The 288,358-nt window shown below is 37.4% G+C and overlaps 1 protein-coding gene across 1 annotated transcript; it reads left to right on the top strand.

Moving 5' to 3' along the window:
• The first annotated feature begins 66,759 nt into the window (after positions 1-66,759).
• On the top strand, positions 66,760-243,367 carry sema3c (sema domain, immunoglobulin domain (Ig), short basic domain, secreted, (semaphorin) 3C). Its single transcript, XM_028811866.2, has 18 exons — positions 66,760-67,033; positions 100,845-100,989; positions 175,173-175,333; positions 175,720-175,782; positions 179,499-179,618; positions 182,667-182,757; positions 189,614-189,733; positions 194,396-194,538; positions 195,053-195,167; positions 198,085-198,154; positions 201,071-201,215; positions 203,622-203,844; positions 219,275-219,363; positions 223,754-223,795; positions 224,251-224,408; positions 236,758-236,825; positions 240,443-240,573; positions 240,880-243,367. The coding sequence occupies exons 2-18, from the start codon at positions 100,860-100,862 to the stop codon at positions 241,282-241,284; spliced, it is 2,274 nt and encodes a 757-aa protein (XP_028667699.2). The 5' UTR covers positions 66,760-67,033; positions 100,845-100,859; the 3' UTR covers positions 241,285-243,367.
• The last annotated feature ends 44,991 nt before the right edge of the window (positions 243,368-288,358 follow it).

Raw genomic sequence — 288,358 nt, 5'->3', positions numbered from 1 at the left:
CGCCCTCTTCTACGCGGTGGTGTGCTGGGGAGGCAGCATAAAGAAGAGGGACGCCTCAAGCCTGGACAAACTGGTGAGGAAAGCAGGCTCTATTGTAGGCATGGAGCTGGACAGCTTGACATCCGTGGCATCTATCTATCTATCTATCTATCTATCTATCTATCTATCTATCTATCTATCTATCTATCTATCTATCTATCTATCTATCTATCTATCTATCTATCTATCTATCAATCAATGCCTGAGCACTAATGGTAGCACTTCAATGCAAGAGCTGTCTTCTAACATTTCGTGCTGAATGGTGCAGTGGTTAAAGTTACTGCCTCATGGATCGACGTTCTTAGGTTCAAATCCCATAATCAGTGTTTTAATTAAGTGAGCTCCATAAATGGATTGATAACTTATCAAAGTATATACTGATGTTTCAGTGCCCAGCAAAACACAGAAGATGTCAAGATTCATCTTTATATCAAGATATGCTCAGTGTGGGAACAAAAACAGATAATAAACTTCTATTTGAATTTGTATCTGTTGAAAGGAAGACATTCTAAATGATAATGTAGGAAGGTCAGAGCAACAGTTTTGAAATTAATTCTGGCAGTAATGGGAAGCCAGTGTAGAGAGAAAAGCCGGTGTTTGGATCAAGGGATAGAATACACCAGGTCAGCAGCACATGATGTTTAGATGTCTTTTTGCAGTTTCAGGATGCCCTGCTAGCAGGGAGCTATCCATTTTACAAAGAATAAGAACCTTAAGAAGAAGCTCAACAGCATAATTACTGGAGAAGGGAATTGTATTTTTGTTGTGAAAGAAGAAACAGTGAGTCACTTAAGAATCACCCGAGCTTATGCCAAAGTTCCTCACAATAGCATGTGGTGTTTTTAACATGGAAAAAAATGAAATAAAAATTTAAATATGACCGTCATGGATGAACAAGTATAAAATAGAGTACTGGAGCTCAGTTCTATTTTGAGGTGCACCAACAGCCATTTTGTTGCATATTTTACCATACTGACAATAACTTACCTTAATTCGTAGGACAGCAAAACAAACAGATAGTAGCAAAAAATTATAAGGAATGTAGAGTAAACAACACATCATAGGGTGACTATAATGAACAATAGAGAAGGAAAGGAGACTGACAAAAAATAAAAAAGAGATCTTAAGCACACAGAGGAATGACAGACAAGCAGGGATGAGCGATTCAATTAAGATGAAATTGAGATCAGACAGCAGGCAGTCTGAGTAGGAGAAGACACTGAAAGAAGACAAAGGAGTTTGAGGGAGTCAACATTCCCTGACAAAGTGACACAGTAGTGAATGAGACCAATAACAGAAAGAAATCAAGATCTACCAGAAGGAAGATAAGAAGCAGGCCATAAGAAAGGATTATGTGAGCTGCATGAAAATGAAATTGATAAAGAGAATGGAACAGTGTAGGCAGCTGACATGAGGGCACTCTGGTGTTCTCCACCATGTATCGAAGCTCAATAAAGTTGCAATGGAAATTTAAAAAAACAAAAACAGACTTGTTACTTCCTGGAACATAAGTATTATTCTGAACTGAACTGAATTACCTGTTGAATAAATTAGATTTTTCTTAAAAATATGTGATAAAAAAAATTAACATTTTTACCAAAACTATATTTTTTTCTTCATGAAATAACAGAATGTCAACTGTGGCTCATTTCCATTCAGAATGATGGCTTATAGTTTCTGTTTCATGCTGAGCTGTTAGAATTCTGTCAGCATATAGCTATTTTAAATAATAAATGTTGTAAAATGACACAGATAACACAAATAAAAAGTTAGAGTATCACCTGGGTAACCCCATATAATATAACAGTTTTATGAGTAGATGAACATGCAATTAGTTATGGGGATGTCTTTACAGGCACAAGTCCAGGCAGAACTGAAGTAGGTAACTGGTGTGCCACTTTATGAAGGAAGATGGCAGGAAGGAGCAGGTCCAGGAGAACGGACACCAGAGATGACATCAGTGATGGTATGGCCATCAATCTCCCAGTCTGCAGAATGAGAAAGAGAGGGAGGATGAGAAAATGGAGCCAACCTCTTCCTCGGTGGGTAATTACATTAACTACAGTGCTAAAGCTGTCCCTCATGTGTGAGACAATGTACTGTAAATAAGGAAGGTCTGTGTTTTCCGACAAAACACACTCTGGACACTGTTATCTATAAATTCACTTCAGTAGAACCCCAATTATCTGAGGTAATGTGGACCAATGCTACCTAAGAAAACTGTTGAAGGCTGTGGTCATTTTGGATTAAAATTAAGGAATGATTTTAAATTAAGTTAGGTAGATTAGATTATAATAGATAGAACTTTATTTATCCCCAGGGTTAAATTTGGATTTTTGCTGAATTTCTTTAAAATAAATAAGTATAGTACATAAGGAGATAGATAAATATACATACAATATTGTATGATTGTGACACACTAGAGAGACTAAAAAGCAAGAAGATTTAAAAAGGAAAAAACTTCCAACTTGACAATGACAGTCACAGTCATTTCATTGATGTATTGCTGTTGGTATAAAGGCACATCAGTTGTGTTTCTTGAGACACTTCTGCTGAATAATTCAAAAGTGTTAGTGTGTCAGAGGTAGAATGTGCAGCATTGTTCATAATGGCACTCAGTTTTGTTTTAATTCGCTCCTTTGCTGCTTCTTTCACGGTGTCCAGAGTGCATCCTATAACTGAGCTTGCCCTTTGAATTAGCTTGTTGATTCAGCGGGCCTCTCTTAAAGTAATGTTATCAGCCCAGCACACCACAGTGTATAAAAATTGCACTGGCTATCACTGAGTTGTAAAAGATGTGAAGGATGTCATTACTTACATTAAAGGAACACAGTCTCCTATGAAAAAAAGAGTCTGCTCTGCCCTTTCTTTTATAGCTCCTCTGTGTTACAAGACTAGTTCAACCTGTCATTGATGTGGACCCCCAAGTACTTCAAGGAGTGCACCACCTTTACTATACATCCACTCCCTGAATAGTGACCAGACTTAGAGGCTCTTTGGTGCAGTGGAAGTCAATAACCAGTTCCTTGGTTTTGCTGATATTAAGAAGTAGATTATTCTCTTTGAACCAACAAAGTTATCTGCTTGATTCCTAAACTCTGTCTCATCACCTTTTTCAATATGCCCCTTAAGTGCAGAATCATCTAAGAATTTTTGCAAATGACATGACCTGGTATTATATTTACAATCTGAGGTATACAGAGTGAAGAGAAAAGGATCCCTGAAGTTCATTGTAGTGCTCCAGTATTACTTACAGTACATCCATATCATTAACACAGTCCTTGAGGCTCACAGTATCACTTTTAAGCCTCTTTTCATACATAAGTGAATTTAATGTTCCTCGCTTCTCTGCCACAATTTTTCACAGCCACCTCAGCATCAAAATGTCAGCAGGTGTAGTGTCTTACTGCCGTATGATATAAAAAAGTGCTGTTTCAATGTCATTTAGACCATCTGAATAAGGAATCTTTTGTGGATTTTCTGTGCAGTTCTCATCCTAATATAAACACAAAATTCCTCAGTGAATGAAACATTATAGCTTGTGCGCACAGTCAACACTGGTGACACATTGAAAATAGCCAAAGGGTACAGTTGGAGAGGGGTGAGTGAGTTACAACCATATTCCCACAGTCACCAGTTCCTCAACCTCTTGCTCAGTACAGTCAAGACTAAAAGTCTAGTGTTTATGTGCTTGGTACAAATGATAAGAAAAGTAGTGTATTACACATATCAGGTTCACTTCAGATAATATGGAACCACAGTTAATCGGTGGGTGGATAATCGGGGTTCTACTGTATTTTAGTCACATAACCATTTACATTCTATTATTTTGGAGTTTACAATTACATTATTTGTGGGTAAATTCATACATATGTTTAAATCAGTTGTTCAGTGGTTATAATGATTATTAATATTTTGCATAGTGCCGAGCTGTGTAGTTAAAAATTTAAAATTGACCATTACCAATTATTTTCTAGTGAAAAGTCAAGCAAAATGACACCTTTTATTGGCTAACTAAAAAGATTACAATATGCAAGTTTTCGAGGCGACTCAGGCCCCTTCATCTTGCCTGAAGAAGGGGCCTGAGTTGCCTCGAAAGCTTGCATATTGTAATCTTTTTAGTTAGCCAATAAAAGGTGTCATTTTGCTTGACTTTTCACTACATTCATAATGGCTAACATGGTACAACATCCTAGTACTACAATTATTTTCTAATAACATTTTTTGCAGTCAAATTTTTAAATTGAATTAAGTAAGCAAAAAACAACAATCATATTAAAAATAATTCAAGTGACAGTTGGCAACAACAATTCCCGCTGTGACAGAGAGCCCTCTTTACCCAATACTCCCAAAATCATAAAGGATTAAAGTTTACTTACTGATACTTGTGTAGACCAGTGAGATCAACAGGAGAGAGAGAAATCAGATAAAGGAAGAATTAAGGATTACGATTACTGTCAGCCAAACATCTCCCCACCAAATGCAAAATAATTTTCATTTCTCTGTTTTGAAGCCATACGATCCATTGATATGATCCACTTATAAGACTAAAGAAAGAGGATTTCAGAAGTTTATAGAGGGAAAGAGTCAAGTGATTTGCAGCAAGAGGCTAAGTTTAGTATTGCAGAGATGGAACCCAGACAAAATAACCACTGCTGGATAAATATCTGGGTAAGAGAAGTCCAGGACAATAAATATATAAGGCAAAGGAGAAACAGAGAGAAAAGAGGACACGCTGTTAGAAATATCAGACCAGAAAGGAGAGACTGGAGGACAATCCCAAAACATATGAAAACAAGTGCCTGGGATATTTAAAGCACACAACTGATAGATGGGATCAGCAGACAAATGAATAGAATAAAGATTATGAGGGATGAGGTACAGGCGAAGTACAAACTTAAACGTATTATGGTGATAATCTGGGCTTCTACCCTAGAGGATGCAGAGATATTATTAAGTATAGCTTTCCTTAAGATGGGTGGAGAAGAAGGAAGGTCATACTCCCAGAAAAAACGGGCCACTCTTTTTTATGATTACTAAAAATAATTAAATAAAACAAATAAGTTAAGAAATAATAAATAACAATACATACAATTTCAATTAAAGAATTATCTGAATAAAGATGAAATAAGAAATTAATTTACACCATTACAGCTGAACAAATATAATATAGCACACCTGAGCACATTTCTACTTTACGGTGCCCCAAACACTCACTCTTTTTGTATTATAGCATACTGACAAGCTTTTCTATTTCATGTAAAATGCTAACTTGAAACATCAAATTATTTCTTAGGTTTACTCAGCTTAGAAATCAAATCTGAAATAGCTGAGGCATAATACATGACTACCTTCCTTTTATCTGGCATGAAGCACATTATAATTGTAGATATGATGATGCACCAAAACTGAATAACAGAGCTAAATGCAGTTGCATATTTAATAGACATGGATTCTTTGCAGGTAAGCAGATTTGCAAACCCACATTTGACTTTTTTGAACTGTTATTTTAATGAAACCGGTACGTGCTACCTGCATAATTTGTGTGTGTCTGCTAACAACGTGGCATGTTGAAAAGCTGACACAAAATAAGCTAAACTGTTAGTTTAATAAAATACTGTAGTAATAAGTTAGTATATGTTTTTCTGTCTTTGGGTCTCTCTTTAATTGGTGTGTATTACAATGTCACCATGATTAGTACAAGGTCACTTGATGAATCTAAACTCGGCCTATATGAGTGATTGTGCACGTGTCCTGCTGTATAACATCTGGTCCAGGGCAGATTACTGCATTTCATGTGATGTTCCCAGAATGGAATCCAGCCGCCCATAACCTTGAACTGGATAAAGCAAGTTTCAAAATGCAGAGATCTTCTTTTGTTCTTTCGGTACATCTCTGAGGTCCCAAAGTACATATAGAATGTGGCCTAGGGCTATGTTTGATGTAAGATGAGCCACTGTGGAAGTGGTTGAAAGTCTGCCTAAAGACAACATAAGGGTTTACTTCTTAGAAACTGATCTTCCAGAACAATGTAAGAAAGTCATTCTTTTTTTTTTGTACTACTTATTGAAGCGTCTATGAATAAATACTGACTTTCACCTGAGTAAATTATTTTTGCTTAACTTAACTTATCTCCAATTCTTGTCTCTTTCATGCCACTAAGAATCAGAGTAAATACACTCACACTGGAGCATATTAGATCTACCTGTTAAGCAGACATTATTTGTTTGGTAAGTTTAGGGAAACCTATATCAGAATAGGGAGCTCATGCAAACTTCACAAAATAGAGCCCGCAGACCAGGAATGAACACGGTGTTATGGAATGTGCGAGGATAATGTTGCCTACTGCACTTCTATTCTATCTACTAATTAACAAATACAAAGTTTATTTAAAATTTTGACATAAAACGTGACAGTATTAATTAAACTTAAGCATACTTTTTATTTTAATCTTTATATTTGCATTAAAAATAACATCCTTTCTAAAACAACTCCTTAGACGATCCAACTAAACCATTCACCCTGTTGAAACTACTTGCCTTTTGAATCAAAAACAAGCCTATTTGACTGTCTTAGTGCTAGACACAGACAATCTCCCTATTGTATTATGTATCTGACCCCCTTGCTCCAGGGCTTCTGAATTTTCTCAACATCATGCTTGGCTGGAATCTTCTACTAACTTTTCAGTCATTAAGGCAAATTGTTTGTCTGGCCTCTTTAAGATATGTGTTGAGCATACGTTCTCCACAGTAAAAGTAAAAAAAGAACACAGAAAGGTAAAGTTAAAATGTAAAAACACCTGCATTTGGAAGTATATGAATATTAACAAAGTAAATAAAAAGCTCGTAAAACCCCTCAGCACCCACTGGTGGCACCCATGGGACCAAACAGGACTGTCCATACCCTGTGGGTCTTCAAAGCAGTACTGAAGCCCAGGAGGGCTGCCATCTAGGGTGTTGGGGGAGACAATGTCCTGAATAATTAATCTTCCCCTGTCCTTCCACAATATTGGCATCCCTGCCAGGAAAGGATCCCAGTTCTAATCCACCGGGATGCCAGTCTCAATGTGCCGTCTTTCACACAGTCTAAAAGTAAATGAAATATCTAAATTAAAACTGTAACTAAATGTAAAATCTTTCTTTTTTATCTAATGATTATTTACTAGTTGTCGATAAATAAATAAGCTTATTCTACTAAATCTGGGATGAACAACAGTGCCCAAGTAACAAACCCATGTATAATAAACCATTTAATAAAACAGCTTCAATTTAGAATGATCACAGTTGGGTTTGGGTTTGAATAATTCAATACAAGTTTTAGATCAATTGGAACATAATACGACTCTACAAAGTCGATACTTTAGTGAAAAACCTTGCAGATACTTAATGCTTAGCAAGATGAAAAAATTCTGTTGCATTGAAAAGTTATTTTACTATTTATGATATGCCATGTTGACAATTAATTTGCACATCTTTGGTGATCTGGGAGCAAACTCAGACTCCTCAGTGCAAAATCCACAAGAATAAATTCACAAAATGTACACTACTTATTGACCACAAATAGGCTTAGATTCATGTTGTAATGCTGCTCCCATCCCTGATCCCACATTTTTTCCTCTTGTTTTTGTTTCCCCTTTTTCAGTTTCTATTAATTGTTCCAAAATTTAGTTTACTTAAGAAGGCCTACCACCTTCTAAATTGACAATTTCTTTCAGGTGCTTTGGCAATTAGAAATGCAGTATCCTGAGGGATAATTAATTGAAAAGCTAAACAAATAATTCAGACAATGAATATTTAAATATTTATTTTGGTGGTTGAATTTTAGGAATGGCTTTCAATGGTTTTTCCATTCCCTTGGTGTGAAATACTAGCACATAAGAGACCTAGAACACTAATCTATTAAGCAGCAGTGATAATCATACCATAACACCTCTTATATTAAAAAAGAGAATTTATTGTCTTATGCTATATTCACTTTCATTTTCACTTTTAAGAAAGTTGGGAGGCAATAAGCAGGCCAATAAGGGATGTTGGAAATCAACTTGGCGTCACTGGGACACTTGAGACAACCTTGTCTATAGCAGCAGAGATTTAATGACTCTAAAATTAACAATATTCTGCATTTTAAAATACCTGGCAAGGCTTCATATGACACAAATATGCCTCTGAAACAGAACATAACATGTATTATCATCTTGCATTGATCAATTGGAACAAATGCCCACACCTTTTTTACATATGTCCTGGCAGTGCCTCTGTTTGTTTTATAGTCCTCTATCACAAGCTTTCATTCCGCTATTCAATCATCATCCTCCTCCTATTGGACCTCTCCCCTGTTTGAATTAATTCCATCCAGATGAGGCTGTTCTCTTCTGGTCATAATCAATGCAGAGGCAGCCCTAGCCTCTAACTGGAAATCTTCTGCATTTCTCTCATTCAGTTTTTTAGAATCCTCTTTTTTGATTTTGTTCTTCCTGAAATTTCAGCAGCAAGGATTAACAAGTCATCCTGCCTTATCACTGCAACTGTGGGAAACTATGGTTCAGCTAGTCTGGGGCCAGGTGGACCTGGATTGTTGCTGTTACCTTATTCTCTAAACCTACACAATCTGCTGTGTGGGTCCGAGGTGTGATCATGTATTGTTTGTATCATATGCTGTTTAATTTCCTTGATATGTCTAAGTTTGGCTGCTATGCTTTTATATAGGTGTTTAATGTTATAGAGTCATTATTATCACATGTACATAGTACAGAAATGATGGGCACTTCGACTTTACTGATTCAATATTTTACTACTCGTTTAACCGCCACTCCCTCCTTTAACCGCCACCTTATCGTGGTGGAGGGGTTTTCGTGTCCCAATGATCCTAGGAGCTCTGTTGTCCGGGGCTTTATGCCCCTGGTAGGGCCACCCAAGGCAAACTGGTCCTAGGTGAGGGATGAGACAAAGAGCGGTTAAACAAAACCTCCTATGATAGAAAACAATTTTGGACAGCGTTTTCCCTTGCCCGGACGCGGGTCACCGGGGCCCCACTCTGGAGCCATGCCTGGAGGTGGGGCTCGATGGCGAGCGCCTGGTGTCCGGGCCTGCACCCATGGGGCTTGGCCGGGCACAGCCCGAAGAGGCAACGTGGGTCCCCCTTCCCATGGGCTCACCACCTATGGGAGGGGCCAAGGAGGTCGGGTGCAGTGTGAGTTGGGTGGTGGCCGAAGGCGGGGACCTTGGCGGTCCGATCCTCGGCTACAGAAGCTGGCTCTTGGGACGTGGAATGTCACCTCTCTGAAGGGGAAGGAGCCTGAGCTAGTGCACGAAGTTGAGAGGTTTCGGCTAGATATAGTCGGACTCACCTCGACGCACAGCTTGGACTCTGGAACCAATCTCCTTGAGAGGGGCTGGACTCTCTACCACTCTGGAGTTGCCCCCGGTGAGAGGCGGTGAGCGGGTGTGGGTATACTTATTGCCCCCCGACTTGGAGCCTGTACATTGGGGTTTACCCCGGTGGACGAGAGGGTAGCCTCCCTTCGCCTTCGGGTGGGGGGACGGGTCCTAACTGTTGTTTGTGCGTATGCACCGAACAGCAGTTCAGAGTACCCACCCTTTTTGGAGTCCCTGGATGGGGTGCTAGAGGGCATACCTTCTGGGGACTCCCTCGTTCTGCTGGGAGACTTCAATGCTCACATGGGCAATGACAGTGAGACCTGGAAGGGCGTGATTGGGAGGAATGGCCCCCCCGATCTGAACCCGAGCGGTGTTTTGTTATTGGACTTCTGTGCTCGTCACGGATTGTCCATAACGAACACCATGTTCAAGCATAGGGGTGTTCATATGTGCACTTGGCACCAGGACACCCTAGGCCTCAGTTCAATGATCGACTTTGTGGTCGTGTCGTCGGACTTGCGGCCACATGTCTTGGACACTCGGGTGAAGAGAGGGGCGGAGCTGTCAACTGATCACCACCTGGTGGTGAGTTGGCTTCGATGGTGGGGGATGATGCCGGTAAGGCGTGGTAGGCCCAAACGTGTTGTGAGGGTCTGCTGGGAACGTCTGGCAGATCCCCCTGTCAGAAGTAGCTTCAACTCCCACCTCCGGCAGAACTTCGACCACATCCCGAGGGAGGTGGGGGACATTGAGTCCGAATGGGCCATGTTCCGTGCCTCTATTGTTGAGGCAGCTGACCGGAGCTGTGGCCATAAGATGGTCGGTGCCTGTTGTGGCGGCAATCCCCGAACCCGTTGGTGGACACCGGCGGTGAAGGATGCCGTCAAGCTGAAGAAGGAGTCCTACAGGACCCTTTTGTCCTGTGGGACCCTGGAGGCAGCTGATAGGTACCGGCAGGCCAAGCGGAATGCGGCTTTGGTGGTTGCTGAGGCAAAAACTCGGGCGTGGGAGGAGTTTGGGGAGGCCATGGAGAACGACTTTCGGACGGCTTCGAGGAGATTCTGGTCCACCATCCGGCGTCTCAGGAAGGGGAAGCAGTGCAGTGTCAACACTGTATATGGTGGGGATGGTGCGCTGCTGACCTCGACTCGGGACGTTGTGGGTCGGTGGGGGGAGTACTTCGAAGACCTCCTCAATCCCATTAACATGCCTTCCAATGAGGAAGCAGAGCCTGGGGACTCAGAGGTGGGCTCCCCCATCTCTGGGACTGAGGTCACCGAGGTGGTTAAAAAACTCCTTGGTGGCAGGGCCCCGGGGGTGGATGAGATACGCCCGGAGTTCCTCAAGGCTCTGGATGTTGTAGGACTGTCTTGGTTGACATGCCTCTGCAACATCGCATGGACATCAGGGACAGTGCCTCTGGATTGGCAGACCGGGGTGGTAGTCCCCCTCTTTAAGAAGGGGGATCGGAGGGTGTGTTCCAACTACAGAGGGATCACACTCCTCAGCCTCCCTGGAAAAGTCTATTCAGGGGTCCTGGAGAGGAGGGTCCGTCGGAGAGTCGAGCCTCGGATTCAGGAGGAACAGTGTGGTTTTCGTCCTGGTCGCGGAACAGTGGACCAGCTCTATACCCTTAGCAGGGTCCTGGAGGGTGCATGGGAGTTTGCCCAACCAGTCTACATGTGTTTTGTGGACTTGGAAAAGGCATTCGACCGTGTCCCTCGGGGAATCCTGTGGGGGGTACTTCGAGAGTATGGGGTACCGGCCTCCCTGATAAGGGCTGTTCGGTCCCTGTACGATCGGTGCCAGAGCCTGGTCCGCATTGCTGGCAGTAAGTCGAACCCGTTTCCAGTGAGAGTTGGACTCCGCCAGGGTTGCCCTTTGTCACCGATTCTGTTCATAACTTTTATGGACAGAATTTCTAGGCGCAGCCAGAGCGTTGAGGGGGTCCAGTTTGGTGGGCTCAGGATTGGGTCACTGCTTTTTGCAGATGATGTTGTCCTGTTTGCTTCATCAGGCCATGATCTTCAGCTCTCTCTGGATCGGTTCGCAGCCGAGTGTGAAGCGGCTGGGATGAGAATCAGCACCTCCAAATCCGAGACCATGGTCCTCAGCCGGAAAAGGGTGGAGTGCCCTCTCAGGGTTGGTAGCGAAATCCTGCCCCAAGTGGAGGAGTTCAAGTATCTCGGGGTCTTGTTCACGAGTGAGGGAAGAATGGAGCGTGAGATCGACAGGCGGATCGGTGCGGCATCCGCAGTAATGCGGGCTCTGCATCGGTCTGTCATGGTGAAAAAGGAGCTGAGCCGCAAGGCTCAGCTCTCAATTTACCAGTTGATCTATGTTCCTACCCTCACCTATGGTCATGAACTATGGGTAGTGACCAAAAGAACAAGATCGCGAATACAAGCGGCTGAAATGAGTTTCCTCCGCAGGGTGTCTGGGCTTTCCCTTAAAGATAGGGTGAGAAGCTCAGTCATCCGGGAGGGGCTCAGAGTAGAGCCGCTGCTCCTCCGCATCGAGAGGAGTCAGATGAGGTGGCTCGGGCATCTGATCAGGATGCCTCCTGGACGCCTCCCTGGTGAGGTGTTCCGGGAACGTCTAACTGGGAGGAGGCCCCGGGGAAGACCCAGGACACGTTGGAGGGACTATGTCTCTCGACTGGCCTGGGAACGCCTTGGGATTCTCCCGGAAGAGCTAGAAGAAGTGGCCAGGGAGAGGGAAGTCTGGGCATCTCTGCTCAAGCTGCTGCCCCCGCGACCCGACCTCCGATAAGCGGGAGACAATGGATGGATGGATGGGTTTAAGTAAATTAATTCTTTTGATTCATATGATTCATTTGAATCATTCATAATCTGCCAAATATAGGAAGCCTCTTCACCTCTGACCACATCACAAATTAATAATTTAACAATTTGAATATTATTTTGATATACAGTATATGTCTGTGTGTATATAACTGATCATCTATACTAATAAAAGGCAAAGCCCTCACTGACTCACTCACTCACTGACTGACTGACTGACTCACTCATCACTAATTCTCCAACTTCCCGTGTAGGTGGAAGGCTGAAATTTGGCAGGCTCATTCCTTACAGCTTACTTACAAAAGTTAGGCAGGTTTCATTTCGAAATTCTACGCATAATGGTCATAACTGGGACCTCTTTTTTGTCCATATACTGTAATAGACTGCAGCTCGATGGCCATGGGAGGCGGAGTTGCGTATCGCGTCATCACGCCTCCTACGTAATCACATGAACTGACTGTGAATGCAGTACGTAGAAAACAAGGAAGACCCCCAAAGAGCGCTGAAGAAAACATTCATTACACAATTGAGAAGGCAGCAAAACAATCAGAAGCGAGCGAGTGATGCATACAAGCATATTCATAAGTGCAGCTACTGCGGAAACAAAGCACGGTGTAAACCGTAAGTTTAAATTAAGTTTATAGAAACGCTCCCGCTGCCGTTTGCAACACCATATTCGCGACATACAAGTTTAATGAGAAGACACGAGGTATAAACGAGACTTTGGATCACTTTGTAACGGAGTTAAAATTGCTGTAGCGAGAAACTTTTAAGTGCCGGGTCTTAGCTAACATTAAATAAAGCCGTGGACATCGCAACATCACACAAGAGAGCGGCTCACGTGAACTGACTGAACACAGCACGAGTGATCACTTCGATGAATCAAACCTGTTCAAAAAACACATTACACAATTGATAATGTAGGAAAAGAATATGAAGCGACTGACGCATACAGACATATTCATGAGTGCAGGTATTTCGGAAACAAAGCACCATGTAAACCTAAAGTTTAAATTAAGTTCATAGACCTACAAAAGGTTGCCATTGATTTGAGGCAAGATTGCTTTTCTCCTGTACAACTATATGTTGCATTCTCAACAGTAAGCTTGCACAGCTTGGTCATATTACAACCGGAGTGCTGAACTAACAATGTGGTATACAAAGAGAACTATAACAATCATAATAAACGAACAATAAAACAGTGGAGAACCCGTGGATTAAATAAAAAGGCTGCTTCCTTGGCGAAGCAAGGAAAAAGGATGACCTTATATGGCATTCGTTTATAAAACAGCGGAGAAGCTGTGTAAAGTCTGCTTCATAAAAAAACAGCAGAGCGCCTTATGTGAGCAGGCAGTCAGCTAAAGAAGAGAATCAATAAATAATTATAATCGTAATAAATGAACAAAAAATAGCGGAGAATCCGCGGACTACATAAAGGAAATGGGTACCTGAACACAAAAGTGAGTCTCAAATAGCTACACAATAACTATAACAATCATAATAAACGAACAATAAAACAATACAGAACCGCTAAGCAAGGAGAAAGGACGGCCTTATATGGCGTTCATTTGTAAAACAGCGGAGAGGCTGTGTAAAGGCAGCTTCACAAAAAAACAGATCCTTAACAAATTGTTATTGGTATATTTTCCCTCAATTTAAAAAGGTTTTCTTTTCTTCTTAATAAAAATTTAAAAGCAGTACTTCGCCGCTGCAAAGCGCGGGGATTTGGCTATATATATTTATATATATATGTAGATATGTATATATATATATATATATATATATACTAGCAAAATACCCGCGCTTCGCAGCGGAGAAGTAATGTGTTAAAGAGGTTATGTAAACATATATATACATAAACATATATACTTATATATACATATCTACATATACACATATCTACATATATACATATATATATACATATACACATCCGCATATATATACATATATCAACATATATATACACATACATATACACACATACATACATACACACACACATATATATATATATATATATATATATATATATATATATATATATATATACACATACAGACACATATATATACATATACATATTTACATATCTACATATATATACACATATATACATATCTACATACATACACATCTATCTATCTATCTATCTATCTATCTATCTATCTATCTATCTATCTATATATATATATAACTATTTATATATATATATATCTATCTATTTATATATATATATATATATATATATATATATATATATATATATATATATATATATATATATATATATATATATATACATATATATCTCTATCTATCTATCTATATATATACATCCCCGTGCTTTGCAGCGGCGAAGTACTGCTTTTAAATTTTTATTAAGAAGAAAACCTTTTTAAATTGAGTGAAAATATACCAATAAAAATTTGTTAAGGATCTGTTTTTTTGTGAAGCTGACTTCACACAGCCTCTCCGCTGTTTTATAAACGAAAGTCATATAAGGTCTTCCTTTTTCGTTGCTTTGCCAACGGAAGCAGCCTTTTTATTTAATCCTGTTTTTACGATTGTTCTGTTTGTATATCACATTGTCAGTTCAGCACTCCGGTTGTAATATGAGCAAGCCGTGCAAGCTTACTGTTGAGAATGCAACGTATAGTTGTACAGGAGAAAAGCAATCTTGCCTCAAATCAATGGCAACCTTTTGTAGGTCTATGAACTTAATTTAAACTTTAGGTTTACACGGTTCTTTGTTTCCGAAGTACCTGCAGTCATGAATATGTCTGTATGCGTCAGTCGCTTCATATGTTCACGTGAGCCGCTCTGTTGTGTGATGTTGCGATGTCCACGGCTTTATTTAATGTTAGCTAAGACCCGGCACTTAAATGTTTCTTGCTACAGCAATTTTAACTCCGTTACAAAGTGATCCAAAGTCTCGTTTATACCTCGTGTCTTCTCATTAAACTTGTAAGTCGCGAATATGGTATTGCAAACGGCAGCGGGAGCATTTCTATAAACTTAATTTAAACTTACGGTTTACACCGTGCTTTGTTTCCGCAGTAGCTGCACTTATGAATATGCTTGTATGCGTCACTCGCTCGCTTCTTATTGTTTCGCTGCCTTCTCAATTGTGTAATGAATGTTTTCTTCAGCGCTCTTTGGGGCTCTTCCTTGTTTTGTACGTACTGCGTTCACAGTCAGTTCACGTGATTACGTGGGTGGCGTGATGACGCGATACGCAACTCCGCCTCCCACGGCCATGGAGGTGCACTCTATTACAGTATATGGACAAAAAAGAGGTCCCAGTTATGATCATTACGCGTAGAATTTCGAAATGAAACCTGCCTAACTGTTGTAAGTAAGCTGTAAGGAATGAGCCTGCCAAATTTCAGCCTTCCACCTACACGGGAAGTTGGAGAATTAGTGATGAGTGAGTCAGTCAGTCAGTGAGTGAGTGAGTCAGTGAGGGCTTTGCCTTTTATTAGTATAGATATATGTGAATGTATGTATGTATATATGTATGTCTATATATATATATATATATATAATATGTAGATCTGTATATATATGTGTATATATATATGTAGATATGTAAATGTGTATATGTATATATACTGTATATGTCTGTATGTGTATATATATATATATATATATATATATGTGTGTGTATGTATGTGTGTATGTGTATATGTATATATGTATATGTGTGTGTGTACGTATGTGTGTATATGCATGTGTATATATATATGTTGATATGTGTATATTTATATGTATATATATGCGGATGTGTATATGTATATATATATATATATATATATATATATATATATATATATATATATATATATATATATATGTATATATATATATATATATATGTATATATGTATATATATGTATATGTAGATATGTGTACACTACTTCTCCACTGCGAAGCGCGGGTATTTTGCAATATATATATATATATATATATATATATATATATATATATATATATCTATACTAATAAAAGGCAAAGCCCTCACTGACTCACTCACTGACTGACTGACTGACTCACTCATCACTAATTCTCCAACTTCCCGTGTAGGTGGAAGGCTGAAATTTGGCAGGCTCATTCCTTACAGCTTACGTTCAAAAGTTAGGCAGGTTTCATTTCGAAATTCAAAGCGTAATGGTCATAACTGGAACATATTTTTTGTCCATACACTGTAATGGAGGAGGCGGAGTCACGTATCGCGTCATCACACCTCCTACGTAATCACGTGAACTAAAAACAAGGAAGAGATTTACAGCACGAGTCACACGCGGGAACGAAGGTAAATGACGTTAATTTTTGACTGTCTTTTAATACTGTGTAAGCATACATATTAACACATGTGCAATTAAACGTGTGCATTTACGGGGTGATTTCTTAGGCTTAAAAGCTCACCTTTTATCAAACGCGGGAACAAAGGTAACTGACGTTGTTCACTGTCTTTTAATACTGTGTAACCATACATATTAAGACATGTGCAATTAAACGTGTGCATTTACGGGCTCATTTCTCAGGCTTAAAAGCTCGCCTTTTACCAAAAAGGTAAATGCAAAACTATTTTCAATCACTTTATTGAAACGCTCCCGTTAAGGATTGCAATAACATATTCGCGAGATAAAAGAACAAAGTAGGGGGAAATGGAGGAAGAGCCGCGAACAGCTAAGAGCAAAAAATTAATTAAACAATTGAGAACGGAGCGAGTTAAGCATACAAGAATGTTCATAAGGGAAAGAAAGCACGGTGTAAAATGTAAGTTTAAATTAAGTTTATAGAAACGCTCCCGCTGCGGATTCCAATAACATATTCGCGAGATAAAAGTTTAATGAGAACACACGAGGTATAAACGAACCACACGCCGTGGCGCAACGTTAGGGGCAACAGTTTCAACCATTCTATGATCTGCTTCTCGCAACTGAAAGACGGCACATGGCGGATGTTAGCCGACTTGCTGACCGCAACGTTAGGGGCTTCAAGTATGGCGCTGACGCCACATCTCAGTGCCAACACTTTGCACACTGTACTTAAAAGACACGCCCTCCTCACTGGACAGTTAAAAACACCAATCAAACTAACGATGACATCAAGTATTACCCAATCAAAAGTAGGAAAGGAGGCATCTTCATAAAATGCGTGTGGGATGATTTGCATGAGACGCTGCTTTAAAAAAAAAAATGATAAAAAAAATACGGGATAAATCCCGTCCAGTATTGATTCAAAACGGGACGCGCAATTTCATTCTCAAACGCGGCACGATTCCGTATTTTAAAGGACGGGTGGCAACCCTACAGTGCCAGGTAACCACCCATACAATCACATTGTGATTCAGACTAGGAATGCAATGAATGTAATTACCCCGATCTACATACAAGGCGAAAGTCTTGCAACATTCAAAGATGATGGTTTGGGATAAGTACACCATACAACATAAAAGAGCTTATGAAGCCTTGAACCGAAAAAAGCAAGATCTCAGAGATCGTAAAAAAAAAAATAGGAGGTAATGTTGTTTTACTCGCTGTAGATTTTAGTCAAACATTACCAATTATTCCACGAGGGAGACCAGCAGATCAACTCAACGCGTGTTTAAAATTCATGCTTCTCCCACGCTCGGTTATATGTCGCGTGTTCTCGGGTAGGTGCACCAAAAAATGTATACATTTAAGCATGTAATGGGCAAACAAAAAATCAGGTATACCCGAAGGCACTGCAGTAGTACTTAATGTAACTTTACTTCTTAAATGTTAATGTTTTACTGTTTAATAATTTATACGCTTCTTATATGTTGTTCAAATTCTTTTATCAAAATACCACTGACAGCGCAATGCACGATAACATGGAGTGAATACACCATACGCATCCGCCCATGGCTGCCCTGCTGTGCGTAGATAGGAGTTGATTCTACAATAAAATAAAATAAAGATAAAAAGACTAAAACAATCATCACCCATAAAGCGGATAGTAGACGTGACGTACTATATGTGTACCACATTTCAAGTGTATAGGTGAAACGGTTTGCGAGCTACAGGTCATTTAAAATCCTGGACAGACACACAAATTGCCACGGTAGCAAATTACAGAAGAAGATTTTACTGTTTAATAATTTATATTTATATGAAATGTGCTTCTTATATATTACTTCATATTCTCATATGATAATGATGTTAATGTTTATATTGATTTCTGTGTTATTAAAACTGCATGTATGTGTGTATATGTATATATATATATATATATATATATGTATATATACTAGCAAAATACCCGCGCTTCGCAGCGGAGAAGTAGTGTGTTAAAGAGGTTATGAAAAAAAAAGGAAACATTTTAAAAATAACGTAACATGATTGTCAATGAAAGCCCGTTTCAGTAAGTCTTATGTGTGTGTTTATGTATGTGTGTATATATATGTAGATGTGTATATGTAGATATGTATATATATGTATATGTATATAAATGTTTATGTGTGTGTGTATATTATATATATAATATATATATATATATATATATGTATATATAAAAGACAGAAACAGTTATAACAATGACAACACAATTACATTGACAATCATGTTACGTTATTTTTAAAATGTTTCCTTTTTTTTTCATAACCTCTTTAACACACTACTTCTCCGCTGCGAAGCGCGGGTATTTTGCTAGTATATATATATAATTTAATAAGGAAAACAACGCTGGAATACTCAAAAAGAGTTGGGGAATTTCCCTGTATAATGTCTGACAGAAAATATGAAAAAGTGAGGTCAAAAAATTAAAAATATGAGACATTTAACAAATACATGTTGGGTACAATGGTTTATATAGCAGAAAATAGTGGCAAAACAGAAATGACGTCATCTGAGATGGCTGTAAGTGACATCATCTGGGATGGTCAGAAGTGCCGTCTTTGTGATGGAGCCGGAAGTGATGTCATCGATGGATTGGATTGTGGGATCGTGGTCATTATGAGAACCTGGAATTATGGTCAGTGAATTATTGTTTTTCTTCTTTGTTTCTGTAGATGGAAAGAGAGACAGACGCATTAATACCTATAATCAACCCCTTATCTCATGAAATATCACTCACCTTAGGACTTGTTGGCTGCTGTGTAACAATATATATATATATATATATATATATATATATATATATATATATATATATATATATATATGCAGTACTGTGCAAAAGTTTTAGGTAGGTGTGAACAAATGCTGTAAACAAAGAATGCTTTCAAAAATGGAAGTGTTAATCATTTATTTTCATCAATCAACAAAATGCAGTGAATGAACAAAAGAGAAATCTAAATCAAATCAATATTTGGTGTGACCACCCTTTGCCTTCAAAACAGCATCAATTCTTCTAGGTACACTTGCACACAGTTTTTGAAGGAACTCGGCTGGTAGGTTGTTCCAAACATCTTGGAGAACTAACCACAGATCTTCTGTGGATGTAGGCTTCCTCACATCCTTCTGTCTCTTCATGTAATCCCAGACACACTCGATGATGTTGAGATCAGGGCTCTGTGGGGGCCATACCATCACTTCCAGGACTTCTTGTTCTTCTTTACGCTGAAGATAGTTCTTAATGACTTTGGCTGTATGTTTGGGGTCGTTGTCCTGCTGCAGAATAGATTTGGGGCCAATCATACGCCTCCCTGATGGTATTGCATGATGGATAAGTATCTGCCTGTATTTCTCAGCATTGAGGACACCATTAATCCTGACCAAATCTCCAACTCCATTTGCAGAAATGCAGCCCCAAACATACAAGGAACCTCCACCATGCTTCACTGTTACCTGCAGACACTCATTATTGTACTGCTCTCCAGCCCTTCGATGAACAAACTGCCTTCTGCTACAGCCAAATATTTCAGATTTTGACTCCTCAGTCCAGAGTACCTGCTGCCATTTTTCTGCACCCCAGTTCCTATGTTTTCGTGCATACTTGAGTCGCTTGGCCTTGTTTCCACGTTGGAGGTATGGCTTTTTGGCTGCAACTGTTCCATGAAGACCACTTCTGGTCAGACTTCTCCGGAAAGTAGATGGGTGTACCTGGGTTCCACTGGTTTCTGCCAGTTCTGAGCTGATGGCACTGCTGGACATCTTTAAAACTTCAAAGGGTAATAAGCTTGATGTGTCTTTCATCTGCTGCACTAAGTTTCCTTGGCCGACCACTGCGTCTACGATCCTCAACGTTGCCCGTTTCTTTGTGCTTCTTCAAAAGAGCTTGAACAGCACATCTTGAAATCCCAGTCTGCTTTGAAATCTTTGTCTGGGAGAGACCTTGCTGATGCAGTATAACTACCTTGTGTCTTGTTGCTGTGCTCAATCTTGCCATGACATGAAACTGTCTTCCACAACCTCACCTTGGTAGCAGAGTTTGGCTGTTCCTCACCCAGTTTTAAGCCTCCTACACAGCTGTTTCTGTTTCAGTTAATGACTGGGTTTCAACCTACGTGTGACATTGATGATCATCAGCACCTGTTTGGTAGAATTGGTTAATCATACACCTGACTAGAATCCTACAAAATCCTTGATTTTGTGCAAGTGTACCTATAAGAATTGATGCTGGTTTGAAGGCAAAAGGTAGTAACACCAAATATTGATTTGATTTAGATTTTTCTTTTGTTCGCTCACTTTGCATTTTGTAAATTGATAAACAATAAACAATCATTATTTATATTTCTGAAAGCATTCTTTGTTTACAGCATTTTTTCACACCTGCCTAAAACTTTTGCACAGTATTGTATATATATATATATATATATATATATATGGTTGAAATAGTTTACTGTCAAATAATGCAAAGAGTATGTGAGACGTGTTTTGCCCTAATTCTGGGCTCATCAGGTGTACACACTCACTGCACCCCCCTCTTGGAGAATCGAACATCGGACGTCAGTGCTAGAGGTGAAGCCTCTAACGTTTTGCCACGGCGTGTGGTTCGTTCATTTGACAGCATGTAGATCGAGGTAATTACATTCATGGTATTCGTAGTCTGAATCACAATCTGATTGTACGGGTGGTTACCTACCAGGTAACACTTGTGGGGGTGCAGTGAGTGTGTACGCTTGATGAGCCCAGAATTAGGGAAAAACACGTGTCATGTACTCTTTGCATTATTTGACAGTAAAAACTATTTCAACCATTCTATGATCTGCTTCTCGACAACTGAAAGAGGGCACGGTGGTGGATGTTAGCTGACTTGCTGACTAACCACAAGCGTTACCTGGTAGGTAACCACCAATACAATCAGAGTATGATTCAGGCTACGAATGCCATTAATATATATATATATATATATATATATATATATATATATATATATATATATATATATATATATATACTGTATATAATATTTAATATGATAATTCATATGACATTGTCCTGTTTCCATATACAAGAATGCATAATTAAAGTAAGATGTTTTGTTACTAAATCACAAGTGCAAGTCATAATGGTTCATTCACAAATAAAGTGAGTGAAAATCGTTAGACTGATTCTCAGGTACTGACTCTTTCTTGAATCGATTGATCGAGACTCATTTCAGACTTATTCTTGGGTAGTGATTTGTTTGAGAATCTAAAGAATCGGCTCTTGAACATGCACTTTAAACATTTATCAACTCAGTGAAGATGCTGACGACATTATGCAGGAATCCTATTGAACTCCACTGAATTGATTTTTTCATGTTCACAAATTGGTTCATATGATTCACTGAAAACAGTCATTCAAAAAAGAACAAATTGTTTGCGAATCTCCCATGATTAGAGTATAGTGAAACTGTTACTTGTACATACTAAATAACATAAATACACCATAAATAATAAGTAATTGCTTGTTTTTATCTCTTGCTATTGCTGTTCAAAATTCTTGTATGTTACCTCTGTTTATCTTTGCTGATCAGCAATATTCACCACCAAATATGCTCTGTTTGCCAATGACCTTGTTTACTGTAGATTTTCCTGGAAAATCACCTTACAGCTGGCTTAGATGAACATTTTTTTCCCAGTGCCCAAAGACGGTTTGTGAGGCCAGCATGACTTCACAGAGCAGTAGCTGCCATGCACAGAAATTTCACATGTGTACAATAAGATCACTACCAACCAATCTGCTTGTGCACACGTGATGTCACAGCCCAATCTAACCAGATTAGTACCCGCTTTCTTTTACAAAAAAAAAAAAAAAACTACTAATATTTTCATTTGAAGAGTACATTAGCTGAACATAATGAGAACATTATGAATAGTGACACTGGATATATGACACTAATCCCTGTGCGCTCCCTCAACGAAGCACCAGAAGTCTAAACAAGCCTTAAAGGAGAACTTCCCCCTCCCAACATCAAAAAACACAGGAGTCTTTGTGAAGTAATAATAGTGAGAAAAGATTTATTACTATTTTCAAAGTGTTTCTTTCTTTGTGATGGAAGAAAAAAGTCCAAAGTATTTGCACTGATATATTAGAAACAAAGCAGACATTCTAACTGCACCCAGAGCCAGTTCTGTGCTGCTCTCTTCTGAAACACCAAAGTGTACCCAAAGATTGGAACTCAGTGAACACAATAATATATATTTTTTTTATTTATTGTTAGTTTGTGCCTATTTGTTGCATTTTGTTTGTTGTTTGCTTTTGCTGTTTGAAACACAGTGGCACAGTGCTTAGCACTGCTATCTCACAGCTCAGATCACATTTTTGGTCAAAATAATCGGCCATAGTTGACAGATGTTTTCCTAGCCCTGCACCATTATAATCCACTCAAAACTAGTTTAGCTACACCCACCTTCTTGATTTTTATGCATTTTGTGGAGTTTGATGATGTTTCCAAACACTTCAGCAATTTTTTTTTAATTTTGGCATAGCAAACTGTGGAATTGTTGAATTTTCAATAATTATTTGATCACAAAAAACAGTTAAAATTAATGATGACTATTACTTGGAAAAAGGTTACTATTCTATATTCTGTAAGACTATAAGGAAATATACAGAAAATAAAATTGAAAAATTTGTGATATAGCAGGTCAGCGGCTCGGAAAGAATGGCAGTTTTTAAAATAAAAATTGCCACACCCCTTAAAGAGGGGACGTGGTAGTGTGGGAGGAGCAGTTCCCAGGTGTGATGAAGGTGTGGGCATTTCCACACTGAAATGTACAAGTGCGGTATCGCCCATGTTGCTAATTGATGGTAATCGCCACACCTGTGCCACATCCCCATTATAAATAGGAGAAGCGTGAGTGAGGAAGAGGGGGAAAAAAGAAAAAAAGATTGTAGAACAGAGAATGGAGGTTAGTGAAGAGAAGAGGAAGGCAGGAAGAGAAAAAAGCCAGTGTGGGAGTGAGCGAGTGAGCGAGAGCAGGCTTGCAGGATTGCAGGCAGCTGGGAGGAGAGCCATTCAGGAGGTGTGGGGGCAGTAGGAAGTGGTCACTCCAGCTGAGCAATCTCAAGGAGCTGGAGTGTCCCAGAAAGTGTTTGGCTTATCACAGAAGGCAGTGGGAGTCAGGGAGGCGTGGGATACTGAGCCCCAGCATGAGTGCCTTGGTCACTGGGGAACACAAATCTTGGTCCGGCAGGAGCTGTAAGTAACCAGGGAATGGAGGGCTACCGGACCAGTAGAAGGCAGCTCCACCTGCTGATAGGGCAACTCCCCTGCTATAGCGCCCATATAGGAGAAGTATGGGAGCCACCAGTTAGAATGTAGAAGTTACCAGAGTTTTTAAAAAGGACCACTTCCTGCCATGGTTTTAACGGCTTTGTTTATTTTGGATTTTAACCTCCACTTATCACATGTGGTTTTTATGGATTATTTATTTATGGTATAACGGGCTGCCGGGTCCCATGCCTGGCCGGGGCGCCTCTGCTGCATATATTCTGGGGGAGCAGCCATGGGCTCCTCAGTACCTCCCCCAGAACGCTTGGTGGCAGCCTCCCTGGGTGACGATGGTGCCTCAGTTTCCCGCAGGGCTCCATGGGAGATGGAGTTCTCCACAACCCTGTGGGGATCTGGGGTGGCCGCCAGGGGATGCTGCGTGGATCCCGGAGCCATTGTGGACACCTCTATAGCCCCGCCCAGAAGTGCAATTAGCAACAGGTGATCAAGCACCTGGAGCACTTCCGGGTGGGCTATAAAAAGGGCTAGCATCAACTACTCAGGAGCTAGAATTGGGAGGAAGAGGACGAGGTTGCCCGGGAGGAGTGGTAGTGCCTCAATGTGAGTCTGTGTCAGGTCAGGCGCAATATAGCGCCTTTTACCACAATGGATTTTTGAAGCACTGCACTATGGATGCTGTTTTGGTTTTGTTTGGTTTGTTTTTAATAAAAGCACTTGGACACTTTTACACCATCCCCTTGCTACAAATATGATTTGTCCCCATCTGCCAGTTCATCCGGTTACATTACCGACGGTGGTGGGTTCGAGTGGCTCCCAGAAGAGAAGTGAGAGCATGGAGCAGTACCCGTACTGTCACAGCATTATAAAATGAATGAATGTTAATAACAAATTAACATGTTCATGACAGCTAGGTTTACTGCAGAATACAACAAAATTTGTGTGACTGACTTTTATTAGGTCCTTCATTGCCTGGTATGACTTTTGATGTTGCGATATGACAATATGTTTTTCCACAAAAAAAACTACAGTGAAACACTGAAAGGAACTCTCATTCTTTGAGAGAAATCAACTAGGGGTATAAAATGTGTTCTCATGATCAAAATTGCATGGAAAATAAGGCTTGTGCTGCCTACATTTTTTGCATTCTTGTATCTATTCTGAGTTCAATATAATTAGCTCTAGGAATCATAATGATTTAAAAACAGCACATTACAGATTAGGCAGCCAATGGGTACTGTGGTTAATGCTGTAGTCAGAAATGGGGTTCTTCCTGCAGCCGGGTCTTTGTCTGTGTAAACTGACTCAATATAACTGAGTAAAAGTGTGTGGGAACCTGCACATTATATTAGCAGAATAAGTCCTGGCTTACTATGATCCAATAACAGATAGGTTCAAAAACTGGAAAGATAGTTCAGTCGTGCTACATATTTGATTTAAATACAAATCCACAAAAAATCATTTGACACAAAGTTTACTTTAGATCCTGTGATGTTTACTATTGATGCTCAATCTACAGTTTGGAATGGTTTAGATCACATATTTAAAAAAAACACACACACACACACACAGCTCATTTGATTGCATTGCTTTAGTCTTTTCAAGGAACCCGTAAAACCTTGACCAACATTAAGTTTAGTTGATCTATTATGAAATTTTTATTATTTTTTTTAATTTTATTGATTTTATTGTAATCAGTCCATACAAATCTATCAATTTTTACAAAAAATAGGATTGAAAACAAATCAACCCCCATCCCTGAGAAAGAGAGCATGGCCAGCAGAGTAAAACTTGAAGCTAGCAAAAATAAATAAATTGATGAGTTTAATAGGCGGATAAAGATAAATGGAGAAGAAAAAGACATGGGAAGAGAGTCTGCTTCCTCAGTGCTTTAAGAGCTTATTCTAAAATATTATTGATTAGATCTTGCCAGATTTTGAAAAGTTCTGCACAGATCCTCTAATTGAGAATTTGATTTTTTCCAGTTATAGTTATAGTATATAACATTAGTTACCCACTGACTTAAAAGAAGAGAGTTAGGATTCTTCCAGTTTAGCAAAATAAGTCTGCGTGCCAATAGTGTAGTAGAAGGCAATCACAGTTTGTTTGTCCTTCTCCACTTTAAGCCCATCTAGAAGAACACCAAACACACCTGTTAATGGGTTAGGAGGGATTGTGACACCAAGGCTGCCTGAAAGGCATTTAAAAATTTTTGTCCAGAATGATGTGAATTTGGTGCAGGCCCAAAACATGTGACCCAGTGAGGCTGGAACTTGATTGCAGTGTTCGCAGGTTGGATCTTGCCCTGGAAACATTTTGGACAGTTTTAAGCGAGACAGATGTGCTCGATATATAATTCTGAGTTGAATAATTGTATGCTTTGCACATATGGAGCTCGAGTGACTTCTCTGCATTGCTAACTTCCACTCCTTTTCTGATTTGTTGAGTAAGAGATCCTTTTCCCATTGTCCTCTTGGATCTTTGAAAGGAAGGGACTGTAAAATAATTTTATATATTGCAGAAATGCTGTCTGAGTCGTCGAAACTGAGCAATATTTTTTCAGCATAGAGGAAGGTGGGAGATGAGGAAAATCTAATTTGAAGATAGTGAAAGAAATGTGTTGTTATTATGAAATTTTTGATCATGACGCCATTACTAGTACTGTCTCCCATTTAGCCTTCTCTGAAGAGCACTCTTTGTCGCCATTAGTAGGAGTGCATGAATATTCTCATTCTCTCTGGATTTGTTTTTCCTTTCAGTGATGAACTATGCTGATCAGCTCCACCCAGAGGGGAAGGTGTGTCGAGTCACCTGCACAGAACAGAATTACACCTGGGGATTTGGTCAGGAAATGTGAATAGCCAAGACATCATCAAAGTGAGAGGAAGAAACCTAACATCCATTTACCCAAAGGTACAGCCGCAAAATAAAACAGCATATTTGTCATACACTGTGACAAACAGATATTTATCTTATATTGAAATGACTGCAAAATGTTACCATATGTGGAGGAAAAACTAGGATCTGTAAACCATTGTTTAAAGATTTTTTTAATTTCAAAAATAAAAATGTTGACAACTAGTTGTTCACGATCCCTTGGTTGTTTAAAACACGAGGCAGAGGTTTGGCATTTCAAGTTTATTTTAACATTTGGGCAAAAAGATGTTGGGCTTTGCATTTCACTTAAGTAGCTCTTTCTCTAAAAATCTTTTGTCTGCCTAAATAATACATACACAGGCAGAAGATGTAACAGGTCTCTGTATGTCACACACAAGGGTGGAATGTTTTCCTGAAATTGAGCATTTTATTTTCAACATATTTCTTTAGAAGTTGGTGTCTTTGCTGAATTTTCACCTTCTTCCTGTGTCTATATGGATTTTTCTCCAGGTTCTCTGGTTTTCCTCTTACATACAGTACCAAAGAAATGTATGGCACAATTAATGAGTGTAAATTGTTCCAATGCGAGGGAGTGAGTCCTACAGATAACCTTGAACTTGGTACTGCTGGGAAAAGCTCCAGCATTTTGTGACCATAAACTCCATTTAATAGAGTTTTTAGAAAACACATCAATGGACAGTTATGTGCCATACTTTAGCCTCATTAGATTTTGATCTCCCAGAAAAAAAATCCAAACCTGTGGTAGCATGTTGCATAAGTTTCTCTATTTCATGGTTTGCAGCCTGTTTGAAATAACATAACATATGAAATAACACTGGTTAATATTCAAAACAATCATTAAGAGACAGCAATTAATGGGTAAGGAATACAAAAAAAATGCAAAGTACATTATGGAAACTTTGGGTGATGTGTGATAAGGCCCTTTGTGCCTTTTGCACTGCCCATTCAATCAGCCATTGATCACAGCCTTGTTAGCAACAGATTTGATATTCTACATTGTTGTGAAAAATTATAAAATACATAATGGACTAATTAGCAAACTATGATTCAGTATGTTATTTTCATTAATTTTATGAAGATTATTTGTCTTGTGATGTACACTTTTTCTCTCTATATAAAATCCAATGTTTGTCTGCTTTTCACGAGAGAACTACTTAGATTTAGATCATTTTTTTTTCTATAATTTGTTTGAACATTCCCGTTAATTTTGTGACTTCTCTCATCGTGCTAAGTATCATAGTTTGCTTGCGGTCCCAATTTATTTGCACGAATCCGAGACAGGAGGATCAGCGAGCCAAGGGGAGGGGGGGCAGGCCCCTCCTCACTCACGTGCCAGCCTCAGGGCATACCTTACATCTGCTTAGCTAGCGAACGAGAGAACTACTTAACAGATTTAGATTGGGCTTTTTTGTAGAATTTGCTTGAACATTCTGGTTGATTTTGCAACTTCTCTTATCACACTAAAAATCATAGTTCACTTGCAGGAGTGATATACTCACGCTAATCAGAGACAGAGACTGCGGGCTGAGGGGAAGGGGAAGTGTGGCATCAGGAGTAAGGAGTTGGGCAGGGCCCTCCTCACTGTTCTCTTTCACTACTACACAGGTGGAGCCATGTGGAATGACTAGTAACATATAAAGGAATATCTTTTTATCAGTGTTACAATTTCAAACAGCATGTATATTTCAATAGTTGCTGTCAATTGAACATCCTTAAATCCAAATGGCCTGTGAAATTTGTTCAATGAACAGCCATGAATGTTTCTTGGTCCTTGTTCCTCATTACAACAAAAGACAGATCTAAACTGATAGTATTCTTGCTTGCATTCTTTCCTAAGTAGAGAACTTGCTGAGGGCAAACATCAGTCATCAGACAAAGCTAAAATAGTAATTACTAGAAATTAATTTATAGAGAGGAGCAGCCAATTAAGCAAAATATCATGATGTGCAAAGTCTGAATGCCCACTCATCTCTCTGCTCCTCTGTCTTTCTGTGATTCTTCTTGTATTTTTTTCATATCAGACAAGGAAACATAAATGCCTATTGAAATAGTTGAATACTTTGGGACATTTTTGGTTATGTTGCTTTTCTAATTAAATAGATAGATAGATAGATAGATAGATAGATAGATAGATAGATAGATAGATAGATAGATAGATAGATAGATAGATAGATAGATAGATAGATAGATAGATAGATAGATAGATAGATATTTTATTAATCCCAATGGGAAATTCACATTCTTCAGCAGCAGCATACTGATACAACAAATAATATTAAATTAAAGAATGATAATAATGCAGGTGAAAAACAGACAATAACTATGTATAATGTTAAATGTTAACGTTTACATTTTATATATTTACAGATATTTTCAAGCTTGTTTTGCTATTATACAGAAAATTTCACTTTATATCTAGGGTAGTTTGACAGAAATTGTGCACCCATCTTTGCTATATGTTTTCTTTAGTTTAATCAAAAGCTTCAAACCAGTTATAATTCTGTTTATTCATTATTTTATCAATGATATTTTCTGCTTATTAAAACACCGTTGGAAATTTGGCCATTTACTTCACCATTGAGATATCATTGAGACTACCTGGAAAAACAGGCCTTTTCATGCACAGCTTAAAATAAAATCTGTTCATAACAGCAGTGTTTGTTACATATTCTTGCACATTTTCTTTTTATGGTTGACAAGTCTTATGTCATGAGTAACACTAACTCTTCAGTCTGAAAAAGACAACAATTATACCTATACCAAATAAAAAAATGTCTTTGTCAGTGATTTCCAACCATTGCCTCCATTAGAATGCAATGCTTTGACAGGTTGGTGCTAAAACTTCTGCTATTCCAGATTTTTGGAATATTGTTAGGTCACTATGTTCCTTACACTTCATGTATTACCCAAGAAGGATGTCTTATTCTTGTGGATTTGATGCCACCTGCTGAAATTGGTTTTGGTTTTCTAACTTTCAGACATTGTTTACCTACAACTGTGTGGCCAAACACATCTCTAACTTATTTGCTAAATTTGTTGGTGCTACCATCGTCACAGGCCTGATCACTAGTGATGAGATGACCTGCACAGAGGTAATTCCCCTTTCCATCACAGCGGTGCAAGGACAGTAATGTCTATGTTAATATCTGAAAAGGAGCTATAAATAGATGTCATGAGTGAGACCACACTCCCATCTGCATCAGGGCAAATGCTATAAGGAGAGTAAGCAGCTTCAGAAATATTTTTAAAGTCAGCATTTCTGATGAACTGAGGTGTGCACATATACATTTTGGCTCTTACCAAGAAGGCCTGCCAATGCCTTTACTTATTCAGATATCTGAGGAAAGTGCAGATATTTTCATTTATAATCTCCCACTTCTATAGGTGTGCAGTGCAGTTTATCCTCAATGGCTGCATTAAAACCTGGTACAGAGACCTGCTCGGCTCTGAAACAAAACACACTGCAGAGAGTGGTGGATTTGACACAGAATAATACTTATTCTATTATTACTGATAAATGGGGTATTTATAACTTAAACCTCAGTATGGCAAATTGTATTAATAAAGACTGCAGCCCCCTCTTTTCAAAAGGTACAGGACTATTAGCACTCGATTCAGCGTCACTTTTTCCTCAGGTCAAAAGGCTACTGACAATCCACCTATAATCATATTGTGTTGTGAGCTGCTAATTTCTTTTTTAAATTTCTGATCTTCTGTTTACTATTTGATGCTGTATAAATTGTCTGCCGTTACATATTCTTTGTTATGATACTGTCGTTAGTCTACAATATGGCCAGAATGTGCACTGACAGAACATAAAGGGACATAAGAAAGTTGACAAATGAGAGGAGACCATTCAGTCCATCAAGCCCGTTTGTTTAGCTAATGGCTAAACTGTCCCAATATCTAATTCAGATTTTTCTTAAAGCTTCAACTACATGTCTTGGTATTTTTTCCAGTATCTCACAACTCTTTGTGTAAAGAAGTGCTTACTGGCTCCTGTTTAAAATGCACTTCCCCTTAATTTCCTTGAGCACGTGATTCACCCTTAAGATGGAACAATGTTCCTGGATGTACTTGCCTCTGAGGATTTTAAGTACCTGGATTAGATCTCCACATTATGTGGTCTTCCACTATTGTTGGACACTTCAGAAGAAATGATATTTTTAACTCTAACTTTATTCTGTAACATTAAAATGACTGGCACTCTCTTATCGATAAATGTTGGTTCCTGTTGCATTTCGGGAAAAATAAAATTGGGCTGGAATATGTATGAAGAGGAATCTGTGAAGAATATCCAAGATATGTTTTTGGTTGTTCATAGGCACTGCTATAATAATTTACTAAAAAACTTGCCAACTCCTACATTCAGGTCCATAATTATTTGGACAGTGACACAATTTTCATAATTTTGACTCTGTACACCACCACAACAGATTTGAAACAAAGCAATCAAGATGTGATTGAGTATAGACTTTCAGCTTTAATTCAAGGAGTTTATCAAAAATATTGTATGAGCTGTTTAGCAAATACATACATTTTTATATATGGTCCTCCTATTTTCAGGGGCTCAAAATTATTGGGACAAACTGCATAATCATAAATATAATGATCATTTTCAATATTTGGTTGAACATCCTTTACATTGAATGACTGCCTAAAGTCTGGAACCCATGGCCATCTCCAAGTGTTGGGTGTTCACGCTAGTGATGCTTTGCCAGGCCTTTACGGCAGTTGTCTTCAGTTGCTGCTTGTTCGTTGGACTTTCTGCCATCAGTTTTGTCTTCACCAAGTGAAATGCATGTTCAATCGGGCTGAGGGCAGTTGATTGAATTGGCCATTAAAGAATACTCCAGTTCTTTGTTTTGAAAAGCATTTGATTTGCTTTCACAGTATGTTTTGTCTCATTGACCATCTGTACTATGAAGTGTATTCCTACTAGTCTGCAGCATTTGGCTGAATCTGAGTACATATATATTATAGTCCTGTACACTTCAGAAATCTTCCTGTTACTTCTGCCAGCATTCATATCACCAATAAACACCAGTGACCTGACTTCCGTTCACAGCCATGCATGATCAAGCCTTGTTTCACAGATGATGTGGTATTCATTGATTAATGAGCAATTTCTTCTCATCTCCATACTCTTCTCCAAGACTGGACAGGCTTTTAAAAAATGTTTCCTGGCAAAACCTAATCTGTCCTTCCTATGCTTGAGGGTTTACCAGTGGTTTACACCTTGTGCTAAACCCACTATCTTTACTTTCTAAAGCCTTCTCTTGATTGGTAATAATAGGTTGACCTCTTTGAAGTGTTCTTGGTTTGGCTAATCCAGCACAGTTTGGTTTTCCAGACCATCTGGTATTGCTGAGTTCACCAGTGCATGCCTTCTTTTTAAGAATATACCAGATGGTTTTGATTTGACCACTCCTTGTGTTTCTGCTATCTCCCTAAAAAGTTTGTTTTGTTTTCTCAACTGATGAACTGTTTTTATTTGCATGGACAGCTAATTTGACCTCATATTGATAGTTCACAGTGACAGCTTCCAAATGCAAATTCCACGCTTGGAATCAATTCCAGACCTTTTATCTGCTTAATAGTTAATGAAATAATGAGGGAACTGCTCTCATCTGTCTATGGAACAGCTTATCAGTCAAATGTCCAAATACTTTTGAGCCCCTGGAAATGGAGGACTATGCAGAAAAATGACTGTTATTCCTAAACGGGTCATACAATATTTTTGATAAACCCATTGAATTAAAGCTGAAAGTCCATACTTCAATCACATCTTGATTGCATTGTTTCAAATCTACTGAGGTGGTATACATAGCAAAAATTTTGAAAATGGTGTCACTGTCCAAATACTTATGGAGCTGACTGTATGAGAATGCTAAAAACTGAAACTGTTTTTTTGTCAATTACACATAAATCACTGCAAATGATGGGGAGAGTGTAGAACAATTTAAAAAAATGTTATGTCTCCTGTCTTTCTCTCTTGAAATGTAGTCTCCAAAAACACTCTGCTGTATTGCTGTGATCCATCTACAGTAAGTTACGTTGATGGCTTGAAGGTAGGGAAAGAACTACAGCTGAATGGTAAGACAGTTTGCAAAAAAGGTGAAAATCATTCAAAATGAACAAAAACCTCTTTGTTTAAACATGTTCAAAAGGAAAGTGCACATATTTAATTTACATTGAAGCCACACACCACCAGCCTAAAGCTATATGCCAAAAATTCTAAATCTAACCACATATTAGATGTATGCCACATGAATCAATAAGTATCTTTGTTGAACAGTATTAACTGTAACAGGAAACTTAATAATTGTATTCTTGGCAACACACAAATATCACTGCCAATTGATTCATTAACTGCCTAATCCACTGTCAACTGGGACTGAAATTACTTCAAACAGGTTTTTTATTATGTTTTAAGTAAAATACTAACAAGCTGAAACATAGCAATGTTCCTTACTGGGTGTCCTGCATGATAGCACTCGCATAATGATGGGACATTAACAGAATGTAATAGTAATTAAATGACAGGACAAATGGAAGTACTGCAAATTAAAGTCCAGCATTTCATTCATTCCCATATTCTTGTTTAGTTAAATTCAAGATTAATAAAAATTCTAATCCATATGCTGAACTATTTCCATGCTCTTGCACAAGTCATATAATATGACTTGAAATGAAAATTGTAATTTTCACCTGTCAAAGTTGAGAGGGTGAGCTGTAATAAGTATTTTGTTTTGATTGGTAAATCAAAACTCATAGGTTTTTGGGTCTATCCACAACTTTGGAGAACCAGGAAGGGCACAACGTCATCCTTTGTTCCTTTGAGCTAGTCATGTCATGCACCACACACTCTTCCGATTGACCTTACACAGCAACAATATAGCAACCATCAACAGAAAGTTCCCAAAATGGCTGTCCTGTAAGAAAACACTTGATTATTGTTTGTTTCCAGCAAACCTGCAACTGATATATTTTTACAAAAAAAAAAAATAAAACAGGAAAAACTTTGATCTACAGTGATCCCTTGCTATATCGTGCTTCGCCTTTCGTGGCTTCACTCCATCGCGGATTTTATATGTAAGCATATTTAAATATATATCGCGGAGTTTTTGCTGGTTCGCGGATTTCTGCGGACAATGGGTCTTTTAATTTCTGGTACATGCTTCCTCAGTTGGTTTGCCCAGTTGATTTCATACAAGGGACGCTATTGGCAGATGGCTGAGAAGCTAGATTGCTTACTCTTCTCTCTCTCTTGCACTGACTTTCTCTGATCCTGACGTATGGGGATTGAGCAGGGGGGCTGTTCGCACACCTAGACGATACAGACGCTAGTCTAAAAATGCTGAAAGATTATCTTCACGTTGCTATCTTTTGTGCAGCTGCTTCCTGAAACGACATGCTGCACGGTGCTTCGCATACTTAAAAGCTCGAAGGGCACGTATTGAATTTTGACTGAAAAACAAACTCTGTCTCTCTCTCTCTCTCTCTCTCCCTGCTCCTGACGGAGGGGGTGTGAGCTGCCGCCTTCAACAGCTTTGTGCCGCGGTGCTTCGCATACTTTAAAGCCAAACAGCCCTATTGATTTGTTTGCTTTTCTCTATCTCTCTGACATTATCTGCTCCTGACGCGCACTCCTTTGAAGAGGAAGATATGTTTGCATTCTTTTAATTGTGAGACAGAACTGTCATCTCTGTCTTGTCATGGAGCACAGTTTAAACTTTTGAAAAAGAGACAAATGTTTGTTTGCAGTTTTTGAATAACGTTCCTGTCTCTCTACAACCTCCTGTGTTTCTGCGCAAATCTATGACCCAAGCATGACAATATAAAAATAACCATATAAACATATGGTTTCTACTTCGCGGATTTTCTTATTTCGCGGGTGGCTCTGGAACGCAACCCCCGCGATGGAGGAAGGATTACTGTATTTGCAGAGGGAAGAAAAAAAAAAACCTGGAAATCCCAGAGATCCACGTATAAAAGATTACGATTCAAATGGTTTTTATATGAACTTTCCATTCTTAAAAAAGTCAGTTTAAGCTCTTATAATATACAATGTCCTGTGTGGTAATCAATAAAACGTTTTAAGCACAGGCCTTAAAGATCCGGACTTGACTGTCTCTTAATCTATAAACCACAATCTGTATTTGTTCTTTATGCACAGATTCGTGTAAGCCACAGTCTTAAACTCTGGCACAAATGTCCTCTCATTATGAATCAGGATTTTGACATAACTCTCAGTCTTGAACTACGTACTGGACTTACTCATCATATTCAGCCTAGACACAATATTTTTTTCCTACTTTAAAATGCAGTGACTTTTGAAAATAATATCAAGGCAAAAACAGGAAACCAAACTATGGTTTCAAAAGAGCAAGTGGTATGAAATACTAAAGTGTGATCTATTGACAAAGAAATAGCACCATACAGGTTGTGATGGTGGGGTGAAAATTAGTAGTTTGTGTTAATCCAAGAAACCCTGGTTCCGTTCCTACCCATTATGTTAAATGTTTCCTTTAATCAAGCATTTTCCTTGCTGTATTTGTCATGACCCAAAGATGCCTTGGGTGGAGCCATATTGTCTCTGGAATTATTTATGGCAACATGGGGTTCTTTGTATCACAATGAAAAAACAAAAATATTGTATACAATGAAACTTTCCAGTTATGTATAAAATACAACCACTTTAAAGGTAGTAACATTTCGTCATGTATCAAATCCCATTACTGCCAGCAGGGATACTATGCCCTTGAGCAAGGCCCTTAACCTGAAAATCACTGTACCATGGCTGACCCTGTGCACTGACCTCCAATGCTCATACAAATAGTCCCTCAGGGACTAATAAAGTATATCTAATCAAATAAAAAAATATTTTAAATTACTTTTCAACTTTCCACCTTCTCACCAAGGTAATACCAGGGAAACTGAAAGAAAAATTAGTATTAAAACTAGAGTGGTGGTTTGCCCCAGTGTGGATGTTTGAATAAGGTCTCACCATTGTTGAATACCTTTAATGAAACATTGAAAAATAATATGTACATCCTTCTGTGAACTGGTGTTGGGTTATTGAGTTCAATCATTTTCTTAACTTTCCTGATAAAGAAATACTTAGAAGGAAATAAATGAATAATATGAATAATGCAAAAATAGTAATCAGTGCTAGCTGTGTAATATGTACTGTATGCAAATATTCCGAGGGTTTGTATTTTACCGTTATTGTATTCCTTGAATCAATCAATTCACTTTCTGTTCTGCTTACTGATATATTTGTAAATATATTAAAATGTCAACGTTTTTAGAGATAGGCACTATACAAAATAAACTGAATTGAATTTTTATTACAATTCAGTAGATTGCTATCACAATTTAACCTGAACCTGAGCTTGACTGACCCTGGGTTAAGCATTAAACTTCTATTGACCTTAATGCAGAATGTCAGTGATTAAGGGGAAATAGTACCCAATAAAGGATGAACAGGGAAGATGCAGTGCACTATGGGAATTGTGTAATCATCAGACTGTTCAGCACGAGTCAAATAATTTGTTTAGCAAAAGAAAAGCAAACCCTGAAGCTTTTATATTACTGGCTTTGTCGATACTGTATACACCCCAATTAGCAGACAGTTTCATATAATGCATTCCATTCCACTAAAAAGTGGGCTAAGTAAACAATGGGAATTCTGTTATTCTGCTAATATCCAGTGGTGCTTGAGGGAAAAAAAGCCTTTGTTAAGCACCAATCTTTTATTTTTAAATATCTACTGTCTGGAATGTTCAAAAAGTAAGCCATTCATTATTTTGAAGTGAGAAGAATGTAGGGGAGACCCCACATCACCATTGTGCCTGAAAATGTCAATAGTGTTTCAGTAACATGAGTGTTATTGTTTTCATATAAATGGGTTGTAGGAACAGCTCAAAAAGCAATTTGACTTAAGGATTTAAAAATGTATACTGCATATTCTTAATTTTTTGTTAAACGTAAAATACTTTTTTATTATAAAATATCTTTTCTGATAATTGTGAATTAAACCCCTATTTTAAGAAAATATATTTTTTAAGAAGGTAAAAAATTATCCTAATGAAAAACAGCTTCAGACAAGAATTGCAGATATTGAAATTGAAATAGTGTACATATATTTGCAGTGTAAAATGAAGGTGGTGGTGCTGGAAAATATCCCAGCAGCACTGTGCACAGGCCAGAAAACAGCCGTTAACAGGGTGCCAGTCCATCACCCAGTCCACATATACTGTACACCCAGACTAAGAGCAGTTTAGAGTCACCTATTAACCTGCTCTGTACATCTTCAGGGATACTGAAGAGGAAAGCTAAAGTACCAGGGTGAGGCCACAAACAGGGGACAGGATATGAACTCAAGATCATTGAAGTAGCAGTCCTAACCATTACACTATTATACTGGGAAAAGAAGACTTTAGCATAAATTATTTTTTATTAACTTATTTATGTATATTTTTTTTCCAAAGCCTAGAAGAGAAATTTAACAACCACTAACAATTGTTCACAGTATGAAACTGAGTCTAAACACATGCTTCATGCACGGGTATGTGAGGTTGCTTAATTCAAAATAACACACACACTTTACTTATCTGTAGAATGTCTCCACCATGAATATCCTTAGACATATTAGAACAATGTAGGTAGGGCAAGTTGATATGCAACAGATTGCTTCTGAGAATTGAGTCACCCTTGTTAGTGAACGCCACCCAGTGACTTTGCATGCATGCTGAGCCTTTTACATGTAGTTACGTTTCAAGTTTTATGTACAGCTCCTATCACAAATTGTTTTGCTGAAAGTCACAGTCACTCACAATCATGACACTAAGATACAAAGATTCTTTTAAAATTTGTTTGATTTAATGGCATGTTCTTTAAAAAGAAACTGCTACAACGATATTCTGGGAAACATTTAAAATATTTCAGACTGGTCTTCAATAATTTCTGTAGTGTTTTTATAGTTCACTTACATTTATTTGTATGGGGCCAACTTAATGTCACCTATTAACCTTACCCACATCTCTTAGAGGTGTGTGCCTGACTGTAGTCTATGACAGACTGATGCCTGCCTGGTGTTATGATGCTGTCAGTACAGGTTCTATCAACCCAAACTGGATTAAGTATTTATGGAAATGGATACACGAATATATATTTATAGCAACTAATACCGTCAACAGTATACTAATGATGAAAGTTAAATAAATAATTATGTCAATAATACAAACAAAAATATGTATTTTAAATTTATTTTAATAAGCATTATACTGTATATGAACATTATTCAACAATGATGAAAGCTAAATAAAAAATTATGTCACTAAAACAAACAAAAATATTTGTTTTAAATTTATTTTAATAAATATGCTATATTGACATTATTCAACAGGCATTTATGTAAATGTTGACTTATGAAGAGAGAAGAATGCGCTTCACTTTTGTTGCATATGGTATTGTCGGGGTGGTTTATAGTGAGCAGTGAATTTGTACACAAAGTTATAATTCACTAAAAAGTGGAGCTTTGTAGATCTTCTAATGTTGCCTAGATGAAAATGTTACTTACAGGTCACCCAGAAATAAATGAGTATACCACTGGATATCATTTGCTTGACAGCACTGTATTTTGTACCTGCCATAAGACTTCATTGATGGTATTTTGGGATATAAAGCAGTATTATATTGTACTGTATGTAGATGACACACAGCTTCTAGCACACTTAAATCATGTGTCTAGCTCTAAAATCAGACCAGCATTAAAACTTACAAGGACTAACAACAATGAAAAGTCTAGAAATGGGCTTTCCTAGCACTTTTTTGTTTCAACTCATTTCTAGGCTAGTTCAGTAACTAGTTCATATACTGGTTGGCTGAATTTTTTATTGTATTTCTGTTCCACTTTTTTGATAGTCAGAGACTTGTATGGTTGAATAATTACAGATTCTTTTTAGAGTACTCTGCATTATGTCCTATAGGCCACACACTAAGATTAATAAGTATAGAAAATGTAAGGATCAGTCTATTAAGGTTTTATGGAGTGCGTTGCGTTCTTTAAACAGGTACCTAAAACACATGCACACATAACACTAACATAATACTTTAGCAACACAGCTGAATAAAGGCTACTCCTTCCAAAAAAGTGCCACAAAGAATGCAATTAAAAAGTATTCATTTTATGTGATGCACAGAAGTATGGGTGACCCAGCAAAGTGTGTAAAGATCAGGCATCCTGCATACGAGTCTTACACTTGACCACTTTCTGGGTGAAGTTTGCTTATTCTGAGTATGGATGTGTGTATGAGTATGTGTGTGATGCCTCCTACCGTGCCTCTGATGCTGTCGTGGCACCCCCTATGACCCTGAATTACATTACGCAGGTTGGTACATAGTACTTTAAGAAATGTCGAGAGTATGTTCACAACACATGTAAAATATGTCTGATATTGTAAAAACTATATTTATGAAAAGTACATGCAGGCAAGTGTATGGGAATGAGGGTAAATGAGGGTGTTGACCTACTTTTGCCACAATTTAGTGTAATAATCATTAATAATAATACAACAATAAACCAATTTATGCCAACAATACAATTCCTTGTTTGTCTTCATATTGTGCATCTCTATTGCACTAGGCTGGCCACCCATAATGTAGGGAATAACACAATAATATTACAGCAAGATTTTGTAAATATAAACAATGGAAATTGTGTTAGCATAGTTTTGCAATGAATCATTTCCATTTGCTTTTTCCTCTAAGAATTACTGATTTAAAATGATTAAATCACTCCGAAACATTCTCTTCTGATTTTATTACTGCATTTTGCTTTGGAACATACAACTATTGAAACATCTGCTCATATTGCCCCTAATTACACTTTTTTGGTTGATCTAAATGCTTGCAGAAATTAGTAAGCAGCTCACAAACATGAAGTATCAGTTTTCTTTGGGTTACCATGGCAATTTGTTTCAGTGTATGCAACTGCATTTAGGGACCAGGGTACAAGATGAACTTAAAGAAATATATCAGTTTTCTTTGGTACTCTGTACTGCCCTTATAACAAGAAGCACATGTTTTCTGGCTTATTTTTTCCTCATTATTCTCTCCCTTTGTGCTGTACGTTTGACTATATTTGTGCTTTTCCATTTTTTCCAGTTCTGGTCAACTTTGTATATCAGTAAGCTCATTAACTACACTCACAAATGAAATATGGTTAGTAAAAATACATATATACATTAAGAAAAGCAAACATGACATAAAGTGAAAGACATTAACATCATGTATTTTATCAATTCAAATATACTTATAGGTGCTTTGAAGAGGTGCCTGGTAGCAAAGTTGAGTTTCAGGTTAAACTGCACATGTGAGAGAGAAAATGAGATAGACCACCATAGGCAAGAGCAGAGCAGGTAGACAGGCATGGTGAAAAAAATGGAGGTCTGCTAGATGATGTTAAGCCCTAGATTTGTACTATGTGCCCTGGAAGAACAATAAAGAAGGGTGCTTGTTAAGCACATTGATGCTAAGAAAAAGAAAGTTGGGGTCTCAATGGAAACATTCAATGTTAGTCTACATTTCTAGAAATGAAGCAGGAGACAGAAATGCCCGACTCTCTTCTTAGAGAACAAATGAGGTTATGAAGGATGAGCATAACCCCTGCTGTCCAACATAGGACAGAACACTGTCACAGGTAAGGAGACGGAGACTGGTCGCAGGGCAGTTACGAATTTGATGCCTATGAGCTGGTTCAAGTATCGGGTTAAGACATGGAGAGCAGGACATTTAAAGATCAACTGAAGGCTCAGAGGAGAAATCACACTGTAACCTGTTAGAAGATAATTCTAGCTTTGTGTTCTCAATGACAAATTTAGAGCTGCCTCTCGACCTCAAACATCATGTCTATGCTTCGTCTGACATGTCTCCTATGCTGTTATAGTCTGAACATCCATAAGATATTTTTTATCATTAATTAAGTTACTGTATTGAAAGTCCTAATAGTAAAGAGTTAGTGCTGATATATAATTACCGCATATACTCATGTATAAGTCGTGTCTTGAAACCCGAAAAATCGATCATAAAATCAGACCCCAACTTATATGCCTGTTCAAAATGCAACACATTTTTTTTAACATCTTTTTGCCTCCTCCAATCTCGCATCATTTTCTCAGACACATCAAGTTTTGTTGCAGCAGCGCAGTTACCAATTGCTTTCGCCACATCAATGACTTTTAATTTAACACCAGCTTCATATTTTCTTCTTATCGAACACTCCATCGTAGATAAGGGATTCTCTTAAGATAAAGACATATGAGGGCGTGAGATAGAAAAAACACAAAACAGTGCAAACATTTCAGAATAGTTCGGGTATTACCGTGTGGTCACGTAGGCACACGGTGGTGGACTGGCACCCTGCCTGGGATTTGTTCCTGCCTTGCGCCCTGTGTTGGCTGGGATTGGCTCCAGAAGACCTCCGTGACCCTGTGTTAGGATATAGCGGGTTGGTAAATGACTGACTGACACGTAGGCACAATACATTGATAAAAAAGGCAGTGTGCTCTGTGGTTATGCTTTCAGGTAGGTGTTAGTACTGTATATCATAATCTCTTGGGCCAATAGCACGAGTTTTCCACATTCGACTTATACAACCGACATTATAAGATACTGGAAATTATACAGTAAAATCAAGCCCCGAATTATCTGTGGGAGAACTTAAACGCGAGTATATATGGTAGCTAAGTCAACACGTCAATGGATGTCAAGTCTTTTTATTTCCCAAAGAACCCTGGATTCTTTTTCTCTAATTAATATTTATAACTTGGTGCATTCATGCTGTTCTTCCTACCTTAATCCTCCTTTTCATTGTCTCTAAAAAGGTTTTTTTAGTCCTGTTGTGAACTGAACTTAAATATATTAAGTTTACGGACACTGTCATACTAAAATTCTTGAGTAATTTCTTAAAAACCTGTAACAATAAAAAAAGAAATGTAAAATTGTTTTCTTTGTTCTAGTGGTCTGTAAGTTGGTGGACTGTAAAGCCATTATTTTTATGCCACAAACCCCTATGGAAAAAAAGATTGTCATGAACATTCCTCACAGTTGTCATGCATGCAACAGCCTGAAACACTTGAAATAAGCCTCCACAGACTTTGTTGGGATTAAATGTTAAGTTGTAATCAAAATCTGACAGAGAAAGTCAAGTTATAAAAGTGCAAGAAAAACTGTGGCCTAGAATGGATGGTCAGCAATCACCAAAAAAAAAGAAAAACATGCACAGTTCATATTGTGTATGTAGTGCAGAATTTTAGGGGGATCCTTTGAGAACAAAATTGAAATGCATTTTGAATCAAATTACTGCCTGATAAGATAAACCTTCATTTGAAAACAAAAGGCAGGAGCAAGATTTAACTGAATACTAAGTGCTGCATGTGATGGCTACTAAAAAAAGGAATTATTCTTGACCAAAATGCTGGCAACAATAAGAAAAAAATGCCTGCAATACTTCTCCAGTTGACACGTGTATATACTGAGCCTTGATATTTTAGGAAGAATAACAGATTCTAGAGCCTTCAGCCAAATGAAGCTAAAAGTCAACTCAGACCACACACTATGTGTATTACAAATGTGCACTGCCTAGTCAAAGTGCTGCCAGCGGTCGGCATGTGGATGGAAGTGCATTACACAGCCACTGCGACTGCAGTGAGCAAAACACAATGCAACAGACTGACAAGAGAAACCTAATGGATGTGTTTTTTTATATTGAGGAGTTGGTGAAAAGGTGACTGAGTTCAAATGATATGCAAAAGTTGAGAACAATGGAAAGGGTCATGCGGATCAGAAAAAAAAATCTTCAAAAAAATAAGTTTGGCTGTACTGTAGGCTGGGCTTCAGAAATGATTTTTATGGGGATGCTGGCAATTGCATGGGGTCAGACCTAATCAGTTTTCTTTCTTGAAATAACAGAGTCACCAAGGAGGCATATCAGGTAATGACTATTTTTAAGCTAGAGAACATTTTTCATTTTAAAATGTTGTTTGGCAAGTGTTTTTCAGGCATTTTTTGAGCATTTTTCAGACAGTTGCCTGGTGCTTTCAAGAAAACTGTTTTGCAGGGAAGGTATCGCAAAATTTCCTTTTGCCATTTTGTGGATTGTGAGGTGATTATCATGTCTCCAAAATTTTCTTTCTTTGACTTTGTGATTTTAATTATGGCTATCACAGTACAGAAAGGGTGGCATGGTGGCGCAGTGGTAGTGCTGCTGCCTCGCAGTAAGGAGAGCTGGGGTCGCTTCCTGGGTCCTCTCTCCATGGATTTTGCATGTTCTCCCCGTGTCTGCGTTGGTGTCCTCCGGGTGCTTTGGTTTCCTCCCACAGTCCAAAGACATGCAGGTTAGGTGCACTGGCAATCCTAAATTATCCCTAGTGTGTGTTTGGTGTGTGTGTGTATGTGTGTGTGCCCTGCATTCGGCTGGCACCTTGCCCAGGGGTTTGTTCCTGGCTTGCACCCTGTGTTGGCTGGAATTGGCTCAAGGAAAGACCCCCGTGACCATGTGTTAGGATATAGCATGTTTGATAAAGACTGAACAGCTGACAGTACAGAAAAGGAGGTGTTAGGAGCAATGTGAGCACAAATGTTGAGTTCATCCTATTCTGCAGCAAATGGAGTCTAGAAGTCTAGAGGATAAATTCTGGACTCTCTATGAGGAACTCAGGCAGCATCCTGAAAAATTTCAGTATCAGTTTCAAATGTCAGTAAGCATGTAAGTACAGTGATATGCGATAGTGTCTTTATGATATTTACAGAAGCTCAAAAAAACAAATTGCCTGTTGCTATCGGTGCAACATCATTCAAGCGCATGATCTAGTTGTCTAGTGACAGCTAGTAAGGTTAAACATGTGCATAGCATGCAATCAAATGAAAAGACTTGAACTGATGTTATATTCATATACAGTAGTACCCTGGCTCTTGTCATTAATTCATTCCAGAAAGCATGATGAGTGGCAAAAATTATGAGTACCAAACAAATTTTTCCTTTAAGTAATAATGTAAATTGAATTAATCTGTACCAGACCCCCAGCAAAATTTACATATTATAAGACATTATATACATTAATGGAGTTGTATTTTATTAATAAACAGTTTAAGTTCATAAACATAAATAAAACTACAATAATTAAATAAAATAAATTTAACTTTACCTGTACTGACTTGATTTGATAGCTTAAAGGGATGGTTGTGAGGAAGGTGTTGTGGAGAGACTCCTTCCATAAAAGCTTTGGGCAACTGTCGTTCAGGGGCTGTTTCTCTTTCTGTCTTTTGTCTCTTATCATCACTGAACCCTGCTTGAGATGCAACAGGCTTAATTTTCACTAAAATCCTATCCAATGATGTTTGTTTTTGCCTGCGTTTCAAGGTGCCTGTAAAATAGTAAACTGTTTGGCCATTCAACAAATTAACATTCCGGCTTGTTAGAGCTTTGTCAGGGTGATATTTTTCATCAAAATTTTGCACTTCCACCCATTTTGCACACATTTCCTTGATTAAAGAACTGGGGACATCCTCCCTTACAGGTACCTCCTTCTCATCTAAAGACAGTTAATCAGCAATTATATGCTGCTGGTCCCTCTGAAGCTTCTGTAGCAAGGGCCATCTTAACACATGGGCACACTGGCAGTTGACCGGGGGTCCCACCAGCATAGGGGCCCCATGCTTAACCTATGTTTGTTGTGACTTGCTGAGTGGTTGTGTAAGTAGGGGCCCCAGTGCACTGCTTTGCCTGGGGGCCTATAATGCTGTTAAGACTGCCTGCCTGCAACTCCTCCATGCTGAGCTCTTCTTTTTGTTCCTCAACTAACTCCTCCACATCATCAGCATTGACATCCATGCCAATAGACAGTTTTTTTTTTAAATTAGAGGTGACCTGGACTGGATCAGTGGAGTTGTGTTATGGAGCAAGAACCTCACAGTAGTTAAACGCCTCCAACAGGTCATTCTTCAAGCCTGGAGGGTGAGCAGGAGCATTGTCCAAAACAAGCAGAGCCTTCAGAGGCAAATCTTTCTCCTGTAAATATTTTTTCACAGATGGGCCAAACACTTTGTTCATCTACACCATAAAGAAATGCCTGGTGACCCAAGCTATTAGCTCTCCACATCACACCACTCTGAGGGTGTTGATGGAGAAGTATAGAAAAGGCCAGAAGGAGTTGCATTGCATCTTTGTGGACCTGGAGAAAGCATATGACAGGGTGCCTTGAGAGGAGTTGTATTGTATGAGGAAGTCGGGAGTGGCAGAGAAGTACATAAGAGTTGTGCAGGATAAGTACGAGGGAAGTGTGACTGTGGTGAGATCTGCGGTAGAAGTGATGGATGCATTCAAGGTGAAGGTGGGATTACAGCAGGGATCGGCTCTGAGTCCTTTCTTATCTGCATAGTCCCCATGGACTATGATGTTTGCTGATGACATTGTGATCTGTAGCGACAGTAGGGAGCAGGTTGAGGAGACCCTGGAGAGGTGGAAATATGCTCTAGAGAGGAGAGGAATGAAGGTCAGTAGGAACAAGACAGAATACATGTGTGTAAATGAGAGGGTGGTCAGTAAAATGGTGAGGATGCAAGGAGTAGAGTTGGCGAAGGTGGATGAGTTTAAATACTTGGGATCAACAGTACAATGTAATGGGGATTGTGGAAGAGAGGTGAAAAAGAGAGTGCAGGCAGGGTGGAATGGGTGGAGAAGAGTGTCAGGAGTAATTTGTGACAGACGGATATCAGCAAGAGTGAAAGGGAAGGTCTACAGGACAGTAGTGAGACCAGTTATGTTATATGGGTTAGAGATGGTAGCACTGACCAGAAAGCAGGAGACAGAGCTGGAGGTGGCAGAGTTAAAGATGCTAAGATTTGCATTGGGTGTGACGAGGATGGACAGGATTAGAAATGAGTACATCAGAGGATCAGCTAAAGTTGGACAGTTGGGAGACAAAGTCAGAAAGGCAAGATTGTGTTGGTTTGTACATGTGCAGGGGAGAGATTCTCAGTATATTGGGAGGAGGATGCTAAGGATAGAGCTGCCAGGTAAGAGAAAAAGAGGAAGGCCTAAGAGAAGGTTTATGGATGTGGTGAGAGAGGACATGCAGGTGATGGGTGTAACAGAACAAGATGCAGAGGACAGAAAGGTATGGAAGAAGATGATCCACTGTGGCAACCCCTAACGGGAGCAGCCGAAAGAAGAAGAAGATCACATGTAACTTGCTTTTATCATGTTATTTTTCTTGAAAACTTGCAGGTTAGACTAGCAGAGGCTTAGGTTTTCAATCACCACTTGCATTCCTACACAATAACAGTTAGCCTGTCCTTAATTGGCTTGTGCCTTAGTAATGCCTTCTCCTCTAGAGTGATATAGGCCCTCTTGGGCATTTTTTTCCAGAACAAGCCTGTCTCATCACAACTGAACACTTGTTTGGGAATAACACCCTCAGCCTCTACATAGTGTTTAAACTCATGAACATATTCATCAGCTGCTTTTTTGTTTGCACTGGCTGCCTCTCCATGTCTCATGATATTATGTATGCCACTTCTCTTTTTAAAGTTATCAAACCACCCATGACTGGCTTTAAACACTTCCTGACTATCAGCACTTGTTCCAGGCTTGTTTTTCAACAGATCAGCGTGAAACAGTTTTGCTTTTTCAGAAATGATTGAATGGTTATTCTTGGCATTCAGCACTTTATCGTGAGATCAGACACGTGGATACCACTCCCATATTTCTTTCTCTTTTTTCTGCTCCATCGTGGTTCAAACTAATTTTCTTTTCTATTGGATGTTATAACCAACTTTCTTAGGACCCATTATTTATACAAGGAATAGAACAAAAAAAACACACACAAGAAAACGTACAGCGGACCTAGTGGGCTTCTGCACTGATTGAGGGCTACGGCGAGACTAAGGCATGATCATAAGCTCTAGGGAGCGTGACGACTGCCAAACAAATGACAGGCACCGCAGCATTTTTTTTCTTATCGAAATGTGATGAATACCTAAATGAGTTTCAAAGCCGACGAGTGCCAAGTTTTGCCTGTCCATTTAATTCTGCATATAGTGAGGGATACATTTAATCCACTCAGTTTAGTGTTACAGGTAGCCAGTTAATATTCACAGCAACACTGAGATTTATGCAAGCAGCACGCATGGATGGTATGCTGGTTATTTACAGGGCACAATTGCACAGCCAATCAGAAAAGAATGTGATGCATCCAATCCAGTAACAGAAACCTATTAATATGGGATTAATAAAGTATCTATCTATCTATCTATCTATCTATCTATCTATCTATCTATCTATCTATCTATCTATCTATCTATCTATCTATCTATCTATCTATCTATCTATCTATCTATCTATCTAAAGTTAAATTTTTAGTTTAAGCCTTGTGCCTTGTGCTGGCTGGGATTGGCTTCAGCAGACCCCAGTGACCCTGTAGTTAGGATGTAGCGGGTTGGAAAATAGATGGATGGATGGATATTTACTATAGATATTTTAAAACAGTGTGATCTAGTGTTGAAGTGGCAAATGTTCATACTTTGAATCTTTGGAGGGTCAGGTTGGCAGAGGAAACAAGGGGTGAATGTTATTTACTTCTCAGCATATGAAGGACTAAACATATTTTCTTAATTGGAAAGTATTAGTGACACACTACTTGTATTCAGTGTTAAAACAGCTAATTATCCTCAGTTAAGCACACTCATTGATATGAATCAGAACATGCAAACTCCTTATAGTTGGCGCTGAGAAGCAGGAAAACAAGTGTACTAAACTTACTAAACTACAACTTGATTAAAACTACATGTATACTTATACCTTTTGCTCAGTTCTTGTCTTTTGATTGCAAGCTACATGCATACTTGACCTCTCCCCCAATAGCCATCACTAGAGCACCAATGCATGCATGTACATGATAACACCGGCAGTAACTTCCTGTCAAAAAATAAAATTTTATTCTAATATTCTTAATCGTATCTAATTTTAATTAATTTTTTAAATCATGAAATATCTCTTTAAGAAATACCTTAAAAAGAGGAAAAGTATCAGTAGATGCTAAGTATCTGTCAATCTTAAACTTTTGTTCTTAAGAATTTATCTATCTATCTATCTATCTATCTATCTATCTATCTATCTATCTATCTATCTATCTATCTATCTATCTATCTCCAATTTCTGAAATTTTACATAATTCTAGACATATAAACTAAACGTAAGTGTGGCATGGTGACACAGCAGCTAGAACTGCTGCCTCATGGATCCAATGTCCTGAATTCAAACGTTACATCTGGACAGTTTGTAAGTGAGGTCTGCATGTTCTGAATTCTCTTACAGGTACTCCAGTTTTCCTAACAAATCCCCAAAGATAAGCATGTTAGTTTAATTGGAAATTGGGCCTACTTAGTGTGGGTGTGTGCATGAGTAGGCCCTGTTATCCTGTTGGAAGTAGCCTTCAGAAGATGGGTACACTGCAGTCATAAAGGGATGGACATGGTCAGCAACAATACTAAGGTAGGCTGGGGCATGTAAACGATGCTCAGTTGGTATTAAGGGGCCCACAGTGTGCCAAGAAACACCATTACACCACCATCACCAGCCTGAGCAATTGATACAAGGCAGGATGGATCCATGCTTTCATGTTGTTGACACCTAATTCTGACACTATCATCCAAATGTTGCACCAGAAATTGAGACTCAACAGACCAGGTAACATTTTTCCAAACTTCTATTGTCCAATTTTGGTGAGCCCATGCAAGTTGTAGCCTTAGTTGCCTGTGTGGTTCCTGGTGTTGACTCCTGCTTCTGTATAAATAAAGTGGCCAGTGAGTGTATATGATAATAAGTTGCTGTGTTGTAATAATGTGCAGTACATCCATGGAAAATCTTATGTTTTATGCAGGACAGAGTTAACTATGGAAATTGCCTTGCCACGAAGGCTTGAGTTTCAAAATTCCTTTCAATGACTTCCAGCTGAATCACTCTGTGTGGAAAATGAATGTTGCCTGTATCCTTTTGTCTGTGTTTTTTCCTGAGTGCTTCAAGAGATACACAGAAACTATTTAGTGGGCATTGGTTTAAAAGGGGAGAAGTTGCACTTTCTGGGTAAGAATGTGTTACCTTAGAACTTTAGAACAATTTTGACTAGAACAGTTCACTCACTCTGACAAGCTCACCAATCTTATTCATCAAATTCATCCAGAATAACATAAAGTCAAGTTTTGAGGGCATTTAAAGTTCTACTATGGTCTATGGTTTTCTAATGAAAAAAGTTATATTTGTGCAACTATCCTTTAGTGTCACCATGTTCTTGTGAAAGATCTAACTTTAAAAACATAGCTTGGATAAACTATCCTTATAGTTTTAAACACTAAAATCATGTCACCTGTTAATATATGTTTGCTTAAACTAAAAGCTTCAACTCCTTCAGTGTCTATCTATCTCTCCTCAGGGCTCATTCTTCACAGTTATTGAATGAACCAAGTGGCTTTTCTCTCAGCTCTGGAACATGGAGACCAGCCCTGTGCAGAGAAATCCAGGCCTCACTAGTGTGTTATATAACTACTGCTTAAACTCCCTTGTTTTGAACTCTACATAGTGTACTCTATAACATAAGATATCAGTCCTCTTGATTTCTTCTGAGCTCTATGTAGATACAGAAAATCCACTATGATGCTTAGGTCATATTCATAAGGTCTACTTTCAAGTTTTAAACCTTCAATTGCCTTTAAATCCAACATTTTTACTTTATATGCGTAATGCTTTACATTTACTTGTAATAAATTTCATCAGCCACAAATCTGCTCAAGTCTGGCATTCTTTACCTCTGTAATAATTCATCTGATTCTATATTATCTTCCGTTCTATCTAGTTTGGTATCATCTGCAAAAGTAAACATCTTGTTATTTATAGTATATCTTTTTACTGTGGCTGTCCATTTGTCGGTCCTGGATTTTAAATCACCTGTAGCTCGTAAACCCTTTGACCTATTGACCTGAAATTTGGTACACATATACTACGTGACGTCTACTATCTGCTTTCAGGGTGATGATTGACCTCCAAGGTTATTCATCTTTTAATTTTTATTTTATTGTAGAATCAACTCCCGGCAGCAGCCAGCAGGGCGGCCGTGTGGCGCATGTGAGCGGGCGCCGTTCTCATCCCTACCACCTTCCCCTTCATTTCCCCTATCACTTCATATCTTAAATCATTCTTGAGGCAGATTGAAGAGTTAAGTGCCAGCTTAAGTGAAAAATTAAGGAAAACGTACTAAGTAATTGCAACTCAAACACTGACTTAAATCAGTTTTAATGCAAAAAATGCCGAAGAAAGAAGAGAAGAAGCGGGTCACTAGGGTGGAGAAAGAAGAGCTGCTCCGAAAGCAGCAAGCACATCAATCTCAGCAAACTAATGTTAACCGTACAGAGAAAGCATGAAAATCAGGAATGCTCAAGTCAAGTATCTGCAGTGTGCCATTACTGGTTAATATATAATTATATTAAAAAGATCAGTATCCCCAGCACCTATCCTTGAGCATCGATTTTAACAATTCCGAAAAAGTAGCTTTGTTTTAGCATTTTGGACAATTTTGTACTCACTCAAACAATTATTTAACTTTGTTGCTAAGCCTTTCATGTAGGGCCATATCGGGTTTTCTAAAAATCAATATAAACAGTATAGTAACTTCTCTCATCTGTAACAAGGCACTATATAGGTGCCTGACCCGACACAGATGGACACGGAGGCACGTGTAAAAACCAAGTAACTTTTATTTTCTTCACTTGTGGGGCACGTCTTCCCTGTGATCCCCACAGGCACAACACAGTCCCAAGTACAAATAAACCACCACCAAAGCAAAGCACACTCTTCTTCTTCCTCCACCTCTCCTCCCAAGCAACCTTGTCCTCCTCCTCCCGACTCTGGTTCCTGAGTGGTGGTTGCTGGGCCCTTTTATAGTCCACCCTGAAGTGCTTCAGGTGGTTGATTGCCGAGTTCTGGCTGCACTTCCAGGTGTGACAAATATGCTGCCCATGCGGGCTCAGGAGTCCCACCTGCAGCACCACCTGGCGGTGCCTGCGGGACCCAACAGGGCTGTACCCAACTCCAATTCCCATGGAGCCCTGCGGGAAACTGAGGCACCACTCCAACCCAACCCATCTAGCATCCAGGGGGATGTATTGCACCGTCCAGGGCTGCTCTCCCTGAATATACAGCGAAGAGGAGTCCCGGCCAGGCATGGACCCCGGCTGTCTGCCACACATCATATATGTTTCTTGCTTCCTCTTAGAATTCCAGCATATTAGTGAAACATTACAATATCCTGACACAAATGAGTGCATAATTGCATTATTGTATTTTATTTTTAACTTCACCAGAAATGTGAATGTAACTTCTGGAGCATATTATTAATTATTCACAATCTTCACAGTAAAACAAGTGCATATAACTGCTGATTATGTCTGATTAAGACACAAGATATCATACCCCTCCATCAAACATATACTTAATTCTCCTCATAGAACACATCTTAACAACAGGATAATGATAATAACAGAATTACAATCTAATCACATGCAATATCAAATATAAATCTCTGTCCATCTGAAGTGCAAGAGTTCACATGATTGCAAGTTAAATCATTGGTCTGATATTCAGGAATCCAATAATTCCATTTTTATGTATATTAACATTCTCTTTTTTTTTGCAGTAGAACAAGGAAAATGGCAATTTTTATAATTCAGAACTCGTTTTTGTTACACACATAAGAGTGTGAGGGGAATGAGTAAGGGAGCAATAATAAATTTAAAACATAAAATAATCCTATGTAATTTTCATTTATTGGATAACAAAACTGAACTTAGCCCAAGCACAAAGTTGTACGTGAATGACCTGACTTTAACTTGGCCCAAAACCTGGCTAAAAAAGTGATGTGCTCCACTGTGCTAGTGATTCTTGCTCCAGGGTTGCAGAGGATGGAGAGTTGTTCAGCTCAGTTCTGTTAGACTAATTTACCTCTCTGTCATGAAAGGAAAATAGAGCAGCTGTAAAGCAAAATTACAAAGGTGCCTGACCTGGAGTTTTTCATGTGACACACCACAGTGCTTTTCCATACATTTAACTTCATTTTATCAGGGTCACTTCATTTGCTCTGAAACTATGCTTATCTTCTCTCTGACCTGGTGTCATTTGTGTTAGTGAGCAGCTCAGGCATGAGGCTTCATTCTTTTATTTTCCCAAGACACAATCATCATTATGCATTTTCAGACCTCGTATTCATACATTTTATCTGGCAGAGGTTTTTAAATACATGATCAATTATCCTGCAGTTTTTGCAAAAGCCATCTGGTAAATCTCTTCATGGGCTTTTCTACGAAGAGATGTTATTGTGATGCTCGTCTAAAATACAAACCCCAAAAAGACACTTTGCAATGGCATTTAACTGTTTGCATTGCAATTTGCAATATTCTCTGCAATGTTTAGTGTGTTTTGATTGTCCTTTATTCTCAAATTCACCTTACTTTAATTTTTTTTTCTTGTTTCTTGAAATGTAATACAACTGGTCACAGAAATCATATCCATAGGTATATTTTTAGGAGATGTGTAGCTCAGAGTACAAACTGCCTGTTGCTTCTGTACAGGCAATTATTCTTCTCATAATCCCTTCAGTTTTAAACTTAAGATGGCTGAAATCCTCAGGTTGTACCCAGAAATATAAAATGAGTTGTGGAGTATTAAATTTAGAAACATGTTTCAAAACTAAGTGCTTTTTGGTGTTGATGGTTACTGTTTTATTCTCAATATCTGTGGTTATTACAAAAGTGGATAGCTGACACTACATGAATCCTTACAATCAAATTAATTTGTAGAGTATCAGACAGTACCAGGCATGCAAATAATTTCACTGCACACAAAGGATGATCTAGCTTTATACGTATTGTGACAACTACACTATGGTTCTATGATAATAATAAGAAGCTGTCAATTGGGCCCGTATGGTTCACTGTCTGCAAGGTATAATTGTAGGCTTCCTGCAGTTCTAGGTGTGCCTGTAGCTTTAAATGGATAAAAGAGAGAAAGAAATAACATTGGTTCACTATGTGAACCACACTTTCTGTGATTCATGGGATAGTGATAGCTCCCTCTCTCAAAAATCAATATTCCAAATCATCTGGCCTGTAATTTAGAAAATCAAGAAACAGTGTTAGGATTGGGCACTAGATGTTAAGATGGTGTTTTAACTAGAAGTGCAGGTAGGCTAATCAATAATAGCAGTTTGCTAACATTTGAATCTGTTGCATCTATTAATGGGTTATAATAATGTTACAAGACATTAACAAATGATTTATGCAGCCTTCACAAGACTTGTAAGGCATCAATGATGATAACTGCTACCTACAGTATTGTGCATCTACTAGTTTGTTATTGCTGTGTAACAAGACCTTAGGAAACGCTTTAGTTGTGTTACATTGCAAAAAGTGATGAATAAATGCACCATAGCTATCCCATAAGACCTCTAATCTAAAGTACTACCAAGACTTTTTAAATCATAGTAATTACTTTTACCTAACCAGTATTAGACAAAATTAAACATGATTACTGTATATCTCTACATTTCTGGTTGTAAATAATTACTATAAATATAACTACCTTACCTCTTCTGATATGACAAATACCCCAGAACGCAATGAATTACAACAGTATATGAAAGCAAATATTTCTGATTCTAAATTACAGTGATTTCCCTACTAAACTCCCACTACTTCAATACCCAAAGCCATATAAAACAAATAAAAACTAAGCAGAGAAGGCTGAAATAATAATATGTGGTCGGTTGAGGATTCGAACTCCGTCTCTGTTGAGCATCAGTCCACAACAAGACACCATATTTTATGAGTGCCTTGAATATATAGTCCTCCAAACAGAAGGGGCTGAGTCAGTTGCTCTCAGTGGGCGTCTTCTTTGTGCCGTAGGAACAGAAAGAGAAGATACCATTCGCAACAGTGTCCCTGCTCATCCCAGAGTTGATAAATCATAAACCAAACACATGTCAATTGCAAAATGCCAAAAACAAAAGGCATAAATTCCAACTTCTGAATTATCCATCCATCCATCCATTTTCCAACCCGCTGAATCCAAACACACAGGGTCACGGGGGTCTGCTGGAGCCAATCCCAGCCAACACAGGGCACAAGGCAGGAACCAATCCCGGGCAGGGTGCCAACCCACCGCAGCTTCTGAATTATTAATTTACTTAATAAGTACATTACACTGCTGAATACTAAATCAATATCAAGTACTATCACACCAATTCCTACCAGATCAGAAAATGTACCTTTCCAATATTAGGAAATCTGAATCTTTGATGATGTTTTAGTGGCAGGCCACAAAGACAAGAAAAAAATAGACCAGAAGATCAAGTACTAGCAAGGGTCAAAACTAGAAATCAAACAATAGAAATGTTTAAACCAACAAGTGAACCAAAAATCAGAGTCTTAAAATCCAGCAAAAAGATTAGTTGCACAGAGATTACTAACCAAGTAGCACTCACTGAAGATTTAGAAAGTATCCACAATCATTCATACTGATCCTTGATTACATCATGTAATGCCCTTTAACAGACAATCACATCTTGGAGACAGAAACACGTCACATAAAAAAGGCTTCATAAAAAATAAAGAGTACAATCATTAAATCTAAGGATGTGACTCTTATTGACATAGTTCAGCAGAGTCTGGAGTTAGATGGAGGGGGAAAACAAGTGCTAAGTAGTAAGAGTCCTGGGTACAAGAAGAATAAGATAAGGGAGGTAAGAAGAGTACAGTGGTGGGAAAGTTAGTTTGATAAACAGATGTGAAGCCAGTCATGAACACTTAAAGCAATTTGTCTGGATGGCAGCACAGTCTCATTCTGGCTGTTTTTTTTAATTCCAGTTGACCTCTTCATATTGTATGCTGGCATAATGGATTGTGGGCAACATCAATGATGATGTTAAAATGGACTGGTAGAGTGAGCATTTTCAAGAAAATAAGACAAGAACAATGTTTTAGAATACCAAATATTTCTGTCAAAAACAAAATCCAGAACATTAAACAATAAGTGAAGTCAGGGTAAGAATGGCCAAAACTCAATGCCAAAACTAAGAAAACATTACAAGAACCAAAATGCTAACGGTATGAACTAAATCAAGAAATGGCAAGCTATGAATTATAAACCGCAATATCTAATGCTATGAGTTAAAGAATAACACTGTTCAAGGTTTGGACAGCAAGCTAAAGCATGTTATAGTGGAGTCTTTGTGACATGACTTAGAGTGCCCCTTGGTGGGCATTATTTATCAACAGTGCAGTGTACCGTAGTGACTCAGCAGCCAATTTCTGACACTCTAAAATAGCAGTGTGATGTAGTTAAATTTAAAATAAAATAGTAGTATTTTTCTGAAAGTAAAGAATTTATTCAAAACAAATTTGTGGTCACATTCCTTGAAAACAAACCACAAAGAATATTGAACAAATAAAAATTATGTAAGACCAAAAACTTTTCTTTTTCCAGTGAAATATCAGAGATTTACCAATTTTTATTAACAAGGTGTCAGACCTGTACAGGTAGGCAAAGAGGGCCAGCATGTTTTTGTTAAGTTGCAAAACATTGCTTGCTTTCTTTTGTAACTATTGTCCCTGTGATACAGTAGATTTGTCAGTTAGAAATTTAAATAAAAACAATATCCAATTCCTTTCTGCAACACAAACGCACAGTTGACAGTGCTGCTGTTTCACAATGCCAGCGTAATGGATTTTGATTCTAGCAAAGGTGTGCACCCTTTCCCTGTGTTTGTATAATTCTTCTTCTGGCTAAAGATGTGAACATTAGGCTGATTGACCGACTCTGAATGATTGTTGGCATGTGTGAGTGTGACTGGCTTGCATCCCATCCAAGACTGATTAATTGGCTCCTGCCATATACCCTAGGTGCCTGGGACGGCTAGGGTAGCCAATATCTTCACATGACCCCATCCTGGTGAGTTGTGCAAGTAAGAATTTCATTGTACTATGTCTATTTTACAATACTATTACAATCCTGAAGGGAGATAATAAATGGATAGAAGAATGCATGTATTTCCTTTATGTGCCATATCCAAGTTAATCAAGTAATAACATCACTCTTTCACTTAAGCTGACTCTGCCTTTCTGTTGCCTTCCTTAAATGTTTACAGCACATACTGAACTAGCAAACCACAAATTTGCGCCTTCATTCACTTGTGATATGCTTGGCACCTCACCACACAATAAGACATAGGAGAAATCATAATATTTTAAACAAGAGCACATTCAGACTATTTGCAAAGGAACTATATGGTAAGTAATTTACATGATTACATATTTTTAAAGTAATGGTTCATTGACTGGTATAGTGCAAGCATGTCAAATTTAATTTTTCAGGAAATAAGATGAAAATGTATATACAATAATTTAAGAAACAGAAAATTGTTTAAAGATGGTCCCTAAAATGTGTGGAGGGTGATTTCCATAGTTAGAAAATTATATGATGCTATTGAAGGACTAAAATTCTATTGCAATACTGATCAAAAATTCAAATAGAATCCTTTGGTCCTTTTTCTTCCTTTCCCTTTCTCGCTGTCACAGGTTACATTTAGGGTTAGGGTTGCACATATTTTAACAGAAGTCAATGTCAGGAAGAGTGAGAGAGATAGGCAGTAAAATAAGCAGCAATAAAGAGAACATCGTCTTGAACCACCATATTGTTGAGCAGAGCAAAGAGAAATTTCGATGTTGGCAAGGCAAAAAAAGATTTTTTTTATCAACTGCTGAGTAAAAAAAATTAACTGAACAAGACTTCTTTGATTGTGGGAGTTTAATATTGTGAAGGGATGCTACATATAGGAAAAAGAATGAAACACAATTATCAGGGTTTGTCAGAGTTTCAATTTAAATCTTTTTGCTTTGTGTTGCAGAAATCTTGGTAAGTATTACATTCCAAAGATGGAGTAAAAATGTCTTGGTCATTTCTTTTAATTTTTTATATTATTTTAAAAAGTGTTTTGTTTTATTCATCAGGCACTAAATAGGGAACTATTTTCAAAGAAGTTTAGTTATCATGTGACATTTCAGTATACACTTGAAAGACTAGACTGGGTTAAACCATTAATTGTTTTAATCTTGATATTTAATGGACAAAGGGTGCAGAGTATTTGCATTTGCAATGTCTGAATTTATTAATTATTTATTTTAAAATGAATACAAGTGAAGCTAGAGCTAAATTCAGAATTCAGAAGATACATAGGATGCCTTATGGAAACATCTCTTTAAAAGCTAAGCCACAGTATATTATCTGCCCCTCCGTTTGGAATGCTACAAAGGGAGCCTCTTAGCATCTTGTCTTGATCATTGTATGATTTCTCCCTTAGTTGGTTAGTAGTTGTCCTACTACCTGTACCAACAGAATAAAGGGGTAACTAACAGACATTGCTAAGTTTGTAAATATATGGCTTCTGCTTCTCTTTGACATCATACATTCAAAACACATTTGTCCTATTCTTGACTGTTAGTTCATGATAGTACTAGTGTATACAAATACGATTACAACTTTTTACTTTCCTTACAAAAAAATTGGAAGAAATTTTTCCAAAACTAAAGGCTGTTCTGTGAATTTTATTTGAATACATTGTTACTTTACAGTGTTTGTTCCCTTACTCAAGAATGTTTATTTAATGCTTAATGAATGTTAATTTTTGTTTTTTGTATCTTCTTTATTTTATTGTAATAGCAAATATGTATTTTTTGCTATTATTGTTCTGTTTATTATTTAAGAGTTATGTATTGTACTATGTTCTCTTGTATTCTGTGGGTGTAGCCTAAGGAGGCGCCCCCTCCTATCTGTAAAATGCCACTCATGATAAGATTTTGTAGATTTCTGATATTAATGCTAAGGCTCCACCACAAAGATAATAATAATAACCTTCAAAGAGGTATTAGAAGAAGAAGCAGAAGGAAAACATAGTAGGTCAAGATACTGCGCGAAAGTGCACAGATTTGTTGCCACTTGATTGCAACAACATCAAGAATAATATAATAACAATTACCAAGCTGGAAAGACCAAGACACACACACTGAATGAGAGTTAAGCCAGATAACAGACATGTTTACTTAATAATAAATGATCCACAGCCGTACTTTCAGAAGAATTACCTTCTGGCTTTGGGCCACGAGAAGCGCCTCATAAAGTAACTACCCATGGATATAAGTCATAGTCAATCTTACTATGTTTCATTTATCTTCCACTGTGCCATGCTGTGTCCCTCTCTGTGATCTCCCCTTACCTACTGCAAGACTCTGTTTATCTAATGTCCTGGGAGACTCTGCCTGCCTTTTTGAATCTTACCAGGCTTGTAAAGTGTAACGCAAATGTTCCAGGGGTTTGTGAAATTCAAAGTTCAGTGTATCTGTGTGACACTTCACTCTCAATCACCCATCCAGCCCTGCTTATTATCAGGGTAACATACTGACTACTATAGCACAGTTTGCATCCATGGACACTTGTGCATTGATTTTGTAATACCGTTTGTGACTCTTTTCCTTAATGTCACCTTCTGGCAGCTCCTAGTAAGTGAGGACAACTCACAACCTGCTCCTAAATCATTGTGAAAACAGGAGTAGTTTCCTGTTTAAGGAAAACTGATAAAATGCTTTTACTCCTACTCAGGTCTACCATAAAAGGAGCTGCATCCACTCAGTCAAGGAGTTGGAATTGGGTGTAGCAGAACGACAAAACTCACATGGGGAGAGTGAAGGAGAAAGAGACAAAGGAATAAAGAATAAGGAAAATTGTGAAAACCTGCCGAACAGTTCACGTACAGAAAACTAGGAAATTTCAAAAAGAAGGGAAAATGCATTTGACAATACTACATACACCCTGTAATTCAGTTATGGCAGAACATGATACCCTTTGATCAGCACAGGACAAATGCTCATAAAATTGTAGCTTGAGGATAGGTAAAAGCACTTAATGATCCAGGAATAAAAATGGAGTTTAAGCTTCTATATTTTCCCAGCAGAGTAAACATAATAGAATCTTTTATTTTCTTAAGCAGCTTAATTTAACAGTTTTATATTATTTAAATCACATCTGACACAATAACTTTAACTATGATTTTCATGTTCCCATGGGCAGCAGGAGATCAACATTTTTTTTGGCCACACAACAGGAACAGCAACTGGCCAAGAAGAAATGGTATCTGTGTAAAATACCTGGTGTTGGCATCAGTCAATGAGATGCATTTTCTTTCCCTTCAGAGTTGGACATGCTGGGAAAACTATACATCAGCCTTACTCACATTGTAAGACATACTATACCTCAGGAATAACCAGAGTTTCATTTCTGGCTGAAGTATCTTTTTTGTTTTTAATGTGTTCTTTCATTTGTCTTTTGTTTTTTACTTACTGTATTTTATAATATGTGAGCTGTGTATTTGTTACCTCTGTTCCTTGCCTTCGTTATATTGAGCCCAAAGGAGCGGGGCCCCCTGATGCTGCAGCTGTGGGACCATCCCCAGGCCTTTATAATCCTGCAAAATTCATAGTGCTGAGACACCATAATGTACATTCATGTTTGTTTAGCTCTGTCTTATATTTTTCGATTTTGATTTTGACCTTTGGAAATTATATAAATGTTTCTGTTCTGTTCTTCTAGTTGTTATGTTTGCTTCTATTTGAATTTGTTGTGAATCCTGCCACAATGAAGCACACAAAAGTGGAGTATGCTTCAGACATTACGCATAATCTGCCCAGTCCCAGACTCAAAAGGCATGCTTTCCACCTGTACGGGTGCAAGATGTCCACAAATATCAAGAGAAGAGGGGAGAAAAAGCATAAAAACCTCTGGCCAAATGAAAACAATGTTCAATGTTACTTCAAAATGTCTAAAAAGAAGGAAGAAAAAATAAAAAAAAAATTTTTTGCTTTTCAAGGAAGCAAGTTCAAAAACAAAATCCCATAGGAGTATGTTTAGATGGAGCAGGGGGTACAAACCAGTAAATCAAAATAAACCCACAAGGATAGAAAGTCAAAATTGGGCTTCAGCTACTCCTTAAATACTTGCTACTTCTTACATTCCTGCTACTTAGATGGCCCTGCTAACTTGGGCTCCACATAAAGGTGACAGGGCACATAATAAAAACCAAACAATAATAAACACACGCATAATATAAATCCAATCAGAGAATTAACACCATAAAACATGAAATATATGAAAAGTAACAAAAGTATTATATAAGCAAAAAATTAACTTTAGCCAGTATTATAACCCAGACTGAAACATAGCATTATTCTGATTATTGGATTATAGGCTAGTTTTGTTTGATTTAGGTCTATCATTTAGGCTTAACTTTTTGATTACTTTTTGCTGTATTTCTTTTAAGAACTAAACTCTACATATAAAAGAACAATGTTTTGTTTTGTTGCCCCAGAGATGTTATGTTTTCACTCCACCTTGGTCTTGGGTAACTTTGGCCTTTGTAGGCTTTGAAGCCTGCAATTTGAGTATGGGGGCCTGGCCTTGAGGCCAAGTTTTTGGATAAATTGTGATTAAAAAAAGTGTTGTTTTGAGAGCTGGGCAGATTGTAACAAGCAATTTTGTTACTGTGTCCCACGGCACTTGAGGGTAATATGTTGTGGCTGCAGAAGGCTACTTAAAGGAATACTTCAACCAAAAATAATATTTCTATAACCCTGTGCAGTTTGTGGCGATGGCTATGAAAAAATTTTAATGTCATATTGTAATACAGAATGGAGATAACGTTTCTGATAGAACAGATGTCTATGAAGAAAACAGCAAGCAAAATCAAAGGCATCCATGAAAAAAAATCTAACATAACTCAAGTTGCATAATCCACATGTCAACACATCCAGAATTATGTTCACAAATTCCCAAATACATGTATTTTTACTAAAATTTTGTTAAATAAATCTCTTCTGGAAAATGCACTTATGAATGAAATTAGAACTCACTGAAAGTGATACTCCATTAAAAAATATATTTTAAAATGTCACTTACCTAATGTAGTTTCTAGTGGAGGCCAAGAAAAAAAATGTATCTCATGTTTTTGTGGAGAAATTATATATTACATATTCAAACTCAACTGGGCTCTGTGATGACTAAATCTGGAAAATGGCAAACGGTGTGAAAAATATCTATGGAAAAAATAAAAAAGAGCTGCCTCTCCCGCTCATTTATTGGTCAAAATTCCCGTTTTCAATTCATATTCAGCATTGTGGGAATTACTTCTTTTCTTAATAATATTTTAGAGGACAAATTCACACATTTTGCATGTATTGAGACCATACAAAGGAATATCAGACTTGTAGATTTTGTGACATGAGTAATTTGTTTTCTTTTTTTCCATGCATGTTTTTCATGTCATTTGCTGTTGTCCAGAATTGTTCACCAAAGGACTCCATTGAATTTGGCTATTCAATATGTAGTTTCTTCACAAAAAACACTAGGTCAAAAATTTTTCTAGCCCGCCACTACAAACCACATAAGATAAGTAACATTTAAAAAAAATATAAAAGTGTATAATTATCAGGTGGAATATTCTTAACCAAGCACTTGGCCTGCCTTATTCATTGGTCAGAGGTCCAGCCTGGTAACAGTTTATTCATTTGCTAACACTGTGTCTCGCGTGATATCAACATTACAAAGTGCTCTGAGATGTGTGTGCAATTAAAGATTAAAGGCTAAAGAAAAGCAAGTGAAAACATTATCAGGAAGAGAATATGCCTCATATTTGTGCATATATGAAATGATTCAACAAGCATAAGATCAATTCATCCGTTCAGTTTCATAGACTGCCGTTAATTAATTTAGAAGTTCTCCAGTTTTTAATATGAATATATATGTAACAAAGGGAAGCAGACCTTCAGTTCAAATGCTTGTTAGTGTTTGAGTACATTCCGTTTTCATTAATGACAGTGTTTTCCGGAAATGTAAATGAAACAAAAGGAAGTGGGTCAACAGTTCAAATCCTCAATGCATGTTTGAGTGCATTCCATTTTCATTCATGAGAGTGTTTTCTGAAAGTGGATGTTAAACACTATTATTTAACAAAACTTTGGTACTAAACCAGGTAAACCAGAATCTCCTGGATTTCGAGAGAAAGTAGTGGATAAGGGTTCTACTGGGCAGGAGGAATTAAAGTGGAGAAGTAGAGAAAATGAATGTTTTTTTGAAGAAGTTGCGGAGAAAAATGTGACTTACAGTGGGTAACAGACCAACCATCCTTTTTGGTCCTTATAGAAATTACCACTATAGGTAAGCTCTGTGCACAGGTTTTGTGTGTCATACCCTAACACTGCATTAATTATTTATTGTTGTCAATAAATTGCATTTTGCTTGCTATTTTGGTTTCCTGTGTCATTTCTGGGTTCACAGTCATCTTTTGAGAACTTACTGAACTCCACAAATCTAACAACATACAGAAGGTTGCAACCTGTGTTCTCCTTTATGCATTTTACTGTATATTATCCAGACCATATGACAAATAAGCTCTTGGGATGAAACACTACATACTTTGATAATAATCCCTACATTCTTCCAAATTATGAACCTGCTTTATCCTCTTGAGTAACTGGAATCTATCTTGGCAGAATTGCAGCACAGAGTATAATACCCTATCCACCTATCAGCGAGGAACTGGTAAAAGACAGGGCATAGCTACACCCACGCTCACTGAGTCACTAGCTGTTGTGCACATATTTGGGTTGTAGAAAGAAGTTCATGATACCAGAAGAAAACCCAAATAAACACATGTTGTAGTAATAATAATAATAATAATAATAATAATAAATAAAGTACGAGGAAACCATATGCAATTACAATCCAATCAGTTTCTTAAATAATGAAAGGCTCCTTACTTCCTTTTTCTAGTTATTATGAGCTTGGTTCTGCATTCCAATTTCATTCTGTGGCTCAGCTGTTTCAAACATTTTCTTTATACCACTGACACTCGATTACCATAAAACAGGTTTAACCATCAGGCCAGCCCGTCTGAAATTCAGTGTTTGCAGACTAGTTGTGTGGCATTAAGTAGTGGAACAGTAATCCCCTGTCTCTGTCAGTGCCTTCTTGTGCAAAATTAATTAAAGTCAAGTAGCCTGCCTGTGCTTTGAATATCTGAAAACAGATTTTTTAAAAAAATGTATTCCAAATCACTTTGCGGTGTAAAAGAAAATTATTATTTACAATTAGTATTTTGAGAATGCACGATTTGTTGAAAAATGTTGCATTGCAAATATATAACCAGCACTAATTTTATCATTTTATAGCTTTAGCCTATAAAATTACATTAAAAAAAACAGGTGTCTGAAAACATCAAGCAGATAACTAAAATCAGTGATATAAAGGAGGTTACGAGCGATAATTTATATTGTAACTAATGCACATTTCATGGTATTGGGTATTGATATATTCCACTTGCTGTGCTTTAAGTATGAATTTTAAATAAGTCCCACCACATGAATGACACTCGTTTTCCTGATGGTTTTTACGTGCTGGCGATGGGCCAGTTTAAAAGGCTTTTAGTAAAGAACTTAATTGATTTGCAACCAACAGCTGCATCTGACTTATGAGGTACAGTAAGCTGAGAGGAGTTACTGTACCTTTCTATTTGGTTAAGCTTAATTATACTGTAAAGACTCTTAGGAATATTAAATTATTCTATAAGAAATGTTTAATCATTTGTCAATTTTTATCTTTATTTATTTGAAATAACACTCTGAGGGGGTAACTGAGAAATTAAACTGCAAATAATTACATCTTTTAACTATTTGAATCACATGTTACAAGCATTAAAAAAAAAAAAAAAAACCTTTGTATTTTACTTGAAAAAAACATTGCATATAGTGGAAGTTTTCACATTTTTTGTTATACAACGTTAAATTAGAGTAAATTTCATTTGTTTTGGTTTGTTTGTTTTTTTGGTCAACAGAAAAAATCTCTTTTACAGTATGTGAAAGGGAAAATGGATTTCTGCAAAGTGGTGTAAACTAATTACAAATATACAAAATTATTGATGGCATAAGTATTGACCCACTTTAATATGACAAATCTGAATCATCACTAATACAACCAGTTGGTCCCATATTTAGTTCAATGTAGATCACCTGTCTGTATTCAGTGGGTTTCAGCTAATTGTAGTATAAATACCCCTTATCTGGAAGGACTAATTTGTGGTGTGTTAGTATTGTGGTATAACCTACAGAATGAAGACAAAAGAACACTCCAGGCAACTCTGTGAAAAGGTTATTGAAAAGCACAAGTCAGGGGACAGAGACAAGAAAATATCCCAGTCACTGAATAGCCCCTGGAGTCCAGTTAAACCAGTCATTAAGTAATGGAAAGAATATGGCACAGCTGTAAATTTGCCTGGGGCAGGCCAACCACAAAAACTGAGTGATTGCGCAAGAAGAAGTCTAGTGAGAGATCCCACCGAGAGACTTATGAAAACTCTAAAGGAGTCACAGGCTACAGTTATTGAGGCTGGAACGATTGTGTAGACAACTATTGCCTGGGTGTCTCAGTAGTCACGGCTTTATGGGAATGGCAAAGAGAAAGCCAATGTTAAAAACACACAGATGAGATCTTGGTTAGAGTTTGCAGGAAGGCACATGGAAAATTCTATGGTTTGATGAGACCAAAATTGAGCTTTTTTACTCATTAGAGTACATGTCATGTTTGAACAATGCACCTTTTTCAAAAATACACCATCCCCAACGTGAAGCATGGTGGTTGCAATATCATGCTCTTGTGTATGTTTCTCTACAGCACGCCCTGGAAGACTTGTGATGGTGGAGAGTAAAATGAATGAAGCAAAATACAAGGAAATCCCAGAGGGATAACCTGATTCAGTGCGCAAGAAACCTGTTCCTTGGGCAAAAAATTATTTTCCAGCAAGCCAAAGCTACACAGGAATGACTTGAAAACAGCAATGTTAATGTCCTGGAGTCAGATCCCAGATCTCAATCCAATTAAGAATGTACAGCTGGACTTGAAATAGACTGTTCACTCATGATTCCCATGCAACCTGACAGAGCTTTATCAGTTTTGATGAGAAGGGTGGAGGAAAATGTCTGTGTATAGAAGTGCAAAGCTGACAGAGACCTGCAAACACAGACTGAAGGCTGTTATGGCTGCTAAAGGTACATCTAACTTAATACTGACTTGGAATACTTATACAATCAATTATTCCTTCCATCCATTATCTAACACGCTATATCCTAATAGAGGGTCACTGGGGTCTGCTGGAGCCAATCCCAGGGTGCATCAGGAAACAAACCCCAGGCAGGGCGCCAGCCCACTACAGGGCGCATACACACCAAGCACACACTAGGGACAATTTAGAATCACCAATGCACCTAACCTGCATGTCTTTGGACTGTGGGAGGAAACCCACGCAGACACGGGGGGAACATGCAAACTCCACGCAGGGAGGACCTGGGAAGCGAACCCGGGTCTCCTAACTGCGAGGCAGCAGCGCTACCACTGCACCACCGTGCCGCCTACAATCAATTATTTTGTTTTATAATTGTAATTTGTTTAGATCACGTTACAGTGATCATTTTTCACTTTGCCATTAAGGAGTCTTTTCTGCTGTTCAATGTAAAAAAAAAATATCTAATGTGATACGTTATGTAATAATAAAATGTGAAAACATCCAAAGGGGGTTGAAAAGTTTTTTTTTTGTTATAGACAGTGTACAATTATTATTCCACTATGCCTACATGGAATTTTCTCTGGATACTCTGGAGTTTCATTCTCACATCCTATAGATTTGATTGACAACTCCAAACTGCTCCATGTGTGAGTGTGCCATCTTATGTACTGGTACTTTCTTCCCATTGCTGCTTGGTTTTGTCAGTGGTGTCTGTAAGCCCCCAACAAATCGGAACTGTATTAAGCAGCCTCAATAATGGATGGTCTATATTTCCTGAAAAAAAATTATAATAAAATATTTTACAGATGCCAATATTTTATGTGCATAAAATGGAGAGAGGCCATTTGTTCAACTTAAGTAGCAGGCTGAGAATAAAATAAGCACATCAGTGGTAAATGAGATGTCTTTTCCAGTTGCCCCCATACTCCATCTTCATTTTCCCCAGGTCTTGTTGGCAGGGAATGCAGCACAACAGTCATACCAGTTATAATTTAATCCTGTGAGCAGAGCAATAAACAGAGCATGTCTTTGGCAATCTGATCTCAGTGCTGAACATGCTGTTTTTCATAGAGTAAAATATACAGCCTATAAATCTTGACACTTCAAAACACTGAATGTCAACTGTTTAAAAAAAAAAAACGTTGCCATCTTTTAATATTGACCTCGAGCACATACAGTATTCTAGACTGTCAGATTAATTTTAATTTTAGTGCACCCCTTTCCTTACAAAATACTGAGGTCACTCTACAGTTGATGATTTTAATTGTTGAACAGTAATGATTAAAAAAAAGTTTCATTTTGTACAGAAATATGAATTCAGAGAGTAGATATAGAAATGTAAATGCATTCAATTAATAGTGTTGGTTTAAAAATAAAACGTGTGAGCTTATTTGTTGGCTTTTCACATCTCATTATTTTTAGTACAAGATACACTAGGAATAGAGAAATGAGTACTGCAGTTGCATAAACATCACTTAAAAAGTCTGAAAGAATCAACTATATTATTCATCTAAATTCGGGGTTTAAAGTCGTACTCTCAAAAGGCACTACAAGTTCATACTTTACTGTGTAAATACTTTTACATTTTAAAAATATATATAGGACAATTGCCTCTCTTAGCAATGTTATGTATTCATTTTTTTAATTTAAGGTTCTCTCTTATTGCTCTGAAAATCTGCGGCAGCATATGTGTTTGGCTAGCAATACATTTTTGGGCTGGGTTATCTGTCTGCTGTCTACTAAGCTGGGAGTGTATGAAAGCAGTGCAGCACGCAGTGAAATAGGAAACCTAGACCACCTCCTGCTGGATTTCATTCACTCTGTCTATTCAGAGTAGAAGGAGAGGCAGGAGAGTAGATGGGAGCCGTTTTCCTCTTTCTAAAGACAGGCATTCTAGGGAACTTTGAAAAGCTTTGCTTTTTTAAACTGGACAACAGGAATCACATCCAACTTGGTTACTGGAACATTACAGGAGAGTGTTTTCCCTGAGCCGGGAGACAGTTTTATAGAACTGTCAAGGTAAGTAAACTGGTAGCTAAATTGTTCAGGATATGAGAGTTGCAGGGAGCATGAATCGGCAAGGCTTAGATGGAGCTTGCTCTGCTAAACAGGTGCAAAATTTTATCTTTATGTGATATAGTGCTTTTGTTAAAAAATTAAAAAGGGAGCTTTTTGATTTAAAAGTGCAATCATGTGAGAAACCTATAATTTACAATTGTTTTTAAACAGAAATACTGTTGAGTTATTGCACTGTGCCTTCTAGGGAGCATTTATCTTTTGCAGTACGGGTGCTCGCTAAGTGTTATAAGATGTGACAAGCTACTGTATATTATTTGAAATATGGCTGGGCTTTGCTGTCTCTGTCTGCATTAAATTTATGACTTCTGTACATTTGCTGAATAAATAAAGGATAAAGTAGGCAAGTATAAAGTGAATCACAGTAATATTAAGAAAAAAATATAAAACAATCCTTGTGCTGTTTGGCAGAAATACACGGTGTACAATTTACTTACTATATATTATGTCCTAAAAATATAGGGGATTTAATTTGCAATATTTCTGCTTCTCCCAGGAGATGACAAGGCATTAGCTTGGCAGGAAAATCAAGGAGAAGCTTAATAAATTAATTAATTAATTAAATGAGAATTCACAGGTTCCTCATGGAAATGTGGCATTCGTTCATTCATAAATAATTTTATTTACCCATTTACTGAAAGAAATTGATTTTGGAAGCCGGTGTTTCTTCCACAAGTATTTTGCACAAGGCATGAGCCAAATCTGAACATCACAGAGCAGAGTCACACAAATGCCCACACTTACTCATGTCAGGCAGTGTTAGAGCTGCCACTCAACCAAACACGCACACACTTTGAGATGTGAAAAGTTCTGGAAGAATGGGGGGCATGTATACACAGGGACAATAGCAAACTCCTCACAGAAGGCAAACCCCGAGCTATAGAGCTGTGAAGGAAGCTGCACTTACCACTGAATCAATGGGGCATCCACTTTAATAAAGAAAAATGTATTATTCAGTTGAATTTTTACAAATAGACTCCGATTCATACTTTGATGATGAAGATGTTACAATTTAAGAAAGCAATTAGCTTAAAAGGAATTAAAGTATTTTGCTAATTTAAAAAGATAAGTTCAGCATTCAGATTAAAGCAATGCAGTCCTTACTTATTGATCTATCACATCATACTCAATAGCAAAAAAGCCATAAATCCGCATAGACATACATCATTGATACTAAGTTATTTACCTAATCTCCAGACAGCAGCACAGTGGTGTAGAGGTTAGTACTGCTGTCTCACAGTGCTCAATCCTTTGACACCCTTAGCTGGTTTTGAAAGTGGATAGCTGATATCTGCCTTTGTCCCAGATAGTCTGCATTGACCAGTCCACTTGTTTCGTTAGACAGCACTTTGTTGCATGACGTTGTTTCTTTTGTAAGCTTTAAGATACAGTGGGAGTAGCCCCATTTTCTCCTTACCAAACGGTCTAATTCTGGTTGTTTATTGTTTCTAAGGGGCATGATAGCAAATCATTGAGGTTCTGGATAAGCGGGAAAGGATGCCAGTTTGAAATTTATTTGCAGGTCAATTTAGTTCTTTTCATATATTCCCTTGGTGTCAATTGCAGTTCCCATTTGTTCGTTTGTAAACACAATAAAATTTTATTAACATTAATTCTTCCTCTTTCACTTATAACAAATATTGAATGCATTTTGAAAAAAAACTTGCAATTAAGACATTAGTATAAATAGGTTATATAAATATTAGAAGTTTTATTTTTTAACTGACGATTGACCAGATAATATGAGTGGAGCAGATGTTATCTACTTAGTAGTAAGTAGTCTGAACTACTTCTTTTAGACACTTCAAGTAGTCGACCTCTCTTGTTAAATCATGTTAATTATAAAATGATAAGCACTTACCCAGTCATTGGACATGGAGCTGTAATTTGACAGTAGCTTAGATTTTGAAATGATTTGTTTTCAAAACTTTATTAACCATGAAATATCAACACAGTCTAATTTTACTTCTCTTGACTGAATGAACTGTTTAATCTTACATGTATCACTACTTAGTTCCCTTTTTAATAGTCCTTCTGCAAGAAGTTTCACCATTTTACACCACATACCGAATGGCTCTTTGACCCTAACAAATTTTGTGGTCACCTTACCACGTAGTTGCCTTGTTTACAGTGACTCTTAAATATCAAGTCATCTTCAGCACCTTGTTAGTGAAATTAACATTGTTTGTTCCAACAGAAAAGAATACTTGGCACATACCATAAAACCTATTGAGACAAATGAAATCTTCTGACACCAAACGTTTTTGAATTCAAAAAAACATGTTGCACAACAGTTGGCAAATGCTCATTCAGATATGTGACTACAGCTCTCTAGAAATTCTTTTCCTAGGTCTGTTAGTGAGGCTCCTAAATAAACAATGATTCAGGTTCAGGTGTTATGCCTTCATTTGCAAATTTTGAAAACTATCCACAATTCACTGTGCTGGTCGAAGCCCATGGGAGCTCTAGGCAAGGTTCATCACTGATATTGCCCATAAAAATTTTTTTTTAAAAAATGCTAAAATAACTGCACAAACAATGAATGTAAAAACATAGGTGCCTTTGTTTAGTACAATAAAACAAAGTAATGGTAAACTAAACATGTGCAAAGTTCATGAAAGGTAAATATAAATAATAATAATATAGTATATATCTTAATTGGATGCTTTCAGGCAAATGCATAATCATAAATATATCCATCCATCCATTTTCCAACCCGCTGAATCCGAACACAGGGTCACGGGGGTCTGCTGGAGCCAATCCCAGCCAACACAGGGCACAAGGCAGGAACTAATCCCGGGCAGGGTGCCAACCCACCGCAGGACACACACAAACACACCCACACACACACTAGGGCCAATTTAGAATCGCCAATCCACCTAACCTGCATGTCTTTGGACTGTGGGAGGAAACCGGAGTGCCCGGAGGAAACCCACGCAGACACGGGGAGAACATGCAAACTCCACGCAGGGAGGACCCGGGAAGCAAACCCAGGTCCCCAGGTCTCCCAACTGCGAGGCAGCAGCGCTACCCACTGTGCCACCGTATAAATATATGAATGTAATAATAATTGAAAGAACACAATTATCTCGAAAAGCTATTTACAGTATACATTATACATTATATAAACATAGCAATACTTGCAGAGCTTTCACAACTGACATCTAACAAAATGTAAGGACTGACATGACATTGTTCGAGACACCTAATGAAGGTGTGTGTTTTGAGGGTGATTCTAGATATTATAAACGTGCACCTGAAATGACATAAGTGACAATGCTATAAAATACACCCAAGTAGTTCCACCATTACCTTTTTACTTTCTCATATACGAAGAAAGTGTTGTAATCATCCAAAGATTTGATGTTGACATTTTGATGAATCTCGACGTTTTAGATCTCTCTGAGTCCGAAAATAAAATTTTTGGAATAATGTCTGTGTGTCTGTCTGTGTCTGTAAACACGGTAACTTGAGTACACTTTCTTTCACTTAGGTCAACCAAATTGTGCATACAAGTATTAATTACAAAACGTAAATTTCTATCAACTTTGGGGCTATTTCCATTAACCGGAAGTGGAACTTTTCCGATTTATTCAACTCTACTTTTTTAATAATTGTTCAATATATTATTAATTTGATTTGATTTGTTGTTGATGGTTCTTTAATATACATAATATAAAAATATAACCATTGCCTTGAAGTTTACTGCTCAAATATCCATCCCCGGGCAGCACGGTGGCGCAGTGGGTAGCGCTGCTGCTTCGCAGTTGGAAGATCTGGGGACCTGGGTTCGCTTCCCAGGTCCTACCTACGTGGAGTTTGCATGTTCTCCCCGTGTCCGCGTGGGTTTCCTCCGGACGCTCCGGTTTCCTCCCACAGTCCAAAGACATGCAGGTTAGGTGGATTGGCAATTCCAAATTGGCCCTAGTGTGTGCTTGGTGTGTGGGTGTGTTTGTGTGTGTCCTGCGGTGGGTTGGCACCCTGCCCTGGATTGGTTCCTGCCTTGTGCCCTGTGTTGGCTGGGATTGGCTCCAGCAGACCCCCGTGACCCTGTGTTCGGATTCAGCGGGTTGGAAAATGAATGGATATCCATCCCCATATCTGAGTATACGAGAAAGTCTAGGGGAGACCATTCCTGATTTTATTATAATATTACTGACACATTGCACTGATTGCAACTATTAAATGATCAGGAATATAAACACAATCAAATCCTGGGACATATTCCCCATTGATTTAATATGACCATGGAGGCATGCTTAGGTAGTAGGATTAATATGGTAATGATTGCGACATTACAGTAACTTCAGGCTGAATGTGCAGTCTTTTCCTTAAAACTTTTTTGAGCACTATAGAACTTGGTTATGTATATAAAGAAAAGAAAGTATAGGTAGCTAAGTACAAGCAGGCAATTAGCAGCCTGCAGGCTAACTTTGCACATTCATTATGTTGCAAAGCAAGCTCATTTGCCTTACATTTGTGCTTATAGTATGTATCAATTTACATAATGACAGAAATGTTTATACCTCTTCTCTTCTTCCTTTTCCTTTTGCAGTATTGAGTGCCTGATAGCTTTTGCCTTTTTATTTTGAAAAACTCCTTGATGAGTCCTTGCCCTGTTGTCGGCACTTCACTTGCAATGTATTTTTTGATGGTGGAATGGTGAGACGAACGGGGTCCCACTAAAATAACCTATCAGCAGCATTGACACCTTTTCCATCCCCCCACATCGCATAGCAAATCTATGCCTGCACCACAGAAGGCACATGTTGTTAAGGGCACGAAGAGCATGTAGAGCACAGTGTGCACTGTCCGAGACAAAGTGAAATTGGCTTTCTTAATTGGCACCACCCCAGAAATTGAATTGACTGGCACTGGTGATAGTACTGTCATTGACATAACGTATGCTCATTTGAAAAGCTGTGTGAAAGCTGTACTGAAAAAGTCTCAGTAAACCTGAACTTTAACTTTTCTCTTTGTCCAAATTCTTGTCCTTGGGAATGGAAATTTTAACTGTTTGATTTCTAAAGCTCCTTTTGATGATTATGTTGAAATTTTCCGAGCTCCTTCTAGTATAAATCGATGCTTCATTTACAGTTTTAATTTGTATGTCCTATTTTATCTTCATTATACTCATCGTTTTGTTTATTTGATGCTGTATTATATTCTTGCATGCTCTGCAGAGTGCATTGGGATGAGGAATGTTGCAGATTTTTTAATGAATTGATTGATTGAGTGTCAACTTATTTTATGGACTCTTTGGTTAAAAACAATCCAAATACATTGGCTAAAGAGGTAGCACATGCAGCCATATATTTAAAAATAATCGTTAATATTATTTTTTTTTAAATCATGTTGGCTTTATTTTTATTACTGTGTATGCTTGTTAAATATCCAGCTGAGATTTTCTTTGATTGATTTTTGAGTTGATTCAAAGTAAAATGTTCCAAAGCAAATGCTTTATCAAGAGTGTTTTAACATTGGGCTGAGTGTATCGGCTGTGTCAAAAATCTTCTTTCCTTACAGACCTTTTAACCATATGTAGCTCTTTGCACTCTTTTACATTAAACTGCATTTTCCAGATGTATGCCCAGTTCTGAAGGTTGTCCAGGTCTTTTTGAATTGGTTTTGTTGCATCTTCAGCATCTACCATCCCTTCAATTTCACTGTCATCTGCAAATTTGACAAGTTTACTAACTATACTGGAATCGATGTTATTAAATCAGAAGAAGTAATGGTCCAAGGACCAAACACCAATGGACTCTACTGATGACCTTGTCATAGGGTCTTTGCCAGACATTCAGTATGTTTAAAGAAATATACATTAATTAGTCAGTACATTTTTAAACTATCCTTGCCCTGTTCAAGAGTGAAAATATTTTTTCACATTTTATCAGAATGACTCATTGTTCACTGGAGAAGAGGTACACACCCCAACAATCATTAAAAGTGAATAAAGAGAACACCCTTCTGTGTTTTAAACAAACCTGGGAGAAAAGCCAAAGGTCCTTTTATTTCTTGAAAAGTGATAAAAGAGAGTGTTGTACCATAGAATATTCAAACTACCAATGGAAACGGACTGGGCTCTCAGGATGGCTCTCTCGTAAAGACCTTCTCTATCTCGGTCAGACATTAATGTTGCCCTTCCGTGTAAAGGCTTGAAGAAGATGCGCTGCCTACTTGTCAGTCCTGTTCAACCTTTCTTTTAAATGTGCAGCATGATTCCAGCTTTCACAGCCACTTCTATGACCTGGAGTTTTTGTGGCCCATTTTGACCTCTCAGAAGTTTTTTGTATGTAGCACCACTTCTGTAGTCCATTTGTTCTATTTTCTAGCAGTTTCTTTCTTCACGTGCTGGTATGCAAAGAGTGCTCTCTCACTTCCAGTTTAATTAGTTCTTTTGCTCTCTTATGGTGGCATTCCTAGGAATAATTCCTGTACCATCTTAATAATGCCCATGTTCCTTGCAACTGCTTGCCCACTGAGCAAAAATTATAATAGCAGGCATTACTGCATTTTCTTAAGATATTATTAAAAAAATAAAAAGGAACCATTCAGCTACATGATAAAAATTCCAGATTGTGTTGAGCCTCTAAAATTTAGGTATACAATACACAGTTTAAAACAACAGCTTCCCCGGGTGATGGCCAATAAAATTATGCTTTTAATGTAATATCATATGGTATATTGTCAGAAGTGGCGTAATCTCGGAGTGGTGCAAGTAACATTACACTTCTTGGCCTGATTCTTATCCACTCTTAACAGTGGAAGCAGAAACCAGGTAATGGACTGTGTCACACCTGTCCCCAACTATAAAATCAGCGCTAATTAGACAAGTACCACACCCATTTGACTCTACAGTATAGAGTCTTATAGATAAATGTCTACCCGTGGAAGTGTATGTGTGTCTGTCCGGCCCAGAAGTGAGAGGTGGAGTCAGGGTAAGGGCTCCGCCTCCGTGGAAACAGAAAACTCACTTAGCTGCTAATAACACAATCGAAGCCAGCACGTCAGTAAGATGAACCTCAGAAGAAAAGTCGCTTAGCCGCTAACATCGGCAAAACAGTATCCCTTTTACTTTTTCTCCCGCTGCTAATGCACAAACGATGCAAATATGTCGGCAAAACAAATCCTCCTAGGAGAGAGATGCCCAGAGTAGTTCCTTTCAATTACCTGACATCTCTACATCTCAATTTGTTTTCTGACGATTTCAATAGTTTCTAGGACCCCAGGCTTTTTACAGCACAGGTCTACACAACTAGCATAATATAGTCATATATATGTTACCAGTCAGAAGTCTAGACACACTAAGATATTTTCAAAGCCCCATCAGTTGTTGGGCAAAATGAGTAATTTAACTTACTATTGAAATGTTTTGTACAATCCTCTGCTTTGTCTTCTTAAGCATTTTTCCAGTTTTTAAACATTCTCAAAGTAATTACTTAGGAAAATATTCATGCCAGTTACTGAGAACATGTTTTTGGCTGATGGTGCTGGCTCAACTGGCCCTGCAGTGTTCTCGGTTAACACTTGGGTGTGTGTGTGCAACATGAGCCTTCCAGTTTAATGATGTGGATTCCACTTCATCAAAAACAAGCTAGCAGTTTGATAACGGTGTTTAAAAAATTGCGTTTCCAATTGTTTGCCAGCCTTTCACTGTTCTGCAATCACCTGGCTACACAATTGTTAGTGATGATGGCAGTCAGCCCCAGAGACACCCCATGCTCACCATAATTACTTAGCTAGAAAAATATTTTTTTGAAGTATGTAAAATAGTTTTCTTGCCGGGTGCTGCATGGCTGTTTTCGGGTGAGAAAGTAGCATATATGTTACGGCCAAAACCCAAAGTTCGGCCAGTTCCTGAATTGGCTGACCGTTTCGCATTTTGGCCGAGAGGTGAGGCCAAAGTCCGAATTACTACAAATGACCAGTGTATATGCTTCTTTGGCTGGCCATTTCGCGAAGTTGCGAGAACTCCGTGGCCACAATTCGATGTGCTGATGTAAGACTGTCCGCTCAAGGTGAGAAGATGCTTAAAAAATTCAGATGCAGATTCAGAATTGAGTTTTCCATTCTGCACGAGAAACTGCTCACACTGGAATCCGTAGGCACGGAAGAAAAATCACTATGAACTGTTTTATCTTCCAGTCACCGACCGGTGGCCAAGGCTACACTCGATGCAATTGCACAGTGTGCAACAAATCGTTGCTCATGCCTTTTTTGGCCGATCGCCCAATGCCATTTCGCAAATTGGCTGGCCAAATCCCGAAATCAAGGAAAAGATTGGACATTGGCTGGTCAATTTACAGTGACATTGGCCATTTCCCGATTTGGCCGGACACTTCCCGCTTTGGCCGTAACATATATAATTGTTGTGCTTGCATTTCTGAGATGCACAAAAGACAATCATTTGAGTACAGGGCAAAGAGAACTTTATTCTAAGTCTAGAAGGAACAGCATTAAGATTTTATTCAGTAAAGAAGCTTTTATTCAGTCAGTCTGCAAAAGCGGCAGCTTACTAGCCGTTCATCCTGCTCCAGCAGTTTCCTTCACTTTATAAGAACTTATTCTTTGAGCAGGTTCAGTTACAGAGAAACACTGGGTGGAGCCGACTTGAACGCAGTCTAGAAAAGGTAGAAAGAGAAGCTAAAAGGGTAAGTGAGTGCTCAGCTTTAAATGTTCTAAGCATTTACAACAAACATGTTACACAGTAACGTGGGTAAATTAAGCGTGTCAGCACTCAACTGCCAGTGGTGGAAGGGAGGAAAGCATACTAGTCTGTCTGTCAGGCTGTCTCTGTATAGCTGCTGCTAGCAGAGCAGAGGCCACATGTATAAATGGTGCGTATGCACAGAAATGTTGCGTAAGAACATTTCCACGTTCAAATCGTATAAAACCTACACTTGGCATAAAGCCACGCACTTTTCCACGGTACCTCATACCCTGTCGTATGCAAGTTCTCCACTCAGTTTTGCAGACTGGCGGCACCCAGCGTCAAAGCAGTGCTACTGCTCCTGTGTGGTTACCCTTTCTTAGATCCACATCCACGACGGCGGCTTTATCAAAAACACTGAAATTAACCGCATATTGTTCATAAATTTAATGCATCTGATTGTAATTAACCTGTAACAATATAATGGTCCACAGAATGGTCAAACTATTCTAAATACCATAACTGCTTTAGCGTTGTTACTGTTACTGCACTTTCTTCTTCTTCTGTCAGCTGCTCCCATTAGGGGTTGCCACAGCGGATCATCTTTTTCCATATTTCTCTCACTGCACCACTCGGAGTATTTATATCACTGTATCTGAGTGTGAATCGCAGATCTACAGCGATTGAAAAGAGAATTATCGGTATACAGCATCAAGCACTGGCTGCCTCAGCCATTTGCTATTTGAACTGCTCTCATCCGACCAACGCTTCACAGCCTTTCCTGTTCAGACCTCGCGGTTCACAAACAGTTTCATCCCAAGAACTATAAACACACTCAATTAGTCCATCAAGTGCTCCTTGTAGAACTGTTTGTACTTGCAAGTTACCGTGAGGTAATTGTACTTAGGATACAGTTATAATATTGCACAACCTGAGCCACTTTATAAAGCGCGTATTTACATATGATGTCAATATCATTTCTAAGATGAAATGCAGAAAAATATGTTTATTATATTATACAGATAAAACTTTAACTTTAACTACACGTTGCCGCAGCGCTAGCGAGTTTCAGCTTAGTTCACGGTTTGTTCCTGCCTTGCGCTGAATTCATGCTATCGCTGGCGCGACACTGGAAGGATAGATGGATAGAATAATTAAACATTACGAAGATATTTCAATATTCCTTAAAAGTTTTGAAGAATCGGCGTTCTAAGCTTACAGATGGCTTGACGTCTATTACAGAGCTGATTGTGTGGCAATTGGGTATTTGGAGAAAGAAAAGTAAGGACAGGAATTGGGGGTTAGTACGTTTGAAAAAGACAGTACTTCTGTAACAAAGCATTTCATTGAAGGTTGCGCATGGCGCAGCAAGCATCTTGTGTAAGACATGAACAATCACTGCACCACCATGTTCCCATGTTTAATAACATGCTTTAACTCATATCATCATGAAAATTATATCACGTATACTTCTCAGTATTTTAATTATTCAGAGAGCTGTAATATTACGAATGTAATAGATTCTGTGTCCTGTCGGAGGAAGAGCACGTAGTGATTCAGGCACATAGAGCACATATAAGATCAAATACACAACAAAACATTTAACGTGCTACTTTAGTTACGATGGGATTTGAAAAACTAGTAAATTAAACGATTTTAAGATGAAGTTTATGATGCTCTACTTTAATGACAAAATAAACTACGTGATTAAAGTGGAAATTTCGAGATTAAAATTGACATTTCGTGCTTTTTTCACACTGTGTGCCTTTTTTTTCACTGTACCCTAAGAAGCTTTCATATGACACTCAGATGGTGGGCTACGAGTCGCCTTTTCACGTTGACTTTGATATGTGACAACTTCTTTTTTATTTCGGGCACTGTGCGACTTTGTGAACTTGAGCTTTCAAGTTTCTCCGACACGCTATGTCACTCGATCAACTTCCTTTGTTGCTTATATAACTGTTTAAACCAACAAATAGTATATTTTTCTTTGCCTCCATTTGGTATTCGCTGAAATTCTTCAATTTTTCCTCGTACTTTTGCCATTGCCTTTTCACAGAACGCTGGGCTTAAGGGCTATTTATATTGATTTGCATATTCAAAGAGGTGTAATTCTGGGAGGAGTTGGGGCGGGACAGCAGGCATGTGCACGTGCGTTTATTTCCACGTTGAGCGGGATTTATGTAGCAGAAGTTGATGAACGCACAGATTCCTGCATCTGGATTTTTCTGTGCATAAGCACATTTCGGCTTATGTGCTTACGTCATGTTATAGTGCGAATTCTATGCACGGCGTTATGCATGAGGCACCAGATGAAGAGGCAATGGGAGCAGTCACTATATATATATACTGTATATAAACTGTAGTGAATGTAAAATGATACATTGAATCAAATTTACAGTGAAGCAGAATTAAAGTTAAGAAAACTTGAATTAATAACTTTTTCAAAGTTCATCAAATCCAATTTAAACTCTAAATATATTGTAATAGGTAAAACGTAAATTGTATCAATATTACGCATCCTATGTCAAGTACTTTGGCATTCTTCTGAACCTATGTAGTATGTAGTCATTTTTGTAATTGTCTTTATTAAGTAATCTTATGCTGTACAGTATTTTCAATCAATGGCCTTCTGTTTTTTTTCAAGTAATGAAAACAAAAAAAAATTGTAACAACAGTCAGAGGTAGCCAGCCACTTAAATCAAATACATTAGTGCAGCACTGAACATCAGCTTTTCTTTCCCGTGCACATGCATTGTCTGGGTGTGGCCTGCTACATACAAATTACTTTGGACCCTGGTCAGGATGAATTTATGTATTCCAAGTTAGAATTGCTCATGCTGATTGCATCATTCATCAAAGCAGTCACTTTTGCATTTGAAGAGGGCATTTTGATTGTGAATAGAAAAATGAACTCAATGGCCAAATTACTAAGTCTTTTAAGGGAATATTTAGAATCTGATAGCAGTTTAAAAAAAAATGTTCTTGATTAAATCAGGTGGAGTAGTGCCTTTGATGTTTAATTTCATCATTTCTATTATCTCTCTGAAACAGTAAAAATGTTCCTGAAATTTGATAAAAGAATAAAATATTTATGTAATGAGAATCCGTAATGCTGAGTGGATGCCTGAGTTGCTAAGGTGATGCTTTCGTTTACCACTTCTTGTGTGAATTACTTATGTTTGAATGCTCCATCTCATCAAAGTGGGAGAGAGAAAAAAAAGAGGTTCTCCACGGTAATACATAACTTCTGTGAAGGCTGCCGTAAAAAGTGCACTAATGTGGAAGTCCCCACTGCATTCTAGAAGATACCACTTTTGCTCTGATTCACTGGTTCATGCTGTTTCATGCTCTTTCGTAAAGAAATCTACATTTGTAGTCATCTCCAGTGTTAACCCTCAAATGACCTGGCGAGTTTGGGTTTTGGGAGATGTATATGTTTTATTTATAAAGGTTGAAGCTAGGCTAGTAATATGGGACAGCATGACTACTATGAATTTTCATCCTTTGCCTACATACTGTACAGTATGTTATACATTATTTAAAAAGGTAGGATATTTTGTAGCTCCTCAGGTTAACTTTAGTTGCTGGTCCAGGTTTGGATATTATCAAAATATAAATAATTACTTCAATATTCTAAAAGTATTTTAATATATTTTATGAAAATAAAGAAAAAAGAGCAGATTAAAATTTAGTGTATGTTAGTTCATTATGTGGTGGTTAATTCTCAAGATATCTAGTCCTCACAAAATCATTTAAAATAAATCATGTTTACTTGTTTATTACTGGAGTTTTTTTTGTTTGTTTAAATTATCATTTTGTTAAATATCAGCAGGCCATGTATGCCTAATAAGAGGCTTGGCAGTTTAATAACAGTACATGTCTAAGTTTTATGCCAGTGGGTTTCTGTAAAATTAGTTAAAACCTTGATTAGGGCATTTAACAGGATTATCATACTTTCAATAAAAAGTAATCCTGCTTCTAATTCCATTTGCTATGACTGTGTCCCACATTTCTAAATTTACTTGGAATGCTGTTGTTTCCTCATTGATTTTGTTTACATTTGTATTTGTGTTTTTGGCATCTCAGAGCATTCATCTCAATTGTCAAATCAGCTCTGGAGCTCTGTAGTAATTTCTGTTTTTGATGATTCTTTAGTGGTAAATTTCAAATCCAATGTGAATATCAAATACTGAGTGCAAAACCTAACATTGTGTTTTCATATCATTTCATATTAAGTTTTCCTACATCATAGGTTTTTGCTTTTTGTAGTTTTCTTCCTGCTCAATAGCGCTATTGTTTTCTGAAATGTGCTTCTTCTATAATAATATATGGAGATAGTTTAATAAAATATGCTCCATTAGTAGTCACTGGTTAGTACTCACACCTCTGATGAGCCTGGTTCAGAACTTGGCTTGGTTACTGTCTGTGTAGAAATTGACATTTTCCCTTCATCTTCTTAAGCTTCTTTCCACATCTCAAAGATCTGTATGTTAGAATGACTGATGACTGTAAAGTTCACTTTTGTGTATGAGAGCCTTGAGATGAATTGGTGACCTGCTTAAGGTTGATACCTAACTAGTGCCTGAATTACGCTGTTAACTGCAACTTTGAATTATTTATTAACTAGCATACTTTAATCTATTTATATCCTGTCCATCCATCCATCCATCCATCCATTGTCTCCCGCTTATCCGAGGTCGGGTCACGGGGGCAGCAGCTTGAGCAGAGATGCCCAGACTTCCCTCTCCCCGGCCACTTCTTCTAGCTCTTCCGGGAGAATCCCAAGGCGTTCCCAGGCCAGTCGAGAGACATAGTCCCTCCAGCGTGTCCTGGGTCTTCCCCGGGGCCTCCTCCCGGTTGGACGTGCCTGGAACACCTCACCAGGGAGGCGTCCAGGAGGCATCCTGATCAGATGCCCGAGCCACCTCATCTGACTCCTCTCGATGCGGAGGAGCAGCGGCTCTACTCTGAGCCCCTCCCGGATGACTGAGCTTCTCACCCTATCTTTAAGGGAAAGCCCAGACACCCTGCGGAGGAAACTCATTTCAGCCGCTTGTATTCGCGATCTCGTTCTTTCGGTCACTACCCATAGCTCATGACCATAGGTGAGGGTAGGAACATAGATCGACTGGTAAATTGAGAGCTTCGCCTTGCGGCTCAGCTCCTTTTTCACCATGACAGACCGATGCAACGCCCGCATTACTGCGGATGCCGCACCGATCCGCCTGTCGATCTCACGCTCCATTCTTCCCTCACTCGTGAACAAGACCCCGAGATACTTGAACTCCTCCACTTGGGGCAGGATCTCGCTACCAACCCTGAGAGGGCACTCCACCCTTTTCCGGTTGAGGACCATGGTCTCGGATTTGGAGGTGCTGATTCTCATCCCAGCCGCTTCACACTCGGCTGCGAACCGATCCAGAGAGAGCTGAAGATCACGGCCTGATGAAGCAAACAGGACAACATCATCTGCAAAAAGCAGTGACCCAATCCTGAGCCCACCAAAGCGGACCCCCTCAACACCCTGGCTGCGCCTAGAAATTCTGTCCATAAAAGTTATGAACAGAATCGGCGACAAAGGGCAGCCCTGGCGGAGTCCAACTCTCACTGGAAACGGGTTCGACTTACTGCCGGCAATGCGGACCAAGCTCTGGCACTGATCGTACAGGGACTGAACAGCCCTTATCAGGGGGGCCAGTACCCCATACTCTCGGAGTACCCCCCACAGGATTCCCCGAGGGACACGGTCGAATGCCTTTTCTAAGTCCACAAAACACATGTAGACTGGTTGGGCAAACTCCCATGCACCCTCCAGGACCCTGCTAAGGGTATAGAGCTGGTCCACTGTTCCGCGACCAGGACGAAAACCACACTGTTCCTCCTGAATCCGAGGCTCGACTATCCGACGGACCCTCCTCTCCAGGACCCCTGAATAGACTTTTCCAGGGAGGCTGAGGAGTGTGATCCCTCTGTAGTTGGAACACACCCTCCGATCCCCCTTCTTAAAGAGGGGGACCACCACCCCGGTCTGCCAATCCAGAGGCACTGTCCCTGATGTCCATGCGATGTTGCAGAGGCGTGTCAGCCAAGACAGTCCTACAACATCCAGAGCCTTGAGGAACTCCGGGCGTATCTCATCCACCCCCGGGGCCCTGCCACCAAGGAGTTTTTTGACCACCTCGGTGACCTCAGTCCCAGAGATGGGGGAGCCCACCTCTGAGTCCCCAGGCTCTGCTTCCTCATTGGAAGGCATGTTAATGGGATTGAGGAGGTCTTCGAAGTATTCCCCCCACCGACCCACAACGTCCCGAGTCGAGGTCAGCAGCGCACCATCCCCACCATATACAGTGTTGACACTGCACTGCTTCCCCTTCCTGAGACGCCGGATGGTGGACCAGAATCTCCTCGAAGCCGTCCGAAAGTCATTTTCCATGGCCTCCCCAAACTCCTCCCACACCCGAGTTTTTGCCTCAGCAACCACCAAAGCCGCATTCCGCTTGGCCTGCCGGTACCTATCAGCTGCCTCTGGGGTCCCACAGGACAAAAGGGTCCTGTAGGACTCCTTCTTCAGCTTGACGGCATCCTTCACCGCCGGTGTCCACCAGCGGGTTCGGGGATTGCCGCCACGACAGGCACTGACCACCTTACGGCCACAGCTCCGGTCAGCTGCCTCAACAATAGAGGCACGGAACATGGCCCATTCGGACTCAATGTCCCCCACCTCCCTCGGGATGTGGTCGAAGTTCTGCCGGAGGTGGGAGTTGAAGCTACTTCTGACAGGGGGCTCTGCCAGACGTTCCCAGCAGACCCTCACAACACGTTTGGGCCTACCACGCCTGACCGGCATCCTCCCCCACCATCGAAGCCAACTCACCACCAGGTGGTGATCAGTTGACAGCTCCGCCCCTCTCTTCACCCGAGTGTCCAAGACATGTGGCCGCAAGTCCGACGACACGACCACAAAGTCGATCATCGAACTGAGGCCTAGGGTGTCCTGGTGCCAAGTGCACATATGAACACCCCTATGCTTGAACATGGTGTTCGTTATGGACAATCCGTGACGAGCACAGAAGTCCAATAACAAAACACCGCTCGGGTTCAGATCAGGGGGCCATTCCTCCCAATCATGCCCTTCCAGGTCTCACTGTCATTGCCCACGTGAGCATTGAAGTCTCCCAGCAGAACGAGGGAGTCCCCAGAAGGTATGCCCTCTAGCACCCCCTCCAGGGACTCCAAAAAGGATGGGTACTTCCCATGGGCTCACCACCTATGGGAGGGGCCAAGGAGGTCGGGTGCAGTGTGAGTTGGGTGGTGGCCAAAGGCGGGGACCTTGGCGGTCCGATCCTCGGCTACAGAAACTGGCTCTTGGGATGTGGAATGTCACCTCTCTGAAGGGGAAGGAGCCTGAGCTAGTGCGCGAAGTTGAGAGGTTCCGGCTAGATATAGTCGGGCTCACCTCGACGCACAGCTTGGACTCTGGAACCAATCTCCTTGAGAGGGGCTGGACTCTCTACCACTCTGGAGTTGCCCCCGGTGAGAGGCGCCGAGCAGGTGTGGGTATACTTATTGCCCCCCAACTTGGAGCCTGTACATTGGGGTTTACCCCGGTGGACGAGAGGGTAGCCTCCCTTCGCCTTCGGGTGGGGGGACGGGTCCTAACTGTTGTTATATCCTGTCTTTCCAATAATTACTTTCATACTTTTATGCTTTATTATTTTATAGGAACTATCAGGATATTACATATTTTGCAAAAGGAATACAGAGGCACAGGCAGCAAAAGATCAGCAGAAGGATGAAGGGAGCCCAGCTGTGGGCATGAAAAAGACACAGACAAAGAGTACACTGTAGACATAATTTGTCTGACTTAGGTTTTTGGTTTAAGTTAGTTTTCACTGAGTCCATTGGGTTAGTCATTGGAGGAAACCCTCATAACAGTCGTCCTCATCCAAAATAACTGATAAAAAGGAAAAACATAAATAAAAGTGGTACCACTCAAGAAAGAGTTACACAAGTAGGAAAACTCTAAGTATTTAACATCTTGTAAAGTACTTTGAGCTACATACTGTGTATGAAAATGCACTATAGAATATTGTTGTTATAAAATAAACCAAACAGAAATGAAACCATACTGCCTCTCTTGGACTAAGTATATGGGCACGACACCTCTGTATGCTTATTGGGCTGGCTTACCGTAATAAAACACACAATGTATGCCCTTCATTTTTTCTCTCTCTGTTTTAGACTCTAGGCCTGGGTGGTGAGGCAGCATTAAAACTCATCATCAGCTCATGTTTAGCTTAATCAATTCCAGAGTTGTAAGTTGTCATACTTTTGAATCATGGACTATAGGAAAACATTTTAGTAATTCCCACTGTTGGTGCACTCTTAAACCATATAGTTGCTCTTGAAAGGCCAAGTCCCTCAAGCAGCTCTTTAGATCTGCCCCTTAGCCTTACATTTCGGATCCATGTGCTTCCTCAGGCCTTCTGCCAGTCCACACCTTTAAGATGACAACATGGTCCATTGCCCATTGCTTGCGACTATGCACTGAACCTTTTTTGTCAGTGTTACCATCTCTAGCCAATCTTTTGTATCCTCACTATCTCTGTTATTTGACTTTCAGGTACCTTTCTCAACTTTTGAGTATCTTACTTGTTGTCATCCTTGAGAAGCTCTTCATGCTTCTGTGCAGGTCACAATTATCTCTTCTTTCTGGGTGTAGTATGTCTGCAGGGCACTTCCCACATTGGTATGGCACTTGCTTCATCACTATTAGTTGCCTGGTCTTCTTTAGCTTCTAGGTTCTTTGTGAGCCTTGGTCCTGCTCTTGCTGTCTGCATGAATGCAGTCTCCTTGTCCACCAGGGTACTCATCACTGGTATAAAACACCCAATAAGCATTAATATACTCAATGGACATTTCAGGAGTCCAAATTACTGTCTATCTACTATCCATCCATCCATTTTCCAACCTGCTGTATCCTAACACAGGGTCACGGGGGTCTGCTGGAGCCAATCCCAGCCAACACAGGGTGCAAGGCAGGAACCAACCCACCGCAGGACACACACACTAGGGCCAATTTAGAATCGCCAATCCACCTAACCTGCATGTCTTTGGACTGTGGGAGGAAACCGGAGCACCCAGAGGAAACCCACACAGACACGGGGAGAACATGCAAACTCCACGCAGGGAGGACACGGGAAGCGAACCCGGGTATCCTTACTGTGAGGCAGCAGCACTACCACTGCACCACCATGCTGCCCACCTATCTACTATCTGTCTTAAATAAATAAAAATATAAAAAAAAATATGCTACACATCTGTAACATTAGTAACATGCATAGCAGGATTTTACTTATCAAAGACTAACTAAAATATACAGTAAGCCGAGAAAATATTGATTTGTTTTTGTAAATTGAACAGCTGAACAGTTTAAAAGCTATACCCTAATAAAAACAAGTGGTAGCTGGAAAATGTAATTTTCTCTATAAAATCAAGTCTATTGTTTAACCTTTTATCATGTATCAAAATCCAGTGCAAATAATTCAGGTTCATTGAGGTTAACAAATATCATAGAACCTACTATGTCCTCTGATCACTGACAGCCTAACACAAATTATTTGTTCAGGACAGTAAAGAGAAATGTAAAGAGATTGTTACAACAAGTTACTTAAATGTATCATGTAAAACAAACGTCACAAAAAGTCAGTGACAACAGGATCTTTCACACTACAAAGTCAACCTGGTGTTGTCATTTCAAACTGAGTGGATGGAAGGAGGCACACACGTTCAATAAAAAGGTGAAGATTCTCATTATTTTTTTTTCATCAGTAAGACAGTGAAGGACAAATGGTTGAATGATGACCTCACTAATTATAAGCCAGTAGTAAGGCGATTGGAAAGTTGCCCTGTTCCTGAAAAAAATCAAGGTCATTGATTTTAATGGATTTGGAGCTTTAAATGTATCGAAGTTTAACGCTATAATAGGTACAATGTTTAGGATCTTTACATTAAATGGAATATCAATCTTTAAACATGACCTATAAATTCTAGACATGTTTGTAATTTAATGTTATAGCATTGGCACAAACTTGAGTCAGAGGAACAGAGATATTAATAATTTGTGAGTAGCAGAGATTTAAATGGTCTTTCTAAAAGGACAAAGCAGGAGAGCAGTCAAATATGTAGTAGTACTCAATATACAAAAATAATTTTATCTTACAACATGAAACACAGGGCAAAGTCCAAAGTAAGAGTTTCCTTTCGTAAGAAAATTTTCTTTCCTTGAGAGCTAAGTCTATCACAAAGGCCTTCACTATGCAGCCAAAGATAAGACTCTGTGCATGCAGCCTCATTGAACTGTGAAGCTGAGCTGCTAGGACTACACTAATTCACATTATTTTGCCCAATAATGGAGTTGCGTCCTGCATTGCAAAAAAAGAAAAAGACCATAAGGTTGCGATGAAACATAATAGCAAGAAGAAATAAAAATTAAAATTCAGAACACAAGTTGAATAGTAATGTGCTCTTGATTTGGTAGAACAAATAAGAGCCACAAAAGATAATAAACCATTCAAGCATGCTGTCCTGACAAATGTTGCAGCATGCACATTCAAGTTTCCTTTTTTTAAATTAAAAAACCAGTATATAAATACAAAAAAAAATTTAATTAAAATGTTGACCATAAAAGAAGAGAAGAGAAAGAATTAAATGACAACTCTGAATAACATATAGACTTTTATATCATATGTTCTTATTTTGAGCTCTGATCTATAATAGGAGGTAGTGGAAAAAATACACTACTTACAAATAATTGTTATCTCCAAAGAAAACTACAGACATTGTAAAATCATCCAGTTTAACGACATATCACCCAGCATCTCATTGCAACTCTCTGACTACCAAGATGGATCTTCTTGTGCCTCTTCAGCATTACAGTTAACAGTTTTTTGCGATTAACAGCTGGTGTGTGAGGAGATATGGTCAAAACGGACAAAGATGATCATTAAAAAAATAATTATGTATATATGCCATATATATGTGTACATTTATATACACTGAACTGACAAAATCATTAAGCAAAGTTTAGTCAAACGTGCTGTAATACTGAGAGTACAAAAAGGCTCAAAAGTAAAAAAAAAAAAAAGTGGGAGACTAAACAATGGCTGAGCCAAGAAAAAAATTCAAGAGAGTGTTTAAATTCAACAACAGATCGGCGAAACGGTTTCAAATGGCTGCCAAATAAGTCCATTTGTCATGCAATTGAAAGTAGGAAGCATGGCAAGAGTGAATGTGTATTTGGCAGACATGACCATAGGCATGAATATGGGAGCTAAAATCCCCCTTCTGAGAATAGTTGTGGGTTGGGCCCCAAAAACGAAATGAGAACAAACATTATTCATCTAGAACACTCTTCTACATATCAGAAATGAAATTCCAAAAGTTTGGGTTCAGAAAGCATGCTTATGAAATTTCAAAGGTAAAATGTATAAAGTAACCATTATTCAGTCCTATGAAGCAGTCTGCAGTAGATTATCTTCACAGGCCAGAAGGATCATGAAAGGCACTGCCTCTTTGTTGAAACAAAGTTAAAAGGGAGCTGATTCCAAACCAGAGTCATCCCAAATCCACCCTAAACATGTTTATTATAAACACAAAACATTTCCCTCAGGTTTACAAATGTGAGCTGAGTAATAAAATAAAATAGCAGGGTAAATGGTCCCCTTTGGACCAACAGTAATAATGCAATAATTGTAATCTAAAACAAAAACATTCTTGGAAATGTTTTGTTCCAGACAACAAATTGGGTCAGAGCGAGAGGAATAGTATTTTCATTCCTATTGAAAACTGCAAAATTAAGCTCTTTATCTGTATGTATTTCCCTGGATCAAGTAAAGAGGCCAAATCTCAGACTTACATGACTCCATGCAGTGAGGCTCAGTCATCATACTCCGTGTGCTGCTTGCTCAGCCCCAGCCCCTACCTAAAATGTATCTTAATGTCCCGTTCTTCTCTCATGGTTTACTCTCCTTTAACAGAGGGTTTTTTTTTTCTGTAAACAGAGAACTTGGATGTGCCTATAAAAATTGCATCAGATGGAAGATGTGACCAATATATGTCATCTCCTCAGCATTTTTATTGGTGTTGGTGAGAATATTGTATAAACTGTAAAAACATTCTTTGTTCTTTACAGCCTAAATGAATATTTCATGGAGTAATCTTTACTAATAATATATTAAATGAGAATGAATAAAAATGATTACAGGATTGTTATTTTTATTTGAGTACTAGGGAGCTTTGCCCCCTGCTTGCTTCGCCTTGCCCACCCTTCCCCAAAGGGGCGTGCAAAACTTCAGCCATTTCGTGTCTCTGCCCAGGAGGGGGGGGGTCTGAACGCATGCTAAGGAGATGCGGTCGGATCAGCTGCTGGCTTGCTGCTGCTGAGCTGCGTGTTCTGCTTGTCGCGATGTGCGTCAGTCATTTAAAACCCTGTACAACAGCAGTCCTTTTGTCTCACTGCCTTGTCTCACAGGACGTTAAAGTGTCTCTCGCGGGACGTCAAAGTGTCTTCTGAGAAGATCATGTCTCGACACAAGATTTTTTTTATTATAATAGAGAGATATTCCTAAAATGATCATGGATATGAAACAAATTACAGAAAAACTATTATCTTAAGCAAGTGGGTAAAAGGAAAAATCAGTTTTCACTAACATTTAAAAGAATCAAAAATATCTGGTATAGATAATAGCCTATTGTATCATCAGTTCAAACATCCAAAAAAATATATGATAAAAAGACACAGGAGTGGCTAAAAGGTAAACCGAGCGTGACAGGTAATTAGATGGTTTAACTGGCATGGTGCACGTTTCCTTCTCATTTATAGCAGAAGTTAAAAGCAGGCACTGTAGAAATCAGTTTTGTTGAACTTCTCTGTTTACGATCTTGCGCTTCTTTAACTTATTATTATTGGTGCTGGAATTGGCTTGGACATTTCTCTGGTGTCTGTCTTCCTGGTTACCATATTGTGCTGTTTTCCTAATCACCCACTTTCTTTTCACTTTTACAGGTTCTTTTTCTCTCTAACTCTAACGGTTTTGCTGGCAATACAATTTTGCAACAAAGTTTAAGTTCTGTTAAATGCTCATGGCAACCTTTAATTACATGCCTAGTTACCATGTAACATTTTAGATATCACGCTCACACTCATGAAAATAAAAAAGTACAAAATGGCAGTGCCCATGAAAAAGTGAACATAAACAATTACAATAAAATGATATAACTGAAATAACGATAAAAATAACAAATACAAAAATGAAGTTTTCTTTTAGTCTTTTGTAGTGCCTGCAAGGGTTTGTTATTTTGTATATTGTGCCTGTGCTTTATTTAGTATATTATCCTATCCACTAATATTAGTAATTATAATGAAATGCCTTTGAGTTTGTGAAGCCTGGGCGCATACAGCACTCGGTTTATTTACAATCCAGCACAGAATGCTCACAGGGCAAAGAACAACACAGTCTCTTTGCTGCCTGTTCTTCTGCCTCCACTCCTCCTCAAGAGCTTCGTCCACTTCCTCCTTATTCAGGCCACTGACTTCTGGACACCGGACCCTTTTTATAGGGCACCTTGTTGGACTCCAGGTGCCCAAGCTTCTTCCAGCCGCACTTAAGGGTGTGGCGGAACTGCTGCCATATTGGGCCCTGAAAATGGCCATACGCCACTGGTAGTGGCCACAGGCCCCAGCAGGATTGAGTTCCTATGCTAGGGCTGCCCTCTGTTGGTCCAGGGGAGAAACTGTCCTGGAAATACTCTCTCCCCTGGTCCGTACATAATCAGGGTGTTCCGGCTGGGTAAGGGCCCCAGCCGCCCGCCACAAGTTTTATGAAATAGTTATTCCTCTGTTTCAAATCTGAGTTTGAGGGAAGGACTGAGCTGATAGTCAAAGGGAATAGATACTCTAAGGAGAAGACATGGGCAAAATGTAATGTTTGCATAGATACGTGAAAAATGATGTTAGTGTAAACAGGTGCACATTTGTGCACATGTATAAAGAAAAAAAATACATAATTACACAAAGGGGTAATTGAAAACACACATTGAACTATATGAAAAGATGGTTAAATATTACTGGATATAATGTTTTACTTTCTATATCTGACCTACAGAAGCAGTCAAAAACACAACAGAAGGGTGATATTCAGAATGTTGATTAGCTTGTCTAGTGCCACTCTCTTTCATTTGTAATTATACACTGCTCTGTGCGTAAAAGTGAATCCATCCATCAAGCTGAAGCTCTCCTATTGCTAGTGCATATTCTATGCAGCAGCTTTCAGTCATTCTAAATGCAATCATTAATGAATAAAAGTGTGGATGCTGCACAAAAAAAATATTGTTAATGGCATGTTACTTTTAACTGAATGATGTAGCAAAGTCATTCTGGTCCTTTCACAGATAAAATACAAAGGGGAAAGTAATTACACAAAACCACCCATTTTTGGCACATGTCTTTCTTGTAATTTTAAATAAATTATAAGCTGTGAATATACATCTGCTGATGCCTCAGTCTGGACGTTACATCAATAATGTTCCAGGAATCATCGAGTGTTTTGGGTCTTTCAACATCATACATTCTCCTCCAGGTGACCCCCACTAGGGCTGTTCAGACCCCAGCCTGTGTCCTGATGGCTACCTACTCTGACCCCAAGCCTCTCCTCCCATGAGCCATAGCCATCGTGAGGCTCTCTCTGGCACTTTTGTGGTACTGCAGATGGCTCTCCTCTTCCTCTATCCTTTGATGCCCAAACTGCTAAAAGCTCTGACCAAAGAACAAGCTGCAAATCCCCTGCACCCAACCTCCACTGGGAGACACCTAGCTCTACATCCTGACTGCTGGCACATGCTGACCAGCTCGGCATACTTGGAGAGCTTCCTTTCTAAGGGTTTGTCCAAACAATCTTCCAACGGGACTGTTAGCTCTGGAACAAAGACTTGCTTGGTGAATTCAGACACCAGGAATATGTCTGGTCGCAGGGTGGTGGCTGCAATGTGGCTGGGGAACTTCAGCTGCTCTCCGAGGTACACCAGTAACTGCCAGTCAATTACTGATGCCAGGATGCTTGCAGATGATGATCTCTTGGCGAGATTTGGCTGCTTTCTAGCTCTTACAAAGGTGATAGTCTTCTTAGAAGATTGGCACCACTTTTCCCACTCAAGTCCTGTGCTGATTGCTTCACGATGATCTTCAAGACCTGATTGTGCCTCCATCGATACCTTCCCTCTCCAAGTGCCCTTGTACAGCTGCTTATGCAGTGTTCTAAGGTTCCTCGCTTGGAATACTGTGGGCAAGCTGGTGACTCTGCTCTGCCCCATGTGTGCAGATTTGATGGGCTTCGTAGCACATCATATACTGCCTGGATGAGAAAACTAATGTGGTGAGGTTTGTCTTTCCAGAGCTCAGACCAAGTCACTCTCCTCCCAGCCACATTTTGGCATCTCTTCCAAGCTCCCTGCTGCTTCACTCCCATGGCCTTGCAGGATCTCCTCTCCTTTACTGCTGCTCTAACCTCCTGCACTAGGCAGCACCCATCCTTCCCTCTGGTGGTATCTGATTGGGGAGTTGGAAAGGATCCCAACCTGACTTGGCCTTGCCTCTGCTTCCTGAAACTACATCCTCTGCCCTTCACTTCCTGCCAGTCCTCACTTGGATTCTTGAGCTGGCCACCATTGGATCACTTGAGTCTTCCTCCAAGAATTTGAAGGGCAGTTGCAGCTTGTTGTTGCCATAGATTGTGATACTTCTCAGGCTCTTTGGCAGCCCCAACCATCTCATGAGGTGGCTGCTGACCATCATCTCCAAGGTTTCAACAGTTGAGAGCGGGACCTCATAGATAAGAAGGGACTGTGCTGGTACATCCAGGCTTTGAACCTACCTTCTAGGCCAGACTTTTCCATGGCTTTCAGACAACCATCCAATTCAGTACGGGTTGACTGAATGAATGCTATGTCCCTCTATGAGCTGTCAAAAACTTTGCCCAAGCTCTTAAATTGTTTCTCTGTGATGGTTGGGATGGCTCTGCCTGCAGTGGTAAACCGGAACTTGTCCTCCACCTTACTCTTTCTCAGCACCATGGATCATGATTTGGCTGGTTTGAAACACATCCTGGCCCAATCCACCCGCTTTTCCAGCCCCTTCTGCAATGGTCCGGCAGCCTGAATCAATTCCGTGGTAATTGTTAGGTCATCCATAAATGCCCTAATGGGTGGTTTATTTGAGTGGATTTTGTTCTGGGCCCTCTGTACTTTGGTTCAGCTGACTTGGTGAGCATGTTCATGGCTAGGGAATATAGCATCAGAGATTGTACACCCTGTAATGATGACAATCTTTACCTTGTGCCACCTTGATGTTATTGCTCCTGAAAAGACCCTCATCCTGAAACTGTCTTAATAATAATCAATGAATCCTGATGGGGTATTGATGTTTTGTCAATGTAAGCTGCACAAGCTTGTATGGAATGGTGCCATAAGCATTCATGAAGTCAAGCCACAACACAGCCAGGTCACCTCTGTTCTCTCTAGCCTTTTACTGATGAGTTGTGTCACCACTCCTGTTTTTTCTAGATAGCCTGCATCCCTAAAATGCCACCCTTCTGGACTGATGTATCAATATAGTTGTTCTTTGTCAGGTAGGTGTACAGTCTCTTGGAAACAGCACTGAAGAAGATCTTTGCCTTGACACACAGCAGGGACATGATGTGGAATTGGTCTATCTGGGTGGAATTTTCCTCCTTTGGGATCCACACCACTTCAGGTACTTTCCCTTGAATTGGGATCTTTCCTCTTGTCCAGAAGACCCTCAGAATTTTCCACATATGTAACATGAGTTTGGGATAATACTTGTACACTTTCTGTGAAGTGCCACTTGGTCCTGGAGCAGTATTTTGCTTTGCGGACAGTCTCTCTGAATTCCTTCAGCTGCAGCTCTGACAAGTCAAACTGCACTTCCTGTTTAGGGGGGTCTATTAAGATGTTGCACTCTCCAAAGCTCCTGCTTTCTTTCCAGGTCCCTGTATGTCTGCCTCAGATGTTGATCTATTTCTTCCTGCGAGCAGACAGCTTCCCACTTCACTTTTTTCCCTAGCAGCTCCTATGGATTAACCTCCTTAGCGTTAGACTCGAGCGTTACTCGGGCTGTGAAAACAGTGCTAAAACTGTTAGTATCACGTGTCACTCGGTCAACGGTATAGATTTGTTTCATGCTAGTGTTAGAGCTGAATAACACTCGGGCTGTAAAAGCACTAACAGCGTTAAGTGCTGAGTGTTACTCGGGCAGCTGTGGGCAGCTGTATAAGTTGACATAAGCGTCGGATTCAAGTGTTACTGTGGCAACAGTGCAGGCACGTCTCTGTAACAGAATAATGTTGTCTGGTAAGAAACATCTTTCAGCAGCGCAGGTGTTGTTCGTTCTTGCCAGTGATAAAAGCAGTGATTTTCAGAAGCTTCTCATCGGCAGTGATGACAAAATGAATATGTCTTCAGGCAGTGAATTTGAAATGAATAGTAAATATGAAAGTTACTCTGATGAATATGAAAGTGATGCTCGCATTTGGGTTTCAATTGACCGTGCTTCAAATAAACAAGCACCACCTCATTTTAACTATTATTATTATTCATTTCATATTATTATTATTCATTTCATTTATTATTATTATTATTATTATTTGTATTTGTTTTCTTTAGTGTTTTGCATGTTTTGAAAGTATACAGTATATATTATTGGCATTATAGTAATAATAATAATATTAGTTTCATATTGTTATTATTCAGCATTATTATTTGTATCATTGTTATGCTTTTTACACTCCTGACTTTGTACTTTTAGTGTTTGCATGTTTTACAGTAGAAGAATGTAATTTTTCATGCCAAAAAATGCTTCCATTTTTAAATTTTTTTTGGGAAAAAAATGTAATACTATGGAGGCTAAAAAAGGTTGCAGGTTGTTAGCTAAAATACATCTGAAAACTGAGTTTATAGTAAACGTGTTTATAGTAAATATATATGATATATATATATATATATATATATATACATATACTGTATATATACTATATATATATAGTATATATATATATATATATATATATATATATATATGTATATATATTGTGGAACGAGCCCCAGACACAGACAGACGGACATCGTGTTTGCACCCAACACACGTTTATTTACAATATTTAAAGTTATCAAAAGTGCACAAACCCCAGTGCCACAGCACCAATCACCCCAGTCCAGGCCAACACCACAGTATGCCTTTCTTCTTCAGACCGCCTCCTTCTCTCTCTCTTCACAAACCTTGTCCTCTTCCACCCGACTCTTGCCACTCTGTGAAGGGAGGTGGCCCCTTTTATATGCACCTGGATGTACTCCAGGTGCTTCCCGACAATCTTCCACCGGAACTCACCAGTGTGGCGGAAGTGCTGGCTGCGTACCCGGAAGCACTCTGGGTGTCCCCACTCGTCTTCCCCCCAGCACTTCTTGGTGTGGTGGAAGTGCTGGGGTCCAGGGCTCTCCAGGCATGGGGGCGCCCCCTGGTGGCGACCACGGGCCCCTACAGGGTTGAGCTTCCCAGCTCCGTACCCATGGCCCCCAAAGGAACCAGGGCGGTGGCCCCTTCGTGGTCTGGAGGAGGCACAAGCCCTCCTCCAGTCTTCCTGGGCATCCCGGCTGGGTACCACCCCCAGCCGGGTGCCACAATATATATACTGTATATATACACAAATCTTTGGAGAGGTTACTAAACACATTGCTAACACTGTAACAAGAATAGGCAAGCTGCTATATTTATAATATAATTTATGAAAACAGCAGTGTGAATGCAGAAAACTGCTTCTTCACATGTGGATTTTTGTCTTATCTCTTTCTTGATTTGTCTCATCTCCGTCTAGTAAGGAAATGGTGTTGTCTCATGTTTGGAGGCTCTATGATCTATATGAGGGAGGATATGAAATTGTATCTTAATAGAGTGGGAGTGAGACTTCTGAGTTACATACATGAGAGAAAATTATAGGGGGGGCAAAAGGTGCTTGAAGATTTGCATTAGTCACAGCTAAAAATGGCACTGACAAGTGTAAGAAATGTAAAAAGAATTGTTTTTTTTTTTACCATAATATTGCTTCCTTTGAATCCTTGCCAAAACCTCAAGTATGTATTGTTTCACAAGAAAGTTGGAAGTATATATGGAAAGCTGTGAAAATTTGAAACAAGCAGATTCTGGAATATATCATCCTATTCCTGAGGTGGACTGCAGTGAATGAACCAGTGTTTAAAATAAGAAGAATGTCATTCACACCCTGCCAGTATGATGGTAGCTGATTGTAAGAAAAACATATGGAAATGTTCAGTTTGTCAGACAATGTAATAGCTGGCAGAGCTGGAAGACTATAGTATACCTGGCACAAACCTTGTGGATGAAGGAAAGAATATGCTATACGTACATAATAGAAACATAAATAATGCTTGTACTGGTGTAGTTGGAGCAGTTGGGGTGGGCATGTCTTACATGTGGATGCATCCTTTGTCAAAAGCTGATAACAGCAAATTAAAGTGACAGATTCCCCTGCTTGAAGGCATTGTTTCCAAGTGACTGAAATGTGAGTATTGTGTTATTCTAAAACAAAAATTGGTCAGAAACATTAAAAAAATGAAACTGAACCTGAAAGTACACAATAAAGATACAAGTACACATACATAATAATATAAATAATTACAATGTTATTGGATCTTTTATTCATATACTCAGCATATTATTTCCACTGTAAGTTTATAAGTAGCTGGAGTCTCTCCCAACGTCAGTGGAATGTTGGAGCTAGATTTGGATGGATTGGCAGGCGATTGCAGAGCTTTATGGATTCACAAACACAAAATATGAACTTGCACAGCTTCTAATCAAGCTAATAAACATTTAGAATGGCAACCTCTAACTAAACCGGGTGCCTCAGCAAAGAACAAACAATTTAAGCTTGGAGATGTGGAAACAGAAATGTATGTAGATCTTGACATGAGTGACACATTCATAAAAAATATAGATTCGATTCAGGAGATTGTTAATAAAAATAAGAAGTAATAATATTGGGAAAAACCAAATTGCTTAAATAGTGGCCAGTGTGTACAAACCTGCAACAGACAATGTAACAAAAAGCAGTCATTGGATTATGGACAAGAAGTAAACAGTATACAGTCCAAAGAAAATCTTACCCTGATAGGACTTGTTTTTTTTAATTTGTTTTTGCTTATTTTTTAATTTTTATATTTCTTATTATAATCTTTTTCAAGATCATTAGCCTGTGATCAACTTCTATTATTATTGGCCACATGAAAGGAACTACTGCTTATACAATATCTGTAATGCATGTGAGTATGGCAATCAGTGGTTGTATGTTGGCACAGCTTATGTCTGTTCTTTCCATTTAAAATACGGAGAGCACAAAAGACTGGTTGAACCTTAATACTGTTTCCATTGAATCAATACCACATTTTGGCCACAAAATGATTAAATGATTAAAAAAGGGATCAGAAAAAAAATGAAAAGAGCTATGCACTAAAAAATACATGGAATTAACTTTTACATATTCTTTTACTGTGGTGGAAAATTGGTTAAAGCTGCTGCTTCATAGTTCAGAAGCCATTCATCCAATTTATGGCCTTGTCACTTTCTGTGTGGAATATGCATCAGTTTTCCTGATGATGTTCAGATTAGGTTGACCGATGAGTCTAAAATGGAAGAGTGTTATCGAATATGGCTGTGTGAAGTGCTTCCTGCAATAAACTGTTGTCTTATCTTACACTCAGTGATGTCAGGACAGGCCCTGAGTCCCAGAAACTGTGATTCAGGAAATTAACAAATACCATTGAAGAACTGAGAAAATGATTGAATGAATAACTTGGCAGATAAATACTGATTTTAAGATAATAATAATAATAATAATAATTTATTTATATAGCACCTTTCCCATACTCAAAGTACTTATATTATAAATTGTTAATACTTATTTAGTGCTAAGTGTGATCAAAAACTCTTTAATGTACAAACAATCTGCCATTTTTACCAGAAAATCAACATGTATGTTGACTTTCTTTATTTTCAAAAATCTGCTTAATTAGAAATAATTAAGTTTAGTGTAAATAAAAATAATGGAATTCTTCTAGGACGTTTTGAAATAATAAGGAAAAACACTGAGACCTTGCATTCCATGGTATGCCATATTATGGTGAGTATCCTTTTATATACAAAAATTGTTATATGCAATTAAAATACTTACTTAAATAGCTTACACACAGCATCTCTCATATGCTTAATCGCATCAAAATCTCATTTCAGCCAGTTCTGTTATACCTTAAGAAGTGGAGCATGCTGATTGCTAAGGGCGTGTAACATTTATATCAGTGTCCTATATATGCACAGCAGTAAAAACTAATTTAGTGTAGGAGATGACAATGCTAAAAAGGAAAATAAAGCTGTAAATTTATACCAAAGCGACCAGAAGCAACTTTAAAATACATCTTGTTATGCTTGGCTGCTTGAGATGTACTGAAGAGTATTTTTTGTTTCTTTGTGTGTGTCATTAAATTGCTGTTTTCAGTATTTTGTAAATGTGTTTTATTTCAACATTTAAAATTTTTAATCTGTTCTTGAACATATATTTAAATATAATATACACATATTGTTTTTCTTTGACACCAGTATAACAGAGTAATTATAACATTCAATGATCAAAATTTGTGATCAGAAATTTTAAAAATAATAAAAGAAATGTAGATAGAGATTTAGGCCCCTGTGTATAGGCTAAGAAATCCAAAATGTTTTGTGTAACAAGTTTATTAAGTCAACACAGAAACATTAAGGATAGATAGATATCTAGTTGGATAGTTTTATTTGTCCCCTTGGGGAAATTTGTCTTTTTACAGAAACCCATTAAATAAATAAATAACTAAATAAATAAATAAATAGTGCAAACAAAGTGTTGAGGAACCAGAGGGCCCCCATTTAATGCCAGGAGTTGCTATCAGCAAAATGAGAGAAAATAAAGGGCACACATGGGTGCTAAAACACAAAAGAAAGGTGCACTCCAGAGTATAACCAACTTAGTCACTGTCGAGTCCAAAACTGACTGTCTCCTTCTGGTGCCACGTAATTTTAAGGTACTGGGTCCCAGATGACATTGAACTATGAGGAAAAAACAGTGTCCCCTCTCCATGTTTGGAGCCCTGTGGATGTCTCCTATTCACATATGCGTAGCGATAGATAGATAGATAGATAGATAGATAGATAGATAGATAGATAGATAGATAGATAGATAGATAGATAGATAGATAGATAGATAGATAGATAGATAGATAGATAGATAGATAGATAGATAGATAGATAGATAGATAGAAATTCACATGGTCTAAACATACACCAATGACTAAAAAAGAAGAAAAGTACAAAGAAGCCCCAGAAGCGTTTCCTGACACACTTCAGCTTAATAATTTGCTTGCTGAAAGTACTCAGCAACAATGTGTCAGAGAGAGGACGTGCAGCATTGTTCAAAATGGCACTCAGTTTTGTTTTAATTCTCTCCTTTGCTGCTATCTCCAGGTGGTCCAGGGTGTGTCCCATAACTGAGACTGCCCTTTAATTTATGTTGTTGATTTGATGGCCTCTCTTGCAGTGATGTTACCAGCCCAGCACACCACAATGTAGATTGAACTGGCCATCACAGAGTTGCAGAAGATTTGAAGGTTCTCATTTCCCACTTTATAGGAATGCAGTGTCCTAAGAAAAAAGAACCTGATGTGCCCTTTCTTATTTAGTTCCTCTGTATTCCGAGACCAGTCCAATCTATCCTCGATGCGGACCCCCAATTACTTGTAGGAGTACACCTCCTCTACTGTATATCCTCTCCCTGAATAGCGACCGGACTTAGAGGCTCTTGGGTGTGGTGAAAGTCTTTGGTTATGCTGATGGTGGTGGTCCAGTGTTGCTCACATCCGTATCAGAAACATTGGTACTTCAGTCTCACAAACTGTGGTCTGCATGACAGATTGTTCATAACCCAGGACACCATAGGCTCATCCACCTGCATATCCCTGAACTTACCCCTTAACAGGGTTGGCTGGATGATATTGATAGCAGTGGAGAAATCAAAAACCATAATCCCCACAGTGCTGCCACCTTTGTCCCGGTGAGAATAAGCCTTGTGGAGTAGATAGATAATTGCATCATCCACTTCAATCTTAGATAAACTGTAGTGGGTGATAAATTTAAGGATGATCAATTTAATACAAAGGCAGAAGCAAATTCATAAATATTTTATAAGACAATCTATTACAGATTTGTGTCATTGTCCCTAACAATCAGATTGACAGTTTCATCCACCTCTCTGGCTTAAAATATTCAGCTCAGCTCAGTTTATTTCTTTATGGTGCAATAAGTACCGGCGTTCACATATTTACAAAATAAAAAAAAATGCAGTAATATTAAAGTTTATTAGAATATAATATTTATATATGTAAAATGCACAAATATCAAGGTGACTAGACAATAATAGAGAATTTAATATGTTTGTTTAAAATGTAAAAAAGTCATGCTAATTTACATTCTGGCTACCAATAGATATGACCAGTTGAGAAGTAGTAGTGGGGGTTGAATTTGTATTCTGTTAGGTTTTCATTTTTCTATGTTTTCTCAGTTTTTTTTTTATGTTCTGGAGCTTTTCTTTCCTTTTGAAGTTATTTGTTGTAGTTGTGCAAATTTTATCTGATTGATTTATACTATGTTGAAAACAAAATTAAATAAATCCTAATAAAGAGAATGAAGAGAGGGAAACACAAACTCCAGTTAACAGGATAAACCTCTGATTTTCCATACTCTTTTGTAATAGGCAAAGGCACAAATGTGTGACTCCTCAAAATTCTGAGAAACACCATCCAGAGCACTGCCCCACACCTCCAGTTCTCAGAAACTGAACTTCCACTCTTACAAAGGATAAACTATACATCCATATACCAAATTGTTATAAAAAATCAATACTGATTAAATAAGCAAACAGATATATAAAGAATGCATTTGTACTGAATGTAACCCTTAGAGTAACAATGGAAATGCTGCTCTTTGAGATAATTGAATTAAGGACCATAAACGATAAAACTCTAAACAGTTCTTGTTATACAAACATTTACCATTATAAAATTCCAATGTTAGACAAATTGCAAAATTGGTACCCCTTTCTAAAATACTACAATAAAGAATTTGTGATAGTTAATTAACAAAACAAAAGTAAATTTCTTATCATTGCTATCACTATAATCTTCTTTTTTCTTTTCTGACATTCAAAGGTAACAAGTGCTGAGCTTAAAGTCTCAAGTCAATAGTAACAAACGGCTTCACTTGTAGTGTGAGCAAGTTCAAATTGATCTTATTAGTGTCAAGGCAAATCCACTATAAATGTTCCATGAAGAGAGCTCATAATACAAGGTTTATGTAGCATATCAAACAGCACGTTTGGAGACCACAGTCTCTTCTTCAGGGCCCGTTACGTGACATTCTTAAAACAGAAAGTTTCTTTTTTTAACACAAGTAGCAATAGAGTTATATCAGTTGCTGCAGCAAAGCAAAAAGCTATAAAATCATTCATAGAAATTAAATAATTCATAAACCAAAAAGATATGTGTTATGTTGTATTTACATGTTTAGATTCTGCAGTGTTTTGCTGCATATAATCATAGTACTGAAATTAGTGTACCACTTGGACTAATTATGTTTAATGATAAATAACTATAAGAAGATTCATACACACATTGATGGACTATATCATTTATAGGGGATACTGCCAGGACAGGCTTTGTCTCACCTTTACCCTAATTGGATTAAGAGGGTTTTACAATTTAATGCTTTGTTATGATAATCCCACAAGTCTTTCACTTGTGTTAAAACTTAAATCTTTTGGCCCCCAGAAATAAGAGTTATGTTACTTATTTAGGTCAAACTCAGGCATAAAGGACTAAAATTATTTATAGCATGTAAAGTGTCACTAAGTTTCATTTTTGTCTGTATTTTAAAAGGGATCTCTGGCTAGGATGGACTTCCAAAGACTCATAAACATGGCCAATGTATTGCTGCTTGAAATGATTGCTGGAATGATTCTACACATCAGCTTCAACTTAGGATTTTCCCAAGTTTTGCCAAGGGTCTATTTAACATTTGAAGGTAAGTCCAATACTTCTTGCTGTCTGATGTTTTTTGTAGATAAATGCATAAATCAAACTGTTCATATTGGCTGGTCGGAGTTCCATAAAGGTGTGATCAGGTTTGTTTTGGCAGTTAGGTTAGTTTGCAGATCATTGTGAGGTTAACATTAGAAGAGAAATGTGCCTTTGATTTATTACAGACTGCTCAAAACAAAGTCTCACTTTTGCTGTTGGTTAACGTAAAAGGAAATAGGGAAAACATGCAGATTCAATTAGTCTTCATTCGATTGCTTGCCAGCACTTTCATTTTAACACTCCAGTTGTCCCTGTTTATTTTGTGAAAGAATGTAACTGGCATATCTGGAAATTAGAACGCTCAAAATATCTCACATTTCTTTTTTTGAACCCCTGCTGTAATTTAATAATATATTTTGTTGGACTAGTAGATAAATGGGCTTATGCTAGTTCAATGATTAACTGCTAAGGTCATCATGTAACACTACACACATTTATTTTTATTAAAGGTGGGGGCAAATGAATAGCTGCCTAAGCACAAAGGTGATATAATGATTTGTTATTATTACTCTTGAATAAGCTATTCAAGACAGTAATACTTTGGATAGCACATATTTGTAATATATCCTTGTGTTAAAAGACTGGCGACTCAATTCTGCACTCTATCATTGTAAAGTTAAAGTTGTAATAAAACATAAAAAAGTAGAACAATGTATAGTTCTAATGTGTAGGCAACACTTTCTATGAAATTTGTATTGTTTACTACATTATTGAAGACACCAACAATAAATAGAGCGTGTGTCAATAATATTAAAGAGCATTTGTATTGTTTGTTTAAGAACAATGAATTGCAGCAGGCCAACTTAGCTCAGCTGCAGCTGTTTTACATTTTTAAGAATCATAATGATTGCAGTTTTCTGTGTCATGTTAAATATTATCATCCCATTTGATATGTTAGTTTTTTTTTAAATACTGCACTCACTTTCAGACTTGTGCAGCAAACCAATAAAGCATTCACAAGAAACAAAATGGTGAAAGAGACCCTACAATGTCATTGACATGTGCTTTAAGTACTGCTGATGTTTCTGAATGTGAAATAATGAAGTAAATAATAAAATGACATATAATGCTTTATATGCTGTACCTTTCTGTTTAAAATACAGTATTTTGTGGTTTGATAAATGAGGGTGTTAAACATTTGATGCAATTTGATGTATTTTTTTCCTCTTTTACAATATAATGGGATACTGAGAGCTAGTGAGGATTAGAGAGTCAGCGCCGTCCTGAGTGGCTGAACTCATTCTAGTTACAAAGTGAGGCCAGAGGCCAGTCATTCTAACATCTGGATTGTGACCGGGGTTTTCTTCTTCTTTTATTTTGTCATTCCAAGCAATATGTTTGCACTCTTGACTGCCTCCTGTTTTATTTTAAAGCGCTAAGTCAGTTTGACATTGAAGAATTACAATTACTTTTCTTAAACTAAATACGCTACTTTACACCAGGAAATAAGTTTGCATGTGAGGTGTAGTTTGGTACAGTAGATTTAGAACACATTTCCACAAACAGCAGAATTAAACAAGTATTTAGTACTCAGTTACAAGAATTTTAATCATGCCTGAAATGAAAAAAACTTAAATAAGAATGAATCAACATGTTAACAGAAAAAATGATGAGCTGATGACATGACTATTCAAAGGCATAGTGAATCATTGAATTCAATTCATTCTTGTAAAGCACCCTTTGCAGTAGATGTGTTCAGAGTGCTGTACACTTTTGCAAACCTAAACAAATTAATTACAAAAACAAGATTTATATGCAGTATCTAAATTTATGAACATATCTAAATATCAGTGCACATGGACAATAATATATTGTAAATGTTGGTGAAACTGACAGCATTTATGAAGTATGAGTTACCTAGCACATGGAATTGTAAGATTTCTTTGCAAAAGCTGGACTCCACATGGTGACATCAAAAGGAAATTAAAAGAAAGTTTTCCCCAGTGCAAGCAAAGGTTCCTGTAGTCTTTTAAGTTTTTAAGACTTATAATGATTGCAATGTATATAACTGTTCAGGTGGCAGCAAAATAGTGTCATAAGAATGGACAGGAGACATAAAAAAACTTTGGGGCAGCCACCTTTATATTATGCCCTGGCTGCAAAAAGGGTTGGATTTTATAGAGTTGTGTCTGGTTCAAAGTCCAAAACAGAACTAATGACATGTGGCAAAGATGGCAGTTTTAAAGGTCTGGACAGGAAGTGATGTCATCACGGGTGCCAGAACCAGAAAGTGACGTCGACTGGGCAGGAAGTGACCTCATCACTAGCGCCGGAACCCTGTGGAATTTCCCGTGAATGGTCTGCAGAGGATTGAGAGAAAAAGTCAGTGCACCTCACCACCCCCTGTTCAGACATGGAATTGTCACTATTCGAGCCCTTTAGCTGCCTCCTATGCGCACCTGTGTGACAATAGCAATACTCAAATTTATACACACCTAAGAGATAAACTTCTGACGCACCAAAGTGCTGGGAAAAGGAATGGTCAAAGTACATCTGATAACGAGAAACACAATACCCATCATTCGCACCACTGTATGCTGCAATATTGTGTACGGGTTGTATGACAATACAGACATTTGACTTGACTAATAATTTTTCATTTATTGACGTCAATTTTTTTATTGATTTTATTGATTTTTTATTGATTTATTGATTCTACCAGTTTAGAGTTCATGCTTTACCTGAGCTTCAGCTACTTAGCAGGTACCAGCTCTGGGCTGAATAGCTAGAGATTGAGTGGGCTTATGAGGAATTCTTTAGACAAATGCAGTGCTTAATTGGACATTTGCACATCTTTGAAATGTGGGAGTATATATATCCAAAAAGCCATTTATACACATAAACACATAAAACTATTCTATATTTTGCAAACATAAAACCTTGTGAGATGCACTATACCTATAAGAAGACCCAGGATATATTTAAGTGAATAACTTTTTGATTCTTTCCCTGTGCTCTGTAATTAAATGAACAACTAATTCATGGTACAATATTAGGCATAAATGCTCAATTTTATCATTGTACTAGCTGTCCCCTGCAGCTCTACCCATGTAGTAATCAAACAGGACAAACTTCCATCCATCCATCCATTATCCAACCCGCTGAATCCAAATACAGGGTCACGGGGGTCTGCTGGAGCCAATCCCAGCCAACACAGGGCACAAGGCAGGGAACCAATCCTGGGCAGGGTGCCAACCCATCGCAGGACACAAGGACAAACTTTAGAAATCAATAAAGAAATTTAAAAAAAATGTAATAATTTGTATTGAGAAGAATTTATATTGATAGCTTTCATATCTGAGGGCCTTTTAATATACAGCATTTTTGGTTTTGCTATCAGGGGAGAGAATGTAGCTGTGATTTCTTTGCCAAAAATGTAAAAAGTTGGCAAGGTATCTCTGGCCAAGCAGAAGGCAGGTACGCTTCAACGTCATACATTGCCACTGTATCTGATCATGTGTAGCTCTCATGGGAGAGTGTCCCCTGCATGGGAAGAAGAGCATGTGGCCATGATATCTCTGCCAATGAGCAGATACCCTCTAAAACACACGTAGCTGAGATCTCTCTCTCAAAAACGTCAAACATTACTCTTTAACAATCTCTAAATGATGTCTGCTGAACAAACAGGTATCGCCAGCTAAGCGAAGGCAAGGTACCCTCCAACACGTGGCAAGAGGTAGAGCAACTCAAACAGAGGCTGGTGTGTGAGTGAGGATGGCCCCACCTGGCTCCCTAATCCTGAGGCCCAGCCTCCCCTCCCCTCATCGACTCTCTCGGATTTGTGCAAATAAATCGGTGCTGCAACCGAACTATAATACTTAGCACAATGAGAGAAGTCACAAAATCAACTGTAATGTTCAAGCAAATTATTGAAAAAAAATAGATCTAAATCAATTAAGTAGTTCTCTCGTGAAAGTGAACAGACATGCATATTGATGTTGGATTTTATATATATATATATATAGAGATGATAACAGGTTAATATTACTATATTATTTTTTTTACATATTTATTTTCAATAAAAACTAAAATTGTATTCATATTCTGTTCATGAATCCACATCACTGCATCAGTTAGCATTGTAATAATCATTAAGCAAATACTACTGAAATAATGATAGTCAAACACAATTTTTAGAAATGACTGTTTGCTCAAAATGAATTATTTATGTACATTTATAATTAATATTCTTCCAAATTAGTCATATTTAAAATCTAAATATGTATTTTAAGTGCTATCTGAATTATTTTTTTACTGTCACTGTAGTTAATTATTTTCTATCAATTCTCTCAGAATTATTGTGTTTCACAAGATACATAGTGTAACTATTATTTTAACTAGTGATATTGTTGATTGAATGAATAACACATGTACGATTGATAATAGTTCACTCTCCTGCAATATGTTTAAAGTGCTATGTAAGAATTTTATATATACAATTTTTTTATCATATTGTTAGATCTCACTATTTTTTTCCTCTCATTTCATACGGAATATAATTTTGCCCTGAAATGCCATAAGTTCTCCCCATTGTTGCTCAGAAAGGTTGCTGAGATACTATAACACAGGAGATAGTAGTGACTTGAATGGGGGCAGTGGACCCTGCTGCCTAAAGCCTGAAGAAAAATTCAGTGTTGCATTAGGTGGTATTGTCTTGATAAAAAAACTGGCTTTTAGATAGTAAATCAAGACTGGTGTTTTCTTTAAATACTGTACTTAAGTTTCCTTGGAATCTTTTCAAAGCATTGCTCAATTGCTAACCACTTCTCCTAGTTAAACTCATACCAGTGATATTGAACCAGGTAAACCAAATTTCCAGATTTCTCCTTTACTGACCTTTTTAACACTTTTATTATAACTAACTTTCTTGTATTATTTTATTTAAAGAGAATAGTCCCCTGATATTTTTATGTGGGTGTAAGTTCTTTTTATCAATCGATTTTAAAATTACATATGCAGGCAACATCCAGAAGATGATCTTGCTGTATTTGGTATGCTGTAGTTTGAAGTTAATTTTAGTATTGGGCCATTCTGGAGATTGGTGGTCAAATGAAGTTACTTTGCTATTGGAGAAACAAAATGACAAGATTAAAATCGGGATATATTATACAGTATATTTCTATTATATGTATTATATGTTTGTAAACGTGCAGTATTATTTTGATTGAACTTCCTTATTCAGGTTGTCTTTATTTGGTCATTTATTTTGCAAAGACTGGTAATGAACAATCAAATATCCTGTCTGCTTGCTCTGGGTCCCAAACAATCTGTACAAACAACATCCTGAAGCTGTAACCGTCAATTAACTAAGATACATGTGCTCTTTATTTACAATAATTATAGTATTTACTCTGTAGTGGGGTTTCTGTGGTCAACCAAACAAATTAAGTTAAAATAATTTCTATAGTATTTATTTTCTGAATGCTGTAACGTTATGCTACCTAAAAGCAAAAACAAGGGAAAACAAATTTAACCAACACCTCCACTCAGGGGTTGAAATTTTGTATCTGGCAGAATGTCATAGGTAAGTCTTTCTAAGACCGTGGAATAATGCCTTTAACTATATGTTGAACTGGATCACTGTGTTTAACCAGAACAGTCTGCTAGAGGAAGATGATGCAATTCTTGCATAATCAAGAACTACAACAACATTCATACAGAGAATGGAGCTCAAACTGCTTTACAGTTTGTCAAAGAAATAAGGACAGTGGGCATACAAGTTACCACTGACCCCGGGTCAGTGGAGTGAGGCAGAGAGAGAACCCCCTTGTATGAGCAGGCAAAGGGATGAAGCAGGTGGAAAATGCATCCGAGGTGCTCACTAAGTCCTCTGTCTGCGAATGGCAATCTCCGAGCTGCTTTTAGTTGCAGTTTACCATGTATATTCATTTAATGCTTTTGTGGTTGGTAGAACCCTGGTGTGCCTTGGGATATTTTGGGGTTGCAAAAAATGTGCCACCACAGAAAAACAGTTGTGAAACACACTGTACCTACATCATTGCTCCTGGCATTCTAAAAAGATCTCCATAGCTGCTATCTTGCTTAAAAACTGACAGCATACATTACTTGGATGGTTATGTTGTGTACTTTGTATAAATTAGTGAAGATACCGCAAACTTGAATAAAGAGTAGAGATAATCATTACACTTCTATTTCATTGAATTTTGTCATTATATTAGGGCAGTCAGCACTCTAAGCTGGCTGGCAAACTGGTGAGTTAAATAAAGAGGTACTAGAGACTTATTTTGGTTTAAGTGCCACTCACAAGATAACTCATTTAGCACTTATATTATATGACATTGATTCGATCTTCTTACAGAAACATGAAATGGAAAAAAGAGCACCATTTTTACCTTTGAAACTTTTCTCTAGCATTGCACCAGAACTGCCATAAACCTCCCACTCCATCAACCATCTGCCTACATCTCTGCACCTGTCAGAATGTAGGAATCAAGAAAATGAATACCAGTGCTATGTATTGACGTGTAGTGAATCATTGTCAACTGAAATCTTAAATTCATTGAAATGTTAAACCTTTAAATGAAAATTTTATTTTGTAACATTTTTAAAGAATTTTTATGAAATACTTTAGATACACAATTAACTTATTTGTATTATTAGTTTGTAATGTTAAAAGAAAATACATGAGAATGCCGCCCTGACCAAAGCAACAATATTTTTTAATGAACTAAATAGGCCAAATTAATTGCAAAAATATATGCAAAAATTAATATTCCCAAGCCTAATATATATATGCACATGGGTGGGCAAAAGTAGGTTTACAGATGTGAGTAAGTGAAATACAGAGTTTATTCTTGTATTATTATTTATTTTTAAGTATTGTATTATTTATTTGTATTACTTGTTGTCTTCTTCTTATTATTATAGTCATTATTTAGTATCCTTACTTATGACTTTTATTTTAGGTAATTTGTGCACTTATGAGATTGTACCTAAGTTAACTGTCCTGGTGTCACATTCTTTTGAGTTAATAAAGTTAATAAAGCTATTGTGTTATTAAAGCTATTTTAATAATCATAACCTGCATGTCTTTCTCCTAACAAACAACTGTAACCCTACTGTCTGCATAACTAATAGAGAGGTAAAGTGCTTATATATAAAATTGGTTTTTAAGTGACTAAAGATGAGCCCAAGGATAATGTCAGATGACCAGGAAGATAGAAAAAACAAAAGAATTCAAGTTAAGCTGAAGAAAAAAAATCTGTAGGGCCTTCAAAGCTAAAATACCACCACTTGACATTCTACCTAACATAAATGTTCTTTAAGTAGTTCCTTGATTGTTTTTTTAGGCATTGTCTTTAAGGATTGAATGCAGTGGATCTTGTGGGAAGTTAAGGTATCCGCTTTCATTCCAACATCACAGTACAATGTGCAATGCAACATGATGTCATGATGGCCATGAAGTCATGATGATCTTAACTTTACTGGCAATGTTTGTGTTAAAAAAGAATGTACAAAGACAGAGACATGACATTGGTAAAGTGTTTACACCTGGCCATCACCTATGACAACAAGCTAAGCTTTGATAGAAAAACAAAAGAAACTAAGCCTAGACATGGATCACACATTTCCCTGAATTTCACTAAATGACCTTCTCTAGTGCCAGCTTTTCACACCCATTCTTATCTTTCACTCCTTTCGTCTTTTTCTGTCACAGAGAATTGTGGCAGATTTTTAATTAAAAAGAACCGGAAGGAGAAACATTGTTAACAGTCACATAAAAATGAAGAATGATTTGTTGACAAGCCTAAAAGTAGTTCCAAAATTCAAGGTCAACAGAACCAAAGCCCAGGGTCTTTGCCAGGAAATCAAATAAACAAAAATGGTCTTATAACAATGCAGGTTTCTATTCACAAACTCGAATAACTAGGAAGTCTTTGAGCTGACCTATGTACCCTCCAACCTGTGACATCACGGGTTGTGACCTGCAATTGTCCTGCCTGGCATTGTGGCTAGCAACAGTAAACAAACTTAAGAGCAAAATGGAAAAGCCCATGGAAAACAAAAATGGCATTGTGGAAAGATGTTAAATATTTCATGGTTTAAATAAAAGGTTTTACAAAATAAGTATCAAAATCAGATTTAAAACCTTTGAACATACCAAAATGTTTAAGAAAACATGAAGCTGTAAAATTTACAAGGATAGCAAATCACAACACATCTCTCCTGCCTTATTTCCCCTCTGCTTCAGTCATACACCTAATGAAGCCTATACAATCAAAATGTTGTGTCTCTAAAGGCTAATGTATTAATGATCAGATTAGCATAGTATATAAGACATAGACGTTTCAAAGTAAGAAAACAGTTTAATTAAAAGGATAAGCATCTCTTAAATGGCATACATTAAAACTTGTTTTAAAACTCCGTAAATACTGTCCTCAATTGTTCATCACCATCCATGAGTTTTCTATTTTTTCAGTGTGAGAATAGCCTTTATGCGGTATATAAGATATATTGTATGTTACAAATATAAATAATACATAGACTATATATGTATGTGGGTAAGTATGTTTGTGTATGTGAGAGAAGACACTAAGTACACTAAGTGCTTCAATCCTTGAATTTGTTTTTTCATATTCAAAGTGGTATCACTCACAGCTCAACTGTAGGAGTGCCTGTTACCCCATCTTTTGTTATGTCCTTACTAGGCAACTGCAATAACACCAGCATCATCTGAGGCAATGTGCTCATATGCATCCATTACCTCCAATATTAATGCAGTCTTTTCCCAATGGTTGTCAACTCATGAGGGTTTTAGGTTGGTTTGTTGTAGTTATTAAAATGCCATGATATTTGCTTTGTTTCCAACTTCAAATATTTTAATTTGGCTTCCTTTCTCATTTTTTTCACATTTTAAAAAATATTTTGATACTCTTTTTGCTCATTTCAATGACTTCCCTATGCTCTCCAATGTTAGATACCCTGCCATTCAACAGGATGTAACCTGGGAATCGCAATGATGAAATGAAAATCCATAAGCAGCTTGAACATCTCGTTTTAAACCGTTTATTTTGAAATTTATAACGATCAATACTTCCTCTGTTATGCCTATAATTTTGTTAATGTTTTTCTGTTAATTTTCTTATGAAAATTCAGAAATACTTTACTTAAGCTCTCCTCTAAAAATGCACACAGTTTTCTCAATTATAAGTGACAGATTCATAAGTTCTTCTGTTCATGTTATACACAATAATCTTTTCCTGCAACGTGATTTCCAAAACTAATTTTCTTTTGGACTGCTTTATTCATGGTCCCGTTTTCCTAATCATATGTTGCTACTGGAAAAAAACAATCTGGTTTTAAACATTCAGATTTAATTTGTCAATGCAGCATCTCTGGATTTAATTACTATGTCCTTGGTTTTGTCATGGCTCTCTCCCAGGAAAATGAAGATTTCTTGTTTTATAACTAACATTTATCTATATTTCTGAGGACATATAAATTGCATCTTTTACTGTCTCTACGTCTTTATTATCTGTGTTCACTTAGTTAACAACACCACTCAAATACCTTAGTATTCTTAATACTGAGTATTATTCTTAATACTTAGTATTCTTTCATCCTTATCTTAGATTGTCCTAGGTGTTTCTTTTTAGCTATTAAAGGCTGTCACAGGTGGCTGGGGGGGCGACCCGGCCAGGACGCCCCGGAGTACCAGAGTAGGGCTTGCGCCTCCCCCAGACCATGTGGGGGTGACCGCCCTGGTGGCTATGGGGACCACGGGTACAGAGCTTTGAAGTTCAACCCTGTAGGGGCCCGTGGTCACCGCCAGGGGGCGCCCCAATGCCTACGGTGCCCTGGACCTCAACACTTCCGCCACACCCAGAAGTGCTGGGGGGAAGAGGATCAGGGACACCCGGAGTGCTTCTGGGTGCGGAGTCGGTACTTCTGCCACACTGAGGAGTGCTGGCGGAAACTTATTGGAAGACACCTGGAGCACATCCGGGTGTGTATAAAAGGGGCCGCCTCCCTCCATTTGATGGCTGGAGTCGGGTGGAAGAGGACGGAGCTCGGAGGAGAGGAGGCAGTCAGGAGAAGAGAAAAGCATTGTGAAAGGGCCTGGACTTTGGGGTGATTGGTGCTGCGGCACTCGGTTTGTGCGTGTTGACCATTGTATATAGTGTAAATAAACGTGTTGGGTGACAAAACGATGTCTGCCTGTCTGTGTCCGGCCTGTTTCCCACAAAGCGTAATTAGCATATCTATGTTAAGTTAAGCTCCAGTGATATTGTAGTCAACTGAGAGGTTGCCTGAGAGACCCAACACATTTCAAGCCAAAAGAATATTCAGAGATGCAAGGACACAAGAGACTTCTAGATGGCCCTGTAGCCTGATGTCCCAGTTGAAACTATAGAGCTTTCTCTAAGAAAACTGTAATTAAATTCACAAACTTAACCTTGGGATGGGTTTTAAATTTCACTTCTCCACTCTCTGCATGAAACTTTTCATGTGTGGAATCAGATGGAAGGCTGTGACAAGTGCACCACTGGATGGAGGAAGAAAGACCTTGGTTGAGGAGGATGAGAGAGTGTATACTAAGGTACTTAAAAGCGGGAAGATGGACAAGCCACCCTTCCTGGCAGTTCAAGCATATATCACTGTTAAGTATGTTCCATATAAGTCCTCATGGATGATTTTTGATGTAAGTGGCTGATATTATTTGTTTGTTTTGTGAGGATGAAGGAGCATCAGATGAAGCACTAAGAACAGATTAGTAACCAAAATCGTAAAGACACTGTATGGTGCTACTTCTCCAGAGGCAGGGGTTAAAGGGTAAAATTAGACCACAGAGACATAGAACCAGGCAAACAATTTTTCTTATTCAAAAAGCCAGAGATCCAGAAAGGGCAGAACAGGGGAACCAGAAAGGTCAACCAAAAATTCCAAAACCAAATTTGTTGTCTAATTCTAACTCCTAATGTTTGGTTTTCTTACCCATAATTACCACCATTTTTCCCAAAATCAATGATGCTTAGATATGTGTGCTGGACAAGATCACTCAACCTCCACATCAGGTAACTTCTAATTGACATTGCAGCAATAAACAATATGGCTTTGACCATGGAAAAGTAAATATAAAATTGAGACAGTTGTGAAAAGTTTCCAACACAATATGGTGACATCACCAAGATAACATTAAAATGTAATAACCTTACAAATAATGCATTTAATAACATGTTCAACAAAATAGTAAACTTGAGGTCATTAAGGCAAACTTACAATATAACGATCATGGGGCTAACACTAAACTTAAATTACTTAAATAATCATGTCTGCTCTGCCAGGTGTAATTGCCAGGGAGCAACAGCAAAAGAAAAAAAAAAGAACTGGGACATGAAATCTGAAATTAAAGAACAAGAGTAGGACTAAAGCAGGAATCCAACAAGTATTTGACAAAGCCCAATAAGAAAATCAAAGTCTAAGAGAACACCTAGCCAAGGATTTAATATATCCATAAGTAAGTATAGAGAAGCACTTTTGAATTGTTGTAGACAGTATCCACAAACTCTGACATCAAGAGAGACATGAAACTGGCTTATATCTCATCACGCCAATGACGTCACATGGTACAACACCACCTAAGAATGAGTCACTGTGATAACATAGCGATAAAATAAAATAAAAAAATAGAGGTCCAAATCAAAAAGTGGAAAAGAAGGTAAAACTGAATTTTAAACATTCCAAAACCTCAATAAAGAAAAAAAGCACATGGAAAATGTATAAAATTGTAAGCATTATAACAGTGTCAAAACCAGATACTCGACTGAACTGTCAAGCACTGAAGTTTCTCACAACATCTCCTATTTATTTGCACAGTCAGGGTGTCCTTAAGACTGCAAGGTGATTTTATGTGACATGTACTTAAGCTGCCTGTTTCTGGAAACTCATTTTTTAACATAACATTTCACAATCTAATTGGGTGAATAAAAATGAAAAAAGGTAATAATGATTTTTTTTTCCTGTGGCAGAGGTCAGGCACAAGGGATCTGTAGCTATTGAACAGCACTGGTGGTCACTATCAGAAAATGCATACACAGAAATATTATTTACTATACAAAAAGGCAGAACTCGGCACATATGCAGTGCTTCCCAAACTCAGACGTGGGAACCCACTGAGGCTGCAGGTTTTTGTTCCAACCAGCATCTCCTTTTAATTGGACTGCTGGCCTAATTAAGTGAATTGTTATTTCCCAAGTTCTGTGTTTTGGGAATAATATAGAAATTACAAAACTAAGTTTGATAAAAAAAAATATATATCTACTTTAATTATATAAAATCTGTTTTTATGTCACGTTTTTGTCACGCTTTAAATCAGGCTTATTTTAAAACCTACATATATATGTTTGGTATCATACTTTGCAGAATTTATCGAACTCTAATGTGATGTTGCCAGATTTTCAGACTATTATTCCGTTATTAGATTATAAACTAAAATATATCAAGAACTCATGTCTTTCAAGACGGGAAGTTGTGCCAAAAGATTTAACCACATCTGAGGCCGTAAATGAAAGACAAAGAGTTGGACAGCTGCTGTATAGGCGTTTAAATGTTCGAAGCGCCGCACTAGATGCAGATCATGCAGCACATCAGCAGCAGCAATCCAGCAGCTGATCGAGCAAAGAGGAGGTAAAAAAAAAACAGATTTGTTTCCCATTGTATCACTGTTTAAGAGGGGGTTTCGGAGGAGCAACCACGTCTCCTTGGGGTGCGTTCAGCCCCCTCTTCACAACGCGAGCGGGAGAGACGTGAAGTGGCTGGCAAGTCGAAGCAAGCAGGGGGAATCCCCTAGTATATATATATATATATATATATATATATATATACAGGTGCTGGTCATAAAATTAGAATATCATGACAAAGTTGATTTATTTCAGTAATTCCATTCAAAAAGTGAAACTTGTATATTAGATTCATTCATTACACACAGACTGATGTATTTCAAATGTTTATTTCTTTTAATGTTGATGATTATAACTGACAACTAATGAAAGTCCCAAATTCAGTATCTCGGAAAATTAGAATATCAATTAAGACCAATGCAAAAAAAGGATTTTTAGAAATGTTGGCCAACTGAAAGGTATGAACATGAAAAGTATGAGCATGTACAGCACTCAATATTTAGTTGGGGCTCCTTTGGCCTGGATTACTGCAGCAATGCGGCGTGGCATGGAGTGGATCAGTCTGTGGCACTGCTCAGGTGTTATGAGAGCACATGTTGCTCTGATAGTGGCCTTCAGCTCTTCTGAATTGTTGGGTCTGGCGTATTGCATCTTCCTCTTCACAATACCCTATAGATTTTCTATGGGGTTAAGGTCAGGCGAGTTTGCTGGCCAATCAAGAACAGGGATACCATGGTCCATAAACCAGGTACTGGTAGCTTTGGCACTGTGTGCAGGTGCCAGGTCCTGTTGGAAAATGAAATCTGCATCTCCATAAAGTTCGTCGGCAGCAGGAAGCATGAAGTGCTCTAAAACTTCCTGGTAGACGGCTGCATTGACCTTGGACCTCAGAAAACACAATGGACCAACACCAGCAGATGACATGGCACCCCAAACCATCACTGACTGTGGAAACTTTACACTGGAGCTCACGCAACGTGGATTCTGTGCCTCTCCTCTCTTCCTCCAGACTCTGGGACCTTGATTTCCAAAGGAAATGCAAAATTTACTTTCATCAGAGAACATAACTTTGAACCACTCAGCAGCAGTCCAAAGGCAAGACGCTTCTGACGCTGTCTCTTGTTCAAGAGTGGCTTGACACAAGGAATGCGACAGCTGAAACCCATGTCTTGCATACGTCTGGGCGTGGTGGTTCTTGAAGCATTGACTCCAGCTGCAGTCCACTCTTTGTGAAACTCCCCCACATTTTTGAATGGGTTTTGTTTCACAATCCTCTCCAGGGTGCGGTTATCCCTATTGCTTGTACACTTTTTTCTACCACATCTTGTCCTTCCCTTCGCCTCTCTATTAATGTGCTTGGACACAGAGCTCTGTGAACAGCCAGCCTCTTTACCAATGACCTTTTGTGTCTTGCCCTCCTTGTGCAAGGTGTCAATGGTCGTCTTTTGGACAACTGTCAAGTCAGCAGTCTTCCTCATGATTGTGTAGCCTACAGAACTAGACTGAGAGACCATTTAAAGGCTTTTGCAGGTGTTTTGAGTTAATTAGCTGATTAGAGTGTGGCACCAGGTGTCTTCAATATTGAACCTTTTCACAATATTCTAATTTTCCGAGATACTGAATTTGGGACTTTCATTAGTTTTCAGTTATAATCATCAACATTAAAAGAAATAAACATTTGAAATACATCAGTCTGTGTGTAACGAATGAATCTAATATATAAGTTTCACTTTTTGAATGGAATTACTGAAATAAATCAACTTTGTCATGATATTCTAATTTTATGACCAGCACCTGTATATATATGTATATGTTATCAAATGTTGTCACTGATTATGAATCTGGTTGGAAAAAAAACCTGTAGCCACAGTGGGTCCCCAGGACAGAGTTTGGGAAGCACTGTATTGTGGAATTCGGGAATATAAAAACTCAGGACATCAGAACAAAAGGAGTGGTGATTTCAATTAGGGAGGTTCTAGGCTCAAAACCAGAAAAATGTTTAGTAACCTGGGCAGGTGCCATGAGACAGGATCAGCAGACTGCATAAACTAAACAACTTTCAATGTAAGTGCTAGTGGGCAGAGACAAAGATTCAGGGCTCTTATGAAGATAAACATGATGGTAGCAGATGACAATTTGTTTAGAGAAGGTCAGCAGCACAGACAAGACTAAAACAATTGACTGTGGACACCAAAGGATGAGAATTGGTTGACTGCACAGAAACACAGAATGTAACAGCTGTTTATTGACAAATGGCCAGCAGACTGCACAGAAAAGTCAAATAGGAGATTGCCAGTGGGACATGTGTTCTTAGGCACTTTAGACAGACATACAGAGAAAATTAGCAAGATAGCTGCCAGAAAGCCCGTCAACTGCCTAAATAGGGATGAGTCTCTGCTGTTTAGACGCTTATGTAGTACTAAAGAAAGTTGAAAGGCATTACTTCATGGCATGTGAATTGCCTCTTAGGAAAAAAAAACATAAAATGTGTTATTGTCAATAAAAAAACAGTGTCAGGAACCAAAAACAGTCCCGTTTTTTGTTACAATTTTTTAAACAAAGCAACAGCAAGTCAAATGTGCTTACAGTCTGACTTTTATAACATGGTGGGTAATGTCAAGCATGACGGAGTGCATGGAAGCAATGCACACTTCATGGCCACACATCCTCAAGGAAGATGTTGTGACTTAATGCCAAAACTCAAAAAAAAAAAAAAACCAGCAGCACTCAAACCCAAAAAAAAGGGGAATACATTTTAAAAGGACCTGCACAGCCCTCAGGGAGCTTATCTTACTGTAAAATGTAAACAGTTTTGTATTGATTTACTTGGCAAAATATTGGATATTCCTGCTACAGTGGGGTAACAACTATGTTTAGACATAAAGTCTTTCCCTTTATCTTACGGCTGTTGTTCTTTAGGAATTGTTTGAACGCATTCATGAAAGAAAAGAAGTGGGTCAAACATAAAATGATTAACTAAGGTTAAGCTATTTCTGTCTTTTAATGTTCAGCAAAAGGTTATTTATGCTTTTGTTTCGTCCCATTTAGATTTCTGTAACTCCCTGTATACTGGTTTTTGCCACTCATCTCTGCTTCAGCTACAGTTGATTCAAAATGCTGCTGCCAGAGTCTGAGTGGCACCAATCAAAAGATCAAATTTCATCCATCTTAACTTCCTTTCATTGGCTGACTGTGAAATGCAGTGTGGATTTGAAGATTTTATGGTTTGTCTTGAAAGCCTTGCATGACTCTGCTCTGAATCACCTTGCTGATCTCTTCTGCCCTTTCTCATCCACCAGGTCTCACAGATCCTTTAATCAATAATTTCTGTCTGTTCCATACACTCACTTAAAGATTGGTGTGGCCGTGCTTTTAAAAGGAGTATCAGGCCCTTATCTTTGGAATAGACTGACCATTGAAATAAGATCAGCTCCCACAATTGATTATTTTAAAATTTTATTTAGAAACTTATTTTTATTCAACTGATTTTATAAATTCGACAAACTAGTTAAACCTTGTGAGTTCAGTTGCAGTCGCCGCTCTTTTTTGTTTGTTCCATTCTGTTTTAAGTATGTAAAACACAACACATCTGAAAGACGAGTCTCTCTGCTGTTTTGCGAGGTTCAAAACATGTGTGCTCTTTATTTCTCATCGTGACATTCTATGCATTGCAATTGCAGACGTGCATTCATTGGTTGTCAGCTCTCATGCACATGACCAAACACATTGGATTGGATTTTATCTGAGCGAATCATAGGCTAGTTGGAGTGAGTCGTTTGGTTTGTCACATTAGGTAACTGGCATCATAGGCGTATGCTGCAGACTGCCTCAGACTTGCCAAGTTTATGTAAAGGAAAGCAATGACTGTAAATCATTGGAAAATTCACCTAATATGACATAGCCTTTAGTGGTGTGTTACTTTGCCTCTGTTTGATCCTTTTATGTTAATATATCATGTTGCTGTTGTATTGCTTTAAAAGTGTCATATAAATAACTTTGACACGATTGAACAGTATACACATTGATTGTCTGCTCACTGTTACCACATATTTGCATCTAAAAAAACAAACCTGTAAACCTCTCTGTCTCTCAGTATACATCCCTCTGGTTACACTCAACCCTTCCTTGAGTGGATTTCAGGAATTCACTCAGGGTGTCACTCCACCATCCAGCCATGCATCCTCCTTGAGGCAGCACTGCCAGACCATGAGCAGAATACCAGACCTTGATGACAAGCAGAATCTACAACTGCAGTAGCATGACTTGCAGTCCTTTCCTATCTAGAAAGATGTAAAGAGTTACACAATAAGCTGGACTGACTCACTAGGTGGTTAAAATGATTCAAGTGCTGGACAGATGACCACAGAACTTTCTGTAACAACATGTAAAACAGCAAAAAGTATGCAGAGCTCACTATTAGAGACAAGAAGGAGTGGTGGCTCTGTGGCTAAGGCTCTGCACTGCTATCTAGAAGGTTGCCTGTTACTGCCAGAAGGGATTTTCCTCTGTTGGGCCCTTGAGCAAGGCCCTTAACCTGAACATTCCTCCAGGGGTGCTGACCCTACACTTTGACCCCCAAAGGGGGAATTAGTATATATAAAGTATTATATTATCATCATCATCAAGTCACACCAGTCAAGGAGCAGGAAATTTTAATCCACAAGGCAAAATTTGATGTTTTTCTTCACAGTCAACCTTTTTTGTTACAAGTTTCACCAACGCAGCTTGATAATTCAGTGACAAGTCCTAATGCAGTGGTTCCCAACCTGTGGGTCGCAACCCCGTTGGGGGTTGAATGACGATTTGCCAGGGGTCGCCTAAGATCATTGGAAATATGGGTTTTGTCTATTCTAATGTGTAAAACTTGTTATTGTACAATTTTTTTCCATTGGTAGTTACTAGTTTTTTACTATAATTGTCATTCAAGGATAGATGTTGCAGACAATTGAATCAGAATAATTTCAAACGTTTTAATTGTCGTAACGTTATTATTTTTAACTGTTTACATTACTGTACACAGTTTTACGTAACGTCACGCCGTTGCGGGGATTTGCACATTTCGTGACGTAATTGAAACCACATCCGTTTCTAATTAGTAAAGCATAAACAAATGTTTTATAGTCCGTGTTATTGAAGCTATTGTTATATAATATTTTCATTAGCGAACCAACCCATGACAATGGATTATGTAAAGAAGAACGTTAAGAAAAGAAAATATAGTGACGATTTTTTACAATATGGTTTTACTTCAATAGTTACAGCAGGAATTGAGAAACCGCAATGCTTTATTTGTAATGAAGTTCTAGCAACTGAATCTATGAAGCCGAACAAACTGAAACGTCATTTTGATAGCAAGCATCCGAGCTTTACCAGCATGGATACCCAGTATTTTAGAAGCAAAGCTGATAGAGTCAAGAAAAGCCAGACTTGACACTGGCGGCAAGTACCACCAACAAAACGTAGCAGCTGTTGAAGCTTCATATTTGGTTGCTCTCAGAATCACCAGAGCTATGAAACCTCACGCCATTGCTGAAGATTTACTGTTGCCAGTGGCCAAAGACATTGTTCGAGTTATGATCGGAGCCGAATTTGTTACGAAATTGAGTGCAATTTCCTTATCTAATGACACTGTCCGCAGAAGAATAGGTGAAATGTCTGCTGATATTATTGATCAGGTAATCCAGGAAATTAAATCTGCTCCACTTCCAATATATAGCGTCCAGCTTGATGAATCTACAGACGTTGCAAACTGTTCACAATTACTGGTTTACGTGAGGTATATTAATGATGGCAAATTTAAAGATGAGTTTCTTTTTTGCAAACCTCTTGAAACGACGACTACTGCACGTGATGTATTTGACACAATTGGTTCATTTCTGAAGATCTCTTGGGAAAAGGTTTGTGGTGTTTGCACAGATGGTGCTCCAGCTATGCTAGGATGTCAGTCTGGATTTCAACATTTGGTACTGAATGAGTCACCAAAAGTCATCGGAACTCACTGTATGATTCATCGACAAATATTAGCAACGAAGACGCTGCCATAAGAGTTACAAGAAGTAATGAAAAGCGTTGTAAGTTCCGTCAATTTTGTAAAATCGAGTGCTTTAAACGGTCGGCTGTTTTCGAAACTTTGTAATGAGTTGGATACGTACAACAATGCTCTGCTATTTCACACTAAAGTGAGATGGTTGTCAAGAGGAAAAGTTTTAAAACATGTTTTTGATCTTCGTGATAAACTAAAAACGTTTCTTAATCAGAAAGCAAGACCGCAGTTCGAAGCACTTTTCAGTGATGAAAGTGAACTGCAGAAAATAGCTTACTTGGTGGACATCTTTGCCATCTTGAATGAGTTAAATTTATCACTGCAAGGACCAAATGCAACATGCCTCGATTTGTCTGAAAAGATCCGATCATTCCAAATGAAACTTCAGCTTTGGCAAAAAAAAAAATTGGAGGAAAATAAAATTTACATGTTGCCCACCTTATCTGCTTTCTTTGAGGAAAATGACATTGAACCTGACAAAAGGATTACAATGATAATTTCTGTGAAAGAACATTTGCACATGCTTGCGGACGAAATTTCATCGTACTTTCTAAATCTACCTGACACCCCGTTTGCCCTTGCCAGAAGTCCATTCACAGTCAAAGTTGAAGATGTTTCTGAGACAGCACAAGAGGAGTTCATTGAACTCATTAACACTAGAATTACCAGAGCCTACGAAAAAACTCTTAGATCCGGTATTATACCGTGAAAAAAAAATCATTTAAAAAAAACAATTCACATATTGTTCACATCAGGTCACAAGTGACTATCAACAACATACCCCTGATAAAATGTCACTAATTTAACAATATGCTGTTTTGTAAAATCACGTCTCAAATTTATTTATCAAAGTAAAAAATAGTTTTTTGATTAGAAATATCATGAAAGGAACCAGTTAGTGGCTATGTGCCCTCCATCTGTATTGTACTTCATGTTAAACTCAATGTAGTGAGAAAGAATTCCATTTGTGCTGGCGAGGTTATTTGCTCAGGGTGAAACAATATCTGTGTTTGAGCAGGGCATATTATGCCTACAGGGCTACCTCCTCAGCTAAGAGACCTGACTGACTGCCACAGTACCATGTCATCAGTATTTAAGCGCAAGAAGCTGTTCTTTGTAACAGATTGCATGTGCTTAAAATAATACTGTATATCAACTGTTAAAAATAGATGCTACATAATACGTGCAGGATGATATGGTTTCTCTTATTTATGTGTTTGTAGCTTCTAGAATGAATAACAAATGACAGTGATTTTATCATTTCTTTGGTTTATGTATTGGCAAGTTATATCCAATGACTTTCTTCTGGTGACACAGTAAATAACAGTCCAAAGCCTTAGTTAATAAATCATGCTGCTCAGATAAAGGTTTAAGTTCTTATTTGAAAAGAAAATATATGATTTGAGAGATCAAATTAATTAAAACAGAAATACTGTATAATAGTAAATTCACATTTTTTCTCCTTAATTTTTATTCAAGTATCGCTTTTATATATAATAGCACTTAAATTTAGTTTGCATTATTCAACTTAGCAAATAACAAGAAAAATGACTTTAGACAAAATATTCTAAAGTACAGATGATTTAAAATTAACATAACTAGAGCAAACACAGATTTTGGTTTTAATTAATTTCATTTCCTCTGAGACTTTCTGATTATGGGTTGCAACACATGGCATTGTTTATGAAAGATTATGTAGGATTTTATAGAAATTTATGGTCTGTTTAAACCTCAACATCACACTGATTTTTTTTTTTTGATCAGTCTACTTTTAATGGCCTTCATTAAAATCACTTTGTGAAATGCAAAGTCAATCTAAACTACAGCTGGTATTACATATAATAATGTGTTCTAATAGACAGTATAAACTCATATTTACTGGTTATTTAATGAAGAGTCTTCTGCTTAGTTGGTATGAACCATATAAATGTATTTTATAAATGTTTGATCATTGCCTCCCAGGTGAATACTGCTTTTTTGGTGCTTGATGACTTTTAAACCAAAACTTGTATCTTAAACACTCATATATTGAAAAAGTTCATTAAAGTTATCCACAATGATTGATTTGACTGGTTCTAGGTTGGTGATGTCATAAGAAACAAAAATTGTTTTACGTCAAAACTGCCTGAATGTATGTGCTGGCTTATATCACAGGCTAACAGGTCTGCTTGTGTCAAAATTGTTGTTGTGGTGATGTTGGCAAATACACAACCCTTTGCTATAGAAAAAGAAAAAAAACAATGTCTGTTTCTTGTCAGCACTCCATGATTTTTGATTGTGATTCATTAGGTTTTATGTAAAATAAAGCTAAGCTGGAAGTCTTTCTACAATTTTCAAAAATAATTAAGACAAATTAACATACAATTTCAAAAAGTGGAACATTTACCTTTAAATCTTTTTCTTTGTAAGTACACATGCACTGATCACATTCTTATGTGACTGGTCATGTGGTACCTAATTGTGGTGCCTTCAGTTATGATGTAAATCTCTAAATTTATTAATATTATTCATGGATCTGAGCTTTATTTACTATTGCAGATGGGAGATATGTGTATTGCATCCATTTTCTGCACTTGTGTTTCCTCAGGGTTTTAATATTTAAATTTGTTTCCTTTTACATTTCACTTTACATTCATCTAGGGTATCTGTGCCTTTCACTTATTCAAAATAGGTGGTGAGGACCATTAAATTAGTTCTTCATGTAGTATTAGTTTCTGCCAGGAGCATATTCTGCCAAATGATTTTGAGCACTAAAGACATCATCATGTTTCTTATAACTCAGTGGTTATTTCCAAAATATTGAACTAATGCTTTAAGAATTTTGTTCATCGTTGTCCCAATTTGTTAAACTACAGTTGTGGCCAAACATTTTGAGAATGACACAAGTATTGATTTTTATAAAGTTTGCTGCTTCAGTGTTTTTTGTCAGATGTTTCTGTGGTATACTGAAATATAATTACAAGCATTTCATAAGTTTCAAAGGCTTTTATTTACAATTACATTAAGTTCATGCAAAGAATCAATATTTGCAGTTTTGGCCCTTCTTTTTCAAGACCTCCACAATCTGCCCCATCATGCTGTCAGTCAAATTCTTGGCCAAATCCTGATTGATGGCAACCCATTCTTGTATAATCAATGCTTGGAGTTTGTCAGAATTTGTGGGTTTTTGTTTGTCCATTCGCCTCTTGAGGATTGACCACAAGTTCTCAATGGGATTAAGGTCTGGGGAGTTTCCTGGCCATGGACCCAAAATTTCAATGTTTTGTTCCCCGTGCCTCTTAGTTATCACTTTTGCTGGAAAAGGCATTGTTCATCACCAAAACTGTTGTTGGATGGTTGGGAGAAGTTGTCCTTGGAAGATGTTTTGGTACCATTCTTTATTCATGGTTGTGTTCTTAGGCAAAAGTGTGAGTGAGCCCACTCCCTTGGCTGAGAAGCAACCCAACACCTCACAGTTTATGAATACCTAATAAAGGAAAAGGTGCATTGAGAAAATTAATGCAAATACTGTATATTTCAAAAATACAACACATCAAAGACTACATCCCAATTAATTCTTGTCCAGGATTGTTTCCTGATTTTTGCATTGCATGTTTCCAAGAAAGCTTTTGCCTGTCTGCAATCTTGTAATGGAAAAGCAACTTAAGCAGTTTAATTGATGGAAAATCACTGAATAGCATAAGCTACATTATTAAATATAGTAAAAAATGTCATATTGGCACAGTGTATAGTGCTATTAACTCATATACAGTACACTAGATTTGAATCTCAGCCTTGGCTCTGCCTGTGCGGAGTCTCCAAATTCCCTGAAATGTCTGCATTGTTTTTTCTCCAGGTCTTCTGCTTTTCCTCTGTATGCCCAAAAACATGTTTATTAAGTTAATTAATGATTTGTGCCATATACATAAATGGGGTACAGGAAGGACTGACACACCTTTTGTGGGTTGGTGACTGCATTACACCCAATGTCCCCAAGGCTCTGGCTCTGCTGACCTGTATGTTGTGAATTGCTAAAGGTGTTACAGATGCTGTTGCTACTTTTTCAGTACTTAATAAATGGGTTCAGAAAAAGTCAAGGCTTTCCTAAGGAAAAAAGACTGTCCTTTTTAGAATCGATTGTCCCACTATTCAGGTTTAATGTTATATTAATTGTTGTTTCTGGTTGGTATAGTGTATGAGTTATTGGGTAGGGAAGTGGTAGCACTCCTGCCTTGCTACAAGAAGACCTAGGTTTAAGTCTCCCTCGGTTTGCATAAACTTAATCTGGGTGGTCCAGTTTCCTCCCACAGTCGATGCAAATTATGTGGATTGGCAATGCTAAATCTGTCCTGATATGTGTGTTTAGGGCTGGCACCCTGTCCAGGAATTGTTCCTTCTTATACGTTAATGCTTGCTAAGATGGACTACTGCTCTCCTGTGACCCTTCTCTCAATTAGCAGGTTTAAAAAATGGATTGATGCTTGTTTTATTTTAGTATTTCAAAATAATTGTCGGTGTAGCTATACAGTTTTTCTTGTGAGCTGTTGTTGAATTATAAATACACGTGGTGAGTCAATTACTTTGACATTTTAATGTAACATACTGTATTCATTGTCATTGTTATAATGAAGTTTCCTAATCTTTAGCTATTTCCTATTCAAGAAAGTCTTTTTAAAAAGCATCTGGCAGATCCAATTGCATTTCATAACTGGTAGTTACAACCTGTGGAGCTATCTATCCTCAAGGAAATACAAATGAAGGGGTATGATAATAGTCCTTGTTATGTATGTATTCTAAGGATTACACTTCAAGGCAATCTAAGGTCTACTAGCTGAAAGTATCACAAACACTCCAAAAAAAGCTTATTCTCAGCTAAAAATGCACACACCATGAGATTCTCTCTAAGTATACATGCTTTGAGTTAATAAACTAACAGGCATGCAGCGTGTGAAATCCTCAATGAATGGCAGTTATGTGAACTGCTGTCTGAGAATCTATGCTGCCTTAAAGGTCAAAGTACCGGTGAAATTAAAGATTAAAAAGAACTGAATATTGAGAGTAAGTATTAAAGTATTATATTTAACATTGTGAACAATGAGCACACAGAAGAAAAATAAAGATTGGCATTATTACTGGGATAATTCCAAGGATGGCTACCCACTGCGCTTTCATCACTAATAAAAGTGTAGTCAGTCAGAACTTTGAAATGAAGCTGAATTCCAGTCTAAAAGAAAGCACATAAAGGCCTTGGGAAACACTCCCTTTGAGGTGGGAATCTGCTATATATATTAACTCAACTTCTTCAAAGTCATAAAAAGGAGTTTACCTTAGTATTTTGTTTATTTTTCCTTGATCTTCACTGTGTTTTACTGATAAAAGATAAGCATTACATGTTTCTCTGTAATTAATCTAATTAGTGTCTTTGATTTGTGTTGTCTGAAAGGATAAGATCTGTAATTTTCAAGACAAAGGTTTTCTTCACACTCATGGTATACATTCATTTTCTATGGGAAATTGTGTTCTTAACTAAAACATTTTCTATAAATTAAATGTAGAGAAAAGCCAAGCAAAATGACACCTTTTATTGGCTAACTAGAAAGATTACAATATGCAAGCTTTCGAGGCAACTCAGGCCCCTTCTTCAGGCAAGATGTATTACATCTTGCCTGAAGAAGGGGCCTGAGTTGCCTCGAAAGCTTGCATATTGTAATCTTTCTAGTTAGCCAATAAAAGGTGTCATTTTGCTTGGTTTTTCTCTACATTCATAATGGCTAACACGGTACAGCACCCTAGTACTATAAATTAAACAAATGCTGGGTCTGTTTTTGCAGTTTAAAATATTGCCTATTAGGTACACATCCAAATGAGAAAGTAAATTCTTTAAAATTTACCAAATATGTCAATTTCCAAGCCAAGAAGGTTCTCAGGTATCGCCACTTGCCTTGATATTGCACACCCACTCTACAACTTTGTTTTTATGTCATTTTCTGAAGAAAAATAAAATTACCAATTTAAAAGATGTCCAGTCCAGCTGCACTTTTCACCTCATTGCCTATATACAGTACCTCTATGGCATCCCTTCATGGCCTGCATGGAGTAATGGTGTCCTGTAGCTCATTTAGTGAAAGGCGCAGTTGCTGCTGTTGTTTTTGGAGTATTTCAAGCACTTTCACAACATTTTTCACACAATTTCGAAAAAAAACATCTCATTTCATATGTACGATCCTGAAGAAAACGAAACATTTAGCCACATTGATAATCTGAGATTTGAAATCCTTCTTCCCCATTTTTGCACTTTTGTAAGTTTATGCAATTTTTTATATTGTTTGTTTTTCTTCTGAGCATTGCTTTTCTGAGTTAATTTTGCATGGCTGCAACAATAATGTTTACACCAATGATGTCCATTTCTAGTTTTATGATTGGATGTCCATTGCAGACTACTTATTTAAAAGTACAGTGCAGCAAGTACTTTACTCATGTATTAATTCACTTACAAAACAAAACAATGACCTTTTCGAGTTTATGGAACGCAAATGTAGCTAGCACAAGGAACGTCTAGCTTGCTGTCTTTGTACTTTCAACTTCTCACTGGTATTCCAACTCTTTTTGCCTTTCCTCACTCTTGTCTTTGCTGTTCTAACATCTTGGCACCACCCTTAGCATTATAGGATCCTAAAAGCTATTTCCACAAAGACTTTTCTGCTAAGACTATTCATTTAGCCCATTACAATAACAGTAGTGCATAAACATTAGGTAGGAACAGTCTATATTAAATGGCAAGGGACTTTGACCTCATTCTTTTTGTTGGTCGTATTTTTCTTTCTTTCAGCCTTTCTTTTGTTGATGTTTACTTGCTGAGCTGACCGTTCTTTGTGGGCTGCCGCCATGTATTGTGTGTCTTTAATTTTCTGTGACAGTAATACTGTCTTGTACGGCTCTATTCAATAAGGGCGCGCACAAAAAGGCGAGCTTCAAAAGGGCGACCTCAATTGAGCACGGCAAATAAAGGCGTTCGTAGATAATTTAGTTCAAATGGCTCTGTAATATGTGAAGAGCAACAAAGGTGCAGATCTTTATTTATGCGCGCCTTTATTCGCTGTGCCCAATTAAGGTCGCCCTCTTGAGGCTCGCCTTTTTGTTTCGCGCCCTTATTGAAGGATGCCTGTGCGTGCCCTTATTGAAGGATACCGTCTTGTACATCCGCTGGCTTGTATGTCCGCTGGCTTGTACGTCCGCAATATACCTTTAATTTTCTCTGGAGGTAATACAGGTGTGAGCGTCGGTAATATGCCTTTAATCTCCTCTGACAGTAATACTGGCTTGTATGTGGCTGTAATATGCGTCACTGTATTGTGTACCTTTAATTTCCTCTCGCAGTAATACTGGTTTGTATTTTCGTAAAACGCCTCTAACTTTCTCTGACAGTAATATCGCGCATCGCACCGTGCCCCGCGCATGCGCACTTCACCAGAAGACACCTACACACGGACACCTGGACGCACATAGGGATTTTATATATATAGATGCTTAATCATTTCTTTCACTGTAATGTGTGATGTGTTTCTAAATAATCAGTTTGTGTTCTCCATTTTCTTGCAATAATACACTTGCCTGTCTGTTTGTATGACTATTGTATGTCCCATCTCGCAATGGCAACCAACTCCTTTGTTTCACTTTAGAGCAAAACACGTGCATGTGTGAACCAGAAAATTATTATTCTTTTTTTTTTTAAATTAAAATTTTCTTAAGTATTTTCGTATATACATAGAGGGAATGAAAAGAAAACCCACCAAAAATACCACCTAAACCCTTAAGAAGTGGTAAATGTTAATTAAAGTAAACAAAAAAAAAAGCTAGGGACAGAAGTCCAACAGTTAACAAGCAATCAGCAAATAAAGGATATTGCAGCATAATGAAAAAGAGTGAGGAAACCACATCACGGGACAACCACATCCAGTGCCTGATAAAATGAACAACACGAAGCCAACTTTGAAATGTGGAGATGGATGCATTATTGATCCGCAGTTCCAAGAGGACTAGGGTGGAAAAGGATGTCCTCTAGTGAGAAGAAATGACATGGATGGATTTTCTCCAACAGGAGACTAGCAATAGTTTTCTAGCAATAGTAGTTAGGATGATTACCTCTCCTGCAATACAAAGAGGGAGAGAGTTAAGAAATCCAAAAGAAGGAGAACCAGAAAATACTGATGAGGAGCTATAACAGAATTGGAGATGAGATAAAAAAAAGAGAAAGGCAGAACTGAAGAGGAAAAAGGAGGGAAATGTGCAGTCTGAAACTACAGGGAGTCTCCAGACAACTAGCAAGGTCATTTCTTGGTGTTGTGACTACCATAAAGGGGTTGATGGAAACTGTAAACTCTTAATTTCTCATTTTATTGTCACATCTTAGATATGCATATTTTCAAACCATTTTCCTAAAAAGGCAATGTTGCACTAAACATCTTTAGACATCTGTGTGGTTTTATTTTTTATTTCCACCCACGATAGTTGCTGTGTATCTACATCACTAAATATAGTGCAAGGAATCAGTGATAAAATGTATTACTTCCAGTTTTCTTTTGTTGCCTTAAATATACCTCAGAAATGCAGATGGCATGTTTTCTGAAATCAAAATATTTGCCAGTTCAAAGTTTGCAACAAGCATGGCATTTTGTTTTCATAGAAAAAATACTTAATTTAACAACATTGTATTGTATTCATGATGGTGAAAAATAGCTGACTTGAAAAAAATCAAACTTATCTGTTAAGCAGATACGTAGTTATTAAAAATTTTAGTACCATATGCCATTTTCTTCATATGGTTCATGAGAAATTTAATTGGATTTATTAAATATCTGCACTGAAAGAGCTACTTCTCGGTAGCTCACTATAGTAATTTATTTTGGTTGTTGTACGCTACCGTGGCTGTTCGTTTGTCTGTCCAGGATTTTAAATCACCTGTAGCTCGCAAACTGTTTGAATTATTGACCTGAAATTTGGTACACATATACTACGTGATGTCTGCTATCCTCTTTTGGGGTGATGATTGACCTCCAAGGTTATTCCTCTTTTTATTTTTATTTTATTTTATTGTAGAATCAACCCTCGGCAGTGGCCAGCAGGGCAACCATGATGCACATACGTATGGGCGCCATTCTCATCCCTACCACCTTTGCCATTACTTCCCCTACCTCTTCATATCTTAAATCATTCTTGAGGCAGATTGAAGACTTAAGTGCCAGCTTAAGCAAAAAATTAAAGAAAACGTACTAAGTAATTGCAGCACAAACACTGACTTAATCAGTTTTAATGCAAAAAGATGCTGATGAACGAAGAGAAGCAGCGGGCCACTAGGGTGGAGAAAAGAAGAGCTGCTCAGGAAGCAGCAAGCGCATCAACCTCTGAGCAAACGAATGGTAAACGTACAGAGAAAGAGTATGAAAACTAGGAATCCTCGAGTCAAATATATTCACTGCAAGTTATCTTGCAGTGCGCTGTTACTGGTATTATACAGTATGATGTTAGTTCGGTACGTTGTTATTTTGTTATGTTATAAGGACTAGAAGGGTCATCAAACCTGAAAGACATTCAAATTTCTTGTGGCCAGACTTGATTTTAGATTATAATATACCCTCCAATAACAAGTCAGCAAGCAGGCATTCTCGTTTTCATAACGGCAAGAAAAGTAGTTCAGTACTGGGATTGAAGATCAGCTGAAAGGCTGCAAGACTACCTTTATTGTGTAAACTGGGACATATTTAGAAACTCTTCATTAGGAGTTCTGTATGACTCTGAGAACTTAAAGTTGATGTGCACTCATAGTACTTTGTGTAGGTAGGGCCTTAAAAATACCTGTAGCCTAGGGGCCCAACCCTTCTTAATCTGGCACTAACTATAAGCAGAAGGCAGAGCATAGACCATTCTACATCGGAGGAAAGGGTGAAAAGCTTTACATTTTTTGGAGTGACCATTACTGGTAAACTGAAATGGGCACAACACAATTAATCTACTGTCAAGAAGGCTCACCAATGTCTCCACTTCCTCAGATGTTTGAGAATAGTACAGATCATCCATCTGTTCTAAGGAATTTCTGCAGGTGTAAAGTAGAGTCCACATTGAAAATGGGCTCAAGATTGTAAAACCCTGCAGAGGGTAGTGAAGGTGGCACAGAACATTAACTGCACACAACTTCCTTCTGTTCAGGACATGAACAACACTCACTGCCTTAGTTAGACAAGCAGTCTTATTAAAGACCTCAGCCATCCTGCATGGACAATTTTCTCAGTTTCCTGCTGGCAAATGGTAGTGGACAGTTTGCACCAGTACATTTACGGACAGTTTCTATCCACTGGTCATAATAAAAATCATAATAAAAAATGCAGTACATAAAAAACACTGGGGAACCTAACTTAGTACTAGTTAGTTATGTTGTTGCATGTACAGAGTAGAGGATAAAGCTGTATTAAATATTTTAAAAATTTATTTCTTTGACTTTTCTTTCATTTTTAATTTATTTTTCAAGGATTTAAACTTCAAAGCATGACTTCACGGTACACTATGTGATGTGCTAGATTTTAAAATGAACATTTACTAGCTAAAGGATTTGCTGAAGTGCATACAAAGACAAATTTGTTCCACCGAACTAGTAAATGACCAATGACCAAATTGCTTTGGTATTTTTAAAATACTGCATGTTCATAAGTAAAGACTGAGCTGGCTAATGTTATCCGGTATTTTAGCAATACTTTCTCTTGTCTTATGCCAAGTCAAAGTCAAACATTCACTCAGAAATGAGACAGAGAATTCACATGTATTACTTGGGAGACTTTTAATGGCTTTAGCTTTCTTTACATTCTTATGCTGTACTTATTAATAAGTTAACTTCCTCTACAGACTAAAAACATTTTTTTAATTATGAATAAAAACCTTAGGGCCCCTTGCTCTGTAGCTGTTGGATTTCCTTTTGAAACATATTCTTAAATACAAATACATTTATGCTATTATTTGAATGAGCTTAAATAGTGGGCTCCAGTTTTGTGACTTATGTGTCTGAAATTTACAACATTAAATATACAAGTCTTTTTTTGTCAAAATAAAAATAAATGTATTAAGCAAATTATTATTTTGTATATATTTACAGTGAAAGTAGTAAATGCTACACTATCTTAAAAGGCTACTACAGCAGGAGAAATGATTTTCAGCCTTTAAAGAACTATCCTTTTGAAGTCAATAAGTGCTTTTTAATTTCCATTCCATTTCCATTATTTTATCCTCCTGATAAATCCTGACCCTTTAGACAAATTGATTCTTTCTGGTTTTAATTTTTCAATTCGCCAATAGTCCAATAAGCAACTCTTTTTATAAGACAAAATACAAACTCATCATTTTGTAAACTGGCTGTATTCAGCAACTTTTAACTTCCTAAGAGCTTCTAGTTCTTCGTTTTCTGCTTAAATAAGGCAAAATTTCTTGACATTCCAACACCACTGCACAATCACACCTTTTGTCAAGGAATGTTTCAATTTAGACTTTGGAGATCCGAGGAAAAAAGAAAATGATATTCTACTGTCATCATAGCACTCTCAAAAATATTTACAAATAATTTTTAAATTCATTATGTACACTACATTGAAGTTGTTTTGTCATGCCTTTTGTGAAATGACAATGGCATAAGTTGTAGGTTCCTGCAACTTCTAAAATGGATTTAGCAGGATCAAAGAAATTTGGATTGATATATCTATAGAGTCTAGGGTGGGCCACTGGAACCCGATGATGCCAGGATTGGCTCTGGCCCCATCAACGTTCTATTTAAATTATCTGGCTGGTACAACAAATCAACAAACATACTCTACAGTGTTTCTTTTGCTTTATAATTTATTTAATTAGTCATAAAACATATTAACAAAGTAAAAAAAAAAAAACTGCGTAAACCATTATCTATTGTGGTGCCCGGCGGGCGCCCATGCCCGGCCGGGACGCCTAGGAGGAGTGGCGTCCTCCCTGGTTGTATTGGGGGCCACGGGTACAGAGCTTGGAAGCTCCACCTTGTAGGGGCCCATGGCCACCGCCAGGGGGTGCCCTGATGCCAGGAGGACCCCAATACCTGGAGGACCCTGGACCACAGCACTTCCGCCACACCAGGAAGTGCTGGGGGGAAGAGGAACAGGGACACCCGGAGTGCTTCCGGGGAGACAGCCGGCACTTCCGCCACACTGGGGCGTGTCGGTGGGAGATTGCCGGGAACACACCTGGAGCACATCCGGGTGCTTATTTAAAGGGACCGCCTCCCTTCAGAGAGGAACTTGAGTCAGGTGGAAGAGAGGACAAGGTTGCTGAAGGAGAGAAGGAGGCGGTCTGAAGAGAGAGTGGCATTATTGATTGGCCTGGACTGTGGAGTATTGGGGGCTTGTGAGTAACTTGAGCATATTTGATCTGAACAATTGTAATGGAGACCCAAAATAAATGTCTGTGGGGTAATTTAAAGGTGTCTGCCTGTCTGTGTCCGGGTCATATTCCACACTATCTATTTGATCTTTATTTTTTTGTATTTTTAAAAATAAGCTGGAAAACACATTAACTGTCCTTGTCCTTGTGTTGTTGTTTATTTGTTTGTCTTTTGACTTTTTATTCCCTTTGGAGGAATGGCAGTTTGGCACAAACTCTTCCATGAAGAGCACTTCTGGAAAGCCATCTCTGGATTGTAGAGGGGTGTTCTTAGGTTCACTGCTTATAGCATTGCTGGATGTCTTACAATTTCAAAGGTACATCAGTAGCATGAATCTCTCTTTCACCAACCACAATGGTCGTCAGCCCTTCCTTTTTCCTTGTTCTTCTTTAGCAACGTTTGGACAGCACACCTAGAAACTCCTAACTGCTGCAAACTTTATGCTTGGAAGAGACTTTGCTGATGCAGAATGGCCACCTTTGCCGCCAACTATGTCCCTTGTCTCTTCCACAGCATGAATCTGACACTTAGCACTGCTCCCACCAGGCATCAAAAGCATTGTCACTTCCGTGACTGGGCCAATATAAATGGGCAACTCAGAATCTAAGGTAGTTTTCAGACCAGACTGAGACTAGTGAGATTGATGATTGGAAAATTAAAGTGTAACATCTGCCTCACTGTCACATTTTAGTTTGGTTGTCCTTCACCCAGTTTCATTTCTTCTGTTTCTGTTTCAGTCGATCAGCTTAGTTCAATCAACTTATTATGTCATTGATCATAATTATTTACCCACCAGACTATATACCAACAGTGTAATAAAGCTGTTCACTGAAAATTGGTCTATTAGCTAATATATTAATTTCTTTAATATAATACAACATTTTCTCTTTAGCATTTACTTTTTTTGAACATTACTATTTGTAAATCAGCAATTTGCTCTTTTCTACTGACACACTAATGCAGATGATGAAAAATTAACATCCAAGACAAAAGTTGTATAAAAAAACTGGAGTGTCCAAGATATTGTACTGTAACTGTCCATGTGACAAAATTATTACCTGTTGATTGAATGGATTTGTTCAATTTCAATTTGAGTGTATTTCTGAGTGTGCACAATGCAGTACTTTCGAATATACTATGCAATATCAAGATAAATAATAATCTTAAAACATAAACATCTGTTTAAGTTCAAAGAAATATTTATACTTATAGTATGCCTTTTTTAAACCAAATTCTGGTTTACATTTAAGCCACATTTTCAAATGCATATATGCATAGTGTTTATGCCCTGAAGAAGACATTAAAAGTCTGTAAATAATTTGGAGACTTTTGTCCTATGCAAATCTCTTCAAATATGATACCAGACTGTTTTACAACAGGGTTATCTTACAGGACCTGACAAGGTAACACGTAATGTTTGACTCTCTTAGTCTTTACCGACAAACAAAGAAATGGACAGGCATAGCCTAGTCTAAAACTGAAATGTGATCACACGACAACAATGCCGGCTGCCATACTGTGCTACCCAAGTTTATTCTTTTGCACTTGAAAAATCAGCATTTCATAACGTTATTAGAAAACGCTCAATGAAGCACAGCATAAGCCCATATGTACTTCATATCGGAAAAGGGTTACTAAATATGAGTCTGTGTAATGAATGCTTGTAAGTGTAAATGGTTTACTGACAAGCAGTGCTCTTTATACCTTTGTCTATTTAGACTTAAGTGTGGCACCTCTCCATTTATAAAGCAGATTTACTGTATATTGAAGGTGAAAGATTAAATGAAAGCAAAACAAAGCCCTGGTATATTTTAATGTTCTTTATGATCTCCTGATAGGTTATTATTTCCCAACAGAACAATGATTATTTGAAAAAATGTTGTTACACATAAAATATGTTGTTAAGACACTGGAATCAATCATACAATGTTTTACAATTATGCAAAGCTAGCACAGAGACAAGGAAATTCAAAGTAACTTTGATTTCCTTTTTGCTTTGTACGTGCCACAGAGCAGTGTATTATTGAACATTTCCCTTTTGTATAACGTCAAGATACATTTCTTCACTCATTATTTTTAAATCCTACAATTATGCTCTTGGCGGTATATCAAATGTATTTGACATCATGTTGGAAATGAATAGATCTGAATACTGAAGTCATAATTTCAGGGACAATGAAAGGGTATAAAGGAATAAAAGAAAATACAACTGAAAAATTTAAAATAAAATAATATTTTACAAACCATTTTTGCTTACTGAAATATTTGTGTTTCACACAAATTATATCCAGGTAGATAAAACTATGGTATAACATAACATTTTGAAACCCCTCACTTAATTCACTTCAGGGTTATGGGGTAGATTACAATGTGCTTTTCATTTTTTGTGCATCTTTTAAAACATTTGAAGCATGTGCTATCTGATGTTTTGTAGAAACAACACACTTGACATCTTACTGCTTGCATCAGTGGTAATAAAACACAAATGTTCATGATCCAGTACTTACAAAACAGAAAGCTGTGTATTAAGTAATGTAAAACATGTGTTTGGAGTTTCTGTTAAACAAGCTTTATTTGTCTGTCTCACTTGAAACTCAAGTCTATTTTTATTAGCAATGGGCACCCAATTAAATTTCTAAATTAACCAGACAGCATGTGGGTGTTGTGGCAGGCCAGTAGTAGAGTAGGGCTGCTACCTTACAGCTCTAGAATCCTGCTTTCAAACCCTGTCCTGGTCACTGACTGGGCATACTTTGCCCATTAATTCGTGGGATTTCCTTTGGATTATAATGTTTCCTACATCTCAGATATATGCAGCCTGGATTAATTCGTGACCTTATGTTGCCTCTGTAGATATGCTTTTGTGACTGATATCCCACCCAGGTTTGGTTCATTCCTCAAAACTGACACTACCAGAATAGACTCTCACTAATGTACAAAGTGGATTTAGAAAATGGATGACTGATCAAAGTCATGTTTACAACTCTGGATAAAAGATCTGTCTTTTTTTTTTTAACCTAACAAGATAAAATTATATAGCTGCATGATAATGTAATTTAGGCAAGCTATTTGTTGTTGTTGCAGAGCATGCACTTGTTTCTTAGATAAAATGTAAAATTAATATGAGAATGATTTGATTCGAAAGCAATGAAATTAAGCTTTACTCGACAAATCTAAATAAAGCAAGACATAAATTACCAGATCTCTTTTCCAATAGGCAGAAGCTGGAAGCAATTATCTACATGACATTGCCAACAATCCAAGCAGAGAACAAACATACTGTAAGAAAATAAAAGTGAGAGGGGAATGTTAACTCCCTGCAGGTTCACACAGTTTTCTGTTCATCAGGCCATGCTCTGAATCTAATCTTCTTTGTAAAGTGAGAAAATAGCCCCGGAGGAATGAATGTTAGGCAGGTGCCAGTCCACTATCTGGGATACTTCCCACTACACTTGCCACAAGAAAAGCTGATGTAAGAAAAAAATGAAATGTATACACTAATTTGGAAAAATCTATTGGAAATGAAAGTTTATTTTTGTAGGTGAGAGTGTAATAACATTTAATGAACCCTTTCTGTTATGCTAATTATTAATTGCTATGGCCACATTGGTGTAAGTTTGTGTCAGAAGTGGGTGAGTGCCCACTTTTGAAGTCTGATGACAGGATGGCAGGCTGTAAGGAAGAGCTGAGGATGAGAATGAGGATGAAGTCCTTGTTAAGGGTCCACTATCCATGGTCTTGTGACAATAAGGACACCCTAGAAGGATGTTTTATAGCTTAAAGGGTGAAGTGGAGGAACTAAGCTTGCCTCCCAAAAGGGCTAGCAGTAATGGTTTTATTTTTTGTTATTGTCTTGCCATCTGCCTCTATGGTTTTATTGATTCAAAAAACTACCATAATGACCTTCTATAGGTCAGATCATAAATTGCACGGTTCTTCAGAAATTATAGTTTTGTCTTCTTGCACATTATATATTGGTGGTCAGTTTCAGGGGTTAATATTCATCTGTTTTTTTGTGTTTTTGTATAGTATCACTGCTTAGTTTCATTCAATTACTGCATGGCTCTTTAAGCACTTAAGCTTATTTACATTTTTTAAAAATTTGTAATAGTTATTTCCTTGTCCTTCTTGTGAGGTTGTGTAGATTGAGTCACCCCAGCCTTTCAGTATAATAGCCCATTTACTTCTGAATAACAGCTGTGTTCAAGGACAATGTTTTTCCTTTTATGTGGCAACCATAACTGTGCACAGTACACTTGGTGCCCTCACCAGTGAGTTGTGAAAACTCAGACTAGCCGAAGACCACAAAATAGCTCACCAAGAAAATAAAAAGGAATTTTTTCACTCCATCAAGCTAATGGATCCATCATTTAATTTGCTCTTTGAATTGCCCCCTCATATATTACATATAAGAACCATTCAGCATTTACAGGTTGCTTTTCCAAACTGTTGCACAATGACAGTTATAAAGACTTTGGACATGCTTTATTTATTTTTTGCCTAAAACTATTCCAGTATCACCACAACTTGGTAACATAACATCATTACAATCATTAGGTACATTTGAACATATTGTTCATTTTGTAGCAGGTTCATAGTTTTACCACCTGTTGCTTTAATGATGATCAGTAGTGAGAGGAAAGAATGTTCATATAAGGAAGGCTGCCATTACACTACCCAAACTGACACTACTGTTCACATTACTGATCTGATAAATTTCTGTAACATTATTTTTTGTCAAGTTCCTCTAAAAAAGAATACAAAAAAGGCCTAAAATAAGTATCAGAAAATTAGACACTCAGATCATAAAGACTAAAATTTCTCTTCTGTCCCACTCTAACATACTATAAAGAAAAGCATTGTACTGCATTTGTCCTTCTGTAAACCTGAACAAAATTTGACCCTTCTACAGTATATACAGCCTTCAAAGCTCTCAAAAAGTAGTGTGAACCAAACAACTGTAGGGGTGTTGTTATCTTTTGGGTGTCAACTGGCCAAACCCCATTTAATAAAAGGCTGATCGAGTAAGCAATGCCCTGTAAAACTTAGACAAAAGTAAAAAGTGCTCCCTGCTCGTTCAACAAGCATTTGGTCTCTGAGAGCTCCATCACAGTGGTCTCCATCTGGTCTGAAGACTACCTTAGACTCTGAGCTGACCGTTTATATTGTGGCAATGCTTCTGATGCTTGATGGGGGCAGTGCTTAGCATCATTCCCTGGCAACAGATCCATGCTTGGAAGAAACAAGGGACATAGTCGGTGGCACAACACCCTCCCGCCTGGTGGTGGTTGTGTTTGACATACCTGATCCCAAGGCTACCTGCGTGACAGTAGTCAGTAGTCATTTTCATATTGTCTTCTGAAAATCAGGGGCTATGAGTGGTATAGGAACCAGCTTTGCTGGAAAATTTCTTCCTGCTTGATGCAGCAAAAACTTTTGATGTAAATAGGAACAGCAAACCTCATATCTTCTAAAACCTCCAAGAGATTTATAAGGAGCCATGCAATGCTTGCTTTTTTAGATTTCTCCACTCTGACAAAAATTACTGGCATATTTGAAAAAAAAAACTGCAAAAATACAAATTGGAATACTAAAAACTGTAATTTACCACACCAGATCACTTAATATGTTCCTTATTCTATGCCATAGTAAATCAAACCTCAAAGTTTAGAGATCACCAACACCAAGATACTCTATTGATCAAACATGACCAACATCAAGGCTATCATTGTTCACTGTCACAGCTACACTACGTTGGCCATGACATCAGAGAACCTGACATACAAATCTCAAAACAGGTTCTCTTCTCTGACTTGCTACAAGGAAATAAACCACTTGGGGGACCCATGAAGAGGTACAAAGACAATCTGAAAGCCAATATTACCATTTGTTTCATCCCCTCAGATGACATAAAACTCTTCGCTTAAGACCGACAAGGCTGTTGGAGAGTCTCAGCTGTTGCATGTGCATTCTTCGAAAACAGACACATTATAGCTGAGAAACAGAAGAGAAAGAGGAGAAAAGCTCACCTAGCTGTTCTTTTCAGGGAATTAATGAAGTTGGGGTTAATCTAGTGCTCGGCACTGCCCAAGAAATCTTCAGATGTACTTGGGCCTTCACAGCCACGTAAAAACTCATCAAAGGGAAGGAAAATGAAAGACTACAGGTCTACTTCTTGAACTTCTTGCATCATCATTAAATCAACCCCTTAAATTTAACTTAAAATTCCAAATAGTTATATTATTTCTTTAAGAATATCCACTGTTCAATCAGGCAAAGACATTTTAGCAGATCTTTGCTCAAGTGTAATTTCTTAATTTAGTTTTCCATTCAGATAAATGCAACTAATGTTGTTAATGAACTGAAACGAAGCCAAAATATTTACTAAAGAATTTTTTAATTATGTACATTTAAACAAATAATGAATATAATTAGTTCTTCCAACACTTAAATCACAGATATGAGAAACAATACAAATTACAATAAAATGAAAATTTAATAAAACAGAATTGCGCTTGGCCCTTAGTACGCCTTATTTCTCAACGGTTTATAATCCCCATTTTCTTAACAAAATGGCTTCACTTTCCCAACTACATAAAACAAATTTGATAGTTATTGCAGTATTGTGGCTTCTATTTTCATATGCAGTATTTTGAGATAACCAATTTAAATATCTCTTTTCAAAAGGACAAAGGGTGCACACATATTGTTATATTGCATTTAAATTTCAAATCTACATGGCATACTTGAAATAGTGGGACATTTCAAAATATTATAACGCAGGAACACTATCATTTCTAAACTAAAATGAAGTAGAATGATGACATTTTTTCCATATCTTAGTAAGGCTCAATGTGAGCACTATTTGGAGGTTGAGAGACATGAAGACAATATTCCTATCATTTGTAATTGGCACAACGATTTACACAGCAAATCATTTTCTGCATAATGTTTTCCATATACGGTATACCCTTAGAAGAAATCCACTATGATTATTCACACATTGCATGTCAAAGGAGTAGCCGTTTTGGTTTGCTGGATGATTATCTCTCAGGAACATTTACTGAGAAAATAAATAATGTTTTGTTTGCGGTGTCTTAAATTTCCATACAAATGTGTCAGTAAGTTTAAAATGACTATATTTATTTTTAGATACTATGCATATTGTGGCAGTAACCTCCATCCAGCTAGGAGTTTGCTAGAGTGCACGAGGCCAGCAAGCAATTGCAAAAATTATGTTCTAAATACCTGAAAGAGGCTGAAGATTTCAAGCCCCATCATTTAACAGAAAGTCTCAGGCTGTGAATGCACATACTCACCCAAGTGTACACCGAGAAGACTTCACTGCCAACTGGACCAGTCAAATCAGCCAAAAATGGGATTGTAGCCCTTTGCACAAAGACAATTTCACATACTGCATAAAGCAATGTTTTTCAAGTTGAGAAATTACATTGAGCATATGATGGAAATTGGAAAGAAATGTTTAAGAAGACGAAGGTAAGTATTGTTGTAAACATTTTAATAATCCATGAAATTAATGTGGGAAGCTTAATACTTATTTTAGACAATATCTGGTGATTTTGTTTTCCATTGTCCCTTAATACACAAACATAGGAAAAACTGAAATATGCTCATTACATAAGTAGTCAGACCTCACATATTCATATTTAGTTGACCACTTCAAGGCAGAAATCTATCAGTTTTACCCATGTGTTAGTAGTGATTTTTTGCCCGTTTGCATTGGCAAGTTTGCTTTGGATTATTTATGCTTCTGGGATAACACTTGTGGAACACTGTTTCCAAATTGTTCCCTAGACTGTTGATGGGACTGAGCTCAGGACTGTGACTTTGCCACTCATACACATTAACCCTTTTACTCTTGACCCACTCTCTGTTGGGTTAAGAAGAGATTAAAAATACCAGTAAGATATAGGGCATGCAGGATATTAAGTATGGAATACAAGTCAAAAAGCAGTTAATTTTGTAGTATGGCTCAAAAATATTTTATAAAGGAAGGAACCAAAGAACAAAAGGAAATGGATACTAATCCTGACCAACTGGTCTGCTTTTCATATACAAAGGAGTATTGTAGCAAATACGAAATTTGGTTCATTTTAGAATTTATGTTTGACTCTGTTAGTCTAAGCACACTCGGTAAGAATGTGATATTATTTAGTGGTTGAAGATTAATAAGTTGTATAATAAGGCACCCTACAGGTTAATGTTAAAAATGAAATTTGCATTATTATTATTCATTTGAGTCAAGCTTAACAATATCTTCTTGCACTACTGATTCTGCCAAGCCCATTCATGCATTCATGTGCACCACCAATTAAATGACAAGGCTTTTGGCTAGTTTAAGAGCTGAGGGGCCCAAAGTTAAATTTTAATTTGGAGAAAATGTTTTTCACCAGCAAGAGACACTCAGCACAGACCTGGTAGTACAACTTTATTAAAGTTTTAAACATCCTAAGATAATCCAATTCAGGACTGATGAGTCTTGAGCACAGAAGTATTCTACAAGAAAACTAGTACATCTTCTGTTTAAATGATAATAATAAACACTTTTGAGAAATCAGAGTTTTTCTTTCTATCATAATGACATTTTTCTATAGAAATTGTGTTGGTTCTATTTTTACTGAGGCACTGCGTCCTTATTTCTAGGTTATTAAGGTCATTATCGTCACTTTATTGTACAGGGTACAATGAAACTCTTACTTGCTTGAAGTAATCAATATGCAATGTGCCACCTCTCCAGTGCCATAATTAGTAAGTATAATAATCTTACCTCAAAACCTCTGCATTCTTTTCCTGAAACATTTCAAAACATAATTGTTCTTTAATAATTACACTTTAATTCTTTGGTACAGAAGCACTACAAAGTTTTGAATTTCTTCATTGCCCTCTTAAGAAATTATGCTAGCTTGGAAGTCATAATAATAGAAGTGAGAAGAAAAAGGACCAAATTATAAATAGGCACAGTTAAATGGTTATAATGTGAAAGTAAATCTATCAGACTATTTAATAAAGACTGTCTCTTTTTAGACATCACTCACCTGATTCATTCAGAATTCTACCTTTTGCCTTCATCCTGGTCAGGTCAGAGTGAAGAGATACCAAGGGAAAAAAATAATAGGCTTGGCATGTCATTTTGATTCAATTGTTAGTAATGTTTATTTTAACAGGAATCTGCAAGCCAAACTTTTGTTTTAAATGGGTATCAGTTTCAATAATTTTATGTAACATTCATGTAAGTATAATATGTCATCATCACCATCATAATGGATTTGGAGCAGTTTGATTTTGTCAAATACAGTATCTGTACATCAGTAAATCAAGTCAACTCATATTTTATCTGTCACATACAAATTATACATACAATATATATATATAAATGTGTGTGTGTATGTGTGTATATATAAATATTAGAACAAACAACAAACATACATAAGAGCAATTGGCTAGAATTAGAGAGCTGCTGCTGTTAATCACAGGGCTGTAGGAGGATGTAAGCTGTGGTCAGATCTTTTCAGTTGTACTGCAGATTTACACTTAACAGCATTGACATTCCAAGTCCAACTTTTTGTGTTCACAAATCCAACATGTTAATTGATTAAGTTTGTTTGTTCCAATATCCACTTGGTCAAGTCAACAACATTCTATGGTAAGAATGATTCATCATTAGAGTGTTGTTAACAGAGTTAATCATTTCTGTTCCTGAGTCATATTTGACAAATAGGGGGGCCACTGAGCCCCAAACCCTGGATACAACTGATACAATCATTTACTAAAAATAGAGACTTTTATTATAAAAAAAATATATCACAGGGGTTTCTCCAAGGTTATGCAAGCACAAATAGAAACAATATTCTTCTTTCTTTCTTCCTTCCATCTCTTCTCTCTCTCCATCTGTTTCCCTCCATTGAGTGACTCTCAGCACTACAACTCCCATCATGCCCCGCAGGGTTCCACATGGTTACTGCCATCTAGTGTATGGGGGGAAAAATATGCAAAATTAAGAGCTTTCCCCCATTGCTTGTCCTCCCATCCGGGTAAGGCTCCCATACTCATAATTTTGCTTGGCACTTATACTCCCTAGGCAGTAACATGGACACATTCAGTCAGTATTTCAATTGAGTGGATAAAGTATTTTAATTTTAATTGTAATATGCTCACTTTTCATCATTGCTTATTCTCTCATTTCCTGACCCCCTCCAGCCTTTTCCATTCTGTTTGAAAACTGTCCAGCATTAAAATAGTATCTGAAATAAAATGTTTAAGCTGGTTCTCCACCACAACAAACACTAAGTAAATGTTGTTTATTATGTATCAGAGTATGAATGTGGGTTTAGATGGTTGTTTTAATATGGTACCTTAGTCTGAAAAATATTAATTCTGCTAGCAATCAAGATTTCGGCATGGAATAATAAAATTAGAATCAAATGGCACTGAATTGTTTAAGATAATGTTATGTTTATATTATACAATATCATTTACTTTTTGTCTCTTAATTGTAAGGTCATATAGTGCCAGAAAAGCTCCTAGAGAAGAGCTAAAAGTCGTATTCCAGGATTGCAGTGTTTAAGCATGAGGAAAGACTGTTTTAGCTGAGGCAAACTGAGATTAATTCAAACATGCAAATGAAACAAAGGGCAATATACTGTTAGGTATAGGTAAGGTGGATGCTACCTTTAAAATATGTCTACCATGTGGGCATACATTGGAAGCATTAATAGTGACTTTCAACAAAATATATCCTTTCAGAAACAAATATAGATTAATAGAACAACCTTAATGGACCTTCAGATTATTGAATCAATATGATTTTGGAAATAACAGATGAACATCAATAAATTACCTTATCTTATCTATGTTCTCATGAAAATATTTTAATGTTCTTGTAAAATTAAACAAATAAGCAGCAATACTGTAACTATATTATCACTGGGTGTCCAAAGTATTTAATTTCAATAGAGATGGCTACTCAGAAATCATTTTGATGTTCACTGAAAAACTACATTGAATGAAATGTTAATTTTATTTTACAATACAATCTATTTCCAAATATGTACAACTTTAGGGATTTCATATTCAGATCTGAAATATGTTTCATAACATGAATGACTTCACATCTCCTTTATTTCATCAAGAAAAAAAGAGACAAAACACATCCATTTTACTAGTTGAGGCCAATCTGCTGATGACACATTTGTTAAGAGTGCATAGCTAAGAGCATTCTGCACTTGTGAATGTCAAAAATGCTGAGAGTTAAAAGGCAAGCACCCAATGAATCTAATTAATGGCAGTGCTGACATGTGGTTTTTAGAGCTCAGCAAGACATATTCTTTTGCATGCTTCAAGTGACTACAGTTCAGAGCTGCTGTCATCTGTTACCTGAATACATTTGTCGGCTTAATTGAAAGTGACTCCGTGTATATGTAATTTTTTAAAGTGAAAAGCATTAAATTATATGACGGTCTTACATAAAAATCATTATGTAATTAATAAAGCAAAGAATTTCTTTAAAGAAATACAGTACTCTCAAAGTTTGTAAAATCAATATTGAACTTTTCCTAACAAAATTTAAGAACTACTAATGTGAAGGAGTCAGGGTATCAACACCATCAGTAGGCACTACCACCACAATGTTTGGTCACACAAGTCCTTAATCTAAGTAAGAGAAATTACTATTAATGTGTTTTCTCTCCCAAATGAATAATGAATACTATTTTATAGTTTTAACTTCAGAGAGCCTCGAAATTATTGTTTACCATTTTAAAAAGTTCATTCTCCGCCTTGAGCAGGTAAGCCTGGAATTGAGAGGTGGATGATGATAAGGGTTCAATAAAATAAACCAGATTAGTGGAGGGTGTGATTCTGAATGAGGCTTTCAGGGGGATATATATAGTACAGTTTCATACATTAAAATTACAGAATTAAATTCATAAGAAGTGTAATTCCTAGATACATGTAGAAAGTACATTTCAATTTACAGTAAAGATGTGCACTATTCTTTTCTTAATTCTTATTTTCACTTCTGTGTCTCCTTCCCTTTAAACCTTGTGAAATGATTGGACAGACACAGGAAGAGGTTTGGGGGAAGCCGCCCATATACTTGAATTAGGCTGCCAAAATTGAAAGGTTGGTTCCGTAGAACAGGTCTCAACAGACTTCAGTCGAACAATAGAACAATCATAATAGGCAAAGATGGAGGTTTTAAAGCCAGGCAGGGGAAGTGATGTCATCAGGCCCGGAACTGGAAGTGACATCCTTGAGTTCAGGAGAAATTTCCCGTGGTTGGTCTGCAGATGAAAAAGAGGGAGGATTAGTGCACCCTGACACCCCCTGGTTTGGCATGGAATTATTACTTTGTGAGACCTTCAGCTGCCTCCCATGCGCATGTGTGTGACAACCTCTACCCTAAGGTTAGGCACACCACAAAAATAATCTTTTTATAACGTTTTAAATAGACTGTAACTTTATTTGTTTTATTCTCTAAATGATGCTACATATTGTACTGTACCGACATTAACTTTTCAGTGCACTTTATCTGGTCTAATGCTGAGTGCAGATCTACATTTTTAATTCTTTTGGATTTTCTTTGAGATAATCTTTATGTTCTTGATCATAGTCTTGAATCGCATATTTCAATATATTTTATTGTTTCATTTAATTGTATTACCTGCTACATGTGCTATATAACATATAATGTTGGTTGGTATCTTGAAACAGACTTCAACTGCACAGGGGTTTACACCATTTTAAAATGAAAAGGAAATTGTTTTGAGATCTCTTGAAACTGCTTTATGCTATCTGATATACATATTAAGGTATGTTGAAATAATTCCTATTTGCATCACTCACTGGGAGGCACCTTGGTCCAGTGCTTGACATGCATTGACATAATTTAGCATGTTTGTATGTGAATGTGTCCTATGATGGACTGACAGCTTGTCCATGGTTGGGCCATGTCTTGGGCTCAGTGTTGCACCCTGTGACTCCAATCTGGATAAGTAGGTTGGAAAACAGATGAGTAGATGGTGGCAAATGGGTCAAAGGAATCCCAAAGAAAAGTTGGAGTGCCATTGGGACCACCCCCTTTAACTGCTATAGTCTAAAAACCTGGACGAAATGAACATATGGTGGCGCAACAATAATCATATGTAATAAGTGCCTTCATAGCCTTTGTGGCTTCCTTAATAATTATGCTCTCTCGATCAGGTCAGAGTCAAGGAGCTCCGTCATGTGGGATTGTGCTCCTCTGACTGAGATGCCATCTTCTGGCGAGCTTTTAGATTTATCTGGTCTCGACTGGAAGAGGAGGGTTTTCAATAACAGTGAAGATGGCATAGATGCCCTCAATGGGCGGCTTCTCTGAGCTACTGAGGAGAAAAGAGACAGCATTGTTAGTGCTGACGCCCCCTCTTGCATACCTTATCCGAGCCTAGAAGGTGATCTTCAGAAACCCATGCATAACTGCCCCTTATCTCATGACAGTCATTAGTAAACAAAATATTCTCTTCTTTGTGACCAAAAAGAAGAAAATGGATAACCTTGAGAAAATATATGGAGATCCCAGGATACTGACCCTTCATTGTACCACTAAGGCCTATGGCACTGTTCACTTCTATTTCAAGGTTGCTAAAATTAATTAATTTGTTAAACATAGCTTTAAAAGCTAGCACTCTATGCTTTAAACAAATCAGGCAGAAAAAACAAAAAACTTCCCTCCCCTTTCTTCTTCATAGACCATGAGTTGAGCAGTGTTCTTGTCATACCTTACACTGATCACCCAAAGAATAATAAGATACCATTAGGTAAACTGCATTGCTTAAAACTGAAACTTTTTCTTAGAAGCAGGATTTCAGTATAATATTTTATATAACAATTTTCCATCCATCCATCCATTTTCCAACCCGCTGAATCCGAACACAGGGTCACGGGGGTCTGCTGGAGCCAATCCCAGCCAACACAGGGCACAATATAACAATTTTCTTTTTACCAAATTGCTGATCTAAAAAAAAGTCCCTCAATCACCTTTACTCAGTGGAACAAAACGCAAGTGCTGTAATGCCTCATTTCCATTATTTTCAGTAATTCATATTGGCTTCTGCCCATATACCTACAGCTGAAAATTGACTGGAAAAGTATGGCCACCTTGGCAGTATTTACAACACCAGAAAAGATTTCCTTAAAAGATTAGTAGTTTGATATAACATCTGTCATCTACAGAAAAATCAAAAGGTAGGTGTTTGTATGCAAGCCTGAGATGTTGGCTGCTTTTACTGAGCCGCACAGCCTGAATGCATGCTGTTCTCTGTGATTCCCTACAAGGCTTTGCTCTCTTTCCCTTTGATGATCATGACTAAGTGTCTCAGCAAAAGGAACTGCTTATTCAAACAGCATCTGGTGTCTCTCTTTTCATGGCATGCGCAGTTCATGTTCGCTGCATGCTGAGAGGTCATAATATCATCACTCAAGTAAGATGTCATTTGATTCTAATATTTCTGAGTCTAGCTGTAGGAAAGAATTATTATGTTTTTATTATTCATTTCTATACACTGGATTTAATTAAAATCATGATTACATTTTCCAAGTTGTCAATTAACGTAGAACACATGTTTTGGGACTTGGAATTTAATTCGAATCACTGCGAGAAAAGCTGTGCAGACACTAGGAGAACACGTATTGCTGCAACACAGAGTGACCAGGCTTGGAATGGAGCTTAGAATATTAGAGATGTGAAGCACTGGGAATCACTGTGCAATTACTCTAGCTTCACAGAAAGCTGAAGAATTGTATTTCAAAGGTCTTTAAAGCTATTAGAAATAAAATGCATACATTGTTAACACCTAAACATTAAAATAATAATGAAAAAATTTTAATGAAAGTCAGAGCAGTCAAGTATTAATTCCACGAACTGAGTGTTGACTGGGTGACAGACTTTTTGGGTCAGAAGTCTGCTATTTGTTCAGATGTTTACTCATTCTTAACAGTTTCCTTTTTCACTGAAATGTTCTTCTTTTTTATGGCCATTTTGTCATATTTGCAAGTGAGTTACTTATCATTATTCATATCTTGGTACTTACTCTATGTTATGTGGGGCTACATTCACTTCTTATAAAGATACTCAGCCTTGTGGGTACTTGATTCCTTTTGAATTCTCCAACAGATATTGTGGGACCTTATCACATACTATTTCTAAGTGACGTCTCACCGATTAGAAAAGGTGTTTTCAATACCAGCAAGACAATGACAGCATAGTGACATCAAATGTAATCACTAGAAATTTATGTGCTGTTTTACTGGATTACTGGATTTTCTTTAAATATAAAAATAAGAAATCAAAGCATATATATTTAGTTTGCAATGAAGTCTCCTGTTTGATGTCTCTGTTTATAGTAACTTTAATAGCTTTCTTCCCCAATTGTTTGTACCTAATCAGATAGCTAACAGTGATAACATTGCACACATTTGTAGTTTTCCTTATTTTGTAGATTTTCTACAACAGCTAACTGACAACATTAATGTTTTAAGAGCTGCCTACTATTGACTGATTGAAACATGCTTTGAGAATTACTTTCATGATTTTTATTTAAAGTAAAAAACTTTAGGTGAAACTGTGGTGGTGCTTCATTAAATGATACATATATAAAACTTTGTAAACGATAATAATAAAAAACTGATTATTCAATAATTAACTCAGAACAAGTGTGGTTCACTTGATTGGATCATGCAATAAATTATACTGTTTGAATAACATTTTACATTCTATTAGATAATTCATGGTGAACATTATTACAAAATATTTCATAGTTGCTTCAACATCAGTATTCAAAATACACAGAGCACAGTTGCAGACAGGATTTCTGCTAAGGAACTGAGAACTTGAAGGTTAGTAAATGCAAGCAGTAATGGAATACTAGTGAAAGGAACATTGGTAGTTTAGGGTCAAATAAGGCAGATACTGATAACTTTAAAAAGTACCAATGCACAAATAACAATGACATAGTGCATCAGACAAAGTATACAGAGATGTTATCTTGACAGTTTTATTAAATAAGCGTTAGTCTAGAAAGCTGTTTTTTTCTGCTGGAGATTCTCTAATGCTAAAAGAGTGAAAGGTAATACATGAATCTACATATAATGTCTTGCACAGAAAGCAAATGAAACGTGACGGGTTTGGTAACATTTTTGTTGAAGTGTTGATAGATTTGCTTCTTCAAAAAACATGTACCAAATAGCAACAACAATAGAAATTCTCTTCTACATCTTTACTTACTCGCCATTAATCCACACTTCCAAGCTAACCCTGTCTCACTGAAAATGTCCTAAAATATTAGAAGTTCTAAGGTAAAAGCAGCAAGTGCATAATTTCTTACATAATAACTCGAACCTTTCCTAATTTTTGACACATATTTTTGATTAAAAATATTTGCAGCATCTTCAAATTTAGCTATGGCATATGTTTAAACTGTAGTGTTTTGTTTAAGTTTTCTTTTCAGAGAAGAAAAATGAAATCATTATTAAAGACCAAAGACACTCAGAAATTTTTATGTTTCTCTTTTTCTTTACAAATTAAAATCTGTTCTACATCTTGTAATGATCAAAACAGTTAATTAGAACATTAGAACACTCTAGACGAGAACTGGCCATTCAGCTCAATAAAGCTCGCCAGTCCTATCCACTTATTTCTTCCAAAAAAACATCAAGTCGAGTTTTGAAAGTACCCTAAAGTATTACTGTCTACCACACTACTTGGTAGGTTATTCAAAGTGTCTATTGTTCTTTGTGTAAATGTTTGTGTGAAATTTACCCTTAACAAGTTTCCAACTGTGTCCCCGTGTTCTTGATAAACTCATTTTAAAATAACAGTCTCGATCGACTATACTAATTCCCTTCATAATTTTAAACACTTCAATCATGTCACCTCTTAATCTTCTTTTGCTTAAACTGTATAGGCTCAGCTCTTTTAATCTTTCCTCATAATTCAACCCATGTAGCCCTGGAATCAGCCTAGTTGCTCTTCTCTGGACCTTTTCGAGTGCTGCTCTGTACTTTTTGTAGCATGGAGACCAAAACTGCACACAGTACTCAAGATGACGCCTCAACAGTGTGTTATAAAGGTTGAGCAGAACCTCCTTGGACTTGTACTCCACAAATCGAATTGAAGAGTCGCATAGTTTGGGGGAGGAACAATCTCCTCAGTCTGTCAGTAGAGCAGGACAGTGACAGCAGTCTGTCGCTGAAGCTGCTCCTCTGTCTGGAGATGACACTGTTTAGTGGATGCAGTGGATTCTCCATAATTGATAGGAGCCTGCTGAGCGCCCGTCGCTCTGCCACGGATGTCAAACTGTCCAGCTCCATGCCTACAATAGAGTCTGCCTTCTTCACCAGTTTGTCCAGGCGTGAGAAAGTGAGAAAGAAGAAAGTGACCTTTGAGCGGTCCAGACATGAGCTGAATGTTTGCTGGTAAGTTCTTTACTAGAAAAAAAGTAAATCTGAATGGAAACTTATGAATAAGTTTGATAAATATGTATGTTTTCTAATTGAAGTAGAAAAGTTCAATATTTATTTATATTGTGTTTATTGAGTTCTGTAAAAAGCCCATTTTCAGCATGGGGACACAAGCCCTATCTATCTATCTATCTATCTATCTATCTATCTATCTATCTATCTATCTATCTATCTATCTATCTATCTATCTATCTATCTATCTATCTATCTATCTATCTATCTATCTATCTATCTATCTATCTATCTATCTATCTATGTCCCCTTTAATTGAATATATCTAGACCTCATTATCTTTCTTGCAAGAAGAAGTATGGAACAATTTATGTGTCAAAATTGACCACATATTTAAGATTTTAATTTTTAAAATGATTAAGAATTTTATGCATCTCATACTCAACATGCAGTGAGACTTTTTATGTAAAATGGCATTACAATTCCATATTAGCTTGGGCTAACATAATAGTTTAGGAGACTGGGATCAGTTTCCAGCCAGGTCGCGGTTAGCACTGACTTACATCTCAAGCAGTAAAGGTTCATTTCTAGGTATTAGGATGTGCAGATTCTCTGTGTGTCCATGTGTGTTCTGGGTGATCTGAATAACAGTCTGTTGTTAACACGTGTTACAACTACACTGACAGGTATCCAAAGATATTCATTTATAACTGGCAGTATTAAGATTTTATAAGTTTTTTTTTTTTAATTTAGACTGGAGTGTGACCATAAAACTAGGGAGGTTCAAGTCTATAGTGTAATGAAAAAGTATATGTTAAAGAGATACTTGACTACTTACTTATACATTAAACATTCTCCTCATATTACCTTAACATTTTATGCCTATTTAATCTGAGTTCAAACCTTTAAAATGTCAGTCTTGATAAGAAAGACTTAAACAATCAAAACATGGGGAAATATGGTACAACATCAGCTCGTGCAAAACAGGAAATGAATCAGTTAACATAGTTACTCTGTTTAATTTCATTGAACTGTAATGACAGCTTAACTTTGCAGAACTTATTAATGAAATCAGCATAGCCATCAAACAGTGAGATATGTCTAATAGCCTGGAATGATAACTTTACCTCACAGTCAAAAAATGTGACCAGTCCCATTACTAATTAAGGACATGTGTCACACGAGTTGTTTAATGTGAACTTATTAAATTAAAGGTCTTTTATAGTTACAAAAAATGTATTAGTGTTTTCTACTCATATTTCAGTCTTAATATAAAAGAACTCCCTTTTTAGTATGTAATCTCCCAGGGCTCTTCTGTTTTGTATTATAAATTAGGCTAGAAGTACAGGAAAAGGAACATGATGGAACAAATGAACATTGAATAGTTTTTTCAGCAGGTATATTTTACTCTAGCATCACTCATTTCTGACCTAATTTTACCTCTGTTAGAGTAGGCTCATTTGCTGTACAAGCAAAACAACTATTCATTGCAGCTGTTTTTTCTTTCTTTTTGTAATCAGACTCTCTGGATTCTGGATCTTGCTGAATTTAAAGTATAAAAACAATTGTCTGGCACATGCTTGATTAACAAATGTAATGTTTTAGTAACCTTAGGTGTTACCAATGAATATGATTTGAAACTTTCTAAATGAACTATGAAGCATATATTCATCCTCCCATTATTCTGTTCAGGGTAGTGGGAGCCAGGGATTATCTCAGCTACACTCAGCACAGGGGAGAAATCAACCCTAGTTGGTGCATCAGTTCATGCATAAAGCCATATTCACTCATACAGGGCCAGTTTAAAGAAGTCAGTTAACATAACATGCACAGAGAATAAGTGAAAAATGCATATAGACTGTGCCAGGGCCATGATTTGTACCTAGACCTCTGGAGTTGCACCGTCCAATAAACCAGTGTAGTGTAATTAGTTGCTGGAGAGTTTTTACAATTATAGTGTCTGAAAAAACTACAGTTTGGAAATAGTTATCTCATTTTAAGAACTTCTAAAGAGCGGCACAAGAACTTACCTGGAATTCTATCTCTGAGGCCTTTGAACAAAGAACTAACAGATCAATTTCAACATAATGTAAATTCACATCTTTATTTATAAAACTAGAGTATTACTATGTGTAATAATGGATTTGTATTTTTACATGTATTATCGATGTTTGTTCTGTGCTACAGGAATAGGTTCCTGCCCCCATGACCCTAAACTAGAACAAAGCATGTATAGAAAATTTTTGCAACAACAGATGGATGTTAATGTTTTGGAAAGCAATATTGTTAAAATCATTTCAGTTTTGGACATCTATTTTTAATTTTGTAATGGCTATTTCTAAAGCATGGAACACTGGTTAGCACGCCTTTACTTATTCATTTTCCTGTGTTTGAATTTTGCTCTCATTGTCTTTGTGGAGTTTACATAATTTATTTTCTTGAAGTTCTCCAGTTTTCATTCCAAATGAGCAAACGCATGCTGATAAGGGTTCTTGTTGATTCTTAACTGGCTCAGAGTGGATAAGCAGTCCCTCAAGAGCACTAGCATCACATCCTAGGCTGATTCCTGCCTTGTGGCCAGTTCTTCTTTATGAGGTTCTAGCCCTTGAAATCAGGAATTGAATTAAATCAATTTATGAAGTTATATTGTTTTATTTCTAAACCTCCTATCTAATTGTATATTTATCCTGTTCAACTTTTTTAAAAGTCTACTAAAGTATCTATAGCACAAGTTAGTGGAATTAGCAAGGATTAAACTATAATACTGTAATGTTTCACAGTCATAAGAAAAGGCTTCATATAGAGTTTGGGATTTTAATCTCTGTTTCTGTTACATATTTTTAAATATTAAAGTCATATCTTGTAAAATATACTGTAGGGGAAATCAGCACTGTAAGTATTACGAAGATGTCTCAGCTTTGTTTTTACTCTTCCATATAATAATTTAGTTTTTATTGCTAACAGTTTCCCTTCAGCACTGATTATGTTCACTGTGATTGACTGGTTGAAAGTCACAATATAAATTGCTATTAATAAAACATTAAATATGCCAAAAGAAGTATAATGTACAAAACACTGTGCACAAAATGTACAAAACAAAATACTAAAGTGTCACAGTGTGTATCATGTGCTACATTCATGTCTAGTATCAGTTACTTGTGTGTTTATTTCAATGCCTGCTTGAAACTGAATCAGGTTACTCTCGGTTAGTGGGTTTTGTCATCACACATGTTTAAATGTATTTGCAAACGTCTATAGTTTCAATTTCTAATTTACAGTATTACATTTATGCATAATATGTTTTCTTTTCACTTCATGCAGACTAAAATAGTGCACTGAGCAGTGTTTTTAATTAGCCATTCCTTCTTGTGGACAAAATTAAATAAGACAATGTCATGAAACTGGAGACTTTTTTCAGATTGCAACATAAATTATTAATGGAATACACAAATATTTACAAGAAAATCTTTATAATTGTGAAATGTGAATTTGGGGAGTTCTGCACTCTAAAAACAAATGTTTCTGATCAACAAAAATTAATGCAAGTTTGCAACTAGCTTTTTGAGTTATGACAAATTCTTTTAAAACTGAAGTGTGTTGGATCTACTTTATGAGTAAGGTGATCTGCTTTCAAGTATTTTTAATTACAATGTATTTTTTTTTTTTTTTATAGCCAACTTAATATCTTAGATTTACATTATATTAAGTTGTTCCAAAATACTTTCTTCTCAGCATGTAAAAGTATTTTAAGCATCATCCATCCATCCATTTCCTAAATACACTTATCCTGGGCAGATGGAAACAAACAATGGAACCTGTAGACAGTGTGCCAGTCAATCGCAGGGTAAACACAAACACCCTCATCTCCTACAGCCAATTAAGCAATGCCAGTTCATCTAACCTGCAAGTCTTTATACTGTGAGAAGAAACAACAACAACAATGTATTTTTTGTATAGACCAGAATCACACGAGGAGTGCAGCAATGGGCTTTAACAGGCCCTTTTTTTTGACAGACCCTCAACCTTGACTCCCTAAGAAGACAAGAAAAAACTCCCAAAAAATCTTGTAGGGAAAAAAAATGGAAGAAATCTTAGGAAAGGCCCCTTTCCAGGTGGGTTGGGAGTGCAATGGGTGTCAAAAAATGGAGTAAATACAATATAATACAATATACACAGAACAGAACACAAGTAATCCTTTTCACAGATTGAGATGGCCAGTCTATTATTGCCACCTTAGAAATACAATACAATAATAATAGTACAAGTGCAATGTAAAATGCAAGAGTAGATTATATCACATATGAGGATGTAGATTTGTGCAGATTTGTTTAGAGCTCTGGAGACATTGGCCAACAAGCTGCCTCCCTGCTACTGGCCATTCCATAGCTGAGTCAGTGCTGGGGCAGCCAATCTGATTGAAGGACTCTTCCACCCAATGATTCCAGTGGTCCTTTTTCAGAGACTAGCAAAATACCCGCGCTTCGCAGCGGCGAAGTACTGCTTTAAAATTTTAAATAATAAACTGAGGGAAAATATACCAATAATTATTTATAAAGGATCTCTTTGTATACCACGTTGTCAGTTCACCCCTCCGGTTGTAATATGACCAAGCTGTCCGCTGAGCTTACTCTTGGCCATGTGAAAAGCAATCTTGCCTCATATCAATGCCAACCTTTTGCAGGGTCTGTCCCTGAGACTTATTAATTGTCATTGCGAAGCAGAGCCTTACTGGAAATTGGAGGTGTTTGAATTGAAATGGGAGATCAGAGGGTATAACGGGGATGCAAGGAATAAAAACTCTCTCCCCTGAGCCACCACCAGTAAAAATTGTTGCCTCAATTAGGTTCTTTTGCAAGCATGTGACCTGAAGTCTCGTGCTGTTACAAACTTTCGGTGGCTGTAAGTTTCTCAGTAACATTTGGTGCCCCAACCTTCAAAATTAGATTATGCTCAGGAGTGCCTGGAGGATTCAGAGTGTGGACCGAGCTGCAGGCTATGGACGTATATATGTACGTAAGTAGGATTCAGTTAGCGTTGGGAACCCGCGTACCAAATTTCTTGAAGATGGAGCCAAAAGTAAGAAAGTTTAACATGGCGGACATTGTCGACCGTTATGACCGTTACGTGTAGAATTTCGAAATGAAACCTGCTTAACTTTTGTAAGTAAGCTGTAAGGAATGAGCCTGCCAAATTTCAGCCTTCTACCTATACAGGAAGTTGGAGAATTAGTGATGAGTGAGTCAGTGAGGGTTTTGCCTTTTATTAGTATAGATGACTTTTCCATACCATATTGGTAACAGGGCAGTGGCACCAAGTGCTACATTTGAGCATTTGAGCAAGAATAGAAACAGAATAGGTAAGGGTTAGTAACAATTTATTAATATATTACTTATGTTTTAGAGCTAGTGACTAACAACAGAGATGCAGTAGGCACAGTTAATCAGCAGCTCTAATCAGGGTATGCTAAACTGAAGTAGTGGGCCTTCAGCCAGTATTTGAAAGCCGAGACTGAAACGGCACCTCTTATATTAACAAGTAGACCATGTCCATATTTTCTTGTTCTTGCAATAATTCTGGAAACAGCATTTTGGATTAACTGAAATCTTTGTAAAGAATAATTTGAACATCCAGTGAACATCACATTGCAGTAGTCAGTCCTACTAGGAATAAATGCATGAATTAATTTCTCGATTTACCGTAAATATAGAAAATGCCTTAATTTCCCGACATTTTTAAGATGAAAAAACATGTTTTGGACAGTTTTGTAATGTGCACTTTATATGACATGCTAGTGTCAAAGATAACACCTAGACTGACGGCTGATTCAGTAAAACTAATGGTGATTCCAACTGAGTTAAATAATGACAAAATATTTTTGCGATCAGCATCATTACCTTCAATAATTATCGTCTCTGTTTTATCTGTGTTTAAAGATATGTATGTTCTCACTCATCCACTCCTTTAATTCACTAACGTGTAATTAAGGATAACATTGGAGTAACGTCATTTGGCCTTAAAGAATGGTATAACTGGGTGTCATCTGCATATGAATGCAAATTTCTAATGATAGTACAAAAAGGAAGCATGTAAAGTGAAAAGAGTGAAGGTCCCAGTACTGAGCCCTGCAGAAAAACATATCTCACTTCTGTATATACTGTAAGGATGGAGTACTCATGGAACATTTCTGTACGTACTAGAATCGATTTGATAAATAATAACTAAACCAGGCAACAACAGTGCTTATAAATCCAATGTCAGTTTCCAGCATATGTAGTAAGATAGAATTTTCAATGGTATGAAACGCTGCACTTAAAGTCTAACAACATAATCACAATGGAATTCCCTTCATCAGAGGATATCAGAATGCTGATTGGCGACTACTTTTCCCAAGTATTTTAGAGAGAAAGTGTAAATTTGATATTGTTCTGTAATTATTAAGTATATGTCTAGGTTTGACTTTTTAAGTAATGGTTTGATGACTGACAGTTTTGTGCATCAGGAACTGCGTCATGCAATAAGACGCTATTGATAATGCTAAAAATGTGTGCTTCAAGAACATCCATTACGCTTTTTACTAGTTTTGTTGGCACTGGATCTAGGGAAGAAGTAGTAGGTTTCATTTTAGAAATTAAAGTTAATACTTCCTATTTTGTTACAAGCTAGTATGCAGTTTGCACTGTGATGCTGAGATCAGGGATCTTATATTTTTAATTTTCTCATTAAAGAAGTTCATAAAGTCTGTAATGCTAATGTCTGTTGGTATTTTGAACTGTATTGTGTGCTGAATTCCAATTTGTTAAATTAGCCACTCTCTGTCCATGCAATTTGAAACACCTGCAGCTTTGTTCTCCATCTACGCTTCAGTTTTCAACACTCTAATTTAAGAGCTTGAGTGCTCTCATTAAACCAGGGGGAGTTTCTGTGTGCTTTTATCACTTTTGTTTTAAGGGGACCCACTGTGTCTAAAGTCTCTCTCAAGGTCACATTATAATTTGATATTAGCTCATCTAAATTGTTTTCCACAATTACATTTGACTTACTCAAAGTATCAATACATTTTGAAGCAGAATTACAATCTAAATATTGCACTGTCTTTGTTTTAATCTGTGAATGTATTGATAAGGGCCGAACCAAATTAAACATAATTAAGTACTGATCAGAAATAACTTCATTTAATGAAGTAATATTTAAATTTTGTATTTCAACTATGTGAGTTATAACTAAGAGTAATATGTGGTTATGATTATGAGTTGGGCCATTGGGAAAATCCTACTTAATTTAACAAATAAGTAAAACATTTCTTAAAAGTCTCACTTTGCACAACAATGTGTACATGAAAATCCCCCATCAACACTAGACAATCATAATTTATAGCCAAATCTTGTAAAAGGTTGTCATACTCAGTTATGAGCAATGAATATGGCCCTGGTGGTCACATGAACATTTGAGAGAACATACAAAGTCCACGCAGAGAGTGCCCAGGACACAAACCCTGCTCCCCTAATTGCAAGGCAGCAGCAGCTCTACCACTGTGCTACTGTGCTTCCCTTTTATGTATCATGTACTTAGTATACTTAAGTATCAATATACTTTTTACGTTGACAAAGTTTCACACATTTAGGTTAAATATTACCTGTTATATCACAAACCAAGGCCTGTATGCAGACATCACAGTAATCATAATAATGTGTTTATAAATAAAGCACACTCACTTTAAGCAAATATGTCTGCTGCACTACATACCGTGGTATTTTCCAGGTAGGTAACACACCATGCACTTCTGCCAACATTTTAAGTGGACAGGGAATTTAGACATTCTGTTTCAAATGAAAATGGAGGGAAATTATGTCACCTAGCTGCCTTGATTAAGTTACCATAAGATTGTTTTTTTTTTCGGTTTTTATCAGTGAATGAATGAATTAGAGTTAAAATTACTTTCAATAGTAAGTTTAAATAATACTTATTACTTTGTAAGCACAACATTTTAAATGATGTTTACAGTTTAAGTTTAACAGAATCATTAAATTAAAATTGTTCTTTGCAACCATGCATTTATTTACGTATAGGCTAAAACGTCCCCTGAATTATTTTTAAACTAACATCCTATTATCATAACACATACATACTGGAATACTTTTTAGATGGGGTATAAAGTAAGTAATATCTTAAACAATAATTAAACTAAAACCTAGCCACATTTTTAACTAATTATAATCAGTTATTGGTAGATGTTATCAATGGTGCCCTTTGAGGAACATTGTTAATTGATGTTTTTAATGGTGCAGTGGCATGGGTCCCCTGTAGCTTGGCTTTGGGACAAATGGACAGAGGACCCCAGCTCCTTTCTTTCCTTCTGAGCCACAACCAAATGCTACTCATCTCTGCCTCTTCTGACGACTTTCTTACTGCTCTCTATTTCTTAACTTCAGTAATTCCCATGCCTTTCAGCAGGTAGCACATCTACATGCTGATGAATTCATGGCATCCTACCTTAACCGGGAAAATGTTGGGTCTCCACTTCTCCTCCTTGCACTCGACAACCAGCTCAGGGTACTTGGTCCTCATCCTCTCATTGGAGACTTCTATTTTACTCCTCCCATGGGCCAATCAGGTCAATGAAAAGCACTGTTTTGGCAAACCACTATGATGATGTGACATTGTCTTGGGGGAACTGGAGTTAACGTTAAAGGTTGACTCTGATCCTCTTCTCCTTACCAGGTACCAGGAGTCACACTGGAGCTCTTATGGTAGTGCCTACAGCTTTCCCCCCACTGCCTAATGAACTGGATGTGCTGTCCTTGTCTCCATCACTTCAACCAACTTCCTCAGGACATAGTCATGTCTTTACCATAAAAAATGACAAATATCAAATATAAGCAACTCGAAATATATAATGTGAGCATTTATTAAAGTAATAATAAAAAAGTAATACTGCATCAGCAAATACACTTAGAGAAAAGTAAAAGTAAAAAAATACATACTTTTCAACTAGTAAATCACCATAGTTCAAAGCCTTTATAGATACCTCATGTAGTTACAGTCCATTGGGGTAGTCAAAATGTCTATATTCAGGAAATATTTCTTCCAAATAAATAGGGTCTTCAGCCTGGCACGAAAACATGAAATGTGTTTAACCCCCAGCAGGCTTCTGTCAGCCAATGTGTTTCAAGCATAGCTCTTCTTCAGGGCCTTACATGCTGCATTACATAAAACACAAATAAATATAGCAATGGTCCATATATACAATACTATTAAATACAATCAAATTTAAGATAGGAAAACTTGCATGTTTTTTTTTCTTTTTTTTTGTAAATCATATCTAAATTTATAAATCTTTGTACATTGGTGCGCTCTCAAATAAATAGAAATAAAATAGTAACAAACAGAAAATAAATAGAAACATTCACAATATTATTGCAGTGGACTAGAGAATATAAAATCCTATTGTACCTCAGTGATTGCCTATAAACAATAGTGGACATTGATTAAATATGCAGTGGGGAAAGAACAAGGACTTCCCACAAAGCCAGAAAAACTGAAAGTAAAAGAAACTTGTTAAAGTGCTTTTTATATACAGGATAAAAGTTTGTGTACTAAAAAGAATATGACATATTAATGAGGACACTACTGTAAAGTCTGTGGGGGCAAAGTAATCTGAGGTCAGGATAAAAATAAACAAATGAATTTAAGATGGTCTAGACTGGGATTTTTGAAGATGATGTTTATAACAAAGCTGGTGTTATCAACTAAACGTGTTATGTTGCCAATAGCGTTAAACACTTATCAAAGCCAGTCTTGCCACACCAAATCAATTTCACAGCTAGTAGGTAAAGAAGAAGATACATATCTGTGTTTGCTCCATAGTATTTCATTTAAAATAACAATGCATTTTACAAACATTATAAATACAGCCCTTTGCTTCCTGTGGCTGAATTGCCTCTTATAAGTATAGCACTGTCATTGATTTCCTCATACATAACATAACACTCTTATTCCATCTTATCTTGAATTAGAATCGTAGGGCCTGGAGGCTATTCCAGCAGCTTTATGCACAAGTTAGGAAACAGCCTTGGACAGGGTGCCAGGCATTCATTGGGCCTACTCACAAAGTAAGCCATAATCATGCCCATTCGTTGCCAGTCTGAAATCAGTAATTAACTTAAATTATCAGTAAAGAAAACCAGAGTAAACCTCACATGGAGAATGACTAAGCTCAGAATTAGAACCTGGGAAACTGGATAAATAAATAAAGTATCGATTTATTTTATAATGAAATTATTTTAATAACTAATTAGTCCAAAATTAAATTCTATTTGATGTTGTTTACATTTGTAAATGTTGTAAATAATAAAATGTCATTTGAATGCAGATTCATTATCTAAAGTAACAAATTTGTGTAGCAATCTCCTTTTATTACATGTCCTGAGAATATGAAAGAAAACAACTGAAGAAGATGTGAAGAAGTGACAGACTTTCGTTATTGAAAGTATGTCTGTTTTTAAGCTTTAACTGATACAAAAAAAGTTTTGATTGAAGCTAGGACATTAAAATGTTTGAATATTAGAGTAAATAGATTAGATTGCAGTGTGTTTTAGGAAACATCAAAAATTAGTGTTTAAAGGAAAAATAGAAAGTTTTAAAATGCAAGCAACAGATAAAGAACTTCAATGTCAAAAAGCATGAACTTCCTTTATGAGCCTACGAAAAGAATGATAACTAGTGTAAGCAGTAGGGCACGCTTTAAGTGCAATACATCACCAATTTGTAGCTTGATCATTTTGCTAATGGGTTTCTAGGATGCCAGGCACTGCTGCTAGAAGGCTGCTTCCAAAGAAGCACCATACACCTTGTCATGATCTACCTGTTTATAACCTCACATAGCACTCAGTACAATGTCTGAAATTGCAGATTTAAATCTTAAACAATCCAAGTCTTGTGCTCGTTGTGATTAAAGCTTTCTGGTTTACGACACATAATATTCCATTTCTTGGCTCTGTTTACAGTTTTAGCGAGTTGGTTTTGGTGACAACTTGTCCTTTGGTTAAAAGCTTTTTTTCAGACTTTGCTCATGGTTTTGCTTTCTTTAATTAGATGATGACATTTCAGAGTTTTAGGTGTTGCCTTTTGTCACAGTTTCTTGAATACATGATCCAACCAAGCCACTTTGGATTCTAGCAACTAGCATAACATTGATATCCAAACTGTTGCAATTTGTTAATCTTTAATAATTTTTCTGGGCCAAAAAACAATGTTTTACTTTTTACTTAACCCTTTTTGAGGATTTGAATTTCAGGAAACTCTATAGAATTATTGTTTGCATGTTGTGTTTTGATTTATCGATTTATTGTTTTAGTTAATGTTATGTTGTTTTTTTGTGGGCACTGCTATTTTTTGGCAGTCATTGCTATGGCATGCCGATGGGTTGCTGAGCAGCATGTCACTGAAGTTGCATTGCATGAGATCATCAGTGTGACAATTCAGAAGCTAGTGCCACAAAATAAAAGATCGTGGATTTCATTTACAAATCTTTCTAGTGTAATTCAGTATGTTTCTGAGATCTTTAATGTCACAGACCTCTGGCAATTACTTAGACGTTTGATTTCCATTTTGGTTTTAATAAAAGATTTGTTTTCATCTCAGTATTTATCACCCTTTGCTTGTCTTTCTCCCATTTAATATTTTTGATGTTGTGGTCAGACACTCTGTCAGAACACTAGCATCGAATCCCTATTGTTATATTACACATCTTCTGCAGATTAGATAGATAGATAGATAGATAGATAGATAGATAGATAGATAGATAGATAGATAGATAGATAGATAGATAGATAGATAGATAGATAGATAGATAGATAGATAGATAGATAGATAGATAGATAGATAGATAGATAGATAGATAGATAGATAGATAGATAGATAGATAGATACTTTATTAATCCCAGGGGGAAATTCACATATTCCAGCAGCAAAAATATTAAATTAAAGAGTAATAAAAAATGCAGATAAAAAAACAGACAATAACTTGAATAATGTTCAACGTTTACCCCCTCTGGTGGAATTGAAGAGTCGCATAGTTTGGGGGAGGAATGATCTTCTCAGTCTGTCAGTGGAGCAGGACAGTGACAGCAGTCTGTCACTGAAACTGCTCCTCTGTCTGGAGATGACACTGTTTAATGGATGTAGTGGATTCTCCATAATTGATAGGAGCCTGCTGAGTGCCCGTTGCTCTGCTACGGATGTCAGACCGTCCAGCTCTATGCCAACAATAGAGCCTGCCTTCCTCACCAGTTTGTCCAGGCGTGAGGCATCCTTCTTCTTAATGCTGCCTCCCCAGCACACCACTGCGTAGAAGAGGGCACTCGCCACAACCATCTGATAGAACATCTGCAGCATCTTACTGCAGATGTTGAAGGATGCCAGTCTTCTAAGGAAGTACAGGCAGCTCTGTCCTTTCTTGCACAGAGAATCAGTATTGGCAGTCCAGTCTAATTTATCGTCCAGCTGCACTCCTAGGTATTTATAGGTCTGCACCCTCTGCACACAGTCACCTCTGATGATCACGGGGTCCATGAGGGGCCTGGGTCTCCTAAAATCCACCACCAGTTCCTTGGTTTTGCTGGTGTTCAGTTGTAGGTGGTTTAAGTCACACCATTTAACAAAGTCTTTGATGAGGTTTCTATACTCCTCCTCCTGCCCACTCCTGATGCAGCCCACGATAGCAGTGTCGTCAGCAAACTTTTGCACGTGGCAGGACTCTGAGTTATATTGGAAGTCCGATGTATATAGGCTGAATAGGACCGGAGAAAGTACAGTCCCCTGCGGCGCTCCTGTGTTGCTGACCACAATGTCAGATCTGCATTTCCCAAGACGCACATACTGAGGTCTATTTGTAAGATAGTCCACGATCCATGCCACCAGGTATGACTCTACTCCCATCTCTGTCAGCTTATCCCTAAGGAGCAGAGGTTGGATGGTGTTGAAGGCGCTAGAGAAGTCTAGAAACATAATTCTTACAGCACCACTGCCTCTGTCCAAGTGGGAGAGGGATCGATGTAGCATATAGATGATGGCATCTTCCGCTCCCACCTTCTCCTGGTATGCGAACTGCAGAGGGTCGAGGGCATGTTGGACCTGTGGCCTCAGGTGGTGAAGCAGCAGCCGCTCCATGGTCTTCATCACATGTGATGTTAGAGACGCTTAGTAGACGCTTAAAAGCATATCTGAGAAAAATTAAGTGTTAGGAAATTGTAATGGAATAAAATGGCATCTGGAGTTCTGTGTGACAATTTAATTTAACTCTGCAATGTACAAACATAGAAACAATTCTGTTAGCATGTATCTATCACTGTTTAGCAACCTGCTTATCTATTTGAAGAGTCTTCCTCACTGTGTTATAAATGCTCTCTTTTGGAAAAAGGGATTTGTGAGTCGGGCTGAATAATGCACTAAGACACTTTGCTGCCAGGTCCTGGGGCTCCTTGAAGAAAAAAGGTCCAATTGGATTTCCTTAATGTCTTCCTTTAAAGAACATGAAAAATGCCAAACTTTATCTTTGATATGTGGTTTTGTTATGATGATCAATTTGGACTGTTTCTTTGATTTTCCACCCCCTGTCTGGGTTTTTGATTATGATTCTTTCAGTTTCCATTCATTGCTTATATCTTCTCCTGCACTTTAATCTTGCTTTGTATTCCTCTGGGTACCTGCTCCTTGACAGATGATTTCTAGCAAACATACAGCACTTTGTAATGGGCTACACCCTGTCCAGTACTGGTTGCTGTCTTCCTGAAGATACTATCATGACCCTCAGTATTGTTTGTACAACAAATAAATGATATTTTTACATTTTGCAAAATAACCAGAAGCAAACTCCAAAGGTATGTTTTCTGCCTTACCCAGTTTTTGCACTAAGGTTGAATTGTTATGGTGTGACTTTTGTGACCTTATGGATTTTTCATACAAGTTCATAGGAAATGAGTCCACTATGGGCCACATTTACTCACAAATATGACACTCACACACACACACGCACACACATTCAAGGTTAGAGGTGTCAACCTGTATTGCCACAAGATGTAATCTGGCAGGAGGTTTTTGAACAGAATGAACCGGGAGATGAATTGTTAACCAAAAATAATCTTCCTTCAAAGCCAGTATGAAAAACAGATATCAACAATTTCTTTCCAAAAAGTCAGTAACCAAATATTTTAACAGTAACATACTTGACAAAGGTTTGAGAAGGTAGGCACAAATTTAGACAAAGTGAGACATCCAGCACCAACTTAAATATTGCCTGAGACCACTCCTTATTGTGACAATGAATGTGCAAAATGGCTGTGCCCCCTAAAAAGCAGTATTTCCAAAACATGATGGTACTTCCATCACTCACCTGCAGTTGGATACTGGACTTCCTGTCGGGTCGCTCCCAGAGGGTCAGGCTGGGTCTCCACACATCCACTGCTCTCAGCCTCAACACTGGGACGCCGCAGGGTTGTGTGCTCAGCCCGCTCCTCTACACCCTCTACACATATGACTGTGTCCCCACTCATCATAGCAACAAGATTATAAAGTTTGCGGATGACACGACGGTGGTCGGACTCATCTCGGGCAAGGAGGGTGAGCTAGCATACAGGGACGAGGTGGAGCGACTGTCAGAGTGGTGCACAGTCAATAACCTGCTCCTCAACAACAAAAAAACAAAGGAGCTTGTTATTGACTTTAGGAAAAACAAAACTGACATCCAGCCACTCATCATTGGCGGGGCCTGTGTGGAGAGGGTCCCGGTGTTCAGGTGTTTGGGTATGGAGCTGGAGGATGACCTGACCTGGAGCGCCAACACCAAGGAGCTGCTAAAGAAGGCACAGCAGAGACTGTATTTTCTGAGAATTCTCAGAAAGAACCACCTCCCAAAAAATCTGCTCCTTGCTTTTTATCATTGTTCCATCGAGAGTGTGCTCACGTACGGACTGTGTGTGTGGTACGGCAGCTGCACTTCCTCAGAAAAGAAAGCGCTCCACAGGGTCGTCAGGATAGCGGAGAGAACAATTGGTTGTACCCTCCCCACTCTGGAACAAATCTACACCTCCCGAAGCCGCAAAAAAGAAATAGACATTTCACAGGACTCATCACATCCCGGTCATTGCCTCTTCCAGCTTTTGCCATCGGGCAAGAGATACAGAGCTATGAAAACCAGGACAAACCGCCTTAAAAACAGCTTTTATCCGAATGCAATCATGGCCCTGAACTCAGAATAAAACTGCCCCATATTATTCTTCCAATGTGCAATATAGACCTTAAGTCAACCAGTGCAATTTGTATATTTATTACTATTCGGTTTGTTATTATTTTCTCTCTTCTTGTCTTTTTGTCTTTTTAACTCTTATTCCTCACACTAAGTCGATTGCACCTTCAATTTCGTTGTTCCTTTGTAAAAGTGACAATGACAATAAAGATCTATCTATCTATCTATCTATCTATCTATCTATCTATCTATCTATCTATCTATCTATCTATCTATCTATCTATCTATCTATCTATCTAAAATAAAATATTAAGTCCCAAATCCCAAAAAAAATGAAAATAGAAAATGAAAGTGAAACCAAGCCCAAAGAAGTTTCAAAAACCCAACAAAAAATTAACAAGTAACAAAGAAAAATGTATTACACCTTGGAAAAATATACAAAGTAGAATTATTCATAAAAGAAATTCACCAAGCTTTTCTATATTTAAGATACAGGAAGAAACCATAGAAAGTAGAGGATTCCCTTGCACAGATAATGAGATCATGCAAACTCAACAGACACTTTATTTAAAAAGAAATGTTATCATTGCTAATGGAGGAAAGGCAGACTATAGTTAAGGTGAGGCAAGAATTGATTGTTATGTTAAAGGATATGTGTTAAATTCATGTCAGAAGCAACACCAGAATCGTGAATTTTCCTAACCAAAATAGAGATGGTTTACAGACAGTAATTGACCTAACATGCTCATCTTTGGGATGTAAGGAGAATCTACAAAACCTAGAGGAGACCATTGCACATGCAATAAGGCCATGCAAACTCCACAGGCAATGGCTAGGACAGACCTTTTACTATGCAAATATTATTTTACATACCCCTTTACCCTGGTTCATACTATTTACTATTATTACTATTTATAATACAAAGAATTGCTTGTACTGTTTTAAACAGCAGTTTTTTTTAGAATTAGTCAACATGGATGGTTTATCTTTTTTAACAGTGCACTTTGTTGTGTCATATTAATAAATGGCTTTGTTTCATTCCCTGTTACAAAAACATTTAGTGGGACTTCAAGAATATTTTGATGGTAATAGAAAAGAAAGAAAATCGGTTTACTTTGTGCAAAACAACTGAAAATGGGATAGGGAAAAAATTAGGAAAAAATTGAGACGTCATTTATTTTAGCAGTGAAGAGTTGAAGATGCTTGTAGCACATACCTGGAAAGTATCACAGAAGAAACACTTCCTAGTTGGTGGAATATCAGCTTTTTCTTCATGAATTCTGAAAGATGTCTAACAAGCTTATGTCATGTTGAGGCTGATGTCCCATCTTCAGTTTTTCTGTCTCTGTCTTTGTACCCAGCAGATGGTGATGCACCACTACAGGATGTACAGTAGTGAGTATTAGCTGCAGGAGGAGCAGCAGCAATGTAAACAGAAATCATTTAGTCAACATGGAAGTGTACACCATTGTCATAAAGATGTAAAATTCTATGTAAAAATCATTTATGAATGTGCTAAACCCTTGGCTCATAAGATTGTCTTCCTGAATAATGTCAGTGCTTGGTGTTTGATGACTTTTTACCTTTGATACCCACGTATATTTCAAGTGATTTCACTAATTTCATTGAACCACAGATTTTGATCACTTACTTCCTTTCTAAACACAAGATTATTATGGCAGTTCAGCTACTCTTTGAGTGTAATTCTTTATTCTAAAAATATTCATTTAAGTCTAACCTCAAATGTGTATTTATTTATTTACTGTTTTTAATTCTTTAAGGTAGCAGGTAAATATAGTTGATCTGTCATAAACGTATGCAATACTGTCAATTCTACTTGCCATGTTCTGTATAAAAGCAAGCCAAATCAATATTTTGTGTAGAGCTGTTATTGAGAGCAGCTTACAGTGAACAGCCTTCATGATCCTCTAAATTGAAAACAGTAGTCAAGTGGGCTTAGCTCTACAGCTCAAAACCATATGTAGTGAACTCCACCAATTTTCTATTTAGCTTTGTTGGCACCACCATCTCCCTAGTCCTGTAGTGCAATGGTAGCCACACCTTTTCCTTTCAGACAGTTTCTTAATAAAATGCCTAATCTCTCAGGTAGCGGAGCACACATTTCATTAAACTGTTTGATCCTTTTTTTTCTGCCAAGTCAGATATTTCCATCTCTGTGTGTTTTACTTTTATGGGAAAAAAACAAAATCTACTGAGTGGAATTATAGAACCCTTTTCATCTTTTTACAACTTTATTAAAACAGTATCTTCATGAGACGTGTGCAAATGATTCCAAGCTAACTACTGCCTACAGTACCTTTTTATTGAGTTTATTGATAATTGGCTGCTAGTTAAGGAAAAAAGAAACAAGATGGTAGAATCTTTTTTAGAGTAAGATGAATGTAAGAACAATATAAAAAATTACTTTCATACATTGAACTCTGTAAATATTGTCCTTTTTTGCCCACCTAACTCCATACTCTAGTAGCCTCAGTAGTTGTTTCAGCTTTAAACCCCATCTCAGTGTCGGGTCTGGTCAAGCACAGGAGTTATTTCCTAGGTATGGGCTGCCATATATTTAAAATAAAGACACCAGGCTATAGCTCAAACAGCACCTATGTTCTTCCATCAAGCCCAGACTGACCAGTTAAGTTAACCTGCACATCTTTGTGAGAGGTGAGAATACCAGAATTCACAAAGAAAACACCACATGAACTCTGGAGGAATTACTCCAGACTATGAGCTGTGTTGCATGCTTGTTTAAATACTGTCCCGCTCTTTATATCATTCATAATACTAAATTGCAAATTTAACTATAAGACAGATTATGATGATATTTATGTTTATCCCTTAATAAGCATTCTGTTTTCTAAAAACAATTTGAGGGAAAGTTGGAAAGCTTAGAAGATATGGAGAGCTAGAACTATTATCTACATTTAGTTTGAAAATAATTACCCAGTCTTGCCTAACTGAAAAAATAGAACAAAACATATTACCTTTTAAATAATCTGAATGAATTAACCCTTTGCGGTCGTTAGGCCAGAAAACTGGCCTTAGTAAAAAGTGCGCTATAGGTCGTCAGGCCACCGCTGGTGGCCCTGCAAGTTTCTGACCGATTTGCACAGTCGCCTGGTCGAGAAAAGTGGCCTGTGTTATTCCTACGTGCTTGGAAAAAAATAAATGCTGTAATTATTGGCGTTTTTTCAATAATTAATTACGACTAATGTAGCGTGACGTTGAAAATTAAATACGACTGCAAAGGGTTAATAATAGCAGTAAGAGGTAACAAACAGGTGTATTATTGTGCAATGCAGCCTCACATCTCTAGGGATATGGATTAAAATCCTGGGCTAGTGATGTAACTGTATGGAGCTACTACTGTAGCTTCTTTTCTCATTCTTTTCTCATGCTAGAGATGTGAAGGATCAGCTAACCTGCTTCTCCAGTACAGGTTTGCAGTGGGGCATTGTCTCCATAGCACTATGCACAAGGCAGAAACAAACTCTGACTGGAACATAATTTTCTTTTCCTGGTTCAATCACATACACATCCATATTCAGTTATGTGGTACCAGTGTAGAGTCACACATTAAGCTAACCTGTATGTCTTTAAAATATGGGATGAACACCTCAAAACCTAGAGAAAACCCCACTTTGAGAAAGAGGTAAACAATCAGTATCCAGGACTGTGCCTTGAACATGAGACCCTGGAGCTTTGAGGTTTGAATGATGAGTATAAACTGGCCATGAATGTGTATGGATATGTCCATTAGCTTGTTCTGTGGTAAAGTGGTCTCACATGACTTGGTTCAGCTTTGAAATATGACCAATTGGAAAAACAGTCCTATAAACAAGTAAATGCTGCTGACCTTCTATTTAGAACTGGTGGCTCTGAATCTACAAAAGTATTTTTAATCAAACAAGAAATACTATTTTATAAAAATCAATTTGAAAACTCACCTACATCATTCTGTGCCTTTTCCCATTAGAATCTATGATGTAGTCACTAACACCCTGCATGAAGTAGTTTTCATTACACTTTCACATTAGGTGGTACCTTGCAGATTACACAAAAAGCTGGCGGAAAGCATCTTAGATTCAACACCCTTTTGTTCAGATACAATAATAAACCAAACATCAAAGTCTGTGCTTCAGAATTCTTAATCTTGCCAGTGCCCCAGACTCCAACATCCGATAACATCTCCTAAGGTTCTAATTAAATGCATATTTTATACAGAATTGCTGCCATAGCACGCCTCAACTGAAGTATGTCACAGGATTGCTTTCAGTATGTGACTGACAGAGCGTAGACTGCTGTGCAACTAAAGCACATAAAATACAAGAAACAACAACAAAAAAAAAAAAGTTGGGCAGACTTTATTGAAAAAGTCGCGTCTACAGAAGCAAACAAATGTAACATCAACATCAAAATTAGGGTATTGGCGTCAGCTCTCAACCCAGTCTCTGGACTCAGCTTTCATCTCCTGGCACTGGGCTCACAGCTTTTCAGCCCATATTTTCAAAAAGGGAACAAAGCACCAGACATGTCACTTAAACAAAATAGCTAAATAACTAAATAAAATGTAACTCTGACATTGTTATTTTATTATTATTATTATTTTATTTTTATTGTCTTTGCATTGATTTTCTTACCTCACAGAGTACTTAAGTCTTAGAGATCAATAAAGCATCTGGGAAATTTTTCTTATATTCTTCCCTGGTGACAGTCTTATTACTCTAAGAATTTATTTTCTAGGTCAGACATGGTAATTAGTAAACTGAAAGCTCCTTAGTGATTACCTGAAAGCCAAGGCATGGCATTTTTGCACAATGAAATAGTTTCCCTTTTTTTGCTGGCGGATGTTTCAGTTTTTGGATCATTTTTAAGATCTTTTCAAATTCTTTGCTTTATTTCTCAGTTTTGTTTACATGGCAGTTGCAAATACTAACAAGTATTCTGAATGCCTGAAAAAAAAATGGTATTTTTTACATTTGCTGAAGATTTTATTTTGATATAATTTAGATTTGGCACTTATTCACTTGAAAACAAAAATGTGACAGTGAAATGTTACAGAGTCACACAATAAAACTTCTGGGCAGCCAACTTATGTAATTTATGTTTCTTTGGTCACTGATTCAGCCAAGTTTAGCAATATATATTCAGGTATAGGACACCATTATGTAACACCAATATGTATAAGATAAGATTGGACACCAAAATGTATAACACACCATTACAAAACTACCGCAGAACATTCACTTGTTTGTAACTGCAGTAAATCTGTCATTGAAGTCAAAACATCTTGTTGCACAAAATCCATCTATCAATGCACCCATTTTCTGAACTTGCTTTTTCAGGCTTGGGAAAGCAGAAGCCTAGAATCACTTGGCACAAATCAAAAACCAACCCCGGCTGGAGTATCATTCCATCACAGAGCATAGACACACACGTTCAATTTCAGGCCATACACTTTTCTAACCAGAAAACCCAGAGAGATCCTGCAAACACCACTCAGATGGTGACAAAGATGGGTTATTTGGGCTGTGCGACAGCCATATTTCACAAAATAAGGTAAATTATTATGCAAACTGATCCAACCCAACTTGAGAATCACTGTAACCTGCAGCCTAAATAAGGCATAAACCAAATCAGGAAAGGACATCTGTCCATTCTCATAAATAAAAGCACAATTACTCATAAAGGGACCATTTACAGGAATTGAAAGAAAGAATGTGCAAAGACATGTCAAAGTGGTGAGGCACCAGCCTCAACCAGCAAGATGGTAAATGAACAAAACAGATTATGTTTGACAGCACTTGATATATTTCTCCTTCTCTTGTCCTCTGCAAGGTGGTCGAACAAAGTTCCAGTCTGTATTTTTTTTATCCCGATTGACTGGTAGGTGCAGAGTTAGCTGCTGGGTGGAAGTTATGTTATTAATGATTATCCTTTGTCGCCCACAATAGGAAGGAAAATAAAAGATGTGTTGCTGACTGTGACATTTTCCTTCCTTTTTACCCAGTACCCTCACACCAGATACCACAAAATACTCACCAAGTTTGCATGTCTAACGCATTCTACAATTACCTAGCATGCATGTCTTTGATAAGTGAGAGAATACTGACATGTCGAGAAAACCCATGTAGACAAAGGTAGAATACCAGTCATGCACATTAGGCTAACTAATGACTGTGGTTGTGATTTGCAATGTCCAATTCCTGTCTTGCTCCACTCATGCTGGTTTAGACCCTGACTCTTTATTACCCTGAAATGGAAAAGTGAGAGATTAAGTAAATAAATGGGAGTATCATATTTAAATAAAACTGTGATTATATTCAGTACAGCATCAACCTCTTAACTTTTAAATCAACATTATCTTTTGCTATTCTGCACAGGCAAAGACAATTTGTCTGCCACAAACTGATTTGTGAGCCTAAAGACGACTAATGATTCATAGTCTGTATACTTTGGCAAATGTTGGATGGGTGGGTGTTGTGGTTCATGATTATTGATAAATGTTTCCATTCTGAAAAGTAAGAAACCTGCACACATCTGATTGAAAAAGTATTGTTAATAATTAAATATCACACTGTAAATAATTTTAGCAACATTGTTACAATCATAAAGCTTTTGGAAATGGGAGGAGCAAGTAGACATTGTTTAAACCTGCTGGCCAATGACTGAGGCTTTACAGATCATTTTTACACTTTTTAATGGCAAATTTACTTATGTAGTTAATTTATTGTAAAGTGTCATAAATACCCCAAGGGAACTGAAGGAAATACATCTTACCAGGTGAAGTCTGCCAAGCCATCCATCTTTTATTGCAGTGAGTTTACAGAGTAGAGTTGTTCATGACAGCTATAGCTCAGTGTCACGGAGTACTGATCTAATGTGCCCGATAGTAAAATGATAGAGACATTTGCAAAGGTTAGGAAGATGCTAGGATTAGGGAATTCTGTCATCAGTAATAATCACACTAAATGAGGCCAGTGTTATGATATACTGTAAAAGTGAGTTTTTAATTAAAATGATGTAAAGTGGTTAATAAATATTTTCACTAACTTAAATGTAAATGAAATCCAGTCATTAAAAACAAATTGCAGCAGGAAAACTACATGCATTATTTTATAATCATTTTTCAAAGACAGTCACGTTTTATTAATAAGTTCATTTTCCAATAGTTTAAATAGTATCTAAATGCCATACTTTATTAACAATACATGATTCTGTAGTTATTTTTTAATAATTATAGCTGATTCACAGGGTATGTTTGAAATGAAATGTTTACATTTCAGAGCACTGTTAATGTAAAAACAGACTTTTATCTTTTCCAATGTTAACTTCTAGCTGAGGTGTCAGAACCACAGCCAGAGTTGTACAGATTACACCTCCTGCTATTTATATCCTTAAGCGCTGTCATATATACTGTATATTAAATCATAATGACACATGTGACACGTGATGACTTACTTATGTTTATATCAAACCAAGCTATATAAATGTTTCCTTTAATAAAGTGTGAAATGAAAAATAACATTTTTAAAAAATACAAAATAGATATATTTTGCTGACTAAAGAAGCTAAGTAATACTGATGAAAGTCATATGCATACAGAAAAAATACAGAGAGGTTTGTCTGTTTCTAAAATTGTTTTAATAAGTTGTCTTTTAATCTTTCGACACATATTAGAAAATGAGTAAAATGAAAAACACTATATGTACAAATATGCATGTTTAAAATTTTTAATATTATGCATGTAAGTCACACTCTGGTGTAATTTTTAGAACTTTTAATTTTTAACTGGAAATTGTCGTTATTTACACTATTACACTATATACTACTAAATAAGTAAAGGCATTAATTTCACAAAATAATATTAAAAAAGGTTTAGGTGCTAAGAATGGCATGTATGTTTGCTGTAATATCTTTGTTGTGCTTTTGTACATACTATCATATTTACTGAACATGCCATATTGAGAATGATCTGGCAAACATTCTTTACCATCCATGTTCCATCAGATCTAAATAATAAGGATCCTTTTTGGGCAGCATGGTCATATAGTGTTTTGCACTTCTTCCTCACAGCTCTGGAGTGCTGGGTTTGAATCACATGCCTGTTCACTGCCCATGTGGACTTTGCATGCTCTGTCCATGTCTTTGTGGGTTTTCCTTCCATATTCCAAAGATGGGAATGCTATATTTTTTATCAGCCCCGTTACAGTAGATTGTTATGTTGGTCTGACGAGGTAGCCAATGATGTCTATTGTGTGTGATTGAAAGTCAAAGAGAGGATCATTTTAATGCATCCACAAAATGTTTCTCTCTGTGATATACTTAAGCCCTTTGTGAAATATCCATGATGACTTTACCAAAGAAGAAAGTGGTTAGTTTTACTGTCGCAAACCTCTAAAGACTAACTTTGAACTCAAATCTGGTCACAGTCTGTGAGATGCCTGCACATTATCTTTGTGCTGGTGTGGGGTTTCCCTTGGAAACTTTGGTTTTCATCTTACATCCCAATGAGTTAATTGATGGCTTCAGATTAGTTCACCATAAGTTAGTGTGGATGTGTAAGCACCCTGTGACTTGTACAGTGGAACCTCGGTTCACGACCATAATTCGTTCCAAAACTCTGGTCGTAAACTGATTTGGTCATGAACCGAAGCAATTTCCCCCATAGGATTGTATGTAAATACAATTAATCTGTTCCAGACCATACTAACTGTATGTAAATATATATTTTTTTTAAGTTTTTAAGCACAAATATAGTTAATTAAACCATAGAATGCACAGCGTAATAGTAAACTAAATGTAAAAACATTGAATAACACTGAGAAAACCTTGAACAACAGAGAAAACTAACACTGCAATAGTTTGCACTATAGTGCTACCAACCGCTGGCTAAAAACACTTTTTTTTAATGAGTTTTAAGCACAGGGAAAAAAATAAACATTTGAAAAAATCCGTAATTTAATAAACCACCAAGAAAAGTAACATTACAACAATGCATGCTACAAACTGATCGCTGTAAACAGAAGTGAAAACAAAATCAAGCCCAGTGCATTCTTTAACTGCCTTCTCTATCTTATGAGTCCAGCCCTCTCTATCGCTCGCGCTGCCTATGTGTGTGTGCAGCTCATCTCACGCTGCCTGTGTGTGTGTGTGCGCGACTGTCTCTCTCGCGCTGCCTGTGTGTGTGCGCGGCTCTTTCTCTCCCGCTGCCTGTGTGTGTGTGTCTGTCTATTTCGCTGCCTCTGTGTGTGTGTGTGTGTGTGTGTGTGTGTCACGCGCTCTCTCGCTCTCTCTCTCTTTCTCGCTGCACAGGAAATGCACAGGGAGAGACTGAACATGTACAAACCGAAAGGGAAAGTGGCTTGTTCGTATACTGAGTGTGTGGTCGTGAACCGAGGGAAAGGTTTGGCAAACTTTTTGGTCATAAACCAATTTGTACGTGTACCGAGACGTTCGTGAACCGAGGTTCCACTGTACTTGTTTTTGTACCTTATGCTGGGACCAGCCCCACTAATGTTCAGTCCTCAACTGGATTAAGAAGGTTGAAACAGTAACATATAGATAAATATGTATGTAACCCTGCGGTGGGCTGGCAACCTGCCCAGGGTTAGTTACCTGCCTTGCACACTGTGTTGGCTGGGATTGGCTCCAGCAGACCCCCGTGACCCTGTAGTTAGGATATAGCGGGTTGGATAATGGATGGATGGATGGATGGATGTATGTAACCAAATGAATTCCCCTCTAAGTTCTAATATTCAAAGACAAAGGATGGTAAATGCAATTATAGAGAGTCCCCAGAAAAACTACTTTGGGAGCATCAGCTATAGACCACCAGGAGACAAAAGAGGACTTTCAGCTGGCAAGAATCCTCACCAACATGAGGAGAATGAACAAACATTTCCCAGACAGTGAACTTGGTGAGGAAATGATAGCTGACCACCGAAGGTGACTCTGCACTAACCATTGCTTCATTGTGCCATCTGGAATATGTTCAATTAACAGAAATATTTATTTCATTCAGTTAGCAATTTATCACAATTACTGCTCAATTATTTACCAATATCCATGGATTAACTCTTTCAGTCAACACTGAAACTTCACAGAATATTGGATTTAGGTTCATTATTCTGTTTCAAAATCAAGTTTTCCTCAACAGTAACTTTTATTCTTGTTGTTTATGTTGCATTCAAAATATTATTGAAATACTGTGTCATAAATCTTTTTTACAGACTCTATTAATTCAGTAAATGTTGAATGTGTTTTGAAAAGAGCATGTCTATTGCTTCCATTTCAGATTTACAAGCCACACAAACCTCGCAACATTACAGTGTATCTCCATATCCCATGGACTACAGGATTCTACTAATGGATGAAGACCAGGATCGGATTTATGTGGGCAGTAAAGACCATGTTCTGTCATTAAACATTAACAACATTACCCATGAATCTCTTTCTGTAAGTTGTATCTTCAATAATAAACTCTGTGTGGCACAATAATGCCTTTCTGAAGTGTACTTTACATATATAAAAGTATGCAACTCAAAATTTTAGATTTGAAAATACAGACTCAATGTTGTTAGTTCTAAACATGGAGGAGAGAAGTGCTGGATTTTAAATGTTGCCTGAAGAAAATGTTCTCTGTTGAGAAAAAGCTGTCTTTTTTGAATGCTATTTTTATTTCACACAACAGAAAAAAAGTTAAAACTGTATGTCTCAATAATCTGTAAATATTAGCCTTTCACGTGTGAAATATATAATGAACATTAACCTGGTATTTTTATTTTTTATATTACAAAGCTTCAGAATTGCATTGACTGTTTTTAATATGCTTCATTTAAAAGGTATTCTGGCCGGCATCAAGCAGCAAAATTGAAGAATGCAAAATGGCTGGCAAAGATCCCACAGTAAGGAGAAAATAAAATGTTTTACTTCTGAGTCAGTTTGCCCTAATGCTCTTGCCAAACAATGACTGAGATGGCTTTCTAACAGGCTGAGCAAGGAAATAAATGATATACAACAAGATGTTTTGTGGTTTTAAAAATGCATAGAGGGAAAGTGCATAGGAAAAAGAAAAGGAAAAAAAGATTTTACTAAATAATTTTCCACTTAGTTAGGAAATGTTTTAGAGCAAAGACATACTTTTTACACTTACAAATACAATGCTTATTCTTGGATTCCTATGTAACATTTGCAAAATATTTTTGAACAATATGCATTATTTTAATTTTCTGTGCTTGTAGAGCTATTTAGAATGTGCAAGTGTTTCATAAATGTCTCTTTTAGATAACTGGACCGTGAAATAAAGCATTCAAGTATCAAAATTTTCCCTGAATCTATCTATCTATCTATCTATCTATCTATCTATCTATCTATCTATCTATCTATCTATCTATCTATCTATCTATCTATCTATCTATCTATCTATCTATCTATGTAAGTTAAGTGCTTCTGTGTATATGGTGAGGTGGCTCAGCTGCTTAAAATACAGTACAAAAACAGCACTCCCACTCAAATTCAATAATCAACTTTGTATTTGTGTCATTTGATCTGAAAGTATGATGTGGACCTTTATGTAAAGAGCGATGTTGAGCAGATAGATGCTCAGTGATTTGGTGGAGTTGCCAAATAACAGCTAGTACAGAACCTCATTTTGGAATGAATTTAAATGTCACCTCTGTAAATGTGTCTCCTTACTTATCATGGCTGCAGCAGTTTGTATACACTAGCTGTAAGCAAAACAAAAGGGGGCACTTCCACACAAAGATTCTCAAGATTTAAAAGAAAATGAATCAGTTGGCTAGGAGCATATCAGGGTGGGAAAATATCCATGTCAAAGTGGAGATGTATGATGCTCTGGACCTGCTGCCATGTCTTCTTCTTTTATCCAATGACATCAGTACCCATAACCAATGAAGGACCAGAGTAAGTGAGCAGACAGGTGACGCTTTAAAATCAGAATACTGGAAGTTTATTTAAAAGAGGAGAATAAAGTGTGCAAATAGTGTATATTCAAATAAGGCAATACATAATTTGAATAAATAAATCCATACAATCCATCCATTAAAATAAACCAGAAACTTTGGTGTGTTCAAGAAATAAATAAATAGAAAATTTGAATGAATAAAGTTCAAATTGCAAAGCAGAGAGTTAAAACCATCACATCCTTTCCTGATCTCTTTCTGTCCTTATCAGTACAATGGGCGACTTCACTGTGCAGCCCATTGCATCCCTGATCCCCCACTCAGACCTGAACTACAGCATTAATGGTTTTCTCGGTTTCCAGGCTGCCTTGCTCTTTTCTAAATGCCACTACATCTGGTTTCCTCTCTAACACCACCTGCTGTGTTCCCAATCAACCATGCAGATTCAAACAACTGCCACAGCTCCCAGCGTGTCATGCTGTTCTCTGAATGCCACCATGTCCTGAGCCTCCTCCTCTGGACCAACTCCTGGTTCTTTGTCTCTCTTTCCTTCTTGTCCGCTCCTCAGCTAAGCTACTGATGAGAGTACTGCCACAGCAGAGAACTGCCTCTTTATGAGATGGTCGGCAAAAACCCATGCTGCCCTTCCCTTTATCCTGTTACCTCTACTACCAGCAATAGCTCTCCCACTCTGGTTTTTCTCATAGCAAAACACAACCCCTCCTGACCCATTCCCTTTTTTTAACTCAACCTGCAGTTGGTGCCTGCTGACTACCATCACCGCTTGAGTGGTAATTATATAATTAGTTCAGCACACCCTGCCACGTGTGCTCCTAACGCTGGCACAAGCTAAAAATGTATGCTAATTTGCTGGGGTGGACACTTCAGCCAACAGATTAATCTTGGAATCAGGAGGAGTAATTTGAATCCTCTCCAGCCTATAAAACTTTTGGCCAACTCTTTATCCTTGCACAAATATCTGAGAAGCTGTGACTGTTTACCAGTTATATGTAAAGATATTTTGAAGACCAGAAGAAAGTTGTAGTTGAAGCATATTGCTGTGCCTTGTGTGTGGCATTTGAACATATTGGTATTCCAGTTTTGGTGTTCAGTATCATTCAATCTCTTATTCATTCTTTATTATCAATAAGTAAATTCAGTTATGACTTTCTTTGAAATCCATTTAGGATTCTATGAAGAATCAGTGTTATCTTCTCTACTGGTCATGATTTTCAGAGTTAGGACAATAATGTTATGTAAGGGTTGTTGTGTGTTTTTTTTTTATTATTGTATAATGATGTCTTCCTAGTCTCATCTGACCACGGCATCCTGTCTTCAGTGGAGGGATGTGCAGAAGAGTGTGAATCAGCAAGTTCACCTCTGAGGTCAAAGTTCTTCTCTGAGAAAGTTGATGAGTAGAAAGAAGCTGTTCCAAATGGAGGAGTTTAAGTACATGATAGACATACGTAGGTGGTGAAGTGGTAGTGTTAGGATGAGTAGATTGAGAATTTCAGAAAATTTCAGAGTTGAGAGTAGTTAGCCGAGTTTGATTCCACAAATGATGTCCTCTGCATGCCTTTTACAAGATGTTTCCCACGATTCAGCTTTCTGGGACTGATCTACAGGGTGTACTGGAAAAAATGGCATGTTTTAGCTACTTTGGGAGCACCTAGAATTTCCTTCAGGTGGGGTGAGCATTATCTTTGGGCAAGGAAGTATGCTAGGTTTAGGCAAAGTTTACCAGAACATGCATAATTAAAATGAGATGAGAATAAAGTATTACCTTGAAAATCCATAAATTAACTCTTTGAGGGCTGAATATTTTTTTCAAAAAACAGTTTTCTGAAAAGCAATGGCTTCACACAGAAATCAAAATAAAACATCTGTTGCTGCATGTTGTGGCTGACTGTTTGACAAGAATATGCAGCAAGCTTGCTGCCAGGCTGTCTTCGTGTGGCTGGGGCAGCAGTGGTCACGGTCACAATGCATTGCAATCTGGTTTCTACCACTTATCATTGTAAGTGGCAGTCCTCCCAGCTGAACATTGCTCTAGGCATGTCAGCTACATGAACCTGTTCAGCACCACAATTGGGGACCAATCAGCTGAAGATGGAACCTCACATTCGTTTTCGATCACTTGCATCAAAATCGGAGTCCGACACAAGTCATAGTCCAATTCAGAGATAATAGGCAAAACGTCGTCCACAGAGTATTTTGCTTTAAGCATTTGCTTTGATCTCTCGGCAGATGTCAGTGCCATTTTTGCCATTGCTTGCACCTTGCTACTCATGCGAGCACAGGAAATCTTGGTCAAAATCAATTAAGCTAACTTTCCTTCTAGCAACGAGAGTCCAACTAAAACATAACGGTTGGTTTTATGACAGTTTACAGATAATTACCATCTTCAACTCTCCTTTTGACAAGAGTTGACATCAGCCCTGAAAGAGTTAAACGTGTTGCAAAATGGAAATGATTGAATATCCAGCTTTCTCTTCCAGTTTATGTTCCATTTATTTCAGATATATTTTTCTTCCATTCATTAGATTATCTGTAAGACAAATTTATCAAAGTGACACTTCTGATCCTTAAAATATTGTTGTGAAATTTGTTGCTACATAAAAGTGAATAATCAAAAAAAAATAGTAGACATACAGCCTCCAAATCATATTGTAATTCAGTGTCTTTTGTTACTATTTTAGCATGGATGTGGAAACTTTGTGAGAGTAATTCAGCCGTATAACCGTACACATTTATTTATCTGTGGCAGTGGTGCATTCAGCCCCGTGTGTACCTACATAAACAGAGGACGCAGATCAGAGGTAAGCATTTTAAGATTTAAAAAAAAAAAAATTCTATGGAGATGGTATTAGTTACTTGTTTACTTTTTCAACAGTAGAATATTGTTTTAGAAAAGGCAAAAAATCACCTAAAAAACACTTATCTATAATGTCACTTAAAACAATAAAAGATTATAAAAATTCCATTTGTCCCTTTAGTGTACCTTTTGTCTTGCATGCACAGGTCCATATTTACTCATTCTGGGCCAGTCTGGGGTTAGCGGCAATACTAACTGGTCTGTCTTTTGGACAAAACAGGCATCTGGAGTATCTACAGTATATAAAAATCAAATGACTATAGAGGGAATGCACAAAGTCAACATGAGGCAGCTGTGCCACAATGCACCTATACCAATAAGCCCCACTAACATAATGCTATATATAATGTATAATAGTGGTCTTTAAAAAAATGAAAAGAGTAATTAGTAATGGATTAGAGGAAATGAGAGTGGTAGCAAATGAGTGTAATCAAGAGGGATTCTTCTGTAGTTGTTCGTTCAAAACATTTTTTAAAGATCACTACAAAGAGAGGAAATTTGAAAGCACTGGAGGAGATCCAATATTAAACCACGTACTGTATGTATGCTTATATAGTATTACATGAAAAATAATAAATAGTTACAATAGATTAAATAGAAAAGGCAGCTATCCAGTACAGTGAATGCAGATTTTGGTAGAGGAAATTTTATTTTTAGGATGTAGCACTTTTATTTAATTTGTTGGAAAGCAGTGGAGTGTGAAATGCTGTCTGCCTTGATTTATAGAAAGCTAAGATATATGAGAGTAATCATCAGAATACATGCAGATGGGTGCAGAATTAGCTTCAACACATAAAACATATCCTTGTTGTTTAAGGATGATTTTCTGAATATCAAATATATCTTTCCATCAAATGTGGGCTGTGGCTGCTAACACTACTTTTCATTAAATTAGGCGTTCGCCAGTTTTCTACAGATGGATCTAATTAATTTTTTTGAGATATATATGACAAATGAAATATACAGCTTTAAGAGATTTAAGCAGCTTTACCTTTCAGCCTAAGCCACATTTAGAGTAAGACTGAAAGGAGATTACAGCATTTACAATTATGAATAGAATAAGTGCAATGGAGGGTGTTTGCATTGATCACGGCACCCCATCAAGCTCAACTACACAGTTATTATTTTACATACATAAATATCTTTAAAATGTTGCTATTAACTTACAAAGCTGTCAACAACTTTACCTCAGAATGTGTTTCTCTTTACAATCTAAAAAAAGGGACAATTAAGAACTTTTTACTGTCTCATAGCCAAGCTACACAATTCTTGTTGAATGTTAATTTAGGTTTGTAGCTGCAAATCTCCCTCTGCGACACTGGATTGGATTAAGTGGGTTTGAGAAAGTTATGTGAGTTATGTCAGCTCTGAATCTCTGGGATTCCCTGCTTCTCTCTCTTTGTGAGGCCCCTCAGTATGTAACATTTAAATCAAGGCTAATGATGCATCTCTCTCCTCTTTTATGCTTCTACTGTGGAATTATTCAATTCATTAAATGAAATATATCATGCTTTACTGAGGCATAACTTTTTCTGTTTCCATCATAAATTGTTTAATTCTGTGAGGTAAACCTGTGATGAAATGTAAAAATAGGCTGAGAATATTAATGGATAGATTTACAGCTGCTTACATTGTAAAATATGGATGTACGTCATCAAACAACTGGCATAGGATTCTGTCTACAAGAACAACAAAAACAACATTTATTTATGAATTGCAACCTGTAGTTTTAAGTGGCTTAAAATGGTGACATGATCTGTCCCTGAGGGCTAGAGAAGTGTCTACCAACTATGCTGGACTGATTATTGTGTCCAAAAATATGATCTGCGCTGTAAGAGCAGTGCTAAACACTGCACCACCATGTCTCAAACAACAAAAGATGCAGAAAGAACAAATACTACAAGCAAGAATACAACAAATGGCCACAAACTAGCAATAAGCAAATAAAATATAGATCATTGCACTTACAGAGTTCCAATTTTGAGGCACACATTCTGCGTGCCATGAAGTGGTAGTGTGAGACTGCTCCATTATTTTAAGCTACTATTAAATAGTAATACATCTTTTGGTATTAGTATTTTTTCTGACACAAGAAGGCTGAGGGATCTTTTAAGCCTTTTATTTTAAAGTGTAGCTGGGCACATGGCTAATTATCCATGCCAATTATCCATGTGGTGCTGTGCTGTGGGTAAACAGGGATCAGTGTTATATATCTGGAGGTAGTACTCCTAATACTCTCATTATGTTCAGCTAATGTACTCCTCAAATAAAAATACTGCAAGTTTGTTTTTGTTTTTTAACAACTGTGGGAATAGAAATCTGGCCAAAGTACAGTACTGATTGGGCGTTGACAGAGAACACTGCTAACTACAACAGGTTAACTGTTAAGCAGTATGTGAAAGAACTGTTTTTCCCAGACACTCTACAGTTAATGTTATACAGTAGGTATGCAGACTGTATAAAATAAGATGAAAGTGACTCTTCTATATTAACTGATAATGTTAATTGTAAATTAAGTCCATATAGAATTGTATAGATATTTGAAAATTTTAAAGTATCACTTCAAAGACAAAAGAAGCCTGGGAATATATACAAAATATTTTATGGTAGACATACAATTATTATTTTGTTTGTTATTGAGGATTGTATGACATGATTTGTTTATTTTGATTTCCTATTATATACATATAAATAATATATAAATATATTTGATTTTATCTAGTTTTACAGTAAGTAAAGCTAATGTGTTTTTCTTCCAAAGAAACTGAAACACAAACAAGTAACAATATAGATTCCTTCAACTGTAATGAAAAAAACAGTTTGTACTGAAATAATTCCATTTACAAGTACATTATATATGCAAATGACTTGTGTGTTCATATGACAAAAACTACAGAGGTGATGGCATGTGAAATACTGGTAATGTTAAGCTGAGATTCCAAAGGACATAAAATCAAAATAATTTCTTTTTTTTTATTATTATTTTCTGCAGGACCAAGTGTTTTTTATTGATTCCAAAACTGAATCTGGAAAAGGTCGCTGCTCCTTTAATCCTAAAGTTAATACGGTATCTTTCATGATGAGTAAGTAAAATGACTCTTTCCACCCTTCACTCCCCTAGCATTCACCAGCTTGTATTACAAGATGTGTTCTTATTTATCCTTCTCTAATACCATTTGTCATGTCTTAATATCCTGCCATTCAGCATTGGGCTTTGAAGTAATATACGGTCAACGGTGTCAAGTTCATGTTGACAGTGTGCTTGCATCACATCAAAATGTTTAGATGACAGTCCTCTGTGAATTCTATTAGTTGTTCATAATGTTAACAATGCATGCTACATACAGTGTGCATTTATTTCTTTATATATATGTATATATATATATATACTGTATATATATAAATACAGTATATACAGTAATACACACACATATATATGTGTGTGTGTATTATGACATATATATACTGTATATACACGTACATAAATAAATACATGCATACAGGATGAGCTAAAACCTTACATGTCTTAATGCATTTGCTTCAGTTTATTATTATTTAAAATTGACTATGGAAACTAGTCTCCCTGAATTCAAATAACCTTGCACATGCATGTGTTTAATTTCTCATTGATACAAAAATAGCTGATAAATCATACAGGCTGGCTCTTCTAATTTTATCTGTGTCAGATGTCTCACATAGATAAAAGGGAGAAATAGAGATCATTTATTCATTGTATGTGGTGACATGCTAGAGTATTAGGTCCTAAATTTTTGCAAAGATCTATCCCTTTCACAGCCAGGGAAGTTATATTCCAGTTTTAAGCTCACTATTGATAATGCTCACTCTTAGTTTTTAACATCTAAATATAAACATACTGAGCAATAGCTGGGGGTTATTAACATGTTATAATTATGTGTGGTAAAATTGTTTACATTATGTAATTTGTAATTACTTTACTAGCAATTCAAATAATTCAATACACATTTTCTGCACTTACAGATGTTGCCTTATGTAGAAAAATTTTATGAAAATAACACTTTTCTAAATTTCTACTTCATATAATCTTTGTGATTTTTTGTTTAAATTATAATTGATTTGTTTTTAAATACTATAGGATTTTTCACGAAGAACATCACCCTAAGTAAAACATCATTATGATATGCATTTTTGGTAATCAAAAAATGAATATAATTTTCTCTTAAAGTTTTATTTAGCAAATCAAATTTAGTATTTAGGTGAAATTGCGATTTTCATCCCAACTCTTTAACTGGTATATGACCTTGCCAGACCAGTTAGTCTAAGAAGGTGTAACAAAAGTTTAGCAAGATTAGTGAGATGTTTTTGTTTTGTTTACACCAAATTGTAAACAGCTGGCACTGTGCTGGTAATTATAGGCGATTCATATTTAAATTATTTACCATAACATGGGATAATGTTTTCTAAATTATCAGTGTTTCTGCTTTGTATTGCTTGATAACCAGTTTAATTCCTTGGAGTTTGTTTTCAATGTGTTTGTATGGGCTTTGCCCTGGCAATCCAGATCGACTGGACCACCTCTTAGTCGTTTGTTCCAACATTGCTTCTTTTCTTCTGGCTCCCCATGACCCTCAGATGTATAAATGATCAATGTTAAAGCCATTAATCTTCCAGCCTGCGGAGGGGGAAGAGAAAAGGCGCTAGGATATGGCACCAACCTGTGGAGCAATGGGGAATTACTATCACCAGAGCTTTTAAGCAGTTCCCTATCCGCACGTGTGTGACATAGTTCCCTCTGAACTTCATACTAATGGGAAAAGAAGGACTTGGATAAAACACATAAGTTCATGAATTCATTCTATACTGTCAGCAATCAGAATGGTTATGGATGTTTACTGATGCAGAATGAAGATTCTTTGGCGGACATTAATTCTATTGTATGCACTTTTTGTATGCCATATGATATCCGAACATCTTTTTTAAAATGTTTTATATTCATTTAAAGGATTTCATTATAAGTCAAGGGCGGCACGGCAGCGCAGTGGGTAGCGCTGCTGCCTTGCAGTTAGGAGACCCAGCTTCACTTCCCAGGTCCTCCCTGCGCGGAGTTTGCATGTTCTCCCTGTGTCTGCGTGGGTTTTATCCGGGTACTCCGGTTTCCTGCCACAGTCCAAAGACATGCAGGTTAGGTGCATTGGCGATCCTAAATTGTCCCTAGTGTGTGCTTGGTGTGTGTGCCCTGCCCGGGGTTTGTTTCCTGCCTTGTGCCCTGTGTTGGCTGAGATTGGCTCCAGCAGACCCCCGTGACCCTGTAGTTAGGATATAGCGGGTTGGATAATGGATGGATGGATGGATGGATGGATGGATGGATGGATGTATGTAACCAAATGAATTCCCCTCTAAGTTCTAATATTCAAAGACAAAGGATGGTAAATGCAATTATAGAGAGTCCCCAGAAAAACTACTCTGGGAGCATCAGCTATAGACAACCAGGAGACAAAAGAGGACTTTCAGCTGGCAAGAATCCTCACCAACATGAGGAGAATGAACAAACATTTCCCAGACAGTGAACTTGGTGAGGAAATCTGAGAAGCTCTGAAGAACTATAAAAGCACATTTAAAAAAGGAAAAGTCACACAGCTGAATCATTATCAAGATTATCAAGATTACTTTTATAAACTTTAGAATGATATTATATAGAGATCAAAAATGCTTAAATTATAAACTGAAAAGTAGCACAACACTGTCTATGAACTGTTTCCTTCTTCTACAAAACAATTACATAATACGCACAATATATAAGAATAAAAATCATACAAGGTTAGATTTGGAATGGTAACAGATCTTCCATTAATCAGTTAAATTGATTTTTTTGATAGATGATAACGGGGTTGATTTACCTGATTTAGAAATATATCATTATTTATCTTTTAGCCAGTATGGACCAGATTAAACCCCCCTACTAACCTGCTATCTTCATTTCTTATTTAATTTAACCTAGCCTATTCCAGATTCCTCTCTGTTCTTCTCTTTATTTCATTCAAAATGAAGTCATACCGCATGTGCTTTCTTTATTTGTGGATTTGTGGCAAAGCTATCTTTTTGTGCACCCTGAGCAGGTCAAGGTATTGTGGTAATATTTATTATAGTTCCGAACATCCCACCTAGAGAGGACCAGGTTTTCTGTCCCTTCTTTTACCTTCTTCTCCAACTGAGATCAATCTTTAAAGCAAATGATGTCATAATGTCCTCTCCACAACTTTTCCACCTCCTTTATAACATTTCACGTTGACTACCTTCAAATCTTTAGCTAATGGCATCCTTATATGTAACTTATATGTAACTTAAGTATTTGCTTGACCTCCACCTTTATTTTCAGTCTGACACCACGACCTGCCTTCATCTTCCCACATCTCTTGGAAAGCTATACTTAATAATATCTGTGCATCCTCTAAAAATGCAAAATTATCGGCGTGTTTATTTTAAACATGTACATTGACATAAACTTTATGCTATATTAATGTCCATTAATCTCATTTGTGCACCTTTAAAATACCCTGTTGTTTTTTTAGTTTTTTGTTTTGTTTTTTATTCTTAAGATTCACTGTTCCCCCAATTTTCTGTTTTTTGGCTTACTGCATGTCCTCTATATTCACTCTAATAATATTCTGTTTTTGCCATTCTTATGGACTTCTCTACTCTTATCATCACTTTCATTCAACAACAAAAGTTATTAGTTCTATGATTCTGGGGACCATCATGTGGGGTATTCTTGTCTTAAATCAATTTTCATGGCTCTTGTTTTCTTGTTTCACTTCTATAAAAATGTGATCACAGGAAAAAATAAATATTGTACTATATTGTTAGCTGTGGCAACCCCTAATGGGAGCAGCCGAAAGAAGAAGAAGAAGATTGTTAATCTTATCTTATTCTTTTTGTACTCAGTCAGTACTATTTCAAAAATCAAATTAAAAAGAAAGACTTAAGTGCCTCTCAAAGTATCATGAGAGTCACTTAGGCATAAGGCAATGAAAAGGAAACCAAAAGCATTGTGCACCTAAGCCTTGAGTGAAGGCACATATGCAGCCAGCTTTGCCCAGCAAATGTCTTATTTGCAGTGCAAATATTCAAGCAAGAATTTTGAGTTTCTAAGAATTTGAAAAGAGCAGCAGCTGAACATTGTAGAGGCCAGCATATTTTGGGCTGACTAGTGCTTAGACATAATGCTTCCTCCTTATATATCATTTGGTTGCTTCCTCTCTGTGTTAACTTGCTTAATGAAGATAATCCATGGTGGCATCCAGAAGAAGGCTGGACCATTTTGGTCTCTTCTGGATTGGATGAAGGACCATCTAATGCTTTTCTTCACTTGTCCTTGAGTTACACAACTTAAAAAGGAAAGAATAAAATTCATGAACAGCTGTCAAATTTGTCAAATGACTATATTATAAACAGCCATCATTCTTCTGTTTGAGTTTATACTTAAATTTAAGTTAACATAAAGGACTAGTATTAGACTGGAGTCACTAGAGACACTGTTTAGAGGCAGGCTCAAAAATATGGACATTGAAAACAGGTGGATAAGGATACATCTAAGGTCGGAAAACAGTTGGTAACTGCCAAGCAAGTAACTACATTGTCAAGTACATACAAAAAAGGACAAAAACACAAGTTTGGCAAAAAATACAAGCAGAAAAAATTAAAGTTAAGAGAAAGTCAACGTTAAGAGAAAATCTAATCTATATGACATTTATGGAAACACAACCAAGGTAGAAAAGGAAAGCCTAACAAATAATCCCAGTACCAAGCTTAAATCTTAAAACAAATTTAGCCCAAAGCTAAATAAACAATGAAACAATAAAATATACCTGCCAATGACAAGTATATTTTATAAGTTGTTAGGAAACATGTGATTTAAGATGAATATTTCAGAAGACACTTTGATGAGTCAACAGTGGACAGTGAAGTTTTCCCAAATTTAACACATCTCCTTATTAGCAACCTGCAATTTTACAAATATTTTCACTGTTACGATACCTGAATTGCAAAGTCAAGATGATCAAGTCCTTCTTCACCACTTTCTGCATTAGGATTCTATCACCTTCATAGATTCAGTTATCTGTTGTACTGACGGCATTAATGAACACATCTTTCACAAACTGTGCACTTTGTATGCCTTTTGTGATTTGGTGGACTAAAAAGCTGCTGTAAAGTTTGAAAATGTGATTTTCTTAAATGTACATTAAACAAAGCATTTGTTCTGACAGAGCATCTGTTCAGATCCCGGCCTTTGCCAGTTTTTGATTTGAACAAGCTTGGTATACATAACATCACTGAAAAAGAATTCCAACATCTCAGTACTGGATATATCAGTAAATGTAAGGAACTGTGTTTACATTAAGAGTTGTAAAAGCTCTCCATGTCTGTGTCCTAAGCTTTTCACTTGCAAGGGTAGTGCTGCAGTGTTTTTCGTGAAGCATTATTAGTTACATGACATATTCATGTTACATGCCTTCACTGCAGGGAGTTCACACTCTCAAAGGTTTTATTCTGTGTAAATCTGAAAACGTTCCATCATCTGTGCACCTGTCACAGAGATGAAAAGAAAATGAAACTAAAGCATTAAGGGCAGGATGTACTTGGTGTGTGTTTTATGTGGTGACTCACTATGCCAAACAAAAACTAATGATGTGTGCCTTGAAATTGCAGAATGTTATGGTGGGGTCTTTGTCTGTTTTTGGGAGGAGGAGCTCTTAGCCTGCTCCACCTAACAGATAATGATGTGGCTATAATTAAATGTATACAGCCTACAGGAATGGCCAAGAGGTTTATATGTTGTTTGACCAATCATAAGAATGGGCAAGATAAGTGGACCAAAATGCTCTGATTATGATATTCTTGTTTGTGCTAGTTATGGTGGTTCTAGCATATCAGAAGCAAACAGCTGTTCTTCTTCCATTTTCATTCACCACAGTGTCTAGGGTTTTTTTGAACGTTACAACAAATAAACATCATCTATTGATGATGGAAGAGAATGGCCAGGCTCAAGCTACGGGAAAGGCAAAGATTTCTCAAATAAGAGCTCTTTTCAGCAGTGGTATACAGAAGGAAATGTTACAACCCACAACCCATTGGACCTTGAAGTAGATGGGCTTTAGAAGCAGATGACCTTGACAAGCTGAACTTAGTTCAGATAATAATAGGCAGATGACGCTACAGTGGGCAACTGGATGATTAAATACTGGAAAATTTTCATCTGGTATAACAAATCTCAATTTCTGCTGAGACACTGTGTCTGGATAAAGATCCAGTCTGACTTTCCCAGGGAAAAATTCAAATCAGTTTCTACTTACAAGTTTTTTTGGATGCTGATTAAAAAGCGCACTTGCATTAAAATTGCTCTTAAACATGGTTATTATCCTCTTCTGACAGCCTCCAAATGTGATCTGATCACAATTCTATCAAAAATGCATTTACATCTGGTTTTAAATGTGCTCAAGTGCTGTCCGATTATGAAATCCCAAAATTGCATGTTAATGTCAGGTGAAAAACAGGGGGCCTCTGACACAATGAGCAGTACTATGTTGGACATTTTTTCCCCTAATAGCTTTTCTTTGTTCTTAAAATGCATTGCACCAAGCAAACAAGAGTTGTATTTTCAATATTGTGCAATGTTGATATAATAGGAAATCAATAATAGTCATAACAAATGATTTTTGCATTATAAATGCTTGTAAAGTTCAACAGCTACAATGATTATTTAAAACTCTCCATTTGAATTTGTCTGCCTTTGTCCTTCACAAGTAATTGGTCTGAACACAACAAAAGGGTTTCCAAAACATGCAGTCAATTATTTGTGCTGCTCTTTTATGTCTAATTGCATAAGTATGTGGCTGTTTTTAGTAACTTGTGATCATTCCATTATGTACTATTTTGCTAATCAAGCTGTACCTTTCTTTACAGATGAAGAGCTCTTTTCAGGAATGTACATAGACTTTATGGGCACAGATGCAGCCATTTTCAGAAGTCTTACAAGAAGAAATGCAATCAGAACGGACCAGCATAATTCCAAGTGGCTTAGTGGTATGAATGTAAACTGCCTTCATGTTATTACAAAGAACACTGTGAAAGGCCTTGTTGATGTTATATAGTGTATATCTGCAGGCACAAGAATTTCAACTTATTGCATTTTTAATTTTTAAGTTTATTTGCATACTAAAAATATAAATTAAGCATTATATAGCATACAAAGTAATGTATCATTTGAGAAGGTGTTGTAGGCTGTAACAGATCAGAAACAAACCAGAGACTCACTACTAACTATTAGTAACTATTAAAACACCAAGCTGGCATGCTTTTAAAAAGTATCGTAATACCTCAGAAATTTAACATATTACCTATTATGAATGCAATATATTATTTACAAACTGCTTATAGGCATTCATTACATTTCATGCTATCCACATACTGGAATAAACAAGTACTCATAATTCTTGAGAAAAACTCTGAAAACTGAAAAACAAAAATGGGACAGTCTTTAGATTAAAAACAGCTGGATATGCATAAAAATGTGACAAAAATGTCACCTCATTTACTACAGTGGTAATTTGGTGCTGGTTTCTGCTTTGCACCCAGTGGTAACCACAACCCTACAATTGTGTTACTTGGGATCGGTGGTTAAACATGCTCATTTGTGGGTTCAGTCCTTTCTGCATATGTTATAATGAGCTATCTTAAAATACAAGTTGGTACTAAAATGGAAACTGTAATTAAATGTAAGAGTTTTTATGTATCATATTTCAACAACATCATATACAGTCCATTCTTTAACCACAACAGGAAGCAAAGAGATGGAGGTGACAATTTTTAATAGATAGATAGATAGATAGATAGATAGATAGATAGATAGATAGATAGATAGATAGATAGATAGATAGATAGATAGATAGATAGATAGATAGATAGACTATTAATCCCAAGGGGAAATTCACATACTCCAGCAGCAGCATACTGATGCAAAAAACAATATTAAATTAAAGAGTAATAAAAATGTAGGTAAAAACAGACAATAAGTTTGAATAATGTTAACGTTTACTCCCCCATCCCCCCCCACCGGGTGGAATTGAAGAGTTGCATAGTTTTGCTGAGGAACGATCTCCTCAGTCTGTCAGTGAGACAGATGAGACAAAATATTTTCACAAACAATGATCCAATACGTTGGTTCCTATATGTTGAAAAATAACTTATTTTTCCATAATAAATTTTGTCCTGACCCCTGCCTATATTTATGCCCTTAATAATTAGTGCTAAGTGTACTGTATGTATTCTGTTGCATTATAATGGCACAGAAAACCAATTTGTTGTTGCTTCATATCTCTTTGTCTACTTTGGTACTGGACTGAGTATCTTCTGTATGAAGTTTACATGAACTCCCCATATTCAAATGTTTTTTTTTTCTCCAACATGCCAATTTCTTCTTTCAGTAAAATGACAGTAAGTGTAATCTACATTTGCCCGGGAAACAGTTTTGTGATGTTGTGTACCATTGTGCCTATTGCTCTGGCTCTCCAACAAATTTGATTTGTATAGGTGGGTCATAAAATAGATGGAAAAATATTGACTCTTTCTGTATTACACAGTATATATATATATATATATATATATATATATATATATATATATATATATATATATATATACATAGAGAGAGAGAGAGAGAGAGAAGGGTTACATCTTACATTACATCTTGCCTGAAGAAGGGGCTTAAGTTGCCTTGAAAGCTTGCATATTGTAATTTTTTAAGTTAGCCAATAAAAGGTGTCATTTTGCTTGTGTTCTCACTACATCCATAATGGCTAACATGGAACAACACCCCAGCACTATATACAGTATATACCTGTACATATACTGTATATATATTTTATATATATATATATACACTGTCCTTGGGTGGATGAACTGGTATAACTATTACACAAAAAAAAATATCTAAAAGTGAATTTCTTTCCACTGATTAGAATGAGATTAATTTTGTTCTTTGAGCTTGAATGATTAGCCCTCAAATTCAGTACACCACAGTGGTAGCCTGATTAATGAGTTACTTTCACAGCCCTTATCCCGGTAAACTTTAGAAGCCACCCTATTTAGTACTATTTTCTCAAATACAATGCCAAAATTGACAAATAAAAAACTAGGAAATGCATATTTTAAACTTTGTAGTCCATATCTCTATACTTTTTCAGGTAAACATAACTGACTGATAGACTGATACTACAGTCAAGTAAATCAAATTGACAGAGACAAAGTTTAAAACTGGTTTACCTGGCTTGGAGCTATTTGGTGTTAGATATGCCTACATACCCTAGATATTACTAGATATACACAGCATATTGCACAGAAATAGTCATCACTAATATTTTCCTAGTTACTGCAAGCAATGTTTTAAAGGCAGTGGACATTTAAGTATGAAAGACAAAAACACAGGGTATTGCAAACAAGATACAGCATGGATATTTTACATGTGGAATCATTTAATGTCACAAATGTTAGGCAGGGTTTGTCAATAATGGATTGTGAGAGACTGAGTAGCACTTTTCTCATTAGCTCTTCCACCAGTTTTTAGAGAGCATGTGAGAAGAAAAGGTGAGAATAAAGAAACTACTAGTGGTGAAAGTTTGGTTGTCGGAAGCTTGAATAACATTTGTGGTTTAAGATACTGTGCTGAAGTGAAACAATGCAAATAATTCAAGTAATTAATGAAATATCAATATTATACATATTGCAGCAAATAAAGTATGCATGAAATAAAGAAGACACTTAAAGTCCAGTCTCTCTGGAAAAATCAAAACACTTTAGTAATGAAGCTATTGACACTTTCAACACATTGTTAACGTGTATGAATAAATTCTGGTGGGGGATATGAGAGAGATGTCATAAAGATGACTCAAGCAATTCTGAAAGGTCAACTGTACAGGGAACATGCAATTTCTCTATTTGTGACAGAAATAGAAATGTCCACGGATACTTATAAAACAGTGGTATAATTATTCAAGTAATGCCAAAGAGAAGGCAGCAGGCAGCCCACAAAATTACTGCAGCTGGTAGTGACACACCCATTAGATGACATCAGTTAAAAAAAATAATTGAGAAAAAGGCAGTGTGGGAAAGCAAGTTTTTTGTCAGGAAGAGTGTGTTTATTCAAAAAATGTGAACCATAATTATTACTAATGGGCATGTTTGTGATTGTACATCTTGCTCACTTTTTGTGATCTTCTTAAGAGTCTTCTAAATCCACCATCTCAATGTGTTTGCTACTGAGCTGAACAATGTTGCGTGTTACACTATCTGCAGTGGTCATCGTCACACATTTTTGTGGAATAATCTTTTTGGTATTGCCACCCACTTTTTCCCATATAAGTGTCTTTCTGACTCACCAAACAAATCCAGTGCAATCATTAGACTGGGGGGTGACCTCCTTGATGAATCGAGCATGATCTTTATAGGAGAAGGAGGATCAAGCAATACAATCAGAGCATCGCTCGACCACAACCCACTGCCCAACCCACTTAGCAAATCACTATCAATATAAACACTAGTAACTCACAACTCACCGACTCACCACTCATCTCAACTCAACTCAACTCACCAATCCAATAGTGGGTTGCAACTCAGTGGTTGAGAAACCCTGAACTAGAGGGCACCACCTGACTGATGCAAAGACCTGATACAACCTTTTAACAAATCAGAACACCTCTCAATTACTTGTTTTGTGCATGCAAAGTCCATATTCAATTTCTCGTCAAACAAGGATGATGGATGTGTCCCACTGTCTTTCAAAAGCCAGATACAGTACATGTTGCTGTGTCTTGTTTAGGTCCTCGCTACTTGGCCTTAACGTTCTTTTCACAGATGATCTCAACATTTCGGGAAGGATATCCTTTTCTGCAAATTGGTTTTGAGGCTCATCAGTGGGGATTTTATATTAATATGTGTGCAATGAGTAGCACCAATCACATTTGGAAGCCCACGTATTCCATGAAATTCTCCTTTTACTGTTTGCAGGCCATGTAATAGACTTTAAAATGTAATACATGGTTGAGCGCTGCACACAATGGCAAATGAGTAGCTTAACGAGGAAGTAGTCATTCCCAGTGAGTCTCCAAGAGCACCAGAAAAGAATTCTAGCCAGGCATGTTAGGTCAAGTGGGGCTTGATTCTGTGCATAAGATTAACTTTTAACAGTGGGCCACAATGTACATTTCCATTTTTTTTAAAACTGTTTAATTTTCTACTATTTCCTCATGGCTTATTATGTTAAATGTATTTTCACTTCTTTATCTTTAACTTGGTTATCTGTTGAAGAGTATTTAGGTATCTTAAGAACATGGAATATAATAAACAGACTATTTTCCATCTCCTGAAGTAATAGCTGTATGCTTTCATACAACCACTTCTACTTTTCAATAAAGTCATCAAGATTCAATGTTATTCTCACCATCATAAGTCTCTACTCAATGATATACTTTGTTCAAGAAACCCAGTCCTTATCTTTTAAATGGTAAACTTGTAGCTACCATTTGCACATACTTTTACCAACACCAACTACAAATCTATAATGGGAACAATGCCTGGTGGGACACAAGGCAAAAACCAAAAGTACATTTTTCAGTTGAGACACATTAATAAATAGAAATTACTCAAAGTGCATTGTGATAAACCAATTTTAATTTGTTTTTGTTATTCTAGAACCAATATTTATTGATGCTCAGCTCATCCCTGATGGCTCTGACCCAAATGATATGAAATTATACTTCTTCTTTAGAGAAAGACTGACAGACAACAATGGGAACACGAAGAGCATTCACACCATGGTTGCTAGAATATGTCCAGTAGGTATAGTGTGTTTCCATGAAACTAAACATAATCCCATACTTGCATGCATGCAGACTAATGCCTTTTGACCAATTTTCAATTAATTTAAATTAACTAAACGTACATCTCTGATAAATTGTTTGTCATCTGTGTTTTAGGTGGGCTATGGAATGGTTAACAAGTTTATTTTTAAGAAAGAAGTAGGCTAATCTACTGCAATGTAAAGAAAAATTATAAATATTTTTTAATAATAATATCATAGTCATTATGTCAAATGTCTCAAAGAAAATGTTTTGATATAATTAACCATTAGGTATTTCTAAAAAATAATGGAATATGATGTGCAATTACTGGTTTACCTTTGCACAAAGTAAAATATAAGCGAATATCAAATCAAGTAGTTACACTGCTTTAACCAAACGGTTTGCACTAATCATGGTTTCTTTACTTTCTTAGTAATTTATTTATCAATTGCTTATGCTACACCTTTTGCGCTTTCTTTCTTTCTTTGTGTCACTTTTTTCATTTCAGAATGACATTGGTGGACAGCGTAGTTTAGTGAACAAATGGACAACCTTTTTAAAAGCACGGTTGGTGTGTAGCGTTATGGATAATGATGGAGGTGAAACACATTTTGATGAATTAGGTATGTCAATGAGAAAATCTAGGAGACTACTTAGTTCAAAGTATGAGTTTGTAACCAAATTTTTTTTCAACACAGAAAATTCATATTTTCTTAATTACAGATCAAGTTTAATAATTACTATCATTTTTTAATTATATTAAGTCTAACATTGTTAAGCTTGTTTAAATGTTGATTACATTTATTTTTCAAAAGTTATTAGTTTGAAACACCAAGCAGTTACATTATTGGATTAAGATATTTCACTGTGATCTTATAATCTTCTTTATTAAAGTAAAATGCATGCAAGGATCTTTTAACCAACATGTGCAGGAAATAATTTGCATTTCATTTGAAGAGTTACTAGTCAGCAAAAACATCAAGAACATTACACTTTGTATGTCATTTTTAGTTTATTTGGGTCAACAAGTAAATAGAGATGAGATTTGTATGTGTCTAACTGGAATACTCGTAATTAGAAAAGTACAGTATATCAAAAGTCTCAATTTATTATGGATAACCCTTTGAATGATTAAACAAATATTCAATTCTAATTTAAGAACATGTCAAAAATGTTGGTAATCAATGTTATTAAGTCCGTTGGAATTTATAGCATAAAAATATTGAAATGCAAGTGGCAGACATGTGACAGAAATTACATATCCTGAATTAAATTAGGAGGAGTTGATTACTTGTCTACAAAAGAGTTACATCTAATAATATATCAAAGGTGTGTTTTGGCACATTTTCTTATATATAAATGTCTACGCATGGAAGTGTGTGTGTCTGTCTGTCCGGCAGAGAAGTGTGAGGCTACAGCATGAAGCACAAAGAAAGCGACTCTGTCGCCAAACTGAAACGGCCGAGAAAAGAGAGAAACTCGCTTAGCTGATAATACACAAGTGAGACAAACATGCTGGCAACACGAAACATAGGAGAGAGATGCACAGAGTAGTTCCTTTCAATTACCTGACATCTCTACATTTCAATTTTTTTTTTGACGAATTCAATAGTTTCTGGGACTCCGGGCTTTTTACAGCACGGGCTTACACAGCTAGTTTATTTATAATGATTTACATCATTGAAAAGAATAATGTAAAATACAGATTTAAAAAATAAGCAAAATGCATTAACACATTTATTTTATGCTGAAACAAAGCCAACAGATTTCTTTGCTTTAAACTAAGCATAATCAGGCTTGGGGACTGTTGCCATTATCTGCCTATCTGTTAATCATAAACAAAATTAACACATTTTTATACTCAAGGAATGTCACACCTATTTTCCCAACAGACAGTTGTAATATGTTGGTTTAACTTTTGGTGAAAAGGCTTTTATATCTGTAAACATTGTACATGATTGCTTTACAAACTATGTTGTCAAGGAGGAGTTTTTCTTTTGCCAAGTTAGATATTTATATTTCGGCTGGAGAGGGTTGTTATATATTGTCGTAAACCTGACATTGATAAGCTCAAAAATGGTGTAGGCCTCAAAACCAATACAAATAAAATCTGCACTAATCAAAGGTCTGGCATAACTATTAGACCTCACTACTTCAGACACCGGGACCCCAAACACAAGAGGAGAAAAATAGACAAAAGTCAGAAGTAGAAAGGGAAAAATCCCTGGCCAAACCTTCTTTGCCTAAAAGGCCAACTTAGAAGTGACTGAATCCAAAAATCACAAACCAGAAATAGTACCTTCATTCAAGAGTCAATAATCAAAACCAGAGAATCTAAAGAAAATCACAAAAGGCACATTGCAATAGTCTGCAGCCATCATCATTTCCGAAGTAGTCATACTATCATCTGCTTCTTCTTAAACAGCACTTAGGTGGTTCCTCAGCTGCTGCATTAAGTGACTCTGCCAGAGTCAAAACATTCAAGACACAAGAAACATACTGTAATTTACAGTAAAGGATCAGGCAGCAAAAAAATAAACTCCAGGTTAGCATCACACACCCTTCCTGGTTATCCAAAATTCCCAATAATTACAAACGGACTTTGCAATATTTAAAGTGAATTACTTCATGGCTTTAGAATTTTCTTTGACGAGAATTTTCATATTAATATATTGGGCTAGGCCTTCTTGGTATTATTTTGATTTCTGTTACAACCACTGGTTGGTTTTCTTGACTTTTTTGATTAGTCATTCTCTTGGTCCACTATTTTTTCTGTTTCTGCTCATTTTTTTATTCTTGGTAGAACAGCCCTTTGTCATAATTGTCTGAAATCAAATTAATGATGGTTAATTTTTTGACAAAACAAGAAAAACCATTGTGACTGAGTTAGAGAATAAAAGTTAGAAAGTCATTTCTCAGTAATCATCAGCTCACATTTTACTACTAAGGTGGTATGAATTGAGAAATGTGCCATTGAGTCGGCATGTCACAAGTGATATTTGTAGAAGTGTCACAATTAACATTGTAGGTATAGTGGACTGCATTTACAATCGTGAGTTTTCTGTGGTTTTCCTCAAAATATCACAAAGGAGTTCAGGAAATCCACATAGCTTTTGTACAGTCAGAAAGAAAGTTCTAAACTTAGTAAACTTAAAAACATGTGTTGTATGCAGGCATGGAAGGTATTTTACAATAATTTATTTTCAGTAAACTGGTAAACTTTTTACACACCTTACTTTGGAAAAGCAACTTTTTCTTCTTGTTAAGACAATATGGCTATTATACTATTATCACAGATTAAGTATAGTTAATATAAATTAATAGTTTTAGTCAATCACAGAAATGTGTAAACCATTAAACAGTTAGCATTGTAGACTTTTTTTTGGAATTGCTAAATCAATCTATGGGGAACCTGTTGAAATAACTTTGTTTGAGTTTATGTCTCATTCCTAACTTTTTTATTTAAAATCTAAATAAATTATTTTCTGTAATCAAATGTCATGTCAATATTGGTGGAAAAACAAATATTTTTTCTTGCAGAGGATATCTTTTTATTGGAAACAGAAAACCCAAAGGCCCTTTTGGTTTATGGAATTTTTACAGCCTCAAGGTATGATTACAAAAACCATTTTGTAAAATATGTACATGGGCCTTATCTGAAAAAAAAAAACATTGCTGGCTCTGATTTTCCTTGCTAGTTTAGTTTTGTTTGCTACTAGGGAAAGTTAATTCTGTTTAGTATATATTGACGAAACATTGCTTTTTTTGCTTATTCTGTTAATAATAAGAATTGCATTTAATTATATCATTTTCTACTTATAATAATGGTCAAATTTTTGTGTAGCTAAATAAGAGTTGCAGCATGCAGCATGCAAACATAACTAGTCAGTCATTCCCATCAATTCAAAATTGCTAAACCGTAATATGAAGGTTAGGAATGGTAATGAGGATTAAATATTTTGGGTACAGGTTGCCTTGATATTTACTTTTGCAGCTGTTAGAGCCACTTACAAAGCTACCTTTTTCAAGTAACATGAACTGAGTATTTGGACAGTGTCTGCAAAGTATTTCAGCTTACACATAATTTGGTAACACGTAAGAAAGCAATACAGTGCATGCCATTAAACTGACTGACAACACCGACAACTTTCTAAAGAGACTAAAACTGCTAAAATGTAGAAACAGAACAACTGTTTAGTACATTTGGAAGTTTGGTCCAAAATCTAGCCAAAACATTGACATCAGTAGTAACCACTGGGCAGTTTCAGATGAACTCTTAGTATTTATGTCATAGTACCACTGTTATAGAAAAACTTCTAGAAACCATTTTGTGTTGTAGGTAAATGTGTTTATTTTGGTAGAAGGCTTAATCTTTGAATGTCTTTTACATCCTCTGAATATGTGGAATTTTTTTATTCAGTAAAATGTATTTTTGGAATTTGTTGTCAAACAACTATGTAGATTGTGTTTGACTAACAACAATAATGTAAAAAATGCTTGAAAACTCTTCTAGCTCTTTTCTAACAGATGTTAAGCATCAGCAAAATATGATTATCTCCTTACAATGTGATGCATCCAAAGTCTACACTCAACCAAATTACGTTCATGATATCCATTTAATACAATTAGAGACTTCTCCCATAACATTTGCAGGATGCAGCCAAATTAGACATATGGTGAGATCATACCCACACAGTTTTTCTCATGCACTACTCCTAGACTTCCCTTTTTGGTATGCAGTCTATTTACATTGTAGTTGCTAAAAAGATCAAAATACCCTAAGAATCATTTTGATAGAAGATGATCTAAGAATATAGAGTAAAAAGCTGTCATTAGAATAATGCAGTTTAATCTATTTGTTGAGCAACATCGGTCCTGGTGGCCACATTTTCTGCAGGTTTTTGTTCTAACACATTTTCATAATGAGGAGTCATTTACTGCTGATGAAGCACTTACTGTTCAAGCAACGGTTTTATGCTTCATTTTAGTTGTCTTGCTTTTTAAGATTTCCCACATGTAATGTCCTATTTTATTTTTAAACAGCAACATTCACCTTTTTCATTTCTCTTTCTTAGCAGTAAAATGCAAATGACAAAGGAACAAGCAGTTTTCCATCTAACTTGTTTCCATTTACACCTGTACATATTCCTCATGACGTCCCTGGTTTAATAAAATATTTGGAAAGAAACTGAAGAAGAAAAAGTGAAGGACTGGAAATGGAAAACATCTAAAACATAAGAATGTCCTGATATTTTAGAGTTAAAATACTAACAAGCCATGAAATAAAATAAGATGTGTTATTGGCAATGATTGCTTTCCAGTTAAGCAACTGGGTTGGAACAAAAAACTTGCCACCACTGCGGTCTTCTAGGACCGACGCTGCTCACCACTGTTATACACCAGTTATTTCTGTTACAGTTCTGTTAAGTTACAAGGTATGTTTGTCAATTTGCATGCTGATGAGAAGAAAGCACTTAGAGAAAGTTCTTACCCAGACTTGACGACCAACAGAAATTCACTAGAGTATTATTGTATACTTATCCAACTACAGCATACCTTATGTGGCAAAAATTCATTTTGTTTAGTTAGACAAAAGTGACCCTTCTCACCTTACAATGAACACTTAATTCATTTTCTAAACCTGCAATGAAGCAACTTGGCAGTACCAGACACAGCCATAAAAACAAAGTTAGTGTTTACATTCATTTTCAGTTTTACTATCCACCCATCCGTCTATTTTGTAACTTATCCATTGCAAAACACAAGCAATCAATAATGGATGGTTGAATGATAAACTCTATCACAAGCTAGAGATCAACAATCACTTCAGCATGAAGGTCTATGAAATGGACAAACCTCAGTGATGGAGGAAAATCTACATTGATTCATGCACAATATGTAAACTGACCAACATGAGACTTCAGTCATGGGACAGCAGCCCTAATCACTACACCTCCATAGCATGAAGTTGTTGTTCTCTTGTCTGCTGGGTGTACTTTCAATTTGGAGGAATATGTACAGTAGATGTCACAATGTCTTACAAAGTGATCTGAAAACAGGTGAACCGTAATAAAAATATACAATTCAGTTCAAAAACACATGAAATTTAAATGTATAGTGTTCACTGTAAAATTATGAAATTTAACTTCAACATTTTTTTTCTGAATCCATCTTTTGAGCCTATTCTGGCAACAATGAAAGCAAGTTAAAATAAATTCTTGACAGGATAACAGTCCATTGAATGGCACACACTTTTTGATTTGTCAGTAGATCCTAGCGTAACATCTTTGAAATGTGGTAGAAGCCTGGAGTACTCGGAGAAAACCCCAGCAGTCATGTACTCTAATAATGCAACCTAATATGAACAGTGTCTTGTCTGGATTCAAATGTAGATCTGACATTGCAGAGGCAATAAGCTTGCAAATGGCCACACTCTGATGCACTGAAATATAATACACAACTGGATTTTGTTTTGAACTTGTATAAAATTATGTTATTAATTCTTTTTTCTAATTCTTGTTCATAGTTCAGTATTCAAAGGTTCTGCTGTGTGTGTTTACAATATGGCTGATATTTTGACTGTGTTCAATGGGCCATTTGCACACAAGGAAGGTCCTAACCACCAGTGGGTTCCATATCAAGGGAGGATTCCTTATCCAAGGCCTGGCACTGTAAGTAACTTTAACTTAAATTTAGTATTTGGACTTGTTTGAGTGTAGGTTAAAACACTAGAGAGTGCTAAAATGTATACTGATGTAAAAACGATTAACTTAAAATAGTGTGTAATCACAGAAACAGTATATTACACGCACATGCACATACATTATGTGATTGACCAGTGGAAACATCATTATAAAATAAAATTGTGAAGAACAATACCTCAGAATATCCATCCATCCATCCATCCATCCATCCATTTTCCAACCCGCTGAATCCGAACACAGGGTCACGGGGGTCTGCTGGAGCCAATCCCAGCCAACACTGGGCACAAGGCAGGAACCAATCCCGGGCAGGGTGCCAACCCACCGCAGGACACACACAAACACACCCACACACCAAGCACACACTAGGGCCAATTTAGAATCGCCAATCCACCTAACCAGCATGTCTTTGGACTGTGGGAGGAAACCGGAGCACCCGGAGGAAACCCACACAGACACGGGGGAGAACATGCAAACTCCACGCAGGGAGGACCCGGGAAGCGAACCGAATAGGTTCGAAACAAATCAACCCGCAATTTCAAATTCTTAACTTTAAACATATTAACAAATACCTCATTCTCTATACATACTATAATATGTGTATTTCCTGTCAAACAGACCTTCTTTTGCTAGGAGGAAGTTTTATTAGCAAAGTATGTTTACGTGTTACCCAAATATATAAATTTCTGTTTAATGCTTTATTTAACTTGATATATAGATTTATATGTATAATAGTTATAGGGTTAACAACTTTATTGTTACTGTATCATGTATATAAATGTATGCAAACTATGCATGTGCTTAGTAAAAAATGGAATATACAGACAAACTAAACTTAATTAAAATGCCAATACACTGGTTTAAGGCTTTCCATCAGTTTAGAGTGGTTCAGCAAAATGTTTTAAAGCCACATCCAAGTGATATCATAGTTGCATTGCTTATTTCTTAATTTAAAACCTTGTCTTCTTGCAATGCTTATAGTGGTTATTCAATGATATTATTAATGTAAGTGATCTAATGAAACAGATCTATTCTGTGCTTTTCATGAAATACTGAACTAATAGCTCAACAAAAATCCTCAACCCCTTTGTAGCCAGTTGAAGTTAACAACTGGGTGAAGCAAACTGTGCAGTTTAGCTTGTCAGACATTCAAGTAAACATCTCAGTTTCAACTGCCAACATTCTGGCTATATACTGTAAATATCAAGTGCTATTTCTTGAGGTAGACACCAAATATAATAAGAGTAATGCTAAACCCAAACCCAGTAACTGAAACCAAATTACCTTAGTAAAAAAAAAATTAAATGAAAAATGTAATTTTGAGTACAACTGTAGTAAACTCATCTTTGTTCTGTCATTGTTGTTCAGCATGCATGATGTTTGTCCATAACCATCTGCGACATCACTGTTGTTTTCTGATTGTATTCTACATTTAAGAAATAATGGCCTTGAGCTGAGCTCTTCTTTAAGTTGAATTTTCTCAGACATTAGTTTATAGTTAGAAATGTTCGATTTGTAGGGAAGACTAGAAAGAAAATGGATTTACCTGCCAGTGCACCAAACCTGTTGTTGAGTACTATTTTATCTTGTGTGGAAGAGAACTTTCTGTATAATACATCTAAGAATAAAATAGTGCTGTAGACAAAGGTAGTCTGGTGTAATGTGAAATTACATTCTGAAGTCACAGCATTCTTAACAGTCACTACTCCTAATAATGATAGGATATTCTGTAGGCAGAGGTTTTGTGAATCTGTAGATATTGGATGAAGTCTTTCTAAAGTCTGATAACCGTTTGTAAATAAATAAATAAGTACAGTTTGTTTTTTATCTTTTTAAATACAATTCAGAATTTGATTCACCTACTTTTATTTAATAACATACTGGCATTGTTGTTAGGGCTGTTTCCTGACTAATGAAGACTCCTTGGTTTAAAGCCCTCCCTAGCCAAATACTCACAAGCTAGTTTAACTGGTGACGCTTAATTCACTCAGAATGACTGGGTGTAGTTTTATACTGCAGTTGAATATGCCTTACTAAATTCCGGCCTGCCATGACCATTAAATCTAGTAAGTGGTTTTATAATGGATGATCAGAGCTAATCTTTGAATGGTACACACACAGTTAAAAAAATGCAACAAAACTGTAGTGAAAAAATAAGAAGGGTACAAGGAGAAAGTTTGTCAGATACACACTGATCAAACATAAAAGAAGCTTTGTTGCATAATATGAAGAACTGTCAAACTTCCCAGTGAAAACTATCCCAGGAGCTTTATACATACAGTGCAATTGATTACCATTTCCACAGAGCAAACACAAAAAATATGTATAATTTCTACAAATAATAATAATATGCATATTTTTTTGTCTTTCTTATAGTGTCCGGGTGGAGCCTTCACTCCTAATATTTTGACAACCAAAGACTTTCCAGATGATGTAGTCACTTTTGTAAGGAATCATCCAGTTATGTACAATCCAATTTATCCCATGTATAAAGGGCCAATTCTGGTGAGAACAAATGCAGATTACAAATATACAACAATAACAGTTGACCAAGTAAATGCTGCAGATGGAAAATATCATGTCCTGTTTCTTGGAACAGGTAGGAAAAGTTTTTTTTTATCAATCTAGTAATGTTACTGTGTGATTTGACAATTTTTTAATTATGTGTCTTTTGAGATGAAAAATATAGTTTCATTATCTAATAATGAATTGGTTATGTCACATTGTGTTACTGAATCTCCTTTTGTTCTGGTTTATACTGTACTGGTTCTATAATTACAGGTGCAACCATTACATTCTACGAGGGATGTTCAAAAAGTTTCTGCTCTTTTTTTTTAATTCTATTAAGAATTTCAAAAACAAATTACATCACTTTTCTACATAGTCATCTTCCTTTGCAATTTTCCCAGTGTCTTGCCAACTTTTTAATGCCTAATTACTACTCCTGCCACCTTCACCATTTCCAACAAAAACACAAAAGTGCAGAAACTTTTTGAACGTCCCACGTATCATGTTTGTAGGTAGGCTAATAGATCATTGAAATTGAAAGCTAATGAATCCATCCATCCATGTTCCAACCCGCTGAATCTGAACACAGGGGTCTGCTGGAGCCAATCCCAGCCAACACAGGGCACAAGGCAGGAACCAATCCCGGGCACGGTGCCAACCCACCGCAGGACACACACAAACACCAAGCACAATTTAGAATCGCCAATGCACCTAACCTGCATGTTTTTGGACTGTAGGAGGAAACCGGAGCGCCCGGAGGAAACCCACGCAGACACGGGGAGAACATGCAAACTCCACGCAGGGAGAACCTGGGAAGCGAACCCAGGTCCCCAGGTCTCCCAACTGTGGGGCAGCAGCGCTACCCACTGTGCCACCATGCCGCCGCTAAAGAATGCATTGGGCAGTTATTTTATTCATCTTGCCTCTGGCTTTTATGTTTCAACAGATGAAGCAAACGTTTATCTCTTGATAGTATGACAAACATTATTTACTAAACATATTAGTCGTCTACATGTTTTTGAAACACAGCTGCTGCCTCGCAATTAGGAGACCCGGGTTCGCTTTCCGGGTCCTCCCTGCGTGGACTTTTCATGTTCTCCCTGTGTCTGCGTGGGTTTCCTCCGGGGGCTCTGGTATCCTCCCACAGTTCAATGACATGCAGGTTAGGTGCATTGGCGATCCTAAATTGTCCCTAGTGTGTGGGGGTGTGTGTGTGTGTGCCCTGCGGTGGGCTGGCGCCCTGCCCGGGGTTTGTTTCGTGCCTTGCACCCTATGTTGGCTGGGATTGGCTTCAGCAGACCCCCGTGACCCTGTGGTTATTATATAGCGGGTTGGATAATGGATGGATGTTTTTGAAATGACTGAAGGTATCTCACTCATGTATAAAATATTTTACTATTTGATGCAACTTACTAAACGTTTTCAAATGTTTTCCTTCATTGAGTCTAATTTATTTATTGATGTAAACCCTTGGAATCAGATTAGCATCCACAACACAAGTATTAAAAAGAATAATAGAAGAAATAATAGAAGAACTCTAGCTCAGGAAGAAAGCAATACTGTAGTTACATGATTTATAGTACAATTATTTACCTCTTTCAGAGTGACTATATGTCACACTGATTTACTGCCAAATGATATTTCTGTGAATTTAATGTTAACCCACACTTTTCCCAATATGTGCCAGAATGCAGGGGCAGACTGTCATAGGTCTCAATTAGCATTCAGATCGTTGTAAGAGCTGCACAACAGCACTTGAGCAAAAGCTAATAAAAGTCCAGATGAACACACAGCTCTCTGCATAAGGTTTATCCATCAACCCAGCAGTCTCAGCTGTAATATTAAGGGCTAGTGGGATTTAAAATGCAGTGAAACTTCTGTTTATAATACTTTTTGTCAGCCCATTAAGCTACTCTTTGAACTTCTGTGTCAATTTTCCTCATTCATCATGCAAATTTAGATTAAGAAGTACATTTTCTGCATTAAATCTGGTAACAGTATAACTGTTAGACATATACTTCAGTGTCTGCAGAATTATTGCTTGCACCAAACATAATTGAAATCAGTTTGGAAGAACGGTGCTGTTAGTATAAGTGTTTAATCAAATGAGACACTTAAGATTGTCACAAAGCCTTCTGCACAGACACTTAATGCAGCCATTGAATTTCAAACTTTTACTACCATGTACAAATTGAGCAATATATCTTGCTCCTGACCCAATGATTCTGTCTGTGTGGTATCTCCAGGTACTTTATTTGTCTATGTTGTTTTTTTTCTGGCTACTCTTGATTTCTGCAGTCATTCCAGAGACATAGAAGGAATGTTATGTGACAATTGTAAACTGTCTTGGCTTGTCTATGTGTGCCCTGCTTCTTTTCCCAACACTGCCTGCCTTTTGCCTGATGTCATGAGGATTGAATCTGTTAAGAGTAACTAAAGTTTGCAAAATAGGTGGTCTCAGTTGATTCCATTTTGAAACAGTCTGTGTACTTTATATGTATGGAAAATAAACAGAACTGAAATGAGTCTTTACAGCCACCATCGATATGCTATAGGACCACTGGGATCTCCTGTCAGTTGACCAAAAAGTCAGGAGACATTCCAAAAAATGTTCTTTCTTGCCTGGGACATCTTTATCTATCAATTTGTAAATCATTTCAGATGTCTACTCTTCACATACAGTAGACTAGGTCGACACAAGAACAGTTAAAAAAATCAAATAAATGAATTGTACACACTAATTATGAAATATTATGGCACAAGTTCTAGAAGGAGGTTTACAGACACTTGATGAAAGTTTACAGAGTCACACAGTTTTGTAAAACTGGTCATGATGAAACTGAGTGCTTTGATTGTCAACTGTGGAAATTTTGAAGGTTAAATCTCCTACACACAGCACCAGGAATCCACTTGTATAGAATTTCCACATAAGATTGCCATATTAAGACTTTTTCACTATCTGTGAATGGAAATTGTTTTTTAAAAATATCATTTATGAGGCATATCTTCCATGTTCAAGAAACAAAAGCCACTGCTCCTTACTGTATTCCGCCTTTTCATAAGCAGTTTGCTTTGATACCTCATGCTGTAACTTTTTTCCTGTTCTGTTTTTCATCATGAAGTATTTTCATATAAATGTGCTTAAATTAAATTACACAAACGTCAGCTCCATAAACACATCTGAGTATTTCATTTTACTTAATGCTTAATTTATTCTGCTATACACTGTTGTCATATACTACTTTAATTAAACTACTGTCTTGTACATTTGTAGTTATACAATATGTGTGTCTCTTCAGTACATCTTTGACCTGGGCGTTGTTTTAAAAATACTTAGTAAGACCATATGTGAGCAAAGAAATGTTAAATCCGACACCTGCCAGCAGTGTATTTGACCTTTTAACTTTGGCTTAAAAGAAAAATGTTTGTTTTCTTGCCAACCATCCCAGCTCCAGACACTGTCATGAATAAAATTTTGAAAGTTTTCCAGGTTTGAATTGCAAAAATGTTTTGATTTTCTAAAAGGTCTCAGAATGTTCACTGTGAAATTTGTTGCCACGTTTACGTTTTGCAGTGTATGTTGATTTGCTCTCTTCAAATGAAAACAAAACAAACTTAATTGTAATATTTCACATGTGTCTAAAGGCAGACTCATTTTTCCATATCAATGTTTCCTAGAAATTTCTTAATAAACCTGTGCTGAAAACATAAGCCCTGCAAGTTTAAATTATTACATAGTGAGAGTTAAATATTAGATAATCTGAGGTTGAATGAGTGAGACAAAATTTCACATATGGAAATAATTATTATATGAATATATTTACTGAATTTTTTGATTTGATGCCAAAGATGCTGGTCTGTAGACTATCTTGTGCCATACCAGACATGGAGATTTTTTTCCCTCATTGATTTGTCTGAGACAACAGATGTTTTCAAATAAATCAATAATTAAAACAGTCTAATATTCTAATTCCTGCTTAATGTTTTACTGTGCACCATGTAATATACCATTTACGTGCATTGTGTTAGAGAGGAAAGAAAAATCAAAATACAGGCATCAGAACGCTCCAGCAAATAATATGATGTATCTGAATTATTGTAAATGCTTAAGATTTTTACACTAGTAGTATGATCAAAAAGTAATTTAATTTAATGACAGTTTTCACTTATTGTTAGGAGTATATATTAATTTTAATTATATTACACATAATGGGTCCAGGATAGCTTAAACAACATTGAAATATACATATTTGAGTGATAACAAATATAACCCTTTGACTACTTAGTTATATAAAGACTTACTGCTTTTTTGCTTTTGTGGTGTAACCAATGAGCAGCGAAAATCCATTTGACAGTGTATTTTAGCAAGCAGTACTGCAAAAAACTTTATACAAGAAGGAATAGCAACATTGAATAATAAATCAATGAACTTATTCATGGGATAACTGGCATAGATATTATGTACAGACATACTGTATAATGGCAGATCACAAAATGGAAAAACAGATTAAAAAATTAAAAAATAACATAAATCTGCTAAAAAATGTAATATACTATTATGAAAATATAAACGTTATTATGAAGAGGTACAGCATAGTGAAATAAGATGGCATGTCGGAGTAGTGATTAAGGTTGTGGCTTTACAGCTATAAGAAACCAGGTTGGAATCCCACTGTGGTCACTGCCTGTATAAAGTTTGTCCATTTTCCCAAGGACTGTGTTTTTTTTCTACAGACGCAGGTTTTCCAGTCACATCCCAAAGAGGGCATATGTTTTAGGGCGTGTGTGAGTGAGTGTGATTATGTGTATGAATCTGTCCTAAGATTGATTAGTACCCTGCTTTCAACTGGTTCCAGTTTAGCACCCAGTTCTTCTGGGATTGATTCCCCAATTTTCTAAATGATGTAGGTAGATCAGAAAATGATGGATGGATCCTGAAGCAGATGACATTTACAGTCAAAGAAGAAAAACGAATATGGGTAAAACTGTTACAAATTGAATCAGATTAGTTTCTCTCACAGAAAATTCATGATTTTAAAGTAATGTGTCATCCCTCTTTTACTTTTACATTTTCTACATTTATCCCAGTTCTACCTTGACAAGTAAGGTAGCAATGGGGTATACATCCCATCAATTAGACAATGTTTTTAGGAATCTGACACACAGCATCCAGACATCTGCAAGCTTGGCCTATTTGGGTGCCTTATACATGGCTGGCAAGTTGACCATACTCTTTTCCATGCATTTGTGGATGCCAAATTGAGTGGCCACAACCCAGCCCTTAGGGTTATATAACATACATTAAATGACACAGAAACACTCATGGGGACTTTCTGTTTGTGAGACAGTTCTGTCACTTTCTGTCACTTTTTTATTCTAAAAAAGTTTTATTCTAGATGGGTAGAATTTGCAAATCTCATACTCAGAATGACCAGGTATGGGATTAAAACTCAGGACACTGGATCTGTGTGACATCCATTCCACACAAGATTATTACTGTAATTTTCAAAGTATAAGATTACAGCAATGCCATCCTTTTCTTAATTTTTTTATAAGAGCAAATAGGGGAGCAAGCCCCCCTGGCACCTTTGGTGCCTCGACCTACAGCTAACTAAATCACCTAAATACAAACATTAGTGTTACGAATAGATTGTTCCTGTGAAAGAAAGTTTACTCGATCGAAAATAAAAACCACAACTTTTTTGATATTAAAAACCACGACTTTCTTGATATTTTAGTTTATAATTTAAAAACGGAACAACAATCTGAATATCTAACAATATCACATTAAAGTTCGATAAATTCTGAAAAGAATCGTTGCATAAAATCATTGCACTTTTAGGCTTAAGATTTTATATATATAGAGTAGTTTACTAACCGTTGTTGAATATGATTACCAAAGTACCCATTACATGAAAAATAAGGGGAACAGTGATATTTCAATTAGTATTTTTTTAAATTAAGAGTAGTTTGCAATTTTTGTTAAGTATTTATGTCACGTTTAACATATTTACACACACATAAATACCTTTAACAGGTGCTCTGCTATCACAAGCCCATTTTTAATATTCTGATATTTCGTTTTTTCAGTTTTTGCTAACCTGAACTTTAAATTTAGACCTCTGTCAGTTTACATCTTACCATTTCACCATTTTAGATCATTCATTGCCTTTCAACTGATTAAATTTGAAAAAAAAAAAATGGGAAAAACTAAGGTGTTCTAAAACTTTTGACATGTAGTGTACTAGCGGTGATACCGATCTTTGACCAGAAAATAAGACAATTGGCCTCAGTTATGGTGCTGTTAATCAGATGCCTCAGAAGTACTATGTAACTAACAGGGTACTTTTCTGTATACATTTTTTTTAAGAAGGGGCTAATATTATTGTTATTATTACTGCATTTCCTTACTCTTGAACATGTTACATGCAGTTAGCCATGAGTAAAACATTTGTACCATAGATTTCCTAGTGACTGACCTTGGCTTTTGTTAATGATCTTTGGAAAGCACAAAATTATAAGAAACTGTATTCTTTTGAATTTAAACAGGTAATTAGCTGGAACATTGGAAATTTTGGATTAAAATATAATTGCACAGTGTAGCACATCCTATAAAAAAGTAGCTTCAATCAGAATGGAATATAATACTTTGGTTTGTAATCTTGTATCATCACAAAGTTTTGAATGGTTTAGATCAGGGGTCGGCAACCCGCGGCCCTGGAGCCGCATGCGGCTCTTCAGCCTCCTTGTAGTGGCTCCCTTTGGCCTTGAGAAAAAAAAAACATGAAAATGAATAATGGCAATTTCTTAATTTAATTTGTATATATATATATATATATATATATATATATATATATATATATATATATGTGTGTGTGTGTGTGTGTGTTTATTTACTACTACTACTACTGTTATACACTTTAACATCTAATTTTTTTATTTATTTATAATTTGTCAACTAAAATATGCGTCACATCTACGTCTATAGCCCTCGCCTTTACCTGCAGGCGGCTTCTGGAGTGTGCGACCCCTGCACTAACCATGAATAAATCCCAAAAAAGAAAAATCTCAGAAGAAAATAGAGTTTAATTCTGTGTGGACAGAAGCATTTGCCTTCACCGCCAACGACGCTGGCTTACCGGTGTGCTTAATATGTGGCGATAAATTATCGAACAACAAAAAATGTAACGTTGAAAGACATTTTCGAAACAAGCACTCAGCATTCACTGAAAAATACCCAAGTGAAGATGAGCGAAAGAGAGCAATTTCGGAACTGCAACGGAAAGCTGAACAGAGCAAACATACTTTCAAAAAGTGGATCACTTCTCCACAGTCAACTACAGCTGCTAGTTTTGTGGCAGCTCAAGAGATCGTAAGGAGGGGTAAGCCATTCACAGACGGAGAATACATGAAAGAATCGTTCATAAAAATATCAGAACATCTATTCTCCGACTTTAAATGTTTTGGCGTAGGATGTTTTGGCGTTTGAGCGCAAGATGACAGTGTTTGCCAGAGATGTACAGAAAGGTACGCTCTCTCACTTCCCCTCCCTGAGAGAGTTCAAAGAAGCGAACATTCACATAAATTGTGATTATTTCCACAGTACAATTATTGCAATGCAAGCTGCATTTAGTGAAAGATTCAGTGAGTTCAGAAAGAAAAAAAAAACACTCTCTCCTTCCCTGTCACACCCCTGGACATCGACCCATCCCTGCTGAACACATCCTCATTCACAGGAGTAAGCCTGATCTAGAAATTGAACTGGACGACATAGCGGATAAAGATTTATGGGTGTCCAAGTTCAAATGCCTGACAGCGGATCTTGAAGAAGTCGCCTGTCAGAAGGCTACTCTCGCTAAAGAGCATAAATGGACTGATATTGAAAACCTCCCCAAATCCGACAAACTTGTTTTCGACACATGGAATGCCATTCCTGAAACGTATATGAACATGAAAAAATATGCATTTGGAGTCCTGTCCATCTTTGGCTCAACATACTTATGTGAGCAAGTTTTCTCAAGCATGAACTTCATAAAGTCCATATATTGCTCCCGCCTCACACATGAGAGCCTACAGTCCTGTGTGAAGGTCAGTCACATCGTACAGCCCCGACATAGAGATGATCTGCAGCGAACTTCAGAAACAGAAGTCACATTAAACAGGTGAGAACAATAGCATTTAATAAGCTATTATTTTTCAGAAAAAAAAACCACATTTATTTCAGACCCGGAGCTGATGTAGGTTTTTTTGTATGTTCAGGTGCTTCAGTTGATTGCTGGCTGAGAGGGAAACCTGAAGAGGATGAGAGCACACTGAAATGGAATTTTATGATTACTTTTTTAAAGCTGCTAAGCTACAGCTAAATGTTTTATTTATATTAAAGTGGGCTAGTTTTTATTTTAATTTTACACAGGTATAGGAAGGACTCAAATAAGCCTGCATAGTTCAGTTTAATTTATTTCAAAGTAGGCCTACACACGTACACTGCACTTCTGTTTGTTGTATTCTGTGGTTGTAACATGTAAAATCTAAAAAAAGATTAAAACTTTTAAAAGTTTATAAGCTGTGTTATGTTTTGCGGCTCCAGACTGTTTTTCTTTGGAGGAAGAGGGGGCAAAATGGCTCTTTTGATAGTGAAGGTTGCAGACCCCTGGTTTAGATCAAAAGCAGTATACACTGAATGGTTTACTTTAGCTTATTACATACATCATTGACTGTTACAGGCTGCACATTTATATGGGCCGTACAATGGGCCGAACATCATAAGCATTGTTTCAAAAACCAGCAGGTGAAAAGAAATAATATTGTGAACTATGCACAATGTTCCAGTGCTTGAAGTGGAACCAAAGTACTGACAGTACTTTGTTTAGTTGATGTTTTGCTCCTCCTTGACATTTGTTATTACTTTTACATGACAAAGTGGGCTGGAGGGTGGGGGTCGGAGCGTCACCGTACACTAACATTCAACTGAAGGATGGGTGAGGGTTGGGGGGTTGAGTACTGTGGGTGCTGAAGGAAACAACTTGCTAAGCGCAACTTCTTTGAGCTTCACTGAGATTTCGTCCTTCTCACTGACTTTGGGTAGCTGCCTGCATTTGCGTAATGCAGCATCCCCACTTCTGTTGTGCAGTTCCTTCCTTCTTTCTTGAAGCTCAGCAGGAAAAATGGCATGGTCCCTGAGAATAGCCCACTTTGTACAGCATTATTACCAATAAATATTGACAAGTATAAAAGCACGAGATGATTAATGTTCTCTTTCTGTAACGTCGGGCAAATTTCAAGCAAATCAGTAAAAGCATTTTTGAGATTTTTTATTGTGAAAGGATTGACCCTAAAGTATTGATGTATCTAAATGTCCCTTCTTAGCAGATACCTAGTGACCTTGATGTACCATCTTGCCAAATTTCATACGGGTTGAGCCCGGTAAAATTGGATAAACCTAGCATGACCTGAGTAAAGCTCACATTATCCAAAAGGGTAAAGCTGGAATAAAATATGACTTTCTAACTTTACATGGGTAATCTTAGGTTTACCCAACCCTGACTGGTTAAAGATGAATTTCGAATAACTTAACCCATAGGTATGTTGCACTTTACCTGGATAAAGCATGATTTTACCCGGGTAATGCTAGGTTTACCCAGGTCTTTTGGATAATGCAAGCTTTACCTGGGTAATGCTAGGTTTCTGCAAATTCTGACTTTACCCATAATATTAACATATATATATATATATATATATATATATATATATATATATATATATATATATATATATATATATATATATATATACATACAGTATATATATTTATATTTATTTGTATATCTCTCTCTCTGTTTTTTTTATATACATATATATATATATATATATATATATATATATATATATATATATATATTTGCAGTTGGAGATCCACAAAGGGAGAAAAAACGAATCACGTATCATAAAATAGTTTTATTCCTGAGCTTTCAACCCCTATCAGGGGTCTTCATCAGAGGATAATGCTTAGACTTACAAGAATCAAAGGCAATATATAGCAACACATTCGGGGGGGGGGGGGGGGGGAGGGGACTAAGTCCGTATGATCAAAAGGGGGGGGGGGGTGTTTATCGTTAAATTAAAGTGCATATGTCCTTCTTAAGTTGGCATATGCTGGGTTTATGTCCAAGTGTCTGTTGATGGCATTTTCATCTGATAGCCAAGACTCGGCCAACTCTCTGGCGCTTTTTGTACTGGCCTTAAATTTTACTTTCACGTTGTCCCAGTTGAATGTGTGTCCTGTCGATTTAGTATGTGCATATATCAAAGATAGTGCGTCCTTTCTTCTGACAGCGTTGCGATGTTCCTGTACACGTGTTGAAATTCTTTTTGACGTTTGTCCTATGTATACAGCTGAGCAAGAATTGCATGGAATACTATAAACTGCGTTTCGTGTTTCGGCTGTCGATTTCTTGTTTTTAGCATTAAACAGGACAATGCGCAGATTGTTGGTGGGTTTATGTGCTATTTTGATGCCCCACTTGGTCAGGGTGCGTGCCGTGCCTTCTGACACATTATGGTGGTACGGGAGTGAATGCCAGGTGGGGTGGGGGTTCTGATTTACGTCGCTTGTATGCTGATTCCTTTGGCGCCTGCTGTGTAGACTCCGATTAATGAATGTTTTTGAGTATCCGTTCGAGGTGAAAAGTTGAAACAGATAGCGTCTCTCATTAATTTTTGTTTCCTTGGTATTACAATGCGTGTGGACTCGTTTAAATAGGGTTTTCACGCAGCTCCGTTTATGAGATACCGGGTGATTGCTGGTGAAGTGTAGAATCTTGTCTGCGTGGCATTGTTTGCGGTAAACACTTGTGGTCAGGGTGGCGTCACTATTTCTTTTGATGTAAATGTCCAGGAAATTGATGTGTCGATTATTTTCTTTTTCCATTGTGAACTGGATTGCAGGGAATATTGTGTTAATATGATTGAAGAATTCATTCAGCTGGTTCTTTCTTAATATGACGAATGTGTCGTCTACATAGCGTATCCAAATTTTGGGTGTAATCTGGGATAAAGCTATGTTTTCAAATCGTTGCATTACCAGTTCAGCTAGGAGTCCCGATAACGGTGATCCCATCGGCATGCCTTCTTTCTGTGTGTAATACTTGCCGTTGAAATGAAAGTGCGTTTTTTGGCAAAGTGATATTAGGTGCATTAAGTCTTTGATGGACAGTTTGGTTCTTGTCTCTATGGTGGGGTCACTATCCAGTTTCATTAATAATGTTTCTGTGGCCAGTTGGGTCGGGATCATGGTGTATAGCGATATAACATCAAACGAGACCATGATCTCGTCCTCGGCGATGGATACGTCATTCAAGCGCTGTAATGCCGACTCCGCGCTGTTGACAGAATAATCTGAGTCGTCCGTTAAATGTTTAAGTAGTTGGAAAAGTCTTTTTGACAAGTTGTATGATGGTCCGCCTATTAGGCTAACCACTGGTCTGTATTTTAGTGGTGTTTTGTGTATTTTTGGGAGTCCATAAAATTCTGGGCAGTTAGCATCATTGGATTTCATTTTGTGAAAGTTCTGTACATCTAGGCGGTTACCATTTCGGAGTTTTGTCAGAGTATAGTTTATTTTATTCTGTGTGGTTTTTGTTGGGTCGTTATTTAGCTGTTGATAAGTATTAGTGTCCGAAAGCATTTCTTCTATGGCTGTGGTGTATTGTTCTCTGTCTAGGATAACAGTTGCACCTCCTTTGTCAGCTGGTGTAATAATAATGCTGTTGTCATTCCGTAAAGATCTTAAAGCTTTCTGTTCACTTGCCAGAATACGTGTGGTTGGTTGTCTTGTGTGTAGCTGGCTAGCGACGTTGCATCTTATTTCTTGTGCCTGTTCTGTTGGTATTTTTTTTCAGTTGCTAAGATATGTTCTAACGAACCGAGGAAGTTCATGTTAGATGCGTCCTTATAATTGAATTTTAATCCTCTGGAGAGAATATTGTGTTCTGTGGTGGAGAGCCGTCTTTTGGATAGGTTGTGTACTCCGGGTTGGGGGTTGTTCATATATTGATTTCCAGTGAGTTTACCCCATTTTTTGTTGAGTGTATTTCAAACCGTATCACAGACCTTCTCTTCCATTCGTACAACCTTCGGGCACGAAGCCCTCCAATGCATTAGACGATGGGAAACTTCGGCAATCCGTGAAGGGCACAGCTATGAAAAACTCTTCTTCCTCCACAGTTGCATCAGGCACGATGTAACTCCGAGATGCCTACGATTCAAGCCACCAACGAACACCCCGAAAATGTCAACCATCATGCAACAGTTTACTAAACGAGTTTTGTATGAACTTATCACAGAAACACACCGCCAACGAAACTTTTACCGATCTGTAATTATGGAGCAACACGCTAAACTAATCACAACATGTGGACAAACGGTTACGGAGGAATGGACTAAAAGGATCCAGGACACCGCTTCCAAAAACCGTATTTCTAAACGAAATACACTCAACAAAAAATGGGGTAAACTCACTGGAAATCAATATATGAACAACCCCCAACCCGGAGTACACAACCTATCCAAAAGACGGCTCTCCACCACAGAACACAATATTCTCTCCAGAGGATTAAAATTCAATTATAAGGACGCATCTAACATGAACTTCCTCGGTTCGTTAGAACATATCTTAGCAACTGAAAAAAAATACCAACAGAACAGGCACAAGAAATAAGATGCAACGTCGCTAGCCAGCTACACACAAGACAACCAACCACACGTATTCTGGCAAGTGAACAGAAAGCTTTAAGATCTTTACGGAATGACAACAGCATTATTATTACACCAGCTGACAAAGGAGGTGCAACTGTTATCCTAGACAGAGAACAATACACCACAGCCATAGAAGAAATGCTTTCGGACACTAATACTTATCAACAGCTAAATAACGACCCAACAAAAACCACACAGAATAAAATAAACTATACTCTGACAAAACTCCGAAATGGTAACCGCCTAGATGTACAGAACTTTCACAAAATGAAATCCAATGATGCTAACTGCCCAGAATTTTATGGACTCCCAAAAATACACAAAACACCACTAAAATACAGACCAGTGGTTAGCCTAATAGGCGGACCATCATACAACTTGTCAAAAAGACTTTTCCAACTACTTAAACATTTAACGGACGACTCAGATTATTCTGTCAACAGCGCGGAGTCGGCATTACAGCGCTTGAATGACGTATCCATCGCCGAGGACGAGATCATGGTCTCGTTTGATGTTATATCGCTATACACCATGATCCCGACCCAACTGGCCACAGAAACATTATTAATGAAACTGGATAGTGACCCCACCATAGAGACAAGAACCAAACTGTCCATCAAAGACTTAATGAACCTAATATCACTTTGCCAAAAAACGCACTTTCATTTCAACGGCAAGTATTACACACAGAAAGAAGGCATGCCGATGGGATCACCGTTATCGGGACTCCTAGCTGAACTGGTAATGCAACGATTTGAAAACATAGCTTTATCCCAGATTACACCCAAAATTTGGATACGCTATGTAGACGACACATTCGTCATATTAAGAAAGAACCAGCTGAATGAATTCTTCAATCATATTAACACAATATTCCCTGCAATCCAGTTCACAATGGAAAAAGAAAATAATCGACACATCAATTTCCTGGACATTTACATCAAAAGAAATAGTGACGCCACCCTGACCACAAGTGTTTACCGCAAACAATGCCACGCAGACAAGATTCTACACTTCACCAGCAATCACCCGGTATCTCATAAACGGAGCTGCGTGAAAACCCTATTTAAACGAGTCCACACGCATTGTAATACCAAGGAAACAAAAATTAATGAGAGACGCTATCTGTTTCAACTTTTCACCTCGAACGGATACTCAAAAACATTCATTAATCGGAGTCTACACAGCAGGCGCCAAAGGAATCAGCATACAAGCGACGTAAATCAGAACCCCCACCCCACCTGGCATTCACTCCCGTACCACCATAATGTGTCAGAAGGCACGGCACGCACCCTGACCAAGTGGGGCATCAAAATAGCACATAAACCCACCAACAATCTGCGCATTGTCCTGTTTAATGCTAAAAACAAGAAATCGACAGCCGAAACACGAAACGAAGTTTATAGTATTCCATGCAATTCTTGCTCAGCTGTATACATAGGACAAACGTCAAAAAGAATTTCAACACGTGTACAGGAACATCACAACGCTGTCAGAAGAAAGGACGCACTATCTTTGATATATGCACATACTAAATCGACAGGACACACATTCAACTGGGACAACGTGAAAGTAAAATTTAAGGCCACTACAAAAAGCGCCAGAGAGTTGGCCGAGTCTTGGCTATCAGATGAAAATGCCATCAACAGACACTTGGACATAAACCCAGCATATGCCAACTTAAGAAGGACATATGCACTTTAATTTAACGATAACCCCCCCCCCCCCCTTTTGATCATACGGACTTAGTCACCTCCACCCCCCAAAGGATGTGTTGCTATATATTGCCTTTGATTCTTGTAAGTCTAAGCATTATCCTCTGATGAAGACCCCTGATAGGGGTTGAAAGCTCAGGAATAAAACTATTTTATGATACGTGATTCGTTTTTTCTCCCTTTGTGGATCTCCAACTGCAAATATGCAAACCGTATCACAGACCTTCTCTTCCATATATATATAAATATTTACAAGGGACATTCAATAATTTATCTACCTCAGTAGAAAAGAAAAGAGTTTTCAAAACACGTTTGTTTCATTTTTCAATATAGTCCTCTGATAGGTCCATATACTTCATCCACTTTTCCTGCAATGACTTTAACTTGCTGGATTTTATTTTGTCTGACACTGATTTGTTAGTAGTGGCAGCACAAGTCATGTGGCATCTCACTCCAGCCTCTTATTACTTGCACCCTCATCCTCTTATGTTTCAAGGAAATGACAGTCTTGTGGGCCATGACATGTCTGAATGTTTATTTTATTCATCTTAAGCGCATTCCACCTTGAACCAGCTTGGTCCTTGTAAGCTCCTTGCTCCTCTGTCTGGAGATGATATTGTTTAGTGGATGCATTATTGACATTTTTCCTATATTCCACATAATGCACAATAAAATGAAAAAATCCACCCACAAAGAAAATTGTGTTAATCTTCAAGTTACTTCCATATAGTAAAAATTGAGTCAGTGTTTATTTATTGATATATTTCTAATTGATCAAAGCATTTTTAATTTTATGCTGTTATTGTTTTAGCTATAGTATGTGTCAAGTACATTTAAAGTACAGTGCATATTTTCTCAGCTGCTGTATATTACATAGAAGAATTATGCAGAATAATATGTTTTTACTCATAGATTCTTCAAGTTGATAGAATGAGAAAAAGCATGCCTTGTAAAGTTAATATCAGAGTTTCTTGTATTGGTAAAGGTGGATTAAAGTGTGGCCTGCAATTGACAAGTTTATAAAGTAAACTATTTCTTGCTTATTTGTTTCAGATAAAGGAACTGTCCAAAAAGTAATCGTCCTGCCAAGTAATAGGTCAGAAAATGTGGAACTTATCTTGGAAGAGCTGGAAGTATTTAAGGTTGATTTTTTTTTCCAAATCACATGATCTCATTGTTAAAATCAAAGCTTTTAGGAAAGCTCTGTTGGAAGCAATTCAGACAATAATAGCAATTTTAGCACCACCATAGGTATCAGGGGACCCTGATAATAAACTCAGAAAGCATTGCCATGTAGAGAATGTTAAATTATATTATGTGGATTGTGATTTATATACATAAGGAATGTACAGCGGTGAGAAAAAGTTTATGAAACTTTAAGAATTATATGCAGTGAATTAGCTGAAATGTTATTTTATCTTAATCAATGCAATACATGATAATACATTAATATATTCAGATTAAACACAAGCCACGAAAAAATGTACTTTTTTGCAGTCTTTAAACAGGTGAATAGCCCCTTCAATTGATTTGAGCAATGTCCAGGCCTGTTTTCTGCCTTGTGCCTAAGACTACCCAGATAGTTGCCTGCCCTGAATGGAATTAAGTCAGTCAGTCATTTTCTAACCGGCTTAGGAACAAACTTTGAACAGAGCGCCAGTCCATTGTAAGGCAAACATGCACACACTCACACATACACACACCTATGCCCACACACACACACATCAGTTCAATAAGAAATAAATAAACATCCACAAATACAGTTAAACAACTTTCAAAAACATGGAGGGATTGTGTTTATTTTACTTCTGCATCATCTTACAATGATCAATGATCAACAAGTGATATGTTTCAGCCATGCTGAAATGACTAATTCTTATGACTAATGACACTTAATTGTTTTAAGTAATTGAATAGTTAACTGAGAAGTCAGATGAAGGTTATTAAACAAATACAAAATATAAAACTCTTCCCACCAAAACACAATAAAAGTGAAGCTTTGCAAATAACTTGCAAGAAGCCACTTTACGCCTAGTGTTTTTAAACATGAAGTTTAAAAGATTTCTTTAAAATACATTCTTCTTAGTATAAACCTCTTTTTATTGACTGTAGCATGATATACACATGGGCAGAGTTTAGAGGGTCTTGCCCTCCCCCTCATACAGATGTACTATGTTACTACAATAAGTCTCATATAAAGGGTATTTGTTCCCCATTTTCTAAGGCCACAGATAATATAAATATGTTAGTAATAAACAAATTAGGCAGACAGTGACACAGGAGTAGAGCTGCTGCTTCACAGTAAGGAGTCCTGATTGCTTCCTGCATGGAGAGGGTCTGTGTGGGTTTGCTTCGGTTTCCTCCTACAGTCCAAAGACATGCAGGTTAGGTGACTTGGAGATACTAAATTGTCCAGGGATTGTTCAAAGCAAAAGAAGGTTTTCCAAATTAAACGTCTTGAAATAAAGACTAATTTACTTCAGGAAATGACAGACTCTTTCAGATTTTCATGAGATAAAAAAACATCACTCATTTGATAATCCTACTGAAACGTAATGGCACAAAAGCAGGCACTGTTTGTATGTCTGACCATGTCTATAATCCATCCATCCATTATCCAACCCGCTATATCCTAACTACAGGGTCACGGGGGTCTGCTGGAGCCAATCCCAGCCAACACATGGTACAAGGCAGGCAACAAACCCTGGGCAGGGTGCCAGCCCACCGCAGGGCACACTAGGGACAATTTAGAATTACTAATGCACCTAAACTGCATGTCTTTGGACTGTGGGAGGAAACCGGAGTACCCGGAGGAAACCCACACAGACACGGGGAGAGACATGCAAACTCCACGCAGGGAGGACCCAGGAAGTGAACCTGGGTCTCCTAACTACGAGGCAGCAGCGCTACCACTATGCCACTGTGCCTTAAAAAAGTACTTAAAAAAGAAATGGAACAGGCTTCAAAGAAAAAAAATGAATGGTGAATTAGCATAATTTCTGATTAAAGAGAAGTATATGGACCTGATTGTTCCACCATATATGAAAGATTTGACAGCTGCTGTCACAATCAAAACAGTGGGGTTGGCTTCCCTTAAATATCATGGCATAAGTCACAAAAATCCACATTTTGTACCACAATATATAATCTAGTGTACAGACATTAGACATGTTACTAAAACTTTATTTGGTAGAAAAACTTTAAAATTAGCCCAGAAGTTAATGAACTAAGAACAGAATTTATATAATTCTACTGCCCAGTTCTGATAATGATCTTTACAGCAGCATTTTCAAATAACTATAGGTTATAAATAGAACTATTTCAGACCTTGTGAGTAAAGAAATGCACCAGTCAATTCTATTTGATGTACCTGCCAGTGCATCCTTTCCTCTTTCAAGTGCAGTGGAAGACACTTCATTTTCATAAATGATTTTACGTTTCCTTTATCTCACCTATTATCATATTTCTTAACAATAATACTGTTGGCAGTACTGTTATGCCATTACTATAAAATGAATCATTTAATGGTCATTCATAAAAATCAGGATTTATGCATTTTGAGTTGAAAAGCTTATATTAAAGTGAATATCGTTATTCCAGTGTTTTAACTTATTGAGGTGGTCAATGAAGAACACATTAGTAAAAGCATAAGAATGAGTAGAAGTGAGTATTATGTTTTTGAACGATATCTCCTAAAGGTAGCATGTATAGTGAAAATAGAACTGGTCCCATAAATGAGCCTTGAGGATCATAATATGTAACTTAAGACAGGAATCATAAAGTAATAATACATTATGATTTGCTAAATTGTTCTAAACAAAACAAATTTAAAGTATTACAAATAAAATAAGTTAGTCAAAACCATCTGAAGGGGATCATGATAAGAATCTGAGGATCATTAAATGGAAATAGTGTAGTAAAAGGTACTAAAAGGCTGAAGTGACCTAAGATGGAATTGAGGAAAATTAAAATCTTTTTATTTAGTATTATATGTAAGTACTTTTTAAACATCCAGCTATTTTTTTATTGTTTTATCATTGGAGACTACTTTGGACAAAGACCAGGAGAGCATTAAACCATCTGTAATAACAAAATATTGCCTTTTTCCAAACATGCTACATTAATTTTAAAGATAACACACCAGCTGTTATGAGGTAAAATATATCTGCAATTGGAAGTTATACATTGTATTAAGAAATTGTGAGCTACTTGTACAAATCAACTTTATTGTATATCTTAGATATCAGATTGGATTCACAATTTTTCACAGTGAATCCATGAACAATGGAATTTACATTTGTATTTTGTTAGAAAACACTATACATAGAAAATGTAACCATCTCTACATTGTGTTAAAAACCCTAATATTTCTAAAATGAAGTAAGAAATAGAGCATGCTGAGACAACCTAAAAATACTTATTTATGTTACTTATCTATAGAGATGCTCTGGGCAGCAAACTAACAAATTTTGGTTGGTGCAGCTAAGCTTTTTTCTTTTACGATCTTGGTATCTATTGAAATGAATTTTACAGGGACATATCATTTTATATCAGAGCTAATTAGTAACCCAAATACTGTACACACACACACCTCAAAATAGATAGCAAAGGACAAAACATTGAAACATTAGAGGTAAACAGAATGTAGCCTGAGATCTAATGCTGCTTTAACTTCTTGATACAAACAGCTGCCAAGGAAGCAAGGAAATCATCAGAGCAACAGAGCACAACAGGACCACAGTTGTGTTTCTTGTCTGTCGCTCATTGCTTAGATTTTCAGTTTTCATGAGCCTTCCTTTTACCATCTCCTAGCTTTGATACTAATGTCACTGTGACCACCATTGGTGTTAGGTTAAATAATTAAACAAAAGGGTGTACACTGTTAGCAGAGCAGGGACACTTGTACTTTAAGAATGTTCCATTAGACATTTTCAATTACCCAGAAGCAGTCTTTAAGGCATGGTTATTTACTCTAAGGTGATTAACTGATGACCTGCTATTCCTCTTTTCTTGGCTACTTTTATATTGCATTGGAAGGTGCAGTCTTTTGGGCTTCTTTCAGACCTTCCTAAACTGTGTTGTTTCTGGGGTGTGCTCAAGGTGACACTGGTTCCCACCTGTAAAAAGAACAGAACTGGCTCTGTGATGTCCCATGTTCTGAAATGTCTTCCACAGACTACCCTGGTCCTCCAGGCACATTTCAGAAGGGCAGATGGAGTAAACTGTGGCATCACCTTAATTTGAACTATACAACAAAATTAGACATAACTCAACTCTTGTAATTAAAACATTTTGGTGGTGTAAATAGTGAATATTGTAGATGTGAGGATTAAACTGATCTGTAAAACGTAAAATACAGAAAAACAGGAGACTACTTAAAGTTCATGCTGACTACCTTCTAGATAGGACTATATATGATTATATGCATGATTTAGTGAGAAGTAAAAAGTTATCATTTTACTATTAATACATACTGTAAGTAAATATGACCAACACTTGTTTTCTGTAAGTGCCTTTCTTATTTTATTTCAGACTCATTCCCCAGTAACAACTATGAAAATTTCTTCCAAAAAGGTAATATCAAATTTCTAACTAAAATTATTTATGATAAAAATTTTTACATTAATTTTTTTTTATTGATGTACATTTTGTACACAACATTTTAGATCTGTAATTTAAAAGGTATTTTTCATAGTCAATGAATGTGCTTTATACTGTAATTAGAACATAGCAAGTTTATTCCTAGAATCTATTCTAAGTATTGAAAGAAATGGTGCAGCTTCCTTCGGAAGTTTGAATTAGCCATACGTTTATTAGCAGCTTTAAGACTATTAAAATGCAATACAAAATGAGCAGGATTAAATGTTATTCAAGTGCTTTATGTCTGTTTTTTTAATCTCTGCCATGTTTGTCTTTGACACCTTTATGAAATTAAAACTGTTTGCCATCATTGCAATTGAATTCACACAACTGACGTCATCCGTCATACTGGGTGCAGCTGTTGTTTATGTGAATTTTTTTTTTCTTAGCAACATCTTTATGTCAGCTCTGAGGAAGGCATTACTCAAGTGTCTTTGCATCGTTGTCATATCTATGGTTCAGCCTGTGCTGACTGCTGTTTGGCCAGAGATCCCTACTGTGCTTGGGATGGGAATTCATGTTCAAAATTCTATCCTTCAGGGAAAAGGTAAAGTTTTAAATATTTATAGTTTTCTGTATGCATAATGTACATTTAGAGAAATCAGAACAATGCCTTGTGTAAAAGTTACACTCCACATGTTAAGTACAGTAGAGGCCCATAGCACAGGTAGAAGTTAAGGCTGCCTTAAGCTGCCATCACTTAATCTCTATTCAGTCAAGGCATCTGGGAAAGCCGAGTCACCTCCTGAAAGTAACTTAAATAATGGACAGGCCCCAGTTTGTAAATGAGGGCCATTAATTTGTGATTGGTCCACAATTCTACTCTGTAACATGACACTGACATGATGGGTATAATCATAGTTTCCACTACACTTCTGCTGTGTTTGTGTTAATTGTGGTGACATGAAGTGTGTGGGTCTAATATATAATAAGAATACAAGCTTTCCATGAAAATGTCGTATTTAAATCAAACTACCTGGTTATCAGTGTTTGGTAAAATATATTGCTAGTTACTGACCAGAGTGTACCAACATGACAGATTTCAAAATGTTTTGCTTTTGATTTGGATCACTACTGATTATAGCCAGCAAACATTATAATCTGGACTACACAATTAACAAGATGCAGTGGCAGAGCAAGGGTTTTGAACTGGTGGGAAAGCTCATTAGTAGTCCCCCCCACCCCAAGCAGTTCCCCACACCCAAGGCACAATGCACACAGATTCCGAGGATTTAGCATATGGTCAACAAGAGTTCATGTGACATCAGGGTGATCCTGATTTTGGACCCAGTGCAGATCAGTAGGGTAGCTTTCTTGAGTGTTAGGCCTAAGTGAGAGTGTTAAATTAACACTGTCAGCACTGGTAAACTGTGATTGGTATTGACAGTGTTAATGCTTCATATGCCTTTAATTTACATTAGCCCCTGTGAAACTGCCTGCAAGTTTTCTAGTTCATTATTTTGTGCAAAGTTCATAGTAAGTTCATAATATAATACAGAACTGCTGTTTTAGGCAGGTTTCCACAATTGTCATACTTGTAACTGCCAAATGAATATGTAGTTCGACGGGGCATTGAGTGTATGGCTAAGATGAATAAAGGTATCACCGCTACGATGGCTGTGAGGCTAATTCTTGGGAACCTAATGGTAAATGTGCATAGTTAGATATACAAGTGAATTATTGTAGTTACATCTAGCCTTGACAGCTATAGCTGCTACAAATTAACAGAACTACTATGTCAATGACTCTGTTAGAGGCTGGAGTTGGTAGAATATGGCCTGATGGTCTTACCTTTGAAGACTGTTGCACATGAAGAAGGTTTATTCACTTCAATCTAACGCAGCACATGTTGTGAAAGAGTGTCATTCAGAAAGATATATAGAGGTAGGTTTAGAATTTAGAACTGCATAGGGAATAAATGTCCCTTGGGAGGCCTCAGTTTAACACAGACTGGTTGTCAGAGATGTAACAGAGATAGGGTGACACTACAAGTTGGGAGCTCTAACAAACCAATGTGTTTAAAGGAAAACAGGGCTACCAGCTAGATGTTCTATATTTGTTATGACAACGAATGACATTACATCTTAGTCAAAGAGAAATCGTCCTTAACATTGGTCATGTAAGAAAGATTACTTGAAATCCAGATACTGTGTTTGTAGATTGATGTTGCTTATGGCAAAACTTGGCCTTCACAAATGAAATAAATGGAACTCAATGAGGACTGTCTGTGTGTAAATATGTAAAGCCTTTTCTAAATTAGTACACTGTGTTGGCCAAAGACAAGTTTATGAAGTGAAAAATCTACTTTTAGAAGAATTCTTGAACATCAGCTGGATTTTGAATGAAACACCTAATATAAAAAATTATACGCTCAGGTTCAGTTAAGCAGGCAAAAAAAAAATATTAATATCAACAATTAGGCAGACATTAAGACTTTCACGGCAAAGATGATCCTATAACTTTATGATCTTCAAGAGCTGTACAATTATATATTTTTTTAATATGTGCATGGACATGCAGTTATTGATATGACTTTTTCTACAGTATGTCGTCTTCTATAAGTCTGTGATGGCCAGTGCAATTTTCTACACTGTAGTGTGCTGGGCTGGTAACATCTCTTCAACAGAGGCAAATCAAAAATCAACAGGCTGATTAAAAGGGAAAGTTCAGTTATGGGACACACTCTTTTCCCACTAGAGGTAGTAGCAAAAATGAGAATTAAAACAAAACAAAGTGCCATTATAAACAATACTGCACATCCTCTCTCTGACACTGACACCGAGTACTTTCAGCCAACAAATTATTCAGCAGAAGTGCATCAAGAAATGCTACTGGGGCTCCTTTATGCTAACAATACACTTGCATAATGCCTCACTGTGACTGTGACAGCCAAGTCAGAAATTTTCTTTTTTTAATATTCTTGCCTTATATTCATTCCTGTAGGTGTTCATAACAAACTTTCTATTTATTTATTTAATTATGTACTTATTAACCTATTTACAGTATGTGCAGGTACTTATTTATTTAAAGAGCTTCTGTAGAGCTTCACCTGGGAACAAATGAAGATCTATCTATCTATCTATCTATCTATCTATCTATCTATCTATCTATCTATCTATCTATCTATCTATCTATCTATCTTTTTTCTTCAAGTTTGAAAGAGGCAGATGGTCAATTATTCCTATCTACTGTAACATAATTCTCAATAAACATTTAATCCAGTTGGTATCATTTTTCACATCCACCCTTCAACCCTTTGCAGTTTTCAAATTGATCACACTAGAGGATCAGTTAGTCTCGGCTGTAGGCCAGGCCTTCTCTTTCTGCCAAAATGGAACTCTGCCCAACCTGTTCAAGTACATCATGAGTCATCATACTTGTAATTTTTTGATGTTGTCCAATGTATTACAGTACTTGGGGATCAACATACCAATGTACAAATGCATAGATCTTATGGCAATGACAATGGTTTGCATTCAATTTAAATAAAAATACAGTACATACAAGAAAACTAAATTTTGCTTTAATTCTAAAAATTTACAATGTTAAGATTTTAGATGATATGCAGTATAAAAGAGTATACTGCATTCTATATATAATAATATATGTCATTTTATAGCACAAGGGATGAACTAAGGCTCACAGAGCCATTATTCTGAAAAGCAGGAATTTATATATTTCATTATATAAATTGTTTTATATAATGATGTCCTCTAAAATAATACACCTTAAATTGTTAGTTCTTGTTTGTTCTGACTAACTTGTTTGTTCTGACTAAATAATGACTGGAGGCTTCACCTCTACTGAAAATGTATGCTTTATAGATCAGTTATATATTTCAAAATGAACAACTGATTTGTTAAAATACTTATATTTCAGTTTTTGCATCAGAATTTCCAATTTGCATAGAAATGTGTGCTTGCATTTCTGAGGAATTTATGAAACTTCAGTGCTGTTCACGAAGAAAGCATGGACACAATTAAGGACTCAAGCAAAGGTCAAGCTCATTCACTGACACTCACACTTCAGCCTGTTTAATCCTAAATGTCTGCTTCAGAGAGGTATAGATCTCATCAGAGCTGAGTGGAAATGCAGGGCATGAGTCCTTCTTGTTTTGGAGAAAAATACCCAATCATTATTTAAAAGCCAATTTTCTTGGGAAAAAACTCACATCCTCACACTCAGAGCTCAACTAATGATTTAACACAATTCTAAGCTAAAAAAGAAATTCTGTACCTCAGACACTAAGTTACCTGAGGGGTAAATATACAATAACAATCTCTAATAACACTATTAAACATAACCTAACTTCCTCAAACCCGTTTAATCCACTAAAGGGTTGCTAGAGCTTATCCTGGTAGTGCTAGAAGCAAGGCAGAAAACAGCCCAGGATGGACATAAGAAACATGGCTTACTCAAATATATTCACTCTGATACTGTCTTCCAAAACTTAAAGAAGGTGTATTATTATTAAATCAGAGCATATTGAATGTAAGATTGCTAAAACATACAGTCAAAGAGTATATAATAGAAAATTTCGGAACAAAAATAGAGGCTGAGCTGGGGCACAAGTAACCTGTCTTTAAAACCCGTTATCTCCCAAATTAATTGTTTTTAAATTTTTTTGTTTCCGTTGTAAAGTTATTGTCATTTGGAGTCCCTGGAACAGAAAAACCATGTAATCATGTTTCTTTTTGTTTACTTATGTAGATACAGCCTGTCCTCTAAATAGGACACTGGGATGACTTCACATAACAGAAGCTCTATGTACAATATGAGAACATATACATTTATTGCTCACAATTATGTCCTTACAAGAAAGTTACCAAACATAAGAGGAATCATAGTCCAAATGCCAACACTACTTATCATGAAATGGCTGAAAGCAAGTACGGCAAAGTGTTGTATTGCACTTGTTGCAATATGTTTTAGGCTTGCCTTTGCATCCTTCACGCTGACAGCGACGCTGTTTATCCCTCTGCATCAAAAAATGTCCCACGCCATCGTATCGCATCATGTCAGCTCCTGTTGGTAGTCTGGGCACCCTGGGTCTTCCTGCATGCTTGCGTTGGACAGTGGTCTTCAAATAAACTATGGCAATTGCTCGTCTGAAATCCTTCAATGATATGGCATTTCCCCCATGGATACTTTTGTGCAGAATCCACGCATTCACTATTGCCATGTCAATGCAGCGAGTAAACAGGGGCCAGTGCCATTTCTTTCCACGTATAGAAACACAGTATTTTGAAACAAGCCAGTCATGATGGTCAACACCGCCCATGTACGCATTGTAATTATATATCAAATTAGGCATTTTCACCGTGCTCTTTTCTTTCTGGCCTTTTACACGTCGCTTGACATCATGAAGCGGCTCAATAGAGTCATGATTAGTGGCAACTGTTACAATGTTATTGTCGTGCCAATGCACGAGAAGTACCTCTGATGTTCTGTCATAGACGTACTCACTGGCACCACGATCTGATTTTTTCATCTCTTTTGATGACTTCATTGGACATGTTCTATTGATCCTGTTTTCTCTAATGGTAGCGGTTGCTCGAAATCCTCTATCTGCCAGTTGAGAGAGCAGATCCATGTTTGTAAAAAAGTTATCAAAATACAGAGCATAGCTGCTTGGATCAGCAATATGTTGTACAGCATTCAAGACAACGCGAGAACCAAGTGGCACATCTGTTGCAGTTGTTTCCTTTCCACAATACAATGTGAAGATGTAACAGTATCCTTCGCTGGAGCAAATGGCCCAATATTTATACCCAAATCTGATCGGCTTTCCCTTTATAAATTGTTTCAGGCTGTTTCTCCCATGGCGGCACGGTGGCGCAGTGGGTAGCACTGCTGCCTCGCAGTTGGGAGACCTGGGGACCCGGGTTCGCTTCCCGGGTCCTCCCTGCGTGGAGTTTGCATGTTCTCCCCGTGTCTGCGTGGGTTTCCTCCGGGCGCTCCGGTTTCCTCCCACAGTCCAAAGACATGCAGGTTAGGTGGATTGGCGATTCTAAATTGGCCCTAGTGTGTGCTTGGTGTGTGGGTGTGTTTGTGTGTGTCCTGTGGTGGGTTGGCACCCTGCCCAGGATTGGTTCCCTGCCTTGTGCCCTGTGTTGGCTGGGATTGGCTCCAGCAGACCCCCGTGACCCTGTGTTTGGATTCAGCGGGTTGGAAAATGGATGGATGGATGTTTCTCCCATAATATTTCACGATCATCTCATCAATGCTGATATTGGGTGTAAAATAGCCAAATTTACAGAAATTCTCATTCAAGAGTTCAAACCTTGAATGATCGGTCACCTATGTTGCTGTCTGCAGTAGAATTGTCCACAAAATGAATATAACTTTTCAATTTCTGAAATCGGTTTCGGGACATAGCATTCTTGACAATAGGTACGACAAGATCTTCTGCATCACTCCAATAGTCTGCTTCTAACGGGACTTTATGATATCCAGTTATAATCAAAATCCCAAGGAAGACCTTCACTTCTTCAGTTGATGTATGAAATTCATGATCATTCCTAAAATCCGTTGAATAGCGAACTGTTTCTTTACAGATTAGGTCATATATCTCTGGCAAAAAGAACTCCTCAAAGAGTTGCACAGGATTATGTTGGGCTAAAGTTTGTCTCAGATTATTTTCTGCAACACCGGCGGCCTGTCCATTCAGAGCAGATGTCTTTGGGAAGACTGGCTTCTTCTGCTTTGTCCAGGACGGCGCAGGACATTTCTTCTTCCTTGGCCGTTTCGCTGGAGGTGCAGAACTTGTTGATGGTTGATTCTCTTCCGTTTCAGCGTCATCCCCCTCATTTTCAAACAATGTGTCGTCTTCCATGTCTTCTCCAACCATTTCGACTTCTAGCTCTCCCGGAACATCAGCAACAGTTACATTTCCTGCATTGGCAACGTCCTCATCCCCTTCATCTTCGTCTGACAATTGACTGGTATTTGGCGGTAGCACACAGACAGTAGCTTTCGAGTATTTTTCCTCGCAGTCTTCCAGAAGCTGTGACACTTCATCTAGGGTGATGCACCTTTTTGCCATGTCTTGCTACGCAAAAAAAGATAAATAAGGTGCGCTTTAGATATAGGCATGCGATCATCCCAATGTCCTATTCACAGGACAGTGGAAAATGTCGCAGAATAACGTCTATGTAAGTGCGATTAGAATACAAGTTAGCAATACGGAGAGTTAGATAGTTTACTTACATTGCGTCAATCTCTCCGTCCCAGCAAACTAGCACAAAATGTCCAGACTCGCCGTCACAGGTAGGGAACATCAGAAGCTGCCTCCAAAGACACAAAGCACAACCTGTCGCCCACACGCTATATGGCACATGGCCGCTTTCGCGGAAGTGTTGTGACGCACAACCTCAAGTCTGCTGTGAATGTACCCCGGATCACGTGGTTGCTTCGTTGCGACAGATATAGGCATATATGTCGCTGTCCTACAAATAGGACAGTGGGAGATAACGGGTTTTTAAGGCTTTTTATTATCCAAATCAAAACTACTGCTGATGACTCACTGAAGTTATTGATTGAACAAACTTGGTTTTGCTACTTCTTGATTGAATAAACCTTTAAATATCTAGTAAAAGTCTCCCTACTTTCAAAACTGATACTGTGCACAGAGAAACTTTTCTTGAGGCGACTTCTGGGACAACATGAATGCTAAGAAAACAGAGACATTCATATTCCAAATCAGCTTATACATTCACAGTCAAAATGGGCTAAAGTTTTTACTGAAAGCATCAAGCACAAGGCAGGAACCACCATGGACAGAAAGCCGGTACGCTGTAAGTCACATTAATGCACATGCCTATACTATCACATACAATACCAGTTTAGAAGCATCAATTAGTCTTCATGTTTTCGAGTCTTCAAGTAAACTTGTCAAGAATTTCATTATCTTGCTGTTTTCGTTTACTTTTGGTGATTTGATATATTTTATAAGTGACATCATCATATTTATATTTTGTGCAACTGTTACATGTGCATCTATAAAACACCACAATGCATTTCCCATAACATTTACACTTTGCGATTCAAAGACCAAGACTCATGTGTAGATGTGTAGACGAAGTATAAAATCTTCTTAAACAATTCCATGCTTTTTGTTTTTTTTTTTTGTAATTTTTTTTGATTTAAAATCTTTCACTCATTTAAAGACTTGAATGCTGCTATTTCAGTTTGTTTCTTGCAGCTGTAGTGAACTCAGTATTATATCATTTGCAACTGTCTGACTACTCCTTTGACAATTTCTTTCTAATAATCCCTTTGCAACTCTCAAAAACAAAAAAAAAAAAGAAGCATTCAGATCCGCTCTGAATAATTGTTCTTCGGGTGACTTTACGCAACCGGGATTTAAACCCAATGTCCTTGATCCGTCAACTGAAATTTCTTAAGGCCATTAGGTAAATCATTTGTGGCTTATACACACAAGTTTTTAAAAATCTGTCTATCCATTCACTGTAGCTCCATCAGAGACAGAGAGGTACTGTAGAAATATTTAGTAGTTTTCAATTTAACAGGCTTACTATGCTTGCATAAAATGAGATAAATAAGAAGAAATAGAGTAAACTGATTCCTGTATCGTTATTTGCAATGCCTGACTGCTGATATACAGTAAACGTACTTAAAGAAATGACTCACAGTAATCTGATATGAGTCCACTGCTAGTAGAGACATATACAGACATACATTAGCACACTTTAGGCTTTAAATAAACAGAAAAGCATGGAGGTAAGTGACCTAAAAAAACGTATTTTGTCATGAAAGTTTAGTATACTTTAACACTTCACAAATGAAATATTTGGAATATGCTAGAATGAACTGTATCAGGTCAGCAAAAACATTAAAATATTTATATTGCCATTAGTAGAACATTGACACTGTTAGGTATTAGTTTGATTTATTTAGATCTACAATCCACTTTCCATTCCTGGGAGTTCTTTTTTAGAAAAATGTACATGTAGGAAATCTTAGCAACAAACACAGATCATTTCCTTCTAGCTTCACTGACAAATAACACTGAATCCCCCTGCCACAGTAATTATCTCTATACCCTACTTTGCTACAATACTGACAACAAGAATTAAATGCGTCAAAATGAATTACACATCTGGAGATTTTTTTATATTAATCTTTTAAAAAACAGATACTAACATAAAATTCTTAATCCCACTTGGGCATAAGACAGGAATCAAAACTGGATGGGGCACCAGTTTCACAGGGCCGAGGCATCGAAGGAACATGCGCACCCCATATGGACAAAGACTGGACACCTGAGGATGCTGGACTCGTGATATTTATGCACTACCATGGCTTCCAAAACGGATACAGATCATCTTAAATACAATTGCAAATTTTAGCAATAGTTATGTATATTAGTTATTTGGAGTTCAAATGCATACCTATATTGTTTGCAATTTGATAGTGTATTGTAGGAAAATTCAAATCAAAATACCATCTGAGTTATCTAGCTGCAAGAATGCAAGCCTCAAGAGGATATTCTTAAATTACATATTCTTTTTCTCATAATGTGTGCTTTTTATAAAGATCACTATCACAAGCAGTCTTTAAACAACATGGTTAAAGATAAATAACATAACAGATTTTTCATAAAAGCAGACATGATGTAGTAAATATCAGAACAGATGAAATCCAAATTTAAGAACATTATTAATGTTAAGTGATATATTGCAATTTTTGTCTTCATATTACAAAAACATTATAAAGAAATTTATGGAAAAGCCAGACAGGAGGTATATAGGCTCAGTCAATCTAAAGTAAATGATAGGATGGGCTATCTTCAAATCTACAATCACATAATGGAAGACAAAAAATAATAAAATGCAGACTATTCTAAAAATCCAATGGGGAAAATACAAGGGCAGAGTCTAAAGTCTATGCGACTCTTCAATTCCACCCCTCGGTAAACGTTAACATTATTCAAAGTTATTGTCTGTTTTTACCTGCATTTTTATTACTCTTTAATTTAATATTGTTTTTTGTATCAGTATGCTGCTGCTGGAGAATGTGAATTTCCCCTTGGGATTAATAAAGTATCTATCTATCTATCTATCTATCTATCTATCTATCTATCTATCTATCTATCTATCTATCTATCTATCTATCTATCTATCTATCTATCTATCTATCTATCTATCTATCTATCTATCTATCTATCTATCTATCTATCTATCTATCTAAAGAGCAGGTGATAGTTCTTATACGGACATTCTGACAATAACAGGAAAAGATATCCACTTAGGTATAAATCAGATCCAAACATTGGCAGAGACAAGACTTAAAAAAAACCCACTATAATTGAAGTGAGCTTAACAGAAAGCTTTTTCAGATATACGCCACAGAAAGTGCTTTTGCTGTACTTTCCCGGTTTTTTTCACCTTGCCCTTATCATCTTGTGACAGTGCCCTGAATAATGTTGTGAGATAAAGCCACTGCAGTCAAGACCCTAAACTAAGACAGTGTGAAATCCCATTAGTATGTTGATATAGAGGGTGATGTCATTTTTTAAGTAGATGTGTGATCTTTGACTTATTTTGATCTAATTAATGTGTCTTTATGGTACACAAGTGTGGAAGCACCTGAGTCTTTTAAAGGGAGCTCATTCCAGAAGACAGTTTTATGGGCAGGGATGTTTGTTATTTTCTTTGCTGTTTTGTTCCTCTCTTCTTCCTGTTCCACCACTTTGTCAGTATTACTAATTTAATTAACAAACCACTTTTGTTTGTTTTACGTTTGGCTTCAATTTTCATTACTGTATTCCAGGTTCAGAGTTGACTCAGTGGCATTCTGTTTCTCAAAAGACACTGATAGGTGGGACCAAGGATAATATTCAGTGAAAAAGATTTGCAATGGGAACCAATCCAGGGCCTTACCACACAAGATAAAATGCCTTGTGCAAACCTATTTACCACCTTTTCTTATTGATCCTCATCCAGTTAAACCCATGTTGAATGTACTTTATGATTCCAAGTGAGTAAATGAGCTGAAGGAGCATTTAAGATCCAGTCAGGGATCACTTCTGGAATAAATTCTCCAAACACTCCCAGAACTGAAAATATCTTGTAGGACGTCCATGAGCCATTCTTCTGCATGTTGCTCTGGTAGACTTCAGTATTTTTGCTTTTATCTCAAGAGGCAGAAAATCACCTCTTAGGTTGTGTAGAATAATGGCACAAAACAAAATAAAGATTTGGGGATTGGCCCTGTATATTTTCTAGCACTGTAGTCAGAAAAGACTGAAACCAGTCTTGAACACTGTAAATGACAAACAAGACAAATGATAAATGAAAAGATTGAGAATTTATATTGAGGTGGCAGAAAGTAGGGTGAGGTCATCAGGTTGGGACAGAAGTGAGGTCATCAAGGTGGGACAAAAGTGAAGTCATCAGGGTGGGGCAGAAGTGAGGTCATCAAGGCAGGATGGAAGTGAGGTCATCTGGAAGGGAGGAAAGTTACTTAGTTCTGTGGCAAGAAAGACAGAAGGCATTAGTAACCTTTACTGACCCTTTTCCCGGTGTTTTCAGACCCTGATTTGGACCCTTTGGTTGTCCCCTAAGTGCACTTGTGTGACAGTTGTTTTTCACTACAGAACAGAATTCATTTGTACTGAACAGGATCTCAGTGAAATAATTATTTCTGGGGCATTTTTTTTTAAAATGCCATATACCCTTTACATTTTTCTACCAACAACCAGCACCTCACCGCCTGTAATGGTTTTCTTTATTGGGGCAGCATCGCAGTATGTTTTAATTTTACTTTGCAGAACATACTACCATCAATGAACACAAATACAGTTCAAAGGAACAATTTAAGTACAAAATATTGTCATTGAATGCACGATAAATTACAAGGAAACAAATCCTGAAGAGCCCCACAGAATTACAAATTACCTGACAAAACATGGGACTAGATTTATAGTAGAGCCAATTAGACACCATAGTAACAGATGCATTTAAATAAAATGAAACAGAAATGAGGTAAGTTTTTAAGCATGATTCAAATGTGTCCATTAGGAAGGAACTTCATTGACAGAGTTATGGAGAAAGCTTTGTAGAGCAGAAGCAAAAAAAGCCAAATGAAGTTTTACCAATATGTGGGTAATAAATCTTTGAAAGGATTTCAGATGTAGATTATCTGGGGAGCTTGTATTAACAGCTTCTTTAGTCAATGGGAGAGTTTTAATGATTATATGATGTTGTACAGGAAGGCATTCTAGTTGATCTAGTCAGAGTGCATACGTATTATGCAGTTCTTCAAGAGATGAACCTCAGACACTTATACATTTATGATTATTATGCATTATTTTCTTGACCAATGTTGAGGACCAGTGAATAGATAATGAGTAAGTCTGATAGTTTTTCATTGTCATCTTAACCTTTTATATCCCAGGTTCAATGTGTTAGAAAACAGCGAAGAAGCAAAATCTTTTCATAATAGCCAAAAGGAGATTTAATGGAAGTGAAGTATTTAAAATTAGAGAAATAAGTAAAATATATGCAAATTATTGCTATTAAAAAGGCAATGCAGGAAGGATATGGATGCACAGATGGAAGCAGGTTAACAGTAAAATATTTCACAACAGAACTTCCCACATATGTGTTTCACACAAAAAATTACAAGCACATGAAATCATCTACAGAGTAATATAGCTGAAGTGAATTTTAAATACTGAATACATCATGACAAAAATTTCCTCATTTTTCACCCTGTATTTTTTGTTCTTGTCTTTCTTTCTTGTTCCTTCACTGGCCTACTCAGTCCTTGTTTATAGCCTTGGTTCTATAGGCCAGTGAATTTAATAACTGTTCAGAAAATGCCTGTTTTATCTATGTAATAATAATTCAATTTATGTATTGTTTAAATAGAAGAAGTCGAAGGCAAGATGTCAGACATGGGAATCCTTTGACGCAATGTAGGGGATTTAATTTGAAAGGTAAGGAAATGACTGTAAAAGTAAACATTATTGTTTTTGCTTGGTTTTGCACATGTTGCTTCCGTTTTAATTTGAGATCAGTGTTTATAAACAATGAGTCAAACGCATCGTTCTCATCATGATAAATAATACATTGTTTTTACATTCTGTTAAAATTCATGATGTGCAAACCCATAACTAAAATATAAATATCTGTTGTATATTGAAAACTGTACTGTTGTTTAATTATGCTATGGGTGCCTTGAAAGCAGCTCCACACTAAATTGTCACAATAATATCTTATATTTCAATACATATTTATTAACAATGCAGTAAATCCTGAAGTGTGGAGTGCAGCAGCTGCCTCATGTCTCATGATCCGCTTCAACAGCATATGGAGATAATCATTTATCAGTATGGTGCACATCCCCAGGGAACCGTTCCCATCTGACTTTGGAGAAACTGTTAGGAAGAGAGAAAATTCTTCAGATTGAATACAAAATGCAACAGATGGGACCCCCTGTCACTGCAATTTAGTAATCTGAAGGCAACGTGTTTGCCACAGTAGGAGATGTTGACATGACGGGGCAGACAAAAACATTGGAAAAATGTCTCTTTTGAGGAAAACTGGCATTCTGTGATTTTATGTAACTGCAGCATAAAATAAGGATAAAAAAACAAATGATTGTTTTGATGCATCCGTAACTTCATAACTTTAAATTTGCTTTTAATGCTTTCATACTTATGTGATGCATAAATCTTAATTTAGCACACTTTCCAAAGATATTTTGCTGCAGCTTACATAAGAGAAGGAACTGATTTTGTTTTAGTATTTGGAGATTTCAAATAATTTTGTTTCATATTTTAGTGACATCAAACCATTTCATACCATATAGATTACGAACACACTTTGCAAAAGCCATATTATTAATATATAGCCTAGAAGAATGCAATATATCAAAGGTCTGGTTAATGTGTTCGCAAAGCATCCCAGGAATGTAAATGACAAAGGCTGTACAGAATACCTTTACAGTACTAATAAATACTATGCAATTCCTCCTCCTCAAAAAAAAGGCTGGTGCACATGGTTAGGTGGGCTACAGATTGTGTTCTGTTTCAAGAGGAGATGATCAACCCACTAAATCTGGAAAGAATCTCGAGGGACAGCTGAGTCAAAAGCACCAAAACAGGGATGCTTTGAATCTGTGCAGTATATCAGAAGACTTATAATACTGTATCGGTCTGGCCTGGTGCTGCCAGAACTGATATTGTCCCACAGCAGCCCTGGACTGCAGATTTGAAAATATTAGGTTTATACTTATAATATGCATTTATTATTGAAGGACAGGACTAGTATGACTATGTGAACTAAAAATACGAAATTCACATTTTGTTTGAGGGTGATTGCCTTACAGCTCTACACTGTCTATTTTGAATGCTGCACATTTGGTGTCTGTCTGCAGACGTTTCCTTACACCTCTGAAACAGGTTCAGGTTTGGCAGATTTGTATCTATACACTGACCCTGTGTATGTAAGAGTGTTTGTAAGAGTGAATGTGCCCTGCAATAGACTGATGTCCTCTCTAGGGGTGGCTATCACCTTTAAACTCTTTAATTAAATCTTTAATAGAAAAAAGTAGCTCAGAAAATGATTGAACGGGTGGCTGAAAGATCTGCTCATTACAGCAATATAAGCAAAATTTGGATGAGGATAAGTCCTCAGCTACAGAAGTGTCCATGGCGATCTTTATGGCCCTCCTCTTGTCATCCCCAAAGATGTGAAGCATGGTAAGCGTCTTGCAGAAAGACTGGCCAGTGACTTCAGTTGGTTGCATATCATCTACCACCCATTCTCCCTTCACTGCTCCTCCAGCTTTGCATATCTTGCTTTTGGATACCAATGCCCCCACAGAACAGTAAGCTCGTTAAATATTACCTACAAGTGGGATTTGAAGAGCAAGACAAGTATGTTCTCTGTGATGTTGCTGCAGCCACTTCTAGGAACTTGAGTTGTCTATCTCAGTTCTAATTCAAGTATTGTAGCCAGTGGCACTTATTCTGGGTGATGGTACTATGGATGGTGTCTACTATGGCTTTTAAAACCTGATCATGCCACCACCAGTATGTTTCTTCCCACTAAAACCATCTTGCAGCACCTCAAGGTGTGCTCCATGGTGCCATTCTCTTAGTACAGCAGGAATGCTGGGGTCTCCAGTATATCCTAGCAGAAAACATTGTAGGCAGCCTGGATCAAGAACTTCAAGTGATGGGGTTTAACCATCCAAAGCTCTGGCCATAAGACATGTTCCCATCTACTCCAGGCTGTGTGTTGTCACCTCTGTACTGCCCTGCTATCTCTCCCCTTCTCAATCACTGCGTGCAACTCCTTTTGCACTAGGGGGACTCCTTTCCTTTCCCTGTGCCTATTGGAAAATTGTCCTGCACTTCAGACCAAACCTCCCTTGCACTACTGTGCCCATCATGTCTCGATGCCTCAGCTGAGACTCATCCAGCTCGACAGCCTCTGCTGCCTTCCACTTCTGCCCTGTCCTGACCTTGATGCCAGTTTGTGTACTGTGACAGCTCCCTCACACAACACACTTTGAACTCCACACTCATACTACTGAAGAGGAGCTGAAGCCTGTTGCTTTTTGCATAGACAGCAATGTTACTCAGGCTTTGAGGTAGCCCCAGCCATTTGTGCAGGTATCCGCTGATTTTCTTTGAATAGCCTTGAAGTTGGAAATTTATACTTCATAGACTAAGACGGGGCAGAGGATCTGGGACAAAATGTCATGCTGATATATCCAATGAAATTTTTATGGCACATGTATGGGTATGTGACTGAGCCCTGTTTTTCCAGCCTTGTATTAAGGATTCAGTGCCCTTCCATAGGCTGAGCATTTAAAAAAATGGAAAGATAGATAATAGAATTAAATGATAAAGGTCCATTAAGAATGCATACCAATTTGATTATTTATCAAAACCCAAATACCTTTCATACTATGAATTTGTCAAGTTTAAAGCTTTTGCTATATGTCATTCTATTCAGGATAAACCCCAGACCAATACCCATAATTACCAGGTTAACCTAGGGAGCCCTGTGACCACAACAGGTGGAAATGGGTTCAAATATTACTGGATGAATTTTGAGTTAAGTCCTTAATAAATAAGAAACTTTATTTTTTCCAAGCCAGAACACAAAAGTATGAAACTACTTGTTAAATGCATTAAAAAAAGAATCAAGAGAAAAATAGGTAATACAATTTCTTCCCACTAAGTCTGGTCCTACATAACCATGTCAGCAACTAAAGCAAAATCCTTCTTACTTAATCAAAAGCAGTAGCTGTGAGAGGAAACTTTATATTGCATACAGCTCAAGAAGCCACCTGCAAGTTAAGACAGGGGTCCACCCTTTAATTGCATGAGGGCTCACTGTCTACACTACGGATGTATGTATTGGCTCAGATGTTAACGTAAGAATCCCTGTGGTTGTGCTGTTCATTTCCACTGGGACTTCCTGTGAATAAAGATAAATATTTCTGAAATCTGGTTTCTTATTTAGAACATAGAACAAAAGTTTGACGTTCAGTACTGCTAAATGAGTGAGTCTGGTGAAAGATTGTTCTGTATTTCAGCTTACAGAAATGCAGAGGAGTTGGTGCTGTACGGTGTCAAGAACAATGCCTCTTTTCTGGAATGTTTACCAAAGTCACCACAAGCTGCAGTCAGATGGCTTGTCCAGAGAAACAATGACAGGAGAAAAGAAGTAAGTTTGTACTGTAACTGTCCTTTTTACTGAGCTCAGTTTTATTTTCTAAGCCACTACTGGATAACAGGATATGTGTTCTAAATAAAAACTTGTCATTATGTGTTACCTACCTCTTCATTTACTTAAAGTGAAATTAGCATACCAGAGGCAGGAAACAAGAAATTTCAGAAAAGTTCCAGAAAATTCCATAATCTACCACACAATACTGATGTCTTCAAATATATGATTTAAATGATGCCTCAGTTTTGCATACAACAATCGTTAAATTCATGTCATAATGTTTCCCACTCTACCTCCTCTCAGGTGAAGCTCAACGAAAGAATCATTGCAGCAGAGCACGGCCTCCTTATTCGATCTGTCCAGGATCACGACCAAGGCCTGTACTATTGCCTGTCTACTGAAAATGGCTTTAAACAAACATTGATGAAAATAAATTTTAAAGTTTTAAACAATGAATTCATCCATTCACTTGTGGACAAAAACTCTCCCTGGTCCTGGGCCAGCACTGTGAACGGCCTGCCATTTAATCCAAAAGAGTTTCTGGCACCTTTCAATCACATGGAAATGCAAGCCATCAATCAGTATTGCAAGGACCGACAGAGAGATCGATACACTGACCAGAAAATCCAAGAGGATCTAGTGAAACTGAAGCCCCTTATTGATAGCAAGAAGAGCCGTAATAGGAGGAACCAGCTGCCTGGATCATAAAAATGAGGACCGGTGGGAGCTGGGTGGCCAATGTATGTGAAAATGCAAAGAACAACAGAATTAACTCAAGTAGAAATTTTTCTTTATTGTAAGATTATTTAATGCAGCACATTTTATTTTCACAGTAACAGTCGGAAATGCAACAGTCAAGTACTTTCTATGTTTTCTGATGGCAGTTTAAACTCAGATCAAAACTGTTGTGAATCTGTGGGAGTCATTCTGCGCTATATGCAGTATTGCATACTATGGATTTATTGCTTCTCATATTTCCTCACAGAATATGGGAAGAATGCTTGGTTTAGATAAAGCTGTTATTGAAACAAGATCCTCTTGCTATTTCACAAGGCAATTGTTCCAACAAAAAATCAAAAAATGTGTAACAGAAAAATTGCTGGAGTTTCCAGGAGGCATGTGGAGAAACACCTGTTCACAGGCGCAGCTGCTGTGAGTTATTGGCTATAATGGAAAGAGAAGAATATGTAAAAAGAAAATGGAAACCTTCATCTTCTTGAACCTCATCTGTGAATGTGTGTGCACATGTTACGTATGAGTTACTGACCCTTCTACATTTGCTTCTTTTTCACTTTGTGGTGAAGGTGTATGTTATTTGCTGTTCAGTTTACAACCAGCAACTTTGTAAATGAGCCTTGGCAAGATCAATGTGGATATTCAAACTCATTACCAAAATACAAATAAGCTGTATGCTTAGAATGCAAAAAGTGTGATCATAATATTACTACAGCGTCTGGTTTCTGCAAGGAGCTAGGAAAACAAAACTTATCATGTAACTTACATCGATTAGACATTTTATATAAATTGTATTGTGCACTGAGATTTTACACACTTTATGTTAAGTCACTGTGAATGGGAGGTAAAAATGCATGTTTTTTTGAATGGTGTAAAAACAAAATCAGTATTATTAATATTAATATGTTAGACAGCACTGTGACTCAGTGCTAAACATAACTGCCTCACAGCTCCAGGAGAACCCCATCACTGTCCCCACGTGGTTTCTTTGTGCCTCGATGAATGATGCCCCAGATACTCCATTTCTTCTCACACACCCCATAGAAGTGCAGGTTAGGCTTATTGGACCCTCTTAATTGTCCTGTTCTGACTGAGTGGGCACCATGATACTCTGATACCCCATCTGCCTTGTGCCTAATGCTGCTGGAATCGGCTCCAGCTCCATGCACCCGGAAAACGGAATAAGTTGGTTCAGAAAATAATTTGATGGGTATTATTGTATTATCATTAAACTCTGAAAAGTTAATACTGAACATTTTCTCCAATGTGACGATGATCATTTTCTTTCAATACATTCCCGTAGTTGTTACAGCTTTGATATATTAGAAATATTTGATTGCTATTTATTTTATTCAATCTGTTGCTTAGTATCTGGCATAATAATGAAAATAAATATTTTTTTTTATTTTCTTGAATGTTGCATTGAAGTGACACTGTATTATAAACTTCACTGATAACAGAGGGATATCCAGCTGTACTTTAATGGATATATTTTACACTTACAATGTAATTTTTTATTGTTTAGCCATTCTTGCTTATTTTATGAATTTTATTACTTTTGTAGATATTCTTGCCATATACGCTCATGTAGGATATTTTCACTGGACTTTTACAAAGGTTTCTGACTAAGGTGTATTTGACCTACTTAAGATATTTAGGACACAGCATTAAGTAAAGACAAAATCATTAAGATTACACTGTATTTATATAAAAAGCTTAGTAAAGGTGGAAGCACTTGTACATCATAGATTGTAATGTAGTCCTTTGTCTTCATAGAGATTTACTTAAATTCAAGTCTGGAGGTTAGTAATCATTTTAAAAATGTAAGAGAAAGGAAAAAGGTGCACTTATGAAAAAAAAGGAAATACACTGGGGAGTCCAGTTTATTAATTATGCATGAAAGTGCTTTTATAAATGACTAATCCTAGAGATAACACTTGTTAGTGGATGACAGGAGTAAATGCTAGAGTATAAATAATTTTAAATAACAGTTTTATATCTGTTTTCATAAAAAATGTAATATTTATCAGGACATATTTTGAATATTTTTATTTGACTACAAAAAAGGTGCAAATAAAAATAAATGGAAGCAGGATTTTTCTACAAATACAGGTTTTTGTTTCAGTAGTTAAGGATACACTACTCTCGATTAGAATTCATGTTAGAAAGTAATCTTAAATTATAACAGTATAAATGTCCTGGATTCACATCCTGTGCATGGATGTTGTGTCTGTGTGGAATTTGTACGTTCTTCCTTTGATTGTGTGGGACCTGCAATGGACTGGTGCCCTGTGTTTTCTGTCTTGTGCCTTGTGCTTCAAGGACGGACCCTGGCCCCTGTGGCCCTGAACTCGATTAAGTCAATTTAAGAATGTTATGCTAGTGTTATAGGAATATACACGGTACAAATAATAATAATAATAATAATAACAATAAGCAGATTCAAAGCACCTTATATGTAGAACATGTTTTTTCTAGTAGATAATGCATAAACACTAGCAGCCTTGGCCACTTTCTATAGTGTGTGTGTTTTCTGAATCTTGTTTGCTGGCATTTCACTAAATAATGTTTTCTTGGAGATTATGAATGTCAGTGAATCTCAGCTCCGGAATGAATACATCCATCTATTTTCTGGCATTCCAATTATTTTGCAATTTGCCTTGCTAAGACTTTTTTTTTTTAAATTTCTCCTCTTGGAGTTATGCCTAAAACATCTGTGATCACATTATTTTGGACTGTCACTCTATTTTTCCAGATTTTCTGCATCTTGTCTTACATTTTATACACAGGCCACTTTGGGAGTTGTGTAGACCCAAGTGCCTGCTTGTATCGTTTACTGTGATTTTTGACTCAGACTATAATTTACTTATTTTTGACTCAATGAATACACATTTTATCTTTGTCTTTGTCAATAAGGCCTTCATTTGCCTTCTTTGTATTTGTATTGTCAGAGATACCTGTTGTAATGAAAAAGGCCATTTCATAAAATGTAACATCTTTATAAACCTTTTTTTCACTCCAAAGATGTGCAAAATGCATCTTTAACTACCAGTAAATGCTCATTAATTCTCTGACACGGCTAATTCAATGACAGCCTATTATGTAAAATGCTCACCATGATGCCACTTTGGTGGCCAAATGTTCTGCAGCCGTGCAGTAGCAAGTGGGACATTTCAAAATAATCATACAATAAGTTGCAGATATACAAATCAGATGCATATGTGTTTATAATGTGCCACAAAGGTTTTTGGGTGACTCTCCAATAACCCTCAATGCAACATTATATAACACCTCAGCATGTATCACTAAAGAATAATGAAGAGAGAAAATGTTTGTTCAGTACTTCTTCAGTAAAATAATGGAGGTTCTTGGATGCAGGAGTGGTGTACAGGCTCAAATATGACAGTTGTAAGTGCTCATCATTTGAGATCATTTACCCAAGTTATCCAAAACAGTTGGAAGTCTCTCAAAGCGGCTTCATGTGTAGTTCTCATGGATATGGGAAAACTGAGCACCCATGTCAAACTATCTAACTAAACATTTCCAGAGGTAGGACAATGGAGTCAGGTAAACACTCGCTTCATCTGGAAGGATTAACATGAAAGCAGAGTTGTCCAGAGCTGTTCCATTATATAAAATCAACTTTTTTTCACAGGGAAGGAGGCACCAGCAACTTGTCAGCATTCAGAGTTAATCAAACTTGTTAAAAGCCAACTGTATCTATTATTGCATTAGTGTGACTCTCAGTAATTAATTCTCGTATTGGTGCATCTTTCTTTTTATGTCTGCAATGGGCCCTTTATTTGTATGATATTCACAGCTAGGCTTGGCAGGAAAACATCATCTATTGAGGTGTGTAGGAGCCATTTCAAGGCTAGGTGAGCATAACCAATGCACCAAAGGGTGGACTATTGAGCAGTAGAGAATGGGGTCCCTTAAGCCCCATCATGAAAAAGAAAGTGAATGGATGAAACAGGCACCATGAAAGTGGAACAGAAGATGGATTTTTAGTCAAACCTTTTGGTTACTGGTTATCTCTACCATCATTTTCATCTACAGATATTCATTTTGGATAGCATCTAAAAGTACACCCAACAGAATTTATTTTCTGTCTGTTGTTTTGCTGAACTCTCTGACAAACTGAAAAAAATAGAAGGATCATTGAATGTCAAATAAGTCTTTTAAACTAAGAGGTTCTAGTTGAGGGAACTTTGACTTCAGGTTAAGATTGCCTTGTCTAAAGAAAGAAGATAACTGAACAGTTCCAGGACATATTGGTGGGACCATATCTCATAGTGGTTTAGGGAGTTTCAGGGGAGTGGTCTATTGTTGGAGAATAATTTATCTGGGCTTCACAACTGCTTGTCACCACACTAGTCTTCTTTGATACAAATGGTGTATAAAATTAAGGAAGGGATGCTTTCTAACCATTAAATACACATTCATTGTGTGAACTGGACATTATATATTGTAAACATAAAAAATTATACAGAATTCACAGAGTGCATCTCATTCAAGTGATTAAAGGTTTGGGTTCAGCAAATATTTCAGCTGCTGAGCTAAGGGGAGTTGAGTTTTCTTCCTAAAACATTTTTACTGGGTAAGGGTGGAATTTTATGTGTTGATTGTAATTAATCTTAACTCTTACTTTGATATGTTGCATTGATTGTATTTATGTTTGGACTTTTTTAACATAGTGTGTGTTTAATTGTTTTGTCATAATGATAAATAAATAAAAACATAAAAAATATAATAGATATTTTTTATTTCCTTAAAACAACTATGATGGCAACGGGCCACTGAGCCCAACATGAGTTGTCAATCTTTAGTCACGTAAGTCTTGCATATGGACTTTGGAATAATTTCCCTAATTATTTTGGGGTACATTTCCAGAAAGTTTAGTTGCTCATTAGCGAGTGTTTCCTGAAACTGTTTGTAACTAAATTAGTACTTAATCTCATTCGAAAATTAACTAATGAATTGACCCATTCATTATTTTTACCATTGTTCTTTATTTGGTCTTTTGCCAACAATTCTGTCACAGAGAGACAGAGGTTGCCTTAAAGTAAATTACGAAAAAAGCATTAGTGGTGTTATTTTGACAACAATAATAACATAACATTAATAATAGGTCAATGTTGCAATAGAATATAAAATTATAAGCCATAGATTAGCACAAAAGGAGATCTTTGTAGCTTTGATACCTGTACAATTTCAGTGCGTAATTATTTAGTCATAAGCTAATCATGTTATCAGTCACATCCTTTACAGTTAGAAGGTGAATTGCCACTTAGTACCAGCGATGACAATGGTTGCTGTGCAAATCAAGTGGAAACACCATTGAGGCAGCACCAAGACTCAGGTCTAAATATTTTTTTGCAGGAAGGACATGAACACCTTTGTAAAATCTCAGTAATCAACAACTAACAAAGAAATACTGGCTGCACATGGCTGAAATAATAACCCTCCCTGGTCTGATGCAGAACAAATTGGAAAGAGGAACACAATGCAATTTTGCCCTCAGTTCCACTATGCAGCTGCTGATAACTCTCTGTTTCTATGCCCTTGGTGGATTCCTGCATACTATCAGAGATGCACATGGCCTCAGCAAGGTCTCTGTGTCCATATTTGTGCATTCAGTGACCAGATTTCTATTGCACCATGCACACTACAAACCCTGAGATTGTGGGCTCAAATACCGCTGCTGGCACAGTGTGACCATGACCAAGTCACTTCACCCCCACTGTGATCCATTTGAAAAACCAAAAGAAATGTAACCAATTTTATGATAAATGTAAATCATCCTGGATAAACAATAATATAATGCTTTACATGACATTCAGATTAGTTTTCATGCCATTGCAGTCATACCTGGCATTATAGGTGCAGTGGATGGAACTCTCATTCCTATTCATACACCCAGCCTCTTGAATCTCATCCACACCTGGAAGTGATCATCAATGGCAAAGTGGCCTGGGAGTATATGTGAAGATTATATCTGGTCCAACTCTGGAGCTGTGTTAGATGTCAAAGAATGGTGCATTTCCTGGTAGCAGGTTGATACATAGATAGATAGATAGAACTTTATTTGTCCCCGGGGGGGGGGGGATTTGGCTTTTTACAGAGAATTATACAGCATCAAGCACATGCTGCCTCAGCCATGCAACCTATTTGAACTGCTCTCACATGGCAAACACTTCAGAGCCTTTCCTGTACTGACCTCGCGGTTCACAAACAGTTTCATCCTAAGAACTATAAACGCACTCAATCAGTCCATCAAGTGCTCCTTGTAGAACTGTTTGTACTTATAAGTGCAATTACCTCACTGTAAACTTGCGATACAGTTATAATATTGCACAACCTGCACGCATTTACATATGATGACGATGTCATTTTTAAGATGAAATGCAGCAAAATATGTTTATTACATTATACAGATAAAATGTTAACATCATTTAAATAATCTGTATTTTTAGTAATTAAACATGTGAGGACATGGAAAGACTTTGCATTACATAAATAATGTGACTGCAAGTTATTGTAGTATATCATTTTAAATACTATACAACACAGGCATTTTCAAAATGCATAGTTTTCTTTTAAAATATTGTGGCTCTTCCTTTCTTTTTTATAATTATTGATGATTTTTCTGAATATGACAAGTGATTTTTTTGTTGTACATTACTATTCACTCATATCTATTACTAATGTGCCACTCTTGCTCAGAGCAAAAATATCATGTTTTTAATAGACAGAGGGGAACCATTTCAACCACCACCAATGTGTACCACTCACTTGGATGATGCAACGTCAGCCATTACTGCTCCAGTACACTCATCACAAATTAGCTATGTTGTGAAGGGGGCCGGGATGACCAGGCTGTGGTGGACAATTTAGCCAGGACATCAGGATAAACTGTATTCTTTTCGAAAGATGGCCTGGAGTCTTAATTGACCACAGAGAGTCAGGACCTCAATTTTATGTCTCATCTGAAAGACGGCATCATATTTATAGCACTGGGACACTGGGCTCCACACACAGCCCCAGAGGGTAAGCATTCTTTCTTGCCTCATCAACACCTCTTTCAGCAGCAACCCCAGATTTTACCAGGTGGTCTCATATCCAAGTACTGGCTAGGCCCACACATACTTAGCTTCAGGTGGATGACCTGCTTTGTACTTCAGATGATATGGCTAGTGACAAATAGCGTGCCACAAACCCCAAGTACACTATTCCAATCTCACTCTTTACCTTTTTCTGTGGCTGTACCACCTCACTGTCTCAGATCAAAAGACTTCAGACCAGGGGTGACTTTATACTCCAGTTTGTAGCTGGAACCCTAATCAGGAATGTCCAGTGGCCTGTCTCATAGTTCTTCCTGTAATGGACCTCTGTCCACATTTTAAATATAGGGCCCTGTTTCAAACTTCTGTTGCTGCCAGCAGTTAACAATTTATTATTAATGAAACAGTCTTTTTGTTACATTTGTAAATGTTTTAGAAATAACAAAAAATTGGACTGATTAAATCAATATAACCAGTCACTTTGCGTGTTGAAAATCGGGTAGAAAGTTTTTTTGAAAAAATCTAAAAATTATTGTTTTTCCCCAATTTTTTCACATGGTAAATCATAACTTCATTTAAATGTTTACACATTTTTATATTTTATACATCGATTTCTGTCAATGATTAGTGCAATGCTACAGTGTCATTCCATGTTTGAGGTGTTGCTATGATTTGTGGCCATTTTTGTGACAGCTGATGCATTGCTTGTGGCTAAAGTCAAAAAGTATATTGCAAATGATCATTTTTCCTGTGAACAGGGTTGCAATAGTGACCTGAAAGAGCATTATGGTTTCAACAAAGGTCCAAAATAACCCAGCTTGTCCATAATATTTAAGACAGATAAGACCGGGACACTTCTACCCTGTTGCCCTGTTACTGAAGCAACTGATCACCACTTTACAGACTTCTCATATTTGTTTCTTTTGTAGCTTCAGATTCACAGGATCCCATTTCTTTAGAAGTTATTTGTGATCTTCTTCAGCATAACATCTTTGACATAATCATGTATGATTTGTGAAGAGTGGGTGCTGCCCATTTATTAGTGAAATGAGCAGTCCAGATGAAGAATAAATAAAACACAGGTCGCATCTTAGTATGCCACTTTCTTTTTTCATCAGTGTGTTGATTGACATTTATTTTATATCCATGTAGCAACATCTTCAGTCATAAAATGTAGTGATTAAAATAGAAACTCTTTATGTAAATTGTGTATTCCATCCATCCATCCATCCATCCATTCTCTTCCACTTATCCGAGGTCGGGTTGCGGGGGCAGCAGCTTGAGCAGAGATGCCCAGACTTCCCTCTCCCCGGCCACTTCTTCTAACTCTTCCGGGAGAATCCCGAGGCGTTCCCAGGCCAGCAGGGAGACATAGTCCCTCCAGCGTGTCCTGGGTCTTCCCCGGGGCCTCCTCCCAGTTGGACGTGCCCGGAACACCTCCCCAGGGAGGCGTCCATGAGGCATCCTGATCAGATGCCCGAGCCACCTCATCTGACTCCTCTCGATGCGGAGGAGCAGCGGCTCTACTCTGAGCCCCTCCCGGATGACTGAGCTCCTCACCCTATCTTTAAGGGAGAGCCCAGACACCCTGCGGAGGAAACTCATTTCAGCCGCTTGTATTCGCGATCTCGTTCTTTCGGTCACTACCCATAGCTCATGACCATAGGTGAGGGTAGGAACATAGATCGACCGGTAAATTGAGAGCTTTGCCTTATGGTTCAGCTCCTTTTTCACCACGACAGACCGATGCAGAGCCCGCATCACTGCGGACGCCGCACCGATCCGCCTGTCGATCTCACACTCCATTCTTCCCTCACTCGTGAACAAGACCCCGAGATACTTGAACTCCTCCACTTGAGGCAGGATCTCGCTCCCAACCCTGAGAGGGCACTCCACCCTTCTCCGGCTGAGGACCATGGTCTCGGATTTGGAGGTGCTGATTCCCATCCCAGCCGCTTCACACTCAGCTGCGAACCGATCCAGAGAGAGCTGAAGATCACGGCCTGATGAAGCAAACAGGACAACATCATCTGCAAAAAGCAGTGACCCAATCCTGAGTCCACCAAACCGGACCCCCTCAACACCCTGGCTGCGCCTAGAAATTCTGTCCATAAAAGTTATGAACAGAATCGGTGACAAAGGGCAGCCCTGGCGGAGTCCAACTCTCACTGGAAACGGGTTCGACTTACTGCCCGCAATGTGGACCAAGCTCTGACACCGGCTGTACAGGAACCGAACCGCCCTTATCAGGGTGTCCGGTACTCCATACTCCCGGAGCACCCCCCACAGGATCCCCCGAGGAACACGGTCAAACGCCTTTTCCAAGTCCACAAAACACATGTAGACTGGTTGGGCGAACTCCCATGCACCCTCCAGGACTCTGCTAAGGGTGTAGAGCTGGTCCACTGTTCCGCGACCAGGACGAAAACCACACTGTTCCTCCTGAATCCGAGGTTCGACTATCCGACGGACCCTCCTCTCCAGAACCCCCGAATAGACTTTTCCAGGGAGGCTGAGGAGTGTGATCCCTCTGTAGTTGGAACACACCCTCCGGTCCCCCTTCTTAAAGAGGGGGACCACCACCCCGGTCTGCCAATCCAGAGGCACTGTCCCTGATGTCCATGCGATGTTGTAGAGCCGTGTCAACCAAGACAGCCCTACAACATCCACAGCCTTGAGGAACTCCGGGCGTATCTCATCCACCCCCGGGGCCCTGCCACCAAGGAGTTTTTTTGACCACCTCGGTGACCTCAGTCCCAGAGATGGGGAAGCCCACCTCCGAGTCCCCAGGCTCTGCTTCCTCATTGGAAGGCATGTTATTGGGATTGAGGAGGTCTTCGAAGTACTCCCCCCACCGACCCACAACGTCCCAAGTCGAGGTCAGCAGCGCACCATCACCACCATATACAGTGTTGACACTGCACTGCTTCCCCCTCCTGAGACACCGGACGGTGGACCAGAATCTCCTGGAAGCCGTCCGAAAGTCGTTCTCCATGGTCTCCCCAAACTCCTCCCATGCCCGAGTTTTTGCCTCAGCAACCACCGAAGCTGCATTCCGCTTGGCCTGCCGGTACCTATTAGCTGCCTCCAGAGTTCCACAGGACAAAAGGGACCGGTAGGACTCCTTCTTCAGCTTGACGGCATCCCTCACCGCCGGTGTCCACCAACGGGTTCGGGGATTGCCGCCACGACAGGCACCGACCACCTTACGGCCACAGCTCCGATCAGCCGCCTCAACAATAGAGGCACGGAATATGGCCCATTCGGACTCAATGTCCCCCACCTCCCTCGGGACATGGTCGAAGTTCTGCCGGAGGTGGGAGTTGAAGCTACTTCTGACAGGGGGCTCTGCCAGACGTTCCCAGCAGACCCTCACAACACGTTTGGGCCTACCAGGCCTGGCCGGCATCCTCCCCCACCATCGAAGCCAACTCACCACCAGGTGGTGATCAGTTGATAGCTCCGCCCCCTCTCTTCACCCGAGTGTCCAAGACATGTGGCCGCAAGTCCGACGACATGACCACAAAGTCGATCATCGAACTGAGGCCTAGGGTGTCCTGGTGCCAAGTGCACATATGAACACCCCTATGCTTGAACATGGTGTTTGTTATGGACAATCCGTGACGAGCACAGAAGTCCAATAACAAAACACCACTCGGGTTCTGATCGGGGGGGCCATTCCTCCCAATCACGCCCTTCCAGGTCTCACTGTCATTGCCCACGTGAGCATTGAAGTCCCCCAGCAGTACGAGGGAGTCCCCAGAAGGTATGCCCTCTAGCACACCCTCTAGGGACTCCAAAAAGGGTGGGTACTCTGAACTGCTGTTCGGTGCATACGCACAAACAACAGTTAGGACCCGTCCCCCCACCCGAAGGCGGAGGGAGGCTACCCTCTCGTCTACCGGGGTAAACCCCAATGTACAGGCTCCAAGTTGGGGGGCAATAAGTATACCCACACCCGCTTGGCACCTCTCATCGGGGGCAACTCCAGAGTGGTAGAGAGTCCAGCCCCTCTCAAGGAGATTGGTTCCAGAGTCCAAGCTGTGCGTTGAGGTGAGCCCGACTATATCTAGCCGGAACCTCTCAACCTCACGCACAAGCTCAGGCTCCTTCCCCTTCAGAGAGGTGACATTCCACGTCCCAAGAGCCAGCTTCTGTAGCCGAGGATCGGACCACCAAGGTCCCCGCCTTCGGCCACCATCCAACTCACACTGCACCCGACCTCCTTGGCCCCTCCCATAGTTGGTGAGCCCATGGGAAGGGGGACCCACGTTGCCTCTTCGGGCTGTGCCCGGCCGAGCCCCATGGGTGCAAGCCCGGCCACCAGGCGCTCGCCAACGAGCCCCACCTCCAGGCCTGGCTCCAGAGGGGGGCCCCGGTGACCCACGTCCGGGCGAGGGAAAACGCCGTCCAAATTTTTTATTTGTCATAGGAGGTCTGTTGAACCGCACTTTGTCTCATCCCTCACCTAGGACCAGTTTGCCTTGGGTGGCCCTACCAGGGGCATAAAGCCCCGGACAACAGAGCTCCTAGGATCATTGGGACACGCAAACCCCTCTACCACGATAAGGTGGCAGACTTGGCTATCATGCATTTAAATTTTCTTCCACTTGTCTGACAGGAATGCTTCTTTATGTATAAGCTTGTTGTGACATTGCTGTAATTAAGGATAATCAAGATTTTTATCTAAATGTAAACTTAAAGCTAGTGATCATTATGATAAAACACCACTATTGTCCTGATTTAATCAACAATACAGCCAATTTTAGGCAGAATACTTTTTTTTCTCATAATGCAGCATAGTGACTGATAGAAGAGCATTACCTCCAGCTATTGAGATAGTGATCTGACTCTGAACAGTTGTGATGGGACTGGGTATGCTACTTACAATGAATAGCACAGAATATAACAGCAGCTTTTTGTTTGTCAAGATGTCCTTCTACCAGCTGCTCCTCAACAGCCCTGGACTGGCTTCATCACTGAACTTCATTGAAACAGCTGTAGAAGAATCTGGCCTAATCTTACAAATAGCTGTTTATTATTTTAAACAAGAAACATAGCCAACCATCACAACAGCACACCTTTGGAAAAAAATCAAGTTTAAATCCGAGAGAACATAATGTCCAAAGTCTCTGCATGTGGCAACTGCACCTTGGCTGAAACCTGATCCCATGAACTGTAAGGTGTCAATATTATGTACTACTGTGCTGCTCTTTTTATGTTTCTGTTTGTTTCCATTTGTAATATATACTACCCATCACTGATTCAAGCCACGATCATACTTTGAACAGAACACTTGCACACAGCAGGCCATATATACAAAATAAAAACACAAAGGGAAAATGTATCCATTTTGGCTCATGAGTCGAAATACATGGAGCTTTGGCACTAGCCCAGTTTTCTAATATGAAAAATATGAATTGCAAAAGTAAAAGAGAAAAGAATTGTGTTTAAAATTGTTAAAACTGACAGGGACCTTAAAAACAGGAGACTATGCCCGGTGACTGAGGACACTGCTGCCCCATAAAATATACATCCCTGAAATGCTCAAATAATTTATTATATTTGTCAGGCCATACTGGCTCTCAAACGACAACCTCAGCATTATAAAATGTAAGATGAACATTTGGGTGACAATACGTTCAGATGGCACAAACCAGTCGTAGCAAAGTAATTCTGAAATTACAAACCCAGTACCAATGTTTCATTCCCTTGTTTTTACCTAAAAACATTTTTTTAAAAACAAATGAATGCAAGAAAGGGCATAAAAATAGTACAAAGTGGCTTATGGTTTAATATTGTAAAATGTACCTTATTTTGAGAGAAAAAATTGTTTTTTCTATTTAAGCACATACTTGAAAAGTGAGTGGTCCTGGTAATAAAACATTGTTTAATGAGCAGTGATGGTAGGTCACCAAGAATGACAGCTTATTATTATGCTTACATGAGTCAAAAATTTGACCTAGTATTGTATATTCATTGAGTGTGTGGCCAATCAAATATATGCATAAATTCCCCTGACTAGTGCAGTCATTCTTTACAAATATCTGCATAACCAAAAGTTAATTTGCTCCTTATTATAAACAACTTTGTGTGATGTTTTGGTCATTTTCAGTGGTAAAGTAAGCAAACTATAATACAGTAGCTAAACAACATGTTAAATAATGAATTTGTCGGACAGCTCCTTAAATTAACAGGATAAAGCTGCATTACAAAAGGTTCCCAAAAGAGCCTCCAGGTTCATTTATTTCAATTCAGGTGGCAACACACAAGCCTAAGATTAACTTTTTTCACTTAATTAAATGAAGGTAAAGCTGAGGAAAGCTGTTTATTGATCGTGATAACTGAATTAACTTACTCTCTAAAGTGACTTAAATATTCCAATGAAAATTTTTCTATATTTCTATCATTAGAACACTCACATCTTCAATAAAGCATGCATGTTAGGACTTAATTCCAAAGCCTTGTGGTTTAGATTTCAGCATGTTAGTAACAAGCAGGGATGTACACAAATGAGTGCGTCAGTTAAATGATAGACTTGTAGATTAAAGTTGCACACGTTATTGTTTTAATCTTCACTGTATTAACATCCTTTTAGATGCCTTTGTCATCTTTAATGAGTGACAGCAGCAACACACACCTCTACCACGGCATGAAAATGGGCATTAAAAGTTGCTGAAACAAAAATGTTTTCTTCGTAGAGACACTGACTGCCAAATTATGATGAGACTTGTATATTTCATACTACACTTGATGTATTTGAGCCACTGCCTTCTTACACGTCATCCTCTGTGGTGAATAGCTTACCAGTGACAAATGAGCACCAGTCTGTTGAACCCAGACATCGGCACCAGTGACATGATTTCTATTCCACAGGATTGTTGCACAACAGCTGCAAGCACATACATCTTACAGGATGTGACTGCTGATAATCATGAATGTCGTGTCCGACATCTGATACATGCCACATATTTCTAACTGATTCAATTTAAAGCAAAGACCTAAATTGTAACATTCAAAATTGCTACAAAAGGTTGTTATATCTAACACTAGCTATAGTTCTTTGACCCTTTGTAAAGGGTTGCTTGCAATAGAATCATTACTAACATTACTTGGGCATTTCATTTTTTATTTCTTCATGATGTGAATATTCTGCTTCTGAGCATACATTATAGAAGTGCAATATGAGTAAAAAGAAAATAATTTAGCATTAAATTGTAATAAAAGCTAAGGTACTTCTAGTAATTCATGTAATTATAAGTAACAATTACATATTACATTACTATGATCAAATACATTTTAAAAGTTCATAATTACAACACAATAGTTAAGTCATCCTTCTTTCAATAAGATTTATTTACTCAGGAGTTTTCCAATCATCAGCCTTACAGAAGTTTTAAGATTCAGATCTTGGCTGCTTCCTAAGACATTTACATTTTTGTATTTTTTCATAAACGTATGCTGGTGGTTACAAGAATTTATTATGGACATATTCTCAGGAAACTAATTTATTCCAGTTGACACTGGAAGCTAAAATTTTGAACAAAAAGAGAAAAAAAATGTTTCCTTTTTCCCTGTATTTTAAAGTTATACATGATAATCATAGATTTGGCAGTTATTCATTTTTAAGACATGAGCTTTTTGTAGATGAAATGGGCACCGTTTACTTCATTGTTTTGCTTTCCAACAAATTATTCAAGCAAAATGACACCTTTTATTGGCTAACTAAAAAGATTACAATATGCAAGCTTTCAAGGCAACTCAGGCCCCTTCTTCAGGCTTTTCTCTACATTCATAATGGCTAACACGGTACAACACCCTAGTACAACAAATTATTAAAATTTATGATTCCTCCAAAATGTGGTAATGATAATATAATACTTCAGCAGGTGGAAAAGAAAAAGACTTAAAAATACATACATTTTTTCCAGACATTGAATGTCTTCCTGCTGCTCAATAATTATTTTTGTGTGTTTTAAAGACCCTTGGAAAGATTTCGATCACAACTGTGTGTTGATGATTGCATTGCCTATAGAAAAATGGTCTAAGGTGAAGCACAGAAAAAAACAAAAATACATCTTTCATGAAGATTCAAGATAAAGTTAAGCTAACTTTACCCTGAACAGAGATACCAGGATTCACTGCTGGAGCCAAGCTGATGTTTAATGGTCAGCATGCGATGGCTTGAGGACTTTAGGAGCTGCCAACTCAAGGCAATGGGTGGGGCTGAGTGACAGGCAAGGCACACTACTGCTTAGCTCTAGGTAGGTACTATAATGGTGGGCTTTGTAGAGGTCATTGAGAAGGTTGCTTCGATGTGACATTGTGATGTTGGGAGAAAAAAATTTACTCTATAGTTTCTTGTTTGCCCTTAAAAGCAAATTTAAATATTTTGTGTTTTTTGCTAAAACAGAGAACTGCCTACTGAATCTTTAGTTACAGGAAGACTTATTTGCGGACAAAAATACCTCGATTACCATAGTCATCAGGAAGCGCCTGTGAAATTTGAATCTGAGTAGTGAATTGTTATTAGATGTTTTATATTCTCTGCTTCTGATTTTTACAAAGATCCATTTAAACATCCCTTTTAGTATAACATTTGCATCCTACTTCATTTCTCCCACCCACGGTAATAACCTACAGTATATACTAAAATAATGAGGTGTAATTTCAACAGTAAGTTTGGCTACTTACACTCAATCAGAGTTCTAGATACTGTGTTACATGAAAATTGTATTACCTGAAATCATGCGGGAAAGTATCAGAATTATAATTATATTAATATTATTAAGTTATACAATTAAAAAAATACTTAATACACTGCTAATAGTGCTATTTTGACATCTGCATACCATAATGGTCAAACGGTGATACTATGTGAAATATTTATTTGAAAAAGAAAGAACTAAGCTTTTGTAAGGAAGTTCATGCAGCATATCAAAGAAATAACGATATAAACTTGTGGATGTTCCGAGCTGTACTTTTAATTACCATATGTGATGCTATTTCATAAGTACCTGTACTGGTACTATTTTTGTTTTATTTCTGCATTAGTTGTGTATGTTATTGAGTCATCACAAGATGAAAGTTGTGGTTTCTAATTCCAATTGGTCATTTTGAAATTCTCATTAATGTGATGTCATAATGATTAAGTCAACTGTTAAATGTTGGGCTTATTGGTGTGTGCCTTTCTCTAATAATTTTTCACACAAGCAACCTTATGTGTTTGCTCAAACAAAGACTTACATATTTATACAAGGAAATGATTAGCACAAAACTGAAAGAAAACATATGATTGTACATCTAATAAATTAACTAACAAATTAAACAAATTAAATTTGTTGCAGGCCCATTTGTAACTTTATTCCCTCTATTAAATGAGTTGAATGAGTTCCGAAGTGAAACAGCCTGTACCAAATACTTTCCTGCATTGCATTTTTTGTTGCCTTTTCTAGCTGCATTTGTTATATTGTTGGACGAGATTTGTTTTTTCATATTTGAATGTCTAGGTTTTCATTGTAATTGAGTTTTATACTTACCTTTTCTGTTAATTTGTAACATGCTTAAACTGTTAAAAATGAACAACAGCAACCACATTTTAGGAAACTTACTGAAACTACCAGTGTCTGGCTGGTAAAGGGAAGAATAAAGAACAGTTAAAATACCACAAAAGAAAGCAGTGAGGAGTGAGAGTACAGCAAGGTAACACAACTCTCCCTTCTCCAGAATACTACATAGATGGGAATTTTGTACATTTTTATATTTGCAAATTTTAATATTGCATTTAGAGTAAATGGATATTTTATTTTATTTTTATTTTTTTAATAAAAGAATGGTTTAAGGCTGTGAGTGTTGTGGTCTGGATAGTGTATGGTTTTATTTTTTTGGTTAGATACTAGTGAAATCCCCTGGGACATATGTCAAATGTCAAATGCTCCTCTACTAGGTTGTTAATGTCACCACAGAAGCTGATTTGTATAGTATGAATCACTTTTAAATGCCCATTACCCATTAAATAATGGGACAATCAGAACCGTTTAAAGGATTTATATATTTGAATGAGCTGGAATGATGTTCAATTATATTCAGTTTAATTAGAATAAAATTAAAATAAATAAAAAGTTTAACCATACTGTTTCTTTTCTGCATAATGCACATTTTCAATGCTTATTTGTCACCATAATTATGGCTGTGGCATCTATTGATGGTCTTGCTTCTCTTTGGTCTTTTGGATATTCCCCTTGTCAAAGAAGCTAATTCCAGCTATATACGCTATGTGTTAACGGCAAATGAGAAAGAAGCATGATTACATGCTGAAGTGGGGAAAGGTTTCGTTGTGTGTCAAAATTAATCAGCTGGATATTTACTTCATAAACAAACAGATGGCTCCAGGATTTGTGCTTTAATCTAAAAATCTTGTTTCTTTTCTTCAATGTATTTCACAGTTTGTCATGTGATTTTTGTTTTTCATTAACAAATGTAGCTTTAGATTGAATTTCTATACTGCCTGATGGTTTTAGGATAAACATTTCTTGAGCTAGTTTTCTATTGTTTTAATAGTAGATAAATTTGCATGGTTTATATTTTTCATATTTAGAAGTTGAAATACAGTATATTGCTTTATTAATTATGCTACCATATAATGTAAAATTACTGAATTCTTCTGTGAAGATAATTAGTTCTTCCTATGTTCTTTTGAAGTGCATTTTCTTTATTTGTTAAATTATTATTAGTGTTGTAGAACTGCCAGTTTGTCTCTTTTTCAAATACATTTTTTAGTCAAATGTTTTGCTTATGTATGGGTAAATAAATTGAAAACAAACTGACTACCGGGATCACAGAGGAGATTGAAGAATCTTTTTATACTCTTAACCAATTTAAAGTGTTTGTTTCATTACTTATTAGATGCATTCTGGCATAAATACATCAGATATGGCAAATGTGTAATCTTGGACCATTATCTATGTTACAGATTTTCATTTGATAATTTACTACATGTTTTGCTTACTGAGTCATATTATATTTAGAGACTCTGGCCATTATTTACACCAGTCTTAATAGGAAGCAGAAAGATTTGAGTTGTGGTTTAAGGCATGTTGGGTTTAATGAACACTTTGATTCCGCCTTTCCAAAGTGCATGAATAACTGTGCAAAGCAAAAGAGTTCACAAGATAGCATATATTTATAGTTACTTTTTTATATGCTTTATATGCAGAATTATAAATAATTCCTATTATGAGTGATATATCTGCAATATGAGCACAAGTAATCATGTTAATGTTACATCTTGTATGGAACAAATGGTAGTAAGCTCATAACTTATTACATTCCATTGTCTTTTAACCAGAATTTATCAAAATCCACAGAAGACATACATCGGAGAGTATTTGTGTGTTCATTTGGGTGCCTTGAAGCTGTTGTGTGTGGTCCACAGTACAATGACTTATAATGATTCATGTTTATAATTACATTTTATTATGTAGTTTGTAATTCTCTGATAGAATGCTGGAATTAGAATGCACACCCTTATTCTTAGCACATGTAATCAATACTACATAAAACAATTTCATAGGAGGTGGTCCTAGACTACGTTGCAATTTTCAACAGGAAAAGATTTTTTCAAACTTTTATTGCCATTTCTTATTGTTATTGTTTTGGTTTAATTATTCTGTTTATGAAATAATATTTTGGATTTTATGTTTCATAATGTTAAAAGTCCTGTTTACACCAACTTGCTGTTTTTGAGAACAGCTTGGTTGCATGACAATCTGCAGGATTGTGTGTAGTTTCATCACATCTGACCTGTACAAGATTGCAGTGTTCATTGTCTTACAACCAAACTTTTGGATAATACCCAACACTCATGATGAAGAATCACTGCATTACTCTTAATTAGGATAAGGAATTCTTAGTGGCAATCAGTACCTATTGGTTGTTATTTTTAATTATAAAGGTTTTGCTTTTGTTTAGAATCATTTTGTCTTCCTGGCTTTGACCGACACACATTTTTTTTACCACTCTTTTGTTCTCTCATTTAGACTCTTTTTCTCCCAGTTGTTGCTGAATAAAACCAAATTTTTGGCCTGGCCTTGTTCCTTACTTTGGCTAAAATAAACAGCCAGTGAAACCATATATGCTATGTTAGTGGTATACCATTAAAAATGCATGACATACATTAAACCACCAATGGCAACAAAAAAGGAAGTAGAGTACCTCACAATATGCAAACCACTAACCACAAACCTTCACATTTTTCAAGACAGGCTTTTAAAAAACTTCTTTTTAGCAGTAGTTGCTGGGTTGGTTGTTTCTTTGTGAGGGTTATATTTTTAAATTAACTTAATATTTTGCATACATGGCTAAAGCAAAAAACATACACAGTGACATAGGCATATAGTTTGCATATGCTGAATAGTTGATCAACCAGTTCTTGTATTCTTTAAAAAGGACTGATGTGACTGGTCATTAAATGCAGCTCACTAGCTTCTCTAGCAACGTGGTGTGACCACTAAAGGGTACTATGTACACATGATCATCTTGAGTTAATTCTATTCCAGTCATGCTATATAATCATCTTCACCTGCTTGGGATGGGTTAATTCCCTTTTTCCGGAGTCCATTCCTTTTTCCTGAAAGAAAGGCAGGACAGGTTATGATTCATTCCCATACATCACCTTGTAGTAGTTGCCTCATACAACTACCTCATGGAAGAAAGCAGAACAAACTGTAACATAGACATATTTACATCTTTATACAAATAGAAGGGTCATCTAAATTGGAGAAATTGATATGCCTGTTCACTTTAGCTTAATGTCATATAGTCCTTCATTCATAGTATATATTCTTATATGTATTGTGGCGGACAGCCGGGGCCCTTGCCATGCTGGGACGCCTCATCTTTATATGGTCCGGGGGAACAAGCATGGACTGAATAGTACCTACCCCCGGGACACTAGATGGCAGCCCCCCTGGGTAGCAGTGGTGCCTCAGATTCCCACAGGTCTTGATGAGAGATGGAGTTCTCTACAACCCTGTTGGGATCTGGGGGTGTGCCAGGGGGCGCTACAGTGGTCCCTGAGCCCATGTAGGTGGTTCTCCCACCACACCCAGAAGTGCAATCGGAAATGGGTCATCAAACACTTGGAGCACTTCCGGGTGGGCTATAAAAGGAGCCAGCAGCCACCACTCCGGGAGCCAGTGTCGGGAGGAGGGAGACAAAGCTTGCCGGAGAGGAGTGGAGGAGAAAAAGAAGAAGAAAAATTATTATGTGTGTGCTTAGTGCTTGTTGGGGCTGTGTTGTGTCTGTGGGAAACGGGGAAGGCATTGCCCACAGGCGAAGAATAGAAAATAAAAAAACTTGTGTTTTTATAAGTGTGCCTCTAGTGTCTGTCTGTGTCGGGTTGGGTGTCTGGCACGCCCCCTAGTGGTCCTGTTACTATATATATTTATATATATACAGTGATCCCTCGCTATATCGCGCTTCGCCTTTCGCAGCTTCACTCCATCGCGGATTTTATATGTAAGCATATTTAAATATATATCGCGGATTTTTTGCTGGTTCGCGGATTTCTGCGGACAATGGGTCTTTTAATTTCTGGCACATGCTTCCTCAGTTGGTTTGCCCAGTTGATTTCATACAAGGGACGCTATTGGCAGATGGCTGAGAAGCTAGATTGCTTACTTTTCTCTCTCTCTTGCGCTGACTATCTGTGATCCTGACGTAGGGGGATTGAGCAGGGGGGCTGTTCGCACACCTAGACGATACGGACGCTCATCTAAAAATGCTGAAAGATTATCTTCACTTTGCTATCTTTTGTGCAGCTGCTTCCTGAAACGACATGCTGCACAGTGCTTCGCATACTTAAAAGCTCGAAGGGCACGTATTGATTTTTGACTGAAAAACAAACTCTCTCTCTCTCTCTCTCTCTCTCTCTCTCTCTCTCTCTCTCTCTCTCTCTCTCTCCCCCTGCTCCTGACGGAGGGGGTGTGAGCTGCCGCCTTCAACAGCTTTGTGCCGCGGTGCTTCGCATACTTAAGCCAAACAGCCCTATTGATTTGTTTGCTAGAGATTGTTTTCTCTATCTATGTGACATTCTGTGCTCCTGACACGCACTCCTTTGAAGAGGAAGATATGTTTGCATTCTTTTAATTGTGAGACAGAACTGTCATCTCTGTCTTGTCATGGAGCACAGTTTAAACTTTTGAAAAAGAGACAAATGTTTGTTTGCAGTGTTTGAATAACGTTCCTGTCTCTCTACAACCTCCTGTGTTTCTGCGCAAATCTGTGACCCAAGCATGACAATATAAAAATAACCATATAAACATATGGTTTCTACTTCGCGGATTTTCTTATTTCGCGGGTGGCTCTGGAACGCAACCCCCGCGATGGAGGAGGGATTACTGTATGTATATACACACCCAGTATATATATATATATATATATATATATGACAAATACTATATGATGCTTTATCTGTCTTCTAACAGAGATTAGTAGAATACAAGATCTCATTTTTATTTCATAAGATAACTGTCATCAAATTAAGATTTAATACAACAAAAACTATGCTTAGATAAAGATTAATCTATTTCAAAAAGATACACACCCATCCATTTTTAAACCTGCTTAATCAACTACAAAAGCATTTGGCACAAGTCTGAAATCAATACTGAAGGGAACACTCATGAATCAGTTTTCATGTTGACCTTGTAAATCTTCGGAAGGAAACTGGATTAACAGGAATATATTTAGTACACCCAAAGCAAAAGTACAAACTTTACATAACATTATAGAACTTTAAGACCACAGTGCTAGCCATCATATCACACAAAAGCAAGACAACAGTTTTGAATTCACCCTTACAATGATTTAACCTGATTTAATGGTTACTCTTAATACTTTGATGAAGTACAAAACAGCTATGTTCCGTCTAACATTTCCCTAAATTTGTAGGTTAAACACATGCCAAGGTTTGGTAAACCGTGGTACTGTAGACAGCTGCTTGCCTTAGTGGTAAAATGATTACTGGTTTTTGGCAATTATTTTCTGTGTCTATTTTCATCTGTTTGGATTTTCAAGATTTAAATTAAAAAAAAGTACATGGAGAGAAAATGTGAAAATATTCTGGCTTGTATTCAGAATGTTCCACCCTAGCAGTAACTGAACAATAAAAAAATCCACCCATATCATTTTTATTGGCAATCATTAACTATTCATTATGTTTTTGTGTTTTATGCATACCACATCCTTATATTTATTTTGGAATAAGTTTCTTCTTTAAGCTAAATCTTAAATTCTATCAGCATAAAGGAAAATAACTCTTCCAAGTTTTGGCTTACTGAAAGTGTTTTTGTTAAGAGGAGATTCTGTGCACAAGGAAATATAATCAAATCCAACTGTTTAAGCAAGTGTAGTGTCTTGCATTATGAACATGAAGTTACAATAATATTGCAGATAAGACATAAGGAACTTTATTCCAGAAACAATTCTCTGAATGAGTGCAATAAAAACATAGAAGCTTAATGTTTCAGAACATTTAAGTGAGACAGGCTAAATAGTTAATGTGTCTTTGATCAGAATATACTATTATGTACACTATATACAGAAAAACAATACAAATATTCATACCAGATCGGTCGAGCCCTGGGTTAACAACGACTGCCACCAGTAGTGTTAGCCAACAGGGTGCTGCAGGAAATTAGGATACTGTTGGACGAAGAAGAAGAAGGTGGGGATGTGTCTGGAGGCAGGAAGAGAGGAGGAAGGTAAAGACAGTAGAACTGAGGGTAGGAACTTTGAATGTTGGCAGTATGACTGGTAAGGTTAGAGAGTTAGCAGATATGATGGAGAGAAGGAAGGTTGATATATTGTGCAAGAGACTAAATGGAAGGGGAGTAAGGCCAGGTGGATTGGAGGTGGATTTATATTGTTCTATCATCATGTGGATAGGAGGAGAAATGGAGTAGGGGTTATTCTGAAGGAACAGTATGTCAAGAGTGTTTTGGAGATGAAAAGAGTTTCAGACAGAGTAATGATTATGAAGCTGGAAATTGGAGGTGTGATTATGAATGTTGTTAGTGCATACGCCCTGCAAGTTGGGTGTGCAATGGATGAGAAAGAAGATTTTTGGAGTGAGTTCGATGAAGTGATGAACAGTGTACCCATGGGAGAGAAAGTGGTGATTGGAGCGGATTTTAATGGACATGTTGGTGAAGGGAACAGAGGAGACAAAGAGGTGATGGGCAGCTATGGTGTCAAGGAGAGGAATGAAGAAGGTCAGAGGACAGTGGATTTTGCCTAAAGGATGGACATGGCTGCGGTGACTACGTATTTTAAGAAGAAGGAGGAACATAGGGTTATGTACAAGAGTGGAGGAAGACGCACACAGGTAGATTACGTCCTATCCAGAAGAGTCAATCTGAAGGAGATCGAAGACTGCAAAGTGGTGGTAGGAGAAAGTGTAGTTAAGCAGCATAGGATGGTGGTCTGTAGGATGACGTTGGAGATCAAGAAGAAAAAGAGAGTGAGGGCAGAGCCAAGGATCAAATGGTGGAAGTTGAAAAAGGAAGACTGCAAGGTTGAGTTTAGGGAGAAGGTGAGACAGACACTGGGTGGTAGTGAAGAATTACCCGACAGTTGGGATACTACAGCAGATGTAGTAAGGGTGACATCAAGAAGGGTGCTTGGCGTGACAACTGGACAGAGGAAGGAGGAAAAGGAAACCTGGTGGTGGAATAGGGAAGTACAGGAGTGTATACAGAGGAAGAGGATGGCAAAGAAGAAGTGGGATAGTCAGAGAGATGCAAAAAGTAGAGAAGAGTACAAGAAGAATAAGGCACAAGGTGAAGAGAGAGGTGTTGAAGGCTAAAGAAAAGGTGTATGATGAGTTCTATGAGAGGTTGGACACTAAGGAGAGAGAAAAGGACCTGTACCGATTGGCTAGACAGAGGGACCGAGCTGGGAAAGATGTGCAGCAGGTTAGGGTAATAAAGGATAAAGATGGAAACGTACTCACAAGCGAGGAGAGTGTGTTGAGCAGATGGAAAGAGTACTTTGAGAGGCTGATGAATGAAGGGAACGAGAGAGAGAAGAGGTTGGATGATGTGCAGATAGTGAATCAGGAAGTGCAACGGATTAGCAAGGAGGAAGTAAGGACAGCTATGAAAAGGATGAAGAATGGAAAAGCCGTTGGTCCAGATGACATACCTGTGGAAGCATGGAGGTGTTTAGGAGAGATGGCAGTGGAGTTTTTAACCAGACTGTTTAATGGAATCATGGAAATTGAGAGGATGCCTGAGGAGTGGAGAAGAAGTGTACTGGTGCCGATATTTAAGAATAAGGGGGATGTGCAGGACTGTAGTAACTACAGGAGGATAAAATTGATAAGCCATAGCATGAAGTTATGGGAAAGAGTAGTGGAAGCTAGGTTAAGAAGTAAGGTGATGATTAGTGAGCAGCAGTATGGTTTCATGCCAAGAAAGAGCACCACAGATGCAATATTTGCTCTGAGGGTGTTGATGGAGAAGTATAGAGAAGGCCAGAAGGAGTTGCATTGAGTCTTTGTTCACCTGGAGAAAGCATATGACAGGGTGCCTTGAGAGGAGTTGTGGTATTGTATGAGGAAGTTGGGAGTGGCAGAGAAGTATGTAAGAGTTGTACAGGATATGTACGAGGGAAGTGTGACCGTGGTGAGGTCTGCGGTAGGAGTGATGGATGCATTCAAGGTGATGGTGGGATTGCATCAGGGATCGGCTCTGAGCCCTTTCTTATTTGCAATGGTGATGGACAGGTTGACAGGCGAGATTAGACAGGAGTCCCCGTGGACTATGATGTTTGCTGATGACATTGTGATCTGTAGCAATATTAGGGAGCAGGTTGAGGAGACCCTGCAGAGATGGAGATATGCTCTAAAAAGGAGAGGAATGAAGGTCAGTAGGAACAAAACAGAATACATGTGTGTAAATGAGAGGGAGGTCAGAGGAATGGTGAGGATGCAGGGAGTAGAGCTGGTGAAGGTGGATGAGTTTAAATACTTGGGATCAACAGTACAGAGTAATGGGGATTGTGGAAGAGAGGTGAAAAAGACAGTGCAGGTAAGGTGGAATGGGTGGAGAAGAGTGTCAGGAGTGATTTGTGACAGACGGATATCATCAAGAGTGAAAGGGAAGGACAGTACACACAGGACAGTAGTGAGACCAGCTATGTTATATGGGTTGGAGACGGTGGTACTGACAAGAAAGCAGGAGACAGAGCTGAAGGTAGCAGAGTTAAAGATGCTAAGATTTGCACTGGGTGTGATGAGGATGGATAGGATTAGAAATGAGTACATTAGAGGTTCAGGTCAAGTTGGACATTTTGGAGACAAAGTCAGAGAGGCAAGACTGCGCTAGTTTGGACATGTGCAGAGGAGAGATGCTGAGTATATTGGGAGAAGGATGCTAAGGATAGAGCTGCCAAGCAAGAGAAAAAGAGGAAGGCCTAAGAAAAGGTTTATGGATGTGGTGAGAGAGGACATGCAGGTGATGGGTGTAACAGAACAAGATGCAGAGGACAGAAAGATATGGAACAAGATGATCCGCTGTGGCAACCCCTAACAGGAGCAGTCGAAAGAAGATGAACAGCAGTACTGCTAGAGATTTTGGACCCCAAGGATACCCTATTGGGCCCCCAACATGTCCAAACTAACCCTGTACAATGGTTGTGTCTCTACAAACCAGTCATCTATCCTCTAACCCATTAAAAGCTTTTAATAACTTTAAATCTGCCGACTGGTATTGCTCGAGTTGAGTCCCATACTGACTAGGGTAGTCAAATTGGGTAAAAATAAGGCTTGAATATTCAAACTAAAAATCCATAATACTTGAAGATACTCAATCTTAGGTTAACAATTCTAGGTTTTACAGGTGTGTATACACCTTTTTATACATTATTATTATGATAACAGTGGTATCATTAATTATTCAAGCCAGCAGAAAAATAGTAATACTCAGGTAACTGTTATATTTAAATACAGAGCAGAAGCTGGGAGTATGCACTGATACAGCATATTGCTGCACCCACCACACAATGAACCACCTCGGGATTTCAAATTAGTACCCGAGCGGAGCTGTGCAACAGGTGACACCTTAGCATCACACTAGTTCAAATGGAACAGAACAGTGTGAGTTTTTTTACAGTGGCTGGAGTTCCAGTTCTGCCACCAACCCCCTGGTTTTCCCTGCAAGTTGGAGGACCTGCTTGCAGGGCTGATACAAGTTAACACCATACCCAGGATGGAGAAATTACAGGTTAAGGGCCTTGCTCAAGGGCCCAGTGGAGTGGATACACTTCTGGCATTTATGGGGTTCGTAGAGAAGCATCTGCATAGCCATTGTGAATACTGGATGAGTGATAATTGTAGGATAATTTGTCATAAAATTAGCCAAGAAAAGGTGCCAGTGTTCACTGAATTATTATTAATATTTTTACTTTTAATTTGCTAACAGTAGGTCTGCAAAACATGAAGCATTTATGGCACTGCGTATTGCCAGGATGCTGCAGCCTTCAAATGTAAAGAGAGCTTAAAACATCTTTCTCTGTGCATACTACGTGACACGATCATAAAGAAATATGTTTGTATGTGTATTACTGCCTGTAATGCACATATGAAGCTCAGATAAAATCACACAGGATTGATTAAACAAGCTAAGTCATTATTTTATTTTTCCTCAGCTGAGTGGATTTTTGTTACAGGAGGCCAGGAAAAGATCTCTTATATACAAATTGAGGCATGGTGACTCAATTGAATAAGATGGTGCCTATGTTAGTATCTTAACACTAGAATCCCTGAAGCCTACGAAAATATTTGTAATGCTGGGCACACCTTAAATTCCCTCGCACCTCCTCATCAACATCTTTGTTTTGCAAACGTGTCAATCAGCACTGGCAGTAAGCAGCCTGCTATCCCATTCCCCCACCAGTCTTGAAATATATGCATTCCAAATAACTATATAATCTGGCAAAAAAATTAAAGGAACACTTTGAAAGCACATTAGATAACAATGGAAAAAAATCCTGCTGGATATCTATACTGATATGGACTGGGTAATGTGTTAGGAACAAAAGGATGCCACATCGTTTGATGGAAATGAAAATTATCAAACTACAGAAGGCTGAGTTCAAAGACACCCCAAAAATCAAAGTGAAAAAATGATGTGGCAGGCTAGTCCATTTTGCGCAGAGTAGTATATCCCAGAAGTTTCATTGTCATTTGTTGCTATACTCTGATTAAAAAGTGTTCCTTTAATTTTTTTGTGCAGTATATTATTTACCCTATACAATTCCAGATACCTAACTCCCAGATACACAGAATTCAGCTCTGAGAATTTTGCATCTGACTTGACTTCAGCTGCATCTTTAGGGGATGGGATAGCAGGCTGCTTGTGCTGATCAACGCATTTACAACACAAAAGACAATTCTGATGGAGAATTGCAAAGGAATTTAAGGTGGGCCGGGATAACAAGTTTTTTCGTAGGCTTCAGGGATTCTAGTGTTAAGCATTGTCACACACGTGTGCCTGGGGGGGTCATCTTCTTTTCTCTATCAAGGTAAATAGAACCACCCCTGCACAAGATGGCACACTGTCGTCTTTCCATTCCACAGTTCTGACAGGTAGCCAAAGGACAATGCCTAAAGCCCACCTTCAGCCCTGAGATGGCTCCACCCTTTCTAGCTTGGACACTAACTATACAAACAAGTCATCCCCAGAGGAAAAACTCTAACACACTGTGTGGTGCATTTTCTTAAAGCATGGACAATACGACCATGAAGTCAATAATACTTGGGAAGAACAGAAGCACTAAACAAGCTTTTTATTTATTTTTCATTCTTTGGCAAACGCCAACAATTAAATAGGGCAGCCCAACTGGTGCCCTATTTTTGCTTGCTCTTGCACAGTCAGTCCACCAGTCACAGCATACACATTTTATTCAATCTCACTTCTAATTAGATTTTTTGATCTTTTGGTTGTTAGGTTAGATTGAACAATCTTGTAAATAGGCTTATTTGCACCATGTATGGAGAATGGACTTGACCTTTCTTTGGGAAGAATTGGGTGACCAATTGTCTAAGCTTTTCCTCCCTTTCTTTCGTGGTACCCAGAATTTTCCTTTCAATTTAAGCAAAAATAAAACCCATATAACTTTAAGTAGCAAATGTGTGGATTACCATTCTGTGAATTCATGTTTGTGAGGATTGAGCAGAGCCAGTCTGGCTAAAAGGGGTGGGGGTGGATAAAATGTAGAGACTGCCTGTATTGCTGTTTTTGGAAAAAAAAATAGTTTCTAAATTTAAATTTCCTTTCAATCTCTGAGTAATAAAAACTGATGAAATTATGTTGCAATATTTTTGAGGGCACCTGGACAGTCTGGCCCAGAACTTATGGCAAAATGTCCCAGAAATGGGCAGCCAGTTGGCCTAGGTCTCCAGGACTATGACTGTGCTAGAACTGACCATGGACTTTCAGATGTTTATTTTCCCCAGAGATGCTGCTGACTAGACGTTTTGTTTCCCTTTCCTCTTTTTCCAACTTACCATAGTTCAGCAATCTCTTTAATGGACAGATATTGTTAGGTTTCATTTATGTTAATCAGTTTGGAATGGCATTTTTTACTGTATGTTTAAACAAGTCTGTGTCTTTATCTGTGTATATTATGTAATTGGTAATTTGTAAAGTTTGTCATTGTATTTTACCTGTGAACTTGTTATAGCACTCTGATCCTGTACTCAGTGATGATTGTTATACAAAAATGAATTGAATTGAATTGTTAATTGCACAGATTATTGATAGTATTAGAATACCATCAACAAATAATTAATACAACACCATAATAATTCTTTGCATTTATATAGTGCTTTCTCACTACTCAAAGCACTCAGCAATTGCAGGTTAAGGGTCTTGCTCAAGGGTCCAACAGAGCAGAGTCCCTATTGGCATTTACGGGATTCGAACCAGCAACCTTCCGATTGTCAGTGCAGTTCCATAGCCTTGGAGCCACCACTCCACCCTATATTAAATACCAGTACAATCTATAAAAGAAATGCCTGTGCCATTATTAGTATTATTGGCTCTAAAGTAGCCTAATGAAATGTGAAATTAGTTGGTGTGATCAGTAATGTTTTTTTACTTTTTAACAAAACAAAGGGGAGACAGAGAAAGAGAACAAAAAAAAAAGATTGCATAGGATAGCCGAGTACAACAGAAGGCTCTGCCAACTACTTTGTTGAGTGCTTGTGTTGAGAATCAATGTGGAGGAACTGATACTGGTAGTCTGGTGTTGTCTGATCCGTTGGGTTTCTATAAAACACAAAATGCAGCAACAGAACCTTGCCTAGAAAAATGCTTGACAAAGAAGCTCATTTCCCAAAATGTTTTGTCCAAAACTTGGTGACTCGTTTTCATCTCCATGGACAACCTGTCATATCATGATTTATTAATTTCTTTGGGGTTTGCCTGATTTTTGCAGTTGTTATTAATATTTGTGATACTATTTTATTTTGTCTGAAATTGACTTATATTTATTATGAGTGGCTGTCTTTAATTATTTTGTAAATGACTTTAACTATATTGTTTATCTTTGTCAGGCACTATCATAGGTCATAAGATCTGCGTGAGCTGACACCTTTCATCATGGCACTGTTCATGTAAAACGTGGCAGCACACTCAGTTTACCATCTGAGTTTTGGATTTAAAAAAAAAAATTCTCATTGTTCTTTAGTAGTAGAGGAAGCCGAAAAGGCAGTTTCAAGAAGAATTTCACTTAAGACTTTTCTGCTCTATTTTATTTATTTATTTACTTATTTATTTTTGGGGGTTTCATTTGAAATTCTAATTCAGTCAGAAAGTTCAGAAAGTCTAATTGAAAATCTGTTCACTACCTCAGGCTGTCTCTTTACTATTTGTTCATTTTGTCCCATCCTTGATTTATCTATTGGCATTATAGCGCAAGACTATTTTCCAGCCACCTTCACAATTCAGCTTTTATTACAGCTGCAGTCAGATGCCATGATGATTAAAATAAGAATGCAAATAAATAAATAAAATAAGAACAAGCATTAATGACTGGGTGTTTTATGAACTATGTAAAATAATTTGGCCTTCAAAAGTAAACTTTCTCAATATGAGGCCTGGATTGGATCAGTGGCTACAGATTTTTTCTCTAACCAATTTCTAAATTAAACATTAAGTTTATAGCTAATGTAACCTGTTATTAACTCCAAATCTTGTTTCTGCTCCATGGCTGACATTTTTAATATTCTACATTTAATTTTCAGGTTACATCATCCACATTTTTGCAGACTATAGCAAATTTTTGTTTTCTGATCCTTCACTTTTCTTTTCCATTTCTTTCCTGATGTGGGAATAAAGTTTAATGATGAACACATAAAGGGTCAAAAGAGGCAAGCTGGCTATTGAGCTGATAGCTTCCTTTTTTATTATTTGTATCTCATTACTACTTGACAGTTGGTTAGTAAAATAAAAAAATCGGATGTGAGCATCAGTGGGATTTGCGCCCTAGGAACCAAGTTACCCGAACTATTCTATAACATTTCAGTAATTATTTAACGCTCTGATGCTGATCTTTCTGATCATAAAATAAGTCATTACGATAGCAATTGAGTGTATTTGAGTGTTAACCTACAGTTCCTCTTTCTTATCCACGATTTGTCTCAAAAACTAATCAGCACATCGTCATCTCTTAACAGGCTTAAGTTTCAAGTTTGTTAAGTTTTTCGTCCAGCTGTTTTGGCTGTAGATCATCCTCAAGAAACAATGACACACAGACAGACACACACATATCATCAAGATATCAATGTTTTCAGTATCACGGTACCCTAAAAGTTCAAGATCCGTCAAAAACCAGAGACTGAAATTTTTGAAGAATATAAAGCTTTCGCTACCCCCTCCCCCAGATGATATGTTATGGTGGGGGAGGGCGCAAAGCCAAAATAGAAATTGCACATACAGCTGAATAAGAGATATAGGAGCAAAGGCAGTGAGTCTTAAAAAGCAAGTATATTAAAAATAAGTCCAGACAATTCTGAAGTATAACCAGCAACAACTGACGTCAAATTAAGAAATTGCTGGAATTAAAACATTCAGGCACTGCAGTACTCCTGTGGTAGGGACTTAATGAGCTAAGAGCTCATCCTGGCAAATGTAGTGTGGGAGCTCTGCAAGCACTATGGCTTAATGGGGCCATGTCCCCATATATTAAACCACCAAGTAGTCACTTCAAGCTCAGCTATCAGATAGCAATTAGGGAAACCGAAAATTGTACCGATTAGGTTTGTTTAGACAATTCAGTTACTTCTGGGGGTCTAAGAAGCCAAAATTTAGTCCCAGGTCACCAATTCGTACCCAGAAAAGATTCTCAGCACTCTGCAGTGCGCCTGTCGATACTGAGAACAACAAAGTGCTTATAACTGGCAATTCCATAGTGCGGAATGTTAGAATTTCAAACTATGTTAAACCAGCAGTTAATGCTAAATGCCTCGCAGGAGCGAAGATTTCTGACATAGAGGCTGCATTAGACTGTGTCACAGACGATGAAGTATCTACCTTATTGCTGCATGTCCACATTAATGATATTTATTTACAGCAATCTTAGGTATTAAAGAGGAACTTCATCTCTCTATGCACCTAAGCTAAAAGAAAATGTTGGAATTTAGTTGTATCTGGCTCCTTACCAGGATTATATACAGGAGATGTGATTTATAGCAGATTGCGTTCCCTTTACTGCTGGCTGGAAACCTGGGGAATCATGTATAAACAGTGCGTACGCACAAAAATGTTGTGTACTTCCATTTCCATGCTTAAATCACGACGTATAAAACCTAAAGTTGGCATAAAGCCATGCACATTTTCACACTAGCTCAAACCCTGGCGTACACAAGTTCTCCACTCGGTTTTGCAAACTGGCGGCACCCAGTGTCAAAGCAGTGCTGCTGTTCCTGGGTGGTTTCCCTTTCTTGTTTAGATCCACATCCACGATGCCAGCTTTATCAAATACACTGAAATTTAAGGCACCTGATTGTAATCAACCTGTAACAATATAATGGTGCACATAATGGCCAAACTATTCCACTGCCATGGCTGCTTTAGCGTTGTTAGAGGACATCGCAAATGGAAGGATTAGAAGAGAATGCGTATTCAGAGATCATACTGATTTCTTGGCACATGATGATGACTGGCTTCTAAGTCGGTTTAGATTTCCAAGAGTGACCCTCTTGTAGCTGTGTGCTGACACAGGAGCTTTTCAGCGTGAACTGACTGACCGATCCGGTATTTCTCAGTCATCAATGAGTCGTGCCATGCCGGCTGTATGGGATAGTATTATCTGCTTGTCAAGCAGATATATAAGATTTCCGTACACTCTGGTTGAACAGGCAAACATTAAAGCACAATTTGCAGCAATGTTCAGTTTTCCCAATGTAATCGGAGCAGTCGACTGCACACACATTGCTATAAAGGCACCTTCACAGAATGAATTTGTTTATGTAAGTAGAAAGCATTTTCACTCTATCAATGTGCAGATAATCAGTGATTCAAAAATGTGCCTCACTAATGTTGTTGCGAGATGGCCTGGCTCAACTCATGATTCCTTCATCCTGAGAAATAGTAGCATGGGGAACAAACCTGAAAATGGTGCTGTGCATGATGACTGGCTTCTCGGTAAGATATTTATTACCTTTTTGGTCACAGCAAAAAAAAATGTCGTACGTTATCTGTACGATGTAACCATATAACATGATTACTTAGGTGTCAGTGGGTACCCGCTGAAAACGTGGCTTCTCACCCCTCTCGCCAACCCAGAGACTGAACAAAAGTGACGTTATACTGACCTCCACTCTCGGGCTCGGGCAGTGGTAGAACGTACTATAGGGCAGCTTAAGGGCCATTGGCGCTGCCTGGATAAGACTGGTGGAGTGCTGCTCTATAGTCCACAGAAAGTGTGTCGCATCATGTAAGCTTGTAGCAGTTTGCCCGTACCTGAAGAGAAGCTATATGATGAACCTGACCCTGGACCACCAAATGATCAGCCACACCGGACAGCATTACAATGTCGAATGAATGTAATTAACAGAATGTAAAAACAGGTAAGCAGATGCATCATTTGTTTTTTCACAAATTCATTTAATTTTTATTCAGTATGACACAATACTGCCTGTATATTTCGCAGTTCATTGATAACATCTCTCTCCGCATTCCACCAAAGTATTTTGGGATTCCAGAATTGCATCAGTCAGAACACAGCCAGATGATCGCCCAGCAGGTTTCCAAGGCAGGGGTGTGTGAGCAGCCGGTGCCCAAAGATGTGGTCGGCACAGAAGCAGCACCATCATCACCTGGAGCCACGTCCTCAGCATTGGGGTCAGCTTTTGTACTATTGTCTGGAACTAAATAAACAGTAATTAATATAGCATCTGCTGCCTGATTGTTTGTTTTATTACACATGCAAATTACTTACATGAGTATGGATAATGGTAATCAAAAAAGTAATAAAAACTCACCGTCACCCGCGGTGATGTCAGAATCTCCCTCCTCTGCTTGTAAAATGCTGGCAATAAGTCTGTCACCAATAATTGCAGCAACTCGCTGCTCAAACGGCGTGAGCTCCGGGAGTTCACTACGTCCTCCAGTGGGGCTGACATGCAGACAATGAGCTGCAACCCTCCTTTTCATGGCAACTTTGATGTCTGAGCACTTCTTTTTTTATTTTGGTCACAGTGTGATTTTCTGCTCCAAAACTCTTGAGTGCATCCGTTATGCCATTCCATCAATTTCCTTTTGTTGATTATTCCACTTCCTAAGCTACCAAATAAAACATTTTTCCTTGCCTCTACTTCACTTAGTAGGACCTCCATTTCGCATTCGCTGAAGTTTTTTTTTTCCTGTGCTTTCACTATTGTCTTCCTGAAACGCTGAAGGTAAGGGGCTATTTATATTGATTTGCATATTCAAAAAGGCGTAATTCTGGGAGGAGTTGGGGTAGGGCAGCAGGCACGTGCACGTACGTTACTTTTTCCGCTGACCGGGATTTATGGAACGGAAGAACATGGAAGTTGGCGTTCGCACAGATTTATGCATCTGGATTTTTTTGTGTGTACGCACATTTCCGCTTTTGTCCATACGCCCATGTTTTAGTGTGAATTCTATGCACACCGTTATGTATGAGACCCCTGGTGTAAAAATAAAAGCAAAGACTTTGTGAACAATTGGGATGATTTTTGGGAAAGGCCTGGATTTTTCAAAAGAGATGGTCTTCATCCTAACTGGTGGGGATCTTTAGTATTATCCAAAAATATGGCAGCAAAACTGCCTGGCTGACTGATTAGACCACCATCCAGGCCGTAGTCATGTAATCTTAAATCACAGGCTGTTGTTTATCCCACCTGTTACTTTCCTGAAAATGTTACCCATAATCCCTAATATGGGGCATCCAGTAAATTTAGTCATGATTAAATTACTTGACCACCAAAAAATAAGGTGTGTAAATAGACCAAGAGATAAATCAGACCCTCCACTATGAGCACTTGTAATAGAAACTTAGTAAAAATTAAAACAAAAAATATATCACCAGTTCAGAAAGAAGCATGCAGTTTTAAATGCTGCTTATTGAACATTTGCTTTCTTGGAAGTAAAGCTGTTTTCGTAAATGATATTAAATTGGTAGACCCGGTCTTACATTGCATTCATCACTTTAGAAATTGTAACTGAGCAGGAAGTCTTGAGTTTAAGTTCTAAAATGACACCTACTACTTGTTCCCTAGATCTGGTGCCAACAAAACTAGTAAAAAGTGCAGTGGATGTTCTTGTAGTGCCTATTCTTAACATTATTAATAGTTTATTATTGCATGGCACAGTACTCAATGCACTAAAAGTGTCAGTCATCAAATCATTACTTAAAAAGTCAGACCTATCCCCACATATACTTAATAATTATAGACCCATTTCAAATTTACCCTTTCTCTCTAAAATACTTCAAATTAGCTTCAGTCACAAACTACTTGAGAAATTCCAGTCTGGTTTGCACTGGTCATAGTACAGAAAAGGCACTAACGCGTGTTGTAAACAACATTCTGATATCCTCTGTGGAAGAATAATTTTAGGGTAACATGACATTCATCTTAAAGAAATAGCATAAAGGTTTAATAAATTTGTGTCCATGTTTTTATAGTTTGTATATTTGCTGCCCAATAATAAAACTGAAAGTTTGGTAGAGCTATGCCTACTTCTGCCTTAGGTCTTTGTAGGGTCGCCCTTTGATACATGGATACTTTGAATTCCAAATAAATGAGGTTATGGTTGAATCTAATTTCTTAAAAAATGATCTATTGATGTATATTGGAATGTTTTAAAATAAATAAGAGAAGCTTAGGAAGGATATTCATCTTAACAATGTTATTTCTTCCAGCTAAAGTGAGATGAAGGGTTGACCATCTATGCAAGTCTTGCTTAATTTTTTCCATACAGACGGCAACATTTTGTTAATAAAGAGCTTTATGTTTGCTTGTGACTTTACTCCTATGTACTGTATTTAAACTGATATGCGATGATAAAAGGGAAGGTGTCCAATCTAATATTGTTTGCTTGAGAATTCACTGGGAAGAGCACACTTTTATTCAAATTGATACTGAGACCAAAAATCTTTTGAAATTCTATTAGTGCTGTTAGGACTGCAGGCACAGTATTTTGTGAATCTAATATATGCAGTACCATATCATCTGCATATAGAGAAACTTTTTGTTCTAGTCCTTCTCTGATAATCCCTATTATCTCAATAGCATTTTGACAATGAATTGCCAGTGGATCAATGGTGATTGCAAAAAGTAGTAGTGACAAGGGGCATCCTTGTCTGGTACCACTCTCTAGTTTAAAGTAGTCTGAATTAATGTTGTAAGAGCTAAAGTTAAAAGTCAAAGCTTAAAAGTTAAACTCATATTAGTGTTTGCTTAATTTGAATAGAATTTAAATTTCCTTCTTAGTCATAGACAATGGTATAGTATCTCCCCCCTGTTAGTATGAGATAGAACTTTCTTTCTATAACTGAGATAAACTGATAATTGTCACAGTTGTTCTTTAGAATAGGTCCCAGTACACAGGGACTTAAAAGACCCATTTTCAACTTAGAAATGGGATAGGCATACAGTTTTCTGACCGTCATTTTGAAATGGTTTAGAAATGTTTTGAAGTGATTTTTTAAGCTAGAGCTGCTGAACTTTGATAATTTTGAAAAAAACAGCTACAAATGTTGTTAATACAAACTGAAGCTTCTGGATTAGTATACAGTAGTTTGATCCATGCACAAATGTTTGGGCCAAACCCAATGTTCTCCAATGTAGTGAAAAAGTAGTTCCATTCATCCATGTAAAATGCTTTCTCTACATCCAACGATAATAATATCTCCGGAGTGTTTGACTTTGTTGGTAAATATATTACTCTAAACAAGCGTTAAAGATTGGAAGCTTAGTGTCTGCCTTTAATAAATCCAGTTTGGTCTTGTGATATTACCGAAGGCAGGACTTTCTCCATCCTTCTATCTAGTACTTTGGAGAGTATCTTAATATCATTATTCAGAAGTGACACTGGTCTGTACGATGCACATTTTAATAAGTCCTTATTTTGTTTAGGAAAGATGGTAGTTAATGCTTGGCAAAAAGTTTGAGGTTGAATTTTATTTTCTCTAGCTTCTGTAAATGTTGCTAATAGAAGGAGAGCTAGCTGAGTTGAGAATTTCTTATAAAATTCGGCAGGGTAGCCATCAGGGCCTGCTGCTTTCCCACCCTGCAGTATGTTTGTAGCATCTAGTAATTGTGATAGTGCCAGAGGTTTATCTAATTACTCTGCACTAAGAGTATCTATTTGTGGTATCTGTAATGTGTCCAGGTCAGGTAGTAAGGATTTATATTAGTCTCTAAATGTGTGCATTATATTTTTATTGTCAATGATTTTGTCTCTGTTTGTGTTGGTGATTGCTGGGATTGCATTGCGAACCTCTTGCTTTTATTTTATATAAATCATTTGGGTGTAAACCAAGGAACCAACCAGAGCAAAATGTATGTATTGATTGACACTATGTAAATGCAATAGCTTATAAAATGAACCACTATTCTTTGTTTCTCTGACCATGCTGTAACAGACTGCTTCTGAAGAATGCTCCCTCGAAGGCATTTTGCTAAGGAGTAATTAAAAGATACAATGAATAGCTTTTCTGCTGCCTAATTCCTGAATTATCCTGTTAGAGAATGTTTCTTTCTTTAATAAGATCTTAAATTTCAACCACAACTCTGATGAAGGAAACTCCACTGTAATTATGTTGTTAGACTTAAGTGCAGCATTTGAAACCATTGACCATTCTATTTTACTGCACAGGCTGAAAAATGGCATTGAGCTTACAGGCATCATCCTAGCCTGGTTTAGTTCTTATGTATCAAATTGATTCCAATATGTACAGAAATGTTCTGACAGTACTCCATTATTACACACAGAAGTGAGATATGGTGTTCCGCACGGCCCAAAACTGGAACCCTTAATGTTTTCACTTTACATGCTTCCACTGGGATCTATCATTAGAAAACAGCATGTTCATTTTCACTAGTAGTTATCATCCATCCACTCCTACAATTCACTAACATATCTAATTAAAGACAACATTGGAGAAACTTCATTTTATCTAAAAGAAAGGTATAACTGGGTGTCAGTAAACGAATTCTAACTAACGACAAAAACGAGCCCAACCTGTAAACTAAACTTGCTCTAATCCACTGTGCCAGCAGTCAGTGTGGCGTATTTGAATCACATAACGGTACTTCAGTATTAAAAGTATGTTGAATTATGATTCCTAACAGGAAACGACTTCTACCTAACGACACAGCCACAGAAAAACAAAAACAAGACAGCATGGATAAAAACAATAAACAGAGGCTCCTACAACGCACTTCAGAAACACCAGAAGCAAAGGAGTCACGACTCCAAAAAGAAACAGCTCAACAATTAGAAATACAAAAACGAGCCCGTATGGCTACAACCTGTGAACTGAACCTGACATAAAGCGTGCACGCCAGGTTGTATAGCCGCCCGAATGCGACTGCCCACACCACCGCATATACCACCTTTGTTTAGTAATGTAGCCCTCCATGCCCGGATCCGCCACCATGGTCACTTCAGCACGCGAATCCGCTGCTGTCAGCGAACGTCTTCTGGCTGACGACACAGCCATAGAAAAACAAAAAAGAGACTGCATAGATAAAAACAATAAACGAAGGCGCCTACAACGCGCTTCTGAAACACCAGAACCAGATGAGTCACAGCTCCAAAAAGAAACCGTTTTAGTACAAATATGTTTATTTAATTAAATGAAAAATTTCCCAGGACACACCCACCCTCCATGATATCTCATCCCTCCAAATATCAGAGGGAACAGAAAGTGATTGCCATTCTTGGATTTGTGATTCTTTCGAGAATTGCGAGGTTACTGGTTATTAATAAAAAAAATATCTGAAAAAATGAAGCTAAAAATGTTTATGATCAAGAGACATCTGTCCACTAAAAGCTGATTCCTAAGACTGAAGACAAGATAGAGGTGAGGCATGCAATCTGATTAAACGGGAGCTTCAAGTGTAAAATGACATGAACTGTAAACCTACCGCTGTTCTGGTTTGCCTAGCCCAGTTTTAGTGAGGAGAAGCTATTTATTTTAACCAAACAAGCTCACAAATGGCAACACAATGAAACTGTTTGTGGAACTCATTACTCTGAAGATATTTTTGCTCTTGCTTTTGCCTCCTACTTATATTTTGCTTTCCAGTTACTCTGAAGTGTATCCTTCTAATGAATATATTACTAAAATTTATCTTAATGCGTGTATTTGTTTTTTTACTCCAGATATAGTCAAGTCAAGTCAAGTCAACTTTATTTATAAAGCACTTTACATACAACAGCCGCTGACCAAAGTGCTGAACATAGGCTAAAATAAATTTTAAACAAAAACAAAATAATAAATAAGTAAAATAAAATACAATAAATGTAAACACAACTAAACAGAGTTAATACAGAGCAAAATCAACTGCTCACACAGGATCAAATGCCAAACCAAAGAGGTAAGTCTTAAGAGCAGACTTAAAAATGGGCAGTGAGGAGGCCTGTCTAATGTGGATCGGCAGTGAATTCCAGAGCCTTGGAGCCACAACGGAAAAAGCCCTATCCCCCCTGAGCTTTCGCTGAGTCCTAGGCACATCCAGAAGCAGCTGACCAGCTGATCTGAGTGAGCGGGAAGGAGAGTGCGTATGCAGCAGCTCAGCGAGGTAGGGCGGAGCAAGCCCATTTAAGGACTTAAAAACAAAACTCTAAACTGAACAGGCAGCCAGTGCAGTGAGGATAACACAGGTGTAATGTGCTCATTTTTTCGCGTGCCAGTTAAAAGGCGTGCAGCAGCATTTTGCACCAGCTGGAGCCAAGACAGGGTGGACTGGCTAACACCAACATACAACGAATTACAATAGTCCAACCGGGTTGTAATGAAAGCGTGGATTACTGTTGTAAATTGATCTTTGGAAAGAATGTTTTTTATCTTCGCCAAACATCTCAGCTGAATAAAACAAGAATTCACCACCGCGCTGATCTGACCGTCCAGTCTAAAATCCTCATCTATCCTAAAACCCAGATTTGTAATGACAGGTGTACCATATTGTGCAAGGGGACCCAAATCCACAGGAGCAGAAGTAGAAATAGACCCACTGGTGCCCCCAGGACCAAAAACTATAACCTCTGTCTTATTTTCATTAAAATTTAAGAAGTTTACTGCCATCCAAGCTTTCACCTCTTCTAGGCACATAACCAAAGTTTGTATGGAGTAAGCATCCTTGCGTTTGAGGGGTACATAAACCTGAGTATCGTCTGCATAACAATGGAAAGCAATTTTATGCTTTCTAAGAATAGAGCCAAGAGGCAGGAGATACAAAGAAAATAGCAGAGGACCAAGTATGGAGCCTTGTGGAACCCCACATGATAGTGAAGCAGAGGAGGATCTAAATTCATCTAGCCTCACTGAAAAAGTTCTTTGAGTCAAGTATGTATCATTTTGTTATGATTTTGTTTATTTTTAAGTGTTACAAATTTTTCAATAGTAACTTCTGTTTGTTAGGTTTTCAAATATATAGACTTTGAAGACGTGTTTATTGTTACTATTAATTGTGGCTATATTGTTATAGAAGTCATTTTATTATGTATTGAAATTACTACTATGGCGTTTTGTGGTTCATTTGGGCAACACTATGTTGAATACCTGTGTTTAAGGACACACCCCTGAACTGCTAGGTGACATCTCACAGAAGCCGAGCAGAGTGACAACTGGAACCTGGTACTGTGAACCTCCCAACATTAAGATTGTAGTTATTTTCTTTAAAAATCATGTGTGCCTTTTGTTCTCACTTTTTGGATAAAGAAATTAGCAACCGAATTCTGACAATAATTTTGTTTTAATTTAAGTAAAAGACAGGATTATATTTTCATTTGACTATAGTGTAGCCGCCGAAGTATAAGGCGAGTTCAAGCACGGGTAAAACATGTGCCGAAAGAAATACTCTCAGTCCAAAAGTTTGTTTTAAAAATATTTAGTGAAAATTAAAAGCAAATAATCCACCCAAGAATAAAGAAAAAAGTTGTTACACATGTAGAATAAAAGACAAAAAAAATGAAAAATGTATCTTCTCTAAACTTACCGTTTCTTGAGACTTAAAAGTTCTTAATTTCTTCTTCTGTACGGCTGAAGCATACGGCTCAGCACTTAAATAAGCGCGTTGTCTTACGTGTTACTTCACACACTCAAAAGGCCCTTACGCACGGTTTAAAACCATGTGCCCTCAACACCTTACACATGGCAAGGCTGGTCACTAACTGAAAATAATGTTTAGTCAGAGCTGTTAGAAATGGCTAGAATATACCAATTCAATTCAATTAATGGGGGTTATAGGAACCTCCCATAGTTTATGCACCATCATCTAGTAAAATATTTATGAATCTTATGTAACTGGGAAATGGCTCTTACATATAGAATATTTGTTTACTTATACTTCCAACCCAGTTTTCTCCTCCCTGTAGTCTGCCGCATCACATTTTGTAAAAAAAACATTATCAATGTGTTGCATTTTGCTCATAAAAATACAGGTTTTCTGCAAAGTGATCTATATTTATTGAAAAAAGAATATTTAGATATTTAATAAATATGTAAAATTGTATTCTTTCAGTATTCTACATTACATTTCTTTAAAAAAGTCATTTTTCTCAGTTTGACTAAAATGTGTTTATAGAATTTTGAGATGAAACAGTTCCTAAGAAAAACTTAATTTCAGTGGTGAAATACTGTATCGTTTTGAAAATTGTAGACTTTTTTCTAACCTACCTTCCTTAAGTAAAATCCTAGAAAAGGCAGTCATTACACAGCTAAATGATCACTTGAATAAACATTCTATTCTTGACAAGTTTTAGTCAGGTTTTAGAACAAATCACAGTACAGAAACTGCACTTGTTAAAGTAGTAAAAGACTTGCGGGTAAATGCAAACAAAGGCCGTTTATCTGTTCTCATCCTCCTAGATCTGAGTGCTGCATTTGATACCATTGATCACAATATTCTCATAAATTGCCTTTGTCAGTGGGTGGCCTCTCTGGTAATGTCTTAAATTGGTTTGAGTCTTACTTAGCAGGTAGAAAACTCTTTGTTAGTTGTGGTAATCATACTTCGAAGACACATGATATTCTATATGGTGTTCCACAAGGATCTATCCTGGATCCATTGCTCTTTCGATCTACATGCTTCCATTAGGTCAGATTATCTCAAGGCATAATGTGAGCTACCACAGCTATGCTAACAACACACACAACTATATTTATCAATAGCACCTGATGACCCCGACTCTCTTGGTTCACTGTCCCAAAGTCTTACTTGTGTTTATGAGTAGATCAGTAGTAATTTTCTCAAACTAAATAAGGAGAAAACCGAAACCTTAGTGATTGGAAAAAATGGATACAATAAGGATATTTGAAATAACCTTGATCCATTAGGCTTAAAAATCAAGACTGATGTAAAGAAATTAGGAGTAATTATTGACTCTGACATAATTTTAAATCACATAATAATCAGATCACTAGGACAGCATTTTTTCACTTAAGAAATATAGAAAAACTTAGATCCCTTGTAACTTTGCAAGATGCTGAAAAATTAGTTCACACTTTTGTTTTTAGTTGACTAGATTACTGTAACGCACTCCTCTCAGGACTTCCCATAAAAGACATCAATCGATTGCAACAAGTGCAGAATGCAGCTGCTGGAATCTTAACTAGGAAAAGAAAATCTGAGCACATCTCTCCACTTTTGATGTCACTACACTGGTTACCTATGCCATTTAGAATTGACTTTAAAATACTGCTTATGGTTTACAGTCTTAAATAATCTCACGCCATCCTATTATTCAGGATGTCTTTCACCTTACACTCCAAATCGTAATCTTAGATCTTCCAATGAATGTCTGCTTATAATTCCAAGAGCTAAAATTAAAAGAAGTGGTGAGGCAGCCTTCTGCTGTTATGCACTGAAAATCTGAAATAGCTTACTGATACAAATTTGAAAGGCTAATACAGTGGAGTATTTTACAAAACTGCTAAAAATCCATTATTTTAATATGGTTTTCCTATAGCTACATTTTAGTGTAACCCTGATATTCTGTATATGCATTTAATTATCGTTTTCATCATGGCTCTGCGATCCGTACTATACCCCTACTTTCTCTGCTGTTCTTTTTCCGTTTTTTCTGTGGTAGTGATCTGCGCCACCACCACTTGATCAAAGCACCATGCAGTCCTTACATTGATGGATTGAAGGCCAGATGTCCACATGACCATCATCATCTAATTCTTCCACGTGAAGCCTGTAAACCATGAGGACTGATTGAGATCTTTGATGTTAGGTAGAATGCCTAGTAGGGGCTGGGTTGTCTCGTGAGCTCGGAACCCCTGCAGATTTCGTTTTTTTTTCTCCAGCCGTCTGTTGTTTTTTTTTTTTTTTTTCTGTCCTCCTGGCCATCAGACCTTACTTAATTCTTTGTTACTTAGTATTGCCTAGTCTTATTTTTATGTTTATTTTCTTTCTTCATCTTCTAAAGCACTTTGAGCTACATAATTTGTATGAAAACGTGCTATATAAATAAATGTTGTTGTTGTCACTTCCTGTGTCTGAGCTAATTCTGCACCCATCTAAAAACATCACCCTGAACTCCAACTACTTTTAGTTTGATGCCCAACCTCTCATATGGCACCTTATCAAATGCTTTCTGAAAGTCAAGATAAATAATATGATATGATCCACTTTGATCATATCCTTTTATTGCTTTCTCATATAATTCCAGCATGTTAGTAAAACATGACCTCCCACATCTGAACCCATGCTCACTGTTCTTGTCATGTGCTGCTCAATCTCATCCTTAATAATTCCTTCCATGAATTTTCCTGTGATGCATGTTAAGCTTACTGTTTAACACCTCTGTGTTTAATATTGGCCTCTAAATTTGGGTTACTGATTTCTACTCTTAGAGAACCAACCTCTGCTTCATCTGATGATCCTGCTAATATGCTCTTACTTACCAAACCACAAGATTTGCCGCTCTTTTAAAATTCATCTTTGCATACACAAATGTAAGGTTCTTAAAAATCTTTAAATCAATGATCTTTAGTATGGCTTTTTAAATGCAATAAAAAAAGCTTTGAAACATTTAGATGGATTGTTAGAAAAGAACTGCAAAGGCCGCCATTTTGAGTATTACAAAAACCAGTACCCAGGGTATGAGGGGTCCCTGTGAGAAGAACATGCATAGGTGAGAAACTTAGGAAAAGAATCTATTAGGAACTTTCTGAGAAAACCTTTATTAAGACTGAGATTTCAAAGGCTGATGCACAAATCAGTGTAGCATGAAGTAAGACACTGTTAAAAATTTTATAAATAAAGAATAACATGTTTAAATAAAATAAATAGCAAACTGTTATGTCAAAATACTTTAACTGAGCTCCTATAAAAGATAAATAAAATAAATAGCAATTTATGTCAAAATGCTGTACGTGAGCTCCTAAAAAAAATAAATAGCAATCTGTGATAAATAAATAGCAATCTGCTATGTCAAAATACTGTACGTGAGCACATATAAATGAACCTGAAAAGATAAGCAACAGCAGAAGTAAGCTGTCTGTCATGATTCTTACTTTACATCTACTGTAAATTGAATAACTGACCATAAAAGCAATGTAGGGTATAACAGATGGATTGATAAGAGCATCTGAGTTTATGGATAAAGTGGTGACAACAAGAAGCTAAATGACACATAATCTGTCTCACTTGATAATAAACATTGAGGGAAAAAAACATAATCTTGAGTTAATGTTATATTCCATCCATTTTCTAACCCGCTGAATCCGAACACAGGGTCACGGGGGTCTGCTGGAGCCAATCCCAGCCAACACAGGGCACAAGGCAGGAAACAATCCTGGGCAGGGTGCCAACCCACCGCAGGACACACCCAAACACCAAGCACACACTAGGGCCAATTTAGAATCACCAATCCACCTAACCTGCATGTCTTTGGACTGTGGGAGGAAACCAGAGCGCCCGGAGGAAACCCACGCAGACACAGGGAGAACATGCAAACTCCACGCAGGGAGGACCCGGGAAGTGAACCCAGGTCTCCTAACTGCGAGGCAGCAGCGCTACCACTGCGCCACCGTGCCGCCCGTTAATGTTATATTAGTTAAAGAAATGAATATCAACTAGTTTCACTAACTTCAATAATTTAATCATACAAGATATGAAAAGTGGAATGTGGTAGTCAGTTAGGCAGATACATAGACCTAAGTAGAGAATGCAAGAAGAAACTAGGAATGTTCAAGTTGTAGTTGAGGCAATACATTTGGAAGACCACACAAATACAGGTAGTTTAAATCTACACTAGAATCAACATAATGAAAACTACTGGAAAGGAAAAAGAAAAAAGCAGATCTTTTCTGAAAATATGTTAACAGACAATCAATATGGGTCTAGACAGGAATGTTTAAACTTCTATTATTGTTCTGCCAGTGAGGTGGAATCTGGCAAGCCACTAGGACAGGGTTGTTAGACCAGGAAATGTACTTAAGCTCAGAAAACTGAACTGATGGTCAGTTTCAAACATTAGAGAGAAAAAACAAAATGGTAACTATAAATGTTGTCAAAAGAACAATTATGTAGCCAGATTACTATAAAAACTATCTGAATGCAATCTAATTGGAATAAAGTAAAATATTTTGAAGGAAAATAAAGATTTACAGGTATAGTTAATTATTAACTGAAACAGATATGGTGCTAAATATAAAAGTTGGACTGACCAAGTGAGATAGTATAAAAGTATGATGGAGCAGGATCAGACCAGTAGTTTTACTAAAAACAAAATCAGATAACATGTCAGACATGTGGCCTTCCATTTTCTTGGTGTACGTTGTCCAGTGTAGGATCACAGGTACCTTGAGGCTGTCCTGGCAGCAATGGGCCATAAGGATGTAAATATTGCAGAGAAGCCATTCACACTTGCTTACAATTTAGAAGCAATAATTAATTCAGCACAAACCTCTTTCCAATTTGGTTGTATAGCAAGATACCAGAGGGAAAATGACAACAAGTGAATGTTGAAATTCCACTCAGAATGTTGTTCTGCCAAGAACTGAATACAAACCTCAAGGTCTTCAAAGCAATGGCGCTAACCTTTCCAAACACAGAAATCAAGACATACTCCTAATCTCCAGCTTTATGAAAAAGGTAAAGCAAAAAGATAGTGATACAGTATCACAGGGCCCTCAGGAGATGAAAGGAGGTCGGGGATAATTCTAGCATAAACGGCTATCATAAGACTTACACAGCTATAGTGGTGGTGAACATGCTGTAGTTTATTCACCTGGCATTAGGTTTGTGGTAAAAATATGTACTGAGACTAGGAGATTTACACTCATCACTTGTGACCTCTGCTCTGCTTTGTTTACAATATTTTACTGTAGTACTTTGACTAGCTTCATGTTTCTTGCTGGTTCCTGCCTTGTGCCCAATGCTGCTGGAAAGCACTCTGACTGCCCACAGCGCTATGCTGGATTAAGTGGGTTTAGTAATGGATTGTTATGTTATGCCAAGATTTAGATCATTATTATTAGTAGATATATTAGGAGCCAGAAGTTTACTGTGGACATCGAAAAGAGCCTAGAGCATCAGACGGGTGGTCATTATAGCACAAGTTTAAAAATGCACATTCAATTTATCTTGGGTGACATATTTAAACAGAGGTACATAATCAAAAAGTACTTGATCTTGTACTAGTAGTAGTAGTATCAATATTGTCACTTTTGCAGATTAACGAGATATTCTTGCTTGTACGTCTGACCAAGATGTAACATCTCTAGAGCCATAACAAACAAGATTGTGTTAAAATCTTAAGTGTAAGTGTAACCTTATTTTACTTAATAGAAAACACAAATCAGAATTTCCTGTCCATTTGCTTCAAAAGGGGGTCCTGTAATTTCAAGCAATAACCTTGAACCAGGAATAAAAGCCTGGGCTACTTTTGGCAATTAGTTGTAAATTGTCTTTTATGATATAAAATTTCCTCCCACAATCCCAAAGACATGAATAGTAAGTGGACTGCCTACTCTAAACTGGTTTCAGTGTGAATCAATATTGGTGTGCATGTGTGTGCTGTGCAGTGGACTGGCATCCTGCCTAAGCCTGTTCCCCACCTTATGCTCAGTGATTCCAGAATATTCTCAAGTAACTCCGAACTGGATTATACTGGTTGGACAATGCATGCATGCATGTACATTATATTTTTCATCAAAACCATTGATTTTTGAAGAAGCCAATGCTGGTGTGGTTACTACATGTATTC

Source organism: Erpetoichthys calabaricus, chromosome 1 (genome assembly GCF_900747795.2).
Source record: "Erpetoichthys calabaricus chromosome 1, fErpCal1.3, whole genome shotgun sequence".
In the NCBI taxonomy this organism is placed as follows: Eukaryota; Metazoa; Chordata; class Cladistia; order Polypteriformes; family Polypteridae; genus Erpetoichthys; species Erpetoichthys calabaricus.
This window is presented reverse-complemented; position numbering and strand designations above follow the sequence as displayed.

Excerpts from the sequence above, each read along its gene's own strand:
- sema3c (XM_028811866.2), top strand. The coding sequence starts at position 100,860 with ATGGACTTCCAAAGACTCATAAACATGGCCAATGTATTGCTGCTTGAA. Across the intron at positions 175,334-175,719 it reads TTACCCATGAATCTCTTTCT|GTATTCTGGCCGGCATCAAG; the intron begins GTAAGTTGTATC and ends TTCATTTAAAAG. Across the intron at positions 182,758-189,613 it reads TACGGTATCTTTCATGATGA|ATGAAGAGCTCTTTTCAGGA; the intron begins GTAAGTAAAATG and ends CTTTCTTTACAG.